The sequence below is a fragment of the Ranitomeya variabilis genome, chromosome 1 (genome assembly GCF_051348905.1).
Source record: "Ranitomeya variabilis isolate aRanVar5 chromosome 1, aRanVar5.hap1, whole genome shotgun sequence".
Taxonomy (NCBI): domain Eukaryota; kingdom Metazoa; phylum Chordata; class Amphibia; order Anura; family Dendrobatidae; genus Ranitomeya; species Ranitomeya variabilis.
The window spans coordinates 1,162,050,414-1,162,338,771 of record NC_135232.1 but is presented as its reverse complement, the minus strand read 5'-3'; the positions used below and the strand labels follow the sequence as shown (position 1 = coordinate 1,162,338,771).

At 47.9% G+C, this 288,358-nt stretch overlaps 1 protein-coding gene across 1 annotated transcript; it reads left to right on the top strand.

Annotated features, from left to right (window-relative positions):
- Positions 1-47,302: 47,302 nt before the first annotated feature.
- LOC143793453 (transcription factor COE3-like) lies at positions 47,303-271,760 on the top strand. The gene is made up of 16 exons (XM_077280435.1): positions 47,303-47,579; positions 82,300-82,456; positions 82,672-82,735; positions 83,285-83,340; positions 86,940-87,013; positions 120,098-120,166; positions 154,415-154,496; positions 174,485-174,602; positions 174,814-174,947; positions 175,760-175,886; positions 228,054-228,142; positions 255,854-255,919; positions 257,129-257,306; positions 269,142-269,327; positions 269,589-269,792; positions 269,977-271,760. The coding sequence occupies exons 1-16, from the start codon at positions 47,446-47,448 to the stop codon at positions 270,006-270,008; spliced, it is 1,770 nt and encodes a 589-aa protein (XP_077136550.1). The 5' UTR covers positions 47,303-47,445; the 3' UTR covers positions 270,009-271,760.
- The last annotated feature ends 16,598 nt before the right edge of the window (positions 271,761-288,358 follow it).

The window sequence follows — 288,358 nt, the reverse complement described above, 5'->3', positions numbered from 1 at the left end:
GACATCCACCCCACAAATATGAACCCCACTTGCCACCGCTACAGGGCAAGTGGGAAGAGTGAGGCTAAGAGCCAGATTTGCCGCATCTTATAGATGCGCCTTTTCTGGGGTGGCTGAGAGCTGATGTTTTTTAGCCTGGGAGGCCAGTATCCATGGTCCTTTCCTAGGCTATTAATATCAGCTGTCTGCCTAGCCTTTGCTGGTTAGATTTTATAGGGGGACCCTATGTCAATTTTTTTGGGGTCCCCCTGTAAACTAGCCAGTAATGGCTAGGCAGACAGCTGTGAACTGATATTAATAGCCTGGGAACCTTTATGCTATTGGCTTCTTTCCAGAATATTAACATCAGCCGTCGGCTTTCCCTCTGCTGGTTATGAAAATTATGCAGGAGCCCACGCAATTTTTTTCTTTAAATTAACAGTTGCTGTTTAGTTATAGCCTATGTAGGTTTATTCTGTTAACTCTCCTACATAGGCTGGTCACAATGTGTGTGTGTGTTTGTGTTTACTTACCAACCTAGTAATGAGGGCGTCGGGTTGACACCATTTCATTGCTAAGCCTAGGGCTTCTTGTCAATGACAACTGCTGACACCAAGCCCTAATCCCATTACCTTGATGCTAGTGCATCAGAATGAAAAAGGTGGTGTTGAACCAAAAAATTACATCACACATTTTTTTTTTTTAAAACATCTTTGTTTAGCTCAAAAAAGCCTTCATTACTGTAGAAACACACATGCAAAATCCCATGCAAAAAAAGGCATACAAAACCGCGGCAAAAACGCTCCAAAATAGTTTTTGCCGCAGTCTTTTTGCTGCCAAGAGATGCAAATACTCAACATGAGCACATAGCCTTAAGGAAGTGACTGGTCCATTAAAACAAAAAAAAAATTAACAAAAGATGTCAGAAAAGACGACCAAAAAGAAGCAAAAAAAAATTGCTTCAGGACAAAATGACAATATTGTGCCTTGAAGCGTCTTCAATCTGCAAAACTCCACGGACTCACAGAAGTCTATGTGCACAAACCATGACAGCGCCCATACCCTTTCATAGAGTAGTGAAGACCCCCATAAACATTAGGTTAAATTTGGCTAAACTTGCTCATATCAACAGGTGCTGCTGACAGTCCAATGTGTATGGGGTGCTCTGACTGATGATTGTCAGGTGAAATAAGACTTCAGCTTGCCCGATTCCAGACTGTAGATCCTTTTGTTCTCTAAGTGATAAGCTGTTGCCAGAGATGTCCAAGAGCGGCCCTCTTAGACCGCACAGGAACGCTTGGCAGAGAGAGAGCGATCCTGTATATGGGAGAGTCGGGAAGGATAGCTGCCGGCCGAATGATCAGACACCTGCCTATAGTGTATGGGTGTTTTAGTCAATTTGTTGTTCAGGTGACAGATATTCAGGCAGCTGTATTTTTAGTCCAGCCCACTGACATTATGTTTTTATAACAAGTCTGATAAATTAAAGACTACAGCATTTACATTACTACATCACCAGAACCACCATCAGTACAGTAAAACATCACCAGAACCATCATCAGTACAATAATACATAAACAGAACCATTGTCAGTACTGTAAATCACCAGAACCAACTTCAATACTGTAAAACATCACCAGACCGACTGTCAGCACAGTAATACATCACCAGAACCTCCGTTAATATAGTAGTACATCACCAGAACATCCCTCAGTACAGTGAAACATCCCCAGAACCACCATCAGTACATGGATAGATTGCCCAGCTTAGTACAGCAATCAATTGTATTTTCAGGTCATCTCCAAATACAATTGTATCGCATGAACCTACAATGCCCAGTATGTCCTTAACAATGGTAAGGACTCGGAGATGCTGGGAATTGTTGTTACCATCCATCGTGAGACTGCAGACCATACAGGAACCACAGTACTGATTGGTCCTAGGCAGGAGTTTTATTAAACATTTAAAGAGTAATCTAACTTTTGGAAGATATCATTTATGCGTAAGGTCCATTAATTCTCAGGACCTGAAACTCCCACCAATTGCTCAAAAGACCTCTTAGAAGTGCACAGCTCAGAAGACAACTCTGACTTTCTACTCCCTAGATCCCCTCTGCTGTGTTCATGCTCTCCTGTCTCCTGACCTGCGGTCTTCTGGCAGGTCTCTGTTTAGTGACTGGTGGGAGCCTCGGGACTGGGTGACACATCGATCTGTTCAGAATGGCCATAAAAAATATCCCAAAAGTGTAGATACCAATTAAAGCGGATATCTCAAGCTTGAAAGTTATTCCCTATCCATGAGTTGGAAATAACTTTCCGATCACTGGGTGTCCCCACTGATCCTGACGACCGGGGATCTGAAGAGCCCCAGAGGAATGGAGCAGAGGTCGATCGTCCATACTACTCCATTCATTCTTATGGGAACGCCAAAGATCAGCAGAGAGCGGTGCTTGGTAGTCTACGCACTCCCATTAAGAGTACAACCACCTGCGGAAAAGGGATAACTTTCCAACTTGAAACAACCCCTTTAAGGAGCATTAAAGCAGTCGTCGGTCTAAAACTACAAGACTGCAGAGTTGTGAATCCTCCCAGTGCACGCACTGCTTGCTGTGAGTTTTTTCCGGTGTCAGCGCCAGGATTGGTCGTCATGTGACCACAAGAATGCAAAATGCATACTCCCCGCAACAACCCGACTAGATGGGGGCAGCCTCGCTCAATATACTGTATAGTCGGATTGTGGCCGGGAGTATGCAAATCACTTACAGTCACATCCAGGGCCGGCTCCAGGTTGTAGTGGGCCCGGGTGAAAGAGTCTCATGATACACAGATACGGAAGAGAAATATAGGGATAGTACAAAGCAAAGAGTTCACTTCTTACATCACATGACTGATATCTATTGTAAATTCTACAATAACATAAGTCATAAATCAGGCAGTATAGTCCTCCATCTACTATATAATTGTCTAAGGGTCACTTCCATCTTTGTCTGTCCTTCTGTCTGTCACGGATATTCATTGGAATCATGGAATCCCACGTCGCTGATTGGTCTCGCCAGCTGCCTGTCATGGCTGCCGCGACCAATCAGCGATGGCCACAGTCTGATTAGTCGCTCCCTACTCCCCTGCAGTCGCTGCCCGGTGCCCGCTCCATACTCCCCGCAGTCACAGCTCACACAGGGTTAATGCCAGCGGTAACGGACCGCGTTATGCCGCGGGTAACTCACTCCGTTACTGACGCTATGAACCCTGTGTGACCAAGTTTTTACTATTGATGCTGCCTATGCAACGTCAATAGTAAAAACATCTAAGGTTAAAAATAATTTTAAAAATAAAAAATCATATACTCACCTTCCGCTGCCTTTCCCGCTCCTCGCGACGCTCCGGTGACCGGTCCATGCAAGCGGCAGGTTACGGTGCCAAGGATGGTATGCGAGAAGGACCTGCCATGACGTCACGGTCATGTGACTGCGACGTCATCACAGGTCCTGCGCTCATACCAACCCTGGGACCAGAAGCTGCCGCGTGCACCGCACACAGGGCCAATACTTCAAGGGGCCGTCGGAGGGTGAGTATATGTTTATGTTTTATTTTAAGTCTGTATACTACGTGGCTCTGTGCTGTATACTACGTCACTGTGCAATATACTACGTGGCTGGGCAATATACTACGTGACTGGGTAATCTACGTGGCTGGGCAATATTCTACGTGGCTGGGCAATATACTGCGTGGCTGGGCAATATACTGCGTGGCTGGGCAATATACTACGTGACTGGGCAATATACTACGTGACTGGGCAATCTACTACGTGGCTGGGCAATCTACTACGTGGCTGGGCAATATTCTACGTGGCTGGGCAATATACTACGTGGCTGGGCAATATACTACGTGGCTGGGCAATATACTACGTGGCTGGGCAATATACTACGTGGCTGGGCAATATACTACGTGACTGGGCAATATACTACGTGGCTGGGCAATATACTACGTGGCTGGGCCATATACTACGTGACTGGGCAATCTACTACGTGGCTGGGCAATCTACTACGTGGCTGGGCAATATTCTATGTGGCTGGGCAATATACTACGTGGCTGGGCAATATACTACGTGGCTGGGCAATATACTACGTGACTGGGCAATATACTACGTGGCTGGGCAATATACTACGTGGCTGGGCAATATACTACGTGGCTGGGCAATATACTACGTGGCTGGGCAATATACTACGTGGACATGCATATTCTAGAATACCCAATGCGTTAGAATCGGGCCACCATCTAGTACAGTATAAAGAGCCCCATATATTGCTCCATACAGAATAATAAGCCCCATATATTGTTCCATACAGAATAATAAACCCCATATATTGCTCCATACAGAATAATGAGACCCATATATTGCTCCATGCAGAATGAGCCCCATATATTGTTCCATACAGAATAATAGACTCCATATAATGCTCCATACAGTATAATGAGCCCCATACAGAATATTGAGTCCCATATATTGCTCCATACAGAATAATGAGCCCCATATATTGCTCCATACAGTATAATGAGCCCCATACATTGCTCCATACAGAATAATGAGCCCCATATAATGCTACATACAGTACAATGACCTCCATATAATGCTCCATGCAGAATAATGAGCCCCATATATTGCTCCATAGAGTATAATGAGCCCCATATAATACCCCATTCAATATAATGAGCCCCATATAATGCTCCATACAGAATAATGAGCCCCATATAATGCTCTATACAGCATAATGAGCCCCATATAATGCTCCATACACTATAATGAGCTCCATATACTGCTCCATACAGAATGAGCGCCATATATTACTCCATACAGAATAATGAGCCACATATATTGCTCCATGCAGAAGAATGAGCCCCATATATTGCTCCATACAGAATTATGAACCTCTTATATTGCTCCATACTTAATGTGTCCCATATATTGCTCCATACAGAATAATGAGCCGCATATATTGCTCCATGCAGAAGAATGAGCCCCATATGTTCATCCATACAGAATTATGAACTCAATATATTGCTCCATACAGTATAATACGCACCATTTATTGCTCCGTACAGTATAATGAGCCCCATGTATTGCTCCATACAGAATAATGAGTCATTTAATGCTCAAAACAGTATAATGAGCCCCATATATTGCTCCATACAGTATAATGAGCTCCATACAGAACAATGAGCTCCATATATAGCTCCATACAGAATAATGAGCCCCATATATTGCTCCATGCAGAATGAGCCCCATATATTGCTCCATGCAGAATAATGAGCCCCATATATTGCTCCATACAGTATAATGAGCTCCATATATTGCTCCATACAGAATAATGAGCCCCATATATTGCTCCATACAGAATAATGAGTCCCATATATTGCTCCATGCAGAATAATGAGCCCCATATATTGCTCCATACAGAATAATGAGTCCCATATATTGCTCCATACAGAATAATGAGCCCCATATATTGCTCCATACTGTATAATGAACCTCATATTGCTCCTTACAGTATAATGAGCTCCATATATTGCTCCATACAGAACAATGAGCTCCATATATTGCTCCATGCAAAATGAGTCTCATATTGCTCCATACAGTATGATCCCCATATATTGCTCCATCTATATATATAATTGCCTAAGGATGCAATTGTTACCATCCACCTCTCGTGTCTCCCCTTTTCCTCATAGGTTGTAAGCTTGCGAGCAGGGCCCTCATTCCTCCTGGTATCTGTTTTGAACTGTGATTTCTGTTATGCTGTAATGTCTATTGTCTGTACAAGTCCCCTCTATAAGTTGTAAAGCGCTGCGGAATATGTTGGCGCTATATAAATAAAAATTATTATTATTATTATTATAAGGGTTTTTCTGTCCTGGAAATCCCGCGTCTCTGATTGGTCGAGGCCACCAGGCCTCGACCAATCAGCGACGGGCACAGTATCGACGTAGATGTCATAATGGTTGCCATGGCAACAATGATGTCATAAAGGTTGCCTCGACCAATCAGCGACGGGCACAGTATTGACGTAGATGTCATAATGGTTGCCATGGCAACGATGATGTCATAAAGTTGCCTCGACCAATCAGCGACGGGCACAGTATGCTGCGAATTCTGGAATCATCATTGTCCATATACTACGGGGACATGAATATTCTAGAATACCCGATGCGTTAGAATCAGGCCACAATCTAGTACAGTATAATGAGCCCCATATATTACTCCATACTGAAAAATGAGCCCCATATAATGCTCCATACAGTATAATGAGCCCCATATATTGCTCCGTACGAGAATGAGCTCCATACATTGCTCCATGCAGAATAATGAGCCCCATATATTGCTCCATACAGTATAATGAGCCCCATATATTGCTCCATACAGAATAATGAGCCCCATTTAGTGCTCCATAAAGTATAATGAGCCCCATATATTGCTCCATTCAGTATAATGAGCCCCATATAATGCTCCATACAGAATAATGAGTCCCATATATTGCTCCATTCAGTATAATAAGCCCCATATATTGCTCCATACAGAATAATGAGCCCCATATATTGCTCCATACAGAATAATGGGTCATATATTGCTCCATGCAGAATAATGAGCCCCATATATTGCTCCATACAGTATAATGAGCCCCATATATTGCTCCATACAGAATAATGAGCCCCATATATTGCTCCATACAGAATAATGAGCCCCATATATTGCTCCATACAGAATAATGGGTCATATATTGCTCCATGCAGAATAATGAGCCCCATATATTGCTCCATACAGTATAATGAGCCTCATATATTGCTCTATACAGAATAATAAGCCCTATATAATGCTCCATACAAAATAATGAACCTCATATATTGCTCCACACAGTATAATGAGCCCCATATATTGTTCCATACAGAATAATCAGCCCCATATGTTGCTTCATGCAGAATAATGAGCCCCATATATTGCTCCATACAGTATAATGAGCCCGATATAATGCTCCATACAGTATAATAAGCCCCATGTAATGCTCCATACAGTATAATGAGCCCCATATAATGCTCCATGCTGAATAATGAGCCCCATATATTGCTCCATTCAGTATAATGAGCCCCATATAATGCTCCATACAGTATAATGAGCCCCATATAATGCTCCATACAGTATAATGAGCTCCATATACTGCTCCATACAGAATAATGAGCCCCATATATTATTCCATACAGAATAATGAGCCCCATATATTGCACCATGCAGAATAATGAGCCTCATGTATTGCTCCATACAGAATAATGAGTCCCATATAATGCTCAAAACAGTATAATGAGCCCCATATATTTCTCCATACAGTAAAATGAGCTCCATATATTGCTGCATACAGTAAAATGAGCTCCATATATTGCTCCATAGAGAACAATGAGCTCCATATATTGCTCCATACAGAATAATGAGTCCCATATTGCTCCATACAGTATAATGAGCCCCATATGTTGCTCCATACAGTATATTGAGCCCCATATATTACTCTATACAGAATTATGAGCCCCATATATTGCGCCTTACAGAATGAGTCCCATATATTGCTCCATACAGTATAATGAGTCCCATATATTGCTCCATACAGAATAAAGCGCCACATTTAATGCTCCATAAAGTATAGTGAGCCCCATATCATGCTCCATATAGAATAATGAACCCTATAAAATGTTCCATACAGAATATTGAACCTATCATGCTCCATACAGTATGAGCCCCATATAATGCTCCATATAGAATAATGAACCCTATAGAATGTTCCATACAGTATAATGAGCCCTGTTGTGAACTCTATTTTTGGGCTCCCTCTAGTGGTCACAAGCGGTACTGTGTAGTGTTGTCCTTCTGCAGGTTGGCTTCATCAGCTGGTTCGTTATCCTTGGTTGGTTTTCTATTTAGCCCACCTGGATACTCAGCTCCTTGCCTGCTATCAATGTATTCAGTGCTCTTCAGATTCCGTGTGTCTACCTTGCTCCCAGTCTCTCCAAGACAAGCTAAGTTTTTGTTTGATCATTTTTTGATTATCAGCTTTCATTATGTTTTTAGTCCAGCTCGCTAAAATGTGATTTCTTCGCTTGCTGGTTGCTCTAGGGGACTGAGTTTCTCCCCCCACACCGTTAGTTGGTGTGGGGGTTCTTGAAATCTCAGAGTGGATATTTTGTAAGGGTTTTTTACTGACCGCATAGATTCCCTTTTCTATTTTCTGCTATCTAGTATTAGTGGGCCTCATTTGCTGAATCTGCTTTCACCCCTGTGTATGTGCCTTCCTCTTACCTCACCGTTATTATTTGTTGGGGGCTTCTATATCTTTGGGGATTATTTCTCTGGAGGCAAGAGAGGTCTTTCTTTCTCTCTAGGGGTAGTTAGTTCCTTAGGCTGGCTCGAGACGTCTAGGAATTCAGGCACGTTCACCGGCTACTTCTAGTGTGTTTGGTTAGGTTCAGATTTGCGGTCAGTCCAGCTTGCCACCTCCCTAGAGCTTGTCCTATGTTTGTTACTTAGCTGGAGTAATTTGTGATCCTCAACCACTAAGGATCATAACAGTATAGCAGGCCAAAAAGTGTTTAATGCATCGCAGAAGTGGGATAAAAAAAAGATTTATTTTTTTTTTTTTTCCTCCTCCCGCTTTTCCTTTGCTGCAGTCTGTTTAGCTTCTTTCATCCCCTTGAACTCTGGGTGGTTTTGAGCTCAGCTGCAGACATGGATGTTCAGACTCTGACTTCTAGTGTGGATCATCTTGCTGCACGGGTGCAAAGTATTCAGGATTTTGTTATTCATAGCCCTATGTCAGAACCAAAGATACCCATTCCTGAGTTGTTTTCTGGAGATAGATCTAGGTTTCAGAATTTTAAGAATAATTGTAAGTTATTTCTATCTCTGAGACCTCGTTCCTCTGGTGATTCCGCTCAGCAAGTAAAGACTGTTATCTCCTTGTTACGTGGCGACCCTCAGGATTGGGCCTTCTCTCTGGCGCCAGGAGATCCTGCATTGCTTAATGTGGATGCGTTTTTTCTGGCTCTTGGACTGCTTTATGAGGAGCCTAATCTTGAGAATCAGGCAGAAAAAGCGTTGCTGGCCCTTTCTCAAGGGCAGGATGAAGCAGAGGTGTATTGTCAAAAATTTTGGAAATGGTCAGTGCTTACTCAATGGAATGAGTGTGCCCTGGCTGCAAATTTCAGAGAAGGTCTTTCTGAAGCCATTAAGGATGTTATGGTGGGGTTCCCCACCCCTACAAGTCTGAGTGATTCTATGGCTTTAGCCATTCAGGTTGATTGGCGTTTGTGGGAGCGCAGATCTGCTCATCCTTTGGCGGTATTTTCTGAACAGAGACCTGAGTCTATGCAATGTGATCGAACTCTGACCAGAATTGAGCGACAAGGTCATAGACGTCAAAATGGGTTGTGCTTTTACTGTGGTGATTCTGCTCATGTTATCTCAGCATGCTCTAAACGCTTAAAAAAGGTCGCTAAACCTGTCACCATTGGTACTATACAGCCTAAATTTATTTTGTCTGTTACTTTGATTTGTTCTTTGTCGTCCTACCCGGTTATGGCTTTTGTGGATTCGGGCGCTGCCCTGAATCTGATGGATTTGTCATTTGCCAGGCGCTGTGGTTTTGTCCTAGAGGCTTTGGAATTTCCTATTCCTCTGAGGGGAATTGATGCTACGCCATTGGCTGAGAATAAGCCTCAGTATTGGACGCAAATGACCATGTGCATGACTCCCGTTCATCAGGAGGTGATTCGCTTTCTTGTTCTGCATAATTTACATGATGTTGTCGTTTTGCGTCTGCCATGGCTGCAAGCTCATAATCCAGTTTTAGATTGGAAAGCTATGTCTGCGTCAAGTTGGGGTTGTCAGGGAATTAATGGCAATGCTCCGTTGGTGTCTATTGCTTCTTCCATTCCTTCTGAGGTCCCTGAGTTTTTGTCTAACTACCAGGATGTATTTGATGAGCCCAGGTCCAGTGCCCTGCCCCCTCATAGGGATTGTGACTGTGCTATAAATTTAATTCCTGGTAGTAAATTCCCTAAGGGACGACTTTTTAATTTGTCTATACCAGAGCATGTCGCGATGCGGAGTTATATAAAGGAGTCTTTGGAGAAGGGACATATTCGCCCATCCTCTTCCCCTCTTGGTGCAGGATTCTTTTTTGTGGCCAAGAAGGACGGTTCTTTGAGACCGTGTATAGATTATCGCCTTCTGAATAAAATTACAGTCAAATTTCAGTATCCTTTGCCACTATTATCTGATTTGTTTGCTCGGGTTAAGGGTGCCAGTTGGTTCACCAAGATAGATCTCCGTGGTGCGTATAATCTTGTGCGCATTAAGCAGGGAGATGAATGGAAAACAGCATTTAATACGCCCGAAGGCCATTTTGAGTACTTGGTGATGCCTTTTGGACTCTCTAATGCTCCTTCTGTGTTTCAGTCCTTCATGCATGACATTTTCTGTGAATATCTGGATAAATTTATGATTGTTTATCTGGATGACATTTTGGTATTTTCTGATGATTGGGAGTCCCATGTGAAGCAGGTCAGGATGGTGTTTCAGGTCCTGCGTGCCAATGCTTTATTTGTGAAGGGCTCAAAATGCCTCTTCGGAGTACAGAAGGTCTCCTTTTTGGGTTTTATATTTTTCTCCTTCTGCTGTGGAGATGGACCCAGTCAAGGTCCAGGCTATTCATGACTGGACTCAGCCCACATCTGTTAAGAGTCTTCAGAAGTTCTTGGGTTTTGCTAATTTTTACCGTCGTTTCATCGCTAATTTTTCTAGCGTGGTTAAACCTTTGACGGATTTGACCAGGAAGGGCTCTGATGTGACTAATTGGTCTCCTGCGGCCGTGGAGGCCTTTCGGGAGCTTAAGCACCGGTTTTCTTCAGCTCCAGTCTTATGTCAGCCAGATGTCTCTCTCCCCTTTCAGGTCGAGGTTGATGCTTCCGAGATTGGAGCAGGGGCTGTTTTGTCACAGAGAAGTTCTGATGGCTCTGTGATGAAGCCGTGTGCTTTCTTTTCAAGAAAGTTTTCGCCTGCCGAGCGAAATTATGATGTTGGTAATTGGGAGTTGTTGGCTATGAAGTGGGCATTTGAGGAGTGGCGTCATTGGCTCGAGGGAGCTAGACATCGTGTGGTGGTCCTGACTGATCACAAAAATCTGATTTACCTCGAGTCGGCCAAGCGCCTTAATCCTAGACAGGCTCGTTGGTCGTTGTTTTTCTCCCGTTTCAACTTCGTGGTCTCATACCTGCCTGGTTCGAAGAACGTGAAAGCTGATGCACTTTCTAGGAGCTTTGTGCCTGACTCTCCGGGAGTTTCTGAGCCGGCTGGTATTCTTAGAGAGGGAGTGATTTTGTCTGCCATTTCTCCAGATTTGCGATGAGTGCTGCAGAAATTTCAGGCGGATAGACCTGACCGTTGTCCACCAGAGAGACTGTTTGTCCCGGATAGATGGACCAGCAGAGTTATTTCCGAGGTTCATTCTTCGGTGTTGGCGGGTCATCCTGGGATTTTTGGTACCAGAGATTTGGTGGCTAGGTCCTTCTGGTGGCCTTCCTTGTCGCGGGATGTGCGTTCCTTTGTGCAGTCTTGTGGGATTTGTGCTCGGGCTAAGCCTTGCTGTTCTCGTGCCAGCGGGTTGCTTTTGCCTTTGCCTGTCCCGAAAAGGCCTTGGACGCACATCTCCATGGATTTTATTTTGGATCTGCCAGTATCTCAGAGAATGTCTGTCATCTGGGTGGTGTGTGATCGTTTTTCCAAGATGGTCCATTTGGTGCCCTTGCCTAAGCTGCCTTCCTCCTCCGATTTGGTTCCTCTATTTTTTCAGAATGTGGTTCGCTTGCACGGCATTCCTGAAAATATTGTGTCTGATAGAGGATCCCAGTTTGTGTCCAGGTTTTGGCAAACTTTTTGTGCTAAGATGGGCATTGATTTGTCTTTTTCGTCGGCCTTCCATCCTCAGACTAATGGCCAAACCGAGCGAACTAATCAGACGTTGGAGACTTATTTGAGATGTTTTGTTTCTGCTGATCAGGATGATTGGGTGACTTTTTTGCCATTGGCCGAGTTTGCCCTTAATAATCGGGCTAGTTCTGCTACCATGGTTTCGCCTTTTTTCTGCAATTCTGGTTTCCATCCTCGTTTTTCCTCGGGTCAGGTTGAGTCTTCTGACTGTCCTGGGGTGGATTCTGTGGTGGATAGGTTGCAGCAGATTTGGAGCCATGTGGTGGACAATCTGAAATTGTCACAGGAGAGGGCTCAGCGCTTTGCCAACCGCCGCCGCGGTGTGGGTCCCCGACTTTGTGTTGGGGATTTGGTGTGGCTGTCTTCTCGGTATGTTCCTATGAAGGTCTCGTCTCCTAAGTTTAAGCCTCGCTTCATCGGTCCTTATAAGATCTTGGAAATCCTTAACCCGGTGTCTTTTCGTTTGGATCTCCCGGCATCGTTTGCCATCCATAATGTGTTCCATAGGTCTTTGTTGCGGAGGTATGTGGTACCTGTGGTTCCTTCTGTTGAGCCTCCTGCTCCGGTGCTGGTTGAGGGCGAATTGGAGTACGTGGTGGAGAAGATTTTGGATTCTCGTATCTCTAGACGGAGACTTCAGTATCTGGTTAAGTGGGGGGCTATGGTCAGGAGGATAATTCCTGGGTTGTTGCCTCTGATGTTCATGCGGCCGATTTGGTTTGCGCCTTCCACGCAGCTCGTCCTGATCGCCCTGGGGGTCTTGATGAGGGTTCGGTGACCCCTCCTCAAGGGGGGGGTACTGTTGTGAACTCTATTTCTGGGCTCCCTCTAGTGGTCACAAGCGGTACTGTGTAGTGTTGTCCTTCTGCAGGTTGGCTTCATCAGCTGGTTCGTTATCCTTGGTTGGTTTTCTATTTAGCCCACCTGGATACTCAGCTCCTTGCCTGCTATCAATGTATTCAGTGCTCTTCAGATTCCGTGTGTCTACCTTGCTCCCTGTCTCTCCAAGACAAGCTAAGTTTTTGTTTGATCATTTTTTGATTATCAGTGTTCATTATGTTTTTAGTCCAGCTCGCTAAAATGTGATTTCTTCGCTTGCTGGTTGCTCTAGGGGACTGAGTTTCTCCCCCCACACCGTTAGTTGGTGTGGGGGTTCTTGAAATCTCAGAGTGGATATTTTGTAAGGGTTTTTTACTGACCGCATAGATTCCCTTTTCTATTTTCTGCTATCTAGTATTAGTGGGCCTCATTTGCTGAATCTGCTTTCACCCCTGTGTATGTGCCTTCCTCTTACCTCACTGTTATTATCTGTTGGGGGCTTCTATATCTTTGGGGATTATTTCTCTGGAGGCAAGAGAGGTCTTTCTTTCTCTCTAGGGGTAGTTAGTTCCTTAGGCTGGCTCGAGACGTCTAGGAATTCAGGCACGTTCACGGGCTACTTCTAGTGTGTTTGGTTAGGTTCAGATTTGTGGTCAGTCCAGCTTGCCACCTCCCTAGAGCTTGTCCTATGTTTGTTACTTAGCTGGAGTAATTTGTGATCCTCAACCACTAAGGATCATAACAGAGCCCCATATATTGCTCCACACAGTGTAATGAGCTCCATATATTGCTCCATACAGAACAATGAGCTCCATATATTGCTCCATACAGAATACTGAGTCCCATATATTGCTCCATACAGTATATTGAGCCCCATATATTGCTCCATACAGAACAATTAGCTCCATATATTGCTCCATTCAGTATAATGAGCCCGATATATTGTGCTATACAGTATAATGAGCCCCATATATTGCTCCATACAGAATAATGAGTCCCATATATTGCTCCATACAGAATGAGTCCCATATATTGCTCCATACAGTATAATGAGCCCATATATTGCTCCATGTAGTATAGTGAGTCTTATATTGCTCCATACAGAATGAGTCACATATACTGTATAGCACCATACAGTATGAGTCCATATATTGCTTCATACAGAGTAATGAGCCCCATATATTGCTCCATACAGAATGAGTCCCATATATTGCTCCATACAGAATAATGGGTCATATATATTGCTCCATACAGTATAATGAGTCCCATATATTGCTCCATACAGTATAATGAGCCCATATATTGCTCCATGTAGTATAGTGAGTCTTATATTGCTCCATAGAGAATGAGTCACATATACTGTATAGCACCATACAGTATGAGTCCATATATTGCTTCATACAGAGTAATGAGCCACATATATTGCTTTATTTATAATGGGCCACATATAATGCTCCATACAGTATAATGGGCCCCATATATGATGCTCCAGTGTATGATGGGCCCCATATATGATGCTCCAGTGTATAATGGGCACGAAAAATATAGGAAATCGTTTGTGCCAACTGCGATGGGAATGTACAACAATAACATGAGGGTTAAATCATCAAGGTGAATGTCTGCTTTATTCCTTCTACTTTTCAGTTTACCTGCGGTGTATGTCCTATTCTAATGTATAATGTCCTTCTGTCAACTACACTGTCATGTCAATTAAGTAATTCATTTTTATGATTCTTATGATGTAAGTTGTGCTGCTGTGATACCATAATTTCCCACAGGATCAATAAAGTGTATCGTATCGTATCGTATATATGATGCTCCAGTGTATGATGGGCCCCATATATGATGCTCCAAGCATCAAAAAGAAAACAAATGAAATACCCACCTCTCCTCGCAGGCTCTTCTCTGCTCTGCACTGTGTCTGCTTAGGCTGGGGGCGCCCTGTGACCTGAACATCACATTCGGTAGACGCGCCGGTGTCCCAGACAGCTAGTGGGCGCCCGCCTGCACAGGGCCCCGTCACTTGCCCAGGTGCTGACAACGGCCCTAGTCACATGACAGTTCCTAACATTAACACCGGAGAATCCTCACAGGAACCAGTGCGTGGTGTGAGGACCCACAAGTCTGCAGTCACAGAAAGTCACGGAGAGTCATATAGAGTCACAGAAAGTCATATACAGTCACATAGTCATAGAGAGTCACGGAGCATCACAGAGAGTGTCACAGACAGCCATATAGTGTCACAGATTGTCAAAAAGATAGTACACAAAGGAAGTAGCGGGCACCACAGCTATAAATAAATGAGGGATCAACCATATGCATATAGAACAGAACATTCAAAAAAACCAAGAAAAAAGGATATGCATAACACTGGGATCAACCATCAAAATAAACAACAACTTTATTAATACAAAGCATATCAAAACAAGACATACATTTAAAAACATTTAAAAACCCCAAAGAACAGCGTATGGCCAGTAAGCCACATGCTCCCCCCAGACAGATGGAAATAATGCCAACGAGCACCACACAAAGTCTAATATCAAATACAGAACAATGCACATATATACAATTACAGATATGTAAACCCATCCACTGCCAGCTATCCTCTATGGGCTTAAATTACAGCTTTTGTGCCGCCTTCTCAGTGCTTACAGGATGTGTATAGCACTGCCCAGGAGCCTGGCACTAGGATAACCCCATTCTAAATCAAGGAGGGCCACACAGAGGCGGCCGTACACTTACACAGAGGCGGCCGTACACTTACACAGAGGCATATAGCCCAGAACCCACAGATAAGGACAAGTCCGGGTAGGGATGAGAAAATGCAATATAAGGTGCTCGTGCTGGGAGGGACTGAAGCCCCACGCGTATCGACGCTGCAAGAGCGTCTTCCTCATGGGAAATGTCACCTGGACTTGTCCTTATCTGTGGGTTCTGGGCTATATGCCTCTGTGTAAGTGTACGGCCGCCTCTGTGTGGCCCTCCTTGATTTAGAATGGGGTTATCCTAGTGCCAGGCTCCTGGGCAGTGCTATACACATCCTGTAAGCACTGAGAAGGCTGCACAAAAGCTGTAATTTAAGCCCATAGAGGATAGCTGGCAGTGGATGGGTTTACATATCTGTAATTGTATATATGTGCATTGTTCTGTATTTGACATTAGACTTTGTGTGGTGCTCGTTGGCATTATTTCCATCTGTCTGGGGGGAGCATGTGGCTTACTGGCCATACGCTGTTCTTTGGGGTTTTTAAATGTTTTTAAATGTATGTCTTGTTTTGATATGCTTTGTATTAACAAAGTTGTTGTTTATTTTGATGCTTGATCCCAGTGTTATGCATATCCTTTTTTCTTGGTTTTTTTTTTAATAGATTGTCAAAAAGAGTCACAGAGAGTCATATAGAGTCACAGAGAGTCATATAGAGTAACAGAGTCACAGAGAGTCATATAGAGTCACAGAGTCATATAGAGTAACAGAGTCACAGAGAGTCATATAGAGTCACAGAGTCATATAGAGTAACAGAGTCACAGAGAGTCATATAGAGTCACAGAGTCATATAGAGTAACAGAGTCACAGAGAGTCATATAGAGTCACAGAGTCATATAGAGTAACAGAGTCACAGAGAGTCATATAGAGTCACAGAGTCATATAGAGTAACAGAGTCACAGAGAGTCATATAGAGTCACAGAGTCATATAGAGTAACAGAGTCACAGAGAGTCATACAAACACAGAGAGCCATATTGAGTAACAGAGTCACAGTGTGTCATACAGTCACAAGGAGTCAAAGAGTGTCATATAGAGTCACAGAGAGTCAGAGTCATAGAGAGTCATAGAGAGTCATATAGAGTCATTGAAAGTCATAGCGTCACGGAGTGTTCCAAAGAGTCACAGAGCATCACGGAGTGTCACAAGGCATCATACAGTTGTGGCCAAAAGTATTGACACCCCTGCAATTCTGTCAGATAATACTCAGTTTCTTCCTGAAAATGATTGCAAACACAAATTCTTTGTCATTATTATCTCCATTTAATTTGTCTTAAATGAAAAAACACAAAACGAATTGTCCTAAAGCCAAATTGGATATAATTCCACACCAAACATAAAAAAGGGGGTGGACAAAAGTATTGGCGCTGTTCGAAAAATCATGTGATGCTTCTCTAATTAGTGTAATTAACAGCCCCTGTAACTTACCTGTGGCACCTAACAGGTGCTGGCAATAACTAAATCACACTTGCAGCCAGCTGACATGGATTAAAGTTGACTCAACCTCTGTCCTGTGTCCTTGTGTGTACCACATTGAGCATGAAGAAAAGAAAGAAGACCAAAGAACTGTCTGAGGACTTGAGAAACCAAATTGTGAGGAAGCATGAACAATCTCAAGGCTACAAGTCCATCTCCAAAGACCTGAATGTTCCTGTGTCTACCGTGCGCAGTGTCATCAAGAAGTGTAAAGCCCATGGCACTGTGGCTAACCTCCCTAGATGTGGACGGAAAAGAAAAATTGACAAGAGATTTCAACGCAAGATTGTGCGGATGTTGGATAAAGAACCTCGACTAACATCCAAACAAGTTCAAGCTGCCCTGCAGTCTGAGGGTACAACAGTGTCAACCCGTACTATCTGTCTGAATGAAAAGGGACTGTATGGTAGGAGACCCAGGAAGACCCCACTTCTTACCCCGAGACATAAAAAAGCCAGGCTGGAGTTTGCCAAAACCTACCTGAAAAAGCCTCAAACGTTTTGGAAGAACGTTCTCTGGTCAGAAGAGACAAAAGTAGAGCTTTTTGGGCAAAGGCATCAACATGGAGTTTACAGGAGAAAAAAAGAGGCATTCAAAGAAAAGAACACGGTCCCTACAGTTAAACATGGCAGAGGTTCCCTGATGTTTTGGGGTGGCTTTTCTGCCTCTGGCACTGGACTGCTTGACCGTGTGCATGGCATTATGAAGTCTGAAGACTACCAACAAATTTTGCAGCATAATGTAGGGCCCAGTGTGAGAAAGCTGGGTCTCCCTCAGAGGTCATGGGTCTTCCAGCAGGACAATGGCCCAAAACACACTTCAAAAAGCACTAGAAAATGGTTTGAGAGAAAGCACTGGAGACTTCTAAGGTGGCCAGCAATGAGTCCAGACCTGAATCCCATAGAACACCTGTGGAGAGATCTAAAAATGGCAGTTTGGAGAAGGCACCCTTCAAATATCAGGGACCTGGAGCAGTTTGCCAAAGAAGAATGGTCTAAAATTCCAGCAGAGCATTGTAAGAAACTCATTGATGGTTACCGGAAGCGGTTGGTTGCAGTTATTTTGGCTAAAGGTTGTGCAACCAAGTATTAGGCTGAGGGTGCCAATACTTTTGTCTGGCACATTTTTGGAGTTTTGTGTGAAATGATCAATGTTTTGCTTTTTGCTTCATTCTCTTTTGTGTTTTTTAATTTAAGACAAATTAAATGGAGATAATAATAACAAAGAATGTGTGATTGCAATCATTTTCAGGAAGAAACTGAGTATTATCTGACAGAATTGCAGGGGTGTCAATACTTTGGGCCACAACTGTATAGAGTCAAAGAGACTCATACAGTTATAGAGAGTCACAGAGAGTTATATCGAGTCATATATAGAGTCACGGAGCATCACAGAGTGTCACAGACTGTCATATAGAGTCACAGAGAGTCATATAGAGTCAGAGTCACAGAAAGTCAGAGTCACAGAGAGTCATATAGAGTCAGAGTCACAGAAAGTCAGAGTCACAGAGAGTCATATAGAGTCAGAGTCACAGAAAGTCAGAATCACAGTCATATAGAGTCGTATAGAGTCACAGAGAGTCAAAAAGAGTCATTGAAAGTCACAGAGCGTCACAGTCATATAGAGTCACGGAGTGTCACAAAAAGTCAGAGCATCACAGAGCATCATATAGAGTCAAAGAGAGTCATACAGTTATAGAGAGTCATAGAGTCACAGAGAGTTATATCGAGTCATATATAGAGTCACGGAGCATCACAGAGTGTCACAGACTGTCATATAGAGTCACAGAGAGTCAAAAAGAGTAATTGAAAGTCACAGAGCGTCACAGTCATATAGAGTCACAGAGAGTCATATAGAGTAACAGTCACAGAGAGTCATACAGAGTCAGAGTCACAGAAAGTCAGTCACAGAGAGTCATACAGAGTCAGAGTCACAGAAAGTCAGAGTCACAGAGAGTCATATAGAGTCAGAGTCAGAGAAAGTCAGAATCACAGTCATATAGAGTCAGAGTCAGAGAAAGTCAGAATCACAGTCATATAGAGTCAGAGTCACAGAAAGTCAGTCACAGAGAGTCATACAGAGTCAGAGTCACAGAGAGTCATATAGAGTCAGAGTCAGAGAAAGTTAGAATCACAGTCATATAGAGTCGTATAGAGTCACAGAGGTCAAAAAGAGTCATTGAAAGTCACAGAGCGTCACAGTCATATAGAGTCACGGAGTGTCACAAAAAGTCAGAGCATCACAGAGCATCATATAGAGTCACAGAGAGTCATACAGTTATAGAGAGTCATAGAGAGTCACAGAGTCATATAGAGTAATAGAGAGTCACGGAGCATCACAGAGTGTCACAGACTGTCATATAGTGTCACAGAGAGACAAAAGAGTCATTGAAAGTCCAGAGAGTCATAGAGAGTCTCAGAGCATCACAGAGTGTCACATAGTCAAATAGAGTCACAGAGAGTCATAGAGTCACAAAGAGACGTAGAGAGTCACAGAGCGTCACAGAGAGTGTCACAAACAGTCATGTAGAGCCACAGAAAGTCAAAAAGAATCATTGAAAGTCACAGAGAGTCGTATAGAGTCACAGAGCATCATGGAGTGTCACAGACAGTCAGAGAAAGTTACAGAGAGTCAAAGACAGTCATATACAGTACAGACCAAAAGTTTGGACGCACCTTCTCATTTATAGATTTTTCTGTATTTTCATGACTATGAAAATTGTACATTTACACTGAAGGCATCAAAACTATGAATTATCACATGTGGAATTATATACTTAACAAAAAAGTGTGAAACAACTGAAATTATGTCTTATATTCTAGGTTCTTCAAAGTAGCCACCTTTTGCTTTGATGACTGCTTTGCACACTCTTGGCATTCTCTTGGTGAGCTTCAAGAGGTAGTCACCGGGAATGGTCTTCCAACAATCTTGAAGGAGTTCCCAGAGATGCTTAGCACTTGTTGGCCCTTTTGCCTTCACTCTGCGGTCCAGCTCGATTGGGTTCAGGTCTGGTGACTGTGGAGGCCAGGTCATCTGGCGTAGCACCCCATCACTCTCCTTCTTGGTCAAATAGCCCTTACACAGCCTGGAGTTGTGTTTGGGGTCATTGTCCTGTTGAAAAATAAATGATGGTCCAACTAAACGCAAACCAGATGGAATAGCATGCCGCTGCAAGATGCTGTGGTAGCCATGCTGGTTCAGTATGCCTTCAATTTTGAATAAATCCCCAACAGTGTCTCAAGCAAAGCCCCCCCACACCATCACACCTCCTCCTCCATGCTTCACGGTGGGAACCAGGCATGTAGAGTCCATCCGTTCACCTTTTCTGCGTCGCACAAAGACACGGTGGTTGGAACCAAAGATCTCAAATTTGGACTCATCAGACCAAAGCACAGATTTCCACTGGTCTAATGTGCATTCCTTGTGTTCTTTAGCCCAAACAAGTCTCTTCTGCTTGTTGCCTGTCCTTAGCAGTGGTTTCCTAGCAGCTATTTTACCATGAAGGCCTGCTGCACAAAGTCTCCTCTTCACAGTTGTTGTAGAGATGTGTCTGCTGCTAGAACGCTGTGTGGCATTGACCTGGTCTCTAATCTGAGCTGCTGGTAACCTGCGATTTCTGAGGCTGGTGACTCGGATAAACTTATCCTCAGAAGCAGAGGTGACTCTTGGTCTTCCTTTCCTGGGGCGGTCCTCATGTGAGCCAGTTTCTTTATAGTGCTTGATGGTTTTTGCAACTGCACTTGGGGACACTTTCAAAGTTTTCCCAATTTTTCGGACTGACTGACCTTCATTTCTTAAAGTAATGATGGCCACTCATTTTTCTTTACTTAGCTGCTTTTTTCTTGCCATAATACAAATTCTAACAGTCTATTCAGTAGGACTATCAGCTGTGTATCCACCAGACTTCTGGTCAACACAACTGATGGTCCCAACCCCATTTATAAGGCAAGAAATCCCACTTATTAAACCTGACAGGGCACACCTGTGAAGTGAAGACCATGCCCGGTGACTACCTCTTGAAGCTCATCAAGAGAATGCCAGGAGTGTGCAAAGCAGTCATCAAAGCAAAAGGTGGCTACTTTGAAGAACCTAGAATATAAGACAGAATTTCAGTTGTTTCACACTTTTTTGTTAAGTATATAATTCCACATGTGTTAATTCATAGTTTTGATGCCTTCAGTGTGAATGTACAATTTTCATGGTCACGAAAATACAGAAAAAGAGTCATATAGAGTCACAGAGCATCACGGAGTGTCACACAGTCATATACAGTTACGGAGTGTCACAGAGAGTCAGAGAGAGTTACTGAGAGTCAAAAAGAATCCTAGAGAGTCACAGAGTCATATAGTCACTGACAGGGCCGTATTTGCCACTAGGCACGTGAGGGCATGTGCCTAGGGTGGGGACAATACAGGGGGCAGCACCTGAGCAAGGTTCGTTTTTTTTTTTGTTTTTTTTTTATAAAAGCTGGGTCGCCTCCTGACCGACCCGGCCGAGGCCGCCCGCTCGCCTCCCACCCCACCCACCCTCCTTGAAGACGATACTCACCCTGCTCCAGCGATGCCTTTCTCGGCTTCTGCAGCGCTCCTGAATGAGCGGTCACGTGGTACCGCTCATTAAGGTAATGAATATGTGCATATTCATGACCTTAATGAGCGGTATCACGTGACCGCTCACGCAGGAAGAAGGTGCTGCGCCGGGAGTCGGGACAGAGCCGGGGGGATGTTGGCACTGCCTCGCAGTGAGGAATAGGCAAGTATGAGAGACGGGGGGGGGGGACAGGGGAGGGGGGATGAAGGAGGTCGGTAAGCCGCGCCATGCAAGATGGGAGCGGGGGGGTGGAGAGATGAGCCATGCATACAGGGGGGGGGGAATATGAGCCATGCATACAGGAGGGGGGGAAATATGAGCCATGCATACAGGAGGGGGAAATATGAGTCATGCATACAGGAGGGGGGATATGAGCCATGCATACAGGGGGGGGGAATATGAGCCATGCATACAGGGGGGGGAGAATATGAGCCATGCATACAGGAGGGGGGATATGAGCCATGCGTACAGGAGGAGGGAATATGAGCCATGCATACAGGGGGGGGGAGAATATGAGCCATGCATACAGGGGGGAATATGAGCCATGCATACAGGAGGGAATATGAGCCATGCATACAGGAGGGGGGAATATGAGCCATGCATACAGGGGGGGGGGAAATATGAGCCATGCATACAGGGGGGAGATGAGCCATGCATACAGGGGGGGAATATGAGCCATGCATAAAGGAGGAGGGGGAATATGAGCCATGCATACAGGGGGGGTGAAATATGAGCCATGCATACAGGAGGGGGAATATGAGCCATGCATACAGGAGGGGGGAATATGAGCCATGCATACGGGGGGGGGGGGGGGAATATGAGCCATGCATACAGGAGGGGGAATATGAGCCATGCATACAGGAGGGGGGAATATGAGCCATGCATACGGGGGGGGGGGGGGAATATGAGCCATGCATACAGGAGGGGGGAATATGAGCCATGCATACGGGGGAGGGGGATATGAGCCATGCATACAGGAGGGGGAATATGAGCCATGCATACAGGAGGGGGAATATGAGCCATGCATACAGGGGGGGGAATATGAGCCATGCATACAGGGGGGGAATATGAGCCATGCATACAGGAGGGGGGATATGAGCCATGCATACAGGAGGGGGGATATGAGCCATGCATACAGGAGGGGGAATATGAGCCATGCATACAGGGGGGGGAATATGAGCCATGCATACAGGGGGGGAATATGAGCCATGCATACAGGAGGGGGGAATATGAGCCATGCATACAGGAGGGGGGATATGAGCCATGCATACAGGAGGGGGAATATGAGCCATGCATACAGGGGGGGAATATGAGCCATGCATACAGGGGGGGAATATGAGCCATGCATACAGGAGGGGGGATATGAGCCATGCATACAGGGGGGGAATATGAGCCATGCATACAGGGGGGGGGGGTCATTATACAGTATTAAGCATCATGTGGGATCATTATACAGTATGGAGAACTGTGTGGCCATTATACAGCATTGAGCATCATGTGTGGCTGTTATACAGTAGGGAGCATCATGTGTGGCCATTATACAGTATTGAGCATCATGTGGGATCATTATGCAGTATGGAGCACTATGTGCGGCCATTATACACTATGTAGCACTGTGTGGCCATTATACAGTATGAAGCATCATGTGTGGCCATTATACAGTATGGAGCATCATCTGTGGCCATTATACAGTATGGAGCACTGTGGCCATATTTTTTGTTTATAATTATTGTATATGAAACAGTGTGATCAGCAGTGCTAAATGGGTGTGGTTGGGACGTGGATATGGGTGTGACTAGTTGTGAAATGGGTGTGGTCAGAGGCGTGGCCTAAAATTTGCCGCGGCGCACTACGCGCGCCGCAAACTTTATACCTCCTTCCCTTCTTCAAAAGTTGGGAGGTATGGTACCGCATTTGCCAGATCATGGCAAGTGCCGCAAATCCCATAGGGAATAATAATAATAAATAATAATAATCTTTATTTTTATATAGCGCTAACATATTACGCAGCGCATTACAGTTTATACACATTATCATTGCTGTCCCCAATGGGGCTCACAATCTAAATTCCCTATCAGTATGTCTTTGGAATGTGGGAGGAAACCGGAGTGCCCGGAGGAAACCCACGCAAACACGGAGAGAACATACAAACTCTTTGCAGATGTTGTCCAAGGTGGGATTAGTACCCAGGACTCCAGCGCTGCAAGGCTGCTGTGCTAACCACTGCGCCACCGTGCTGCCCATGCTGGGAATGAATGAGGCTGAACGCAGTGTTGCCATAAGTGATCCGTTACACGGCAGATGTAGAAAAACTGCCGGATCTGCTGCAAAAGGCGACTTTCACATCAGCGATTCTTGCCAAAGTCACTGCCGATAGTGTCATACTCACCAAAGGGGGAGGCAGCACTAAAAGTGCCTAGGGCAGCAGAAACCCTAAATACGGCCCTGGTCACGGAGAGTCAGAAAGAGTCACAGAGCATCACGGAGTGTCACTGAAAGTCACAGAGAGTTCGATTGTCACATAGAGTTCGCTTCTCAATTGGACCGTAGGCTCCGGACGCTCCAGGAGTTTATGGCTGATGTTCTCTTGCTACTGAACAGCCCGTGATCCTCAGACCTCCAACTTCTAATCTCTCCATATAATCTCTCAGACTGCACTAACCAGGACGTTCCTCTTGTAACCTGGCCCTACCACTCCCACGCTGGGCTGTTCCTGAACACATTAACTGTTTCTATCCTAAACCTGTTTATTTCCTGAACTAATTGAGCCCACCACTGCACTATACCCAATCCTATCTTACACCTAAATCGTAACCTATGTCCCATGTACTAATCTTATCCTTTCGCCATAGCTAATACATTTATCAGAACACACTGAGTCATCCACATATTACAGCAATACAGTAACCGTGCACCTTGGTGCCTATAAGTTCTATGCAATATAAAACACTTTTTCGTAAACACACGTTCTTCTAATCAAGGGAGAAGCACGACCGTCCCATCACCCTCTTATATACAACCCCTGGCAAAAATGATGGAATCACCGGCCTTGGAGGATGTTCATCCAGTTGTTTAATTTTGTAGAAAAAAGCAGATCGAGACATGGCACAAAACTAAAGTCATTTCAAATGGCAACTTTCTGGCTTTAAGAAACACTAAAAGAAATCAAGAACAAAAAATGTGGTAGTCTGTAATGGTTACTTTTTTAGAACAAGAGGGAAAAAATTATGGACTCACTCAATTCTGAGGAAAAAAAACTATGGAATCACCCTCTAAATTTTCATTCCCAAAACTAAAACCTCCATCAAATTAGATCTGCTTGTTAGTCTGCATCTAAAAAAGGAGTGATCGCACCTTGGAGAGCTGTTGGACCAAGTGGACTGACATGAATCATGGCTCCAACACGAGAGATGTCAATTGAAACAAAGGAGAGGATTATCAAACTCTTAAAAGAGGGTATGTTAGGGCATGTTAGGTTAGGCTATGGGTTGAACTAGATGAACTTAAAGTCTTCCTTCAACCTTAATAATAACTATGTAATAAGTAAATCACACAATGTTACAAAAGATGTTGGTTGTTCACAGTCAGCTGTGTCTAAAATCTGGACCAAATACAAACAACATGGGAATGTTGTTAAAGGCAAACATACTGGTAGACCAAGGAAGACATCAAAGCGTCAAGACCGGAAACTTCAAGCAATATGTCTCCAAAACAGGAAATGCACAACAAAACAAATGAGGAACGAATGGGAGGAAACTGGAGTCAACGTCTGTGACCGAACTGTAAGAAACCACCTAAAGGAAATGGGATTTACATACAGAAAAGCTAAACGAAAGCCATCATTAACACCTAAACAGAAAAAACAAGGTTACAATTGGCTAAGGAAAAGCAATCGTGGCCTGTGGATGACTGGATGAAAGTCATATTCAGTGATGAGTCGCGAATCTGCATTGGGCAAGGTGATGATGCTGCAACTTTTGTTTGGTGCCGTTCCCATGAGAGTTATAAAGATGACTGCCTGAAGAGAACATGCAAATTTCCCTAGTCATTGATGATATGGGGCTGCATGTCAGGTAAAGGCACTGGGGAGATGGCTGCCATTACATCTTCAATAAATGCACAAGTTTATGTTGATATTTTGGACACTTTTCTTATCCCATCAATTGAAAGGATGTTTGGGGATGATGAAATCATTTTTCAAGATGATAATGCATCCTGCCATAGAGCAAAAACTGTGCAAAGATTCCATGAAAAAAGACACAAGGTCAATGTCATGGCTGCAAATAGTCCGGATCTCAACCCAATTGAAAATCTTTGCTGGAGGTTGAAGAAAATGGTCCATGACATGGCTCCGACCTGCAAAGCTGATCTGGCAACAGCAACCAGAGAAAGTTGGAGCCGGATTGATGAAGAGTCCTGTGTGACCCTCATTAAGTCCAGGCCTCAGAGACTGCAAGCTGTTAGAAAAGCCAGAGGTGGTGCAACAAAATACATAGTAACATAGTAACATAGTTAGTAAGGCCGAAAAAAGACATTTGTCCATCCAGTTCAGCCTATATTCCATCATAATAAATCCCCAGATCTACGTCCTTCTACAGAACCTAATAATTGTATGATACAATATTGTTCTGCTCCAGGAAGACATCCAGGCCTCTCTTGAACCCCTCGACTGAGTTCGCCATCACCACCTCCTCAGGCAAGCAATTCCAGATTCTCACTACCCTAACAGTAAAGAATCCTGTTCTATGTTGGTGGAAAAACCTTCTCTCCTCCAGACGCAAAGAATGCCCCCTTGTGCCCGTCACCTTCCTTGGTATAAACAGATCCTCGGAGAGATATTTGTATTGTCCCCTTATATACTTATACATGGTTATTAGATCGCCCCTCAGTCGTCTTTTTTCTAGACTAAATAATCCTAATTTCGCTAATCTATCTGGGTATTGTAGTTCTCCCATCCCCTTTATTAACTTTGTTGCCCTCCTTTGTACTCTCTCTAGTTCCATTATATCCTTCCTGAGCACCGGTGCCCAAAACTGGACACAGTACTCCATGTGCGGTCTAACTAGGGATTTGTACAGAGGCAGTATAATGTTCTCATCATGTGTATCCAGGCCTCTTTTAATGCACCCCATGATCCTGTTTGCCTTGGCAGCTGCTGCCTGGCACTGGCTGCTCCAGGTAAGTTTATCATTAACTAGGATCCCCAAGTCCTTCTCCCTGTCAGATTTACCCAGTGGTTTCCCGTTCAGTGTGTAATGTTGATATTGATTCCTTCTTCCCATGTGTATAACCTTACATTTATCATTGTTAAACCTCATCTGCCACCTTTCAGCCCAAGTTTCCAACTTATCCAGATCCATCTGTAGCAGAATACTATCTTCTCTTCCATTAACTGCTTTACATAGTTTTGTATCATCTGCAAATATCAATATTTTACTGTGTAAACCTTCTACCAGATCATTAATGAATATGTTGAAGAGAACAGGTCCCAATACCGACCCCTGCGGTACCCCACTGGTCACAGCGACCCAGTTAGAGACTATACCATTTATAACCACCCTCTGCTTTCTATCACTAAGCCAGTTACTAACCCATTTACACACATTTTCCCCCAGACCAAGCATTCTCATTTTGTGTACCAACCTCTTGTGCGGCACGGTATCAAACGCTTTGGAAAAATCCAGATATACCACGTCCAATGACTCACCGTGGTCCAGCCTATAGCTTACCTCTTCATAAAAACTGATTAGATTGGTTTGACAGGAGCGATTCCTCATAAACCCATGCTGATATGGAGTTACACAGTTATTCTCATTGAGATAATCCAGAATAACATCCCTCAGAAACCCTTCTAATATTTTACCAACAGTAGAGGTTAGACTTACTGGCCTATAATTTCCAGGTTCACTTTTAGAGCCCTTTTTGAATATTGGCACCACATTTGCTATGCGCCAGTCCTGCGGAACAGACCCCGTCGCTATAGAGTCCCTAAAAATAAGAAATAACGGTTTATCTATTACATTACTTAGTTCTCTTAGTACTCGTGGGTGTATGCCATCCGGACCCGGAGATTTATCTATTTTAATCTTATTTAGCCGGTTTCGCACCTCTTCTTGGGTTAGATTGGTGACCCTTAATATCGGGTTTTCATTGTTTCTTGGGATTTCACCTAGCATTTCATTTTCCACCGTGAATACCGTGGAGAAGAAGGTGTTTAATATGTTAGCCTTTTCCTCGTCATCTACAACCATTCTTTCCTCACTATTTTTTAAGGGGCCTACATTTTCAGTTTTTATTCTTTTACTATTGATATAGTTGAAGAACAGTTTGGGATTAGTTTCACTCTCCTTAGCAATGTGCTTCTCTGTTTCCTTTTTGGCAGCTTTAATTAGTTTTTTAGATAAAGTATTTTTCTCCCTATAGTTTTTTAGAGCTTCAGTGGTGCCATCCTGCTTTAGTAGTGTAAATGCTTTCTTTTTACTGTTAATTGCCTGTCTTACTTCTTTCTTTAGCCACATTGGGTTTTTCCTATTTCTAGTCCTTTTATTCCCACAAGGTATAAACCGCTTACAGTGCCTATTTAGGATGTTCTTAAACATTTTCCATTTATTATCTGTATTCTTATTTCTGAGGACATTGTCCCAGTCTACCAGATTAAGGGCATCTCTAAGCTGGTCAAACTTTGCCTTCCTAAAGTTCAGTGTTTTTGTGACTCTCTGACAAGTCCCCCTAGTGAAAGACAGGTGAAACTGTACAATATTGTGGTCGCTATTTCCTAGATGCCCGACCACCTGCAGATTTGTTATTCTGTCAGGTCTATTAGATAGTATTAGGTCTAAAAGTGCTGCTCCTCTGGTTGGATTCTGCACCAATTGTGAAAGATAATTTTTCTTGGTTATTAGCAGAAACCTGTTGCCTTTATGGGTTTCACAGGTTTCTGTTTCCCAGTTAATATCCGGGTAGTTAAAGTCCCCCATAACCAGGACCTCATTATGGGTTGCAGCTTCATCTATCTGCTTTAGAAGTAGACTTTCCATGATTTCTGTTATATTTGGGGGTTTGTAACAGACCCCAATGAGAATTTTGTTACCATTTTTCCCTCCATGAATTTCGACCCATATGGACTCGACATCCTCATTCCCTTCGCTAATATCCTCCCTTAACCCCTTTCTGTCATTGGACGTACTATTCCGTCCATGTGGGGTGGGCCCTACTTCCCAAGGACGGAATAGTACGTCCAGAACGATCGGCCGCGCTCACGGGGGGAGCGCGGCCGATCGCGGCCGGGTGTCAGCTGACTATCGCAGCTGACATCCGGCACTATGTGCCAGGAGCGGTCACGGACCGCCCTCGGCACATTAACCCCCGGCACACTGCGATCAAACATGATCGCGGTGTACCGGCGGTATAGGGAAGCATCGCGCAGGGAGGGGGCTCCCTGCGTGCTTCCCTGAGACCCCCGGAGCAACGCGATGTGATCGCGTTGCTGCGAGGGCCTCCTACCTCCTTCCTGGCTGCAGGTCCCGGATCCAAGATGGCTGCGGCATCCGGGTCCTGCAGGGAAGGAGGTGGCTTACCGAGTGCCTGCTCAGTGCAGACGCTGGTAAGCCTGCAGCCCTGTCAGTGAGATCGGTGATATGACAGAGTGCTGTGCACACTGTCAGATCACCGATCTGTAATGTCCCCCCCTGGGACAAAGTAAAAAAGTAAAAAAAAAATGTCCACATGTGTAAAAAAAAAAATTCCTAAATAAATAAATTAAAAAAAAAATTATTCCCATAAATAAATTTCTTTATCTAAATAAAAAAAATCAAGCAATAAAAGTACACATATTTAGTGTCGCCGCGTCCGTAACGACCCCACCTATAAAACTACATAACTAGTTAACCCCTTCAGTAAACACCGTAAAAAAAAAAAAAAACGAGGCAAAAAACAACGCTTTATTCTCATACCGCCAATCAAAAAGTGGAATAACACGCGATCAAAAAGACGGATATAAATAACCATGGTACCGCTGAAAACGTCATCTTGTCCCGCAAAAAACGAGGCACCATACAGCATCATCAGCGAAAAAATAAAAAAGTTATAGTCCTCAGAATAAAGCGATGCCAAAATAATTATTTTTTCTATAAAATAGCTTTTATCGTATAAAAGCGCCAAAACATAAAAAAATGATGTAAATGAGATATCGCTGTAATCGTACTGACCCGAAGAATAAAACTGCTTTATCCATTTTACCAAACGCGGAACGGTATAAACGCCTCCCCCAAAAGAACTTCATGAATAGCTGGTTTTTGGTCATTCTGCCTCACAAAAATCGGAATAAAAAGCGATCAAAAAATCTCCCGTGCCCGAACATGTTACCAATAAAAACGTCAACTCGTCCCGCAAAAAACAAGACCTCACATGACTCTGTGGACTCAAATATGGAAAAATTATAGCTCTCAAAATGTGGTAACGCAAAAAATATTTTTTGCAATAAAAAGCGTCTTTCAGTGTGTGACGGCTGCCAATCATAAAAATCCGCTAAATAACCCGCTATAAAAGTAAATCAAACCCCCCTTCATCACCCTTAGGCTACGTTCACATTTGCATTGTGCGCCGCAGCGTCGGCGACGCAACGCACAACGCAGGAACACCGCATGCACAACGCATGCACAACGCTGCGTTTTGCGACGCATGCGTCCTTTTTTGCTTGATTTTGGATGCACAAAAAATGCAACTTGCTGCGTCCTCTGCGCCATGACGCGTGCGCCGCAGTGACGCATGCGTCGCAAAACGCAAGTGCAACACATGTCCATGCGCCCCCATGTTAAATATAGGGGCGCATGACGCATGCGGCGACGCTGCGGCGCCCGACGCTGCGGCGCAGAACGCTAATGTGAACGTAGCCTTAGTTAGGGAAAAAATAAAAAAAATTAAAAAATGTATTTATTTCCATTTTCCCATTAGGGTTAGGGCTAGGGTTAGGGCTAGGGTTAGGGCTACATTTAGGGTTGGGGCTAAAGTTAGGGTTAGGGTTGGGGCTAAAGTTAGGGTTAGGATTACATTTACGGTTGGGAATAGGGTTGGGATTAGGGTTAGGGGTGTGTCTGGGTTAGAGGTGTGGTTAGGGTTACCGTTGGGATTAGGGTTAGGGGTGTGTGTGGATTAGGGTTTCAGTTATAATTGGGGGTTTCCACTGTTTCGGCACATCAGGGGCTCTCCAAACGTGACATGGCGTCCCATTTCAATTCCAGCCAATTCTGCGTTGAAAAAGTAAAACAGTGCTCCTTCCCTTCCAAGCTCTCCCGTGCGCCCAAACAGGGGTTTACCCCAACATATGGGGTATCCGCGTACTCGGAACACATTGGAGAACAACTTTTGGGGTCCAATTTCTCCTGCTACCCTTGGGAAAATACAAAACTAGGGGCTAAAAAATAATTTTTGTGGAAAAAAAAAATATTTGTTATTTGCATGGCTCTGCGTTATAAACTGTAGTGAAACACTAGGGGGTTCAAAGCTCTCACAACACATCTAGATGAGTTCCTTAGGGGGTCTACTTTCCAAAATGGTGTCACTTGTGGGGGGTTTCTACTGTTTAGGTACATTAGGGGCTCTGCAAACGCAATGTGACGCCTGCAGACCATTCCATCTGTCTGCATTCCAAATGGCGCTCCTTCCCTTCCGAGCCCTCCCATGCGCCCAAACGGTGGTTCCCCCCCACATATGGGGTATCAGCGTACTCAGGACAAATTGGACAACAACTTTTGGGGTCCAATTTCTCCTGTTACCATTGGGAAAATACAAAATTGGGGGCTAAAAAATAATTTTTTGGGGAAATTTTTTATTTTTTTATTTTCACGGCTCTGGGTTATAAACTGTAGTGAAACACTTGGGGGTTCAAAGTTCTCACAAAACAACTAGATAAGTTCTTTGGGGGTCTAGTTTCCAATATTGGGTCACTTGTGGGGGGTTTCTACTGTTTAGGTACATTAGGGGCTCTGCAAACGCAATGTGACGCCTGCAGACCAATCCATCTAAGTCTGCATTGCAAATGATGCTCCTTCCCTTCCGAGCTCTGCCATGCGCTCAAACGGTGGTTCCCCCCCAGATATCAGGTATCAGCGTACTCAGGACAAATTGGACAACAATATATAGGGTCTAATTTCTCCTGTTACCCTTGGAAAAATACAAAACTGGGGGCTAAAAAATAATTTTTGTGGAAAAAAAAATATTTTTTATTTGCACGGCTCTGCGTTATAAACTGTAGTGAAACACTTAGGGGTGCAAATCTCTCACAACACATCTAGATGAGTTCCTTAGGGGGTCTACTTTCCAAAATGGTGTCACTTGTGGGTTTTTTTACTGTTTAGGTACATTAGGGGCTCTGCAAACGCAATGTGATGCCTGCAGACCATTCCATCTAAGTCTGCATTCCAAATGGCGCTCCATCCCTTCCGAGCCCTCCCATGCGCCCAAACGGTGGTTCCCCCCCACATATGGGGTATCAGCGTACTCAGGACAAATTGGACAACAACTTTTGGGGTCCAATTTCTCCTGTTACCCTCAGGAAAATACAAAACTGGGGGCTAAAATATAATTTTTGTGGGAAAAAATGTTTGTTTTATTTTTACGGCTCTGCATTATAAACTTCTGTGAAGCACTTGGTGGGTCAAAGTGCTCACCACACATCTAGATAAGTTCCTTAGGGGGTCTAGTTTCCAAAATGGTGTCACTTGTGGGGGGTTTCAATGTTTAGGCACATCAGTGGCTCTCCAAACGCAACATGGCGTCCCATCTCAATTCCTGTCAATTTTGCAGTGAAAAGTAAAACGGCGCTCCTTCCCTTCCGAGCTCTCCCATGCACCCAAACAGTGGTTTACCCCCACATATGGGGTATCAGCGTACTCAGGACAAATTGCACAACAACTTTTGTGGTCCAATTTCTTCTCTTACCCTTGGGAAAATAAAAAATTGGGGGCGAAAAGATCATTTTTGTGAAAAAATATGATTTTTTATTTTTACGGTCCTGCATTATAAACTTCTGTGAAGCACTTGGTGGGTCAAAGTGCTCACCACACATCTAGATAAGTTCCTTAGGGGGTCTACTTTCCAAAATGGTGTCACTTGTGGGGGGTTTCAATGTTTAGGCACATCAGGGGCTCTCCAAACGCAACATGGCGTCCCATCTCAATTCCAGTCAATTTTGCATTGAAAAGTCAAATGGCGCTCCTTTCCTTCCGAGCTCTGCCATGCACCCAAACAGTGGTTTACCCCCACATATGGGGTATCAGCGTACTCAGGACAAATTGTATAACATCTTTTGGGGTCCATTTTCTCCTGTTACCCTTGGTAAAATAAAACAAATTGGAGCTGAATTAAATTTTGTGTGAAAAAAAGTTAAATGTTCATTTTTATTTAAACATTCCAAAAATTCCTGTGAAACACCTGAAGGGTTAATAAACTTCTTGAATGTGGTTTTCAGCACCTTGAGGGGTGCAGTTTTTAGAATGGTGTCATACTTGGGTATTTTCTATCATATAGACCCCTCAAAATGACTTCAAATGAGATGTGGTCCCTAAAAAAAATGGTGTTGTAAAAATGAGAAATTGCTGGTCAACTTTTAACCCTTATAACTTCCTAACAAAAAAAAATTTTGTTTCCAAAATGATGCTGATGTAAAGTAGACATGTGGGAAATGTTACTTATTAAGTATTTTGTGTGACATATCACTGTGATTTAATTGCATAAAAATTCAAATTTGGAAGATAGCGAAATTTTCAAAATTTTCACCAAATTTCCATTTTTTTCACAAATAAACGCAGGTAATATCAAAGAAATTTTACCACTATCATGAAGTACAATATGTCACGAGAAAATAATGTCAGAATCACCAGGATCCGTTGAAGCGTTCCAGAGTTATAACCTCATAAAGGGACAGTGGTCAGAATTGTAAAAATTGGCCCGGTCCATAATGTGCAAACCACCCTTGGGGGTGAAGGGGTTAAAATGGACTTTAGACAAGACTTTACATAGAGACAAACCCCTCCTCCTCTCCGAATTTTACGATGGGTTGGAGGTTTTTTTTGTTTGCTTTTCATGATTCCATAATTTGTTCCTCAGAATTGAGTAATTCCATAATTTTTCACCTCTGCTTGGTTAAAAAAGTGACCATTACTAACTACCACATTTTTTGTTCTTGATTTCTTTTAGTGTTTCTTAAAGCCAGAAAGTTGCCATTTGAAATGACTGTAGTTTTGTGCCATGTCTGTGATCTGCTTTTTTTTCTAAAAAATTGAATGAACATCCTCCAGGGCCGGTGATTCCATAATTTTTGCCAGGGTTTGTATATGTCCTATTGTGTACACATGTGCTGCTGAGAACAATGCTTTTCTATGTGCAAAGACAATCAGGTTAGCTATCATAACATGAAAGTGAGATCGCATCCTGTGTAAACAGGTTATTAAGCGAATCTCTGTAGGCCTTCCGGAATTCTGCAGCACATCCCGACACGGTGCCCTATACACAGTGACACTAGTGTTCCAGAATAACCATCCATGCTGTGCCCTAAATAAGCTCTATACTGTGCCCAAAATAAATAACTTCCCCTCACTGTGCTACCGATGCAAAAAAATGACCCCACACTGTCTCACTTATGGTACAAGATCTCCACAGTATTCTCACAACACAGTCCTCTCCGTTCTCCATACCAAGCTCCCCCATGTTCTCCACACAGTTCCCCCCAGGTTCCCCACACAGAGCCCCCCATGTTCTCCACAATGAGTTCCCTCCCATGTTCTCCACATAGAGCCCCTCACTCATGTTCTCCATACAGAGCTCCCCTCATGTTCTACAGCCACCCGCCCATATTTTCCGCACAGAGCCCCTGCTCATGTCCTCCATAGAGCGCTCCCTGCCCATGTTCTCCACACAGAGCCCCCTGTCCATGTTCTCCACACAGAGCCCCCTGTCCATGTTCTCCTTCTCCACAGAGAGCCCCTGCCCATTTTCTCCAGTTTCCCCCCTCATGGTCTCCAGTTTCCTCCCCACCTCATGTTCTCCAGAGTTTCCACCCTTAAAGGGAACCTGTCACCACGTTTTTGGAAGATGGGATAAAAATAGCGTTAAATAGGGGCAGAGGTGGGCGTTACATTAGTGTGTTTGTTATGCGTTTATTACCCACCTAAGTTGCCGAAATACCTTTGCAAAGTCTCCGTTTTCGCCTGTCAATCAGGCTGGTCTGGTCAAAAGGGCGTTGTCTTCCCCCAGATTTTGCGTAGTTTTCCGTTGGTGGCGTAGTGGTGTGCGCATGCCCAAGGTCCCGAATCCTCTGCCAGGGGATTTAAAAGAGCGCGCTGTTCGTTTTCATTGGTGATCGGTGGGCACGGCCATCTTCCTTTGGCCGCGCGTGCGCAGAAGCGGCGCTCTGCTGGCCGCGGCTTCAGGAAAATGGCCGCCGCGATATCCATCTGCGCACGCGCGGCATCCCGCGGCCATTTTCCTGAAGCCGCGGCCAGCAGAGCGCCGCTTCTGCGCACGCGCGGCCAAAGGAAGATGGCCGCGCCCACCGATCACCAAGGAAATAACGAACAGCGCGCTCTTTTAAATCCCCTGGCAGAGGATTCAGGACTTTGGGCATGCGCACACCACTACGCCACCAACGGAAAACTATGCAAAATCTGGGGGAAGACAACACGCCCTTTTGACCAGACCAGCCTGATTGACAGGTGAAAACGGAGACTTTGCAAAGGTATTTCGGCAACTTAGGTGGGTAATAAACGCATAACAAACACACTAATGTAACGCCCACCTCTGCCCCTATTTAACGCTATTTTTATCCCATCTTCCAAAAACGTGGTGACAGGTTCCCTTTAAGTTCTTCAGTTTCCTATCCCCTCATGTTCTCCAGAGTTAGTTTCCTCCGCCATGTTCTCCAGAGTCCCCCCATGTTTACCAGTTTCCCCCCATGTTCTTCAGCGTTCTCTCCATGTTCTTCAGAGTCCCCCCCAAAGTTCTCCAGAGTTGTTTTCTTCATGTTCTCCACAGCTCTCCCCATGTTCTCCACAGTTTTTGCCTATGTTCTCCAGAGTTTTCACCTTATGTTCTGCAGAGGTTCCCCCCATGTTCTCCAGAGTTTCTCTTTCCATGTTATCCAGAATACCACCCCCCATGTACACCAGTTTTCCCCCATGTTCTACATAGAGCGTCCCACCCTGTCCCTGTATCTTCATCTCTGTGAGCGCTTACCTGCTACAGGCTCCAGCTTACCCTCCTCTGCAGCACTCTGTTGCCAGCGTGATGAGGTCCCCTCATCGTGCGGCCGTGACATCAGCACTGTATGTGGGGTGAAGAAAATGGTGCATACGGAGTTTCATTTGTATTGGTGTCTTAAAGACTCAAATATAAATGAATGTGCCACTCACCCTCAATCCTCCAGAAAGACGCCAGTTTGCTTAAACAGCCTGGAGGAGGTAGCGTGATTTAATTTTTTTTATATTTATTTTTACCCGGGCGACACCCTCTGCAACCTGCTGCCGTAAGGACTGGACCTCTGGTGCCTAGTGACAAATATGAGCCTGTCCCTAGTTGTGTATGCTTGACATGCTGTATGGCTCTTGGAGTGCTCATGGAAATGATGGTCACACCAATAATTGGCAGAGGCTCGGTGTGGATATTGGGATGCTCATGGTAAGGATGGTAGCATCAAAGATTGGCAGAGGCTCAGTGGGGATCTTGAGATGTTCTTAGTTAGGATGGAGTCTTGGGGTGATCATGGTAAGGACGGTCACATCGATGATTGGCAGAAGCTCGGTGGAGATTTTGAAGTGCTCTTGGTAAGACACTAATGATTGGCAGAGGCTTGGTGGGATCTTGGGGTGCTCATGGAAAGGATGACACATTAGTGATTGGCAGAGGCTTGGTATGATCTTGGGCTGCTCATGGTAAAGAAGGCAGATACTCGGTGTGGATCTTGGGGTGCTCATGATAAGGATGGTCACCGATGATTGGCAGAGGCTCGGTGTGGCTTTTGGGGTGCTTATGGAAATGGTATGGTTACACTTGTGATTTTCTGTCATGCACAGTGTAGGGCAGGCTAAGTGCAACACAAAGGGATTAGGGGAAGGGGGCCCAACACTAGGGAAGCGGGGAGTGGAGACCCTTAGGCAAAGATAACGTCAACCTGTATGCCCTAAGAGACCCTAAATAGGTTCCGCACCTATCGCCAAGCAGGATACCTAGTCCCTGCCATACCCTAGCTTTAAGCCCTGCTTAGGGAAGGAAGGGGTATTGCTGGTCGAACCCCACTAACACTAAAGACAGCTAGGATAAACGAAACAAGGGAGACGCTTAGCTTGAGTAGACTCAGGGAGAAACACCGTCGCCCTCCAAACTCCAAAGAGGAAGCTAGCCGACTGCTGCAGCTCCAAGCCTCAGAGAAGTGCAAATAGAAAATATCACCCGCAACTCCCAACAGCAAGGTGGGAGTTATAAACACCAAGATCCAGGTGTGACCATTAGAGCTGGGGGAGGTGGCCACTGGGTCCTAGCATCAGAAGGACCAGGCAGAAGTCTGCAACGCAAACTACTGAGACCTTCTGCAGACAGACGCAGTGCAACGGTCTGCAGCCTCTGACACATCCGAGACAGTATCCCCCTTTCTACGAGTGGCCTCTGGACACTCAAGACCAAGTTTCTCAGGATAAGAGGTGTGCAATGAACGAACCAGCCTGGGGGCATTCACCACTGATGCAGCAACCCACATCCTTTCCTCTGGACCATAGCCCCACCAATGCATCAAGTATTGTAAGGAACCACATCGGGGGTGAGAATCTACAATCCTTGAAATTTGAAACTTGAGGTTACCATCAACCTTTATTGGGCGCGGTGGTAGGGGTGAGGGCTCAAGGGGTTCCACATATCTCTTGAGCAAAGAGCTGTGAAAAAACGTTGTAGATCTTAAGAGTCTGAGGTAGCTCAATATGAAATGCTGCTGGACCAATGACAGCGGTTATCCTATAGGGACCAATAAATCTAGGTCCCAACTTCCAGGAAGGAACCCTCAACCTGAAATTCCTGGTAGACAACCACACAGAATCATTCACATTCAGGTCCAGACATGCGTTTACTGACCAGTCATACCTTTATACCTGTCTCCCCTGACCCTGTAAGGAACTGGTAGTGGCGAAACAGGACTAGCTGGACGGGTATGCCGTAAACTAGAACGTGCACAAAAACTGCAGGAAGCCATTTGTTCAACCACATCCCGATGCAACCCAGGCCACCAAAAACGACGAGAAAGGAGGTCTGAGTCATGAAATTCTCTAGTTACCTTGCGGCGCAATTTAGACAGCACAAACAAGCTCCCCAAAGTGCAAGAGGCAGTAGCGTCCCCCTGAGCTTCCAACACCTCACACTCCAGGTCAGTGTACAAGGCCGAGATGCCTACCACTTCTGCAAAATTGGGGCAGGGTCCTACAAAGTCAGACAAAATGCCAGTAAGGTCCCTGTAGATACAGCAGAAGGGGAAACGTTTAGGCAGTTACCATGAGAGTATTCTCCCCACTCCACAATCGGATTATGCTTCACCAACAAGGGCAAACCCAGAACCATTGGAGTGTGGAGACCCTCCAGGACATAACAAGGGATTACTTTATAATGCGAAGACCCCACCTTCAGTGTTATGAACAATTTGTGTCAGTGTTCTCTGTGCAAGTGGTGCTGAGTCGATGGCGCAAATAGGAATAGGTTCAGCCAAGGTAGAGCAGACAAAACAATGAGTTCTAGCAAAGTCCGCATCCACCATACTGACTCCAGCTCCACTGTCCACAAACACAGAAATGTTTCAGATCTGCTCTCTAGCACCACCTCTGCTGTCAGGACAAAACAAGAATTGCAGATTGAAGACAAATACAACCCTTGATTATCAAGCCCAAGGCTCCCAAGGGTTAATCAAGTCTCTTTTTGCTTTGGGATTGCAGGACATGCCCCAATAAAATGTCCCTTCCACAAAAAACATACACTCTTCTTCTTGCATATGTCGGGGGAAACATGTGACGTGAATGCACCTCCCAACTGCATGGGTTTCTCAAACTCTGCAAGTATAGGTTCACCACCGGACATTTCCTCGAACATCGGGATCTTGCTCCGGAAAGAGGGCTCAGAAGCAGGTGGTCTTACCCATCTATCCCGTAGGCATCTATCCACCTGAATAGTCAATGTAAGATAGCGATTACTGAGTGTTTTGGGGGACACTCACTTGGCCGTGATATTCAGGCACACAGGAACAGGTTTCTCACACAAGCAGTCCATGCGGTTTATTTTTATGCAGCATAAACCGGGTCATGCACAGTTCATTATATACATTTTAACTCTGATACTTCATATACGGCTTTAACTCACAGTTCAGACACTACACCTCCTCTGACTAGTTCCCGGGGGTGTCCGTGCACCGTATCATCGTCTACTCACATAGCATCACGACATGAGATTACAGGCTCTAAACACGCTGGTCCTCCTCTGACCAGTTACCGTGGGTGACCGCACAGTTCATAGAAACCCCTTTATCTGGAGTTACCTTTCTGGAGCTCCAGCTCCACACGCTGACTCCTTGTCAGTCCACACTCCTGGGAACAGGGCCGGCTCCAGGTTTTCATGGGCCCTGGGTGAAAGAGTCCCGGTGGGCCCCTTTAACACATACCACGATTCATAATGCACGGATACAGCAGAGAAATATAGGTATAGTACAATGCCAAAGATTTCACTTACTCCTTACATTACATGAGTGATATCTATTGTGCATTCTACACTAACTCAGAAACCGGACAGTATAGTCCTCTATACAGAATAATGAACCCCATATATTGCCCCATACAGTATAATGGCCCCATATAGTGCTCCATACAGTATAATTGACACCACAGTCATCTTTACAGAATAATGAGCCCCATATATTGCTCCAAACAGAATAATGAGCCCAAGATTATGCTCCATACAGAATAATGAGCCTCATATAATGCTCAATACAGTATAATGGGCACCACACAGTGCTCCATACAGAATGAGCCGCATATATTGCTCCATACGGAATTGACCCCATATAATGCTCCATACAGTATAGTGAGCCACATATAATTCTACACACAGTATATGATGGGCCCCATCTATTGCTCCAGAAATAATGAGCCTCATATAATGCTCCATACAGTATATGATTGGCCCCATTTAGTATTCCGAGTCCCATATATTGCTCCATACAGAATGGGCCCCATATGATGCTCCATACAGAATGGGCCCCATATAATGCTCCATACAGAATGGGCCCCATATAATACTCCTTACAGAATGGGTTCCATATAATGCTCTAAAAATAATTGGCCCCATATAATGCTCCATATATAATTGGCCATATAAAATGCTTCATATATAATTAGTCCCATAAGATGCTTCATATATATTATTGGCCCCATATACTGCTCCATATTTAATTGGCCCCATAAGATGCTCCATATTAAATTGGCCCCATATAATGCTCCCTTTAGAATTGGCTTCATAAGTTGCTCCCTATATTATTGGCCCCATAAGATACTCCATATAGAATTAGCCCCATATAATGCTCCATACATGGGCCCTTTCTGATGGTCCCCATATATTGCTCCAAATATTAAAAAAAAATAAAAAATGAAATACTCACCTCTCGTTGCTTGACGCTGCTCTGGACTTCTCACCGTCGGCGTCTGCAGTGCTGGAACCGGGAGAGGTAAGTATCGCAAGTGCCGGGGCCCGGAGCAGGCGGGGGTCCACTCGCGGGGGCCGGCACTATAGCACGACGGCAAGTGGGCCCCCTGCCTGCTCAGGGTCCCGGCACTTGCTCGGGTGCGCCGGCCCTGCCTTGGAAGCAGCCTAATGGGGATCACTGTCCTTGCGAACAGGGCACTCACGATAGTCCAGACCCTCCGAAGGTCGGTAGCTCCCCAACGCAGTGCTGTCACCGACTCTGCACATTTGGCCTTTCCAAGCACTTTTCAGGAAGTCCGTCCCCACCTGGGACCTTCCAACACACATGCATCTCTGTGTGCTATTCAGTATGTCCGTCCCCACTTGGGACTGTCCAACACACAGACCTCTCCGTGTGCTATTCAGGACGTCCCCACCTGAGACCGTCCACACAGGCCACCAGGTCCCAATGCCTCACCACGTGCTCTTCAGGGAGATAGCACTCCCAACACATAGGCGTTTCCAGGACCCTGCACATGGACCAAACAGATCCAAACACTATCCACCATGTGACCACACCATGGTCACATTATGTACCTGTAACCCCCCTGGGTGGGAGGTGTGTGTGTGATTAATTAGACCCGCCAGCTCTCCAACTAACCCTGTAAGCCTCCCTTTACAACTATACAAATGCTTGTGGGACTACAGGTCCCAGAACAACAACATTACTAGCTTACATCGCAGACTCCCTATGCGACACATACCAGCCATTTACAATAATGCCAGTCAACAGAGAAGTGCAAATTAAAAATATCACCAACAGCAAGGTGGAAGTTATAAACCCGCAGATCTGGGTCTGACCATTAGAGCTGGGGGAGGTGGCCCCTGGGTCCTAGTGTCAGAAGGACCAGGCAGAAGTCTGCAAAGCTAACTGCTGAGACCTTCTGCAGACAGACACAGTGCAATGGTCTGCAGCCTCTGACACATCTTTGACATTATCCATGGTTCGATGTGAATCTCGGACTGCTCAGTGTAAGGATGGTCACATCAATGAATGGCAGATGCTTGGTGTTGATCTTGAGTGCTCATGGTAAGGATGGTCATACTGTTGATTGGTGGAGGTTTGCAGTGGATCTTGGGATGCTTATGGTAGGGATGGTCACATTGAAGATTGGCAGATGCTCGGTGAGAATCTTGGCGTGGTCATGGTAACGATGGTCACATTGAAGATTGGCAGATGCTCGGTGAGAATCTTGGCGTGGTCATGGTAACGATGATCACATCGATAATTGGCAGATTATCGGTGTGGATCTTGGTGTGGTCATAGTAAGGATGGTCACATTGATGATTGGCAGATGCTCGGTGTTGATCTTGGGGTGCTCATGGTAAGGATGGTCACATTGATGATTGGCAGATGCTCGGTGTTGATCTTGGGGTGCTCATGGTAAGGATGGTCACACCGGTGATTGGCAGATGCTTGGTGTAGATCTTGAGTGCTCATGGTAAGGATGGTCATACTGTTGATTGGTGGAGGTTTGCAGTGGATCTTGGGATGCTTATGGTAAGGATAGGTACCTGAGCTGACTGCCTAGTGTGAACACTTACCTATGGCTAATAACATGGTAAAGCCTGCTTTTATAGGAAGCTCAGAACCAACTGTGTCTGGATGTAATTAAAATCACAGCATGGTGAAGGGCGGGGCGTTCAAGTCAGAAAAAAATAGTACATAGTAAATATACGAAAACTGACTGAACAGCAATATAGTCTGAACTGGTGCATAACCAAAAAAGTCATATAGCAAATAGATCAATGGCTGCACTCAAAATGTACTGTGCTAAGGCAAGGAAATGTGCAATACATGAAATGTAAAGCAGGCTTTACCATGTTATTAGCCATAGGTAAGTGTTCACACTAGGCAGTCAGCTCAGTTACCCATCCGATCTGAGATCACCTTGAGGTTTGGTGAATGGGCTCACAACTTTTGGCCAAATCTTGTGCTACGAATCTCATGTGTTTTTTTTATAAATTTCCCAAGCCATTATGCTATTCACATTTCATGTATTGCACATTTCCTTGCCTTAGCACAGTACATTTTGAGTGCAGCCATTGATCTATTTGCTATATGACTTTTTTGGTTATGCACCAGTTCAGACTATATTGCTGTTCAGTCAGTTTTCTTATATTTACTATGGTAAGGATAGTCACATTGATGATTGGCAGATGCTCGATGTGAATCTTGGGGTGCTCATGCCATGGTAAGGATAGACACATCGATGATTGGCAGATGCTCGGTGTGGATCTTGGTGTGCTCATGGTAAGGATGGTCACATCGATGATTGGCAGATGCTCGGTGTGGATCTTGGGATGCTCCTGGTAGGGATGGTCACATCGATGATTGGCAGATGCTCGGAGTGGATCTTGGGGTGCTCATGGTAAGGATGGTCACATCGATGATTGGCAGATGCTCGGTGTGGATCTTGGTGTGCTCATGGTAGGGATGGTCTCATCGATGATTGGCAGATGCTCGGTGTGGATCTTGGGGTGCTCATGGTAGGGATGGTCTCATCGATGATTGGCAGATGCTCGGAGTGGATCTTGGGGTGCTCATGGTAAGGATGGTCACATCGATGATTGGCAGATGCTCGGAGTGGATCTTGGGATGCTCCTGGTAAGGATGGTCACATCGATGATTGGCAGATGCTCGGTGTGGATCTTGGTGTGCTCATGGTAGGGATGGTCTCATCGATGATTGGCAGATGCTCGGTGTGGATCTTGGGGTGCTCATGGTAGGGATGGTCTCATCTATGATTGGCTTATGCTCGGAGTGGATCTTGGGGTGCTCATGGTAAGGATGGTCACATCGATGATTGGCAGATGCTCGGAGTGGATCTTGGGGTGCTCCTGGTAAGGATGGTCACATCGATGATTGGCAGATGCTCGGTGTGGATCTTGGTGTGCTCATGGTAGGGATGGTCTCATCGATGATTGGCAGATGCTCGGTGTGGATCTTGGGGTGCTCCTGGTAAGGATAGTCACATTGATGATTGGCAGATGCTCGATGTGAATCTTGGGGTGCTCATGCCATGGTAAGGATAGTCACATTGATGATTGGCAGATGCTCGATGTGAATCTTGGGGTGCTCATGCCATGGTAAGGATAGACACATCGATGATTGGCAGATGCTCGGTGTGGATCTTGGTGTGCTCATGGTAGGGATGGTCTCATCGATGATTGGCAGATGCTCGGAGTGGATCTTGGGGTGCTCATGGTAAGGATGGTCACATCGATGATTGGCAGATGCTCGGAGTGGATCTTGGGGTGCTCCTGGTAAGGATGGTCACATCGATGATTGGCAGATGCTCGGTGTGGATCTTGGTGTGCTCATGGTAGGGATGGTCACATCGATGATTGGCAGATGCTCGGTGTGGATCTTGGGGTGCTCATGGTAGGGATGGTCACATTGATGATTGGCAGATGCTCGGAGTGGATCTTGGGGTGCTCATGGTAGGGATGGTCACATCGATGATCGGCAGATGCTTGGTGTGGATCTTGGGGTGCTCATGGTAGGGATGGTCACACCGGTGATTGGCAGATGCTCGGAGTGGATCTTGGGGTGCTCCTGGTAGGGATGGTCACATCGATGATTGGCAGATGCTCGGAGTGGATCTTGGGGTGCTCCTGGTAGGGATGGTCACACCGGTGATTGGCAGATGCTCGGAGTGGATCTTGGGGTGCTCCTGGTAGGGATGGTCACACCAGTGATTGGCAGATGCTTGGAGTGGATCTTGGGGTGCTCCTGGTAGGGATGGTCACATCGATGATTGGCAGATGCTCGGAGTGGATCTTGGGGTGCTCATGGTAGGGATGGTCACACCGGTGATTGGCAGATGCTCGGAGTGGATCTTGGGGTGCTCCTGGTAGGGATGGTCACATCGATGATTGGCAGATGCTCGGAGTGGATCTTGGGATGCTCCTGGTAGGGATGGTCACACCGGTGATTGGCAGATGCTCGGAGTGGATCTTGGGGTGCTCCTGGTAGGGATGGTCACATCGATGATTGGCAGATGCTCGGAGTGGATCTTGGTGTGCTCATGGTAAGGATGGTCACATCGATGATTGGCAGATGCTCGGAGTGGATCTTGGTGTGCTCATGGTAAGGATGGTCACATCGATGATTGGCAGATGCTTGGTGTGGATCTTGGGGTGCTCATGGTAGGGATGGTCACACCGGTGATTGGCAGATGCTCGGAGTGGATCTTGGGGTGCTCCTGGTAGGGATGGTCACATCGATGATTGGCAGATGCTCGGAGTGGATCTTGGGGTGCTCCTGGTAGGGATGGTCACACCGGTGATTGGCAGATGCTCGGAGTGGATCTTGGGGTGCTCCTGGTAGGGATGGTCACACCAGTGATTGGCAGATGCTTGGAGTGGATCTTGGGGTGCTCCTGGTAGGGATGGTCACATCGATGATTGGCAGATGCTCGGAGTGGATCTTGGGGTGCTCCTGGTAGGGATGGTCACATCGATGATTGGCAGATGCTCGGAGTGGATCTTGGGGTGCTCCTGGTAGGGATGGTCACACCGGTGATTGGCAGATGCTCGGAGTGGATCTTGGGGTGCTCCTGGTAGGGATGGTCACACCAGTGATTGGCAGATGCTTGGAGTGGATCTTGGGGTGCTCATGGTAGGGATGGTCACACCGGTGATTGGCAGATGCTCGGAGTGGATCTTGGGGTGCTCCTGGTAGGGATGGTCACATCGATGATTGGCAGATGCTCGGAGTGGATCTTGGGGTGCTCCTGGTAGGGATGGTCACATCGATGATTGGCAGATGCTCGGAGTGGATCTTGGGGTGCTCCTGGTAGGGATGGTCACACCGGTGATTGGCAGATGCTCGGAGTGGATCTTGGGGTGCTCCTGGTAGGGATGGTCACACCGGTGATTGGCAGATGCTCAGTGTGGATCTTGGTGTGCTCATCGTAAGGATGGTCATACTGTTGATTGGTGGAGGTTTGCAGTGGATCTTGAGATCCTTATGGTAGAGATAGTCACATTGATGATTGGCAGATGTTCGGAGTGGATCTTGGGGTGCTCATGGTAAGGATGGTCACATCGATGATTGGCAGATGCTCGGAGTGGATCTTGGGATGCTCCTGGTAAGGATGGTCACATCGATGATTGGCAGATGCTCGGAGTGGATCTTGGGGTGCTCCTGGTAAGGATGGTCACATCGATGATTGGCAGATGCTCGGAGTGGATCTTGGGGTGCTCCTGGTAAGGATGGAGTTACTGTTGCTTGGTCGGAGTTTGGTGCCTATGATAGTGTATAGGGTGAGGAGGGTCTGACCGCTGATGTCAGACTCCTGGGGTGCACATAGGCAGGGCCGGCGTTAGGGGCAGGCAGACCAGGCAGCTGCCTGGGGCCCCCTCTCCCCCAGGGGCCCCCAGCTAGCGGCAAGTCACGCAGCCGCTATGGGGCCCCTGTGAGACAGGGGGGCCCGCCTGCCGCCAGCGGCAACTCCCCCGCCGCATTGAACTATACCGGCGTCTGTCGGTACAGTTCAATGCAATGATGGAGGAGAGAGCATCGCCTGACGCTCCCTCTCCCATCATTCCCCGCTCTGCCTCTGACACAGCGGGTGCGCGTGCACTCACTGTGTCCCAGGCAGAGCAGTGGCAGCCGCCGACACAGGAGCAGGGAGCAGCGCGGGCATGTGTGGAGAGGTGAGGAGCTTGTGTTTGTTTTTTTTATTTACTGGACTGTGGAGCCATTCTCGGAAGGGGGGATGTGGGCTGTTCCTGTGCTGTTTACTACTGTGTGGGCAGTGCTGTATACTACTGTGTAGGCAGTGCTGTATACTACTGTGTAGGCAGTGCTGTATGCTACTGTGTAGGCAGTGCTGTATACTACTGTGTAGGCAGTGCTGTATACTACTGTGTAGGCTGTGCTGTATACTACTGTGTAGGCTGTGCTGTATATTACTGTGTGGGCAGTGCTGTATACTATTGTGTGGGCAGTGCTGTATACTATTGTGTGGACAGTGCTGTATACTACTGTGTGGGCAGTGCTGTATACTACTGTGTGGGCAGTGCTGTATACTACTGGGTAGGCTGTGCTGTACACTACTGTGTGGGCAGTGCTGTATACTACTGTGTGGGCTGTTCTATATACTACTGTGTGGGCTGTTCTATATACTACTGTGTGGGCAGTGCTGTATACTACTATGTGGGCTGTTCTATATACTACTGTGTGGGCAGTGCTGTATAGGAGGAGAGAAGGTTGGAGGAGAGAAGGTTTTTCCACCAACATAGAAGAGGATTCTTTACTGTTAGGGCAGTGAGGATCTGGAATTGCTTGCCTGAGGAGGTGGTGATGGCGAACTCAGTCGAGGGGTTCAAGAGAGGCCTGGATGTCTTCCTGGAGCAGAACAATATTGTATCATACAATTATTAGGTTCTGTAGAAGGACGTAGATCTGGGGATTTATTATGATGGAATATAGGCTGAACTGGATGGACAAATGTCTTTTTTCGGCCTTACTAACTATGTTACTATGTATACTACTGTGTGGGCTGTTCTATATACTACTGTGTGGGCTGTGCTCTATACTACTGTGTGGGCTGTGCTCTATACTACGTGGCAGTGCTATATACTACTATGTGGGCTGGGCTATATACTATGCTTCTGTGTGATGTGCAGTATGTTAGCATTTGGGGCCCCATTTTAAACTTTGCCTAGGGCCCCACTTTGCCTAAAACCGGCCCTGCACATAGGAAGGAGGTGTCACCGGTGAGGGGCGGACTGTGGGATGATGAGGGCACCGGGCAGGGATGCGGGAGGAGGCAGTGCGGAGCAGGAGGAGGGAGGCTGCTCCTCTCCCCACTCCCAGGCAGCCTCCCCCGGGACATCCTCCGCCCGGCAGCCTCCAGCCGGGGAGCACGATGCAGCCTCAGTGTTGTGTGCGCCGCGCTGCTGAGCGGATGATCCCGGCCACCTGCGCCCGGCGGGGACTGCACAGCGCGGGGATCGGGCGGAGCGCAGAGCGCGGGGATCGGGCGGGGATTGCACAGCGCGGGGATCGGGCGGAGCGCAGCGCCTCATGTTCTCCCTCCAGGAGCCGCTGTCCCGGGCGGCGCTCAGCATGAAGGAGGAACCGCTGCCGGCAGCTCTGTCCACCGTGCGAGCCTGGATGCAGAGCCCGGGGATCCTGGACTCCGGCACCGCGGCGCAGAGGTAAGAGACCGGGGAGAGCGGGACCGGGGGAGAGCGGGACCGGGGGAGAGCGGGACCGGGGGAGTGCGGGACCGGGGGAGAGCGGGACGGGGCTGCACTCACCACCAAAGCTGTGCCCCGGGGACAGGGCTGCACTCACCGCCAAAGCTGTGCTCCAGGGACAGGGCTGCACTCACCAGCAAAGCTGCACACTGGCGTCAAAAACACTGACTGTACTGTGCACATAGGACTCTACTCACAGCCAAAGCTGCTTCTTAAACATCAAATTTACTGCATTGTGCTCCCCAAACATTCCAGACTGTATTCTACTCTACTCACCCCTAAACCTGTACTCTACAAAACCACACTGACTGCACTGTACCCCCGACTACTCAGCAGCACTGCGCGCACCGTGCCCCAAAACATGGGACCGTCCTCTACTGGCAGCCAACCATGCAGACTGCACTCCGCTCACACCTTATGCTGCGCTGACCTCCGCTCACACCTTACGCTGCGCTGACCTCCGCTCACACCTTATGCTGCGCTGACCTCCGCTCACACCTTACGCTGCGCTGACCTCCGCTCACACCTTATTCTGCGCTGACCTCCGCTCACACCTTATTCTGCGCTGACCTCCGCTCACACCTTACGCTGCGCTGACCTCCGCTCACACCTTATGCTGCGCTGACCTCCGCTCACACCTTACGCTGCGCTGACCTCCGCTCACACCTTACGCTGCGCTGACCTCCGCTCACACCTTACGCTGCGCTGACCTCCGCTCAGACCTTATGCTGCGCTGACCTCCGCTCACACCTTATGCTGCGCTGACCTCCGCTCACACCTTATGCTGCGCTGACCTCCGCTCACACCTTATGCTGCGCTGACCTCCGCTCACACCTTATGCTGCGCTGACCTCTGCTCACACCTTATGCTGCGCTGACCTCTGCTCACACCTTACGCTGCGCTGACCTCCGCTCACACCTTACGCTGCGCTGACCTCCGCTCACACCTTATGCTGCGCTGACCTCCGCTCACACCTTATGCTGCGCTGACCTCCGCTCACACCTTACGCTGCGCTGACCTCCGCTCACACCTTACGCTGCGCTGACCTCCGCTCACACCTTACGCTGCGCTGACCTCCGCTCACACCTTATGCTGCGCTGACCTCCGCTCACACCTTATGCTGCGCTGACCTCCGCTCACACCTTACGCTGCGCTGACCTCCGCTCACACCTTACGCTGCGCTGACCTCCGCTCACACCTTACGCTGCGCTGACCTCCGCTCACACCTTATGCTGCGCTGACCTCCGCTCACACCTTATGCTGCGCTGACCTCCGCTCACACCTTATGCTGCGCTGACCTCCGCTCACACCTTATGCTGCGCTGACCTCCGCTCACACCTTATGCTGCGCTGACCTCCGCTCACACCTTATGCTGCGCTGACGACCCTTCTCCCTGGATTGTTCTCTACTTCAACACCCAGGACTGAAACATACTCTGGTCACAGCCAAAGCTGTACCCTGCTACAGTTTCACTCATCGACACTGCAGCAATCCGCACCCGATGCTCTGCGCTCCTCTAGTCACACTCAGGCCAACCACAATGATTACTCTGGATCACAGGACACCAACCACAGACCCAAGACCATCTCACCTCAGTCATGGTCTCCTACAAATAATTGACTCTCAGGAAAACTCCTCACTGATCCTGATCTCCGGACATGAACCAGTGATCCTGACTGAACCAGTGATCCTGACTGAACCAGTGATCCTGACTGAACCAGTGATCCTGACTGAACCAGTGATCCTCCTGACTGAACCAGTGATCCTGACTGAACCAGTGATCCTGACTGAACCAGTGATCCTGACTGAACCAGTGATCCTGACTGAACCAGTGATCCTGACCGAGGACGATCTCCGGACATGAACCAGTGATCCTGACCGAGGACAATCTCCGGACATGAACCAGTGATCCTGACTGAGGACAATCTCCGGACATGAACCAGTGATCCTGACTGAGGACAATCTCCGGACATGAACCAGTGATCCTGACTGAGGACAATCTCCGGACATGAACCAGTGATCCTGACTGAGGACAATCTCCGGACATGAACCAGTGATCCTGACTGAGGACAATCTCCGGACATGAACCAGTGATCCTGACCGAGGACGATCTCCTGACTGAACCAGTGATCCTGACCGAGGACGATCTCCGGACATGAACTAGTGATCCTGACCGAGGACGATCTCCGGACATGAACCAGTGATCCAGACTGAGGACGATCTCTGGACATGAACTAGTGATCCTGACCGAGGACGATCTCCTGACTGAACCAGTGATCCTGACTGAGGACAATCTCCGGACATGAACTAGTGATCCTGACCGAGGACGATCTCCGGACATGAACTAGTGATCCTGACCGAGGACGATCTCCGGACATGAACCAGTGATCCAGACTGAGGACGATCTCTGGACATGAACTAGTGATCCTGACCGAGGACGATCTCTGGACATGAACTAGTGATCCTGACCGAGGACGATCTCCGGACATGAACTAGTGATCCTGACCGAGGACGATCTCCGGACATGAAATAGTGATCCTGACCGAGGACGATCTCCGGACATGAACCAGTGATCCAGACTGAGGACGATCTCTGGACATGAACCAGTGATCCTGACCGAGGACGATCTCTGGACATGAACTAGTGATCCTGACCGAGGACGATCTCCGGACATGAACCAGTGATCCAGACTGAGGACGATCTCTGGACATGAACTAGTGATCCTGACCGAGGACGATCTCCGGACATGAACTAGTGATCTTGATTGAGGATGTTCTCCGGACATGAACCAGTGATCCTGACCGAGGACGATCTCCGGACATGAACTAGTGATCCTGATTGAGGACGATCTCCGGACATGAACCAGTGATCCTGACCGAAGACGATCTCCGGACATGAACTAGTGATCTTGATTGAGGATGTTCTCCGGACATGAACTAGTGATCCTGACCGAAGACGATCTCTGGACATGAACTAGTGATCCTGACCGAGGACGATCTCCGGACATGAACCAGTGATCCTGACTGAGGACGATCTCCGGACATGAACTAGTGATCCTGACCGAGGACGATCTCTGGACATGAACTAGTGATCCTGACCGAGGACGATCTCCAGACATGAACTAGTGATCCTGACCGAGGACGATCTCTGGACATGAACTAGTGATCTTGATTGAGGATGTTCTCCGGACATGAACCAGTGATCCTGACCGAGGACGATCTCCGGACATGAACTAGTGATCTTGATTGAGGATGTTCTCCGGACATTTCCTACTGACTCGTCCAAAATGAACTCCACAAACTTCCTACTAACACGGATCCGAGACTTTTCAAGAAACTTCCTACATACAGAACTGATATTTTGTCATTACATGAATCTCTGACACTGAGGTTTTGTACTACGGCATTCTCCCAGGACAATTACAAGAAATTCCTATTAGTCCTCAGGACTTTCTCTGGATATAAATCACGTACTCTTATCCAGGCCCAGCACACTGCATGTCCTACTGATGCTGATTCAAAATAATTTCAGCAAATTTTCTATTGATCCAGGAATAGGATCTGTCCTATTGACCTGATTTAGGATTATCTCCGGAATCTTCCTACCTAAAGTGATCCAGGGCAACCTCAAAACATGAATCACTAACATTCAGGGCATATAGCTTAGTGACACCCACTCAACCATGATCTATAGACATTGACCAGGGCCAAAACAGTCCACTGAAACTGATTGAGGACCAACTGTGATCCATTGTTATTGACAGAGGACCAACCATGATCCACTGACCCAGGGCCAACTATGATCCACAGATACGGACTGAGGATCAACCATGCTCCACTGACCCAGGGACAACCATAATCCACAGACACTGACCAGGGCCAACATCCACTGACCAACTATGATGAACTGACCCAGGGCCAAGCATATTCCACAGACACTAAACAACGGTCCAGCTATGATCCACTGACGCAATGCAAACTAGGATCCACTGACTTGCCAGGGTCAACGATGACCCACAGACACTGATCCAAAGCCAACTAGGACTATTTGACAATGACCGATGACCAACCATAGTCCACTGACCTAGGGCCAACTATGACCCTGACCCAGGGCAAATCATGATCCACTGACCCAGGGCCAACTATGATCCACTGACATTGACCCAGGGCCATCCATGTTCAACTGACACTGACCGCAGACCAACCATGATCCACTGCTTTAGGGCCAAACATGATCCACTGACCGAGGTACAAACTTGATTCACTATCCCAAGTCCACAGACACTGACCCGGGCCTAACATGATCCACGGACACTGACCGGGGACCAAACATAATCCTCAGACACTGACCCGGGGCCAAACAATCCTCAGACACTGACCCGGGGCCAAACAATCCTCAGACACTGACCTGGGGCCAAACAATCCTCAGACACTGACCCGGGGCCAAACATGTTCCACAGACGCTGACCCGGGGCCAATCATGACCCACTGACCCTGACCCGGGGCCAATCATGACCCACTGACCCTGACCCTATCATGACCCACTGACCCTGGGCCAATAATGACTCACTTACCCTGACCCTATCATGACCCACTGACCTTGGGCCAACTATGATCCGCTGACATTGACCCAGGGCCAACCATGATCAATTAACAGTGACCACAGTTCAAGCATGATCCACTGACCAAGGTCCAAACTTGATTCACTGACCCAAGTTCACTGACCTGTGGCCAAACATGATCCACAAATACTGACCCGGAGCCAAACATGATCCACAGACACTGACCCGGGGCCAAACATGATCCACTGACCCTGACCCTGGGCCAATCATGACCCACTGACCCTGACCCCATCATGACCCACTGACCCTGACCCTATCATGACCCACTGACCCGGGGCCAAACATGATCCACTGACCCTGGGCCAATCATGACCCACTAACCCTGACCCAGGGCCAATCATGACCCACTGACCTTGGGCCAACTATGATCCACTGACATTGACCCAGGGCCAACCATGATCAATTGACAGTGACCACAGGTCAAGCATGATCCACTGACCAAGGTCCAAACTTTATTCACTGACCCAAGTTCACTAACCCGTGGCCAAACATGATCCACAAATACTGACCCGGGGCCAAACATGATCCAGAGACACTGACCCGGGGCCAACCATGATCCAGTGACCCAGAGCCAACCATTATCCACTGACATTGACCCCGAGGTCAACCATGATCCATAGATACTGACTGAAGACCAACCATGCTCCACTGACCCAGAGATAATCATGATCCACAGATGATGACCCCAGGCACAAACATGATCCACTTACACAAGGCTAAACATGATCCACTGACACTGACCAAGGAATATCACAGGACATGTTCTATTAACTTTCACTCAAGTCTGTAATATCAGTAGGTTTATGTTAATGACCCTGACCCAGTGCTGAGTCATGCGGGTTCATTATCTATATGACCTATTCAGAACCTTTCGTGCCATTATTAACATAATCTCAAACAGTCCCAATAACTCTGGGTTATTGCAGAAAATGGTTTCCTGACCCAGGACTATCACTTAATGTCCCAGTAATCAAGGGCTATCACAGGAAATGTCTTACTGGTGCTGGACAGTCCCGGACATAGTCTGCTGAATCAGGACTATCGGAGATCAGGTCCTTCTAATCCAGAATGTTACACTGATTGGGGACTACTCTAGGAAATGCCACAGTGTGTTTTTCTGCTACGGCTCACTCACCGTGGATCTATGGAGTATATCCTACTGATACTGATCCTCCACTGTCAGGCGTGATCTGCTAAAGTTGGAATCGCTAAGAATCACTGACACGATCCGGGACTTTCACAGGAGGCTTATTACGAACATATATTCCGGGATATCGCTGGTTTTGTCAAATTGTAACCAAAGACTGTAACAGAACCTGTCCTTCTGATACTATAACCCAGGACTATCGCAGAACCTGTTCTTCTGATATTATAACCAAGGTCTATCACAGAACCTGTCCTTCTGAAATTATAACCCAGGACTATCACAGAACCTGTCCTTCTCATGCTATAACCAAGGTCTATCACAGATCCTGTCCTTCTGATATTATAACCCAGGACTATCATGGAACCTGTCCTTCTCATATTATAACCCAGGAAAATCACAGATCCTGTCCTTCTGATATTATAACCCAGGACTATCACAGAACTTGTCCTTCTGATATTATAACCCAGGACTATCATGGAACCTGTCCTTCTGATACTATAACCCAGGACTATCGCAGAACCTGTTCTTCTGATATTATAACCAAGGTCTATCACAGAACCTGTCCTTCTGATATTATAACCCAGGACTATCACAGAACCTGTCCTTCTCATGCTATAACCAAGGTCTATCACAGATCCTGTCCTTCTGATATTATAACCCAGGACTATCATGGAACCTGTCCTTCTCATATTATAACCCAGGAAAATCACAGATCCTGTCCTTCTGATATTATAACCCAGGACTATCACAGAACCTGTCCTTCTGATATTATAACCCAGGACTATCATGGAACCTGTCCTTCTGATATTATAACCCAGGACTATCACAGAACTTGTCCTTCTCATATTATAACCCAGGACTATCACAGAACCTGTCCTTCTCATATTATAACCCAGGACTATCATGGAACTTGTCCTTCTGAAACTATAACACAGGACTATCGTAGAACCTGTTCTTCTGATATTATAACCGAGGACTATCACAGAACCTGTCCTTCTCATGCTATAACCAAGGTCTATCACAGAGCCTGTCCTTCTGATATTATAACCCAGGACTATCACAGAACCTGTTCTTCTGAAGCTATAACCCAGGACTATCACAGAACCTGTCCTTCTGAAATTATAACCCAGGACTATCGCAGAACCTGTTCTTCTGATATTATAACCCAGGACTATCACAGAACCTTTCCTTCTCATGCTATAACCAAGGTCTATCACAGAGCCTGTCCTTCTGATATTATAACCCAGGACAATCACGGAACCTGTCCTTCTGATATTATAACCCAGGACAATCACGGAACCTGTCCTTCTGAAATTATAACCCAGGACTATCATGGAACCTGTCCTTCTGATATTATAACCCAGGACTATCACAGAACTTGTCCTTCTGAAATTATAACCCAGGACTATCACAGAACCTGTCCTTCTGATATTATAACCCAGGACAATCACGGAACCTGTCCTTCTGATATTATAACCCAGGACAATCACGGAACCTGTCCTTCTGATATTATAACCCAGGACAATCACGGAACCTGTCCTTCTGAAATTATAACCCAGGACTATCACAGAACCTGTCCTTCTTATATTATAACCCAGGACTATCATGGAACTTGTCCTTCTGAAACTATAACCCGGGACTATCACAGAGCCTGTCCTTATCATATTATAACCCAGGACTATCATGGAACTTTTCCTTCTGAAACTATAACCCAGGACTATCATGGAACCTGTCCTTCTGATATTGTAACCCAGGACTATCATGGATCTGTTCTTCTGAAACTAACCCAGGACTATCACAGTAAATGATTCCCTGACAATGACCCAGGACTATTACAATACATCATCCTCTGACACTGACCCATGACAATCACTGTGCATGATCCTCTGACACTGACCTATGACTATTACAGTATATAGTCCACGGTCGATGTCAGAGGATCATGTCCTGGGATTGTCCTGGGTCAGTGTCAGAGGATCATGTACTGTGATTGTCCTGGGTCAGAGGATCATGTACTGTGATTGTCCTGGGTCAGAGGATCATGTACTGTGATTGTCCTGGGTCAGAGGATCATGTACTGTGATTGTCCTGGGTCAGAGGATCATGTACTGTGATTGTCCTGGGTCAGAGGATCATGTACTGTGATTGTCCTGGGTCAGAGGATCATGTACTGTGATTGTCCTGGGTCAGAGGATCATGTACTGTGATTGTCCTGGGTCAGAGGATCATGTACTGTGATTGTCCTGGGTCAGAGGATCATGTACTGTGATTGTCCTGGGTCAGAGGATCATGTACTGTGATTGTCCTGGGTCAGAGGATCATGTACTGTGATTGTCCTGGGTCAGAGGATCATGTACTGTGATTGTCCTGGGTCAGAGGATCATGTACTGTGATTGTCCTGGGTCAGAGGATCATGTACTGTGATTGTCCTGGGTCAGAGGATCATGTACTGTGATTGTCCTGGGTCAGAGGATCATGTACTGTGATTGTCCTGGGTCAGAGGATCATGTACTGTGATTGTCCTGGGTCAGAGGATCATGTACTGTGATTGTCCTGGGTCAGAGGATCATGTACTGTGATTGTCCTGGGTCAGAGGATCATGTACTGTGATTGTCCTGGGTCAGTGTCGGAGGATCATGTACTGTGATTGTCCTTGGTCAGTGTCGGAGGATCATGTACTGTGATTGTCCTTGGTCAGTGTCGGAAGATCATGTACTGTGATTGCCCTGGGTCAGAGGATCATGTACTGTGATTGTCCTGGGTCAGTGTCGGAGGATCATGTACTGTGATTGTCCTGGGTCAGAGGATCATGTACTGTGATTGTCCTGGGTCAGTGTCGGAGGATCATGTACTGTGATTGTCCTGGGTCAGTGTCGGAGGATCATGTACTGTGATTGTCCTGGGTCAGTGTCGGAGGATCATGTACTGTGATTGTCCTTGGTCAGTGTCGGAAGATCATGTACTGTGATTGCCCTGGGTCAGAGGATCATGTACTGTGATTGTCCTGGGTCAGTGTCGGAGGATCATGTACTGTGATTGTCCTGGGTCAGAGGATCATGTACTGTGATTGTCCTGGGTCAGAGGATCATGTACTGTGATTGTCCTGGGTCAGAGGATCATGTACTGTGATTGTCCTTGGTCAGTGTCAGAAGATCATGTACTGTGATTGCCCTGGGTCAGAGGATCATGTACTGTGATTGTCCTGGGTCAGTGTCGGAGGATCATGTACTGTGATTGTCCTTGGTCAGTGTCGGAGGATCATGTACTGTGATTGTCCTTGGTCAGTGTCGGAGGATCATGTACTGTGATTGTCCTGGGTCAGAGGATCATGTACTGTGATTGTCCTGGGTCAGAGGATCATGTACTGTGATTGTCCTGGGTCAGTGTCGGAGGATCATGTACTGTGATTGTCCTGGGTCAGAGGATCATGTACTGTGATTGTCCTGGGTCAGAGGATCATGTACTGTGATTGTCCTTGGTCAGTGTCGGAGGATCATGTACTGTGTTTGCCCTGGGTCTGAGGATCATGTACTGTGATTGTCCTGGGTCAGTGTCGGAGGATCATGTACTGTGATTGTCCTTGGTCAGTGTCGGAGGATCATGTACTGTGATTGTCCGGGGTCAGTGTCGGAAGATCATGTACTGTGATTGTCCTTGGTCAGTGTCAGAAGATCATGTACTGTGATTGCCCTGGGTCTGAGGATCATGTACTGTGATTGTCCTGGGTCAGTGTCGGAGGATCATGTACTGTGATTGTCCTTGGTCAGTGTCGGAGGATCATGTACTGTGATTGTCCGGGGTCAGTGTCGGAGGATCATGTACTGTGATTGTCCGGGGTCAGAGGATCATGTACTGTGATTGTCCTGGGTCAGAGGATCATGTACTGTGATTATCCTGGGTCAGTGTCGGAGGATCATGTACTGTGATTGTCCTGGGTCAGTGTCGGAGGATCATGTACTGTGATTGTCCTGGGTCAGTGTCGGAGGATCATGTACTGTGATTGTCCTGGGTCAGTGTCGGAGGATCATGTACTGTGATTGTCTTGGTTCTGAGGATCGTACTGTGATTGTCCTGGGTCAGTGTCGGAGGATCATGTACTGTGATTGTCCTGGGTCAGTGTCGGAGGATCATGTACTGTGATTGTCCTGGGTCAGTGTCGGAGGATCATGTACTGTGATTGTCCTGGGTCAGTGTCGGAGGATCATGTACTGTGATTGTCCTGGGTCAGTGTCGGAGGATCATGTACTGTGATTGTCCTGGGTCAGTGTCGGAGGATCATGTACTGTGATTGTCCTGGGTCAGTGTCGGAGGATCATGTACTGTGATTGTCCTGGGTCAGTGTCGGAGGATCATGTACTGTGATTGTCCTGGGTCAGTGTCGGAGGATCATGTACTGTGATTGTCCTGGGTCAGTGTCGGAGGATCATGTACTGTGATTGTCTTGGTTCTGAGGATCGTACTGTGATTGTCCTGGGTCAGTGTCGGAGGATCATGTACTGTGATTGTCCTGGGTCAGTGTCGGAGGATCATGTACTGTGATTGTCCTGGGTCAGTGTCGGAGGATCATGTACTGTGATTGTCCTGGGTCAGTGTCGGAGGATCATGTACTGTGATTGTCCTGGGTCAGTGTCGGAGGTTCATGTACTGTGATTGTCTTGGTTCTGAGGATCGTACTGTGATTGTCCTGGGTCAGTGTCGGAGGATCATGTACTGTGATTGTCCTGGGTCAGTGTCGGAGGATCATGTACTGTGATTGTCCTGGGTCAGTGTCGGAGGATCATGTACTGTGATTGTCTTGGTTCTGAGGATCGTACTGTGATTGTCCTGGGTCAGTGTCGGAGGATCATGTACTGTGATTGTCCTGGGTCAGTGTCGGAGGATCATGTACTGTGATTGTCTTGGTTCTGAGGATCATGTTATCACAGTACTTGTAGTTAACATTTAGTACATTACTTGTTATTGAAGTCACCCGTGATAAATGTCCGGATATGTGGGGAAATGTTTTGTGGGACTGGAGCAGTAGTCGCTGTGGGTACGTAGACGGCGTTCTGCCCGCGGTGTCTCTACAGTGTAGTAGATAGATGAATAGGAGCCGTCACTCACCGGAGGACACAATGCCACCAGGCGACTCTCCGGCTGCGCGGCTCCCTCGCCACATCTACAGGACTCGGTCCCATCGACTCCCCGACCAGATCCAATCCCGGAGTAGCGGTGTCCTCATTTTCCCGTGATCCGCCATCTGCCCCGGTTGTGAGTAGTGCGCTGGCTGCGTCTTCTCTTCAGAATTACAGATGTGTCTTTAGTAAGTTTTACCGATCGATCGTCTGGTTTCTGTTGCTGAATAGCGGCTCGTAGCTAAAGGGATAAAGTAGCCAAAGAAAGGAAATCCGAGCGATACAAAGTAATAACAATGGCAGCAAGTAATGAACCAGCGACAGCTAATACTTATAATAGTAATAATAATAATGTGTATTATTGCCATTCTGAGTAATTACATCTTTGCTCTTTCTTATTATTGTTGGTTTTTAATTACAGATATTTCCTATTCAGTGACTGATCTTTGTATTTATTCGCAGTAGAGAAGTTTCACCTTTTACTGTGAATCGTGTTTTAAGCCGATTATTACGTTCGTCCATTTTATTTTGTTGCTGTAGTTATAGGCGTTTTTTACCAGGTTTCTATATAGAATGTTTCCGTTAATTATTATTCATGTCGTTGGTTTTCTTCTTGTCGTCCGTCGTGGCTTCTTCCTCTGTGGATTCTCTGTTGGCATCTCGCGGACCTGTGTTTTCCGCCGGGTCCGATGACTTCTCCACCATCTGGCTTGTGTCATCTTCTCGGTAATTGTGGTGTAATTGTCTGGGCTCCGCACATCACATCCAGCAGCCGGCTCCGCTCTCTTTTCTGACACATTTTACAATAAACAGACTTTAATAATTAGCCCCAAATAAATAAACACAAGTTAACGAGGGCGGTAACGAGGGCGGTAACGAGGGAGGGTGTGCGTCCAGTTCTCGGATGTTGTGTGCACGGCGACTAATGGCCGCAGCATCTGCCCAAGCAGCGGCTCAGAACGGCGCATTCATCCGCCGCCCGCGGGAACTCGGCGCATCGCTTACTCTTCATTCTGACATTAACATTGTTATACGTCCGCCGTATTACGGTGTTAGAGAGCAGACGGCAAAATGGAGAAATGTCACCAAAACGAAGGAAGAAGCCTCCGAAGGAACAACAAAAAGTGCGAGGGAAAATACAGCGATAAAATAGACAAACTGTAACCATGGCTACCCCAAATACAGATCAATATGTTACTTATTCCTTTATTTTATACATATATTAGTGTATGTACAGTGTGTATATTAGTGTGTAGTGTGTGTGTATATATGTGTGTGTGTGTGTGTATGTATATATATATATATATATACCGTATAATAGTGTATGTACAGTGTGTATAGTGTGTGCATGTGAGTGTGTGTGTGTGTGTGTATATATATATATAACGTATATTAGTGTATGTACGGTGTGTATATTAGTGTGTAGTGTGTGTGTATATATATGTGTGTGTGTGTATATATATATATATATATATATATATATATATATATATATATATATATATATATATATATATATACCGTATAATAGTGTATGTATAGTGTGCATTAGTGTATAGTGTGTGTGTGTGTGTGTATATATATACCGTATATTAGTGTATGTACAGTGTGCATATTAGTGTATAGTGTGTGTGTATGTGTGTGTGTATATATATATATATATATATATATATATATATATATATATATATATATATATATATACACACCGTATATTATTGTGTGTGTATATAGTTATATATAATATAGCAGAAAAACTACTAATTGTATAAGTTGGATAAAATAATTCCTATTGGCCCCCGCCACCCCGTGTCCGTGGGGCCCCCTCTGCTCCATGTCCGTTGGCCCCCCACCGCCCCGTGTCCATGGGCCCACCACCACTGACCCGTGACCATGGGTCCACCACCACTGACCCGTGTCCGCGGGGCCCCCTCTGCTCCGTGTCCGCGGGGCCCCCTCTGCTCCGTGTCCGCGGGGCCCCCTCTGCTCCGTGTCCGCGGGGCCCCCTCTGCTCCGTGTCCGCGGGGCCCCCTCTGCTCCGTGTCCGCGGGCCCCCTCTGCTCCGTGTCCGCGGGGCCCCCTCTGCTCCGTGTCCGCGGGGCCCCCTCTGCTCCGTGTCCGCGGGGCCCCCTCTGCTCCGTGTCCGCGGGGCCCCCTCTGCTCCGTGTCCGCGGGGCCCCCTCTGCTCCGTGTCCGCGGGGCCCCCTCTGCTCCGTGTCCGCGGGGCCCCCTCTGCTCCGTGTCCGCGGGCCCCCTCTGCTCCGTGTCCGCGGGGCCCCCTCTGCTCCGTGTCCGCGGGGCCCCCTCTGCTCCGTGTCCGCGGGGCCCCCTCTGCTCCGTGTCCGCGGGGCCCCCTCTGCTCCGTGTCCGCGGGGCCCCCTCTGCTCCGTGTCCGCGGGGCCCCCTCTGCTCCGTGTCCGCGGGCCCCCTCTGCTCCGTGTCCGCGGGGCCCCCTCTGCTCCGTGTCCGCGGGGCCCCCTCTGCTCCGTGTCCGCGGGGCCCCGCCTTTGTCCGAGGCCATAATAACAGGAATATTTGGGGTTTTATTATTTATTGAATCTCTTATGATGAGAAAGTCGTTGTGTTCGGGGCGCCGGCGTTGATGATGGCGTCACAGGAGCGATCTGATGTTACCATGCTACAATGAGGTGACTGTGACTTTAAGGGTTTTCAAGCAATCTGATTGGCTCCTGCTGATTGTAAATCACAGTGATACATTGTTACTTTCCTCCCTGGATGGGCTGTAGGGGTCAGGAGTCCTGTGACGGCGCCCCCCGGTGGCCGCGCTCATGTCCTCACCCGCTGTCCTGATGGACGAGGCTCATTGGTTCAGTGACTTTTCTCTATAGGACTGAGACTGCGTTCCCGCTGATGTCCTGCAGGGGGAGCTCCAGACCCTGGGAATTCTGAGCTTTGTGGTACTGCCACCCACTAAATGCAGCAGAGCCGTGAGCGCCGGCCCCCAACTCTCACATTAGGGGGCTTCACCTTCTGCATTTCATCCGCTCCCTTTATTATTCTGTTTTCTCCGTTTTTGGCACAAACCAGAAAATTATGTAAAAAGTAAAAACTGAGCCGAGTCCAGAAGCGGAGCCGTGAAATTCAGCGCGACGCCTCTCCAGTGACCTGAGGGGCTACACAGACCGATATATACACGTGACGGGTGCATGGCATCATTAAAGGGGCTGTATCTTAAAGGCACAGTCACCAGATTTTACAGCACCAAACTGTATACAAGAATAAGTAGATCTTAGCCTGATGAGGCAGGTGTGCTCACTATAATATGAAATGCTTCTCTTAGTTATCAGCATTATTCTGCTATGCATTTTCCAAGTTAGTACACTGGCCTCATCAGCTCTAAGACCTGTATGTATTAATATATAAAGGTCTGCTGTCAGCTTCACGTTCCTGAATATTCCCGAGGTCACTAATACTGCACGCCATCAGCCATGATGGGGCCCTGAGCATGGCGGGGCCACAGCGATGGTGCCCGGCCGCTGTCCGGGGACTGAGGAGAAGAGTCCCAGCACTAACCCAATGCCTCTGATGATGCTGAGCTCTCGGGGGCTCCACAGGTAAGACCCCCAGCAGTGATAGATTGGGGACGCGCTGTCCTATCAGACCCCACATGTAACACACTCACTACGTAGAATACAAGTTCACCACAACATGCCCTTCTACTGACTGCCACCATCGCCGGAATGTCCCCCTCCGTAACCCGCCTCTCATGTACTCGGCAGATCCCATCTGGCTGTTATAACCTGCTGCGGACATGGCCAGACAGCAGCTCCGGGCAGCGCTTCTTTAGGAACCTTAGCCCAGCCCTCATGGGTGATGACGTCCAGGTCACGAATAACATTGGGTTTGGGTGCTGCAGCCCCTTCACATCCCACCAAAGACTGGCGGCTGCTCCATACTCTGCCTGGACTCCACCAGATACCAATCCCAGTTGGACATTGACGCTGGGATCATTGTCCTGATGCTTCTCACAGGAGGCAGGACGTTTTCTCCAAGGGCATCTGTTGTGGATTCTGTTTTTGGGCTCCATCTGGTGGTTACAACTGGTACTGGGTGACTTTGGTGGGTTGCGGTCTCTGGTTTCCACCTGTCCATCAGAGGCTGGGTGTTTCCTATTTAACCTGGCTTTCCTGTCATTCCCTTGCCAGCTATCAATGTATCAGTGTGTCTCTGTTACCTTTGTTACCTGCTCCTAGGCCTTCAAGACAAGCTAAGTCTGGATTTCCCTGTTTCATGATTGCTTTCATGTTTTTTAGTCCAGCTTGCAGATATGTAATTCTCTGCGGCTGGTTGCTCTAGTGGGCTGAAATTACCACTCATGTACCATGAGTTGGCACATGAGTTCAAGTAATTTCAGGATGGTATTTTGAAGGGTTTTAAGCTGACCGCGCAGTTCACCTTTTGTATCCTCTGCTATCTAGCTTAAGCGGGCCTCATTTTGCTGAATCTGTTTTCATAACTACGTTTGTGCCTTCCTCTCATTTCACCGTCATTATATGTGGGGGGCTGCTATTTTTGTGGGAATATTTCTCTGGAGGCAAGATAGGTCTGTGATTCTCCTGATAGGGGTAGCTAGATCTCCGGCTGGCGCGAGACGTCTAGGGTCCCCCCAGGAACGTTCCCCGGCTGCTGTTAGTTGAGTGTTGAGGTTCAGGGTCGCGGTCAGCTCAGGTTCCATCACCCTAGAGCTCGTCCTGTTTTTGCCCGTGTTATGTGTTTAATTCCCTGCTATTGGGATCATGACAGTATAGCCGGCCCACAAAGTGTTAATTGTTTGGGCTGAAGCAGGAGAAAAAGAAGTGTTGAAGGGAATTTTTTTTTTTTTTTTTTCCCCTCAGAGTTTTGCTGCCTAGCCCTTAATTGCTGTCTAGCTGCTTCTTACCTCCTCTTAACCCTTGAATGGCTCTGACCTTAGCTGTTTAACATGGATGTCCAGAGTTTGGCTTCCAGCCTGAATAATCTTGCTGCAAAAGTTCAAAACATACAGGATTTTGTTGTTCACACTCCTATGTCTGAACCTAGAATTCCTATTCCAGAGTTTTTTTCTGGAGATAGATCTACCTTTCTGAATTTCAGGAACAATTACAAATTGTTTCTTTCTTTGAAATCTCGCTCCTCTGGAGACCCTGCTCAGCAGGTCAAGATTGTAATATCTTTCCTGCGGGGCGACCCTCAGAATTGGGCATTTGCATTGGCACCAGGGGATCCTGCATTGCTCAGTGTGGATGCGTTTTTTCTGGCACTGGGATTGCTCTATGAGGAACCTAACCTGGAGATTCAGGCTGAAAAGGCTTTATTAGCCCTCTCTCAGGGGCAAGATGAAGCGGAAGTATATTGTCAAAAATTTCGGAAATGGTCGGTACTTACTCAGTGGAATGAGTGCGCCCTGGCTGCAAACTTCAGAGATGGTCTTTCTGAGGCCATTAAGGATATTATGGTGGGGTTCCCTGCGCCTACAGGTCTGAATGAGTCTATGACTATGGCCATTCAGATTGATCGGCGTTTGCGGGAGCGCAAACCTGTGCACCAGTTGGCGGTGTCTTCTGAACAGGCACCCGAGACTATGCAATGTGATAGAATTCAGTCCAGAAGTGAACGGCAAAATTATAGGCGGAAAAATGGATTGTGTTTTTATTGTGGTGATTCAGCTCATGTTATATCAGCATGCTCTAAACGTACAAAAAAGCTTGATAAATCTTTTGCCGTTAGTACTCTGCAGTCTAAGTTCATTTTGTCTGTAACTCTGATTTGTTCACTGTCATCCATTTCCGTCGATGCCTATGTGGATTCGGGCGCTGCCCTGAGTCTTATGGATTGGTCTTTTGCCAAACGCTGCCGTTTTAGTCTGGAGCCTCTGGAAGTTCCTATTCCTTTGAAGGGAATTGACTCTACTCCATTGGCTATGAATAAACCGCAGTACTGGACACAAGTGACCATGCGCATGACTCCCGTTCATCAGGAGGTGATTCGCTTCCTTGTACTGTATAATTTACATGATGTACTAGTGCTTGGTCTGCCATGGTTACAAACTCATAATCCAGTCCTGGATTGGAAAACAATGTCTGTGTTAAGCTGGGGATGTCAGGGGGTTCATGATGATGCACCTCTGATTTCAATCGCTTCATCTACTCCTTCTGAGGTCCCTGCGTTTTTGTCTATCGGGATGTTTTTGAGGAGCCTAAGCTCAATTCGCTCCCTCCTCATAGGGATTGTGACTGTGCTATAGAATTAATTCCTGGCAGTAAGTTCCCTAAGGGTCGTTTATTTAATCTGTCAGTGCCAGAGCATACTGCTATGCGGAATTATATTAAGGAGTCCTTGGAAAAGGGACATAGTCGTCCATCTTCGTCCCCTCTGGGAGCAGGTTTTTTTTTCGTGGCTAAAAAAGATGGTTCCCTGAGGCCTTGTATAGATTATCGCCTTCTGAATAAGATTACAGTCAAATACCAGTATCCATTGCCATTATTGACTGATTTGTTTGCTCGCATTAAGGGGGCTAGGTGGTTCACTAAGATAGATCTTCGCGGTGCGTATAATCTTGTGCGGATAAAGCAGGGTGATGAGTGGAAAACCGCATTTAATACGCCTGAGGGCCATTTTGAGTATTTGGTAATGCCTTTTGGACTTTCTAATGCTCCTTCAGTCTTTCAGTCCTTTATGCACAATATTTTCCGTAAATATCTGGATAAGTTTATGATTGTGTATTTGGATGATATTTTGGTGTTTTCTGATGACTGGGAGTCTCATGTTCTACAGGTCAGGAAGGTGTTTCAAGTCCTGCGGGCCAATTCTCTGTTTGTGAAGGGCTCAAAATGTCTCTTCGGAGTCCAGAAGATTTCTTTTTTGGGGTACATTTTTTCTCCTTCTACTATTGAGATGGATCCCGTCAAGGTTCAGGCGATTTGTGACTGGACACAACCTACATCTGTTAAGAGTCTTCAGAAGTTCTTGGGTTTTGCTAATTTTTATCGTCGGTTCATTACTAATTTTTCCAGTGTTGTTAAACCTTTGACTGATTTGACTAAAAAGGGCATTGATTTGTCTTTCTCGTCTGCATTCCATCCTCAGACGAATGGCCAGACGGAGCGAACTAATCAGACCTTGGAAACTTATTTAAGGTGTTTTGTTTCTGCTGATCAAGATGACTGGGTTGCCTTTTTGCCACTGGCCGAATTTGCCCTTAATAATCGGGCTAGTTCTGCTACTTTGGTTTCTCCTTTCTTTTGTAATTCGGGGTTTCATCCTCGTTTTTCCTCTGGTCAGGTGGAGCCTTCGGATTGTCCTGGAGTGGACGTGGTGGTGGACAGGCTACATCAGATTTGGAATCAGGTGGTGGACAATTTGAAGTTGTCTCAGGAGAAGACTCAGCAGTTTGCTAATCGCCGTCGCCGCGTGGGTCCCCGACTTCTTGTTGGGGACTTGGTGTGGTTGTCTTCTCGTTTTGTCCCTATGAAGGTCTCTTCTCCTAAGTTCAAGCCTCGGTTCATCGGTCCTTATAAGATCTTGGAGATTCTTAACCCTGTATCTTTTCGTTTGGATCTCCCAGCATCGTTTGCTATTCATAATGTGTTCCATCGGTCGTTATTGCGGAGGTATGAGGTGCCCGTTGTTCCTTCGGTTGAGCCTTCTGCTCCGGTGCTGGTGGAGGGAGAATTGGAGTATGTTGTTGAGAAGATCTTGGATTCTCGTGTTTCCAGACGTAAACTCCAGTATTTGGTTAAGTGGAAGGGTTATGGTCAGGAGGATAATTCCTGGGTGGTCGCCTCTGATGTTCATGCGACTGATTTGGTCCGCGCCTTCCATAGAGCTCATCCTGATCGTCCTGAGGGTTCGGTGACCCCTCCTCAAGGGGGGGGTACTGTTGTGGATTCTGTTTTTGGGCTCCCTCTGGTGGTTACAGCTGGTACTGGGTGACTTTGGTGGGTTGCGGTCTCTGGTTTCCACCTGTCCATCAGAGGCTGGGTGTTTCCTATTTAACCTGGCTTTCCTGTCATTCCCTTGCCGGCTATCAATGTATCAGTGTGTCTCTGTTACCTTTGCTACCTGCTCCTAGGCCTTCAAGACAAGCTAAGTCTGGATTTCCCTGTTTCATGTTTGCTTTCATGTTTTTAGTCCAGCTTGCAGATATGTAATTCTCTGCTGCTGGTTGCTCTAGTGGGCTGAAATTACCACTCATGTACCATGAGTTGGCACATGAGTTCAAGTAATTTCAGGATGGTATTTTGAAGGGTTTTAAGCTGACCGCGCAGTTCACCTTTTGTATCCTCTGCTATCTAGCTTAAGCGGGCCTCATTTTGCTGAATCTGTTTTCATAACTACGTTTGTGCCTTCCTCTCATTTCACCGTCATTATATGTGGGGGGCTGCTATTTCTGTGGGAATATTTCTCTGGAGGCAAGATAGGTCTGTGATTCTCCTGATAGGGGTAGCTAGATCTCCGGCTGGCGCGAGACGTCTAGAGTCCCCCCCAGGAACGTTCCCCGGCTGCTGTTAGTTGAGTGTTGAGGTTCAGGATCGCGGTCAGCTCAGGTTCCATCACCCTAGAGCTCGTCCTGTTTTTGTCCGTGTTATGTGTTTAATTCCCTGCCATTGGGAACATGACAGGCATCACCGAGCTCCGCCTTGTTTCACTGCAAGAATCACTGAGCCCCCGCTGTGCTGCACTGTAGATATCACCGAGCCTCTGCCATGCTTCACCGTAGACGTCACCGAGCCTCCACCATGCTCCACTGTAGACATCACCGATCCTCCACCATGCTTCACTGTAGACATTACCGATCCTCCACCGTGCTTCACTGTAGACATTACCAATCCTCCGCCATGCTTCACTGTATACATCACCAAGCCTCCACCGTGCTTCACTGTAGACATCACCGAGCCTCCACCATGCTTCACTGTAGACATCACCGATCTTCCACCATGCTCAACTGTAGACATCACTGAGCCTCCACGGTGCTTCACTGTATACATCACCGAGCCTCCACCATGCTCCACTCTAGACATCAACGATCCTCCACCGTGCGTCACTGTAGACATCACCAATCCTCCACCATGCTCCACTGTAGAATCACCGATCCTCCACCGTGCTTCACTGTAGACGTCACCGAGCCTCCACCATGCTCCATTGTAGACATCACCAAACCTCCCCCGTGCTCCACTGTAGAAATCACCGATGCTCCTCTGTAGAAATCACCGATCCTCCACTGTGCTTCACTGTAAGAATCACCGAGCCCCCGCTGTGCTGCACTGTAGACATCACCGAGCCTCTGCCATGCTTCACCGTAGATGTCACCGAGCCTCCACCGTGCTTCACTGTATACATCAGCACTCCTCCTGTATATATACACTGCACAGTACCACTCCTCCTATCCTGTATATATACACTGCACAGTACCACTCCTCCTATCCTGTATATATACACTGCACAGTACCACCACTCCTATCCTGTATATATACACTGCACAGTACCATCACTCCCCTGTAATATATACACTGCACAGTACCATCACTCCCCTGTAATATATACACTGCACAGTACCATCACTCCCCTGTAATATATACACTGCACAGTACCACTCCTCCTGCCCTGTGTATATATACACTGCACAGTACCACTCCTCCTGTCCTGTATATATACACTGCACAGTACCACTCCTCCTGTATATATACACTGCACAGCACCACTCCTCCTGTGTATATATACACTGCACAGTACCACTCCTCCTGTCCTGTATATATACACTGCACAGTACCGCTCCTCCTGTTATGTATATATACACTGCACAGTACCGCTCCTCCTGTTATGTATATATACACTGCACAGTACCACTCCTCCTGTCCTGTATATATACACTGCACAGTACCACTCCTCCTGTATATATACACTGCACAGTGCCGCTCCTCCTGTATATATATACACTGCACATTGTCACTTATAGTATGTGGACCTTGTACACCCTGGCACTTTTTGGTGCTTTTTTGGTGCCGCCGTTGATGATGTACCCGGCTGTTTTTCCTGATCAGATGGCGCCTGTTTTCGGCGGCGATGCCCTGGAGAGCGCTGGCATGGTTACATTAATTAGAGGGACATAGTCTTTGGGTTCCCAGCAGAGTTTTCCACCTGCAGTAATTGACATCTGAGCTCCTTTGTCACCATTGTCAGCAGTTGCTCCATTAAGCCCCGACGTCGCCTCTGCAGACTATATCACATAAAATCCTCTGTGCTGCTGTGGCTCCTGCTCTGTTTTCCCTCTGACCCGAGCCCCGGCCCTCGCTCTGACCCGAGCCCCGGCCCTCGCTCTGACCCGAGCCCCGGCCCTCGCTCTGACCCGAGCCCCGGCCCTCGCTCTGACCCGAGCCCCGGCCCTCGCTCTGACCCGAGCCCCGGCCCTCGCTCTGACCCGAGCCCCGGCCCTCGCTCTGACCCGAGCCCCGGCCCTCGCTCTGACCCGAGCCCCGGCCCTCGCTCTGACCCGAGCCCCGGCCCTCGCTCTGACCCGAGCCCCGGCCCTCGCTCTGACCCGAGCCCCGGCCCTCGCTCTGACCCGAGCCCCGGCCCTCGCTCTGACCCGAGCCCCGGCCCTCGCTCTGACCCGAGCCCCGGCCCTCGCTCTGACCCGAGCCCCGGCCCTCGCTCTGACCCGAGCCCCGGCCCTCGCTCTGACCCGAGCCCCGGCCCTCGCTCTGACCCGAGCCGAGCCCCGGCCCTCGCGCCGAGCCCCGGCCCTCGCGCCGAGCCGAGCCCCGGCCCGTTGTGCTGTGTATGTGTGTATATATATATATATATATATATATATTTTTTTTTTTTTTACAGTCAGGTGCGTTGCGTATGTGTTTATATGAGCAGGTCACGGGATACAGTGACAGGAGGCAGATGAAGGGTTAACAAGTTTTAATAAAACAGAGTTACTCCACGCAGGGAGATAGGTAAACGTGAGGTAAATAACAGACAGTACAGGGAATACAGGCCTTTGGTTGAGCGGAAATCAGTATAGAAGAGGTCCCGGAGCAGATGATGGCACTTACAGCCGTCGATGTAGATCCGGTGGGGTCCTGAAGAAGGTGATAATTGCCCGGCAGGGAACGTTGAGTCGTTGAAACGTCCTCAGTAAGGAGACTCCGGTGGCCAGCAAGGTATAGGCCTCAGTCTTGACAGAATTAGGCAAGGCTCGATGAATATGCATCGGAGATTCAGGAAGCAGCAGTACCCAGTCGCAGTCTGTCAGGTGGCACACACGCAACACTGACTGTTACAGAGTGATTGGCATCTTGATGTCCGGGTGCCGACCTGCACACGATGGGCTTCTCGTCTCTGCGGTCCATCTGTATAGGCCGGGCGCTCTCCTCTGCTGCTAACTGCCCTGAAGCAGGAGCTCTCACTCTCCTCAGCCGCGCACAGCACCTTCCCGCCCACTCTGTTCCCGCGCCCAGCGCTGCCCCTGGTAATGCTTAGCCACACCCCCTCAGACAGGATGACGGTCCTGCCGGCTAAAGCTTCGCTCCGGGAACAGCGGACGCAGCCTCATCAATTCCGGCTCCGGCATGCAGATACCCACGGTGCGGTTGTCCCCGTTACACTCCCCCTCTCCTTTAGCTCGCCATTCCACGGGCGATAACTCTTCGTGTTCTTCTATGTCCTCCGGTGCTGGGACAGATACCCACAGTTTTCGCATCAAGTTCTGCCTCCCTTGCACCACACTCTGCCAAAGGGAATTGTTCTGTGCATACCGCAGGGGCGAATCACCAGCATGGTCACACTGAATATTTTGAGGCTCCTCTTGGATTTGCTTGTTAGGGGTACTCAGAACTCCGATTGAGTGGTAGAGTCAGGTTGGGTCGTAGAGGGCAGGAGTATGTCCGTGTTCAATGAAGCAGCCATCCCTGGAGCCTATTCCGCTTCTGGGTCAACATCTGGCGACTCAAGAGATTCTTCCCCTTTATAATCAACAGCTGCAAGAGGAAATGTCTCAGGTACACTCTGCATCTTTCATTTGGTCAGGATCCCTTGGGCTGGTGGGCAGTAAACTATCCAGTCCAGGGAATGTTGTAAGTGGCTATTCCTCCTCACAATCGGGAACTGTGGGAGTGGGCGATTCAGGAACGCCTGGCACTTGTTTCCCACCTTCGGGATGTTGTAACAGGCAAGGACGCGACATACTTCGATGGTCTATTCGGTTAAACACCTCTTCTTCTCCTTCGGGTTAAATCTCACAGATGGGACCATTTGGGTCCAATTCGGCATTTCACCAGATTCACCTCTGCACACCTGAGTACCGCAGACATCTTACTGTAGGCAGACAACGCCTTCTCCCTCACTTCTCGGCGTCCAACGTCGTGTCTCTGTCTGGCTCTGGGTGCGGCTCCTCTTCTCGCCATACCATTTCTTCCAGGGCCGGCGTTCTCTTCAATTAGCAGGATCTTCACCGTCGGCTGTCTTGGGTAGGGCAACTTCTGGACAGGTGTCCTAGTCTTCCACACCCACTTCTGCACCTGTCTGGTGGGCGCTTTGGTCGGGATCGCTGTCCTCTATGGGAAGCTTACACCCTCTGCATTCGCTCTCCACCCCACATTATGAGGTTAAATTCTAGAGCTGCTGCTGAAGTTTTCTTCATGCTCTTCACGTCTCCTCTACCTTCTTTCATCTTTTGCCGTGAGTTACCTCGGGGTATTGCATTGGACTCCAATAATGTAGCAAGGACCTCCTTCAGGCTCCCGATTTCTGCCCATATTTTCAGCATTCCCTGCTGTAACTCGCGGGACCACTCCGGCTTTTCTTCATTCAGGATAGATACTTCGCAGTTCCGGTCCATCCCTGCCAAGGCTACGGTCCCCTGCTCCTGCTCCCTTTTGCGCGCTTCTTCCCCATCTCTAGAAAAGTCATGCGTGGATTAACTTGCAGGCACTCATGCAAGGCTCGCTTTAGCAGCGCATCTCTACAGCCTGTCACTAGCTGGTTACGCTGCACTATGTCAGGGTGTCCTACGCCTATGCCATCTCGCTTAGCAATCGCAGCGTGGATCTCCCGCAGCGCATCATGTAGTGAGTCAGTCTCCGCCTCTTTGGACACGCCTTAACAAGCGCATGCGCAACTCTCCAATGTCTGTGGCCTAATAGTACAAACCGCCTGCTGCAAAAGGGGGTAAATCAACAATCACCCCCAGTGCCCCTGCCAGCTGGCCCTCAGGGGGTTCAGCCCCATCTTCCAGCACTAGTGATGATCGAATATACTCGTTACTCGAGATTTCCCGAGCACGCTCGGGTGTCCTCCGAGTATTTTTTAGTGCTCGTAGATTTAGTTTTTCTTGCCGCAGCTGAATGATTTACATCTGTTAGCCAGCATAAGTACATGTGGGGGGTTGCCTGGTTGGTAGAGAATCATTCAGCTGCGGCAAGAAAAACTAAATCTCTGAGCACTAAATAATACTCGGAGAACCCCCGAGCGTACTCAAGAAATCTCGAGTAACGAGTATATTTGCTCATCACTATCCAGCGCCTTTCCTGCACATGACTCCCGACTCTGATATACCTGTGACTGGATCGGTCACATCAGCCTTGTTTGTTCAGAGAGGCAGAAGAGGAACCCCACTCCTGAGGCCCCAGGGCCATTCTTTCTGTGGGTGCGGCGGTTGGAAGAACCCGTGAGAATTTGCAACCAGATATTGCGGGCAACACCATTACTGTTGGGCTTAAGGACACTGGCGCAGAACGAACTCTCGTGCACCCTGCGTTTGTGTTACCGGAGGAACTAATTCCTGGGAAGACCCTGACTGTCACCGGGTTGGGGGCATTCGGCGTCCGTTACCGATAACCCGGGTTTTCCTGGTTTGGGGTGCGGGGAGGGGGATAAGGCAAGTGGTGTTGTCAGAGAATCTCCCCACAAATTTGCTATTGGGAATTGACCTGGGACGTTTGGTTTCCCAATTCATCCCTGACAACCTTCCCAGATCTGAGATGTCATGTGATTCCTAATGAAAATGTGTTCTGTGGTAAGGGAGAACTCTGCTATATCACACTGTGGGGTGACGTTGCTGAGGATCCCCTAAAAGGAGCCAGCATAAGTGCTAAGGGCGATGGGAGCAGGCCCGGAGATCATGAAGCAGGTGGTCCCGTGCAGCTGACCAGTGTCACGACGGACTGTGGCATGGCCGGTCGTAGCTGCTCCATGATTGGCACAGCTTCTGAGTTAATGGGAAAGGATGGGGAGAAGCACAGAGATCATAAGGACGGTGATCCCGTGCAGCTGACCATTGTCACAGCGTACTGTGACATGGCCAGTGGTAGCTGCCCCATGATTATCACAGCTCTGAGGTTAACATGAGAGGCAGGGGAAGGTCTTACCATCCCACCTCCTGGGCTAGCTGGGGATATCTCCCTCAATCAGGCGGGGCGAGGGGAATGTGTGTCCCACCGTCTGTCAGGATGATGGGAAAGTGGTACCTATAGCCAGTCAGAGGGGTGGCAAAATTGTACCCCAAGTCTGGCAGGATGGTGGGAAGTAGTGTCCCCCAACGGGTCAGAGTGATCAGAAGGCAGGATCCCCAGTCGGTCAGGGTGGGCAGGTGTGTCCCACAGCCTGTTAGACAAATAGGCAAATTTTGTTATCCCCCAGGAAGACAGCCTATCTAGCCGCTGCCACCCGAAAGCCCAGAACGCAAGCAGCACCCTGCCTTAAGGACCAGTGACTGAGCCAGAACAGGTCACAGAGGGTTCCTGTGAGGTTGGGGCCTCTGCGTCACTTATGGCTATCTCTAGCCAGGAGTCTGAGACCCGTGCGGTGGCACTGAGCAGTCCCCCTTGGAGAAGCCAATCTCCGAATCCCCGAAGGAGAGGGTACTGCGGATTCCAGGGGGGGAGGGGGCTGTAAGGTAGATCCTAAGGGTGATCTGTGAATCAGCCCTGACGCTACCTCAAAAGGGCGGGGTGTCATAAAAAATATTAAAATCTCTAAGCCACCCCCCCACTCCTCTTTTACACAGAATTGTGGCACGAGAAAGAGCTGGCTATCTAGATGACACTCTCAGAGATGGACATACAATGGACATAGAGAAGTAGGAAATTACATCTAGTTATGAAGTGAACCATCCTAATTAACATGCAGGCTTCCCGGGAACTGTGTGAAGTGAGAGACCCCCACAAGTCCCAGGTGACTGAACGAGGATGTCTATTGACAGAGTTACAGATTGGACAAATGAAGACCGGAAAAGTCTGAGAAGTGAATATCTCACACCCTTTATGGATGGCTATTGCTCTTCACAGGCGCACGTTGCTTCCAAGCAAACATCTTTGTTAGTCGCCTGGGCATCGGTAGGAAGTTATGAATATTGGTGCTTGTATAAATTCAGTGGTGACGAGACGTACATTTTCAGCTTCAGGGCTAATAGCTGAAGAATATGCATCTGTTTTCATAGCTGTAACCTCTGCCTGTAAGCCACAAATCAATAGTGGCCAGTCCGCTGACAACAGCCATGTCCTGTTTCGTGTCTGGGTAATGGTAAAATCCCGATTAAAAAAATATGTCGGCGATCTCAAATTTCTGTGATCATCTGGAGAGAAGTGATTTCATAAGTTGATAATTTCCTCAAATCTTTAGGGGCTTAGAACAACCCACAAATCGACCCATGTGAGGTAATGAAGGGTGTGTGTTTGTAGCTCAAGTACTGATCAAATGTCAAGACACATTATTATCTTGGTTCCTGTAGAGAGATACACATGGTGCATGCTTGAATCCAGTCCGCTGGTCACTTTTCAAATGAAGCGCTCCCTTCGCTATGCCGAATCATATCTGTGATCAGTGTAGTAAGTTTGTTTAGTTTTATCTGTTTTATTTTAAGTACCTTTTTATATGCTGTATTGTTTTGTCCCCTTTGTAAAATCTTTTGTATATTTTTATAAACACTGCCGAACGAATTTAATAGTTCTACTCCTTTTGTTCTGTAAACCGCGCCTCAAAGCCATACGTTACCAACAGGCATCCAGTCGGCCTGAATATAATATATATATATATATATATATATATATATATATATATATATATATATATATATATATATATATATATATATATATATATATATATATATATATATATATATATATATTACACACACACACACACACACACACACACACACACTTACACACACACACACACACACACTTACACACACACACACACACACTTACACACACACACACACACACACACACACTTACACACACACACACACACACACACACACACACACACACACACGCACACACATATAACTTGCAGCGGGTAGTCTGGCGTTATCGTGGAGTTTGCAGTGACTGTATCAGGGGTATATACACATTTCCATGCTTTGGAATCAGAAGCGTATATACCATACGCTCACTGTTAGCTTCCTGACAACCAGCCCAGTGGTGAGAACAGCCTGCGTCCTCCTCCGTTGATTTTCGGTCAATTATGTAATTGTCCAGACAATAGGGGGCAGCAGAGAGCGGTTCAACACAAAGATCACAGCGGGTGTTTCTCCATGACCTTTCCGGGCTCTGATCCTTGCCATACAGCATTTACACTACACGTGAACATGGCCTACATGTCCAAGCAAAAACTGGATGTGATTAAATGAAACTGCGCCCCCCGTGCATCTAAAGATGCTGCAGAACTCTGTGCTGTTTTGATGCATTTTTTCTCTGTAGGTTTCTCTTTGTGGAGCCTAACAAAAAACACAATTAAAAAAATGACATTGCATTTTTAAGAGCAGAACAGAAACTTTTTTGTACTAATAAAAAAGCATTAAAAATGCATCATTACATCTTCCCCAAAAGCACATCAAATATGGGGAAAAACAGAGCAAACATGCGATAATTAGAAGATTATTACATTGTGTGGTGCAGACACGTGAAGAAAAGCAGTAGAAAAAAACGCAGCATTTATGCTATGTGTGAACACGGCCTCAGCATTACTTTTTTTTATTTTTTGTGGGTTTAATGGAGAAAAAAAATCAATCACAACTTTTTTTTTTTATGCCATTTGCTGATAACCATAGATAATCTGATTTCTCTGTTGTGCGCGTCATTACGATTACAGGGATACAAATATGTCTGTTATTTGCGGATATGTGATGTTATTTTACTAAAAAAGTGCGTCACATTTGACATTAATGTAATTGTTTTAATTATTGTTTAGTAATTTTATAGGAAGAAAAGAATCTAGACTCCTGGGACATAGAAGTACATCTGTACGTAGCAGCGGTGTTCTATGTGTCGGTACAGTCTGCAGTGCAGCTTCAAAGGTTCAAAAGTCTATGATTCCTAAGTGTAGCCGCTGCCTGCAATGATGGAGGTTGTGGGTTCGAATCCTGGGGGTGAACAGATCTCAAGAAGAGAATGGTTTAATTAATGGAAGTGTGTGCAGAGCTGAGATGTCGGCTCCACTAGCACGGAGGAGCAGCTATGGAGCGATGAAGATGCTGGAAAGAATTAAGGTCTCGGCGCAGGCCTTCGAGTTCCCCAAATACCTATGAATTGCCTGGATTTGCATCAAAAAAGGGGAGAAGATGGCCTCCTACCTATCTGACCCATCTGCTAATTTAACAGCCCAGTGTGACGCATGCATGACCTTGCATCAGGGCCTACTAATCAGATGGCACATGGCCTACTGAGAGGTCCTCTAGTCCTGGTTCTGCTAATCAATTTATTAATTTCTACGACTTTCTCAAAGATGTCGTCTCATAAACGAAGTAAAGCAGAAGGGGCTTGTCTGCGGGACTCTGGCATGGACGCGGTGGGCTCAGATGCTGAACGTGGCACATTTCTGAACCCGGTGTTAAGTCTACAACATCTGCAGGCTTGTGCTAGGGGCTCTGATGATCAGACAGTAGATGGGCCTGTGCTAACTGGTACAGCGTAGCTCCCAACCATCCCAGGTCCAGCAGGACTGCCCCAAGTTGAAGGCCTTGTCCCTGGAGTTCAGGGTTGTATGCCGCCCTCCACTCACTTTGTGTCTTCTCTCTGCTGCCTTCATGGCTCGGTGGCAGTTCCAGTATCGGTCTACCCTGTTTATATCTACCTTCAATAACGCATTCTTCACTTTTCTTGGGATCTGGTCTCACTAGGATTCCATCCCACAACCTGCATCATTGTAGGCAGTAGCAAAAGGAATAAATTCCAGGTTGCACTAAAACACTAGAATGCGCACTGTAGACTCTGGCACCATAAGCAGAAGGTACAGGAACACAGAGATTCATCTGTACATAGCAGTGTATCTCTATGTCCTTGTATTCTAGAGGGAAAATAAGTCAGATTTTTTTTCTCTATAAAATTACTATAAAATAATGACAAATCCTACTGGTGCATTGATTTGGCAATGTATTGTTTGACACTGTCTTCTATAACAGAATGTAGATATTCATTTTATATGTTAATCACTTTGGAAATGTTTATTTTCAATAAAAATTGACAGTTATAAAAATAAATAAATAATGAAAAGAAATTACAAGAATGTCATTTTTACTGCAATTTTGTGCCAAAAAAAAAATAAACATCACAAAATCTGCTTTGTTTAATTATCCAAGTAAAGTGGCTTTGATTTCTTAAAAACTGCGCCCCTCGTAGTCTAAAGACGCTGCTGAACTGTGTGGTTTTGGTGTTTTTTTTTTTCAAATATAAGCTTTTACTTGGAGGCTAAAAAAATGATTATGCACTTAAAAAAGTTAACTGATTTTTTACAAAGATTTTCTGTATTATAAAAAGGGTTAATTACCCAGCTTCACTCCAAAAATGCATAAAAAAATGCAATAGCCAGAGGAAATTGTTATTGCGTAGTTTGGTCTGGTCACCTGTAGAAAACGAAAACGCAGTATTTATGCAATATGTGAACACGGCCTTACGGACACCAAAAAGTCAGATGTCATATAGTGAAGGTACATAAAGATGCATAGCTCCCAACCTTCCCCGAGTCAGCGGTACTGTCCCGGCACGTCAGAGCTTTGTCCCGGCTACGAAGCTCTCCCCTCTCCGACGTCTTCATTGTTCCATAGCTCCTCCTCAGGGTCTTGGACTTTAATAGTTCTACTCCAATTGTTCTGTAAACCGCGCCTGGGGTTATCGTGGAGTTTGCAGTGACTGTATCAGGGGTATATGCACGTTTCCATGCTTTCCACGGCTCTGCTCAGTTCATGCTTCCTCTCTGGTGATCGGGACCCCCCAGAACTCCAACTCTCATCTCAATGTTCATAGGCAGCAGCATTATCTGTTGTCTTCACCTGTATTTCAGGCAATAAACCCAGAAGCAGAGTATGTATGTATTGTACATAGTGATATTTTGTATATTTAAAAGTTTTTTTTTTATGCCCCCTGTATGCTGTTGTGAAGAAAGATATATTTTTTGTTGCTATAAAACTGGTAAAAAAAAACAAAAACTATTCCAAAAAAGGATATTTGTTTAGTCTCCCTTGTAATCAATCCCACAAGCCTCAACATCACAGGCAGGAGCTGAAGCAGTTGAGCCACAGGCTGCGGGGATGTAGTGTGCAGACCTCTGTGTACTCGATCTGTATTGCAGGCTCTGACTCCTCAGGCAGGAGCTGAAGCAGTTGAGTCACAGGCTGCGGGGATGTAGTGTGCAGAACTCTGTGCACTCGATCTGTATCGCAGGCTCTGACTCCACAGGCAGGAGCTGAAGCAGTTGAGCCACAGGCTGCGGGGATGTAGTGTGCAGAACTCTGTGTACTCGATCTGTATCGCAGGCTCTGACTCCACAGGCAGGAGCTGAAGCAGTTGAGCCACAGGCTGCGGGGATGTAGTGTGCAGAACTCTGTGCACTCGATCTGTATCGCAGGCTCTGACTCCACAGGCAGGAGCTGAAGCAGTTGGGCCACAGGCTGCGGGGATGTAGTGTGCAGAACTCTGTGCACTCGATCTGTATCGCAGGCTCTGACTCCACAGGCAGGAGCTGAAGCAGTTGAGCCACAGGCTGCGGGGAAGTAGTGTGCAGACTCTGTGTACTCGATCTGTATCGCAGGCTCTGACTCCACAGGCAGGAGCTGAAGCAGTTGAGCCACAGGCTGCGGGGATGTAGTGTGCAGAACTCTGTGTACTCGATCTGTATCGCAGGCTCTGACTCCACAGGCAGGAGCTGAAGCAGTTGAGCCACAGGCTGCGGGGATGTAGTGTGCAGAACTCTGTGTACTCGATCTGTATCGCAGGTTCTGACTCCACAGGCAGGAGCTGAAGCAGTTAAGCCACAGGCTGCGGGGATGTAGTGTGCAGAACTCTGTGCACTCGATCTGTATCGCAGGCTCTGACTCCACAGGCAGGAGCTGAAGCAGTTAAGCCACAGGCTGCGGGGATGTAGTGTGCAGAACTCTGTGCATTCGATCTGTATCGCAGGCTCTGACTCCACAGGCAGGAGCTGAAGCAGTTGGGCCACAGGCTGCGGGGATGTAGTGTGCAGACTTCTGTGTACTCGATCTGTATCGCAGGCTCTGACTCCACAGGCAGGAGCTGAAGCAGTTGAGCCACAGGCTGCGGGGAAGTAGTGTGCAGACTCTGTGTACTCGATCTGTATCGCAGGCTCTGACTCCACAGGCAGGAGCTGAAGCAGTTGAGCCACAGGCTGCGGGGATGTAGTGTGCAGAACTCTGTGCACTCGATCTGTATCGCAGGCTCTGACTCCACAGGCAGGAGCTGAAGCAGTTGGGCCACAGGCTGCGGGGATGTAGTGTGCAGAACTCTGTGCACTCGATCTGTATCGCAGGCTCTGACTCCACAGGCAGGAGCTGAAGCAGTTGAGCCACAGGCTGCGGGGAAGTAGTGTGCAGACTCTGTGTACTCGATCTGTATCGCAGGCTCTGACTCCACAGGCAGGAGCTGAAGCAGTTGAGCCACAGGCTGCGGGGATGTAGTGTGCAGAACTCTGTGTACTCGATCTGTATCGCAGGCTCTGACTCCACAGGCAGGAGCTGAAGCAGTTGAGCCACAGGCTGCGGGGAAGTAGTGTGCAGACTTCTGTGTACTCGATCTGTATCGCAGGCTCTGACTCCACAGGCAGGAGCTGAAGCAGTTGAGCCACAGGCTGCGGGGATGTAGCGTGCAGAACTCTGTGCACTCGATCTGTATCGCAGGCTCTGACTCCACAGGCAGGAGCTGAAGCAGTTGAGCCACAGGCTGCGGGGATGTAGTGTGCAGACTTCTGTGTACTCGATCTGTATCGCAGGCTCTGACTCCACAGGCAGGAGCTGAAGCAGTTGAGCCACAGGCTGCGGGGATGTAGCGTGCAGAACTCTGTGCACTCGATCTGTATCGCAGGCTCTGACTCCACAGGCAGGAGCTGAAGCAGTTGAGCCACAGGCTGCGGGGATGTAGTGTGCAGACTTCTGTGTACTCGATCTGTATCGCAGGCTCTGACTCCACAGGCAAATTGCGCTGATACATTGTACTCAGCAGAGAATTTCTATGTATGTGGATTCTAGAAGGAGAATAAGAGAATTGTTTTTTATCCTATAAAATTACTAGAAAATAATGGAAACCACTTAACATATTCTCATTATTAATGCTTTTTTAAAAAAATTAATGAACATCACAAGTCAGCAAATAACACGGATATATTCGCTGCCTGTGGAATCATAACGACCTGCACATCACAGCGGTCAAATTATTTGCAGGGATTGATAATTGGAGCAAAAAAAAAATGCCATGATTGATTTTTTTTTTCTCTATTAAACCCATAAAAATAAAATAAAACTGTACTGCTGAGGCCGTGTTCACACGTAGCCTTCTTTCTGCTGCTTTTTTCCTGCAGGATCTTGCACCAGGCGCAGTAACAGTCTCCTCTGATTATGGCGCGTTTGCTGCATTAATTTTATGCGTTTCCCTCCTTATTGGATGCATTTTGGGGGCAGATATGAAGCAGAGTTTTCAACCCCTTTTAATAGTACAGAAATGCTTTGATTCTGCGCTTAAAAATGCAACAGTTTTTTTTTTTTTTCTTCATACTTTTTTCAGAAGAAGCCAATAGAGAAAAAAATGACCAAAACCGCCGAGTTCAGACCACGGAGAGCGGAAAGCTTTTCTGTATATAGAAAGCGCATTAATACCGCGGCTTTACATCTGCACCAGAATCGCATCAAATATTGGGGAGAAGATTGTTACTGTGGAGTTTGGTGCACACGGCCGCACGGACGCCGGATGTCGCATAGTGACGCTACGTGAAGATGAGAGCTGCTGCTACAACTATCAGGGAGCAAAACATGAATCCGCTGATCACTACCATCCCAGTTACGGTGACTCAGTCCCGGATTTGGGTGTACGCCCTGCCGTCTCGGGTGTTTGCTGATTGTCCCTCACTGCCAGTGCCCCTCTGACAAACCCTCCTGTTGGTATATGGGTGTTTGGTGTGGCTAGGTCTGTGGCTAGGTGCTGCATAGTTTGTTCCTCTTTCTGATCTGTAAAAGTTGGGAGGAACAGTTACAGTTTGTTATTGCTGTACTGTGCGACCTCTCAGTTCTGTGTCAGTTCTGCATCAGCCTCTTCTGTGTCCTTCAGGTTGTGAAGATGCAGATAATGGTCGCTGTACGCCCCAATATACACGGTCTATTCTCCCACAATAACAGAGCGCTGAGGATTCTGCTGAAAGCCAAAATGTGCAACGGGTTATTGGCCCAAACACACAAAGCACAGCAGAGCATAGCACAACACATCAGAGCACAGTACAGCTGAGCATGGCACAACAGATCACAGCACAACACAGCAGAGCAGAGTACAGAACAACACAAAAGAGCATAGTACAACAGAGCACAGCACAACACAGCAGAGCAGAGTACAGTAGAGCACAGCACAACAGATCACAGCACAACACAGCAGAGCAGAGTACAGAACACAACAGAGCGCAGTACAACAGAGCACAACACAGCAGAGCAGAGTACAGTAGAGCACAGCAGAGCAGAGTACAGAATAACACAACAGAGCACAGTACAACAGAGCACAGCACAACACAAAAGCACAGTACAGCAGAGCATAGCACAACACAACAGAGCACAGAACAGCAGAGCACAGCACAACAGAGCAGAGCACAACACAACAGCACAGTACAGCAGAGCATAGCACAGCAGAGCAGAGTACAACACAACAGCACAGTACAGCAGAGCGTAGCACAACACAGCAGAGCACAGTTAGGCAGAGCGTAGCACTACACAGCAGAGCACAGTACAGCAAAGCGTAGCACAACACAAGAGCACAGCACAGTACAGCAGAGCACAACACAGAGCACCGCACTAATGGACGGCCTCTCCTCTAACTGCGGACCCCTCACCCAATATCTATACATCTATACATTCACTGTGAGGAAATAATTTTCTTGTGCTTAGAAGGAGCATCGTGGAGACGGAGGCATCGATCAGAGCGAGCAACAAACACCTAGATGGATACAGCTGCGAATTACAACATATCACATGCCATTCCTTACACTGATTTATTGTATTCATCGGGGTCTTAGAAGTGCAGGATGTCCAGGAAGACTTGTGATGGGCCTTTCCCCTTAGTAAAGTGTAGGGGGCACTTCTTCAGAATAGGGGCACTCGTCCAGTGTTGAGGACACTCCTCCTATATAGGGGAACCTCTCCAGTGTCTCCTCATTACCCCCTATAGTGTGGGGTGCACTCCTCCCATGTGGGTGACTCTCCTCCACTTCTAGAGGTGCCGGCTCCGATGTTGTTTAACATGTATGTGTTAGCCCATTCTGCTTGTATTTTTACACAATGACAGACCGGTCATGTGTCCCTCTTGTGTCTCCTCACAGTGGCATTGGTCTTGCCAGAGCTCACTTCGAGAAGCAACCACCCTCAAACCTAAGAAAATCCAACTTCTTCCATTTCGTCTTGGCACTTTATGACCGTCAGGGGCAGCCGGTGGAAATCGAGAGGACGTCGTTCATTGACTTTGTAGAAAAAGACAAAGTAAGATGTGTAGTATGACTGGGGTGGAATGCATGGGCTGGGGCTCAAACTAAAGACTGATGTGACTACCAACTGCTACACGTTCTCCAGTAATTGGGGATCTTGATCTGACAACCTCAGTACCTGCCACTAACTGTTGTCAAGATAGTAGCTACCGGAGCCTGAGGCATTATTATATAGAGCTGCACTATACTCACATCTTCTCTACTCCACAGGAACAAAGTGGCGAGAAAACCAACAATGGCATCCATTACCGACTGCAGCTCCTCTACAGTAACGGTAAGAAGCCGACTCCCTGCTCCCAGACATGTCCAGTCCATACTAGCCAACTCTGACTTGCCCAATCTCAGACATGTCCAGTCCATAGTGACCACCTCCGATTAGTTCAATCCAAGACATGTCCAGTCCATAGTGGCCAACTCCGATTTGCCTATTCGCAGGCATGTCCAGTCCATAGTGGCCACCTTTGATTTGCACACTGTCATGTCCAGTCCATAGTGGCCATAGCCGACTTGTCTGTTCCCAGACATGTTTAGTCCATAATGGTCACCTCTGATTTGTGCGCACTCGGGCACTTCCAGTGCATAGTGACCACTGCTGATTTTTCCAATCCCAGACATGTCCAGTCCATAGTGACCACCTCCGGTTTGTCCGATCTTGGGCGTTTAGTCAGTACTGGCCATGGTTTCCAGGCATTGGTAATTAGTACTTCCTGATGTGTAGGTAAAATAATACTGTTATACTGTGTCTCTGGCAGTTATGTAAGGTCTGTGTATTCGGCCCTGGTATAATGATATAACGAATGATGCAATGATTTATATCCCCCAGGTCTCAGGACAGAGCAGGATCTCTACGTACGACTCATCGACTCCATGTCCAAGCAGGTAGGTTGTCCATCTTCTGTCTAAGACTTTGGGAAGGTTTTGCCCCAGTAGTTCTCCAGATGTTATAGACTGTTCAATATATCATCTGTATCAAACTTTATATTCTGGCTCCCAGAAATGCAGTCATGGACTCGCCCCCTGTGTCATGGACTCGCCCCTGAGTGTTCCAACACTGGTTCCTTCTCTGTTCTAAAAAAATTGACCTCATTATGATGCATATTCTCGAATTTGGCTTTTCTTCCCTTGTTTTATCATTAAAGCGTCAGACGGAGGTAATCCAAGCATTAGATAAGGTCATCAGAGTGTCAGGTGGAGGTCATCAGAGGGTCAGGTGGAGGTCATCAGAGTGTCAGGTGGAGGTCATCAGAGTGTCAGGTGGAGGTCATCAGAGTGTCAGGTGGAGGTCATCAGAGTGTCAGGTGGAGGTCATCAGAGTGTCAGGTGGAGGTCATCAGAGTGTCAGGTGGAGGTCATCAGAGTGTCAGGTGGAGGTCATCAGAGGGTCAGGTGGAGGTCATCAGTAGGTCAGGTGGAGGTCATCAGTAGGTCAGGTGGAGGTCATCAGTAGGTCAGGTGGAGGTCATCAGTAGGTCAGGTGGAGGTCATCAGTAGGTCAGGCAGAGGTCATCAAGGTGTCAGGCGGAGGTCATCATAGGACCAGGTGGAGGTCATCAGAGTGTTAGGGGTCATTAGAGTCTTAGGCAGAGGTCATCAAGGAGTCAGGCGGAAGCCATCAGAGCCTTAGATGGAGGTCATCAGTGTCAGGAGGATGTAATCAGAGAGTTAAGCTGAGGTAATCAGTCAGGTGGTCATCATCATGGTGTCAGGGGAAGACCGTTAGAGTTTTAGGCAGAGGTCATCAGTGGGTCAGGCCGAAGCCATCAGAGCATCAGGAACTTGCACTTGCAGCTCGCTGGTGCCCCCTTAGCCTCAGGTCAGTCAGGAATCTGCACCTAGGATAAGTAGTCACCGGAGAGGCTGCCCTGTCACGTGCTGGTTATCGAGGCACTCTGCAGTGAGGGCGGTATATATATCCCGAGTCTCAGGCCGGGGATACATATATAAACCTCTGGTCCATCACTGCCAGGATCCCCCAATAACACCAGAACGCTATGCTGCCACCAGTTCCTCATTAGATATAAGCCCGGTCTATTACCAAGCCTATATTGGGTCAGAAACCAACTCCAGGAAGCGTGAATTTGCACTGAGTACATTTTAGTTTGATCGTAAAGCCAAAAGAATGAAGCTAGCACATTTATAAGTTTACTCCAGAAAAAATCGGCAGTGTTTACAAAAGATATAAATTATATTACAAAAGAGACAAAATACATTATGTACAAACAGTTAAAAAATAAAAAGGATAAAGGTACGAAACTTACTAAATCTCAGTCACAGGTATGACGTCTCAATAAAGGGGAGGAGAGATCCCAAAGGAATGATTCAGCACCCCAGCATGATGTTTAGCTGCTGTCTCTCCGTCTCTGAATGCCTCACAAAATGGACTTTCCTGTTTTATGGTTCGGCCATAAACTTATGGACTCCCACTTTGGCTGACCTTTTGAACTTTGAAAAGTTATCAAAAACTCCTTTTTTCATATCTTTGGCCAACGATATTGACATTATTTTTTTCCCCTGTGATTTTACCATTCTTTAGAGTCCAAACACGGTATGTCTGTGATTTACGGGTGGGCAGAATTTCATTTCCCAGGTTTCCGACGGCCCTAAATCCTAAAATGCTGCCATGCGTAGCCCTAATTGCCCAGATCCTGGAAATCTAATTTTCATGTTTCTAGGATTAATGTGTGTTATTAAACGTTGACTTTAAGTGTTATGCCTAGCAGACAAAGGCATTTTGGCTGAAAAACACATTCTGTTCTCTGCTATCTGGCAGAGCCATAAACTCACAGTCCAGAATGACCATTGGAAGGGGAGAGTGGAAATTCACACAGAGGATGAGCAAGGGGCTGCAAGAAGGATTTTGGCTTTACAGAAACCATTGGTGGGAGAAGTAGCAGGAAGCTCTGACTGTGTAACCCGAACAATTTAAAATAATTCTTATTTTCCTGACAGAAGTCATCAGACTGTCAGGCGGATGTTATCAGAGTGTTAAATGAGGTCATGATGGGGATATGATGGGGATATTAATGCAATATGGGGACTAGGATGGGGTTATTACTACAAGATGGGGGCCAAGATGGGGCCATTACTGTAAGAAAGGGATCAGGATGGGGACGTTACTGCAAGATGGGGACCAGGATGGGCGCATTACTGCAAGATGGGGTATAGGATGGGGACATAAATACAAGATGGGGACGCAGACATTACTACAAGACGAGAATCAAGATGAGGGCAGTACTAGTAGATGACGACCAAGATGGGGATATTAGTACAATATAGGGACCAAGATGGAGACATTACTATAGGATGTAGGTCAGAATTACTGTATGTTGCTAATTGTAGGGCAACTGGGGACAATTGGGTGACGAAAAGGAAACAAATGGTAAAAATGTAAAAAAATAAACAAATACAAAACAAAGTATGAAAAACTATTTTGGCACTAAAAATTCTGTCTTAAGTATAAAATAGGGTAAAGAAAAAAGTGGCTGTGTTATCCCCGCGCCCTTTGTGTTATCCCCGCGCCCTTTGTGTTATCCCCGCGCCCTTTGTGTTATCCCCGCGCCCTTTGTGTTATCCCCGCGCCCTTTGTGTTATCCCCGCGCCCTTTGTGTTATCCCCGCGCCCTTTGTGTTATCCCCGCGCCCTTTGTGTTATCCCCGCGCCCTTTGTGTTATCCCCGCGCCCTTTGTGTTATCCCCGCGCCCTTTGTGTTATCCCCGCGCCCTTTGTGTTATCCCCGCGCCCTTAGTGCTTTTCCCGCGCCCTTAGTGTTTTTCCCGCGCCCTTTGTGTTTTTCCCGCGCCCTTTGTGTTTTTCCCGCGCCCTTTGTGTTATCCCCGCGCCCTTTGTGTTATCCCCGCGCCCTTTGTGTTATCCCCGCGCCCTTTATGTTATCCCCGCGCCCTTTGTGTTATCCCCGCGCCCTTTGTGTTATCCCCGCGCCCTTTGTGTTATCCCCGCGCCCTTAGTGCTTTTCCCGCGCCCTTAGTGTTTTTCCCGCGCCCTTTGTGTTTTTCCCGCGCCCTTTGTGTTTTTCCCGCGCCCTTTGTGTTTTTCCCGCGCCCTTTGTGTTTTTCCCGCGCCCTTTGTGTTTTTTCCGCGCCCTTTGTGTTTTTTCCGCGCCCTTTGTGTTTTTTCCGCGCCCTTTGTGTTTTTTCCGCGCCCTTTGTGTTTTTTCCGCGCCCTTTGTGTTTTTTCCGCGCCCTTTGTGTTCTTCCCGTGCCCGTGTGTAGATGACATCATTCAGTGATCAGGTCCCCAGGTGGACATGGGCTTATTTCATCATTATATGAGGTCATGGTGGAGGTCTATGATGTCACTGGAGCAGTAGATGACATCATTGCAGTGATCAGGTCGCCCTTTTCCCTGTGATCTAGTTTTTCTGATTTGTAAAACTTTAATAACAATGAGGAGATCTGGGGATCTGGACGGATCCCGGAAGGTTCTGGCTGTTGTGTATCATTCGTATCTCTCGGTTTCAGGCGATCCTCTACGAGGGACAGGACAAGAACCCGGAGATGTGCCGCGTCCTCCTGACTCATGAGATTATGTGCAGGTGGGTGTCCTTCATGTCCTCAAAGTCCCAGATCAGGAGTGTCGATGAAACGGTGACGATAACAGGGCGTCTGGATGCAGCTTTAGCTGTGACTGGAGTAGAGGCTCTGTCATGTATCTGGTCACACGGTGTCTGGATGCAGCTTTAGCTGTGACTGGAGTAGAGGCTCTGACATGTATCTGGTCACATGGCGTCTAGATGCAGCATTAGCTGTGACTGGAGCAGAGGCTCTGACATGTATCTGGTCGCACGGCGTCTGGATGCAGCTTTAGCTGTGACTGGAGTAGAGGCTCTGACATGTATCTGGTCACACGGCGTCTGGATGCAGCTTTAGCTGTGACTGGAGTAGAGGCTCTGACATGTATCTGGTCACACGGCGTCTGGATGCAGCTTTAGCTGTGACTGGAGCAGAGGCTCTTACATGTATCTGGTCACACGGCGTCTGGATGCAGCTTTAGCTGTGACTGGAGCAGAGGCTCTGACATGTATCTGGTCACACGGCGTCTGGATGCAGCTTTAGCTGTGACTGGAGTAGAGGCTCTGACATGTATCTGGTCACACGGCGTCTGGATGCAGCTTTAGCTGTGACTGGAGTAGAGGCTCTGACATGTATCTGGTCACACGGCATCTGGATGCAGCTTTAGCTCTGACTGGAGTAGAGGCTCTGACATGTATCTGGTCACACGGCGTCTGGATGCAGCTTTAGCTGTGACTGGAGTAGAGGCTCTGACATGTATCTGGTCACACGGCGTCTGGATGCAGCTTTAGCTGTGACTGGAGCAGAGGCTCTGACATGTATCTGGTCACATGGCGTCTAGATGCAGCATTAGCTGTGACTGGAGCAGAGGCTCTGACATGTATCTGGTCACACGGCGTCTGGATGCAGCTTTAGCTGTGACTGGAGTAGAGGCTCTGACATGTATCTGATCACACTGCGTCTGGATGCAGCTTTAGCTGTGACTGGAGTAGAGGCTCTGACATGTATCTAGTCACACAGCGTCTGGATGCAGCTTTAGCTGTGACTGGAGCAGAGGCTCTGACATGTATCTGGTCACACAGCGTCTGGATGCAGCTTTAGCTGTGACTGGAGTAGAGGCTCTGACATGTATCTGGTCACATGGCGTCTAGATGCAGCATTAGCTGTGACTGGAGCAGAGGCTCTGACATGTATCTGGTCACATGGCGTCTGGATGCAGCTTTAGCTGTGACTGGAGCAGAGGCTCTGACATGTATCTGGTCACACAGCGTCTGGATGCAGCTTTAGCTGTGACTGGAGTAGAGGCTCTGACATGTATCTGGTCACACGGCGTCTGGATGCAGCTTTAGCTGTGACTGGAGTAGAGGCTCTGACATGTATCTGGTCACATGGCGTCTAGATGCAGCATTAGCTGTGACTGGAGCAGAGGCTCTGACATGTATCTGGTCACATGGCGTCTGGATGCAGCTTTAGCTGTGACTGGAGTAGAGGCTCTGACATGTATCTGATCACACTGCGTCTGGATGCAGCTTTAGCTGTGACTGGAGTAGAGGCTCTGACATGTATCTGATCACATGGCGTCTGGATGCAGCTTTAGCTGTGACTGGAGTAGAGGCTCTGTCATGTATTTGATCACATGGCGTCTGGATGCAGCTTTAGCTGTGACTGGAGTAGAGGCTCTGACATGTATCTGGTCACACAGCGTCTGGATGCAGCTTTAGCTGTGACTGGAGTAGAGGCTCTGACATGTATCTGGTCACACGGCGTCTGGATGCAGCTTTAGCTGTGACTGGAGTAGAGGCTCTGACATGTATCTGGTCACACGGCGTCTGGATGCAGCTTTAGCTGTGACTGGAGTAGAGGCTCTGACGTGTATCTGGTCACACGGTGTCTGGATGCAGCTTTAGCTGTGAGTGGAGTATAGGCTCTGACATGTATCTGGTCACACGGCGTCTGGATGCAGCTTTAGCTGTGACTGGAGCAGAGGCTCTTACATGTATCTGGTCACACGGCGTCTGGATGCAGCTTTAGCTGTGACTGGAGTAGAGGCTCTGACGTGTATCTGGTCACACGGTGTCTGGATGCAGCTTTAGCTGTGAGTGGAGTAGAGGCTCTGACATGTATCTGGTCACACGGCGTCTGGATGCAGCTTTAGCTGTGACTGGAGTAGAGGCTCTGACGTGTATCTGGTCACACGGTGTCTGGATGCAGCTTTAGCTGTGAGTGGAGTAGAGGCTCTGACATGTATCTGGTCACACGGCGTCTGGATGCAGCTTTAGCTGTGACTGGAGCAGAGGCTCTTACATGTATCTGGTCACACGGCGTCTGGATGCAGCTTTAGCTGTGACTGGAGTAGAGGCTCTGACGTGTATCTGGTCACACGGTGTCTGGATGCAGCTTTAGCTGTGAGTGGAGTAGAGGCTCTGACATGTATCTGGTCACACGGCGTCTGGATGCAGCTTTAGCTGTGACTGGAGCAGAGGCTCTTACATGTATCTGGTCACACGGCGTCTGGATGCAGCTTTAGCTGTGACTGGAGTAGAGGCTCTGACGTGTATCTGGTCACACGGTGTCTGGATGCAGCTTTAGCTGTGAGTGGAGTAGAGGCTCTGACATGTATCTGGTCACACGGCGTCTGGATGCAGCTTTAGCTGTGACTGGAGCAGAGGCTCTTACATGTATCTGGTCACACGGCGTCTGGATGCAGCTTTAGCTGTGACTGGAGTAGAGGCTCTGACGTGTATCTGGTCACACGGTGTCTGGATGCAGCTTTAGCTGTGAGTGGAGTAGAGGCTCTGACATGTATCTGGTCACACGGCGTCTGGATGCAGCTTTAGCTGTGACTGGAGCAGAGGCTCTTACATGTATCTGGTCACACGGCGTCTGGATGCAGCTTTAGCTGTGACTGGAGTAGAGGCTCTGACGTGTATCTGGTCACACGGTGTCTGGATGCAGCTTTAGCTGTGAGTGGAGTAGAGGCTCTGACATGTATCTGGTCACACGGCGTCTGGATGCAGCTTTAGCTGTGACTGGAGCAGAGGCTCTTACATGTATCTGGTCACACGGCGTCTGGATGCAGCTTTAGCTGTGACTGGAGTAGAGGCTCTGACGTGTATCTGGTCACACGGTGTCTGGATGCAGCTTTAGCTGTGAGTGGAGTAGAGGCTCTGACTTCTTGAGCTGTGTTGGACTTTCTGGGGTCGGGCTGTAGACCGGATTCCCGCACATGGGGGGTTAATAGATGCCGTCCGTTTTGTGGTCTTCTGTTGTGGAGCTCGTCTGTAATGTTGGGTGGGGTCTCCTCCAGCGCTGTGACCAATGCACCAGGAATTCATGGTCTCCGGGGTCCAGCATTCAGAGGACATTCCCCAGATATCGGGGGGCCGCGGTGTTCAGACACTGACATCTGACAGGGGAGATGAGCGCTAGGCTCCTCCTGACTAATCGTGGCCTAAATATGGCGGAACCTTCTCATGATGGTGGGGGCAAAAGTCACGGGATGCAGAGGGGCAGAATATAAAGAGTTAGAGAATGTGTGAACAAAGGGTGGGGACAATCCACGGTGAAAACAAGTCCTGGGTCCTCATCACCGAGGTCTGGTCCCAATGTCCCCAGCGTATAACCTCCTGCACCCTGGTGTATAACGACCCGCCCTCTGCCCCTGGCAAATAACCTCTGGCTTTCTGCTGCCCCGTCTTATAACCTCTGACCCTCTGCTCTCCGGTGTATAACCTCTGGCCCCCTAGTGTATAACCTCCGACCCTCTGCCCTCTTGCGTATAACCTCTGACCCTCTGCTCTCCGGTGTATAACCTCCTTCAATGTTTGCAAATCAACAAACTGGATGGCCTGGTATAATGTGTAATCAACATATCAACAAGTATCATTGTTCAGTGACCTTGCATCCCAGTTTTGCAGAGATGACCATACAATACAACCTACAACTATAGGAGCTGATATAAGAGGTAACTAACAACCATTCATCAATTTACAAATATCAATTCAACCTACAAGAAGAGTCAACATAAAGATAAGTCTATGCCTCCAGCATTCCTGGAAAAAGACACCTGGATAATTACCGTATATACTCGAGTATAAGCCGAGATTTTCAGCCCACTTTTTTAGGCTGAAATTGCCCCTCTCGGCTTATACTCGAGTCATTGTCCCAGGGGTCGGCAGGGGAGGGGGAGCGGCAGCTGTGTAATCATACTCACCTGTTCCTGGCGCGGTCCCTGCACATCTGTTCTCCGGCGCCGGCAGCTTCTTCCTGTAGAGAGCGGTCACATGGTACCGCTCGTTACAGTAATGAATATGGACCCGACTCCACTCCCATAGGGGTGGAGCTGCATATTCATTACTGTAATGAGGTACCATGTGACCGCTCTCTACAGGAAGAAGCTGCCGGCGCCGGAGAACAGATGTGCAGGGACCGCGCCAGGAGCAGGTGAGTATAATGAGGGCTGTGCGCGATATTCACCTGCTCCGCATTCCACCACTGGCCGCCGCTGCGTCTTCCGCGTCCTCTGCAGTGACTCTCAGGTCAGAGGGTGCGATAACACGATTAGTACGCACCGCCCTCAGCCTGAACGTCAGTGCAGAGGACGGGGAAGACACAGCGGCGGCCAGTGGTGGAATGCGGAGCAGGTGAATATAGCAAGTGCCGGGGACCTGAGAGGTGAGTGTATGTATGTGTGTGTGTATATATATATATATATATATTTTTTTTTTTTTTATTATTTTTGTAATCGCAGCAACAGCATATGGGGCAAATGTCTGTATGGAGCATCTTATGTGGCCATGTGCAGCATTATATGGGGCAAATATCTGTATGGAGCATCTTATGGGGCCATAATCATGTGCAGCACTATACGGGGCATATTTTAATATGGAGCATCTTATTGAGCCCATCATGAACAGTATGGAGCATTATCTGGGGCTCCTGATTCAATATGGATATTCAAAAACACTTCACCTACTGATGTCTCAATTAATTTTACTGTTATTGTATCTATTTTTATTTTTGACTTTTACCGGTAGCTGCTGCATGCGTCATTAAGTTTTCCCAGTTTTTTGTGGCATAATTAGGGGGGTCGGCTTATACTGGGGTCGGCTTATACTCGAGTATATAGGGTAAGATTACATGCTGCGTCATCACACTGTTCTGTATAGTACTGTCTGTTTCGGGGTTCAATAAAGTATTTTCTCACGGTTTCACCCTGTGTTGTCTGAGCAGTGTTCTGCCCCCAATAAAAGGAGAGCAGGTGTGCAGTGGATGAGCCCTGGTCCATGCGGTCTCAGGCCAGCGGACGAGACCACCCACTGACCCCCCATGTCTCCACACATGCGCCATTTCTCTGTGGGTGATATGGTATTGTTCGGGACTAGAGATGGTCGAACCTGAACAGTAAAGTTCGGCGTCCTTACCGAACACCTACTGTTCAGGCACAGACAATGAACACTGACTTCACCAGGAAGTCTGTGTTACTGTTCAGGTTCGGCTCCCTGAACACCGGGTGTTTGTCACTCTGTCATGTGCATGGTGATCAGCGGAAAAATCATCACAGCCAATCAGAGAACCGCAGTTCGCACGCTGTCAAATGACAGCGTGAGCGCGCAGCTGTGATTGGTGCTATAAAGATTAGCTACAGTCACTGGTGTTATCAAGAATAGAGGGGTCCCCATACTATTTTTTTTAATTATTTAAATAATTAAAAGAACAGCGTGGGGTTCCCCCCCCCCCTATTTTTTACAACCAGCTAACAGCTGGGGGCTGGTATTCTCAGGCTGGTAAGGGGCCATAGATATTGACACCCCCCAGCTTGAAAATAGCAGCTTGCAGCTGCCCCAGAAAAGGCGCATCTATTAGATGCACCAATCCTGGCACTTTGCCCGACTCTTGCCACTTGCCCTGTAGCGGTGGCAAGTGGGGTAATACTTGTGGGGTTCATATTTGTGGGGTTGATGTCACCTTTGTATTGTCCGGTGACATCAAGCCCTCGGCTTAGTAATGGAGAGACATCTATTAGACACCCATCTATTACTAGTCATATAGTTGTATGGTAAATAAAGACACAGCCAGAACAAAGTCCTTTATTAGAAATAAAGCAAAACACTTTTACTTTTATATTTAACCCCTTTCTGACATTTCTTGTAATAATCCGCCCCTGGGCCTATTTGACCAGGGACGTATTACCACTGCATGGTGATTGCCTGCGCACACAGGCTGTATGCGGGTGATCACCGCCGTTGATCAGCTGATTCTCATAGCTGACATCTGGCACTAAGTGTCTGGAGTGGTCACGCACCGCTCCCGTCACTTTAACCCCCCAAATGCCGCTATCGTAAGCAATCGTAGCATTCCAGAAGCCGGCAGACGGATGACAGCCCATCTGCCCCTGGATTGGAGAGTCTGCGGCGTGACGCGGGGTCCCGATAGTTGCCATGGTCACCTGAGCTAGGAAAGATGCTGATCATGCGCAGTGCATGATCATCAAGTCTATCTGTCTGTGCAGAGCTGACAGTTCCTACAGCATGGGGACGCTGCTGAATCCCCATACTATAGAGATCAGCCTGCAAAAAATGATAGTCACATAGTGGGACAAAGAAAAAAGTTTAAAAAAATGTTTTTAAATAATTAAAAAAAAATATTTTTACAATCTCTAAAATATAAAAAAAAATTCTTAAGATATTTTATCTATAACTAAATATTTTTATGAAAAGTATATGAACAATAAAAGTACATATTTGGTATCGCCGAGTCCGCAATGACGCGACCTATAAAACTGTCTAGTTATCCCCTTTAGTGAACATCATAAAAAAATATAAAAAGGCAAAGAGCAATGCTTTATCATCATACTGCCGAACAAAAGGTGGAATAATATGCTATCAAAAAGACAGATATAAATGCAAATGGTAGTACTGAAAACGTCATCTTGTCCGTCAAAAAACGAGCCGCCATATATCTCCATCAGCGAAAAAATAAAAGTTATAGTGCTAAGAATAAAGCGATGCAAAAATAATTTTCGATAAAATAGTTTTTATTGCGTAAAAGCGCAAAACCTAAATAAATATAATTGAGGTATCACTGTAATCGTACTGACCCGAAGAATAAAACTGCCTTATTAATTTTACCAAATGAGGAATGACATAAACCTCCCACTCCCCAAAAACAATTCCTAAATTGCTTTCTTTTGTTCATTCTGCCTCCCAAAAATCAGAATAAAAAGCGATCAAAAAATTTCATGTTCCCGAAAATGGTACCAAGAAAAACGTCAACTCGTCCCGCAAAAAACGAGATCTCACATGTGTCTGTGGACCAAAATCTGGAAAAATTATAGCTTTCAAAATGTGGTGACGCCAAAACTATTTTTCACAATAAAAAGCGTCTTTTAGTGTGTGACGGCTGCCAATCATAAAAACTTTATATAAATCTGGTATCGCTGTAATCGCACCAACCCAAAGAATAAAGTCGCCTAGTCACTTACACCGCGCAAGGAATAGCGTAAAAAAAATAAAACCAATTCTTCACCTGTTGTTGAATGGTTCATTTTGCCTCTCAAAGATCGCAGTAAGGCTAGGCGCACATTTATCCTGCACTCTGCGCTGAGCGCTTACACCAGGGTTTCCGTGTAAATCTCTGAAAATACGTGATTCAGACGTAATCTCTGGCGGAAGATTCCCTATAATGAGGCAGATAGACACACTGTGGACACCGTCCGACCTGTGATCCGGCGGTGTCTGTCTTTTTTTTAGAATTACATAAAAGTTTTGTGCACTTTTGAAAAGGACACCACTGAACAGAGGCCAGACGGAGTCCAGAGTAACTCTGCTGCCTCATTATAGTGAATGGGTCCCTCGGGGATTTCATCTGAATCACTCAGAGATTTAAAGGGAAACGACAAACTAAGTGCTCAGCGTAGAGCGCAGAACAAATGTGATCCAAACATTATGTAAAATGTTCCCAATAAAAGCTTCAACTCAATCCACAAAAAAAACTCGGGTCCATCACCTGTCAATGAAAATATAGAGCGCTTACATGTTACTGGTAACACAAAGGCTCTGGAAAAGTGAAATGGCTCCTCGACCCCCAAAAGAAATTCAGCAAATTCCGCGCTCCCAAATCCAAATGCCCCCCCACCCTTCTTAGCCCCAGTGTACCTAATCCACATATAGCGTCCATGGCATTTCTGTAGTGATGAGAGCCCTCCTAACTTATGGGTTCATGTCTTCAGAAGCATGAGCTAGGCACTACAACGTACCGGGGACTAGAACGTGCCGGGGACTAGAACGTGCCGGGGACTAGAACGTGCCGGGGACTAGAACGTGCCGGGGACTGCAGCATACTGGCAACTACAACGTACTGGCGGCTACAGCGGCCGTTTGCAATCTTCACTCGGCAACATCCATTGCTGCTTCTTTCTGGAAAACACCCATGAAGTCAAAATCATCATATGGTGCAATTTCTCCTATTATCCTTATAAAAATGGGGGTTCAAGGTGCTCACCACACACCTTAATGCATTCCTTGAAGGGTCTAGTTTCCAAAATGGGGTCACTTGTGTGGGATTTCCATTGTTTAGGCACATCAGGGGCTCTGCAAATGGGACATGACGTCCGCTAATGAATCCAGGAAATTTTACATTCAAAAAGTCAAACTGCGCTCCTTCCCTTCCGAGCCCTGCTGTGCGCCCAAACAGTAGTTTTCTCCCTCATATTGGGTATCGCCGTACTCGAGAAATTACACAACCAATTTTTTGTGGTCCATTTTTTCCTGTTACCCTTTTCTAAATAGAAAATAATTTGGATCTGAAGTTATTTTTTTTTGTGAAAAAAAGTTAAATGTTCATTTTTTTTCCACATTCCAAAAATTCCTGTGCTGGGTTAATAAGCTTGAATGTGATTTTGAGCACTTTGAGGGGTGCAGTTTTTAGAGTGGTGCTCCTTTTAGGTATTTTCTATCATATAGGCCCCTCATAGGTACTTCAAATGTGAGGTGGTCCCAAAAAAATGGTTTTGTAAATTCTGTTATTAAAATGTGAAATCGCTCGTTAAATTTAACCCGTAGAACGTCAAAACCAAAAAAAAAATTGCTCCAAAATTGTGCTGATGTAAAGTAGACATGTGAGAAATGTTAGTTAAGTATTTTCTGTGACATATCTCTGATTTAAGGGCATGAAAATTCAAAGTTGGAAAATTGCAAAATTTTCACCAAATTTTCAATTTTTTTCACAAATAGTCATATCAAATTTTACCACTGTCATGAAGTACAATATGTCGGGAAAAACATTCTCATAATCACCGGGATCCGTTGAAGCGTTCCAGAGTTATGACCTCATAAAGGGACAGTGGTCAGAATTGTAAAAATTGGCTCGGTCATTAACGTTCAAACCACCTTTGGGGGTAAAGGGGTTAAAAATGATAAACACCATTATATTCACCTAACGCCTAATTCCACTGAAGCCCTCATCTCCTGTAATTAAAAAAAAAAAAAAAAAAGCCACCATATACCTCACCTGTCCCATGTTCTGTCCCACGGCGTAATCCACGTCTGGGGACAAACAGTTTTCATCCTGGCCGGTGCCACGATGTGACCGTCCAGGCTGGGAACCACTGATGATTGAGCTGCTGCGAACGCATCAGTAGTGAGCAGCGGTGACATCATCGAGGTTACTGCCGGCCATTGATGCTGCGTTCCCAGCCAGGCAAATGAACATCGGTGACCTCAGTGAGATCCCCACTAGCACCGTGAGAAAAAGTCAAAGGCATATATCGAAAGAGGAAGTGGTGAAAGTCCTACCGGCTGATAAGGTTCTGTTTCACTGGGGTTCGTGAATGGGGCCTCTCAGCATGTCAGGCTTGTGGGTGAGTGTGGTGCCATGTCAGTGACTGCGTGGGCCACCTTCTCTCACTCCCCGTGCCTCCCTGGGCCCGTGAGGACAGGGGGGTGTCTCTGTAAAACTGTGCCAAGTTGACCTTACTTGTCCCTAGGGGTGCAGAACGTCATGTTGGTACAAGTGGGGAGACCTTATCACATGGTCCGGCTGACGTAATATTGACGTCAGACGGGGTGGCGAGTTGTGGCTCCTTCACGTTTCCTCCAGTTAGATAAAAAAGTAAAAGTGTGTTTTGTTTTATCTATCTATATAATAGTCTAAGGGGTACGTCCGTACGTCCGTCTGTCTGTCTGTAAAGGAAATCCCGCATCAGTGCCCCCTCCCTGCTACCCAGTCAGTGCCCCCATAGCGCTGTAGCAGTCCGTTAAACGGACTACGTTATACCACGGCTTAACCCTTTGTAACGCACTCCGTTAACGCTGCTATTAACCCTGCGTGACCAACTTTTTACTATTGATGCTGCCTATGCAGCATCAATAGTGAAAAGATCTAATGTTAAAAAAAATCGTTATATTCTCACCTTCCGGCGCCTTTCCCACTACTCTCAACACTCTGGTCCCAAGAATGCATTTCGGCAATGACTGGAGATGACACAGTGGTCTTGCGAGATGATGACGTAGCGGTCTCACGAGACCGCTACATCATCACGTGTTATTGCCGCAATGCATTCTTGGGACCGGAGCGTCGCGAGGAGCATCACGAAACGCCAGGGCTGGATCCGGAGGCCGACGGGAGGTGAGTATATAACTATTTTTTATTTTTTTAACAGGGATATGGTGCCCACATTGCTGTATACTGGGCTGTGTTAGATACTACGTGGGCTGTGTTATAAGCTGCGTGGCCTGTTATATACTACGTCTGTGCTATATACTACATGGCTGTTTTATATACTACGTGGGCTTTGCTATATGCTACGTGGCTGTGTTATATACTGCATGGGCTGTGTTACATACCGCGTGGCCTGTGTTATATACTACGTTGCTGTGCCATATACTACGTGGCCTATGCTATATACCACGTGGCTGTGTTATATACTATGTGGGCTGTGCTATATACTACGTGGTTGTGCAATATACTACATGGCTGTGTTATATACTGCATAGGCTGTGTTATATACTACGTGGCCTGTGTTATATACTATGTGGCCTGTGTTACATACTGCGTGGGCTGTGCTATATACTACTATACATATTCTAGAATACCCGATGCGTTCGAATCGGGCCACCATCTAGTTTCAAATAAAAGACTTTATTCTGGCTGTGTCTTTATTCACCATGTAACTATAGGATTAGTAATAGATAAATGTCTTATAGACAACTCTCCATTAATAAACTGTGGGCTTGATGTCACGTAACAATAGAAAGGTGACATCAACCGCACAAATATGAACCCCACTTGCCACCGCTATAGGGCAAGTGGGAAGAGCCGAGCAAGGCACCAGAAATGGCGCATTTAATAAATGTGCCTTTTCTGGATGGCTACAGGCTATTTTTAGGCTAGGGGAGCTGATATCAATGGCCCCTTACCAGCCTCAGACTACCAGCCCCCAGCTGTCTGCTTTAGCTTGGCTGATTGTCAAAAATGGTGAGGACACCACGCCATTTATTTTATTTATTTATGTAATTAAAAAATATAGCGTAGGGACACCTCTATTTTTGATAACCAGCTAAAGCTAAGTGTTGCAATCCTCAGCTGTGAGTTTTGCCTGGCTGGTTATGAAAAATACAGGGGAACCCATGCTGTTTTTATTTATTTATTTATTTATTTATTTACAGTGCAGAAACCAGCTAATGAAAACTCCCATCAGCCCCTTCTGCTCTCACTGTTAGTGGCAGCAGGCATCGGCTGATGGGAGCAGTAGTCCCATAAGCTGACACCAGTGACCGGAGGTAAACTTTATACCTCCGATCACAACGTGCGAACCGTGGCTCTCTGACCGGCTGTGATGATTTTACTGCTGATCAGAAGCGATGTTTGCCGCGTTCTCATTCACATGAAAGCATGACAAACTCTGGATGTTCAGGGCCCCCATTCAAGTGAATGGGTTCCGGGTTCGGGTTGGGTTACTGTTCTGCTACCCAAACATCCGGGTGTCTTCCCATCTCTAGTCAGCACCTGTCTTAGTCTTCGTAGGTGTTGCTTGAAGGTGGGTACATGAACGATGACGTAGTCCAGATATATCAAGATGGATTCAAAATTCAGCTCTCCCAAACAGTGCTCCATTAAACGCTGAAACGTCTCAGGTGCATTGGTGAGTGCAAAAGTCATTCTATTTAACTCATACAGGACCATTGGTAAAATGAAAGCTGTCCTGGGCTTGTCTCTTTCAGCCGCTGGAACCTGCCAGTAGCCACTTGCCAGATCTTAGGTGGAGAAATACTTGGCCTGTCGTAGTGCTGTCTGAGACTCTTCCACCCTAGGCATAGGGTATTTGTCTCGTGCTTTGACTCTATTCAACTTGCGATATTGGACACAGAATCTCAAGCTTCTGTCCTTTTTTCAGACGAGCACTATTGGTGCGTCCCATGGTCTCTGACTCTCCCGCACTACTCCACAACTCAGTATCTGTGATAGCATGGCTTTTACTTTTCGTTACAGGTTAGGGGGATTTTGCCGATATCCCTCACAGATAGGAGGTGTTTCTCCTGTCGGATTCTCGTGTTCAATGTGGCTTGTACATCCAAAATCATCCTCATTTCTGGAGAAAGCAGCTTGAAGCTCCCATAACATGTCTTCTATCAGCAGAATTTGTTCGGAACTCAAGGGTGTCCAGTTGTATTATTTCGAGAATCTTCCATCCATTTGACTCTGGAGTCTGCTCTGTCCTCAGATCTTCAAACACAGTCACAGTCCACGGTTCCTGTTCCTCAGCAATCAGGACCAGTTGAACTTTGGTGACTGTCTCTCCTCCACACACCTACAAATCGGCAACTTTTTCGCCTGCATAAAGCACGAAAGGAGAATCCTGTACATTGGCACACTGGACGGCAGCTTTTCCATCCACCTCTGTCGCCATAGTATTTGCGATCATCAAGCCTTGTCCTGTTGCTTCTGGCTTTGGGGCTAAATAATCACCTCCATTGAGTCTTTGGCAACTTTCCACATCAATCTGTATGAACTGCTCCTGACAAAGAGAGGTAATGTCTTGACGCCCTGGTGGGATGGTTTCAATCCCCTCCACTTCATCTTTGGGAACACTGTGGTGAATCCCATATACCTGGCTTAGTCTCTAAAATGCCTTCTGTGTAGGCCGATGTTTGGTGACTCTTCCCCTATCCAGCCATCTTTGTGGAGCATCAATCGGTCTAGATCACCCAGGAAATGAATTGGCAATATAGTTGAGGTTCCTCACCATGAATCCCCATCCACCAGCATGAACCCTTTTTAACCCACATCCAGGTTTCCAATCTTCAAGTTCACCCACTCTATCCCGTGGACTGGAATCTTCATTTGGTTAATGGCTGTCATCTTAATCAGTTTTCGTCTCCCAGCTTTGTTAAAGTGACCAAAATGGGTCTCAAAGTACTCCAGTGGCATTGTGGTCACTTCGGCTCCTGTATCCACTAGGCCACGCACGGTCTTGTCTTCAATCAGTACGTCCATCACTGGACTTCGGGGCACCAAATTCTTAGGGCATTTTAGGCCTTGACTACATGGGGCATTTCTTACAGTACGCCCTACCAATGGAAGTAATACTCGTTTAAATGTCCGGGCTCGCACTCTACCATCCTTTTGTCTGAGCTGGGGGCAGTTCCGCGAGACATACCCTCTATTTCGGTACCTCCAGCATAGTGTTCAGATGTTCTCTGGTTTGGTCCTGGTTTGGACTTTTTGTCCCTGGGGGTGGGTCAGGCTGTGCTGAGGCCATCCTGTCACGGGTCTCTTCTGGTGACCTATACGAAGGGACGTTTGTTGGATGTCTCAGTTCTTTCCACCCCATCAGACGAGGTAGCAGGACGTGAGACCTCCTTAGCTGATCTACTTGCTGGGTCAGTTCCTGGGTTGCGGCCCTCATCTCAGCCAAGTAGTCGGTCTGCTGATTTTCAGCCTGGACTCCCTGTCCTCCGGGGCCATACATCCGCACAGTGCTGCAGCCCATATCATCCTCACGTTCACGACCCAAAGCTTCTGCGGCAACCTGAAGTGTCTCATTCGCCAGTATCTGATCCCGCAATGTGCATCTCAGCAATGAATCCGTTCGTCCCAGAACAAACGGTTCTATCAGGATCGGTGAAAATAGAGACTCCAGCCTTGCATTTTTGGCAGGTCTGTAACATTCTCTGTAAAGCATTTATTCTGGGAGATGCTTTCGTCTTCTTGCGGACACCGATTAAAGAAGCGCGTCTGGAAACTAGTGGCCGAGCCTCTCTCTCCATAAGCCTCCTCTAACATGGCCACAATGTCTTCTATATTTTTTTGTGTTGACGTGGGAGACCACATCACCGTTTCCCGGGCTTCTCCCTCTAGTACGTGCATCATGACGTCAGAGAACAGCTCCTCCGCATTGGTTGTACACTTTGTATGTCCTTCGCATACGATCAGCCCATTCTTTGATTGGCATCTTATCATCAAATTAATCAAGTTGTTTCCGTATGAACCTTTCTGACAAGCTCAGACTCGGAGCGTTTAGTATCAGCAGGAGAGCGACTGGGACAGGTGCTTCATTGGACCCTGCGGATTGTACCGCACTACCATCCCCTGTTACAATATAATGGCAGGAGTTACTCTCAATAACACCGGCTATATACGCAGGTAGATTTCAACAGAATTAATGGTTATATGCAAGCAAAATACAGTGATTAACCCCTTCTATGCAAAAATCAATAATAAAAAAAGGTTGTGCTAACCGCCTACTCAGAGCAGTTTTCAAAGTGTCTCTTACAGAAGAGGCCTTATCTCCTAACTGGACTTCTATAAGGCTATTTATATATGCGCATATATATTCAGATGTAAAATGCTACCAATACGTGCTGAGACTGAAGTAGAAGGGTCCTTGCTGGGCTAAGTCCCGAATAATCAGAAACGCCATCTTGAAGCTCTTAGGGAATGCCGATCTCTCCAACATAGGGCTTCCGTAAGTCGTTAGAGATGAGCCCTCACGTGGCCAAACCCAAGATACTGTGTACTTAGTTATCCTCACCGAGTTGGCTCAAGTTAAGCCAAAAAAAGTGTCCCAGAGTCACCAATAACCGATCCAGAACCACACCGCCCTATGCAGACTTTCTCCAAGAATCCGCAGCTTCCATCCTGACTCTCCTTCTACTCCTCCCTGCTGCCAAAACCCCCACCCTCCACTGGCCAGATCATGTGCATGGTGCAAATATGAAGGGAGCATGTGCAGCGCTGTCCAACAGGCTTTGGCAGGTGTAGAAAATGTTGCAGAGACAGAAGCTTCATATAGACGGGTTCATAGTATCTGGTGACCACTCGTCACCTCCATCATCAGTATCTGGAGACCACCTGTCACCTCTATCATCAATATCTAGTGAATGCCCAGTCGCCTATATCCTCAGTATCTGGTGACCACCGTCGCCTCCATCCTCAGTATCTGTTGACTGTCCGTTGCCTCCATCCACAGTATTTGGTGACCGCCTGTCTCATCCATCATCTGTATCTGGTGATTTCCCATTTCTTACATCATCAGTATCTGGTGACTGTCTACTCCATCATCAGTATCTGGTGATTTCCCATTACTTACATCCTCAGTATCTGGTGACTGTCCGTTGCCTCCATGCACAGTATTTGGTCACCGCCCGTCTCCTCCATCATCTGTATCTGGTGACTGTCCGTTGCCTCCATGCACAGTATTTGGTGACCGCCCGTGTCCTCCATCATCAGTATCTGGTGATTTCCCGTTGCTTACATCATCAGTATCTGGTGCCTGTCCATCCACAGTATTTGATGACCGCCTGTCTCCTCCATCATCTGTACCTGGTGATTTCCCGTCTCCTCCATCACCTGTATCTGGTGACTGTCTCCTCCATCATCTGTACCTGGTGATTTCCCGTCTCCTCCATTCACAGTATTTGATGACCGCCTGTCTCCTCCATCATCTGTACCTGGTGATTTCCCGTCTCCTCCATCACCTGTATCTGGTGACTGTCTCCTCCATCATCTGTACCTGGTGATTTCCCGTCTCCTCCATCCACAGTATTTGATGACCGCCTGTCTCCTCCATCATCTGTACCTGGTGATTTCCCGTCTCCTCCATCACCTGTATCTGGTGACTGTCTCCTCCATCATCTGTACCTGGTGATTTCCCGTCTCCTCCATCCACAGTATTTGATGACCGCCTGTCTCCTCCATCATCTGTATCTGGTGACTGTCCGTTGCCTCCATGCACAGTATTTGGTGACCGCCCGTGTCCTCCATCATCAGTATCTGGTGATTTCCCGTTGCTTACATCATCAGTATCTGGTGCCTGTCCATCCACAGTATTTGATGACCGCCTGTCTCCTCCATCATCTGTACCTGGTGATTTCCCGTCTCCTCCATCACCTGTATCTGGTGACTGTCTCCTCCATCATCTGTACCTGGTGATTTCCCGTCTCCTCCATTCACAGTATTTGATGACCGCCTGTCTCCTCCATCATCTGTACCTGGTGATTTCCCGTCTCCTCCATCACCTGTATCTGGTGACTGTCTCCTCCATCATCTGTACCTGGTGATTTCCCGTCTCCTCCATCCACAGTATTTGATGACCGCCTGTCTCCTCCATCATCTGTACCTGGTGATTTCCCGTCTCCTCCATCACCTGTATCTGGTGACTGTCTCCTCCATCATCAGTATCTGGTGATTTCCCGTCTCCTCCATCATCAGTATCTGGTGACTGTCTCCTCCATCATCAGTATCTGGTGATTTCCCATTTCTCACATCATCAGTATCTGGTGACTGTCTCCTCCATCATCAGTATCTGAAGACTACTGTCCTGTACCTCCTTCTCAGCACGTGACTTGGGGTTGCGCCTGCAAGGGTTAATCTTTGTCCTCTCTCTCAGTCCAGCATTCAACCTCTGTCCTATGCTGTAATGGGAGCATAAGTCACACCCTGACACAGACATGCACCCACTCATACCCGCTGCCATCACTCACCGAACACACGGGCGATGAGTCCCGGAAATATTACTACTACTGTCTGCCAATTACCAGGGTCACACCCTCTAAGTCTATGGATTCTTTAGAGGATACATGGATCAAAGGTACAGTGCTTACAATAAAAGGTATAAAAATATAGAAATAAAAAGTGACATACAAATATGCAAAACCGTTATAAATATAAAGGGAGAAAACTTCCACGATTATCTAAACTTTGCAGTCCGGCATTCTGCTCCCTGAGGGGGATGAATATGGTCTGGCTCACAGCAGCCCCTCAATCAGTGAACAGCTTTCTATGTGTACAGGCCGAATTTATAGAGTTAACCTGGGGGTCAGATTTCTGGAGCAGCCTCTCAGGTTAATACTCTAATCCTTGGTTTGTGACTGGATCCTGGCTAATTACCAATGAATACATTATTTTTCTTTGAACCTATTTGTGTGACCGTTCTCATAGTAAATAGTGTCATGCTGTGATTGGTGTCTGTTCAAAAGAGTCAGAAGGTGTGAAATGTTTCCACTTGTGTGTGTTCAGGAGATTCCCCCCTGGGGTGAGACTAGGAAGACTGTCTTTTTCTCAGGATAACATAGGTCATGACCTTTGTGAAGAGCGGCAGCCTAGGACAGATGCTAAGTGACTGCTGGTCATACATCCATACATATACGTATTTCACCACAACTACCCATCTCCTCCATCATCCGTATCTGGTGACCGTCTGTTGCCTCCATCATCAGTATCCGGTAACTGCTCGTCACCTCCATCATCAGTATCTGGGGACCGTCCATAATCTCCATCATCAGAATCTGGTGATGACATGTCGCTTCTGTGGGGACAAGGAGAGTCAGGGAGTGCTCTAGTCCGCTTGCACGAGACCGCAGGGATCATCCCACTGAACGCCCGCTCTCCTTTTACTGTGGGCATGATACTACTCAGACAACACAGGGTGAGGGTAACACAGTGTGGCAATAATTTATTGAACCACAAAACAGGCAAATAACACATAGAACAGTCCCAGCAAAATACCAAAGATGGTGCAAATTAGAGTCTCACCCATCTGCTGACTCTCCAGGATTATAGCAGCTGCAACTCCTGGGCTTCCAGGGCCGACTACCCCACCTGTGACACCCACAGAGAGAAGGTAACAACAAGCTTAGGAAGCTGACGGTCACCTCCATCGCATGCTTAGGTGATCGGATGGTCACAACCTTGCTTCTCCAAACATCTCCATGGAGCCAGGTGACTTGAGTCCAAATCATGGCTTCCCCAATCTTAACCATGGTGCTCTGGTGACCGGTGGGTCCAAAACCTGGCTTCCCCAAAACAAATCCATGGTTCAGCAATGGTCAATGGAGCAGATCTGTATTCTTTCAACTGGGGTCGTGGTCCCCTAAGCTGTCATCCTGTAGAATGTCAAATCTGTGTCCTTCATGATGGAGCCATGATGTCGTGGCTGCTGTCCTGTAGAGTGTTCCAGGCTGTGGTTTTGTAAAGTCTCTGGTTCTTTCAGCCGGACAGAAAATCCCTTTTTATACCCACTTCTGTGGCTCAGGTCATCATCCACAGGTTAGGGAGGAGGTGGGATGAGTATAACTCTCTGTTCGTTTGAGTATTTAATCAATTTGCATAATTTTTCCTCCTCTGTTTTGCAATTCAACAAACCCATGGGGTCTCACACAATTGTCAATCAACATATTATTAATCATCGATTGTTCAGTGACCCTGCATCCCTGTTGTAAAAACTCTGCCGGCATCATGGCATGGCCTCTCATCTCACACTATCTTACCCACTGCTCCAGGCCATGATGTGGTTTCTGTTTCTTGCCAGCTCCATGTTCTGCTTTCTGCATGCTTCCTGGCTGTGTGCATAGGGGGGCGGCGCCTGAACTCTCTGGTTCTTATAGGAATCAGGTGCATCTGCCTAATCTGTTCCTGACCAATTGCCAGGAGGCCTCCAGTATTTAGTGCAGCTCCACCCAGTGGACTGGGCCTGTGCAATGTGCTTGCTCAGTTTGTATTTAGCTTCTGAGTTTGCCAGGCCTTGCTCTGTGTTACTCCCTCTCTGGAGGCTTTTCTCTGTCTTATTGCCTTGATCTTGTTTTCCGCCCTTCAGGAGGCAGAATATCCTGGTCCCTGTGTCTTTGTTCATGTTTCTTGTCTTGTTCCATTTCCTTGTCTGAACTTAGTCTTATCTTGGTCTCCTTGTCTGTGGCTTCCTTCCCTGCTGTGTCTTTCCTTGTCTTCTCAGTCTGCTTACAATCCTCACTCTTGCGGCTCTGCCTGCTCTGTACCTTTGTGGCTTTACCTCTGCTCCGCACTCCTGCGGTTCTGCTCCTTTCTACTCTGCTTAGCTTCTGCTGCTGCAGTAATCTCTTGCTGCAGCTCCTCTCCATATTCCTTGCGGTTCTGCTCTGCTTAGCTTTTATTGCTGCGCTATCTCTTGCTGCTCTACCGCTCCTAACCGCAGCCTTGCAGTTCTCTTCCTGTGTGAACAGGTCCCAACCTGTTCCTTCATTCTCCTTTCCTTCCGGCTTGTTTCCTTTCCTGCATCTCCAGTGTGAACAGGTCCCTACCTGTTCCTCCATACTTCTTATCCGTTCCTGCACCTCCTGTGTGAACAGGTCCCTACCTGTTCCTTCATACACCACATCAACCAGTCCTGTGTTCTCTGCCGTGTCTCTGCCAGCCCTGTCTCAGCCGTGCCAGCCTTCTCATCTGAGTTTCAGCCGTGCTCTTCTGCCAGTCCTGCCTGATGCCCGCACCTGTCCTAGCGTTCCTGTTCTCCAAGTGGGATCAGCAGCCACAGCCAGACACCACCCTGGAGTAGCACCTGGCAGCTGCCTGCCGCACAAGTCTGACCTCCCATCAGAGGCTCCAGTCAAAACCCAGGCAGCTGTCATAGTCACGCCCCTTCCAGGGTAGTCTGGATTGTGGCACAGTGGGGCCACAAACCCCCCGAGCTCACGCCCACCAGTCAGGGCGTGAGCGTGACACCTGTCTTGCAAAGATAGCAGATAATAAGCTGCAGGAGCTGATATTAGAGACAAACTGCAGCAATTCAGAAATATCAAGAATCAAAGTTAAAACTCATATAACAATCTATAGTTCTTGACTAACTGAAAATAGATGTGTGGATAATTAAGATTGAATGCTGTGTCGTCACAGCCTGCATTATCCTTATGAGTTTGACTGCCTTTCACCTCCATCATCAGCATCTGGCGACCTCTAGATCCTTCTCCTGGTCCTTGGCTTGACCTGGGTAACTCCTCACATAATTGACGAAAATCGATTATTTATTGCATCGCAACATGGCGTCATCTGCATCTCGTGGTTCCTGGATTAAATCTGATGGCGTGTCTGTGGCCTGGTATTCTATCCATCAACGTTGGCACAGCTCCTGTAGTTGCCATTTCTTGTTGCGGCTATACGTCCACTCTGGTCCTTTTCCCAAGGCAGAGCTGATGGGGTTGGACATAGTGGCATCCGAAACCTGCCGCACATGCTGCATCTATCGTTTACTGGGTCTGTCTATATGGCTTCCTGGTTGTGGAGCCCTTGGACAGAGTCTACGAACACCTGTTCCCTGCAGCTCCTGTGGATCGGCTGGGCTGAGTAGTATCACACCGCTGCCACCAATTGTGGATACTGCATGGACCAGGGCTTATCCAACCGAACGCCCGCTTTCCTTTTACCATGGGTGTAATACTACTCAGACAACACAGGATAAGGGTAACACAGTGTGGCAATATTTTATTAAACCACAAAACAAGCAAATAACACATTGAACAGTCCGAGCAAATGTCCAAGATGGTGCAGAATTTCAGGGTCTCACCCTTCCGCAGACTCACTAAGATTATAGCAGCTGCGACTCCGGGGCTTCCAGGGTTGACTATCCCCACCTGTGACACCCATAGAGAGTAGGTAATTGCAAGATTAGGAAGCTGATGTTCCTTTGATGTATATGACTAGGTAACCGGAGAGTCACAACCTGCCTTCTCTGAATGCTTCCGTGGAGCCAGGTGATCTGTTGGTCCCAATCTTGGCTTCCCCAAACATTTCCGTGGGCCTCAGGTGACTGGTGGGTCAAAATCCTGGCTTCCCTAAATGTAAATGTGCAGCAGATCTGTATTCTTTCAGCCGGGGCCGTGGTCCTCTAAGCTGGAATCTTGTAGAATGTCAAATCTGTGTCCCTCATGATGGAACCATGATGTCCTGTAGAGTGTTCCAGGCTGTGGTTTTGTAAAGAGTCTCTGGTTCTTTCAGGACATAAAATCCATTTTATACCCACTTCTGTGGCTCAGGTCATCATCCACAGGTCAGGGGGAGGTTTGATGAGTTTAACTCTAATTGTTTGAGAATTTAATCAATTTGCATAGTTTTTTCTCCCTTGTTTTGCAAGTCAACAAGCCACAGGGTCCCACAAAATGGGCAATCAACATATTATCAAACATCGATTGTTCAATGACCCTGCATCCCTGTCTTGCAAAGATAGCAGACAATAAGCTGAAGGATTTGATATAAGAGGCAAACAGCAGACATTCAAAAATATCAAGAATCAACGTTTGAGACTCATATATGACACCAGTGTACAGGTCTTGACCAACTGAAAATAGACGTTTGGATATTTAAGATTAAATGCTGTGTTGTCACAGCCTCGATCATGAGTATCTGGTGACCGCCTGTCGCCTCCCTCATCAGTATCTAGTGACCGCTCATCACCTCCATCATCTGTAACTGGTGACTTCGCGCCTCCATTATCATTATCTGGTGACCATCCGTTGCCTCCATCATTAGTATCTGGTGACCGTACGTTGCCTCCATCAGTATCTGGTGACCACACGTCGCCTCAATCATTAGTATCTAGTGACTGCCCGTCGCCTCCATCATCAGTATCTAGTGAGCTCTCATCGCCTCCATCGTCAATATCTGGTGACCACACATCACCTCCATCATCGGTATCTGGTGACCGCCCGTCACCTCCATCATCAGTATCTGGTGACCGCCTGTTTCCTCCATCATCAGTATCTGGTGACAGCCCGTCAGCTCCATCATCAGTATCTGGTGACTGCCTGTTTCCTCCATCATCAGTATCTGGTGACCGCCTGTTTCCTCCATCATCAGTATCTGGTGACCGCCTGTTTCCTCCATCATCAGTATCTGGTGACTGCCTGTTTCCTCCATCATCAGTATCTGGTGACCGCCTGTTTCCTCCATCATCAGTATCTGGTGACTGCCTGTTTCCTCCATCAGTATCTGGTGACCGCCTGTTTCCTCCATCATCAGTATCTGGTGACCGCCTGTTTCCTCCATCATCAGTATCTGGTGACCGCCTGTTTCCTCCATCATCAGTATCTGGTGACCTGTCATCGCCTCCATCATCAGTATCTAGTGATCTCTCATCGCCTCCATCATCAGTATCTGGTGACTGCCTGTTTCCTCCATCATCAGTATCTGGTGACTGCCTGTTTCCTCCATCATCAGTATCTGGTGACCGCCTGTCACCTCCATCATCAGTATCTGGTGACCGCCTGTTTCCTCCATCATCAGTATCTGGTGACCGCCTGTTTCCTCCATCATCAGTATCTGGTGACCGCCTGTTTCCTCCATCATCAGTATCTGGTGACAGCCCGTCAGCTCCATCATCAGTATCTGGTGACTGCCTGTTTCCTCCATCATCAGTATCTGGTGACTGCCTGTTTCCTCCATCATCAGTATCTGGTGACCGCCTGTCACCTCCATCATCAGTATCTGGTGACCGCCTGTTTCCTCCATCATCAGTATCTGGTGACCGCCTGTTTCCTCCATCATCAGTATCTGGTGACCGCCTGTTTCCTCCATCATCAGTATCTGGTGACAGCCCGTCAGCTCCATCATCAGTATCTGGTGACTGCCTGTTTCCTCCATCATCAGTATCTGGTGACCGCCTGTTTCCTCCATCATCAGTATCTGGTGACCGCCCGTCACCTCCATCATCAGTATCTGGTGACTGCCTGTTTCCTCCATCATCAGTATCTGGTGACCGCCTGTTTCCTCCATCATCAGTATCTGGTGACCGCCTGTTTCCTCCATCATCAGTATCTGGTGACCGCCTGTTTCCTCCATCATCAGTATCTGGTGACCGCCTGTTTCCTCCATCATCAGTATCTGGTGACCTGTCATCGCCTCCATCATCAGTATCTAGTGATCTCTCATCGCCTCCATCATCAGTATCTGGTGACTGCCTGTTTCCTCCATCATCAGTATCTGGTGACCGCCTGTCACCTCCATCATCAGTATCTGGTGACCGCCTGTTTCCTCCATCATCAGTATCTAGTGACCTGTCATCGCCTCCATCATCAGTATCTAGTGATCTCTCATCGCCTCCATCGTCAATATCTGGTGACCGCCCATTGCCTCCTCAACTCTTTGCGTCACTTGTACACAGGTTATGGAGGATCTCGGCAGTAGGTTGTGCCAAACATCTTGGAAGACTGAGCCCAGATCTCCTGTGTATGAAGCTTGTGCGGATCCTTCTGTCTCTTCCTGTGATCCCAGAAATCCTGGCAGAAACGTTCTCATCATGTAATACCATGAGGAGCTGTCTGATCGTCCCCAGTTATAATCTGCAGCCAGACAGCAAACCCCAACATCTAGCCAATGTCATTAAGAACGAGGATTCCTGGGGGTGATGATCCGACCCCACAGAGCCGTAATCTCATATCATCCTGTCTGTCTGGGATCACATGAAGAGACAGAAGGATCCGCACAAGCCTCATAAAAAGCAGGTCTGGGCTCAGGTCTCCAAGATGTTTGAAACAATCTCTTGCCGAGTTTCTTTGGCACCGACGGTATGTATGTGTGTAGGATACATGTACTGATGGTATGTATGGAGGGTGCATGTACTGATGGTTTGTTTGTATGAAGGATAAGGATGCATGTACTGGTGGTTTCTATGAAGGATGCATGTATTGTTGGTATGTATGTGTGTAGGAGGTATGTGCTGACAGTATGTATGGAGGGTGCATGCAGTTACTATTGGTATGTATGGGTGGTGCATGTACTGATGGTTTGTTTGTATGAAGGATACATGTATTTTCGGTATGTATGTGTGAAGGATGCATGTACTGATGGTATGTATGGAGGGTGCATGCAGTTACAGTCGGTATGTATGGGTGGTGCATGTACTGATGGTTTGTTTGTATGAAGGATACATGTACTGACGGTATGTATCTGTGAACGATGCATGCACTGACGGTATGCGTATGTGAAGGAGGTATGTGCTGACAGTATGTATGGAGGGTGCATGTACTGATGGTTTGTTTGTATGAAGGATACATGTATTGTTGGTATGTATGTGTGTAGGATACATGCACTGACCGTATGTATGTTTGAGGGGTCTGACGAGACAGCGGTACTCTGGCCTGGTGCACGTGTGAATCATTCTTAATTATGCCAGATTTATTGTTCCTATGTTCAGTAGATCATTACACATGAGCCATTGTTCATATGAGCCTTTATGTTGATTATTATTGTATGTTAATTTGTGTAATGCCTGCTTATTACCTACTGCATCAGCCCCTGCGGTGTGCTAGTCTGCACACTTTGAGACTCTAAAGGATCAGCCCAAGGAACCATTGCTCCAACTGGTGAAATACAGATCTGCTCCTCTGCTCATCACTGAACCCACAAAGACATTTGGAGGACCCAGGTTGGAACAATCGGGTCACCTGGCCACATACTGTACTGTACCTCAGTGTGCTTGGTCCGCCTCCTAAGCTTGCCACGATCTCCTCTGTGGGTGTCTGCAGGGTGCTACTGGTTGGGGTATTTGGCCTTGGATGCACTGGAGTGGCAGAAGTTCTAACGCCCATTGATCCAGCGTAATGGGGAGACCGACATATGCCCCATCTTGTGTACTAGATAGCACTGCACTATGTGTTGTTGCAGGCTGGAGCTGGATGCACGCGCTACGGTCGTCTATGCCCCATCTTGTGTACTAGTTAGCACTGCACTATGTGTTGTTGCAGGCTGGAGCTGGATGCACGCGCTACGGTCGTCTGGAGGAGCATGAACTGTGATTACAGACTGCACCAGCAGGAGATACAAAAGCTGTGGGTCAACCAAAAGTTGGGGGACAATGGGTATCGCCTGGTACGGGGCAGTGGAATTATCTGACCCAGGAGGGGATCTTGTGGACTGGGGGCAATAGATTTTGGCCATATGTTGTAAGACCATTGACATAAGGAAAAAAAACAGTTGCATCGTTAACCTGCCCAGGCGATTATTAACACCCACAGCCTCAGATCCTCACAGAGGGGGTGCGTGCACTGACGATATCTACAGCGGGGAAATAAGTATTTGATACTCTGCCGATTCTGCACGTTTTCCGCCTACACAGCATGGGGAGGTCTGTAATTGTTATAGTCGGTGCACTTCACCTGTGAGAGACGGAACGTAAAGATGAAATCCAGAAAATCACATTGGAGGATTGTTACATAATTAATTTACATTTTATTACATGAAATAAGTATTTGATACAATAGAAAAACAGAACTTAATATTGGTGCAAAAACCTTTGTGTGGAGGGTGCGTGTACTGACGGTGTGTGTGTGTGGAGGGTGCATGTCCTGACGGTGTGTGTGGAGGGTGCATGTCCTGACGGTGTGTGTGGAGGGTGTGTGTGTGTGTGTGTGTGTGTGTGTGTGGGGTGCGTGTCCTGACAGTGTGTGTGGAGGAGGGTGCATGTCCTGACGGTGTGTGTGGAGGGTGTGTGTGTGTGTGTGTGTGTGTGTGTGGAAGGTGCGTGTCCTGACAGTGTGTGTGTGGAGGGTGCATGTCCTGACGGTGTGTGTGGAGGGTGTGTGTGTGTGTGTGTGTGTGTGGTGCGTGTCCTGACGGTGTGTGTGGAGGGTGCATGTCCTGACGGTGTGTGTGGAGGGTGCGTGTACTGACGGTGTGTGTGGAGGGTGCGTGTACTGACTGTGCGTGTGTGGAGGGTGCGTGTCCTGATGGTGTGTGTGGAGGGTGTGTGTGTGTGTGTGTGTGTGTGTGTGTGGGGTGCGTGTCCTGACAGTGTGTGTGGAGGAGGGTGCGTGTCCTGATGGTGTGTGTGTGTGGAGGGTGCGTGTCCTGACAGTGTGTGTGTGTGTGTGTGTGTGTGGAGGGTGCGTGTTCTGACAGTGTGTGTGGAGGAGGGTGCATGTACTGACGGTGTGTGTGTGTGTGTGTGTGTGTGTGTGTGTGTGTGTGTGTGGAGGGTGCGTGTCCTGACGGGGTGTGTGTGTGTGTGTGGAGGGTGCGTGTCCTGATGGTGTGTGTGTGGAGGGTGCGTGTCCTGACAGTGTGTGTGTGTGTGTGTGTGGAGGGTGCATGTACTGACTATGTGTGTGGAGGGTGCGTGTACTGACTGTGTGTGGAGGGTGCGTGTACTGACTGTGTGTGGAGGGTGCGTGTACTGACTGTGTGTGTGGAGGGTGCGTGTACTGACTGTGTGTGTGGAGGGTGCGTGTACTGACTGTGTGTGTGGAGGGTGCGTGTACTGACGGGGTGTGTGTGGAGGGTGCGTGTCCTGACGGGGTGTGTGTGTACTGACAGGGTGTGTGGAGGGTGCGTGTACTGACAGTGTGTGGAGGGTGTGTGTACTGACAGTGTGTGTGTGTGGAGGGTGCGTGTTCTGACAGTGTGTGTGGAGGAGGGTGCATGTACTGACGGTGTGTGTGTGTGTGTGTGTGTGTGTGTGTGTGTGTGTGTGTGTGTGGAGGGTGCGTGTCCTGACGGGGTGTGTGTGTGTGTGTGTGTGGAGGGTGCGTGTCCTGATGGTGTGTGTGTGGAGGGTGCGTGTCCTGACAGTGTGTGTGTGTGTGTGTGTGTGTGTGTGTGTGTGTGTGGAGGGTGCATGTACTGACTGTGTGTGTGGAGGGTGCGTGTACTGACTGTGTGTGGAGGGTGCGTGTACTGACTGTGTGTGTGGAGGGTGCGTGTACTGACTGTGTGTGTGGAGGGTGCGTGTCCTGACGGGGTGTGCGTGGAGGGTGCGTGTCCTGACGGGGTGTGTGTGTACTGACAGGGTGTGTGGAGGGTGCGTGTACTGACAGTGTGTGGAGGGTGTGTGTACTGACAGTGTGTGGAGTGTGCGTGTACAGACTGTGTGTGAAGGGTGCGTGTACGGACTGTGTGTGTGAAGGGTGCGTGTACGGACTGTGTGTGTGGAGGGTGCGTGTACAGACTGTGTGTGGAGGGTGCGTGGACAGACGGTGTGTGTGTGTGTGGAGGGTGCGTGTACAGACTGTGTGTGTGGAGGGTGCGTGTATGATGAATATCTCATACCCCGATGACCCCCCACCAGGCTACTTTAATTATGGTTTTGCTCATCCCTTTAAGCAGGCATTCATTACTGGACCTGACCTTTACCCTGTAGCGCCCCCACCTCCACTGTGATTGGCTGCTGACTGAGCGCAGAGCCATGAGTGCGGTCCCTATGAGGACACAGAATGATCTGCTATTGATTGCCCCCGGTCCTGGGTGGCTGCCGGGACCTCCTGTCTGGTTACGGTCGTCACCATCTCCACTTGTTTATCCCAGAGGCAGAGTGTCAGGGGAGGCGCCGGCTGTCAGGTAATGAGACCTTGTAGAGCGGCTGCCCCCCCGCCCTGATGACAGCCGCTCCCCTGGGACCACCCATGTACAGAGCGTCTCCCGCAGAGGCCCGAGAGAAGTCATGCCGCGTAAAAGGCCTAATTGTGTCCTATTGTGTAACCGTGCGGAGACTCCACCATGGACCGCGCTAATATCAGGACTATTATCAGAACTAATATCAGGACCATTATCAGGACCATTATCAGGACTATTTTCAGGACTATTTTCAGGACTGATATCAGTACTATTATCGGGACTGTTATCGGGACTATTAGGGTATGTGTCCACGTTCAGGATTGCATCAGGATTTGGTCAGGATTTTTCATCAGTATTTGTAGCCAAAACCAGGAGTGGAACAATTAGAGGAAAAGTATAATAGAAACATCTGCACCACTTCTGCATTTATCACCCACTCCTGGTTTTGGCTTACAAATACTGAGGTAAAATCCTGACCAAATCCTGATGGAATCCTGAACGTGGACACATACCCTTATCGGGACTATTATCAGGACTGGTGTCAGGACTAATATCAGGACTAAGGTACTGTTGCCGGGACTGTTAGGACTATTATCAGGACTGTTAGGACTAATATCAGGACTAATATCAGTACTGTCAGGACTATTATCAGGACTATTATCAGTACTGTTATCAGGACTAATATCAGTACTGTTAAAACTAATATCAGGACTGTTAGGACTATTATCAGGACTATTATCAGTACTGTTAGGACTATTTTCAGGACTGTTATCGGGACTGTTATCAGGACTATTATCGGGACTGTTATTGGGACTATTATCAGGACTATTATCAGGACTATTATCAGTACTGTTATCAGGACTGTTATCAGTACTGTCAGGACTAATATCAGTACAAATATCAGGACTAAGGTTGTCGGGACTGTTATCAGGACTGTTACGGCTGTTATCAGGACTGTTATCAGGACTGTTATCAGGACTGTTATCAGGACTGTTATCAGGACTGCTAGGACTATTATCAGGACTAATATCAGGACAAAGGTACTGTTATCGGTACTGTTATCGGTACTGTTAGGGCTGTTATCAGTACTGTTATCGGGACTATTATCAGGACTATTATCAGGACTGTTATCAGGACTGTTATCGGGACTAATATCAGGACTAAGGTACTGTTATCGGTACTGTTATCAGGACTGTTAGGGCTGTTATCAGTACTGTTATCGGGACTATTATCAGGACTATTATGAGGACTAATAGGACTAATATCAGGACGAATATCAGGACTAATATCAGTACTGTCAGGACTGTTATCAGGACTGTTATCAGGACTGTTATCACTTATCAGGACGAATATCAGGACTAATATCAGAACTGTAACTGTTATCAGGACTGTTATCAGGACTTATCAGGACAAATATCAGGACTAATATCCGTACTGTTAGGTCTATTATCAGGACTAATATCAGTACTGTTAGTCCTGATATTAGTCCTGATAATAGTCCTAACAGTACTGATATTAGTCCTGATAAGTCATATTAGTCCTGATATTAGTCCTGATAATAGTCCTAATATGACTGTTATCAGGACTAATATCAGTACTGTTAGGACTATTTTCAGGACTGTTTTTGGGACTGTTAGGGCTGTTATCGGGACTGTTATCAACAGTCCTGATAACAGTCCCGATAACAGTACCTTAGTCCTGATATTAGTCCTGATAATAGTCCTGATAACAGTCCTATCAGGACTGATATCAGGACTAAGGGTACCGTCACACATTGAAATTTCCATCGCTACGACGTTACGATTCCTGACGTTCTAGCGATATCGTTACGATATCGCAGTGTCTGACACGCTACTGCGATCAGACACCCTGCTGAGAATCGTACGTCGTAGCAGATCGTTTGGAACTTTCTTTCGTCGCTTGATCACCCGCTGACATCGCTGGATCGTTGTGTGTGACAGCGATCCAGCGATGTCTTCGCTTGTAACCAAGGTAAACATTGGGTAACTAAGCACAGGGCCGCGCTTAGTAACCCGATGTTTACCCTGGTTACAAGCGTAAACATAAAAAAACAAACCGTACATGCTCACCCGTCGGTGTCCTTCAGGTCCCTTGCCGTCTGCTTCCTGCTCTGAGTGCCGGCCGGAAAGTGAGAGCAGAGCGCAGCACCGCTGTGATCTGCTCTCACTGTACGGCTGCACTCAGAGCAGGAAGCAGACAGCAAGGGACCTGAAGGACACCGACGGGTGAGCATGTACGGTTTGTTTTTTTATGTTTACGCTTGTAACCAGGGTAAACATTGGGTTACTAAGCGCGGCCCTGTGCTTAGTTACCCAATGTTTACCTTGGTTACAAGCGAAGACATCGCTGGATCGCTGTCACACACAACGATCCAGCGATGTCAGCGGGTGATCAAGCGACGAAAGAAAGTTCCAAACGATCTGCTACGACATACGATTCTCAGCAGGGTGTCTGATCGCAGTAGCGTGTCAGACACTGCGATATCGTAACGATATCGCTAGAACGTCAGGAATCGTAACGTCGTAGCGATGGAAATTTCAATGTGTGACGGTACCCTTAGTCCTGATATCAGTCCTGATAGGACTGTTATCAGGACTATTATCAGGACTAATATCAGGACTAAGGTACTGTTATCGGGACTGTTATCAGGACTGTTGATAACAGTCCCGATAACAGCCCTAACAGTCCCAAAAACAGTCCTGAAAATAGTCCTAACAGTACTGATATTAGTCCTGATAACAGTCATATTAGGACTATTATCAGGACTAATATCAGGACTAATATGACTTATCAGGACTAATATCAGTACTGTTAGGACTGTTATCGGGACTGTTATCAGGACTGTTATCAGGACTGTTATCAGGACTAATAATGTGAAGATCTGAAGTTGTTGGTTGCAATAATCACCTGGGAAGGTTAATGATGCAGCTCGCTTTATTCCTTAAATCCATGGTCATATAGCAACTCCAGGTAAAAATACATTGCCCCCAGGCCACAAGTTCCAAACCCAGGATCTATAGTCCCACTGACCGTCTTTTGGTATCTTCCACAGCTATAGTTTGTAGTCACCGCCTACGTATATCACGACCATAGCATGTGTATATCCCTACAGCAGCAACAACAGTCCTGAAGATGGTTCCTCACATCCAGATGATGCATATCGCAGCTGTGGCATCTCCAATATTGGCCATCCATACAGGGGCCCCAGGGTCTCACGGAAAGATCCTCGCCCCTCAGTGTCACTGCACCATCTCCCTCACTAAACGTGGCTTATTGATCTCCCTCCCTGGGATCAGCCCCCTGAATGTGCAGAAGTGTTCACACCCTCCCCCCAAAAGAAACTGTACGTTGGTGGAGGTATATTCTTCAGGCCGACCCATCACCTGGGACTGATGTGAGACCTCCTGTGGTGAGGGCTCTCCTGGGTCTACTATTCCCATCCACACACTGGGCCCAGGCTGGTAGAACAATGGAATGATGGAGTTCCTTGATTACTAATCTTGGGTCAGGCCCTGTGTATACATGAGATCTATCCTGCTCCTCTTCCTCTGATTACTGTCCCTGAATGTGACATTGATTCCTGAGGATGAACTGAGGAGCAAGAAGATAGAACACAACAATAAGATTGATGTAACCCGATCTCCGTTCTGGACAAAGTCTACCTCCCGTAGAGCCGTGGTCTCCGCTCTACCTCCATTCGTCCTATAGTCTTTAGTAAGCGGCCAGATCCTCACAGTCCTCCTCAGCACGGACACGAACGTAAGAAGTTTCACCTTCATGAGAACAAATCTTTGTATCATCCAGTGTCCGCATATTCCATGTCGTCCTTGTGAATAAACTCCACAGTCCCCATTCCACCCTGGTGTACATAGTAGACCTCCCCAGCTTGTCTCATATGATCTTTCAGATCCTGACAACTCCCCGATGGGGGGAAGCCCTGAGACAAGGACTCTATTCGGTTAGCTGGGACAGGGGTCTGTTTCTCCGCGGGGTCCTCCATATCCTCCCTGTGATCCACGGATGGACATGGGAAACTCCACACAGACCCTATGGGAACCCAACTTGTATCCATTGCGTCCAACCCCAGAGCGCTGACCCCCAGCTATGGAGATGGTCACTTGGTGGCCTGGTAAATAGTGTTCTGGGGGGACAGCATTTGGGCTGACCAGGGTGATGGTAGACCCAGTGTCCCGAAGTCCCTGGGCCTCCTCCCTAATGTCATTTACCTCCTACAGGTCATATTCCCTCATGGTAACAATCATTACATTTTGTGCATTACTCACCACTGGCCGGGGCTAGTCGGCATGTTGAGATTGCTACGTTCTCTCTTCGATCCTTGGCTTTGGGTTACGACATTGGCCCAGTGGCCACCAACCCTGCTCCTAGGTTGTTTCCCAGCAACACATCTACTGGTAGGTGCCGCACCACGCCTACATCCACCATTCCACCACTGTGACCCCAGTCTAAATGTAGTCGGGCCCTCCGAATGTTCAGAGATTCTCCTCCAGCTACGCTGATATCCGGCTGCCGGGAACAACACACTGGTCCGGTACTAGATGTTCTTCGATCAATGTAACAGAGGCCCCGGAGTCACGGAGTCCCGCAGCCTCCACACCCTGTACTCAGAGCGGCTGCAGATGCTGGTTCACGTCACTGAGGTGTCCCATCTAGTCCTCGTACCACATATGCCTCTTCCAGTCGGGGTAGTGGGATCCTCTCTCAGGACTGTTATCAGGACTTTCATTATTACTAGTATCAAGGCTATTTTCAAGACTGTTAGGACTACTATCAGGACTATTGTAAGGACCATTATTAGGACTACAATCAGGACTACTATCGGGACCATTGTAAGGACCATTATTAGGACTACAATCAGGACTACCATCAGGACTTCGTAAGGACCATCATTAGGACTACTATCAGGACTATTGTAAGGACCATTATTAGGACTACAATCAGGACTACTATCAGGACTTCGTAAGGACCATTATTAGGACTACTATCAGGACTATTGTACGGACCATTACTAGGACTACAATCAGGACTACGATCAGGACTTCGTAAGGACCATCATTAGGACTACTATCAGGACTATTGTAAGGACCATTATTAGGACTACAATCAGGACTACTATCAGGACTATTGTAAGGACCATTATTAGGACTACTATCAGGACTATTGTAAGGACCATTATTAGGACTACAATCAGGACTATTGTAAGGACCATTATTAGGACTACTATCAGGACTATTGTAAGGACCATTATTAGGACTACTATCAGGACTATTGTAGGGACCATCATTAGGACTACTATCAGGACTATTGTAAGGACCATTATTTCGACTACAATCAGGACTACTATCAGGACTTTTGTAAGGACCATCATTACGACTACAATCAGGACTATTATTACCCTTTGGATTACTACTAATGTATCGTTTCCATCATGTTTCATTCATACATTGCAAAAGTTCTAATTTTTACAATCCTGTTTTCCTTTATTTATTGATATATAGCCGATGCTGCGACAAGAAAAGCTGTGGAAATCGTAACGAGACGCCGTCCGATCCAGTTATCATAGACAGGTATGACACCGCTCCTAAAATGACAGATAAAATCCATGGAACAGGTGAGGACTGATGGAGCAGACTTTAGTGAGCACGTCACCATTAAGAAAGAAGCAAAGGAGATTCAGATTCAGTCTGAGATGTTCAAAAGAAAACCAATAATTAAAAAGTAGTGACATCACAGGGAGCCAGCCTATCAAATCCACAGAGAGCAGACATCACAGGAAGCCAGCCTATCAAATCCACAGAGAGCAGTGACATCACAGGGAGCCAGCCTATCAAATCCACAGAGAGCAGTGACATCACATGGAGCCGGCCTATCAAATCCACAGAGAGCAGTGACATCACAGGGATCCAGCCTATCAAATCCACAGAGAGCAGTGACATCACAGGGAGCCAGCCTATCAAATCCACAGAGAGCAGTGACATCACAGGGAGCCAGCCTATCAAATCCACAGAGAGCAGACATCACAGGGAGCCAGCCTATCAAATCCACAGAGAGCAGTGACATCACAGAGAGCCGGCCTATCAAATCCACAGAGAGCAGTGACATCACAGGGAGCCGGCCTATCAAATCCACAGAGAGCAGTGACATCACATGGAGCCGGCCTATCAAATCCACAGAGAGCAGTGACATCACATGGAGCCAGCCTATCAAATCCACAGAGAGCAGTGACATTCACATGGAGCCAGCCTATCAAATCCACAGAGAGCAGTGACATCACAGGGAGCCAGCCTATCAAATCCACAGAGAGCAGTGACATCACAGGGAGCCAGCCTATCAAATCCACAGAGAGCAGTGACATCACATGGAGCCAGCCTATCAAATCCACAGAGAGCAGTGACATCACATGGAGGCAGCCTATCAAATCCACAGAGAGCAGTGACATCACAGGGAGCCAGCCTATCAAATCCACAGAGAGCAGTGACATCACATGGAGCCAGCCTATCAAATCCACAGAGAGCAGTGACATCACATGGAGCCAGCCTATCAAATCCACAGAGAGCAGTGACATCACATGGAGGCAGCCTATCAAATCCACAGAGAGCAGTGACATCACAGGGAGCCAGCCTATCAAATCCACAGAGAGCAGTGACATCACAGGGAGCCAGCCTATCAAATCCACAGAGAGCAGTGACATCACATGGAGCCAGCCTATCAAATCCACAGAGAGCAGTGACATCACATGGAGCCAGCCTATCAAATCCACAGAGAGCAGTGACATCACAGGGAGCCAGCCTATCAAATCCACAGAGAGCAGTGACATCACAGGGAGCCAGCCTATCAAATCCACAGAGAGCAGATATCACAGGGAGCCAGCCTATCAAATCCACAGAGAGCAGTGACATCACAGGGAGCCGGCCTATCAAATCCACAGAGAGCAGTGACATCACAGGGAGCCGGCCTATCAAATCCACAGAGAGCAGTGACATCACATGGAGCCGGCCTATCAAATCCACAGAGAGCAGTGACATCACATGGAGCCAGCCTATCAAATCCACAGAGCAGTGACATTCACATGGAGCCAGCCTATCAAATCCACAGAGAGCAGACATCACAGGGAGCCAGCCTATCAAATCCACAGAGAGCAGTGACATCACAGGGAGCCAGCCTATCAAATCCACAGAGAGCAGTGACATCACAGGGAGCCAGCCTATCAAATCCACAGAGAGCAGTGACATCACAGGGAGCCAGCCTATCAAATCCACAGAGAGCAGTGACATCACATGGAGCCAGCCTATCAAATCCACAGAGAGCAGTGACATCACAGGGAGCCGGCCTATCAAATCCACAGAGAGCAGTGACATCACAGGGAGCCAGCCTATCAAATCCACAGAGAGCAGTGACATCACAGGGAGCCAGCCTATCAAATCCACAGAGAGCAGTGACATCACATGGAGCCAGCCTATCAAATCCACAGAGAGCAGTGACATCACATGGAGCCAGCCTATCAAATCCACAGAGAGCAGTGACATCACATGGAGGCAGCCTATCAAATCCACAGAGAGCAGTGACATCACATGGAGCCAGCCTATCAAATCCACAGAGAGCAGTGACATCACATGAAGCCAGCCTATCAAATCCACAGAGAGCAGTGACATCACATGGAGCCAGCCTATCAAATCCACAGAGAGCAGAGACATCACAGGGAGCCAGCCTATCAAATCCACAGAGAGCAGTGACATCACAGGGAGCCAGCCTATCAAATCCACAGAGAGCAGTGACATCACATGAAGCCAGCCTATCAAATCCACAGAGAGCAGTGACATCACAGGGAGCCGGCCTATCAAATCCACAGAGAGCAGTGACATCACAGGGAGCCGGCCTATCAAATCCACAGAGAGCAGTGACATCACAGGGATCCGGCCTATCAAATCCACAGAGAGCAGACATCACATGGAGCCGGCCTATCAAATCCACAGAGAGCAGTGACATCACAGGGAGCCGGCCTATCAAATCCACAGAGAGCAGTGACATCACAGGGAGCCGGCCTATCAAATCCACAGAGAGCAGTGACATCACATGGAGCCGGCCTATCAAATCCACAGAGAGCAGTGACATCACATGGAGCCGGCCAATCAAATCCACAGAGAGCAGTGACATCACATGGAGCCGGCCTATCAAATCCACAGAGAGCAGTGACATCACATGGAGCCAGCCTATCAAATCCACAGAGAGCAGTGACATCACAGGGAGCCAGCCTATCAAATCCACAGAGAGCAGTGACATCACAGGGAGCCAGCCTATCAAATCCACAGAGAGCAGTGACATCACAGGGAGCCAGCCTATCAAATCCACAGGGAGCAGTGACATCACAGGGAGCCAGCCTCTCAAATCCACAGGGAGCAGTGACATCACAGGGAGCCAGCCTCTCAAATCCACAGGTAGCAGTGACATCACATGGAGCCAGCCTATCAAATCCACAGAGAGCAGTGACATCACAGGGAGCCAGCCTATCAAATCCACAGAGAGCAGTGACATCACAGGGAGCCAGCCTATCAAATCCACAGAGAGCAGTGACATCACAGGGAGCCAGCCTATCACATCCACAGAGAGCAGTGACATCACATGGAGCCAGCCTATCAAATCCACAGAGAGCAGTGACATCACATGGAGCCAGCCTATCAAATCCACAGAGAGCAGTGACATCACATGAAGCCAGCCTATCAAATCCACAGAGAGCAGTGACATCACAGGGAGCCAGCCTATCCAATCCACAGAGAGCAGTGACATCACAGGGAGCCAGCCTATCAAATCCACAGAGAGCAGTGACATCACAGGGATCCAGCCTATCAAATCCACAGAGAGCAGTGACATCACATGGAGCCAGCCTATCAAATACACAGAGAGCAGTGACATCACAGGGAGCCAGCCTATCAAATCCACAGAGAGCAGTGACATCACAGGGAGCCAGCCTATCAAATCCACAGAGAGCAGTGACATCACAGGGAGCCAGCCTATCAAATCCACAGAGTGCAGTGACATCACATGGAGCCAGCCTCTCAAATGCACAGAGAGCAGTGACATCACAGGGAGCCAGCCTATCAAATCCACAGAGAGCAGTGACATCACAGGGAGCCAGCCTATCAAATCCACAGAGAGCAGTGACATCACAGGGAGCCGGCCTATCAAATCCACAGAGAGCAGTGACATCACATGGAGCCGGCCTATCAAATCCACAGAGAGCAGTGACATCACATGGAGCCGGCCAATCAAATCCACAGAGAGCAGTGACATCACATGGAGCCGGCCTATCAAATCCACAGAGAGCAGTGACATCACATGGAGCCAGCCTATCAAATCCACAGAGAGCAGTGACATCACAGGGAGCCAGCCTATCAAATCCACAGGGAGCAGTGACATCACAGGGAGCCAGCCTATCAAATCCACAGGGAGCAGTGACATCACAGGGAGCCAGCCTATCAAATCCACAGGGAGCAGTGACATCACAGGGAGCCAGCCTCTCAAATCCACAGGGAGCAGTGACATCACATGGAGCCAGCCTATCAAATCCACAGAGAGCAGTGACATCACAGGGAGCCAGCCTATCAAATCCACAGAGAGCAGTGACATCACAGGGAGCCAGCCTATCAAATCCACAGAGAGCAGTGACATCACAGGGAGCCAGCCTATCACATCCACAGAGAGCAGTGACATCACATGGAGCCAGCCTATCAAATCCACAGAGAGCAGTGACATCACATGGAGCCAGCCTATCAAATCCACAGAGAGCAGTGACATCACATGAAGCCAGCCTATCCAATCCACAGAGAGCAGTGACATCACAGGGAGCCAGCCTATCAAATCCACAGAGAGCAGTGACATCACAGGGATCCAGCCTATCAAATCCACAGAGAGCAGTGACATCACATGGAGCCAGCCTATCAAATCCACAGAGAGCAGTGACATCACAGGGAGCCAGCCTATCAAATCCACAGAGAGCAGTGACATCACAGGGAGCCAGCCTATCAAATCCACAGAGAGCAGTGACATCACAGGGAGCCAGCCTATCAAATCCACAGAGTGCAGTGACATCACATGGAGCCAGCCTCTCAAATGCACAGAGAGCAGTGACATCACAGGGAGCCAGCCTATCAAATCCACAGAGAGCAGTGACATCACAGGGAGCCAGCCTATCAAATCCACAGAGAGCAGTGACATCACAGGGAGCCAGCCTATCAAATCCACAGAGAGCAGTGACATCACAGGGAGCCAGCCTCTCAAATCCACAGGGAGCAGTGACATCACAGGGAGCCAGCCTATCAAATCCACAGAGAGCAGTGACATCACAGGGAGCCAGCCTATCAAATCCACAGAGAGCAGTGACATCACATGGAGCCAGCCTCTCAAATCCACAGAGAGCAGTGACATCACAGGGAGCCAGCCTCTCAAATCCACAGAGAGCAGTGACATCACAGGGAGCCAGCCTATCAAATCCACAGAGAGCAGTGACATCACAGGGAGCCAGCCTATCAAATCCACATAGAGCAGTGACATCACAGGGAGCCAGCCTATCAAATCCACAGAGAGTAGTGACATCACATGGATCCCACCCATCAAATCCACAGAGAGCAGTGACATCACAGGGATCCAGCCTATCACATCCACAGAGAACAGTGACATCAGATGGAGCCAGCCTATCAAATCCACAGAGAGCAGTGACATCACAGGGAGCCAGCCTATCAAATCCACAGAGAGCTGTGACATCACATGGAGGCAGCCTATCAAATCCACAGAGAGCAGTGACATCACATGGAGCCAGCCTATCAAATCCACAGAGAGCAGTGACATCACATGGAGCCAGCCTATCAAATCCACAGAGAGCAGTGACATCACATGGAGCCAGCCTATCAAATCCACAGAGAGCAGTGACATCACAGGGAGCCAGCCTATCAAATCCACAGAGAGCAGTGACATCACAGGGATCCAGCCTATCAAATCCACAGAGAGCAGTGACATCACATGGAGCCAGCCTATCAAATCCACAGAGAGCAGACATCACAGGGAGCCGGCCTATCAAATCCACAGAGAGCAGTGACATCACAGGGAGCCGGCCTATCAAATCCACAGAGAGCAGTGACATCACATGGAGCCGGCCTATCACATCCACAGAGAGAAGTGACATCACATGGAGCCAGCCTATCAAATCCACAGAGAGCAGTGACATCACATGGAGCCGGCCTATCAAATCCACAGAGAGCAGTGACATCACAGGGAGCCAGCCTATCAAATCCACAGGGAGCAGTGACATCACAGGGAGCCGGCCTCTCAAATCCACAGGGAGCAGTGACATCACATGGAGCCGGCCTATCAAATCTACAGAGAGCAGTGACATCACAGGGAGCCAGCCTATCAAATCCACAGAGAGCAGTGACATCACAGGGAGCCAGCCTATCAAATCCACAGAGAGCAGTGACATCACAGGGAGCCAGCCTATCAAATCCACAGAGAGCAGTGACATCACAGGGAGCCAGCCTATCAAATCCACAGAGAGCAGTGACATCACAGGGAGCCAGCCTATCAAATCCACATAGAGCAGTGACATCACAGGGAGCCAGCCTATCAAATCCACAGAGAGCAGTGACATCACAGGGAGCCAGCCTATCAAATCCACAGAGAGCAGTGACATCACATGGAGCCAGCCTATCAAATCCACAGAGAGCAGTGACATCACATGGAGCCAGCCTCTCAAATCCACAGAGAGCAGTGACATCACAGGGAGCCAGCCTCTCAAATCCACAGAGAGCAGTGACATCACAGGGAGCCAGCCTATCAAATCCACAGAGAGCAGTGACATCACATGGAGCCAGCCTATCAAATCCACAGAGAGCAGTGACATCACATGGAGCCAGCCTATCAAATCCACAGAGAGCAGTGACATCACATGGATCCCACCCATCAAATCCACAGAGAGCAGTGACATCACATGGAGCCAGCCTATCAAATCCACAGAGAGCAGTGACATCACAGGGATCCAGCCTATCAAATCCACAGAGAGCAGTGACATTACATGGAGCCAGCCTATCAAATCCACAGAGAGCAGTGACATCACATGGAGCCAGCCTATCAAATCCACAGAGAGCAGTGACATCACATGGAGCCAGCCTATCAAATCCACAGAGAGCAGTGACATCACATGGAGCCAGCCTATCAAATCCACAGAGAGCAGTGACATCACATGGAGCCAGCCTATCAAATCCACAGAGAGCAGTGACATCACATGGAGCCAGCCTATCAAATCCACAGAGAGCAGTGACATCACATGGAGCCAGCCTATCAAATCCACAGAGAGCAGACATCACAGGGAGCCAGCCTATCAAATCCACAGAGAGCAGTGACATCACAGGGAGCCGGCCTATCAAATCCACAGAGAGCAGTGACATCACATGGAGCCGGCCTATCACATCCACAGAGAGAAGTGACATCACATGGAGCCGGCCTATCAAATCCACAGAGAGCAGTGACATCACATGGAGCCGGCCTATCAAATCCACAGAGAGCAGTGACATCACATGGAGCCGGCCTATCAAATCCACAGAGAGCAGTGACATCACATGGAGCCAGCCTATCAAATCCACAGAGAGCAGTGACATCACATGGAGCCAGCCTATCAAATCCACAGAGAGCAGTGACATCACATGGAGCCAGCCTATCAAATCCACAGAGAGCAGTGACATCACAGGGAGCCAGCCTATCAAATCCACAGAGAGCAGTGACATCACATGGAGCCAGCCTATCAAATCCACAGAGAGCAGTGACATCACATGGAGCCAGCCTATCAAATCCACAGAGAGCAGTGACATCACATGGAGCCAGCCTATCAAATCCACAGAGAGCAGTGACATCACATGGAGCCAGCCTATCAAATCCACAGAGAGCAGTGACATCACATGGAGCCAGCCTATCAAATCCACAGAGAGCAGACATCACAGGGAGCCAGCCTATCAAATCCACAGAGAGCAGTGACATCACAGGGAGCCAGCCTATCAAATCCACAGAGAGCAGTGACATCACATGGAGCCGGCCTATCACATCCACAGAGAGAAGTGACATCACATGGAGCCGGCCTATCAAATCCACAGAGAGCAGTGACATCACATGGAGCCGGCCTATCAAATCCACAGAGAGCAGTGACATCACATGGAGCCGGCCTATCAAATCCACAGAGAGCAGTGACATCACATGGAGCCAGCCTATCAAATCCACAGAGAGCAGTGACATCACATGGAGCCAGCCTATCAAATCCACAGAGAGCAGTGACATCACATGGAGCCGGCCTATCAAATCCACAGAGAGCAGTGACATCACAGGGAGCCGGCCTATCAAATCCACAGAGAGCAGTGACATCACAGGGAGCCAGCCTATCAAATCCACAGAGAGCAGTGACATCACAGGGAGCCAGCCTATCAAATCCACAGAGAGCAGTGACATCACAGGGAGCCAGCCTATCAAATCCACAGAGAGCAGTGACATCACATGGAGCCAGCCTATCAAATCCACAGAGAGCAGTGACATCACATGGAGCCAGCCTATCAAATCCACAGAGAGCAGTGACATCACAGGGAGCCAGCCTATCAAATCCACAGAGAGCAGTGACATCACAGGGAGCCAGCCTATCAAATCCACAGAGAGCAGTGACATCACAGGGAGCCAGCCTATCAAATCCACAGAGAGCAGTGACATCACATGGAGCCAGCCTATCAAATCCACAGAGAGCAGTGACATCACATGGAGCCAGCCTATCAAATCCACAGAGAGCAGTGACATCACATGGAGCCAGCCTATCAAATCCACAGAGAGCAGTGACATCACATGGAGCCAGCCTATCAAATCTACAGAGAGCAGTGACATCACATGGAGCCAGCCTATCAAATCCACAGAGAGCAGTGACATCACATGGAGCCAGCCTATCAAATCCACAGAGAGCAGACATCACAGGGAGCCAGCCTATCAAATCCACAGAGAGCAGTGACATCACAGGGAGCCAGCCTATCAAATCCACAGAGAGCAGTGACATCACATGGAGCCGGCCTATCACATCCACAGAGAGAAGTGACATCACATGGAGCCGGCCTATCAAATCCACAGAGAGCAGTGACATCACATGGAGCCGGCCTATCAAATCCACAGAGAGCAGTGACATCACATGGAGCCGGCCTATCAAATCCACAGAGAGCAGTGACATCACATGGAGCCAGCCTATCAAATCCACAGAGAGCAGTGACATCACATGGAGCCAGCCTATCAAATCCACAGAGAGCAGTGACATCACATGGAGCCGGCCTATCAAATCCACAGAGAGCAGTGACATCACAGGGAGCCGGCCTATCAAATCCACAGAGAGCAGTGACATCACAGGGAGCCAGCCTATCAAATCCACAGAGAGCAGTGACATCACAGGGAGCCAGCCTATCAAATCCACAGAGAGCAGTGACATCACAGGGAGCCAGCCTATCAAATCCACAGAGAGCAGTGACATCACATGGAGCCAGCCTATCAAATCCACAGAGAGCAGTGACATCACATGGAGCCAGCCTATCAAATCCACAGAGAGCAGTGACATCACAGGGAGCCAGCCTATCAAATCCACAGAGAGCAGTGACATCACAGGGAGCCAGCCTATCAAATCCACAGAGAGCAGTGACATCACAGGGAGCCAGCCTATCAAATCCACAGAGAGCAGTGACATCACAGGGAGCCAGCCTATCAAATCCACAGAGAGCAGTGACATCACATGGAGCCAGCCTATCAAATCCACAGAGAGCAGTGACATCACATGGAGCCAGCCTATCAAATCCACAGAGAGCAGTGACATCACATGGAGCCAGCCTATCAAATCCACAGAGAGCAGTGACATCACAGGGAGCCAGCCTATCAAATCCACAGAGAGCAGTGACATCACAGGGAGCCAGCCTATCACATCCACAGAGAGCAGTGACATCACATGGAGCCAGCCTATCAAATCCACAGAGAGCAGTGACATCACAGGGAGCCAGCCTATCACATCCACAGAGAGCAGTGACATCACATGGAGCCAGCCTATCAAATCCACAGAGAGCAGTGACATCACAGGGAGCCAGCCTATCAAATCCACAGAGAGCAGTGACATCACAGGGAGCCAGCCTATCAAATCCACAGAGAGCAGTGACATCACAGGGAGCCAGCCTCTCAAATCCACAGGGAGCAGTGACATCACAGGGAGCCAGCCTATCAAATCCACATAGAGCAGTGACATCACAGGGAGCCAGCCTATCAAATCCACAGAGAGCAGTGACATCACAGGGAGCCAGCCTATCAAATCCACAGAGAGCAGTGACATCACAGGGAGCCAGCCTCTCAAATCCACAGGGAGCAGTGACATCACAGGGAGCCAGCCTATCAAATCCACATAGAGCAGTGACATCACAGGGAGCCAGCCTATCAAATCCACAGAGAGCAGTGACATCACAGGGAGCCAGCCTATCAAATCCACAGAGAGCAGTGACATCACATGGAGCCAGCCTATCAAATCCACAGAGAGCAGTGACATCACAGGGAGCCAGCCTCTCAAATCCACAGAGAGCAGTGACATCACAGGGAGCCAGCCTATCAAATCCACAGAGAGTAGTGACATCACATGGATCCCACCCATCAAATCCACAGAGAGCAGTGACATCACATGGATCCCACCCATCAAATCCACAGAGAGCAGTGACATCACAGGGATCCAGCCTATCACATGCACAGAGAACAGTGACATCAGATGGAGCCAGCGTATCAAATCCATAGAGAGCAGTGACATCACATGGAGCCAGCCTATCAAATCCACAGAGAGCAGTGACATCACATGGAGCCAGCCTATCAAATCCACAGAGAGCAGTGACATCACATGGAGCCAGCCTATCAAATCCACAGAGAGCAGTGACATCACATGGAGCCAGCCTATCAAATCCACAGAGAGCAGTGACATCACATGGAGCCAGCCTATCAAATCCACAGAGAGCAGTGACATCACAGGGATCCAGCCTATCAAATCCACAGAGAGCAGTGACATCACATGGAGCCAGCCTATCAAATCCACAGAGAGCAGTGACATCACAGGGAGCCAGCCTATCAAATCCACAGAGAGCAGTGACATCACAGGGAGCCAGCCTATCAAATCCACAGAGAGCAGTGACATCACATGGAGCCAGCCTATCACATCCACAGAGAGAAGTGACATCACATGGAGCCGGCCTATCAAATCCACAGAGAGCAGTGACATCACATGGAGCCGGCCTATCAAATCCACAGAGAGCAGTGACATCACATGGAGCCAGCCTATCAAATCCACAGAGAGCAGTGACATCACATGGAGCCAGCCTATCAAATCCACAGAGAGCAGTGACATCACATGGAGCCAGCCTATCAAATCCACAGAGAGCAGTGACATCACATGGAGCCAGCCTATCAAATCCACAGAGAGCAGTGACATCACATGGAGCCAGCCTATCAAATCCACAGAGAGCAGTGACATCACAGGGAGCCAGCCTATCAAATCCACAGAGAGCAGTGACATCACAGGGAGCCAGCCTATCAAATCCACAGAGAGCAGTGACATCACAGGGAGCCAGCTTATCAAATCCACAGAGAGCAGTGACATCACATGGAGCCAGCCTATCAAATCCACAGAGAGCAGTGACATCACATGGAGCCAGCCTATCAAATCCACAGAGAGCAGTGACATCACATGGAGCCAGCCTATCAAATCCACAGAGAGCAGTGTCATCACAGGGAGCCAGCCTATCAAATCTACAGAGAGCAGTGACATCACAGGGAGCCAGCCTATCACATCCACAGAGAGCAGTGACATCACATGGAGCCAGCCTATCAAATCCACAGAGAGCAGTGACATCACATGGAGCCAGCCTATCAAATCCACAGAGAGCAGTGACATCACAGGGAGCCAGCCTATCAAATCCACAGAGAGCAGTGACATCACAGGGAGCCAGCCTATCAAATCCACAGAGAGTAGTGACATCACATGGATCCCACCCATCAAATCCACAGAGAGCAGTGACATCACAGGGAGCCAGCCTATCAAATCCACAGAGAGCAGTGACATCACATGGAGGCAGCCTATCAAATCCACAGAGAGCAGTGACATCACATGGATCCCACCCATCAAATCCACAGAGAGCAGTGACATCACATGGAGGCAGCCTATCAAATCCATAGAGAGCAGTGACATCACATGGATCCCACCCATCAAATCCACAGAGAGCAGTGACATCACAGAGAGCCAGCCTATCAAATCCACAGAGAGCAGTGACATCACAGGGAGCCAGCCTATCAAATCCACAGAGAGCAGTGACATCACAGGGAGCCAGCCTATCAAATCCATAGAGAGCAGTGACATCACATGGATCCCACCCATCAAATCCACAGAGAGCAGTGACATCACATGGAGGCAGCCTATCAAATCCATAGAGAGCAGTGACATCACATGGATCCCACCCATCAAATCCACAGAGAGCAGTGACATCACAGAGAGCCAGCCTATCAAATCCACAGAGAGCAGTGACATCACATGGAGCCAGCCTATCAAATCCACAGAGAGCAGTGACATCACATGGAGCCAGCCTATCAAATCCACAGAGAGCAGTGACATCACAGGGAGCCAGCCTCTCAAATCCACATAGAGCAGTGACATCACAGGGAGCCAGCCTATCAAATCCACAGAGAGCAGTGACATCACAGGGAGCCAGCCTATCAAATCCACAGAGAGCAGTGACATCACAGGGAGCCAGCCTATCACATCCACAGAGAGCAGTGACATCACATGGAGCCAGCCTATCAAATCCACAGAGAGCAGTGACATCACAGGGAGCCAGCCTATCACATCCACAGAGAGCAGTGACATCACATGGAGCCAGCCTCTCAAATCCACATAGAGCAGTGACATCACAGGGAGCCAGCCTATCAAATCCACATAGAGCAGTGACATCACAGGGAGCCAGCCTATGTGGATTTGATAGGCTGGCTCCCTGTGATGTCACTGCTCTCTGTGGATTTGATAGGCTGGCTCCATGTGATGTCACTGCTCTATGTGGATTTGAGAGGCTGGCTCCCTGTGATGTCACTGCTCTCTGTGGATTTGATAGGCTGGCTCCATGTGATGTCACTGCTCTCTGTGGATTTGATAGGCTGGCTCCCTGTGATGTCACTGCTCTCTGTGGATTTGATAGGCTGGCTCCCTGTGATGTCACTGCTCTATCAAATCACATGGATCCCACCCATCAAATCCACAGAGAGTAGTGACATCACATGGATCCCACCCATCAAATCCACAGAGAGCAGTGACATCACATGGATCCCACCCATCAAATCCACAGAGAGCAGTGACATCACAGGGATCCAGCCTATCACATCCACAGAGAACAGTGACATCACAGAGAGCCAGCCTATCAAATCCACAGAGAGCAGTGACATCACAGGGAGCCAGCCTATCAAATCCACAGAGAGCAGTGACATCACATCGAGCCAGCCTATCAAATCCACAGAGAGTAGTGACATCACATGGAGCCAGCCTATCAAATCCACAGAGAGTAGTGACATCACATGGAGCCAGCCTATCAAATCCAAAGAGAGCAGTGACATCACAGGGATCCCACCCATCAAATCCACAGAGAGCAGTGACATCACAGGGAGCCAGCCTATCAAACCAACAGAAAGTATTGAGCTCTTGGCCAAAGTCCTTTGTTCCTGATGTGCTCATGCATAGACTTATGGTTTTGTGGGATTTTGGCCCAAGTGTTCTGATTCTGTGTGGGCTCTTAACAGAGTCTTTTCTTTGTGGTAAGCTCTTACCAGAGTCTCCTCATTCTGGTGGGCTCTTACCAGAGTGTCCTCATTCTGGTGGGCTCTTACCAGAGTCTCCTCATTCTGGTGGGCTCTTACCAGAGTCTCCTCATTCTGGTGGGCTCTTACCAGAGTCTCCTCATTCTGGTGGGCTCTTACCAGAGTCTCCTCATTCTGGTGGGCTCTTACCAGAGTCTCCTCATTCTGGTGGGCTCTTACCAGAGTCTCCTCATTCTGGTGGGCACTTACCAGAGTCTCCTCATTCTGGTGGGCACTTACCAGAGTCTCCTCATTCTGGTGGGCTCTTACCAGAGTCTCCTCATTCTGGTGGGCTCTTACCAGAGTTTCCGCAATCTGGTGGGCTCTTACCAGAGTCTTCTCGTTCTGGTGGGCTCTTACCAGAGTCTTCTCGTTCTGGTGGGCTCTTACCAGAGTTTCCGCAATATGGTGGGCTCTTACCAGAGTCTTCTCGTTCTGGTGGGCTCTTACCAGAGTCTTCTCATTCTGGTGGGCTCTTACCAGAGTTTCCGCAATCTGGTGGGCTCTTACCAGAGTCTTCTCGTTCTGGTGGGCTCTTACCAGAGTCTTCTCGTTCTGGTGGGCTCTTACCAGAGTCTTCTCGTTCTGGTGGGCTCTTACCAGAGTCTCCTCATTCTGGTGGGCTCTTACCAGAGTCTCCTCATTCTGGTGGGCTCTTACTAGAGTCTCCTCATTCTGGTGGGCTCTTACCAGAGTTTCCGCATTCTGGTGGGCTCTTACCAGAGTCTTCTCGTTCTGGTGGGCTCTTACCAGAGTTTCCGCAATCTGGTGGGCTCTTACCAGAGTCTTCTCGTTCTGGTGGGCTCTTACCAGAGTCTTCTCGTTCTGGTGGGCTCTTACCAGAGTTTCCGCAATATGGTTGGCTCTTACCAGAGTCTTCTCGTTCTGGTGGGCTCTTACCAGAGTCTTCTCATTCTGGTGGGCTCTTACCAGAGTTTCCGCAATCTGGTGGGCTCTTACCAGAGTCTTCTCGTTCTGGTGGGCTCTTACCAGAGTCTTCTCGTTCTGGTGGGCTCTTACCAGAGTTTCCACAATCTGGTGGGCTCTTACCAGAGTCTCCTCATTCTGGTGGGCTCTTACCAGAGTCTCCTCATTCTGGTGGGCTCTTACCAGAGTCTCCTCATTCTGGTGGGCTCTTACCAGAGTCTCCTCATTCTGGTGGGCACTTACCAGAGTCTCCTCATTCTGGTGGGCACTTACCAGAGTCTCCTCATTCTGGTGGGCTCTTACCAGAGTCTCCTCATTCTGGTGGGCTCTTACCAGAGTTTCCGCAATCTGGTGGGCTCTTACCAGAGTCTTCTCGTTCTGGTGGGCTCTTACCAGAGTCTTCTCGTTCTGGTGGGCTCTTACCAGAGTTTCCGCAATATGGTGGGCTCTTACCAGAGTCTTCTCGTTCTGGTGGGCTCTTACCAGAGTCTTCTCATTCTGGTGGGCTCTTACCAGAGTTTCCGCAATCTGGTGGGCTCTTACCAGAGTCTTCTCGTTCTGGTGGGCTCTTACCAGAGTCTTCTCGTTCTGGTGGGCTCTTACCAGAGTCTTCTCGTTCTGGTGGGCTCTTACCAGAGTCTCCTCATTCTGGTGGGCTCTTACCAGAGTCTCCTCATTCTGGTGGGCTCTTACTAGAGTCTCCTCATTCTGGTGGGCTCTTACCAGAGTTTCCGCATTCTGGTGGGCTCTTACCAGAGTCTTCTCGTTCTGGTGGGCTCTTACCAGAGTTTCCGCAATCTGGTGGGCTCTTACCAGAGTCTTCTCGTTCTGGTGGGCTCTTACCAGAGTCTTCTCGTTCTGGTGGGCTCTTACCAGAGTTTCCGCAATATGGTGGGCTCTTACCAGAGTCTTCTCGTTCTGGTGGGCTCTTACCAGAGTCTTCTCATTCTGGTGGGCTCTTACCAGAGTTTCCGCAATCTGGTGGGCTCTTACCAGAGTCTTCTCGTTCTGGTGGGCTCTTACCAGAGTCTTCTCGTTCTGGTGGGCTCTTACCAGAGTTTCCACAATCTGGTGGGCTCTTACCAGAGTCTCCTCATTCTGGTGGGCTCTTACCAGAGTTTCCGCATTCTGGTGGGCTCTTACCAGAGTCTCATCGTTCTTGTGCATTTTTCGTGCATTTGGCCAGCGTCCTGTAATCCTCGGTTGTCTGGTTCTACTTTGATGTTTTGGTTCTCGTGGCCTGTTGACCATAGTCAGATAATGGGGAGCACTTGAACGTAGTAGATGGGGATCAATTTGAGGCTGTGGATGGACACATGAAGGCAGATACTTGGAGGTAGATACTGTGGGTCACATGGAGGCAGATACTGGGAGACAGTCGGAGACAGATATAGGGTGGTAGCCTCACGCCGTTAGAGATCTTCTAAGCACAAGTTTTTCACAACTACACCTTTCTATTGCTACTACTTCTGAGTCCACCATAAACAATCTAATGTCATGTTACAATGTATCAGTGCTGGGAAATGTACATCTTTGAACCAGCGATGGACACCGACTTCTTAGCTGAGCCAGGGGGTTAAATGCAATCTGATATGTTTTTCAAATAGCTCACTGAGGAAGGTCTAATGGTGACCAAAATGTTTGTGAACCTTATTGCTGGAATTCTTATTAAATCATTTATTTCATTTCATCTACTTTGAGTGCCAAGTTTTCATACATATCTTAGGCTAAAGACCAGGCTGAGTATCTCACAAAGGATTGTTCTCAGCTGCCGAAATCTACAGTTAGAATGTTTCTATTCACTGATCGCAAGCAGAGCAATGATACACAATGATCAGTGATACTAAGATGGTCCGAGCGCTACTAGAACATGGCAGGTAGTCATGTCATAGACGTGCTGACCATCGTATGGTCTATGATGGCGCACTAGCATAGCCAGATGTTACTCTTTATCCCGGTTTCCAGCCTTCTCAAGATCAGTCTTCAGATGTTACTAAGATTTGCCCCATTCCACAGCAGCATATGGAAAGCTTTCTTGTATCCCGAATGTGTAGACACTCACATGCATGTAGGGTGGTTGCTCATTCTGGGTATGTTGAGTGGTTGATCATTTTGGGGATGCAGGGTGGTTGATCATTCCTGGGATCTAGAGTGGTTGATCATTTCAGGGATGTAGGGTGGTTGATCATTCCTGGGATGTAGGGTTGTTGATCATTCCTGGGATGTAGGGTAGTTGATCATTCCTGGGATGTAGGGTGGTTGATCATTTCAGGGAGGTAGGGTGGTTGATCCTTCCGGGGAGGTAGGTTGGTTGATCCTTCCGGGGAGGTAGGGTGGTTGATCATTCCGGGGAGGTAGGATGGTTGATCATTCTGGGGAGCTCGGGTGGTTGATGATTCCAGGGAGGTAGGGTGGTTGATGATTCCTGGTAGGTAGGGTGGTTGATGATTCCAGGGAGGTAGGGTGGTTGATCATTCCTGGGAGGTAGGGTGGTTGATGATTCCTGGAACGTAGGGTGGTTGATCATTCCTGGGATGTAGGGTGGTTGATCATTCCTGGGATGTTGGGTGGTTGATCTTTCCTGTGATGTAGGATTGTTGATCATTCCTGGGATCTAGAGTGGTTGATCATTTCGGGGATGTAGGGTGGTTGATCATTCCAGGGAAGTAGGATGGTTCATCATTATGTGGATGTAGGGTGGTTCATCTTTCTGTGGATGTAGGGTGGCTCATCATTCCAGGGATTTAAGGTGGTTCATCATTCTGGGGATGTAGGGTGATTCATCTTTCTGTGGATGTAGGGTGGCTCATCATTCCGGGGATTTAAGGTGGTTCATCATTCTGGGGATGTAGGGTGGTTGATCATTCCTGGGATGTAGGGTGGTTGATCATTCCTGGGAGGTAGGGTGGTTGATGATTCCAGGGAGGTAGGGTGGTTGATCATTCCTGGGAGGTAGGGTGGTTGATGATTCCAGGGAGGTAGGGTGGTTGATCATTCCTGGGAGGTAGGGTGGTTGATCATTCCTGGGATGTTGGGTGGTTGATCTTTCCTGGGATGTAGGATTGTTGATCATTCGTGGGATCTAGAGTGGTTGATCATTTCGGGGATGTAGGGTGGTTGATCATTCCAGGGAAGTAGGATGGTTCATCATTATGTGGATGTAGGGTGGCTCATCATTCCGGGGATTTAAGGTGGTTCATCATTATGTGGATGTAGGGTGGTTCATCTTTCCGTGGATGTAGGGTGGCTCATCATTCCGGGGATTTAAGGTGGTTCATTATTCTGGGGATGTAGGGTGGTTGATCATTCCTGGGATGTAGGGTGATTGATCATTCCGGGGAGGTAGGGTGGTTGATCATTATAGGGATGTAGGATGGTTCATCATTACGGGGATGTAGGGTGGTTCATCATTACGGGGATGTAGGGAGGTTGATCATTCCTGGGATGTAGGGTGGTTGATCATTCCGGGGATGTAGGGTGGTTGATCATTCCAGGGATGTAGGGTGGTTTATCGTTATAGGGATGTAGGATGGTTCATCATTATGGGGATGTAGGGTGGTTCATCATTACAGGGATGTAGGGTGGCTCATCATTTCGAGGTTGTAGGGTGGTGGATCATTCCTGGGATGTAGGATGGTTCATCAGTCTGGGGATGTAGGGTGATTAATGGGTGATGCCTGTGGCCCGGTTTGCTGCTATGTCCCGTTAGACTTGGGTGGTCTTTAGGCCTGCTCTGTCTGTCTCCTCTGAGCCCCTCTTGTCACAGCCCAGCCCCAGTGGTTTAGAAAGCGTGATAAGTGCCCTATCAACATGTTAATCAAATTACTTATGAGCCAAAATTGAGGCTTTTCATTAATTATACAAGATTATTCTAATTGGAAATTCAAATTTATTCGCTCTGAACAGAAGGTGTTCTGCAATGTTTCAGGGAATTTGCATATTAAATGGGGAGAGTGGCACATTATGTATGCTAATTTATGCGTATTGTCTTTATTTTTAACTGGCAGACCATATGCATGGCTGCTGCTTAAGTAGGTGAAAAGTGTCAGGGAGTTTCATCCCCGCTCGCTGGAGTCTTGGCTCTGGCAGCAGCAGGGGGAACGGCATCACCTGGTGCCAGGAGCGCAGGGTTCATTACAGTCTCCACGGTACATTACTATGGAAATGATGAGGAGACGTCTAATAATGGAACCGCGTATAAATATATTCCTCATTGCGGCTTTCACCCATTCCGTGTTTGTGAAGGGTGTGGATGAAGACGCCATGAGTTCTGCTAGGGTTGTGTCTGTGGAAGCCACCAATGACCCAGAACCATTGAGGACGAGGCTTATGGTGACCTCAGATGAGTAGAAACACCTGTCACTGGATCCGCTGACTATGACCTCCCACCTATAGTCTTCGGCCAAAGGGGTCTGTGTGCTCCTTCAGTATGCAGAGGCCACCCCCACCTCTCCACCGTCATCCACCACTACCTCTCCACCGTCATCCACCACCACCTCTCCACCGTCATCCACCACTACCTCTCCACTGTCACCCACCTCCACCTCTCCACCGTCACCCACCTCTGTCACCCGCCTCCACTGTCACCCACCTCCACCTCTCCACTGTCACCCGCCTCCACCTCTCCACCGTCACCCACCACCACCTCTCCAACGCTACCCCCACCTCTCCACTGTCACCCACCTCCACCTCTCTACCGTCACCTGCCTCCACCTCTCCACTGTCACCCGCCTCCACCTCTCCACCGTCACCCACCACCACCTCTCCAACGCTACCCCCACCTCCCCACCGTCACCCACCTCTCCACCGTCACCCACTTCCACATCTCCACCATCACCAACCACTACCTCTTCATCGTTCTCACTTTTCCACTGTAACCCACCACTACCTCTACATCATCAGCCACCACTACTTCTCCACGTCACCACTTCTCCACGGTCACCCTCCACTACTTCCTCTGTCATCCATCACCACCTCGCCACCGTTTCCCACCACCACCTTTCAACAGTCATTCACAACCACCTCTCTACCGTCACTCGCCACTACTTGTCACCCACCACCACTTCTCTATCATCACCAACCAATACAAGGCTGTGCAGCCGCATAGGCAGTGTGCTGTACAGCAAATAACAAGGCTGTGCAGCTGGAGAGGCAGTTTACTGTACATCAGATAAAATAAGGCTGTGCAGCTGGAGAGGCAGTGTGCTCTACAGCAGACTATACAAGGCTGTGCAGCTGGAGAGGCAGTGTCCTGTATAGCAGATAATACAAGGCTGTCAAGCCAGATAGGCAATGTGCTCTACAGCAGACTATACAAGGCTGTGCAGCTGGGGAGGCAGTTTACTGTACAGCAGATAATACAATGTTGTGCAGCTGGAGAGGCAGTGTCCTGTATACGTACTGATACTTGGTGACAAACCCTCCGCTGTGACGTGCGCTGGCTCTGTCTAGATTCTCAGCCTCATAAATGGAAACATGAACATTTCCACTAACTGACAGCAAGCAGAGATCTTGAGAGTAATGAGGCTGCCGCCGGCATCATGTGGGTGATGTGCTCCCAGCCGGTGATGCTCCATGATGGCGGCGCCTCCAGCTGGCCGGCGGGGTGCGGGACATATGGTGCCAGGTGGGAATATAGGTTGTATTGTTTATCAACATTGGCTATAAACGTGTGCAGCCATATGCCGGTGTGCAGCCATATGCCGGTGTGCCCGCGCCGCCGCTCCCCGGTGCACAGCAGCCCATGTATAATTCACCGCGCCCGGCGGCTGCGTCCCCCACACATCAATATTTCATGACTCCTGGAAGCCGCCGTGTCTCGTCTGGCTGCTGCTCACCGAGTCTCTCCCCGTCTTCCTACATCTGCACCATCCTGTGATCCTCCGAGCACCGCACCAATGTTCTTCTCATCCCGGCACACCGCCTTTATTTCTACAGACCCCTCCATTGATTGGAAATGGGCAGAAGGTCACCGGCCCCAAGGGGCCCCAAACACAAGAAATGCAGCCTGAGCTTCCCGGAGAGCGAGGAGGCAATGACCAGTACAGAAACGGCGCTGCAATCCCCACGGCAGTGGTGTACCGAACGTTACTATATTACTACAGTCCTCGCACCCCGATGTCCCAGGAGCCGCCCCCGAGGAGCTGCACCCCCAAATAATGTTACCAAGCGCAGGCCCCACTGACAGTGCAACTCCCGCCGAAGTCCAGGTAGATGTTCCTCCTAGCTCAAGCCCTATTCTCCAAAACCCGACCCCACCATCCGGGCTCTGAGGATCTGAAGTTGTGGGTGGTGATAATCACCTGGGCACCCAGACCACAAGATCCCCTCGCCGGGGCCAGTAGTCCCAGGCAGTAGTCACGGTCTCCCAACTTTTGGTTGGTCGACATCTTTTGTAGCTCCCCCCTGGTATAGTCTATAGTCACAGTCCACGCTCCTTCAGATGACACGACCGCAGCACATGTATCCAGCTCCAGCCGGCCACTGATCTCCAATCTCCATAGGCCATCCATACAGGGGGTCCAGGAGACCCTCGCCCCTTGTTGTCACTGCACCAGTCACTCACTAAACAGGTCTTATTGTGCCCCCTCTCCTGGGATCAGCCCCTTGCATGGGCAGAAGTGCGCACAAACTCCCCCAAAGCGAACTGTGCATTGGTGGAGGTATCTTCCTCAGGCCAAACCCATCACCTGAGACTGCATGTGAGACCTCCTGTGATGAGACCTCCTGTGGTGAGACCTCCTGTGGTGAGACCCCCTGTGGCGAGACCTCCTGTGGTGAGACCCCCTGTGGCGAGACCTCCTGTGGCGAGACCTCCTGTGGTGAGACCCCCTGTGGTGAGACCCCCTGTGGTGAGACCCCCTGTGGTGAGACCCCCTGTGGTGAGACCTCCTGTGGCGAGACCTCCTGTGGTGAGACCTCCTGTGGTGAGACCCCCTGTGGTGAGACCCCCTGTGGTGAGACCCCCTGTGGTGAGACCTCCTGTGGTGAGACCTCCTGTGGTGAGACCTCCTGTGGTGACCGCTCCGCTCGGTCTACAATCCACATCCACACAATGTCTGGAGAACAATGGCTGGAGGCCTCTGAGACAGGAACGAGGGTTGTGGAATGACTGCTTTACCTGATCACCAATCTCCTGTCTGGCCTTATGTGTACATGAGATCTATTCTGCTCACCTTCCTCTGCTTACTGTCACTGAATGGAAACATCGATTCCTGAGGATGAACGGAGGAGCAAGAAGATCTCTAATAGAACACGACAATAATATCAATGTAACCGGTGCTCCGTGCTGGAAAAGTCTGCATCCCGTAGAGCCGTGGACTCCGCTCTACATACATTGGTACAATAGTCTTTAGAACAAGGCCAGCTCCTCACACGGGCCCTATTCTGCAGAACCGTGACCCTCACATCCGGGCCTCAATCTTCAGAGCCCTACCCCTCACATCCGGGCCCTATTGTTCACAACCCTACCCTTCACATCCGGGCCCTATTGTCCAGAATCCTACCCTTCACATCCGGGCCCTATTGTCCAGAATCCTACCCTTCACATCCGGGCCCTATTGTCCAGAATCCTACCCCTCACATCCGGGCCCTATTGTCCAGAATCCTACCCCTCACATCCGGGCCCTATTGTCCACAACCCTACCCCTCACATCCGGGCCCTATTGTCCACAACCCTACCCTTCACATCCGGGCCCTATTGTCCAGAACCCTACCACTCACATCCGGGCCCTATTGTCCAGAATCCTACTCCTCACATCTGGGCCCTATTGTCCAGAATCCTACCCCACACATCCGGGCCCTATTGTCCAGAATCCTACCCCTCACATCTGGGCCCTATTGTCCACAACCCTACCCCTCACATCCGGGCCCTATTGTCCACAACCCTACCCTTCACATCCGGGCCCTATTGTACACAACCCTACCCCTCATATCCGGGCCCTATTGTCCAGAATCCTACCCCTCACATCCGGGCCCTATTGTCCAGAACGCTACCCCTCACATCCGGGTCCTATTGTCCACAACCCTACCCCTCACATCCGGGCCCTATTGTCCAGAATCCTACCCCTCACATCCGGGCCCTATTCTGCAGGGCTCTGCCCCTCACATCCGGATCCTATTGTCCATAACCCTACCCCTCACATCCGGGCCCTATTGTCCACAACCCTACCATTCACATCCGGGCCCTATTGTCCAGAATCCTACCCCTCACATCCGGGCCCTATTGTCCAGAATCCTACCCCTCACATCCGGGCCCTATTCTGCAGGGGTCTGCCCCTCACATCCGGGCCCTATTGTCCAGAACCCTACCCCTCACATCCGGGCCCTATTGTCCAGAATCCTACCCCTCACATCCGGGCCCTATTGTCCAGAACCCTACCCCTCACATCTGGGCCCTATTGTCCACAACCCTACCCCTCACATCCGGGCTCTGTTGTCCAGAATCCTAACCCTCACATCCGGGCCCTATTGTCCAGAACCCTACCCCTAACATCCGGGCCCTATTGTCCACAACCCTACCCTTCACATCCGGGCCCTATTGTCCAGAATCCTACCCCTTCCATCCGGGTCCTATTGTCCAGAATCCTACCCCTTCCATCCAGGTCCTATTGTCCAAAACCCTACCCCTCACATCCGGGCCCTATTGTCCAGAATCCTACCCCTCACATCTGGGCCCTATTGTCCAGAACCCTACCCCTCACATCTGGGCCCTATTGTCCAGAATCCTACCCCTCACATCCGGGCCCTATTGTCCAGAATCCTACCCGTCACATCCGGGCCCTATTGTCCAGAATCCTACCCCTCACATCCGGGCCCTATTGTCCAGAATCCTACCCCTCACATCCGGGCCCTATTGTCCACAACCCTACCCTTCACATCCGGGCCCTATTGTCCAGAATCCTACCCCTTCCATCCGGGTCCTATTGTCCAGAATCCTACCCCTTCCATCCGGGTCCTATTGTCCAAAACCCTACCCCTCACATCCGGGCCCTATTGTCCAGAATCCTACCCCTCACATCTGGGCCCTATTGTCCAGAACCCTACCCCTCACATCCGGGCCCTATTGTCCACAACCCTACCCCTCACATCCGGGCCCTATTCTGCAGAGTCCTCTGCCGTTTTCTATACATCCCACTGCACACTCTGTACCTCACCTGATAACCTCTCTACCTCCCACTGCTGCCTGTACATCCACTGCACATCTCAATCTACCCCTCTGTTGTCTGTGCCTCCCCCGCACTGTCTGTGCCTCCCCCGCTGTTGTCTGTGCCTCCCCCGCAGCTGTTTCTTCCTCCCCCGCCCTGTATCTACCTCCCCGCTGCTGTCTGTGCCTCCCCCGCTGCTGTCTGTGCCTCCCCCGCACTGTCTGTGCCTCCCCCGCACTGTCTGTGCCTCCCCCGCACTGTCTGTGCCTCCCCCGCACTGTCTGTGCCTCCCTCGCACTGTCTGTGCCTCCCCTGCTGCTGTTTCTTCCTCCCCCGCCCTGTCTGTACCTCCCCCGCCCTGTCTGTACCTCCCCCGCACTGTCTGTACCTCCCCCGCTGCTGCCTGTACCTCCCCCGCTGCTGCCTGTACCTCCCCCGCTGCTGCCTGTACCTCCCCCTCACTGCCTGTACCTCCCCCGCACTGTCTGTACCTACCCCGCTGCTGACTGTACCTCCCCCGCTGCTGCCTGTACCTCCCCCGCACTGTCTGTACCTCCCCCGCTGCTGCCTGTACCTCCCCCGCTGCTGCCTGTACCTCCCCCGCTGCTGCCTGTACCTCCCCCGCACTGTCTGCACCTTCCCCCGCACTGTCTGCACCTTCCCCCGCACTGTCTGCACCTTCCCCCGCACTGTCTGCACCTTCCCCCGCACTGTCTGCACCTTCCCCCGCACTGTCTGTACCTTCCCCCGCACTGTCTGTACCTTCCCCCGCACTGTCTGTACCTTCCCCCGCACTGTCTGTACCTTCCCCCGCACTGTCTGTACCTTCCCCCGCACTGTCTGTACCTTCCCCCGCACTGTCTGTACCTTCCCCCGCACTGTCTGTACCTTCCCCCGCACTGTCTGTACCTTCCCCCGCACTGTCTGTACCTTCCCCCGCACTGTCTGTACCTTCCCCCGCACTGTCTGTACCTTCCCCCGCACTGTCTGTACCTTCCCCCGCACTGCCTGTACCTTCCCCCGCACTGCCTGTACCTCCTGCGCACTGTCTATCTCCCCATGGCCAGCTCCTACATCATTACCTGGCACTGATGGGCAGGATCACCACAGTATACAGTATATACAGGCAGGAAGGGACAGGATGCATGGAGTACACAGTCCCGGCCTCTGTACAGCGTGCAATAAAGCGACAGACACAGGTCATCTGTAGACCATAAAATAATGTGCAGATTGTGGTGTGAGTGGAGCGAGTGAGGCCATGTCTTGGCAGCGTTCATTGCAGATTGCAGTGTGAGCGGAGATTGTGGTGTGAGGGGAGGCTCCTAATAATGATGGGGGAGGGAGGCTCCTAATAATGATGGGGGAGGGAGGCTCCTAATAATGATGGGGAGGGGAGGCTCCTAATAATGGTGGGGGAGGGAGGCTCCTAATAATGATGGGGGAGGGAGGCTCCTAATAATGATGGGGGATGGGAGGCTCCTAATAATGATGGGGGAGGGAGGCTCCTAATAATGATGGGGGAGGGAGGCTCCTAATAATGATGGGGAGGGGAGGCTCCTAATAATGGTGGGGGAGGGAGGCTCCTAATAATGGTGGGGGAGGGAGGCTCCTAATAATGATGGGGGAGGGGAGGCTCCTAATAATGATGGGGGAGGGAGGCTCCTAATAATGATGGGGGAGGGAGGCTCCTAATAATGGGGAGGGAGGCTCCTAATAATGGTGGGGGAGGGAGGCTCCTAATAATGATGGGGGAGGGGAGGCTCCTAATAATGATGGGGGATGGGAGGCTCCTAATAATGGTGGGGGAGGGAGGCTCCTAATAATGATGGGGGAGGGAGGCTCCTAATAATGATGGGGAGGGAGGCTCCTAATAATGATGGGGGAGGGAGGCTCCTAATAATGATGGGGGAGGGAGGCTCCTAATAATGGTGGGGGAGGGAGGCTCCTAATAATGGTGGGGGAGGGAGGCTCCTAATAATGGTGGGGGAGGGAGGCTCCTAATAATGATGGGGGAGGGGAGGCTCCTAATAATGATGGGGGAGGGAGGCTCCTAATAATGATGGGGGAGAGAGGCTCCTAATAATGATGGGGGAGGGGAGGCTCCTAATAATGATGGGGGAGGGAGGCTCCTAATAATGATGGGGGAGGGAGGCTCCTAATAATGATGGGGAGGGAGGCTCCTAATAATGATGGGGGAGGGGAGGCTCCTAATAATGATGGGGGAGGGAGGCTCCTAATAATGATGGGGGAGGGGAGGCTCCTAATAATGATGGGGGAGGGAGGCTCCTAATAATGATGGGGAAGGGGAGGCTCCTAATAATGATGGGGGAGGGAGGCTCCTAATAATGGTGGGGGAGGGGAGGCTTCTAATAATGATGGGGGATGGGAGGCTCCTAATAATGATGGGGGAGGGGAGGCTCCTAATAATGATGGGGGAGGGAGGCTCCTAATAATGATGGGGGATGGGAGGCTCCTAATAATGATGGGGGAGGGAGGCTCCTAATAATGATGGGGGAGGGAGGCTCCTAATAATGATGGGGGATGGGAGGCTCCTAATAATGATGGGGGAGGGGAGGCTCCTAATAATGATGGGGAGGGGAGGCTCCTAATAATGATGGGGGAGGGGAGGCTCCTAATAATGGTGGGGGAGGGAGGCTCCTAATAATGATGGGGAGGGGAGGCTCCTAATAATGATGGGGGAGGGAGGCTCCTAATAATGATGGGGGAGGGAGGCTCCTAATAATGATGGGGGAGGGGAGGCTCCTAATAATGGTGGGGGAGGGAGGCTCCTAATAATGGTGGGGGAGGGAGGCTCCTAATAATGATGGGGGAGGGGAGGCTCCTAATAATGATGGGGGAGGGAGGCTCCTAATAATGATGGGGGAGGGAGGCTCCTAATAATGGTGGGGGAGGGAGGCTCCTAATAATGGTGGGGGAGGGAGGCTCCTAATAATGATGGGGGAGGGGAGGATCCTAATAATGATGGGGGAGGGAGGCTCCTAATAATGATGGGGGAGGGAGGCTCCTAATAATGATGGGGGAGGGAGGCTCCTAATAATGATGGGGGAGGGAGGCTCCTAATAATGATGGGGAAGGGGAGGCTCCTAATAATGATGGGGGAGGGAGGCTCCTAATAATGGTGGGGGAGGGAGGCTCCTAATAATGATGGGGGAGGGGAGGCTCCTAATAATGATGGGGGAGGGAGGCTCCTAATAATGATGGGGGAGGGGAGGCTTCTAATAATGATGGGGGATGGGAGGCTCCTAATAATGATGGGGGAGGGGAGGCTCCTAATAATGATGGGGGAGGGAGGCTCCTAATAATGATGGGGGATGGGAGGCTCCTAATAATGATGGGGGATGGGAGGCTCCTAATAATGATGGGGGAGGGGAGGCTCCTAATAATGATGGGGAAGGGGAGGCTCCTAATAATGGGGGAGGGAGGCTCCTAATAATGGTGGGGGAGGGGAGGCTTCTAATAATGATGGGGGATGGGAGGCTCCTAATAATGATGGGGGAGGGGAGGCTCCTAATAATGATGGGGGAGGGAGGCTCCTAATAATGATGGGGGATGGGAGGCTCCTAATAATGATGGGGGATGGGAGGCTCCTAATAATGATGGGGGAGGGAGGCTCCTAATAATGATGGGGGAGAGAGGCTCCTAATAATGATGGGGGATGGGAGGCTCCTAATAATGATGGGGGAGGGGAGGCTCCTAATAATGATGGGGAGGGGAGGCTCCTAATAATGATGGGGGAGGGGAGGCTCCTAATAATGGTGGGGGAGGGAGGCTCCTAATAATGATGGGGAGGGGAGGCTCCTAATAATGATGGGGGAGGGGAGGCTCCTAATAATGGTGGGGGAGGGAGGCTCCTAATAATGATGGGGGAGGGAGGCTCCTAATAATGATGGGGGAGGGAGGCTCCTAATAATGGTGGGGGAGGGGAGGCTCCTAATAATGATGGGGGAGGGGAGGCTCCTAATAATGATAGGGGAGGCTCTTAATGATGGGAGGGGAGGTTCCTAATGATGGAGGAGGGGAGGCACATAATAATGTTGGGGGAGGCTCCTAATAATGATGGGGGAGGGGAGGCTCCTAATAATGATGGGGAAGGGGAGGATCCTAATGATGGGGGAGGGAGGCTTCCAATAACGATGGGGAGGGAGGCTCCTAATGATGGGGGAGGGGAGGCTCCTAATGATGGGGAGGGAGGCTCCCAATAATGATGGGGGAGGAAGGGGGGCTCCTAATAATGATGAGGGAGGCTCCTAATAATGGTGGGGAGGGTCCTAATAATGATGGGGGAGGGTCCAAATAATGATGGGGGAGGGTCCAAATAATGATGGGGGAGGGGAGGCTCCTAATAATGATGGGGGATGGGAGGCTCCTAATAATTTGGGGGGATGGGATGCTCCTAATGGTGGGGAAGGGGAGGCTCCTACTAATGATGGGGAATGGGAGGCTCCTAATAGTGATGGGGAAAAGGAGGCTCTTAATAGTGAGGGAAGGGGAGGCTCCTAATAATGATGATGGGGAAGGGGAGGCTACTAATAATGGATCTTTGCGTCCGCTTCCTATACAGAAGGGCTCCTCTTTAAAGGGATTGGGGTTGTCAGGTATATTCTGTTTATACATTGATTCATACCCAGCATGGAGGGAGGTCTGAGAGCCGACTGTACCTAGGGACCCTGTGGGCCACCAGTGGACCCTTCACCCTGCCCGGCTCATATTGCCTCCCTTATATGAAGGCATACAACAAGTATCTGATAGATGAGCCTCGGTATAACTGATGGTCACGATTGTAGATCACTGGTGCATATGGACTAGTACCAGTAAATATATCTGGTGAGATGTAAAGCTGCACAACAGAGCCACAGCCCTCATGTGATCCTCCGCTCGTCGCTCTCATGTGATCCCCTCTCATCGCGCTTACATGATCCCCCCTCATCGCTCTCACGTGATCCCCCCTCATCGCTCTCACGTGATCCCCCCTCATCGCTCTCACGTGATCCCCCCTCATCGCTCTCACATGATCCCCCTCTCATTGCTCTCACATGATCCCCGCTCCTCTCATGTGATCCCCGTTCATCACTCACGTGATCCCCCCTCATCGTGCTCACATGATCCCCCCTCATTGCTCTCATGTGATCCTGTAATAATTATAGGGGATAACTCAGGAGACTCTTTGCGTGGAACAAGACAACTACAGGACACAGTTTTATAAGTGGTAAAGTCTATATTATCACATGGTGATTCAAACAGGTGCAGAGAGAAACTCAAGTCCACAACACTTGGTGCAAATATCAAATGCAGCTTAGCAGTCTATAGGAAACTTCAGAGCAAAATGCAATAAAGCAGAAAGTCTACGAAGCACAATCATTCTTGAGGATACTTGACACGAATAAATCCTTGACTTAGTCCAGACACAGATAGATATGCTTATTAGGCAGTTCAAATAATATCTTAGCTCAACCAGGGAGGCCTGGGTAATAGTCTCAGGTTATGGCAAAGCAACAGCTTACATGTCCAGCAAATGCAGATGAAGTAAACACGAGCAGCAGATGAAGGAGGATTACTGGAACTGGTGTATGCAGCAGGAACTCAGAGCAGAGTAGCAGGATAACCCCACAGGTTCACAGGAGCAGGTATATAGCCAGGGAGTCACCAGAGGTCAGGAGCTGGATGCAAGGCAGAATACTCTAGCACAGACTGAAGTCTGGGGTGGAGTTTTATAGCAGGAAGACACAGTGCACATGAGACCAAAGACGCCATCTTTGAAAAGGGCAGTAATGCACAAAAGGTAATAAAAAATGTTCAGAGTCCTGACAGATCCCACCATCATCGCTCTCATGTGATTCCCCCCTATCGCCCTCATGTGATTCTCCCCCCATCGCCCTCATGTGATTCTCCCCCCATCGCCCTCATGTGATTCCCCCCCATCGCCCTCATGTGATTGCCCCCATCGCCCTCATGTGATTGCCCCCATCGCCCTCATGTGATTGCCCCCATCGCCCTCATGTGATTGCCCCCATCGCCCTCATGTGATTGCCCCCATCGCCCTCATGTGATTGCCCCCATCGCCCTCATGTGATTGCCCCATCGCCCTCATGTGATTGCCCCCATCGCCCTCATGTGATTGCCCCTCATCGCTTTCACCTTATCCCGCCTCTTCACTCTCACATTAGTCTTCGCTCTCATATGTTCCCCCTCTTCGCTATCATGTGATCCCTCCATTCACTCTCGTGATCCCCTTCTTTGCTCTAATGTGATCTCCCTCATCACTCTCATATGATCCCCCTCTTCGCTCTCACATGATCCCCCCTCATCACTCTCACAAGATGCCATTTCATCGCTCTCACGTGATAACCACTCTTTGCCCTCACATGATCCCCCCTCATCGCTCTCATGTGATCCCCCTCATCACTCTCATGTGATCTCCCCTCTTAGCACTCGTGATCCCCCTCATCGCTCTCATGTGATCTCCCCTCATCGCTCTCATGTGATCCCCCCTCATCACTCTCATGTGATCTCCCCTCTTAGCACTCGTGATCCCCCTCATCGCTCTCATGTGATCCCCCCTCATCTCTCTCGTGTGATCCCGCCTCATCACTCTCATGATCCCCCCTCATCGCTCTCATGATCCCCCCTCATCGCTCTCATGATCCCCCCTCATCGCTCTCATGTGATCCCCCTCATCGCTCTCATGTGATCCCCCCTCATCGCTCTCATGTGATCCCCCCTCATCGCTCTCGTGATCCCCCCTCATCACTCTCATGTGATCCCCCTCATCGCTCTCACATGATCCCCCTCATCACTCTCACGTGATCCCCCCTCTTAGCACTCGTGATCCCCCTCATCGCTCTCATGTGATCTCCCCTCATCGCTCTCATGTGATCCCCCTCATCGCTCTCGTGTGATCCCCCCTCATCACTCTCGTGTGATTCCGCCTCATCGCTCTCATGATCCCCCTCATCGCTCTCATGTGATCCCCCCTCATCGCTCTCACGTGATCCCCCCTCATCGCTCTCACGTGATCCCCCCTCATCGCTCTCACGTGATCTCCCCTCATCGCTCTCACGTGATCTCCCCTCATCGCTCTCACGTGATCTCCCCTCATCGCTCTCACGTGATCTTCTCTCATCGCTCTCACGTGATCTCCCCTCATCGCTCTCACGTGATCTCCCCTCATCGCTCTCACGTGATCTCCCCTCATCGCTCTCACGTGATCTCCCCTCATCGCTCTCACGTGATCTCCCCTCATCGCTCTCACGTGATCTCCCCTCATCGCTCCCAAGTGATCCCCCTCATCGCTCTCATGTGATCTCCCCTCATCGCTCTCACGTGATCTCCCCTCATCGCTCTCACGTGATCTCCCCTCATCGCTCTCACGTGATCTCCCCTCATCGCTCTCACGTGATCTCCCCTCATCGCTCTCACGTGATCTCCCCTCATCGCTCTCACGTGATCTCCCCTCATCGCTCTCACGTGATCTCCCCTCATCGCTCTCACGTGATCTCCCCTCATCGCTCTCACGTGATCTCCCCTCATCGCTCTCACGTGATCTCCCCTCATCGCTCTCTCGTGATCTCCCCTCATCGCTCTCACGTGATCTCCCCTCATCGCTCTCACGTGATCTCCCCTCATCGCTCTCACGTGATCTCCCCTCATCGCTCTCACGTGATCTCCCCTCATCGCTCTCACGTGATCTCCCCTCATCGCTCTCACGTGATCTCCCCTCATCGCTCTCACGTGATCTCCCCTCATCGCTCTCACGTGATCTCCCCTCATCGCTCTCACGTGATCTCCCCTCATCGCTCTCACGTGATCTCCCCTCATCGCTCTCACGTGATCTCCCCTCATCGCTCTCACGTGATCTCCCCTCATCGCTCTCACGTGATCTCCCCTCATCGCTCTCACGTGATCTCCCCTCATCGCTCTCACGTGATCTCCCCTCATCGCTCTCACGTGATCTCCCCTCATCGCTCTCACGTGATCTCCCCTCATCGCTCTCACGTGATCTCCCCTCATCGCTCTCACGTGATCCCCCCTCATCGCTCTCACGTGATCTCCCCTCATCGCTCTCACGTGATCCCCCCTCATCGCTCTCACGTGATCTCCCCTCATCGCTCTCACGTGATCTCCCCTCATCGCTCTCACGTGATCTCCCCTCATCGCTCTCACGTGATCTCCCCTCATCGCTCCCAAGTGATCCCCCTCATCGCTCTCATGTGATCTCCCCTCATCGCTCTCACGTGATCTCCCCTCATCGCTCTCACGTGATCTCCCCTCATCGCTCTCACGTGATCCCCCCTCATCGCTCTCACGTGATCTCCCCTCATCGCTCTCACGTGATCTCCCCTCATCGCTCTCACGTGATCTCCCCTCATCGCTCTCACGTGATCTCCCCTCATCGCTCCCAAGTGATCCCCCTCATCGCTCTCATGTGATCTCCCCTCATCGCTCTCATGTGATCTCCCCTCATCGCTCTCACGTGATCTCCCCTCATCGCTCTCACGTGATCTCCCCTCATCGCTCTCACGTGATCTCCCCTCATCGCTCTCACGTGATCTCCCCTCATCGCTCTCACGTGATCTCCCCTCATCGCTCTCACGTGATCTCCCCTCATCGCTCTCACGTGATCTCCCCTCATCGCTCTCACGTGATCTCCCCTCATCGCTCTCACGTGATCTCCCCTCATCGCTCTCACGTGATCTCCCCTCATCGCTCTCACGTGATCTCCCCTCATCGCTCTCACGTGATCTCCCCTCATCGCTCTCACGTGATCTCCCCTCATCGCTCTCACGTGATCTCCCCTCATCGCTCTCACGTGATCTCCCCTCATCGCTCTCACGTGATCTCCCCTCATCGCTCTCACGTGATCTCCCCTCATCGCTCTCACGTGATCTCCCCTCATCGCTCTCACGTGATCTCCCCTCATCGCTCTCACGTGATCTCCCCTCATCGCTCTCACGTGATCTCCCCTCATCGCTCTCACGTGATCTCCCCTCATCGCTCTCACGTGATCTCCCCTCATCTCTCTCACGTGATCCCCCCTCATCGCTCTCACGTGATCTCCCCTCATCGCTCTCACGTGATCTCCCCTCATCGCTCTCACGTGATCTCCCCTCATCGCTCTCACGTGATCTCCCCTCATCGCTCTCACGTGATCTCCCCTCATCGCTCTCACGTGATCTCCCCTCATCGCTCTCACGTGATCTCCCCTCATCGCTCTCACGTGATCTCCCCTCATCGCTCTCACGTGATCTCCCCTCATCGCTCTCACGTGATCTCCCCCCATCTCTCTCTCACGTGATCTCCCCTCATCGTTCTCACGTGATCTCCCCTCATCGCTCTCACGTGATCTCCCCTCATCGCTCTCACGTGATCTCCCCTCATCGCTCTCACGTGATCTCCCCTCATCGCTCTCACGTGATCTCCCCTCATCGCTCTCATGTGATCCCCCCTCATCGCTCCCACGTGATCCCCCTCATCGCTCTCATGTGATCTCCCCTCATCGCTCTCACGTGATCTCCCCTCATCGCTCTCACGTGATCTCCCCTCATCGCTCTCACGTGATCTCCCCTCATCGCTCTCACGTGATCTCCCCTCATCGCTCTCATGTGATCCCCCCTCATCGCTCCCACGTGATCCCCCTCATCGCTCTCATGTGATCTCCCCTCATCGCTCTCATGTGATCCCCCCTCATCGCTCTCACGTGATCTCCCCTCATCGCTCTCACGTGATCTCCCCTCATCGCTCTCACGTGATCTCCCCTCATCGCTCTCACGTTATCTCCCCTCATCGCTCTCACGTGATCTCCCCTCATCGCTCTCACGTGATCTCCCCTCATCGCTCTCACGTGATCTCCCCCCTCATCGCTCTCACGTGATCTCCCCTCATCGCTCTCACGTGATCTCCCCCCTCATCGCTCTCATGTGATCTCCCCTCATCGCTCTCATGTGATCCCCCCTCATCGCTCTCACGTGATCTCCCCTCATCGCTCTCACGTGATCTCCCCTCATCGCTCTCACGTGATGTCCCCTCATCGCTCCCACGTGATCTCCCCTCATCGCTCTCACGTGATCTCCCCTCATCGCTCTCACGTGATCTCCCCTCATCGCTCTCACGTGATCTCCCCTCATCGCTCTCACGTGATCTCCCCTCATCGCTCTCACGTGATCTCCCCTCATCGCTCTCACGTGATCTCCCCTCATCGCTCTCACGTGATCTCCCCTCATCGCTCTCACGTGATCTCCCCTCATCGCTCTCACGTGATCTCCCCTCATCGCTCTCACGTGATCTCCCCTCATCGCTCTCACGTGATCTCCCCTCATCGCTCTCACGTGATCTCCCCTCATCGCTACCACGTGATCCCCCTCATCGCTCCCACGTGATCTCCCCTCATCGCTCCCACGTGATCTCCCCTCATCGCTCCCACGTGATCTCCCCTCATCGCTCCCACGTGATCTCCCCTCATCGCTCTCATGTGATCTCCCCTCATCGCTCTCATGTGATCTCCCCTCATCGCTCTCATGTGATCTCCCCTCATCGCTCTCATGTGATCTCCCCTCATCGCTCTCATGTGATCCCCCCTCATCGCTCTCATGTGATCCCCCCTCATCGCTCTCATGTGATCCCCCCTCATCGCTCCCACGTGATCCCCCTCATCGCTCCCACGTGATCTCCCCTCATCGCTCCCACGTGATCCCCCTCATCGCTCCCACGTGATCCCCCTCATCGCTCTCATGTGATCCCCCCTCATCGCTCTCATGTGATCCCCCCTCATCGCTCTCATGTGATCCCCCCTCATCGCTCCTTTTTTTTCTGTCTTAGGTTTTTCTTGAAGTTTTTCCTAAAATGCAACCAGAACTGTCTGAAGAATGCCGGGAACCCGCGGGACATGAGGAGATTTCAGGTGAGACCCCGCGATACTCAAGTTTTCATGTTATCGTAAACCTTTGCCAGCGCTGATGACTACAACTCCCATCATCCCTACGTGTCCTCGTGTCGTCTCCTCTCTCCACGCGTCAATGGTTCATCACTGTAACTAAAATAGGAGAATACATTATTGGGGGCTCGTCCGGGAGGGGTCTGTGCAGATACCAGGAAGGGGATGTACTGCGACACCACACTGCAGTACCAGATGTGGCCATTAGGGTGTCATCCACCATTATTTACACTGCAGGCTGCACTTAGAGATGAGGGTGTATTACAGATCACTTTGTATTTACACTGCCAGCACCGTATTACTACTGTCTGATTCGCCACTCTTCCTGTGCGGTGCTGGAAGGGTTAAGGTGCTAGATGTGAGCAGAAACTTCAGCTATTTTCTCACAGCGGGGGGCTCGTCTGCTCATTAGGGGGCTTCTGAAAGATCTGATAATTATCACATCCGAACCTGATTAGCTGCCACTTCATTTACATTCCTGCGTGGAGGAGAAGCTGCATTTCTGCTCCTGCCAGGCCTGGTACCGGGGTCACCTGTGTGTGTGAGGACCCTCCACTGTGCCCCTGCCAGGCCTGGTATCGGGGTCACTTGTGTGTGTGAGGAGGACCCTCCACGGTGCCCCTGCCAGGCCTGGTACCGGGGTCACCTGTGTGTGTGATGAGGACCCTCCACTGTGCCCCTGCCAGGCCTGGTACCGGGGTCACCTGTGTGTGTGAGGAGGACCCTCCACTGTGCCCCTGCCAGGCCTGGTACCGGGGTCACCTGTGTGTGTGATGAGGACCCTCCACTGTGCCCCTGCCAGGCCTGATACCGGGGTCACCTGTGTGTGATGAGGACCCTCCACTGTGCCCCTGCCAGGCCTGGTACCGGGGTCACCTGTGTGTGTGATGAGGACCTGCCACTGTGCCCCTGCCAGGCCGGGTACCGGGGTCACCTGTGTATGTGAGGAGGACCCTCCACTGTGCCCCTGCCAGGCCTGGTACCGGGGTCACCTGTGTGTGATGAGGACCCTCCACTGTGCCCCTGCCAGGCCTGGTACCGGGGTCACCTGTGTGTGATGAGGACCCTCCACTGTGCCCCTGCCAGGCCTGGTACCGGGGTCACCTGTGTGTGTGATGAGGACCCTCCACTGTGCCCCTGCCAGGCCTGGTACCGGGGTCACCTGTGTGTGTGAGGAGGACCCTCCACTGTGCCCCTGCCAGGCCTGGTACCGGGGTCACCTGTGTGTGTGATGAGGACCCTCCACTGTGCCCCTGCCAGGCCTGGTACCGGGGTCACCTGTGTGTGTGAGGAGGACCCTCCACTGTGCCCCTGCCAGGCCTGGTACCGGGGTCACCTGTGTGTGTGAGGAGGACCCTCCACTGTGCCCCTGCCAGGCCGGGTACCGGGGTCACCTGTGTGTGATGAGGACCCTCCACTGTGCCCCTGCCAGGCCTGGTACCGGGGTCACCTGTGTGTGTGAGGAGGACCCTCCACTGTGCCCCTGCCAGGCCTGGTACCGGGGTCACCTGTGTGTGTGATGAGGACCCTCCACTGTGCCCCTGCCAGGCCTGGTACCGGGGTCACCTGTGTGTGTGAGGACCCTCCACTGTGCCCCTGCCAGGCCTGGTACCGGGGTCACCTGTGTGTGTGATGAGGACCCTCCACTGTGCCCCTGCCAGGCCGGGTACCGGGGTCACCTGTGTGTGTGATGAGGACCCTCCACTGTGCCCCTGCCAGGCCTGGTACCGGGGTCACCTGTGTGTGAGGAGGACCCTCCACTGTGCCCCTGCCAGGCCTGGTACCGGGGTCACCTGTGTGTGTGATGAGGACCCTCCACTGTGCCCCTGCCAGGCCTGGTACCGGGGTCACCTGTGTGTGTGAGGACCCTCCACTGTGCCCCTGCCAGGCCTGGTACCGGGGTCACCTGTGTGTGTGATGAGGACCCTCCACTGTGCCCCTGCCAGGCCGGGTACCGGGGTCACCTGTGTGTGTGATGAGGACCCTCCACTGTGCCCCTGCCAGGCCTGGTATCGGGGTCACTTGTGTGTGTGAGGAGGACCCTCCACTGTGCCCCTGCCAGGCCTGGTACCGGGGTCACCTGTGTGTGTGAGGAGGACCCTCCACTGTGCCCCTGCCAGGCCTGGTACCGGGGTCACCTGTGTGTGTGATGAGGACCCTCCACTGTGCCCCTGCCAGGCCTGGTACCGGGGTCACCTGTGTGTGAGGAGGACCCTCCACTGTGCCCCTGCCAGGCCTGGTACCGGGGTCACCTGTGTGTGAGGAGGACCCTCCACTGTGCCCCTGCCAGGCCTGGTACCGGGGTCACCTGTGTGTGTGAGGAGGACCCTCCACTGTGCCCCTGCCAGGCCTGGTACCGGGGTCACCTGTGTGTGTGATGAGGACCCTCCACTGTGCCCCTGCCAGGCCTGGTACCGGGGTCACCTGTGTGTGAGGAGGACCCTCCACTGTGCCCCTGCCAGGCCTGGTACCGGGGTCACCTGTGTGTGTGAGGAGGACCCTCCACTGTGCCCCTGCCAGGCCTGGTACCGGGGTCACCTGTGTGTGTGAGGAGGACCCTCCACTGTGCCCCTGCCAGGCCTGGTACCGGGGTCACCTGTGTGTGATGAGGACCCTCCACTGTGCCCCTGCCAGGCAGGCCGGGTACCGGGGTCACCTGTGTGTGATGAGGACCCTCCACTGTGCCCCTGCCAGGCCTGGTACCGGGGGTCACCTGTGTGTGATGAGGACCCTCCACTGTGCCCCTGCCAGGCCTGGTACCGGGGTCACCTGTGTGTGAGGAGGACCCTCCACTGTGCCCCTGCCAGGCCTGGTCCCGGGGTCACCTGTGTGTGTGAGGAGGACCCTCCACTGTGCCCCTGCCAGACCTGATACCGGGGTCACCTGTGTGTGATGAGGACCCTCCACTGTGCCCCTGCCAGGCCTGGTACCGGGGTCACCTGTGTGTGTGATGAGGACCTGCCACTGTGCCCCTGCCAGGCCGGGTACCGGGGTCACCTGTGTATGTGAGGAGGACCCTCCACTGTGCCCCTGCCAGGCCTGGTACTGGGGTCACCTGTGTGTGTGAGGAGGACCCTCCACTGTGCCCCTGCCAGGCCTGGTACCGGGGGTCACCTTTGTGTGATGAGGACCCTCCACTGTGCCCCTGCCAGGCCTGGTACCAGGGTCACCTGTGTGTGTGAGGAGGACCTGCTGCTGTGCCCCTGCCAGGCCTGGTACCGGGGTCACCTGTGTGTGTGAGGAGGACCCTCCACTGTGCCCCTGCCAGGCCTGGTACCGGGGTCACCTGTGTGTGATGAGGACCGTCCACTGTGCCCCTGCCAAGCCTGGTACCGGGGTCACCTGTGTGTGTGAGGAGGACCCTCCACTGTGCCCCTGCCAGGCCGGGTACCGGGGTCACCTGTGTGTGTGAGGAGGACCCTCCACTGTGCCCCTGCCAGGCCGGGAACCGGGGTCACCTGTGTGTGTGAGGAGGACCCTCCACTGTGCCCCTGCCAGGCCGGGAACCGGGGTCACCTGTGTGTGTGAGGAGGACCCTCCACTGTGCCCCTGCCAGGCCTGGTACCGGGGTCACCTGTGTGTGTGAGGACCCTCCACTGTGCCCCTGCCAGGCCTGGTACCGGGGTCACCTGTGTGTGATGAGGACCCTCCACTGTGCCCCTGCCAGGCCTGGTACCGGGTTTACCTGTGTGTGTGATGAGGACCCTCCACTGTGCCCCTGCCAGGCCTGGTACCGGGGTCACCTGTGTGTGTGATGAGGACCCTCCACTGTGCCCCTGCCAGGCCTGGTACCGGGTTTACCTGTGTGTGTGATGAGGACCCTCCACTGTGCCCCTGCCAGGCCTGGTACCGGGGTCACCTCTGTGTGTGATGAGGACCCTTCACTGTGCCCCTGCCAGGCCGGGTACCGGGGTCACCTGTGTGTGTGAGGAGGACCCTCCACTGTGCCCCGGCCAGGCCTGGAACCGGGGTCACCTGTGTGTGTGAGGACCCTCCACTGTGCCCCTGCCAGGCCTGGTACCGGGGGTCACCTGTGTGTGTGATGAGGACCCTCCACTGTGCCCCTGCCAGGCCTGGTACCGGGTTTACCTGTGTGTGTGATGAGGACCCTCCACTGTGCCCCTGCCAGGCCTGGTACCGGGGTCACCTGTGTGTGAGGAGGACCCTCCACTGTGCCCCTGTCAGGCCTGGTCCCGGGGTCACCTGTGTGTGTGAGGAGGACCCTCCACTGTGCCCCTGCCGGGCCGGGTACTGGGGTCACCTGTGTGTGTGATGAGGACCCTCCACTGTGCCCCGGCCAGGCCTGGTACCGGGGGTCACCTGTGTGTGTGAGGAGGACCCTCCACTGTGCCCCTGCCAGGCCGGGAACCGGGGTCACCTGTGTGTGTGAGGAGGACCCTCCACTGTGCCCCTGCCAGGCCGGGAACCGGGGTCACCTGTGTGTGTGAGGAGGACCCTCCACTGTGCCCCTGCCAGGCCTGGTACCGGGGTCACCTGTGTGTGTGAGGACCCTCCACTGTGCCCCTGCCAGGCCTGGTACCGGGGTCACCTGTGTGTGATGAGGACCCTCCACTGTGCCCCTGCCAGGCCTGGTACCGGGTTTACCTGTGTGTGTGATGAGGACCCTCCACTGTGCCCCTGCCAGGCCTGGTACCGGGGTCACCTGTGTGTGTGATGAGGACCCTCCACTGTGCCCCTGCCAGGCCTGGTACCGGGTTTACCTGTGTGTGTGATGAGGACCCTCCACTGTGCCCCTGCCAGGCCTGGTACCGGGGTCACCTGTGTGTGTGATGAGGACCCTCCACTGTGCCCCTGCCAGGCCTGGTACCGGGGTCACCTGTGTGTGTGATGAGGACCCTCCACTGTGCCCCTGCCAGGCCTGGTACCGGGGTCACCTGTGTGTGATGAGGACCCTCCACTGTGCCCCTGCCAGGCCTGGTACCGGGTTTACCTGTGTGTGTGATGAGGACCCTCCACTGTGCCCCTGCCAGGCCTGGTACCGGGGTCACCTGTGTGTGTGATGAGGACCCTCCACTGTGCCCCGGCCAGGCCTGGTACCGGGTTTACCTGTGTGTGTGATGAGGACCCTCCACTGTGCCCCTGCCAGGCCTGGTACCGGGGTCACCTCTGTGTGTGATGAGGACCCTTCACTGTGCCCCTGCCAGGCCGGGTACCGGGGTCACCTGTGTGTGTGAGGAGGACCCTCCACTGTGCCCCGGCCAGGCCTGGAACCGGGGTCACCTGTGTGTGTGAGGACCCTCCACTGTGCCCCTGCCAGGCCTGGTACCGGGGGTCACCTGTGTGTGTGATGAGGACCCTCCACTGTGCCCCTGCCAGGCCTGGTACCGGGTTTACCTGTGTGTGTGATGAGGACCCTCCACTGTGCCCCTGCCAGGCCTGGTACCGGGGTCACCTGTGTGTGTGATGAGGACCCTCCACTGTGCCCCTGCCAGGCCTGGTACCGGGGTCACCTGTGTGTGAGGAGGACCCTCCACTGTGCCCCTGCCAGGCCTGGTACCGGGGTCACCTGTGTGTGAGGAGGACCCTCCACTGTGCCCCTGTCAGGCCTGGTCCCGGGGTCACCTGTGTGTGTGAGGAGGACCCGCCGCTGTGCCCCTGCCAGGCCGGGTACCGGGGTCACCTGTGTGTGTGAGGAGGACCCTCCACTGTGCCCCTGCCAGGCCGGGTACCGGGGTCACTTGTGTGTGTGATGTGGACCCTCCACTGTGCCCCTGCCAGGCCTGGTACTGGGGTCACTTGTGTGTGTGAGGAGGACCCTCCACTGTGCCCCTGCCAGGCCTGGTACCAGGGTCACCTGTGTGTGTGATGAGGACCCTCCACTGTGCCCCTGCCAGGCCTGGTACCGAGGTCACCTGTGTGTGTGAGGAGGACCCTCCACTGTGCCCCTGCCAAGCCTGATACCGGGGTCACCTGTGTGTGTGAGGACCCTCCACTGTGCCCCGGCCAGGCCTGGTACCGAGGTCACCTGTGTGTGTGAGGAGGACCCTCCACTGTGCCCCTGCCAAGCCTGATACCGGGGTCACCTGTGTGTGATGAGGACCCTCCACTGTGCCCCTGCCAGGCCTGGTACCGGGGTCACCTGTGTGTGTGAGGAGGACCCGCCACTGTGCCCCGGCCAGGCCTGGTACCGGGGTCACCTGTGTGTGAGATGAGGACCCTCCACTGTTCCCCTGCCAGGCCTGGTACCGGGGTCACCTGTGTGTGAGATGAGGACCCTCCACTGTGCCCCTGCCAGGCCTGGTACTGGGGTCACCTGTGTGTGTGAGGAGGACCCTCCACTGTGCCCCTGCCGGGCCGGGTACTGGGGTCACCTGTGTGTGTGATGAGGACCCTCCACTGTGCTCCTGCCAGGCCTGGTACTGGGGGTCACTTGTGTGTGTGAGGAGGACCCTCCACTGTGCCCCTGCCAGGCCTGGTACCGGGGTCACCTGTGTGTGTGATGTGGACCCTCCACGGTGCCCCTGCCAGGCCTGGTACCGGGGTCACCTGTGTGTGTGATGTGGACCCTCCACGGTGCCCCTGCCAGGCCTGGTACTGGGGTCACTTGTGTGTGTGATGAGGACCCTCCACTGTGCCCCTGCCAGGCCTGGTACCGGTGTCACCTGTGTGTGTGATGAGGACCTGCCACTGTGCCCCTGCCAGGCCTGGTACCGGGGTCACCTCTGTGTGATGAGGACCCTCCACTGTGCCCCTGCCAAGCCTGATACCGGGGTCACCTGTGTGTGATGAGGACCCTCCACTGTGCCCCTGCCAAGCCGGATACCGGGGTCACCTGTGTGTGTGAGGAGGACCTTCCACTGTGCCCCGGCCAGGCCTGGTACCTGGGGTCACCTGTGTGTGTGATGAGGACCCTCCACTGTGCCCCTGCCAGGCCTGGTACCGGGGTCACCTGTGTGTGATGAGGACCCTCCACTGTGCCCCTGCCAAGCCTGATACCGGGGTCACCTGTGTGTGATGATGAGGACCCTCCACTGTGCCCCAGCCAGGCCTGGTACCGGGGTCACCGGTGTGTGTGAGGAGGACCCTCCACTGTGCCCCTGCCAGGCCTGGTACCGGGGTCACCTGTGTGTGATGATGAGGACCTGCCACTGTGCCCCTGCCAAGCCTGGTACCGGGGTCACCTGTGTGTGTGAGGACCCTCCACTGTGCCTCGGCCAGACCTGATACCGGGGTCACCGGTGTGTGTGATGAGGACCCTCCACTGTGCCCCTGCCAGACCTGATACCGGGGTCACCGGTGTGTGTGATGAGGACCCTCCACTGTTCCCCTGCCAGGCCTGGTACCGGGGTCACCTGTGTGTGATGAGGACCCTCCACTGTGCCCCTGCCAGGCCTGATACCGGGGTCACCTGTGTGTGTGAGGAGGACCCTCCACTGTTCCCCTGCCAGGCCTGGTACCGGGGTCACCTGTATGTGTGAGGAGGACCCTCCACTGTTCCCCTGCCAGGCCTGGTACCGGGGTCACCTGTGTGTGTGAGGAGGACCCTCCACTGTGCCCCTGCCAGGCCTGGTACCGGGGTCACCTGTGTGTGTGATGAGGACCCTCCACTATGCCCCTGCCAAGCCTGGTACCGGGGTCACCTGTGTGTGTGAGGAGGACCCTCCACTGTGCCCCGGCCAGGCCTGGTACCGGGGTCACCTGTGTGTGTGAGGAGGACCCGCCACTGTGCCCCGGCCAGGCCTGGTACCGGGGGGCACCTGTGTGTGTGATGAGGACCCTCCACTGTGCCCCTGCCAGGCCTGGTACCGGGGTCACCTGTGTGTGTGAGGAGGACCCTCCACTGTGCCCCGGCCAGGCCTGGTACCGGGGTCACCTGTGTGTGTGAGGAGGACCCTCCACTGTGCCCCGGCCAGGCCTGGTACCGGGGGTCACCTGTATGTATGAGGAGGACCCGCCACTGTGCCCCGGCCAGGCCTGGTACCGGGGTTACCTGTGTGTGTGAGGAGGACCCGCCACTGTGCCCCGGCCAGGCCTGGTACCGGGGTTACCTGTGTGTGTGAGGAGGACCCTCCACTGTGCCCCGGCCAGGCCTGGTACCGGGGTCACTTGTTTGTGTGTGATGAGGACCCTCCACTGTGCCCCTGCCAAGCCTGGTACCGGAGTCACCTGTGTGTGTGATGAGGACCTGCTGCTTTGCCCCTGCCAGACCTGATACCGGGGTCACCTGTGTGTGATGAGGTCCCTCCACTGTGCCCCTGCCAGGCCTGGTACCGGGGTCACCTGTATGTGTGAGGAGGACCCTCCACTGTGCCCCTGCCAGGCCGGGTACCGGGGTCACCTGTGTGTGATGAGGACCCTCCACTGTGCCCCTGCCAGGCCTGGTACCGGGGTCACCTGTGTGTGATGAGGACCCGCCACTGTGCCCCGGCCAGGCCTGGTACCACGGTCACTCTAGGCCATCCATACATGGGAACCAGGATCCAAATAGATCCTCGCCCCTCGATGTCACTCCACCAACTCCCCCTAAGCACGTGGCTTATTGTCTTCCCTCACTGGGATCAGCTCCCTGAATAAGCCGAAGTGTTCACGTCCTCCCCCAAAGCTAACTGTGCATTAGTGGAGGTATTTTCCTCAGGCCAAACCCGTCACCTGGGACTGCCCCCTGTGGTGACGGTTCCGCTGCATCTACTGTCCCCATCCACACAATAATGACTGGGAGAACAATGGTTTGAGGCGCCTGAGTGTCACGGGTGTGTCAGATGCTACAGACAGTCGTTCTGCATTTGGCTGCAGAAGGTCTCGGTGTTTGGCATTACACGCCACCTTAATCCTTCTTACTGTTGGACCTAGTAGCAACATCCCTCCAGCTTTAATTGACACACCTGGACCTGGGTGTTTATAGACTCCCAGTCTGCTTCAGGAAGTTGCCGGTGATATTCACATTTTCCCCTTGTGAAGGCTTGGAGCTATAGCAGTTGGCTAACTTCCTCTCTGGTGCTGTTGGAGGACGTTTGGTGTTAACTCTCTGAGTCTGCTGAAGCGAAGTTGCTTCCCCCTTGTTTGCCTCCCTTTTTGTCTTTGGTGTAGAATGGGGACTGACCAGAGCTCACCCTCCCCCTTGCCTAATCAGGGCCTGGCTCTAGGGATACACAGGGCTTACGTTCCTGCTTGGCGATTGGTGTGGAACCTATATAGGGTCATTTAGGGCAGATAGGGTGCTATTAGATCTGCCTAGGGTCTCCACTCCCCCTTTCCCTAGCGTTTGGGCTTCCTTCACCTCGTCATCTTGTGTTGCACTTAGTCTTCCCACATTGTGCATGACATTATCAGAGGCCGTGCATATTTTAAAATTAACAAAATTAAACAAAAAGAAACAGACACATGTTTTTTTTGGTGTGTTTTGTCGGGTGTGTTTTTTTTCCTTTTCTCCCTTGGTTATGGATCCGGTTGCAGGACTAGCAGAGCTTCTGCGCTGTCTGTCTCTGGAGGTGAATGACCTCACCTATGAGGTTCAGCTGCAGCCACAGCTGATGTTGGGGTCTCTGCAGGTAGGCCGGTGCAGCCTGAACCCAGACTTGCCCTCCCAGACAGGTTTTCCAGAGGAAGAGATAAGTTTTTTGTGTTTAAAGAAGCTTGCAAACTTTATTCTCACTCCTCCGGAAATAAGGATCAACGAGTCGGTACTGTGATCTCTCTACTACAGGGAGATCCTGGGCCGTGGGATTCTCTTTGCCGCAGGATTCGGTTTGTCTCCACTCTGTGGAGGGATTTTTGGGGGGCTCTAGCCCTTATCTATGATGACCTTGACCGAGTCTCCTTGGTTTGAGTCCAGACTGCGTCGCCTTCAGCAGGTGAATCGGTCAGAGGAGACTAATTCCGCAGATGGGCACCTGATACTAAGTGGGATGACCCGGCTCTCAGAAGACAATTCCTTCAGGGCCTCACTGAACGGTTGAAGGATGCTTTGTTAGTGTATGCAACCTTGGAGGCCGCTATGTCATTGGCTATACGTGTTGATAGACACCTTTGGGATAGGTGGGTAAGACCACCCTCTCCGCAGCCTCTTTTTTGGGGTATTGCTCATTTGCCAGGAGAGTGGTCTAGCGGTGAAGCAGTCCTGGGGGAGGTGGAGGAACCCTTTTAGAGACTATTGAAGCATGCCAAAAGTAAAAAAAAAAATGTTTGAACTTTTATTTTTTTTTTTTATATTTAATCTCCCCCTTTCACCTCATTCAAAATAAAAAAATAATTAAAAAAATCAAACTTACACATATTTGGTATCGCCGCGTTCAGAATCACCCAATCTATCAATAAAAGGAAAGGATTAACCTGATTGCTAAACGGCGTAGCGAGAAAAATAGTCAAAATGCCAGAATTACGTTTTTTTTGGTCGCTGCAACACTGCATTAAAATGTTTTAGCAGTCGATCAAAAGAACGTATCTGCACCAAAATTGTATCATTAAAAATGTCAGCTCGGCACACAAAAAATAAGCCCTCACCCGACCCCAGATCACAAAAAATGGAGACACTACGGGTAACGGAAAATAGCACAATTTTTTTTTTTTTTTTAACATAGTTTGGATTTTCTTTTTCACCACTTAGATAAAAAAGAACCTAGCCATGTTAGGCGTCTATGAACTCGTAATGACCTGGACAATCATAATGGCAGGTCAGTTTTAGCATTTAGTGAACCTAGCAAAAAGCCAAACAACAAACAAGTGTGGGACTGCACTTTTTTTGCAATTTCACCGGACTTAGAATATTTTTCCCGTTTTCTAGTACACGACATGGCAAAACCAATTGAGTCGTTCAAGAGCACAACTCGTCCCACAAAAAATCAGCCCTCACATGGCCATATTGACGGAAAAATAAAAAAAAGTTACGGCTCTGGGAAGAAGGGGAGAAAAAATGAAAACCTAAAACCAAAAATACCTCTGGTCATAAGGGTTTAAGGGATAACAAACTTTATGCCAAACTAGAAAAATGTGTTTTCGCCATCCAGGAGGTGCAGTTTTTGGGGTACCTGTTGTCATCTTCAGGTTTGTGGATGGATCCAGATGAGGTCCTTGCTGTCCTTGGTTGCGACGTCCTGAGAACCTGAAGTCTCTACAACAGTTTCTGGGCTTTACTCATTTTTACCGGAAATTCATCCGGAATTCATCAGTAATTGTGAATTGTGAAACCCCTTACTGACCTGACAAGGAAGGGGTCTGATTTTTCGACATGGTCGGATGCTGCCCTGCAGGCTTTTTCCTCCCTAAAGAGCTGTTTTGCCACGGCCCCAATACTCAGTCAACCCAACGGATGGACGGGATGGACGCCCCCGGGTAAATGGCGTCCATGCGCTTTCTTTTCTAAGAAATTGTCTTCGGCTTAGAGAAATTATGACGTGGGTAATGGGGAACTTTTGGCTATTAAATTGGCATTTGAAGAATGGCGACATTGGTTTGAGGGGGCTGTCTTCCCATTACTGTTACTACTGACCATAAGAGCCTCTCATATCTTCTGTCGGCTAAACGTCTCAGCCCTAGGCAAGCTAGATGGTCCCTATTTTTTACTAGGTTCAATTTTGTGGTCACTTTCTATCCAGGGGTCTAAAATGTCAAGGCCGATGCTTTGTCCCGGAGCTTCCCTGGTGGTGGTGACCATGAGTACCCTGCCCCGATTTTGCAGAAGGTTGTAGTCATTTCGGTATTGTACCCTGAGCTGGAGGATGAGGTGTTGGAGGCCCATGGGGATGCCCCAGCCTCCTGCCCTTCAGGAAGGTTATTTGTACCATCTAATCTAATTAGGGAACATCACAACTCTGTGCTTGCTGGCCATCCAGGTGGTAAGGCAACTGTGGACCTCATTTCTCGATGGTTTTAGCAACCGGGGTTGCATTGGGATGTGGTTGAACAGGTATATGCTTGCAGTGTTTGTGCGCGTTCTAAAGTATCACATACCCGTGCATCTGGTCCTCTTCTTCCACTGCCCATTGCTAGTAGGTCCATGGATTTTATTACTGAGTCACTGACCTACCAGTATTGGCAGGCAAGACTGTGATTTTGGTGGTTGTAGATAGCTTCAGTAAGATGGCTCATTTAGTCGCTTTACTGACACTTCCGAATGCAAAATTCTTGCTCCCGTGTTTATAAATGAGATTGTGAAGCTTCACGGAGCTCCCACCGATGTGATGTCAGATGGGGGGGCCCAGTTTGTTTCCAAGTTCTGGAGGGCGTTCTGTTCTTGACTGGGGGTGCAGCTGTCCTTTCCCTCTGCCTCCCATCCCATGTCGAATGGACAGACCGAGCGCATTGATCAAAATTTGAAGACTTACATCAGGTATTTTGTCTCCGAGAATCAGGGGGATTGAGCATCCTACTTACCGCTGGCAGAATTTGCTATTAATAATCAGGAGCTACCGGCAGGTCACCGTTCTTTGATGCATTCGGTTACCATCCATAATTTAGTACTTTTAGCGAGGGAGGGGCTTTGGGAGTTCCCCTCGTGTTGCACTTAGTCGTCCCATACTGTGTGTGACACTGAGACACTAATAATGGGGGGATCACTTGAGGGTGCTGAAGGTGGGGATCACGTGAGGGCAAAGAGGGAGAAATCACGTGATGTCGATGAGGGAGGGATCACGTGATGTCGATGAGGAGGGGATCACAGGAGGGCGATGATGGGAGGTCATGTGAGGGATCACATGATATCAATGGGGGGGATTACGTGAGGGTGATGACCGGGATCACGTGATGGCAATGAGGGGAGATCAGGTGAAGGTGATGAGAGGGATATCATCTGAGGGGGGATCATGTAACGGTGATGATGAAAGGTCACGTGAGGACGATGAAGAGGGTTTTCACGTGAGGGTAATGGGGGGGTCACATGATAGCGATATCACGTGAGAAGGTTATGACGTGAAGGCAATATTTTGTTAAAGCGATGGATCATGTGATGTCAATGAGGGGGGATCACGTGAGGGCGATTTCACATAAGGGCGATGAGTGGGATCATATGAGGGTGATGGGGTGATCATTTGAAGGCGATGGGGGAACACTTTAGGGTGATATCATGTGAGGGCGATGAGGGGAGATCACTTGAGGGCGATGAAGGGGGAACACGTGAGGGCGATGAGGGGAGATCGATCCCATGAGGGCGATGAGAGGGGACAATTAAGTGGGCATTCAGTGGGATGAACACTTGTCCATGCGGTTTTTCTGAAGATAACTGGGCCAGCGGACAAGAGCACCCAATGACCCTGTTGTGTCCACATGGCCACGCTCAAACCCAAATCTCCTTGCCTCCACTCTCCTTACTATGGCTGGGTTACCTGCTGCCTCCGACAGTCCTGTGATTTTGCATTCTGTCGAGGTTCCACAGTAGCTTGGAGCAGTTTCTCCATTGGGATTTCCGATTCTGACCCTTCTGGGCTGTAACTCTCGTGGAGGCTTCTTCCTGAGAGTGTGACTCAATAATCACAGGTGCTTCTTCAGCCCTCACCGGATCCTGGAGCCCGTGACCACGAACCAGCCCCTTAGTCCATCCTCTTTCAGGAACTGAACATGCAAAATAGACCCCTGCCGGAGGGAGCCGGCATTGATGTAGACCTCATGCCTGGTTTGTTTCTCTATGACGAAACTAAATCCTCTTCCACGGTTGTAATACATCACCGTCTCCTGGGTCATTCGTTGAGCTAATTTCTCCCCACTCGGACTGTCCAGTGGGAGTTGGAGTAGGAGTCAGTATAAAATTGACCGATTCAGACTCCTAAAATGTATAATAAATTTGGAAAAGTTCTAAAATGTCCTATATATGTCTGTACTGTCCCTGACACGAATTTGTGCTGCACTTTATGTACAGTAGTGACCAGTGCTGTGGACTCTGAGTCGAAGTTGGGAGTAAGGGAAATTGAGGAGTCGGATATTTGGCTTACCGACTCCACAGCCCTGCCAGTGGGGCCCGGATCCACTGCTTTTTTTCTTTTTAAGCCTTGACCACTCCTCATTCCACCTGGTTTGAGGGATAAGGGGTGTAGAGCCTGGGTTGGAATTTACCTCTGAGCAAAATGGGGTGGCCTTCAGGATGGGACCCTTCAACATGTGTGGGGAACCCACCGAACACTGGGCCAATAAGGCTTTAAGGCGTTCGGGTCATCTGCAGGCCAGAGACTGAGCCGGGGTGTCGGCCTCAGCCTCCGATTGTGAGACGAAGGATCTGGTGACCTTCTCCACCAAGCTGCCGAGCTTCACCTCTCCCTCCATTAAGGGTTAAGCCTCTGCCATTCACTGCGCCCCGGTCTTCCTCGATTGGGTACACCGTATCAGAGCCTGGTGTGCTCCATCCATGTTCTTCAGTTCGCCATGTCTTCTAGCTCTTGCTTCTTCCACCTACAACCCACAAATGGTGCTTTTTCTTCCATTTCCTGAGGCCAATTATGGCCCCAACTTTTTCTGGGTGATGTCATTTCTGACTCTTGATTCTCTTTGCTCATTTCTTTGAGCCACACCTTACAGGGTGGATTTTCATATTTATCTCACTCTACAGCTCTGACACTGCCCTCTGTAGGCGTACCTCTTGAAGGGCTGGACACCGCTTTGCGCTCTTTTTCTCCTTTTACGCTCACGGTGGGAGGGTAAAATCTTGCCATTTCGCTCCATTCCCTACCCTCTCCATCTTTCCTGTAACTCGAGTCTTCCCTGCACTGCATTGTTCCTTCAAGGGAACCTGTCACCCCCCCAGGCGTTTGTAACTAAAAGAGCCACCTTCTGCAGCACTAATGCTGCATTCTGACAAGGTGGCTCTTTTAGTTCGGGTCCCTGGCACTGCTGAAATAATAGGTTTTGAAATTTGTCCCTCATACCGTGAAATCTCCTGGGGGCAGGCCTTTTCCCCCGAATCCAGACGCCTCCCAGCCGTCAATCATGGCCTCGTGTGCTGGGCACCGCCTCCTCTTTCTTCATCAGCGTCCCTGGCGCCTGCAATGTAAGGTCAAAGGGCAGCGCAACTGCGCATGCCCGAAAAAAAAAATAACAGCTCCGGGGACGCTGATGAAGAAAGAGGAGGCGGCGCCTGGCGCGCAGAGGCCATGATTGATGGCTGGGAGGCGTCTGTATTCAGGGGGAAAGACCTGCCCTCTGGACGATTTCACGGTATGAGGGACAAATTTCAAAACCTATTAATTTCAGCAGTGCCAGGGACCCGAACTAAAAGAGCCACCTTGTTAGAATGCAGCATTAGTGCTGCACAAGGTGGCTCTTCTAGTTACAAATGCCTGGGGGGGTGACAGGTTCCCTTTCAGCTGCAAGACTCTTTCCTGATGACTACGCCAAGTGTAGTGAATGTGTGGGTCCTGGCAGGGTGTGTGGACTTGTGCTGTGAGGTCCTTACTCCCATTTAGGCCGCATGTAACTGATAGTGTAGGTTTGCCAGGACTAGATGTTCTACAGTTCAATGAAGATACATGCAATGCCGGCACTATATCCGGACACATGAGATACTGGCACCACACACATGAGATACCGACCCTGTACCTGGACTCATGAGTTGCCGACCCTATACCTGGATACATGCGATACCAACACTGTGCCCACATATACCCCCAGCTCTTTACCTGGATACATGTGACACCAGCACTGTACCCTGTGGAGACACAAGGGGTCGGTGGGTGCCCCGGTTCATTAGCTGAAACCGCATGGACCTGGAGTCATCCCACCACTTGCCCCTCTCCTTTTAACATGGGCATTATGCTACTCGGACAACACAGGGTGAGGGTAACAGTGTGACAATACTTTATTGAACCTCAAAACAGGCAGATAACACATAGAACGGTCCCAGCAAAATACCCAAGACGGTGTAAAATTACAAAGTCTCACCCTTCCGCTGACTCGCCGCGATTAGAGCAGCTGTTACTTCAGAACTTCCAGGGCCAACTACCTCACCTGTGGCACGCACAGAGAGAGAGGAGGTAACGACAAGTGTAGGAAGATGACAGTCCATTGTGGTACAAGGTCAGTTGACCGGAGGGTCACAAACTGGCTTCTCCAAGTAACTCCATGGAGCCAAGCGACCGGTGGGTCTCAATCCTGGCTTTCTCCAAATGTATCCATAGGTTCCAGGTGACCGGCAGGTCCCAACCTGGTTTTCACAATCCTATCCATGGGTCATCAATGGTCAATGGAGCAGATCTGTATTCTTCCAGCTGGGGCCGAGGTCCCCTAAACTGGCATCTTGTAGAATGTCAAATCTGTATCCCTCGTGATGGAGCCATGATGTCTTGGCTGCAGTCCTGTAGAGTCTTTGGATGGTTTGAATGTTTGGATGTCTTGGCTGAATCTCTAGCTTTATCTTTCTCTGGTCCTTTGGATGTCTGGATGTCTTGGTTGAATCTCTTCCTCTCTATACTGAGGCATATAACCTCTTTTTTCATTAACAAGTGTCCTTCATTCAGTATTTACAGGTAATGCTGATAAGATCAACTCGCATTGTTTATGTTATCTATTTCCATAGATGTTGCTCCTCTGTTTTGAATGCCAACAAACTGCCTGGCATGGACAATGTATAATTAGCTCATCAGCAAACATCACTAGTCATCAAGGATAAGAGCACAATATGTTATATCAAATGTCAACTTACAAGTCAATATTCCAGGCTTACACAAGCAAAAGTCTGTTTTCTTGAGCAACCAGGAACACGCAAATTCAAAAGCCAACATAACTCGTATAGACAACAGTCTATTCTTCCTGGCTTGCTAAAAATAGATGTCTGGTTAATTAAGATACAATTCTGTGTCTTCACATACCTGGATACATGCGATACCTGCACTGTGCCCGGATATACACCTATCTCTTTACCCGGATACATGCGATACCGGCACTGTGCCCGGATATACACCCACCTCTGTACCTGAATCCGCCATATACAGAAAAGTATGTGCCCCTAATAGACATTAATATGGAGTCGCACCTTTGCAGATGTAACTGTAAGGTCCGCGGCCGCCCCCCAATAGCAGCACATAGCATTATCCTCCTCCACCATCTGTACAGGGGGCACAATGCAGTCAGAGGGTAAAGTCCTCCTGGAATCACCAAACCCAGACTCCTCCATCAGATGCAGATAGAGAAGTGCGATCCGTCACTGCACAGAACACGTCTCCTCCAGAGTCCATTGGTGGCGCATTAACACCACTCCCTCCGACGCTCAGCATTGTGCTTGGTGATGTCGCCTTCATGGCTGAGTCATTGCTGTTCCTTTCACTTCTCCATAATATCACTCACAAGTGATGGGGGAAGATCCATGAGGGAGGAATCTCATGGACTGACTTGTTACTCCGATGGTCCTATTAGAGGACCGCACTGATATCAGGGAGCTCTGCACCACCGGCCGATCTGTCTGGTAGTGATGGCAGACAGGATGGCTGGGACCCCTGGGGTTATACACCGAGGGGCAGTGAGCCGGAGATCATACATCGGGGCAGAAGGGCTCGTTATACACTAGAGGGCTCTGGGACCAGACGTTATACACTGGGGGGCTCTGGGACCAGATGTTATACATTGGGGGGCTCTAGGACCAGATGTTATACATTGGGGGGCTCTAGGACCAGATGTTATTCATTGGGGGCTCTAGGACCAGATGCTAACTGGGACTAGATGTTATACACTGGGGGGCTCTGGGACCAGATGTTTTACACTGGGGGCTCTGGGACCAGATGTTTTACACTGGGGGGCTCTGGGACCAGATGTTTTACACTGGGGGCTCTGGGACCAGATGTTTTACACTGAGGGGGAACTGGGACCAGATGTTTTACACTGGGGGCTCTGGGACCAGACAATCACTGGGGGGCTCTGGGACTAGATGTTATACACTGGTTGGTTCTGGGACCAGATGTTTTACACTGAGGGGCTCTGGGACCAGACAATCACTGGGGGGCTCTGGGACTAGATGTTATACACTGGTTGGTTCTGGGACCAGATGTTATACACTGGGGGGCTCTGGGACCAGATGTTATACATTGGGGGGCTCTAGGACCAGACATACACTGGTTGGTTCTGGGACCAGATGTTATACACTGGGGGGCTCTGGGACCAGATGTTATACATTGGGGGGCTCTGGGACCAGATGTTTTACACTGGGGGGCTCTGGGACCAGATGTTATACATTGGGGGGCTCTGGGACCAGATGTTATACATTGGGGGGCTCTGGGACCAGATGTTTTACCCTGGGGGGGGGGGCGCTCTGGGACCAGATGTTATACACTGGGGGGCTCTGGGACCAGATGTTATACGTTGGGGGGCTCTAGGACCAGATGCTAACTGGGACTAGATGTTATACACTGAGGGCTCTGGGACCAGATGTTTTACACTGGGGGCTCTGGGACCAGATGTTTTACACTGGGGGGCTCTGGGACCAGATCTTACGCGTTGCGGGAGTCTCTGGGACCAGATGTTATACACTGGGGGCTCTGGGACCAGATGTTATATTATGTGGGGGGCTCTGGGGCAAGATGTTATACACTGGGGGGGGCTTTGGGACCAGAAAGTATGCACTGGGGGGCTCTAGAACCAGACCTTACACACTAGGGGGTCTGGGACCAGATGTTTTACACTCGGGGTGTAGTGCAGCATTGTCCATACCGTGCAGTAATAAGGCAGTGACCCAGGAAAGTTCAAAGCACACATGTTTTATGTCCAAAACCTGACACAAAACTAAAAGCACATGGTGTCTTCTGGATCACAGCTGGGGCGTCAAAACAGTCCATATCTGAGACCGGTTGCCGTGGGTGACTGCACCACTGTATCATGCTGAGGGGTGCCAGGTGCTCGCTTCTCTTGGCTGTGTTGACTGCACACATAAGCCGGATGTTGCAGAGCCACCTGCTCTGCCGCTTGCAAACGAACACTGACACACCCAACCCTTTACTGCAGGGTTTTTAAATGGAATCTGTGGCCATGGGCCACTTCTAAGACCTGGCTGGAGGGAGTGAACTGCCCCAATACCATCCTGTAGTTCGCTCCAAAAATAAAAGCCCATGCCGGTTTTTCTTAAATCTGCCTTGGGCAAACAGCTTGTCCAAGACCACACTCTTTTATTCTGCATTGCAACCACAGCTATACCTGTGACTGCAATGCACTCCCGCAGCCACAATACGCTTCTGTGCAGATCCTGGGGGGACACATAGCGACCCTCACATGTAACACCTGTCACTGCCTCACAGGGGGCTTTGGGACCAGATGCTTTACACTGGGGGGGCTTTGGGACCAGATGCTTTACACTGGGGGGGCTTTGGGTTCAGATGTTTTACACTGGGGAGGCTTTTTTTGACCAGATGTTTTATGCTGGGGGCCTTTGGGTCCAGATGTTATACATGGGGGGCTTTGGGACCAGATGTCTTACACTGGGGGCCTTTGGGTCCAGATGTTTTACGCTGGGGGCCTTTGGGACCAGATGTTTTACTTGGTGGGGGCCTTTAGGACCAGATGTTTTGCACTTGGGGGCTTTGGGACCAGATGTTTTGCACTTGGGGGCTTTGGGACCAGATGTTATACACAGGGAGAGGGGGGCTTTGGGACCAGATGTATTACACTGGGGGGCTTTGGGACCAGATGTTATACATGGGGGGCTTTGGGACCAGATGTTTTACACTGGGGCCTTTGGGTCCAGATGTTTTGCACTTGGGGGCTTTGGGACCAGATGTTTTACGCTGGGGGCCTTTGGGACGAGATGTTATACATGGGGGGCTTTGGGACCAGATGTTTTGCACTTGGGGGCTTTGGAACCAGATGTTATACACAGGGAGAGGGGGGCTTTGGGACCGGATGTTTTACGCTGGGGGCCTTTGGGACGAGATGCTATACATGGGGGGCTTTGGGACCAGATGTTTTACACTGGGGGCCTTTGGGTCCAGATTTTATACACTGGGGGGAAGGGGGGGGGCTTTGAGTATATAGCAGTATACAGTACATATTTCTTTCCTTGTGACGACCCTGTACGCTTCCCTTGCTTTGTATCGCAGGTCGTGGTCTCCACTACGGTGAATGTGGACGGACATGTCCTCGCTGTGTCAGACAACATGTTTGTACATAATAACTCAAAGCATGGACGCCGCGCCAGGAGACTTGACCCATCAGAAGGTGCGTCCGTGTATTCTGTGTATCATTACTGGGGTCGTAATTAAAGGGGTGGCCTCCTGGAAGCCCTCTGTCTGACCAGCTGGCTGTTATCCCAGGTTATACCGGCACACTGCACGTTCTTGGGTTGTCTCATAATCAAGATCACAATGGTGGGAATTACTGGACGATGATTATAGCCTCTTACGTCTCATATTTCCACATCTGTCTGCAGCAGCCACTCCCTGCATCAAGGCCGTCAGTCCTAGCGAGGGCTGGACCACCGGCGGGGCCACCGTCATCCTCATCGGAGATCACTTCTTTGATGGTCTGCAGGTGGTGTTTGGTACCATGCTGGTGTGGAGTGAGGTAAGAGATGACGCCAGTGTGTGACAGAGGTCTCTCATCACACATACTCTGGGGCAAGGGTGGGGGTCTCTCATCACACATACTCTGGGGCAAGGGTGGGGGTCTCACCACACATACTCCTGGGTCAGGATGGGGGTCTTTCATCACACATACTGGGGGAAAGGGTGGGGGTCTCTCATTACACGTACTCGGGGGGGGGGGGCAGGGCGGGGGTCTCTCATCACACATACTCGGGGTCAGTGTGGGGATCTTATCACACATATTGGGGTCACAGCGGGGGTCTCTCATCACACATACCCAAGAGTCAGGGCAGGGGTCTCTCATCACACATACTCTCTGGGGCCAGGGTGGGCGTCCTCATCGCACATACTCCTGGGTCAGGATGGGGGTCTCTCATCACATGTACTCGGGGGCAAGGGTGCGGGTCTCATCACACATAGCCGGGGGTCAGGGTGGGGGTCTCTCATTACACATACTCGGGGTCAGTGAGGGGATCTTATCACACATATTGGGGTCACAGCGGGGGTCTCTCATCACACATACTCGGGTCAGGGTGGGGGTCTTTCATCACACACACTCGGGAGTCAGGGTGGGGGTCCTCATCACACATACTCGGGGGTCTCATCACACATACTCGGGGGGTCAGGGCATGGGTCTTTGCTTGTAGCCCATCTACCAACTCGGCTTAGGGATATTTCCTTATGAATGGCTCCTCATGTATTCTTCCACATCATATAATGTCACATTAATAACTCAATAATTTGGGGGTCTCGGCTCTCCTCCTACTAAATGTTCTTCCGTCCTCTCCACAGCTGATCACCCCGCATGCTATCAGAGTACAGACGCCCCCCAGACACATTCCCGGGGTGGTGGAGGTCACCCTGTCCTACAAATCCAAGCACTTCTGTAAAGGCGCCCCAGGGCGATTTGTCTACACAGGTGAGAAATGGTTAATATTCTATATATCCGATATATAGAGCTGTCAGAAGTCTGAAGATGGCCACAAGGTTAGGTTCTCACACTTTGTGGCTTCAGTATTTTCGCTCTTTTACGGCCCAAAACTCCCAGATCTCATCCCAGTGATGACCTGCGGTCAATCCCCAAAAAGCACAAAAACGAAAAATAGTCATAACTCTGAGCTCTGGTGAGACAAGAACAGGCGGCCATAAGTCAGAATCTGCCCAGGAGCCGATATCCAGCTGCCGGGGGAAGGGCAGAAGATTGGAGAATAAGGGTCAGGAGTGCGGAGAATAAGGGGCCGGAGTGTGGAGAATAAGGGTCAGGAGTGTGGAGAATAAGGGTCAGGAGTGTGGAGAATAAGGGTCAGGAGTGTGGAGGTTAAGGGGCAGGAGTGTGGAGGATAAGGGTCGGGAGTGTGGGGGATAAGGGTCGGGAGTGTGGGGGATAAGGGTCGGGAGTGTGGGGGATAAGGGTCAGGAGTGTGGAGAATAAGGGGCGGGAGTGTGGAGAATAAGGGGCGGGAGTGTGGAGAATAAGGGTCGGGAGTGTGGAGAATAAGGGGCCGGAGTGCGGAGAATAAGGGGCCGGAGTGCGGAGAATAAGGGGCCGGAGTGCGGAGAATAAGGGTCAGGAGTGCGGAGAATAAGGGTCAGGAGTGTGGAGGTTAAGGGGCAGGAGTGTGGAGGATAAGGGTCAGGAGTGTGGAGGATAAGGGTCGGGAGTGTGGAGGATAAGGGTCGGGAGTGTGGGGGATAAGGGTCGGGAGTGTGGGGGATAAGGGTCGGGAGTGTGGGGGATAAGGGTCGGGAGTGTGGGGGATAAGGGTCGGGAGTGTGGGGGATAAGGGTCGGGAGTGTGGGGGATAAGGGTCGGGAGTGTGGGGGATAAGGGTCGGGAGTGTGGGGGATAAGGGTCGGGAGTGTGGGGGATAAGGGTCGGGAGTGTGGGGGATAAGGGTCGGGAGTGTGGGGGATAAGGGTCGGGAGTGTGGGGGATAAGGGTCGGGAGTGTGGGGGATAAGGGTCGGGAGTGTGGGGGATAAGGGTCGGGAGTGTGGGGGATAAGGGTCAGGAGTGTGGGGGATAAGTGTCAGGAGTGTGGAGGATAAGGGTGTACTTCCTCCTATGTACAAGAATATAGCTCCTATTATACTGCTCCCTATGTACAAGAATATAACTACTATAATACTGCCCCTATGTACAAGAATATAACTACTATAATACTGCTCCTATGTACAAGAATATAACTACTATAATACTGCCCCTATGTACAAGAATATAACTACTATAATACTGCCCCTATGTACAAGAATATAACTACTATAATACTGCTCCCTATGTACAAGAATATAACTAATATAATACTGCTCCTATGTACAAGAATATAACTACTATAATACTGCTCCTATGTACAAGAATATAACTATTATAATACTGCTCCTATGTACAAGAATATAACTACTATAATACTGCTCCTATGTACAAGAATATAACTACTATAATACTGCCCCTATGTACAAGAATATAACTACTATAATACTGCTCCTATGTACAAGAATATAACTACTATAATACTGCCCCTGTGTACAAGAATATAACTACTATAATACTGCCCATATGTACAAGAATATAACTACTATAATACTGCTCCTATGTACAAGAATATAACTACTATAATACTGCCCCTATGTACAAGAATATAACTACTATAATACTGCCCATATGTACAAGAATATAACTACTATAATACTGCCTCTATGTACAAGAATATAACTACTATAATACTGCTCCTATTTACAAGAATATAACTACTATAATACTGCCCCTATGTACAAGAATATAACTACTATAATACTGCTCCTATGTACAATAATATAACTACTATAATACTGCTCCTGTGTTCAAGAATATAACTACTATAATACTGCCCATATGTACAAGAATATAACTACTATAATACTGCTCCTATGTACAAGAATATAACTACTATAATACTGCCCCTATGTACAAGAATATAACTACTATAATACTGCTCCTATGTACAAGAATATAACTACTATAATACTGCCCCTATGTACAAGAATATAACTACTATAATACTGCTCCTATGTACAAGAATATAACTACTATAATACTGCTCCTATGTACAAGAATATAACTACTATAATACTGCCCCTGTGTTCAACAATATAACTACTATAATACTGCCCCTATGTACAAGAATATAACTACTATAATACTGCCCCTATGTACAAGAATATAACTACTATAATACTGCTCCTATGTACAATAATATAACTACTATAATACTGCTCCCTATGTACAAGAATATAACTACTATAATACTGCTCCTATATACAAGAATATAACTACTATAATACTGCTCCCTATGTACAAGAATATAACTACTATAATACTGCTCCTATATACAAGAATATAACTACTATAATACTGCCCCTATGTACAAGAATATAACTACTATAATACTGCTCCTATGTACAAGAATATAACTACTGTAATACTGCCCCCTATGTACAAGAATATAACTACTATAATACTGCCCCTATATACAAGAATATAACTACTATAATACTGCCCCTATGTACAAGAATATAACTACTATAATACTGCCCCTATGTGCAAGAATATAACTACTATAATACTGCCCCCTATGTACAAGAATATAACTACTACAATACTGCCCCTATGTACAAGAATATAACTACTATAATACTGCCCCTATGTACAAGAATATAACTACTATAATACTGCCCCCTATGTACAAGAATATAACTACTACAATACTGCCCCTATGTACAAGAATATAACTACTATAATACTGCCCCCTATGTACAAGAATATAACTACTACAATACTGCCTCTATGTACAAGAATATAACTACTATAATACTGCTCCTATGTACAAGAATATAACTACTATAATACTGCCCCCTATGTACAAGAATATAACTACTATAATACCGCCCCTATGTACAAGAATATAACTACTATAATACTGCCCCTATGTACAAGAATATAACTACTATAATACTGCTTCTATGTACAAGAATATAACTACTATAATACTGACCCCTATGTACAGGAATATAACTATTATAATACTGCTCCTATGTATAAGAATATAACTACTATAATACTGCTCCTATGTACAAGAATATAACTACTATAATACTGCCCCTATGTACAAGAATATAACTACTATAATACTGCTCCTATGTACAAGAATATAACTACTATAATACTTCTATGTACAAGAATATAACTACTATAATACTGCCCCCTATGTACAAGAATATAACTACTACAATACTGCCCCTATGTACAAGAATATAACTACTATAATACTGCCCCCTATGTACAAGAATATAACTACTACAATACTGCCTCTATGTACAAGAATATAACTACTATAATACTGCTCCTATGTACAAGAATATAACTACTATAATACTGCCCCCTATGTACAAGAATATAACTACTATAATACCGCCCCTATGTACAAGAATATAACTACTATAATACTGCCCCTATGTACAAGAATATAACTACTATAATACTGCTTCTATGTACAAGAATATAACTACTATAATACTGACCCCTATGTACAGGAATATAACTATTATAATACTGCTCCTATGTATAAGAATATAACTACTATAATACTGCTCCTATGTACAAGAATATAACTACTATAATACTGCTCCTATGTACAAGAATATAACTACTATAATACTTCTATGTACAAGAATATAACTACTATAATACTGACCCCTATGTACAGGAATATAACTACTATAATACTGCCCCTATGGATAAGAATATAACTACTATAATACTGCTCCTATGTACAAGAATATAACTACTATAATACTGCCCCTATGTACTAGAATATAACTACTGTAATACTGCCCCTATATACAAGAATATAACTACTATAATACTGCTCCTATGTACAATAATATAACTACTATACTACTGCCCCTATGTATAAGAATATAACTACTTTAATACTGCCCCCTATGTACAAGAATATAACTACTATAATACTGCCCTATGTACAAGGATATAACTACTATAATACTGCTCCTATGTACAAGAATATAACTACTATAATACTGCCCCCTATGTACAAGAATATAACTACTATAATACTGCCCCTATGTACAAGAATATAACTACTATTATACTGCTCCTATGTACAAGAATATAACTACTATAATACTGCCCCTATATTCAGGAATATAACTACTATAATACTGCCCCTATTTACAAGAATATAACTACTATAATACTGCCCCTATGTACAAGACTATAACTACTGTAATACTGCCCCTATATACAAGAATATAACTACTATACTACTGCCCCTATGTATAAGAATATAACTACTATAATACTGCCTCCAATATACAAGAATATAACCACTATAATACTGCTCCTATGTTCAAGAATATAACTACTATACTACTACCCCTATGTATAAGAATATAACTACTATAATACTGCCCCCTATGTACAAGAATATAACTACTATAATACTGCTCCTATGTACAAGAATATAACTACTATAATACTGCCCCCTATGTACAAGAATATAACTACTATAATACTGCCCCTATGTACAAGAATATAACTACTATAATACTGCCCCTATGTACAAGAATATAACTACTATACTACTGCCCCTATGTATAAGAATATAACTACTATAATACTGCCCCCTATGTACAAGAATATAACTACTATAATACTGCTCCTATGTACAAGAATATAACTACTGTAATACTGCCCCTATATACAAGAATATAACTACTATAATACTGCCCCTATGTACAAGAATATAACTACTATACTACTGCCCCTATGTATAAGAATATAACTACTATAATGCTGCCTCCTATATACAAGAATATAACCACTATAATACTGCTCCTATGTACAAGAATATAACTACTATACTACTGCCCCTATGTACAAGAATATAACTACTATAATACTGCCCCCTATGTACAAGAATATAACTACTATAATACTGCTCCTATGTACAAGAATATAACTACTATAATACTGCCCCCTATGTACAAGAATATAACTACTATAATACTGCCCCTATGTACAAGAATATAACTACTATAATACTGCTCCTATGTACAAGAATATAACTACTATAATACTGCCCCCTATGTACAAGAATATAACTACTATAATACTGCCCCTATGTACAAAAATATAACTACTATAATACTGCTCCTATGTACAAGAATATAACTACTATAATACTGCCCCTATGTACAAGAATATAACTACTATAATACTGCCCCTATGTACAAGAATATAACTACTATACTACTGCCCCTATGTATAAGAATATAACTACTATAATACTGCCCCCTATGTACAAGAATATAACTACTATAATACTGCTCCTATGTACAAGAATATAACTACTATACTACTGCCCCTATGTATAAGAATATAACTACTATAATGCTGCCTCCTATATACAAGAATATAACCACTATAATACTGCTCCTATGTACAAGAGTATAACTACTATACTACTGCCCCCTATGTACAAGAATATAACTACTATAATACTGCTCCTATGTACAAGAATATAACTACTATAATACTGCCCCCTATGTACAAGAATATAACTACTATAATACTGCCCCTATGTACAAGAATATAACTACTATAATACTGCTCCTATGTACAAGAATATAACTACTATAATACTGCCCCTATGTACAAGAATATAACTACTATAATACTGCCCCTATGTACAAGAATATAACTGCTATAATACTGCTCCCTATGTACAAGAATATAACTACTATAATACTGCCCCTATGTACAAGAATATAACTACTATAATACTGCCCCTATGTACAAGAATATAACTACTATAATACTGCTCCTATGTACAAGAATATAACTACAATAATACTGCCCCTATGTACAAGAATATAACTACTATAATACTGCCCCCTATGTACAAGAATATAACTACTATAATACTGCCCCTATGTACAAGAATATAACTACTATAATACTGCTCCTATGTACAGGAATATAACTACTATAATACTGCCTCTATATACAAGAATATAACTACTTTAATACTGCTCCTATGTACAAGAATATAACTACTATAATACTGCCCCTATGTACAAGAATATAACTACTATACTACTGCTCCTATATACAAGAATATAACTACTATAATAATGCTCCTGTGTACAAGAATATAACTACTATAATACTGTCCCCTATGTACAAGAATATAACTACTATAATACTGCCTCTATGTACAAGAATATAACTACTATAATACTGCCCCTATATACAAGAATATAACTACTATAATACTGCCCTTATGTACAAGAATATAACTACTATAATACTGCCCCCTATATACAAGAATATAACTACTATAATACTGCCCCCTATGTACAAGAATATAACTACTATAATACTGCTCCTATGTACAAGATTATAACTACTATAATACTGCCCCCTATGTACAAGAATATAACTACTATAATACTGCTCCTATGTACAAGAATATAACTACTATAATACTGCTCCTATGTACAAGAATATAACTACTATAATACTGCTCCTATGTACAAGAATATAACTACTATAATACTGCTTCTATGTACAAGAATATAACTACTATAATACTGACCCCTATGTACAGGAATATAACTACTATAATACTGCCCCTATGGATAAGAATATAACTACTATAATACTGCTCCTATGTACAAGAATATAATTACTATAATACTGCCCCTATGTACTAGAATATAACTACTGTAATACTGCCCCTATATACAAGAATATAACTACTATAATACTGCCTCCTATATACAAGAATATAACTACTATAATACTGCTCCTATGTACAAGAATATAACTACTATAATACTGCTTCTATGTACAAGAATATAACTACTATAATACTGACCCCTATGTACAGGAATATAACTACTATAATACTGCCCCTATGGATAAGAATATAACTACTATAATACTGCTCCTATGTACAAGAATATAACTACTATAATACTGCCCCTATGTACTAGAATATAACTACTGTAATACTGCCCCTATATACAAGAATATAACTACTATAATACTGCCTCCTATATACAAGAATATAACCACTATAATACTGCCCCCTATGTACAAGAATATAACTACTATAATACTGCTGCTATGTACAAGAATATAACTACTATAATACTGCCCCTATGTACAAGAATATAACTACTATAATACTGCCCCCTATGTACAAGAATATAACTACTATAATACTGCCCCTATGTACAAGAATATAACTACTATAATACTGCCCCTATGTACAAGAATATAACTACTATAATACTGCCCCCTATGTACAAGAATATAACTACTATAATACTGCCCCTATGTACAAGAATATAACTTGTTGTGAAATTGGATTCTGGGCTCCCCCGGTGGCCACTTGTGGAATTGAACTTGTGTGCATCATCCCCTCTGTTCACCTGCTCCTATCAGGATGTGGGAGTCGCTATATAACCTTGCTCCTCTGTCAGTTTCTTGCCGGTCATCAATGTAATCAGAAGCCTTCTGTGCTTGTTCCTGCTACTAGACAACTCCCAGCTAAGTTGGACTTTTGTCCTTGTGTGTTTTTGCATTTTGTTCCTGTTCACAGCTGCTGTTTCGTTACTGTGTCTGGAAAGCTCTTGTGATCGGAAATTGCCACTCTGGTGTTATGAGTTAATGCTAGAGTCTTAAAGGAATTTCTGGATGGTGTTTTGATAGGGTTTTCTGCTGACCATGAAAGTGTCCTTTCTGTCTTCCTGCTATCTAGAAAGCGGACCTCGATTTTGCTAAACCTATTTTCATACTACGTTTGTCATTTCATCTAAAATCACCGCCAATATATGTGGGGGCCTCTGTCTGCCTTTTGGGAAAATTTCTCTAGAGGTGAGCCAGGACTGTCTTTTCCTCTGCTAGGATTAGGTAGTTCTCCGGCTGGCGCTGGGCATCTAGGGATAAAAAACGTAGGCATGCTACCCGGCCACTTCTAGTTGTGCGGCAGGTTTAGTTCATGGTCAGTATAGTTTCCATCTTCCAAGAGCTAGTTCTCATATATGCTGGGCTATGTTCTCTCGCCATTGAGAATCATGACAGTTTGACCGGCCCAAAAAAGGGTTAAATTACTGGCTGAGAAAGGAGAGAAAAAAGAAGTCTGCTGAAATTTTTTTTTTTTTTTTTTTTTTTCCCTCTAGTTCTGAGTGTGCTCTTAATTGAATCACTTGCTAGTCTGCCTATACTGCAGCCTTCCTCTCTTTCTCTCCTTCTAATCCTTGAATGGCTCTGTGTTCACCTGTTTCTAATGGATCTTCAGAGTGTAGCTACAGGTTTGAATAATCTCGCCACAAAGGTACAAAATTTGCAAGATTTTGTTGTTCATGCACCTATGTCTGAGCCTAGAATTCCTTTGCCTGAATTCTTCTCGGGGAATAGATCTCACTTTCAAAATTTTAAAAATAATTGCAAATTGTTTTTGTCCCTGAAGTCTCGCTCTGCCGGAGACCCTGCACAGCAGGTCAGGATTGTAATTTCCTTGCTCCGGGGCGACCCTCAAGACTGGGCTTTTGCATTGGCACCAGGGGATCCTGCGTTGCTCAATGTGGATGCGTTTTTTCTGGCCTTGGGGTTGCTTTATGAGGAACCTCATTTAGAGCTTCAGGCGGAAAAGGCCTTGATGTCCTTGTCTCAGGGGCAAGATGAAGCTGAAATATACTGCCAAAAATTCCGCAAATGGTCTGTGCTTACTCAGTGGAATGAGTGCGCCCTGGCGGCGATTTTCAGAGAAGGTCTCTCTGATGCCATTAAGGATGTTATGGTGGGGTTCCCTGTTCCTGCGAGTCTGAATGAGTCCATGACGATGGCTATTCAGATCGATAGGCGTCTGCGGGAGCGCAAACCTGTGCACCATTTGGCGGTGTCTACTGAGAAGACGCCAGAGAATATGCAATGTGATAGAATTCTGTCCAGAAGCGAGCGGCAGAATTTTAGACGAAAAAATGGGTTGTGCTTCTATTGTGGTGATTCAACTCATGTTATATCAGCATGCTTTAAGCGTACTAAGAAGCCTGACAAGTCTGTTTCAATTAGCACTTTACAGTCTAAGTTTATTCTATCTGTGACCCTGATTTGTTCTTTGTCATCTATTACCGCGGACGCCTATGTCGACTCTGGCGCTGCTTTGAGTCTTATGGATTGGTCCTTTGCCAAACGCTGTGGGTATGATTTGGAGCCATTGGAGGCTCCGATACCTCTGAAAGGGATTGACTCCACCCCATTGGCTAGTAATAAACCACAATACTGGACACAAGTGACTATGCGTGTTAATCCGGATCACCAGGAGGTTATTCGCTTTCTGGTGCTGTATAATCTACATGATGTTTTGGTGCTGGGATTGCCATGGCTGCAATCTCATAACCCAGTCCTTGACTGGAAAGCTATGTCTGTGTTAAGCTGGGGATGTAAAGGGACTCATGGGGACGTACCTGTGGTTTCCATTTCATCATCTATTCCCTCTGAGATTCCTGAATTCTTGTCTGACTTTCGTGACGTTTTTGAAGAACCCAAGGTTGGTTCACTACCTCCGCACCGGGAGTGCGATTGTGCCATAGACTTGATTCCGGGTAGTAAATACCCTAAGGGTCGTTTATTTAATCTGTCTGTGCCTGAACACGCTGCTATGCGAGAATATATAAAGGAGTCCTTGGAAAAGGGACATATTCGTCCTTCGTCATCTCCCTTAGGAGCCGGTTTTTTCTTTGTGTCTAAGAAAGACGGCTCTTTGAGGCCGTGTATTGATTATCGACTTTTGAATAAAATCACGGTTAAATATCAATATCCGTTACCACTGCTTACTGATTTGTTTGCTCGTATAAAGGGGGCCAAGTGGTTCTCTAAGATTGATCTCCGTGGGGCGTATAATTTGGTGCGAATCAAGCAGGGGGATGAGTGGAAAACCGCATTTAATACGCCCGAGGGCCATTTTGAGTATTTGGTGATGCCTTTTGGTCTTTCAAATGCCCCTTCAGTCTTTCAGTCCTTTATGCATGACATTTTCCGCGATTATTTGGATAAATTTATGATTGTGTATCTGGATGATATTCTGATTTTTTCGGATGACTGGGACTCTCATGTCCAGCAGGTCAGGAGGGTTTTTCAGGTTTTGCGGTCTAATTCCTTGTGTGTGAAGGGTTCTAAGTGTGTTTTTGGGGTTCAAAAGATTTCTTTCTTGGGATACATTTTTTCCCCCTCTTCCATCGAGATGGATCCTGTCAAGGTTCAGGCTATTTGTGATTGGACGCAGCCCTCTTCTCTTAAGAGTCTTCAGAAATTTTTGGGCTTTGCTAACTTTTATCGTCGATTTATTGCTGGTTTTTCTGATGTTGTAAAACCATTGACTGATTTGACTAAGAAGGGTGCTGATGTTGCTGATTGGTCCCCTGATGCTGTGGAGGCCTTTCGGGAGCTCAAGCGCCGCTTTTCTTCCGCCCCAGTGTTGCGTCAGCCTGATGTTGCTCTTCCTTTTCAGGTTGAGGTCGACGCTTCTGAAATCGGAGCTGGGGCGGTGTTGTCGCAGAGAAGTTCCGACTGCTCCGTGATGAGACCTTGTGCTTTTTTTTCCCGTAAATTTTCGCCCGCCGAGCGGAATTATGATATTGGGAATCGGGAGCTTTTGGCCATGAAGTGGGCTTTTGAGGAGTGGCGTCACTGGCTTGAGGGGGCCAGACATCAGGTGGTGGTATTGACTGACCACAAAAATTTAATTTACCTTGAGTCTGCCAGGCGCCTGAATCCTAGACAGGCGCGCTGGTCGTTGTTTTTCTCTCGGTTTAATTTTGTGGTGTCGTACCTACCGGGTTCTAAGAATGTTAAGGCGGATGCCCTTTCTAGGAGTTTTGAGCCTGACTCCCCTGGTAATTCTGAGCCCACAGGTATCCTTAAAGATGGAGTGATATTGTCTGCCGTTTCTCCAGACCTGCGGCGGGCCTTGCAGGAGTTTCAGGCGGATAGACCTGATCGTTGCCCACCTGGTAGACTGTTTGTTCCTGATGATTGGACCAGTAGAGTCATCTCTGAGGTTCATTCTTCTACGTTGGCAGGTCATCCTGGAATCTTTGGTACCAGGGATTTGGTGGCAAGGTCCTTCTGGTGGCCTTCCCTGTCACGAGATGTGCGAGGCTTTGTGCAGTCTTGTGACGTTTGTGCTCGGGCCAAGCCTTGTTGTTCTCGGGCTAGTGGATTGTTGTTGCCCTTGCCTATCCCGAAGAGGCCTTGGACGCACATCTCGATGGATTTTATTTCGGATCTGCCTGTTTCTCAGAAGATGTCTGTCATCTGGGTGGTGTGTGACCGTTTCTCTAAGATGGTCCATCTGGTTCCCTTGCCTAAGTTGCCTTCTTCTTCCGAGTTGGTTCCTCTGTTTTTTCAAAATGTTGTTCGTTTGCATGGTATTCCTGAGAATATCGTTTCTGACAGAGGGACCCAATTCGTGTCTAGATTTTGGCGGGCATTCTGTGCTAGGATGGGCATAGATTTGTCTTTTTCGTCTGCTTTCCATCCTCAGACTAATGGCCAGACCGAGCGGACTAATCAGACCTTGGAGACATATTTGAGGTGTTTTGTGTCTGCGGATCTGGATGATTGGGTTGCTTTTTTGCCTTTGGCGGAGTTCGCCCTCAATAATCGGGCCAGCTCTGCCACCTTGGTGTCCCCGTTTTTCTGTAATTTGGGGTTTCATCCTCAATTTTCCTCCGGTCAAGTGGAATCTTCGGATTGTCCTGGAGTGGATGCTGTGGTGGAGAGGTTGCATCAGATTTGGGGGCAGGTGGTGGACAATTTGAAGTTGTCCCAGGAGAAGACTCAGCTTTTTGCCAACCGCCGTCGTCGTGTTGGTCCTCGGCTTTGTGTTGGGGACTTGGTGTGGTTGTCTTCTCGTTTTGTCCCTATGAGGGTTTCTTCTCCTAAGTTTAAGCCTCGGTTCATCGGCCCGTACAAGATATTGGAGATTCTTAACCCTGTGTCCTTCCGTTTGGACCTCCCTGCATCCTTTTCGATTCATAATGTTTTTCATCGGTCATTGTTGCGCAGGTATGAGGTACCGGTTGTGCCTTCCGTTGAGCCTCCTGCTCCGGTGTTGGTTGAGGGTGAGTTGGAGTACGTTGTGGAAAAGATCTTAGACTCTCGTGTTTCCAGACGGAGACTCCAGTATCTGGTCAAATGGAAGGGATACGGTCAGGAGGATAATTCTTGGGTCACTGCCTCTGATGTTCATGCCTCCGATCTTGTCCGTGCCTTTCATAGGGCTCATCCTGATCGCCCTGGTGGTTCTGGTGAGGGTTCGGTGCCCCCTCCTTGAGGGGGGGGTACTGTTGTGAAATTGGATTCTGGGCTCCCCCGGTGGCCACTTGTGGAATTGAACTTGTGTGCATCATCCCCTCTGTTCACCTGCTCCTATCAGGATGTGGGAGTCGCTATATAACCTTGCTCCTCTGTCAGTTTCTTGCCGGTCAACAATGTAATCAGAAGCCTTCTGTGCTTGTTCCTGCTACTAGACAACTCCCAGCTAAGTTGGACTTTTGTCCTTGTGTGTTTTTGCATTTTGTTCCTGTTCACAGCTGCTGTTTCGTTACTGTGTCTGGAAAGCTCTTGTGATCGGAAATTGCCACTCTGGTGTTATGAGTTAATGCTAGAGTCTTAAAGGAATTTCTGGATGGTGTTTTGATAGGGTTTTCTGCTGACCATGAAAGTGTCCTTTCTGTCTTCCTGCTATCTAGAAAGCGGACCTCGATTTTGCTAAACCTATTTTCATACTACGTTTGTCATTTCATCTAAAATCACCGCCAATATATGTGGGGGCCTCTGTCTGCCTTTTGGGAAAATTTCTCTAGAGGTGAGCCAGGACTGTCTTTTCCTCTGCTAGGATTAGGTAGTTCTCCGGCTGGCGCTGGGCATCTAGGGATAAAAAACGTAGGCATGCTACCCGGCCACTTCTAGTTGTGCGGCAGGTTTAGTTCATGGTCAGTATAGTTTCCATCTTCCAAGAGCTAGTTCTCATATATGCTGGGCTATGTTCTCTCGCCATTGAGAATCATGACAATAACTACTATAATACTGCCCCCTATGTACAAGAATATAACTACTATAATACTGCCCCTATGGATAAGAATATAACTACTATAATACTGCCCCCTATATACAAGAATATAACTACTATATTCCTGCTCCTATGTACAAGAATATTACTACTATAATACTGCTCCTATGTACAAGAATATAACTACTATAATACTGTCCTCTATATACAAGAATATAACTACCATAATACTGCTCCTATGTACAAGAATATAACTACTATAATACTGCTCCTATGTACAAGAATATAACTACTATAATACTGCTCCTATGTACAAGAATATAACTACTATAATACTGCTGCTATGTACAAGAATATAACTACAATAATACTGCCCCTATGTACAAGAATATAACTACTATAATACTGCTCCTATGTACAAGAATATAACTACTATAATACTGCCCCCCCCCTACGTACAAGAATATAACTACTATACTACTGCCCCTATGGATAAGAATATAACTACTATACTACTGCCCCTACGTACAAGAATATAACTACTATAATACTGCCCCTATGTACAAGAATATAACTACTATAATACTGCTCCTATGTACAAGAATATAACTACTATAATACTGCTCCTATGTACAAGAATATAACTACTATAATACTGCCCCCTATATACAAGAATATAACTACTATAATACTGCCCCCTATGTACAAGAATATAACTACTATAATACTGCCCCCTATGGATAAGAATATAGCTACTATACTACTGCCCCTATGGATAAGAATATAACTACTATACTACTGCCCCTATGGATAAGAATATAACTACTATAATACTGCTCCCTATGTACAAGAATATAACTACTATAATACTGCTCCCTATGTACAAGAATATAACTACTATAATACTGCTCCTATGTACAAGAATATAACTGCTATAATAATGCCCCTATGTACAAGAATATAACTACTATAATACTGCCCCTATGTACAAGAATATAACTACTGTAATACTGCCCCCTATGTACAAGAATATAACTACTATAATACTGCCCCTATGTACAAGAATATAACTACTATACTACTGCTCCTATGTACAAGAATATAACTACTATAATACTGTCCCTATGTACAAGAATATAACTACTATAATACTGCCCCTATGTACAAGAATATAGCTACTATAACACTGCTCCTATGTACAAGAATATAGCTACTATAACACTGCTCCTATGTACAAGAATATAACTACTATAACACTGCCCCTATGTACAAGAATATAACTACTATAATACTGCCCCCTATGTACAAGAATATAACTACTATAATACTGCCCCTATGTACAAGAATATAACTACTATAATACTGCCCCTATGTACAAGAATATAACTACTATAATACTGCTCCTATGTACAAGAATATAACTACTATAATACTGCCCCTATGTACAAGAATATAACTACTATAATACTGCTCCTATGTACAAGAATATAACTACTATAATACTGCTCCTATGTACAAGAATATAACTACTATACTACTGCCCCTATGTATAAGAATATAACTACTATAATACTGCCCCCTATGTACAAGAATATAACTACTATAATACTGCTCCTATGTAAAAGAATATAACTACTGTAATACTGCCCCTATATACAAGAATATAACTACTATAATACTGCCCCTATGTACAAGAATATAACTACTATACTACTGCCCCTATGTATAAGAATATAACTACTATAATGCTGCCTCCTATATACAAGAATATAACCACTATAATACTGCTCCTATGTACAAGAATATAACTACTATACTACTGCCCCTATGTACAAGAATATAACTACTATAATACTGCCCCCTATGTACAAGAATATAACTACTATAATACTGCTCCTATGTACAAGAATATAACTACTATAATACTGCCCCCTATGTACAAGAATATAACTACTATAATACTGCCCCTATGTACAAGAATATAACTACTATAATACTGCTCCTATGTACAAGAATATAACTACTATAATACTGCCCCCTATGTACAAGAATATAACTACTATAATACTGCCCCTATGTACAAGAATATAACTACTATAATACTGCTCCTATGTACAAGAATATAACTACTATAATACTGCCCCTATGTACAAGAATATAACTACTATAATACTGCCCCTATGTACAAGAATATAACTACTATACTACTGCCCCTATGTATAAGAATATAACTACTATAATACTGCCCCCTATGTACAAGAATATAACTACTATATTACTGCTCCTATGTACAAGAATATAACTACTATACTACTGCCCCTATGTATAAGAATATAACTACTATAATGCTGCCTCCTATATACAAGAATATAACCACTATAATACTGCTCCTATGTACAAGAATATAACTACTATACTACTGCCCCCTATGTACAAGAATATAACTACTATAATACTGCTCCTATGTACAAGAATATAACTACTATAATACTGCCCCCTATGTACAAGAATATAACTACTATAATACTGCCCCTATGTACAAGAATATAACTACTATAATACTGCTCCTATGTACAAGAATATAACTACTATAATACTGCCCCTATGTACAAGAATATAACTACTATAATACTGCCCCTATGTACAAGAATATAACTGCTATAATACTGCTCCCTATGTACAAGAATATAACTACTATAATACTGCCCCTATGTACAAGAATATAACTACTATAATACTGCCCCTATGTACAAGAATATAACTACTATAATACTGCTCCTATGTACAAGAATATAACTACTATAATACTGCCCCTATGTACAAGAATATAACTACTATAATACTGCCCCCTATGTACAAGAATATAACTACTATAATACTGCCCCTATGTACAAGAATATAACTACTATAATACTGCTCCTATGTACAGGAATATAACTACTATAATACTGCCTCTATATACAAGAATATAACTACTTTAATACTGCTCCTATGTACAAGAATATAACTACTATAATACTGCCCCTATGTACAAGAATATAACTACTATACTACTGCTCCTATATACAAGAATATAACTACTATAATACTGCCTCCCCCTATGTACAAGAATATAACTACTATAATACTGCCCCCTATATACAAGAATATAACTACTATAATACTGCCCCCTATGGATAAGAATATAACTACTATACTACTGCCCCTATGGATAAGAATATAACTACTATACTACTGCCCCTATGGATAAGAATATAACTACTATAATACTGCTCCCTATGTACAAGAATATAACTACTATAACACTGCCCCTATGTACAAGAATATAACTACTATAATACTGCCCCCTATGTACAAGAATATAACTACTATAATACTGCCCCTATGTACAAGAATATAACTACTATAATACTGCCCCTATGTACAAGAATATAACTACTATAATACTGCTCCTATGTACAAGAATATAACTACTATAATACTGCCCCTATGTACAAGAATATAACTACTATAATACTGCTCCTATGTACAAGAATATAACTACTATAATACTGCTCCTATGTACAAGAATATAACTACTATACTACTGCCCCTATGTATAAGAATATAACTACTATAATACTGCCCCCTATGTACAAGAATATAACTACTATAATACTGCTCCTATGTAAAAGAATATAACTACTGTAATACTGCCCCTATATACAAGAATATAACTACTATAATACTGCCCCTATGTACAAGAATATAACTACTATACTACTGCCCCTATGTATAAGAATATAACTACTATAATGCTGCCTCCTATATACAAGAATATAACCACTATAATACTGCTCCTATGTACAAGAATATAACTACTATACTACTGCCCCTATGTACAAGAATATAACTACTATAATACTGCCCCCTATGTACAAGAATATAACTACTATAATACTGCTCCTATGTACAAGAATATAACTACTATAATACTGCCCCCTATGTACAAGAATATAACTACTATAATACTGCCCCTATGTACAAGAATATAACTACTATAATACTGCTCCTATGTACAAGAATATAACTACTATAATACTGCCCCCTATGTACAAGAATATAACTACTATAATACTGCCCCTATGTACAAGAATATAACTACTATAATACTGCTCCTATGTACAAGAATATAACTACTATAATACTGCCCCTATGTACAAGAATATAACTACTATAATACTGCCCCTATGTACAAGAATATAACTACTATACTACTGCCCCTATGTATAAGAATATAACTACTATAATACTGCCCCCTATGTGCAAGAATATAACTACTATAATACTGCTCCTATGTACAAGAATATAACTACTATACTACTGCCCCTATGTATAAGAATATAACTACTATAATGCTGCCTCCTATATACAAGAATATAACCACTATAATACTGCTCCTATGTACAAGAATATAACTACTATACTACTGCCCCCTATGTACAAGAATATAACTACTATAATACTGCTCCTATGTACAAGAATATAACTACTATAATACTGCCCCCTATGTACAAGAATATAACTACTATAATACTGCCCCTATGTACAAGAATATAACTACTATAATACTGCTCCTATGTACAAGAATATAACTACTATAATACTGCCCCTATGTACAAGAATATAACTACTATAATACTGCCCCTATGTACAAGAATATAACTGCTATAATACTGCTCCCTATGTACAAGAATATAACTACTATAATACTGCCCCTATGTACAAGAATATAACTACTATAATACTGCCCCTATGTACAAGAATATAACTACTATAATACTGCTCCTATGTACAAGAATATAACTACTATAATACTGCCCCTATGTACAAGAATATAACTACTATAATACTGCCCCCTATGTACAAGAATATAACTACTATAATACTGCCCCTATGTACAAGAATATAACTACTATAATACTGCTCCTATGTACAGGAATATAACTACTATAATACTGCCTCTATATACAAGAATATAACTACTTTAATACTGCTCCTATGTACAAGAATATAACTACTATAATACTGCCCCTATGTACAAGAATATAACTACTATACTACTGCTCCTATATACAAGAATATAACTACTATAATACTGCTCCTGTGTACAAGAATATAACTACTATAATACTGTCCCCTATGTACAAGAATATAACTACTATAATACTGCCTCTATATACAAGAATATAACTACTTTAATACTGCCCCTATGTACAAGAATATAACTACTATAATACTGCCCCCTATGTACAAGAATATAACTACTATAATACTGCCCCTATGTACAAGAATATAACTACTATAATACTGCTCCTATGTACAGGAATATAACTACTATAATACTGCCTCTATATACAAGAATATAACTACTTTAATACTGCTCCTATGTACAAGAATATAACTACTATAATACTGCCCCTATGTACAAGAATATAACTACTATACTACTGCTCCTATATACAAGAATATAACTACTATAATACTGCTCCTATGTACAAGAATATAACTACTATAATACTGCCTCTATGTACAAGAATATAACTACTATAATACTGCCCCTATATACAAGAATATAACTACTATAATACTGCCCTTATGTACAAGAATATAACTACTATAATACTGCCCCCTATATACAAGAATATAACTACTATAATACTGCCCCCTATGTACAAGAATATAACTACTATAATACTGCTCCTATGTACAAGATTATAACTACTATAATACTGCCCCCTATGTACAAGAATATAACTACTATAATACTGCTCCTATGTACAAGAATATAACTACTATAATACTGCTCCTATGTACAAGAATATAACTACTATAATACTGCTCCTATGTACAAGAATATAACTACTATAATACTGCTTCTATGTACAAGAATATAACTACTATAATTCTGACCCCTATGTACAGGAATATAACTACTATAATACTGCCCCTATGGATAAGAATATAACTACTATAATACTGCTCCTATGTACAAGAATATAATTACTATAATACTGCCCCTATGTACTAGAATATAACTACTGTAATACTGCCCCTATATACAAGAATATAACTACTATAATACTGCCTCCTATATACAAGAATATAACTACTATAATACTGCTCCTATGTACAAGAATATAACTACTATAATACTGCTTCTATGTACAAGAATATAACTACTATAATACTGACCCCTATGTACAGGAATATAACTACTATAATACTGCCCCTATGGATAAGAATATAACTACTATAATACTGCTCCTATGTACAAGAATATAACTACTATAATACTGCCCCTATGTACTAGAATATAACTACTGTAATACTGCCCCTATATACAAGAATATAACTACTATAATACTGCCTCCTATATACAAGAATATAACCACTATAATACTGCCCCCTATGTACAAGAATATAACTACTATAATACTGCCCCTATGTACAAGAATATAACTACTATAATACTGCCCCTATGTACAAGAATATAACTACTATAATACTGCCCCTATGTACAAGAATATAACTACTATAATACTGCCCCCTATGTACAAGAATATAACTACTATAATACTGCCCCTATGTACAAGAATATAACTACTATAATACTGCCCCCTATGTACAAGAATATAACTACTATAATACTGCCCCTATGGATAAGAATATAACTACTATAATACTGCCCCCTATATACAAGAATATAACTACTATATTCCTGCTCCTATGTACAAGAATATTACTACTATAATACTGCTCCTATGTACAAGAATATAACTACTATAATACTGCTCCTATGTACAAGAATATTACTATTATAATACTGCTCCTATGTACAAGAATATAACTACTATAATACTGCTCCTATGTACAAGAATATAACTACTATAATACTGCTGCTATGTACAAGAATATAACTACAATAATACTGCCCCTATGTACAAGAATATAACTACTATAATACTGCTCCTATGTACAAGAATATAACTACTATAATACTGCCCCCCCCATGTACAAGAATATAACTACTATAATACTGCCCCCTATGTACAAGAATATAACTACTATACTACTGCCCCTACGTACATGAATATAACTACTATACTACTGCCCCTATGGATAAGAATATAACTACTATACTACTGCCCCTACGTACAAGAATATAACTACTATAATACTGCTCCTATGTACAAGAATATAACTACTATAATACTGCCCCTATGTACAAGAATATAACTACTATAATACTGCTCCTATGTACAAGAATATAACTACTATAATACTGCCTCCCCCTATGTACAAGAATATAACTACTATAATACTGCCCCCTATATACAAGAATATAACTACTATAATACTGCCCCCTATGGATAAGAATATAACTACTATACTACTGCCCCTATGGATAAGAATATAACTACTATACTACTGCCCCTATGGATAAGAATATAACTACTATAATACTGCTCCCTATGTACAAGAATATAACTACTATAATACTGCTCCTATGTACAGGAATATAACTACTATAATACTGCCTCTATATACAAGAATATAACTACTTTAATACTGCTCCTATGTACAGGAATATAACTACTATAACACTGCTCCTATGTACAAGAATATAGCTACTATAACACTGCTCCTATGTACAAGAATATAGCTACTATAACACTGCTCCTATGTACAAGAATATAACTACTATAACACTGCCCCTATGTACAAGAATATAACTACTATAATACTGCCCCCTATGTACAAGAATATAACTACTATAATACTGTCCCTATGTACAAGAATATAACCGCTATAATACTGCCCCTATGTACAAGAATATAACTACTATAATACTGCCCCTATGTACAAGAATATATCTACTATAATACTGCTCCTATGTACAAGAATATAACTACTATAATACTGCCCCTATGTACAAGAATATAACTACTATAATACTGCCCCTATGTACAAGAATATAACTACTATAATACTGCCCCTATGTACAAGAATATAACTACTATAATACTGCTCCTATGTACAAGAATATAACTACTATAATACTGCTCCTATGTACAAGAATATATCTACTATAATACTGCTCCTATGTACAAGAATATAACTACTATAATACTGCCCCTATGTACAAGAATATAACTACTATAATACTGCCCCTATGTACAAGAATATAACTACTATAATACTGCCCCTATGTACAAGAATATAACTACTATAATACTGCCCCTATGTACAAGAATATATCTACTATAATACTGCTCCTATGTACAAGAATATAACTACTATAATACTGCCCCTATGTACAAGAATATAACTACTATAATACTGCCCCTATGTACAAGAATATAACTACTATAATACTGCCCCTATGTACAAGAATATAACTACTATAATACTGCCCCTATGTACAAGAATATAACTACTATAATACTGCCCCTATGTACAAGAATATATCTACTATAATACTGCTCCTATGTACAAGAATATAACTACTATAATACTGCCCCTATGTACAAGAATATAACTACTATAATACTGCCCCTATGTACAAGAATATAACTACTATAATACTGCCCCTATGTACAAGAATATAACTACTATAATACTGCTCCTATGTACAAGAGTAGAACTACTATAATACTGCCCCTATGTACAAGAATATAACTACTATAATACTGCCCCTATGTACAAGAATATAACTACTATAATACTGCCCCTATGTACAAGAATATAACTACTATAATACTGCCCCTATGTACAAGATTATAACTACTATAATACTGCCCCCTATGTACAAGAATATAACTACTATAATACTGCTCCTATGTACAAGAATATAACTACTATAATACTGCTCCTATGTACAAGAATATAACTACTATAATACTGCTCCTATGTACAAGAATATAACTACTATAATACTGCTTCTATGTACAAGAATATAACTACTATAATTCTGACCCCTATGTACAGGAATATAACTACTATAATACTGCCCCTATGGATAAGAATATAACTACTATAATACTGCTCCTATGTACAAGAATATAATTACTATAATACTGCCCCTATGTACTAGAATATAACTACTGTAATACTGCCCCTATATACAAGAATATAACTACTATAATACTGCCTCCTATATACAAGAATATAACTACTATAATACTGCTCCTATGTACAAGAATATAACTACTATAATACTGCTTCTATGTACAAGAATATAACTACTATAATACTGACCCCTATGTACAGGAATATAACTACTATAATACTGCCCCTATGGATAAGAATATAACTACTATAATACTGCTCCTATGTACAAGAATATAACTACTATAATACTGCCCCTATGTACTAGAATATAACTACTGTAATACTGCCCCTATATACAAGAATATAACTACTAAATTACTGCCTCCTATATACAAGAATATAACCACTATAATACTGCCCCCTATGTACAAGAATATAACTACTATAATACTGCCCCTATGTACAAGAATATAACTACTATAATACTGCCCCTATGTACAAGAATATAACTACTATAATACTGCCCCTATGTACAAGAATATAACTACTATAATACTGCCCCCTATGTACAAGAATATAACTACTATAATACTGCCCCTATGTACAAGAATATAACTACTATAATACTGCCCCCTATGTACAAGAATATAACTACTATAATACTGCCCCTATGGATAAGAATATAACTACTATAATACTGCCCCCTATATACAAGAATATAACTACTATATTCCTGCTCCTATGTACAAGAATATTACTACTATAATACTGCTCCTATGTACAAGAATATAACTACTATAATACTGCTCCTATGTACAAGAATATTACTATTATAATACTGCTCCTATGTACAAGAATATAACTACTATAATACTGCTCCTATGTACAAGAATATAACTACTATAATACTGCTGCTATGTACAAGAATATAACTACAATAATACTGCCCCTATGTACAAGAATATAACTACTATAATACTGCTCCTATGTACAAGAATATAACTACTATAATACTGCCCCCCCCTATGTACAAGAATATAACTACTATAATACTGCCCCCTATGTACAAGAATATAACTACTATACTACTGCCCCTACGTACAAGAATATAACTACTATACTACTGCCCCTATGGATAAGAATATAACTACTATACTACTGCCCCTACGTACAAGAATATAACTACTATAATACTGCTCCTATGTACAAGAATATAACTACTATAATACTGCCCCTATGTACAAGAATATAACTACTATAATACTGCTCCTATGTACAAGAATATAACTACTATAATACTGCCTCCCCCTATGTACAAGAATATAACTACTATAATACTGCCCCCTATATACAAGAATATAACTACTATAATACTGCCCCCTATGGATAAGAATATAACTACTATACTACTGCCCCTATGGATAAGAGTATATCTACTATACTACTGCCCCTATGGATAAGAATATAACTACTATAATACTGCTCCCTATGTACAAGAATATAACTACTATAATACTGCTCCTATGTACAGGAATATAACTACTATAATACTGCCTCTATATACAAGAATATAACTACTTTAATACTGCTCCTATGTACAGGAATATAACTACTATAACACTGCTCCTATGTACAAGAATATAGCTACTATAACACTGCTCCTATGTACAAGAATATAGCTACTATAACACTGCTCCTATGTACAAGAATATAACTACTATAACACTGCCCCTATGTACAAGAATATAACTACTATAATACTGCCCCCTATGTACAAGAATATAACTACTATAATACTGTCCCTATGTACAAGAATATAACCGCTATAATACTGCCCCTATGTACAAGAATATAACTACTATAATACTGCCCCTATGTACAAGAATATATCTACTATAATACTGCTCCTATGTACAAGAATATAACTACTATAATACTGCCCCTATGTACAAGAATATAACTACTATAATACTGCCCCTATGTACAAGAATATAACTACTATAATACTGCCCCTATGTACAAGAATATAACTACTATAATACTGCTCCTATGTACAAGAATATAACTACTATAATACTGCTCCTATGTACAAGAATATATCTACTGTAATACTGCTCCTATGTACAAGAATATAACTACTATAATACTGCCCCTATGTACAAGAATATAACTACTATAATACTGCCCCTATGTACAAGAATATAACTACTATAATACTGCCCCTATGTACAAGAATATAACTACTATAATACTGCCCCTATGTACAAGAATATATCTACTATAATACTGCTCCTATGTACAAGAATATAACTACTATAATACTGCCCCTATGTACAAGAATATAACTACTATAATACTGCCCCCTATGTACAAGAATATAACTACTATAATACTGTCCCTATGTACAAGAATATAACCGCTATAATACTGCCCCTATGTACAAGAATATAACTACTATAATACTGCCCCTATGTACAAGAATATATCTACTATAATACTGCTCCTATGTACAAGAATATAACTACTATAATACTGCCCCTATGTACAAGAATATAACTACTATAATACTGCCCCTATGTACAAGAATATAACTACTATAATACTGCCCCTATGTACAAGAATATAACTACTATAATACTGCTCCTATGTACAAGAATATAACTACTATAATACTGCCCCTATGTACAAGAATATAACTACTATAATACTGCCCCTATGTACAAGAATATAACTACTATAATACTGCCCCTATGTACAAGAATATAACTACTATAATACTGCCCCTATGTGCAAGAATATAACTACTATAATACTGCTCCTATGTACAAGAATATAACTACTATAATACTGCCCCTATGTACAAGAATATAACTACTATAATACTGCTCCTATGTACAAGAGTAGAACTACTATAATACTGCCCCTATGTACAAGAATATAACTACTATAATACTGCCCCTATGTACAAGAATATAACTACTATAATACTGCCCCTATGTACAAGAATATAACTACTATAATACTGCCCCTATGTACAAGAATATAACTACTATAATACTGCTCCTATGTACAAGAGTATAACTACTATAATACTGCCCCCTATGTACAAGAATATAACTACTATAATACTGCCCCTATGTACAAGAATATAATTACTATAATACTGCCCCTATGTACAAGAATATAACTACTATAATACTGCTCCTATGTACAAGAGTATAACTACTATAATACTGCCCCCTATGTACAAGAATATAACTACTATAATACTGCTCCTATGTACAAGAATATAATTACTATAATACTGCCCCTATGTACAAGAATATAACTACTATAATACTGCCCCTATGTACAAGAATATAACTACTATAATACTGCCCCTATATACAAGAATATAACTACTATAATACTGCTCCTATGTACAAGAATATAACTACTACAATACTTCTCCTATGTACAAGAATATAATTACTATAATACTGCCCCTATGTACAAGAATATAACTACTATAATACTGCCCCTATATACAAGAATATAACTACTATAATACTGCCCTTATGTACAAGAATATAACTACTATAATACTGCTCCTATGTACAAGAATATAACTACTATAATACTGCCCCTATATACAAGAATATAACTACTATAATACTGCTCCTATGTACAAGAATATAACTACTATAATACTGCTCCTATGTACAAGAATATAATTACTATAATACTGCCCCTATGTACAAGAATATAACTACTATAATACTGCCCCTATGTACAAGAATATAACTACTATAATACTGCCCCTATATACAAGAATATAACTACTATAATACTGCTCCTATGTACAAGAATATAACTACTATAATACTGCTCCTATGTACAAGAATATAACTACTATAATACTGCCCCTATATACAAGAATATAACTACTATAATACTGCTCCTATGTACAAGAATATAACTACTATAATACTGCTCCTATGTACAAGAATATAACTACTATAATACTGCCCCTATGTACAAGAATATAACTACTATAATACTGCTCCTATGTACAAGAATATAACTACTATAATACTGCTCCTATGTACAAGAATATAACTACTATAATACTGCCCCTATATACAAGAATATAACTACTATAATACTGCTCCTATGTACAAGAATATAACTACTATAATACTGCTCCTATGTACAAGAATATAACTACTATAATACTGCTCCTATGTACAAGAGTATAACTACTATAATACTGCCCCTATGTAGAGGAATATAACTACTATAATACTGCTCCTATGTACAAGAATATAACTACTATAATACTGCTCCTACGTACAAGAATATAACTACTATAATACTGCTCCTATGTACAAGAATATAACTACTATAATACTGCCCCTATGTACAAGAATATAACTACTATAATACTGCTCCTATGTACAGGAATATAACTACTATAATACTGCCCCTATGTACAAGAATATAACTACTATAATACTGCTCCTATGTACAAGAATATAACTACTATAATACTGCCCCTATGGATAAGAATATAACTACTATAATACTGCTCCAATGTACAAGAATATAACTGCTATAATACTGCTCCTATGTGCAAGAATATAACTACTATAATACTGCTCCTATGTACAAGAATATAACTACTATAATACTGCTCCTATGTACAAGAATATAACTACTATAATACTGCCCCTATATACAAGAATATAACTACTATAATACTGCTCCTATGTACAAGAATATAACTACTATAATACTGCTCCTATGTACAAGAATATAACTACTATAATACTGCTCCTATGTACAAGAGTATAACTACTATAATACTGCCCCTATGTACAAGAATATAACTACTATAATACTGCTCCTATGTACAAGAATATAACTACTATAATACTGCTCCTATGTACAAGAATATAACTACTATAATACTGCTCCTATGTACAAGAATATAACTACTATAATACTGCTCCTATGTACAAGAATATAACTACTATAATACTGCTCCTATGTACAAGAATATAACTACTATAATTCTGCCCCTATGTACAAGAATATAACTACTATAATACTGCCCCTATGTACAAGAATATAACTACTATAATACTGCTCCTATGTACAAGAATATAACTACTATACTACTGCCCCTATGGATAAGAATATAACTACTATAATACTGCTCCTATGTACAAGAATATAACTACTATACTACTGCCCCTATGGATAAGAATATAACTACTATAATACTGCCCCTATGAACAAGAATATAACTACTATAATACTGCTCCTATGGATATGAAGTGCTGTAATGTTTCTGTCCTCCATGTTTGCTGCTTGTGTGGATCTCCTGAGAGCCTTGTTGGATAATGATGGATCTGAGACTTATGGCCAAACCCCAGGAACGTGAAATATCCAGAAATGTCTTGTAGGAGTGTGATGAAATGTGTGAAAAGCAGCTGCTAGCAGGAAATTAATTGTCCTGCCTGGAGAACTTCCGACATGGCCTCTTCTCCCAGTAATGCTTGGTTATTGGATACCACCCAGTGCCGCCCCGCAGCAGATGCTTACATGAAGTCAATCTTTTCTGGCCGGTATCATTTTTTCTTTCCGGGCGGATTGGTCTGCAAGTCCTGAGTTTCTCCATTTCTTGTTGAGACCTTGTTTCTATTACAACATGTGGCTCCAATTATTGGGAGATATTTTTCTTGCTGCAGAATGTTTTACAGAACGGTCGATAGAACATGAAGAATGAACAAGATCATTAATTCCTGACACGAGAGGAAGAGCGTAATCCGGGGAGAATTTCCACAATGGTGGCTCCCTCCATCTGTGTAGTCACACCATAGATCCAAGGGTTCAAGAAAAAGTGCTCAAACCAAACAGATGTCGTAAAAATTGATGGCACCTGTATGCGGTGTTGGACCCATCCGGAAGGTTTTGGAATCCGTGCAGTCGTGTCCTGTGATGTGACTGTTAGGACCGTGATGCCACCAACCTCCTGACGTTCTCCGTCTAATATGTCGACCCACAAAACTTAGAAGCCCAACACAAGTCTGGACCACTCCTTGGGCTGCCATCTTACTTTGTGGGACAATATCTATTTCAGGATAGGGACGTTCTCGTTATCTCAGTACCTGGGTATCATGTTGGTTCCTGGCGTGGTGCAACTGGATCCTCTGGATTGTGGGTTCTTGTTACCATCACAAATGCCCAAGTTTTTATTACAGTTTTGGAGGGTGAAGATTATGGTTTTGGGGCCAGGGAAGAGCAGAGTGTAGGGACAGGAGGCTACCATTGTGTATGGAGGTTCTCAGCAGAGGCCCATTGAAGTCCATCCAGGAGAAAACACGTAACTCGTACAGTGTGTACAACTTCCTGTCTCAGTGGGGCAGTAATCTAACTCCCACTTTCCACCCAGATTGCAAATTGGGAACACATCACACCCTGATGTGGGCAACATGGCCCAGACACAACTCACTGCCACCACCCACAAAGTCATAGTCCAACAGTCACCCTGCACACAACAGTGCTCTCCAGCAGGCAAAGGGTTAAAGGGATTCTGTAGGCCGGGTCGTGCAGATCACCTGTCATCAGGGTCGTGCAGGGCTTCCCTGGGCAAGGTCGTGCAGAGTACCTGTAGGCAGAGTCATGCCGGGCACCTGTGGGCATGGTCGTGCACAGTACCTGTAGGCAGAGTCATGCAGGGCACCTGTGTGCATGGTCGTGCAGGGCACCTGTGTGCATGGTCGTGCAGGGCACCTGTGTGCATGGTCGTGCAGGGCACCTGTGTGCATGGTCGTGCAGGGCACCTGTGTGCATGGTCGTGCAGGGCACCTGTGTGCATGGTCGTGCAGGGCACCTGTGTGCATGGTCGTGCAGGGCACCTGTGTGCATGGTCGTGCAGGGCACCTGTGGCATGGTCGTGCACGTCACCTTTAGGCAGGATCATGCAGGGCACCTGTAGGCAGTCATGCAGGGCACCTGTGTGCATGGTCGTGCAGGGTACCTATGTGCATGGTCGTGCAGGGCACCTGTGTGCATGGTCGTGCAGGGCACCTGTGTGCATGGTCGTGCAGGGCACCTGTGTGCATGGTCGTGCAGGGCACCTGTGTGCATGGTCGTGCAGGGCACCTGTGTGCATGGTCGTGCAGGGCACCTGTGGCATGGTCGTGCACGTCACCTTTAGGCAGGATCATGCAGGGCACCTGTAGGCAGTCATGCAGGGCACCTGTGTGCATGGTCGTGCAGGGTACCTATGTGCATGGTCGTGCAGGGCACCTGTGTGCATGGTCGTGCAGGGCACCTGTGTGCATGGTCGTGCAGGGCACCTGTGGCATGGTCGTGCACGTCACCTTTAGGCAGGATCATGCAGGGCACCTGTGTGCATGGTCGTGCAGGGCACCTGTGTGCATGGTCGTGCAGGGCACCTGTGGGCATGGTCGTGCAGGTCACCTGTGGGCATGGTCGTGCAGGGCACCTGTGGGCATGGTCGTGCAGGGCACCTGTGGGCATGGTCGTGCAGGGCACCTGTGGGCATGGTAATGCAGGGCACCTGTGGCATGGTCGTGCAGGGCACCTGTAGGCAGTCATGCAGGGCACCTGTGTGCATGGTCGTGCAGGGCACCTGTGGCGTGGTCATGCAGGTCACCTGTGGGCATGGTCGTGCAGGGCACCTGTGGGCATGGTCGTGCAGGGCACCTGTGGGCATGGTCGTGCAGGGCACCTGTGGGCATGGTCGTGCAGGGCACCTGTGTGCATGGTCGTGCAGGGCACCTGTGTGCATGGTCGTGCAGGGCACCTGTAGGCAGGGTCATGCAGGGCACCTGTGGACATGGTTGTGCAGGGCACCTGTGGACATTGTCGTGCAGGGCACCTGTAGGCAGGGTCATGCAGGGCACCTGTGGCATGGTCATGCTGGGCACCTTTGCCATGGTCATGCAGGGCACCTGTGGCATGGTAATGCTGGGCACCTTTGGCATGGTTATGCTTCAGCAGCCTTTTCAGAGAGCACAGAGTTTTAAATTCTGAACCAGAGAGACCTGTCAGTCATAAGGAGCGGGGCGGAGAGAAGCCGTCCGGGGACCAGATGACTAGGATCAGTCATCCAGACACATGGTGGCCTGTGGCTTCTAACAGTATCAACATCCTCATCCTACAGGAGCTGGTCTGTGGTCCCAGCTGCCATCCTACAGGGGCTGGTCTGTGGTCCCAGCTGCCATCCTACAGGGGCCGGTCTATGGTCCAGGCTGCCATCCTACAGGGGCGGTCTATGGTCCAGGCTGCCATCCTACAGGGGCCGTTCTATGGTTCAGGCTGCCATCCTACAGGAGCTGGTCTGTGGTTCGGGCTGCCATCCTACAGGAGCTGGTCTGTGGTCCAGGCTGCCATCCTACAGGAGCTGGTCTGTGGTCCAGGCTGCCATCCTATAAGGACCAGCCTGTGGTCCAGGCTGCCATCCTACAGGAGCTGGTCTGTGGTCCCGGCTGCCATCCTACAGGAGCCGGTCTGTGGTCCAGGCTGCCATCCTACAGGGGCCGTTCTATGGTTCAGGCTGCCATCCTACAGGGGCTGGTGTGTAGTCCAGGCTCCCATCCTACAGGGGCCTGTGTGTAGTCCAGGCTGCCATCCTACAGGGGCCTGTGTGTAGTCCAGGCTCCCATCCTACAGGGGCCTGTGTGTAGTCCAGGCTGCCATCCTACAGGGGCCTGTGTGTAGTCCAGGCTGCCATCCTACAGGGGCTGGTCTGTGGTCCAGGCTGCCATCCTACGGGGGCCGGTCTGTGGTCCAGGCTGCCCCAGATCTGGCACCATGATTCCTGCAGGTTACCTATGACGCTCTTTATTCATTATTATTATTATTTATTTATATAGCACCATTGATTCCATGGTGCTGTACATGAGAAGGGGTTACATATAAATTACAGATATCACTTACAGTAAACAAACAATGACGGACTGATACAGAGGGGCGAGGACCCTGCCCTTGTGGGCTTACATTCTACAGGATTATGGGGAAGGAGACAGTAGGTTGGGGGTTGCAGGAGCTCCGCTGTTGGCGAGGCGGTATCTCCAGTAGTGGTGAGGAGGCGGCAGGGTCAGTGCAGGCTGTAGGCTTTCCTGAAGAAGTGGGTTTTCAGGTTCCGTCTGAAGGATCTGAATGTGGTTGATAGTCAGACGTGTTGGGGCAGAGAGTTCCAGAGGATGGGGGATATTCGGGAGACATCTTGGAGGCGATTGGATGAGGAGCGAATAAGTGTGGAGGAGAGAAGGAGATCTTGGGAGGACCGGAGATCACGTGAGGGAAGATATTGGGAGATTAGTTCAGAGATATAGGGAGGAGACAGGTTATGGATGGCTTTGTAGATCAGTATTAGTAATTTGAACTGGATACGCTGAGGGAATGGGAGCCAGTGAAGAGATTTACAGAGGGGGGAAGCGGAGGAGTAGCGAGGAGAGAGATGGATTAGTCGGGCAGCAGAGTTAAGGATGGACTGGAGAGGTGCAAGGGTGTTAGCAGGGAGGCCGCAGAAAAGGATGTTGCAGTAGTCAAGGCGGGAGATGATGAGGGCATGCACAAGCATGCTCTACAGATTGTTCTCAGCTATGACTACAATAATGTTTCTATACAAGCAGAGAAACAACTCAAGGGAGAGGGTCAGGCGGGAGGTGGTGGAGTAAGGTCCTGATCTGAGTGGGCACCCCCCTGTCCTCAAGGAGCAGGACACCCCATAGCTTTATTTGGGTCAGACCGGGTACTGCACCTAGGACAATTATTCGCCAGAAAGGCTTCCCCACTTTGTACTGGCTAAGAGGCACACTGCAGCGAAGGTGATATAACTACTCCCATTCAGGTGGGAACAATAATTATCAACGCCGCTGGTAGCTACAAAGCCTCCCAATTGCACAGGACAAATCCCGCTGCCACCAGCTCCAATTTCTTGATTATTAATGGGTCTGGAGCCAACCCAGATTAGTAGCGTAATTCACTTCAGAGGACGTGACCGTACGTTATAGAGCAAGGAGAGACAAAGCTAGTAATTTTATATTTTACTCCTAAAACGGTAGGCAGTGTTTACAGAGGTATAAAAAGATATTATAAAGAAGACAAGTCTCGCATGTACAGTACAATTACAAATAAAAAAGGATTAAAGTTGAAAAAAACACTTGCATTTCGTTATGTCATCTCATGGCTGACCGTGTGCTATGGGGAAATGACACATCAAGATGCATCACACATCTGTATAGCAGCTAGACCCCAGACAAAGACACGTGAAGACTGCGGCTTCACTCACTTATTTCGTAGCCTAAAACCAAGGCACTCCCCCTGTGATGACCTTACTTAGAGACTGAATCCTCCCCTTTTCTTAGAGTTATGGCAACCATTTTTATACATAGCTGGGTGTATGAACCTCGTATATGAAAGACACAATGATCAGGAGGTGCACCACGTCAGGCGCGATTCTTTTGTGTAAACACGGCGTAGTTGCACGACCCGCTTACGGAGAAACGCGCTCCTTGCACTCGTTGGGTTTAGCTTCTAGCGATTTCATGGGGTTATAGATCTCTCAATGGACTTCTGGAATATATAATCCTTATATCTCTAACCCTGATTAGTGCCAATATATATAACCTTGAAAGAATAATAGAATCCCATTTGTTCTATACCAGTTTTAGCCAGTGTCAGATGGGAGGGGGGAATGAGGGATTTTCCCAGAGTCTGGCTTGCGCAGTGTAAAGCCATATAAATTCTTGAGGTAGGGGGGAAGAAGTATAGGATTACACAAACAGGCTGAGGGAGAAAGAGTGGATCAGAATTCCAACCTTGTGTTGGCAGGCAGAGGAAACTGCAGCTGTGAGCTCTGTATGTGTAAGTGAAGTAATCAGAACTTTCCTATTTCCTGTCAATAGCTCTAAAAACTCCATAGCCTGATGTAGGGTGTGGGGCCCGCGGTGTGGTGCAGGAGAGCGGGACGCAGGGCACAATGCGGGAGAGCGGGACGCAGAGCACGATGTGAGAGAGCGGGGAAGGGGGGAAGGAGAGCGGGACGCAGGGCACGATGCGGGAGAGCGGGATGCAGAGCACGATGTGAGAGAGCGGGGAAGGAGAGCGGGGCGCAGGGCACGGTGCGGGAGAGCCGGAAGCGATGCTGAAGAGTGGGGTGGGACGCGGAGAGTGATGAGGGATAGCGGGGCACCGTGCTGGAGAGTGGGACGCGATGCGGGAGAGCAGGACGCGATGCAGGAGAGCAGACCACGGTGTGGTGGCTTTGAACTATTGGGCCATGATTTATTCTCCCTGTGCCACGTGTCTATGTGAGAGGAAATAGATTAACCCCTCCCTGTTGCACCCACGTCGGGGGAGGCAGCTTGTGTGTGATGTCACCAAATTCGCAAAACTGATAGTCACCAGCACCCCGATGCCCCCACACTCCGATCCCCCACTCTCCGATCCCCCACTCTCCGATCCCCCACACTCCGATCCCCCACACCCCGCTGCCACACTCCGATCCTCCATACACCGGGCCCCCACACTCCGAGCCCCCATACACCAAGCCCCCCACACCACGATCCCCCACACTCCGAGCCCCCATACTTCGATCCCCCATAAACCAAGCCCCCACACTCCGAGCCCCACACCCCGATCCCCCACACCCCGAGTCGCCACACTCCGGTCCCTTATACACCGAGCCCCCACACTCCGATTCCTCATACATCGAGCCCCCACACCCCTATCCCCACAACCCAAGCCACCACACCCCGAGCCCCCAGACTTCGATCCTCCACACCGGGAGACTCCACACTTCGATCCCCCACACCGGGAGACTCCACACTTCGATCCCCCACACTTCGATCCCCCACACTTCGATCCCCCACACTTCGATCCCCCACACTTCGATCCCCCACACTCTGAGCCCCCACACTCTGAGCCCCCACACTCTGAGCCCCCACACTCTGAGCCCCCACACTCTGAGCCCCCACACTCTGAGCCCCCACACTCTGAGCCCCCACACTCTGAGCCCCCACACTCTGAGCCCCCACACTCTGAGCCCCCACACTCTGAGCCCCCACACTCTGAGCCCCCACACTCCGATTCCCCATACCCTAAGCCGCAACTACCCGAGCCCCAAACCCTGTAGACGTCTGAGGAATGAAGGGCAGATTATAATATACTAGATGTCAGCCCGATTCTAAAGAATCGGGAGTCTAGAATCCATATATACTTTATTTATTCAAATGTAAGAATAATACAATTAATAAATAATAGTAAGAAAGAACAAACAATGGCTGCACTCACCAGCTCTTGACAATTCTTGACAGTACGGCACATTTCTGATTGGTCGCTCGCGGCAGGCGGCAACCAATCAGAAAAGTGCCGCGCACCACGAAGGCATATATCTTTGTCCACCCTGAGCGGGTGTAGGACGCTGGTGACGTCACTTATCTCCAGACATTATCTCCGGACAAAGCCACGGAAGTTGGCACAAATTGCCGGAAGTAGTATTCTAGGCAATTATATATTAGATTTTAATGTTATCAGTGTTTACCTTTGAACGTTTATATTGTATTGTCCTGTCACCAGCCATGTGTACGATTATCGGCCGAAAGCCTCTCTGGAACCAATAATCACCCCATGTAAAGGTATCTTTATAAGTTAAAGATTCAGAATACTATGACTTTTATCATATCCTGAACAGTCAAGTTTTTTATGAACCGTTAAGGTTTTCTGGTTGAAGTAAAAAAAACTCTGAGTGTTTACAGTTTGAAACCATAAAATGTTGAAAAATTATGTCATTCTTGAGTATATCACTCAATGGTGCTCATAAACGTGTCAAATTTGATCTATAATATACTTTAATATACGTTACTTTAATCTGTAATATACTTAAGAACAGGGCCCCAGACATCACACAGGGGGTCTGAAACACCGCACAGTGGTCCAAAATATCGCTGTGCTCTGCCTGGGGCCCCATATGCTGCCTGGGGCCCCTGTGCTCTGCCTGGGGCCCCTGTGCTCTGCCTGGGGCCCCATATGCTTCCTGGGGCCCCTGTGCTCTGCCTGGGGCCCCTGTGCTCTGCCTGGGGCCCCTGTGCTCTGCCTGGGGCCCCTGTGCTCTGCCTGGGGCCACTGTGCTCTGCCTGGGACCACTGTGCTCTGTCTGGGGCCCCATATGCTGCCTGGGGTCACTGTGCTCTGCCTGGGGCCCCATAGGCTGCCTGGGGCCCCTGTGCTCTGCCTGGGACCACTGTGCTCTGCCTCGGGCCCCATGTTCTGCCTGGGGCCCCTGTGCTCTGCCTGGGGCCCCATATGCTGCCTGGGGCCCCTATTCTCTGCCTGGGGCCCCATATGCTGCCTGGGGCCCCTGTGCTCTGCCTGGGGCCCCTGTGCTCTGCCTGGGGCCCCTGTGCTCTGCCTGGGGCCCCATATGCTGCCTGGGGCCCCTGTGCTCTTCCTGGGGCCCCTGTGCTCTGCCTGGGGCCCCATATGCTGCCTGGGGCCCCTGTGCTCTGCCTGGGGCCCCATATGCTGCCTGGGGCCCCTGTGCTCTGCCTGGGGCCCCTGTGCTCTGCCTGGGGCCCCATATGCTTCCTGGGGCCCCTGTGCTCTGCCTGGGGCCCCTGTGCTCTGCCTGGGGCCCCTGTGCTCTGCCTGGGACCACTGTGCTCTGCCTGGGGCCCCATATGCTGCCTGGGGCCACTGTGCTCTGCCTGGGGCCCCATAGGCTGCCTGGGGCCCCTGTGCTCTGCCTGGGACCACTGTGCTCTGCCTGGGGCCCCATGTTCTGCCTGGGGCCCCTGTGCTCTGCCTGGGGCCCCATATGCTGCCTGGGGCCCCTGTGCTCTGCCTGGGGCCCCATATGCTGCCTGGGGCCCCTGTGCTCTGCCTGGGGCCCCTGTGCTCTGCCTGGGGCCCCTGTGCTCTGCCTGGGGCCCCTGTGCTCTGCCTGGGGCCACTGTGCTCTGCCTGGGGCCCCTGTGCTCTGCCTGGGGCCCCTGTGCTCTGCCTGGGGCCCCATATGCTGCCTGGGGCCCCTGTGCTCTGCCTGGGGCCACTGTGCTCTGCCTGGGGCCCCATATGCTGCCTGGGGCCCCTGTGCTCTGCCTGGGGCCCCATATGCTGCCTGGGGCCCCTGTGCTCTGCCTGGGGCCCCTGTGCTCTGCCTGGGGCCCCATATGCTGCCTGGGGCCCCTGTGCTCTGCCTGGGGCCCTTGTGCTCTGCCTGGGGCCCCATGTTCTGCCTGGGGCCCCATGTTCTGCCTGGGGCCCCTGTGCTCTGCCTGGGGCCCCTGTGCTCTGCCTGGGGCCACTGTGCTCTGCCTGGGGTCCCATATGCTGCCTGGGGCCCCTGTGCTCTGCCTGGGGCCCCATATGCTGCCTGGGGCCCCTGTGCTCTGCCTGGGGCCCCATATGCTGCCTGGGGCCCCTGTGCTCTGCCTGGGGCCCCTGTGCTCTGCCTGGGGCCCCATATGCTGCCTGGGGCCCCTGTGCTCTGCCTGGGGCCCCATATGCTGCCTGGGGCCCCTGTGCTCTGCCTGGGGCCCCATATGCTGCCTGGGGCCCCTGTGCTCTGCCTGGGGCCACTGTGCTCTGCCTGGGGCCCCATATGCTGCCTGGGGCCTCTGTGCTCTGCCTGGGGCCCCATATGCTGCCTGGGGCCCCTGTGCTCTGCCTGGGGCCCCATATGCTGCCTGGGGCCCCTGTGCTCTGCCTGGGGCCCCTGTGCTCTGCCTGGGGCCCCATATGCTGCCTGGGGCCACTGTGCTCTGCCTGGGGCCACTGTGCTCTGCCTGGGGCCCCATAGGCTGCCTGGGGCCCCTGTGCTCTGCCTGGGACCACTGTGCTCTGCCTGGGGCCCCATATGCTGCCTGGGGCCCCTGTGCTCTGCCTGGGGCCACTGTGCTCTGCCTGGGGCCCCATATGCTGCCTGGGGCCCCTGTGCTCTGCCTGGGTGTAGGACACTGGTGACGTCACTTATCTCCGGACATTAGCTCCGGACATTAGCTCCGGACATTAGCTCCGGACAAAGCCACGGAAGTTGGCACAAATTGCAGGAAGTTGTATTCTAGGCAATTATATATTAGATGGGCATTTCCTGAAGGAAATACATGGTGCTTGAACAGCGCTACCAGCTTTACAGCAGCACTTTTCACACACGGGACTGGGGGGCGCGCTTACTTTTGCACCCGGGGCCGGGGGCGCGCTTACTTTTGCACCCGGGGGCGCACTTACTTTTGCACCCGGAGGCGCACTTACTTTTGCACCCGGGGGCGCACTTACTTTTGCACCCGGGGGCGCACTTACTTTTGCACCCGGGGGCGCACTTACTTTTGCACCCGGGGGCGCACTTACTTTTGCACCCGGGGGCGCACTTACTTTTGCACCCGGGGGCGCACTTTTGCACCCGGGGGCGCACGCACTTTTGCACCCGGGGGCGCACGCACTTTTGCACCCGGGGGCGCGCTTACTTTTGGGGCCGCACTTACTTTTGGTGGGCGGGGCTCCTCGGCCTCCGATTTGGTTGGTGGGGCCCCTCGTCCTCCGATTTGGTGGGTGGGGACCCTCGGCCTCCGATTTGGTGGGCGGGGACCGGCCTCCGCTTTGGTGGGTGGGGCCCGTCGGCCTCCGATTTGGTGGGTGTGGACCCTCGGCCTCCGATTTGGTGGGCGGGGACCCTCGGCCTCCGATTTGGTGGGCGGGGACCCTCGGCCTCCGATTTGGTGGGCGGGGCCCCTCGGCCTCCGATTTGTGGGCGGGGCCCCTCGGCCTCCGATTTGGTGGGCGGGGACCCCCGGCCTCCGATTTGGTGGGCGGGGACCCTCGGCCTCCGGTTTGGTGGGCGGGGACCCTCGGCCTCCGATTTGGTGGGCGGGGACCCTCGGCCTCCGATTTGGTGGGCGGGGACCCTCGGCCTCCGATTTGGTGGGCGGGGACCCTCGGCCTCCGCTTTGGTGGGTGGGGCCCCTCGGCCTCCGATTTGGTGGGCGGGGCCCCTCGGCCTCCGATTTGGTGGGCGGGGACCCTCGGCCTCCGATTTGGTGGGCGGGGACCCTCGGCCTCCGATTTGGTGGGCGGGGCCCCTCGGCCTCCGATGTGGTGGTCGGGGCCCCTCGGCCTCCGCTTTGGTGGGCGGGGCCGGGCCCCTCGGCCTCCGCTTTGGTGGGCGGGGCCGCTCGGCCTTCGATTTGGTGGGCGGGGCTCCTCGGCCTCCGATTTGGTTGGCGGGGCCCCTCGGCCTCCGATTTGGTTGGCGGGGCCCCTCGGCCTCCGATTTGGTTGGCGGGGCCCCTCGGCCTCCGATTTGGTGTGTGCTCTGCCTGGGGCCACTGTGCTCTGCCTGGGGCCCCATATGCTGCCTGGGGCCCCTGTGCTCTGCCTGGGGCCCCATATGCTGCCTGGGGCCTCTGTGCTCTGCCTGGGGCCCCTGTGCTCTGCCTGGGGCCCCATGTTCTGCCTGGGGCCCCTGTGCTCTGCCTGGGGCCACTGTGCTCTGCCTGGGTGTAGGACACTGGTGACGTCACTTATCTCCGGACATTAGCTCCGGACATTAGCTCCGGACAAAGCCACGGAAGTTGGCACAAATTGCAGGAAGTAGTATTCTAGGCAATTATATATTAGATGGAAAATCATCACATTTTGTAAACCTTGATTTGGAGTTCTCTGGACAGCTGATCTGGGGGTCCTCTGTGCGAGGTTATTGGTGGTCTCCGTGGCTCTGCACAGGGTCCTACTTACACTCTCGCCCCCTCCCCCAGGGTAGATGTGAAGAGTTAATACTGGGAGATGAGGCCATCATCTCTCCTGACAAGTCCCAATCAATTCCCATTAGTGTGGAAAGCAGGGGACTCGGGGTCTGCACTACATATGTGTAGTGTAAAGCAGGTGATCCATCATCGAGCTGGGGGTCAGCGATCAGGTGACATGGTGAGGAGGAGGTGCAGGTCAGAGGTCGTGTAGCCCCAAGGGTCCGTGGTGACATTACTCTGGGATTACTGAGGAGCAAAAGGGTCATCGATAATATTCTGGGAAAAATACCGCAGACATGAGCGAAGGAGGCCAGAGATAACCAGGAACCATGACTACAGCGTGCCGGGGGTCAGAGCCCACCATCAGTGCACCATCACGAGTAATGGTAGAGCCCCGCCATCAGTGCAACATCAGGGGTAATAGTAGAGCCCCGCCATCAGTGCAACATCAGGGGTAATAGTAGAGCCCCGCCAACAGTACAACATCAGGGGTAATGGTAGAGCCCCGCCATCAGTGCAACATCAGGGGTAATAGTAGAGCCCCGCCATCAGTACAACATCAGGGGTAATAGTAGAGCCCCGCCATCAGTACAACATCAGGGGTAATAGTAGAGTCCCGCCATCAGTGCAACATCAGGGGTAATAGTAGAGCCCCGCCATCAGTGCAACATCAGGGGTAATAGTAGAGCCCCGCCAACAGTACAACATCAGGGGTAATAGTAGAGCCCCGCCATCAGGGTAACATCAGGGGTAATAGTAGAGCCCCGCCATCAGTGTAACATCAGGGGTAATGGTAGAGCCCCGCCATCAGTGTAACATCAGGGGTAATAGTAGAGCCCCGCCATCAGTGTAACATCAGGGGTAATAGTAGAGTCCCGCCATCAGTGCAACATCAGGGGTAATAGTAGAGCCCCGCCATCAGTGCAACATCAGGGGTAATAGTAGAGCCCCGCCAACAGTACAACATCAGGGGTAATAGTAGAGCCCCGCCATCAGGGTAACATCAGGGGTAATAGTAGAGCCCCGCCATCAGGGTAACATCAGGGGTAATAGTAGAGCCCCGCCATCAGTGCAACATCAGGGGTAATGGTAGAGCCCCGCCATCAGTGTAACATCAGGAGTAATAGTAGAGCCCCGCCATCAGTGTAACATCAGGGGTAATGGTAGAGCCCCGCCATCAGTGCAACCTCAGGGGTAATAGTAGAACCCCGCCATCAGTGTAATATCAGGGGTAATAGTAGAGCCCCGCCATCAGTGCAGCATCAGGGGTAATAGTAGAGCCCCCCCATCAGTGTAACATCAGGGGTAATGGTAGAGCCCCGCCATCAGTGTAACATCAGGGGTAATAGTAGAGGCCCGCCATCAGTGTAACATCAGGGGTAATAGTAGAGCCCCGCCATCAGTGCAACATCAGGGGTAATAGTAGAGCCCCGCCATCAGTGCAGCATCAGGGGTAATAGTAGAGCCCCGCCATCAGTGCAACATCAGGGGTAATAGTAGAGCCCCGCCATCAGTGTAATATCAGGGGTAATGGTAGAGCCCCGCCATCAGTGTAACATCAGGGGTAATGGTAGAGCCCCGCCATCAGTGTAACATCAGGGGTAATGGTAGAGCCCCGCCATCAGTGTAACATCAGGGGTAATAGTAGAGCCCCGCCATCAGTGTAACATCAGGGGTAATGGTAGAGCCGCGCCATCAGTGCAACATCAGGGGTAATAGTAGAGCCCCGCCATCAGTGCAACATCAGGGGTAATAGTAGAGCCCCGCCAACAATACAACATCAGGGGTAATGGTAGAGCCCCGCCATCAGTGTAACATCAGGGGTAATAGTAGAGTCCCGCCATCAGTGCAACATCAGGGGTAATGGTAGAGCCCCGCCATCAGTGTAACATCAGGGGTAATAGTAGAGTCCCGCCATCAGTGCAACATCAGGGGTAATAGTAGAGCCCCGCCATCAGTGTAACATCAGGGGTAATAGTAGAGCCCCGCCAACAGTACAACATCAGGGGTAATGGTAGAGCCCCGCCATCAGTGTAACATCAGGGGTAATAGTAGAGTCCCGCCATCAGTGCAACATCAGGGGTAATAGTAGAGCCCCGCCATCAGTGTAACATCAGGGGTAATAGTAGAGCCCCGCCAACAGTACAACATCAGGGGTAATAGTAGAGCCCCGCCATCAGGGTAACATCAGGGGTAATAGTAGAGCCCCGCCATCAGGGTAACATCAGGGGTAATAGTAGAGCCCCGCCATCAGTGCAACATCAGGGGTAATGGTAGAGCCCCGCCATCAGTGTAACATCAGGAGTAATAGTAGAGCCCCACCATCAGTACAACATCAGGGGTAATAGTAGAGCCCCGCCATCAGTGTAACATCAGGGGTAATGGTAGAGCCCCGCCATCAGTGCAACATCAGGGGTAATAGTAGAGCCCCGCCATCAGTGCAGCATCAGGGGTAATAGTAGAGCCCCGCCATCAGTGCAACATCAGGGGTAATAGTAGAGCCCCGCCATCAGTGCAACCTCAGGGGTAATAGTAGAGCCCCCCCATCAGTGTAACATCAGGGGTAATGGTAGAGCCCCGCCATCAGTGCAACATCAGGGGTAATAGTAGAGCCCCGCCATCAGTGCAGCATCAGGGGTAATAGTAGAGCCCCGCCATCAGTGCAACATCAGGGGTAATGGTAGAGCCCCGCCATCAGTGCAACATCAGGGGTAATAGTAGAGCCCCGCCATCAGTGCAACATCAGGGGTAATAGTAGAGCCCCGCCATCAGTGCAGCATCAGGGGTAATAGTAGAGCCCCGCCATCAGTGCAGCATCAGGGGTAATAGTAGAGCCCCGCCATCAGTGCAACCTCAGGGGTAATAGTAGAGCCCCGCCATCAGTGCAACATCAGGGGTAATAGTAGAGCCCCGCCATCAGTGTAATATCAGGGGTAATAGTAGAGCCCCGCCATCAGTGCAACATCAAGGGTAATAGTAGAGCCCCGCCATCAGTGTAACATCAGGGGTAATAGTAGAGCCCCGCCATCAGTGTAACATCAGGGGTAATAGTAGATCCCCGCCATCAGTGTAACATCAGGGGTAATAGTAGAGCCCCGCCATCAGTGCAACATCAAGGGTAATAGTAGAGCCCCGCCATCAGTGCAACATCAGGGGTAATAGTAGAGCCCCGCCATCAGTGCAACATCAGGGGTAATGGTAGAGCCCCGCCATCAGGGTAACATCAGGGGTAGTAGTAGAGCCCCGCCATCAGGGTAACATCAGGGGTAATGGTAGAGCCCCGCCATCAGTGTAACATCAGGGGTAATGGTAGAGCCCCGCCATCAGTGTAACATCAGGGGTAATGGTAGAGCCCCGCCATCAGTGTAACATCAGGGGTAATAGTAGAGCCCCGCCATCAGTGCAACATCAGGGGTAATGGTAGAGCCCCGCCATCAGTACAACATCAGGGGTAATAGTAGAGCCCCGCCATCAGTACAACATCAGGGGTAATAGTAGAGCCCCGCCATCAGGGTAACATCAGGGGTAATGGTAGAGCCCCGCCATCAGTGCAACCTCAGGGGTAATAGTAGAGCCCCGCCATCAGGGTAACATCAGGGGTAATGGTAGAGCCCCGCCAACAGTACAACATCAGGGGTAATAGTAGAGCCCCGCCATCAGTGCAACATCAGGGGTAATGGTAGAGCCCCGCCATCAGTGCAACCTCAGGGGTAATAGTAGAGCCCCGCCATCAGGGTAACATCAGGGGTAATGGTAGAGCCCCGCCAACAGTACAACATCAGGGGTAATAGTAGAGCCCCGCCATCAGGGTAACATCAGGGGTAATGGTAGAGCCCCGCCATCAGTGCAACCTCAGGGGTAATAGTAGAGCCCCGCCATCAGTGTAACATCAGGGGTAATAGTAGAGCCCCGCCATCAGTGTAACATCAGGGGTAATAGTAGAGCCCCGCCATCAGTGCAACATCGGGTAATAGTAGAGCCCCGCCATCAGGGTAACATCAGGGGTAATGGTAGAGCCCCGCCATCAGTACAACATCAGGGGTAATAGTAGAGCCCCGCCATCAGTACAACATCAGGGGTAATAGTAGAGCCCCGCCATCAGTACAACATCAGGGGTAATGGTAGAGCCCCGCCATCAGGGTAACATCAGGGGTAATGGTAGAGCCCCGCCATCAGTGCAACCTCAGGGGTAATAGTAGAGCCCCGCCATCAGGGTAACATCAGGGGTAATAGTAGAGCCCCGCCATCAGTGTAACATCAGGGGTAATGGTAGAGCCCCGCCATCAGTGTAACATCAGGGGTAATGGTAGAGCCCCGCCATCAGTGTAACATCAGGGGTAATGGTAGAGCCCCGCCATCAGTGTAATATCAGGGGTAATAGTAGAGCCCCGCCATCAGTGCAACATCAGGGGTAATAGTAGAGCCCCGCCATCAGTGCAGCATCAGGAGTAATAGTAGAGCCCCGCCATCAGTGTAATATCAGGGGTAATAGTAGAGCCCCGCCATCAGTGTAACATCAGGGGTAATGGTAGAGCCCCTCCATCAGTGTAACATCAGGGGTAATGGTAGAGCCCCGCCATCAGGGTAACATCAGGGGTAATAGTAGAGCCCCGCCATCAGTGTAACATCAGGGGTAATAGTAGAGCCCCGCCATCAGGGTAACATCAGGGGTAGTAGTAGAGCCCCGCCATCAGTGTAACATCAGGGGTAATGGTAGAGCCCCGCCATCAGGGTAACATCAGGGGTAATGGTAGAGCCCCGCCATCAGTGTAACATCAGGGGTAATGGTAGAGCCCCGCCATCAGTGTAACATCAGGGGTAATAGTAGAGCCCCGCCATCAGTGTAACATCAGGGGTAATAGTAGAGTCCCGCCATCAGTGTAACATCAGGGGTAATAGAGCCCCGCCATCAGTGTAACATCAGGGGTAATAGTAGAGCCCCGCCATCAGTGTAACCTCAGGGGTAATAGTAGAGCCCCGCCATCAGGGTAACATCAGGAGTAATAGTAGAGCCCCGCCATCAGGGTAACATCAGGGGTAATAGTAGAGCCCTGCCATCAGTGTAACATCAGGGGTAATAGTAGAGCCCCGCCATCAGTGCAGCATCAGGGGTAATAGTAGAGCCCCGCCTTCAGTGTAACATCAGGAGTAATAGTAGAGCCCCGCCAACAGTGTAACATCAGGGGTAATAGTAGAGCCCCGCCATCAGTGCAACCTCAGGGGTAATAGTAGAGCCCCGCCATCAGTGTAACATCAGGGGTAATGGTAGAGCCCCGCCATCAGTGCAGCATCAGGGGTAATAGTAGAGCCCCGCCATCAGTGCAGCATCAGGGGTAATAGTAGAGCCCCGCCATCAGTGTAACATCAGGGGTAATAGTAGAGCCCCGCCATCAGTGTAACATCAGGGGTAATGGTAGAGCCCCGCCATCAGTACAACCTCAGGGGTAATAGTAGAGCCCCGCCATCAGTGTAACATCAGGGGTAATAGTAGAGCCCCGCCATCAGTGTAACATCAGGGGTAATGGTAGAGCCCCGCCATCAGTGCAGCATCAGGGGTAATAGTAGAGCCCCGCCATCAGTGCAGCATCAGGGGTAATAGTAGAGCCCCGCCATCAGTGCAACGTCAGGGGTAATGGTAGAGCCCCGCCATCAGTGTAACATCAGGGGTAATAGTAGAGCCCCGCCATCAGTGCAGCATCAGGGGTAATAGTAGAGCCCCGCCATCAGTGCAACATCAGGGGTAATAGTAGAGCCCCGCCATCAGTGTAACATCAGGGGTAATGGTAGAGCCCCGCCATCAGGGTAACATCAGGGGTAATGGTAGAGCCCCGCCATTAGTGTAACACCAGGGGTAATAGTAGAGCCCCGCCATCAGGGTAACATCAGGGGTAATGGTAGAGCCCCGCCATCTTTGTAACATCAGGGGTAATGGTAGAGCCCCGCCATCAGTGTAACATCAGGGGTAATGGTAGAGCCCCGCCATCAGTACAACATCAGGGGTAATAGTAGAGCCCCGCCATCAGGGTAACATCAGGGGTAATAGTAGAGCCCCGCCATCAGGGTAACATCAGGGGTAATGGTAGAGCCCCGCCATCAGTGTAACACCAGGGGTAATAGTAGAGCCCCGCCATCAGTGTAACATCAGGGGTAATAGTAGATCCCCGCCATCAGTGTAACATCAGGGGTAATAGTAGATCCCCGCCATCATTGTAACATCAGGGGTAATAGTAGAGTCCCGCCATCAGTACAACATCAGGGGTAATGGTAGAGCCCCGCCATCAGTGTAACATCAGGGGTAATAGTAGAGCCCCGCCATCAGTGCAACCTCAGGGGTAATAGTAGAGCCCCGCCATCAGTGTAACATCAGGGGTAATGGTAGAGCCCCGCCATCAGTGTAACATCAGGGGTAATAGTAGAGCCCCGCCATCAGTGTAACATCAGGGGTAATGGTAGAGCCCCGCCATCAGTGTAACCTCAGGGGTAATAGTAGAGCCCCGCCATCAGTGTAACATCAGGGGTAATAGTAGAGCCCCGCCATCAGGGTAACATCAGGGGTAATAGTAGAGCCCCGCCATCAGTGTAACATCAGGGGTAATGGTAGAGCCCCGCCATCAGTACAACATCAGGGGTAATAGTAGAGCTCCGCCATCAGTACAACATCAGGGGTAATAGTAGAGCCCCGCCATCAGGGTAACATCAGGGGTAGTAGTAGAGCCCCGCCATCAGTGTAACATCAGGGGTAATGGTAGAGCCCCGCCATCAGGGTAACATCAGGGGTAATGGTAGAGCCCCGCCATCAGTGTAACATCAGGGGTAATGGTAGAGCCCCGCCATCAGTGTAACATCAGGGGTAATAGTAGAGCCCCGCCATCAGTGTAACATCAGGGGTAATAGTAGAGTCCCGCCATCAGTGTAACATCAGGGGTAATAGAGCCCCGCCATCAGTGTAACATCAGGGGTAATAGTAGAGCCCCGCCATCAGTGTAACCTCAGGGGTAATAGTAGAGCCCCGCCATCAGGGTAACATCAGGAGTAATAGTAGAGCCCCGCCATCAGGGTAACATCAGGGGTAATAGTAGAGCCCTGCCATCAGTGTAACATCAGGGGTAATAGTAGAGCCCCGCCATCAGTGCAGCATCAGGGGTAATAGTAGAGCCCCGCCTTCAGTGTAACATCAGGAGTAATAGTAGAGCCCCGCCAACAGTGTAACATCAGGGGTAATAGTAGAGCCCCGCCATCAGTGCAACCTCAGGGGTAATAGTAGAGCCCCGCCATCAGTGTAACATCAGGGGTAATGGTAGAGCCCCGCCATCAGTGCAGCATCAGGGGTAATAGTAGAGCCCCGCCATCAGTGCAGCATCAGGGGTAATAGTAGAGCCCCGCCATCAGTGTAACATCAGGGGTAATAGTAGAGCCCCGCCATCAGTGTAACATCAGGGGTAATAGTAGAGCCCCGCCATCAGTGTAACATCAGGGGTAATGGTAGAGCCCCGCCATCAGTACAACCTCAGGGGTAATAGTAGAGCCCCGCCATCAGTGTAACATCAGGGGTAATAGTAGAGCCCCGCCATCAGTGTAACATCAGGGGTAATGGTAGAGCCCCGCCATCAGTGCAGCATCAGGGGTAATAGTAGAGCCCCGCCATCAGTGCAGCATCAGGGGTAATAGTAGAGCCCCGCCATCAGTGCAACGTCAGGGGTAATGGTAGAGCCCCGCCATCAGTGTAACATCAGGGGTAATAGTAGAGCCCCGCCATCAGTGCAGCATCAGGGGTAATAGTAGAGCCCCGCCATCAGTGCAACATCAGGGGTAATAGTAGAGCCCCGCCATCAGTGTAACATCAGGGGTAATGGTAGAGCCCCGCCATCAGGGTAACATCAGGGGTAATGGTAGAGCCCCGCCATTAGTGTAACACCAGGGGTAATAGTAGAGCCCCGCCATCAGGGTAACATCAGGGGTAATGGTAGAGCCCCGCCATCTTTGTAACATCAGGGGTAATGGTAGAGCCCCGCCATCAGTGTAACATCAGGGGTAATGGTAGAGCCCCGCCATCAGGGTAACATCAGGGGTAATAGTAGAGCCCCGCCATCAGGGTAACATCAGGGGTAATGGTAGAGCCCCGCCATCAGTGTAACACCAGGGGTAATAGTAGAGCCCCGCCATCAGTGTAACATCAGGGGTAATAGTAGATCCCCGCCATCAGTGTAACATCAGGGGTAATAGTAGATCCCCGCCATCATTGTAACATCAGGGGTAATAGTAGAGTCCCGCCATCAGTACAACATCAGGGGTAATGGTAGAGCCCCGCCATCAGTGTAACATCAGGGGTAATAGTAGAGCCCCGCCATCAGTGCAACCTCAGGGGTAATAGTAGAGCCCCGCCATCAGTGTAACATCAGGGGTAATGGTAGAGCCCCGCCATCAGTGTAACATCAGGGGTAATAGTAGAGCCCCGCCATCAGTGTAACATCAGGGGTAATGGTAGAGCCCCGCCATCAGTGTAACCTCAGGGGTAATAGTAGAGCCCCGCCATCAGTGTAACATCAGGGGTAATAGTAGAGCCCCGCCATCAGGGTAACATCAGGGGTAATAGTAGAGCCCCGCCATCAGTGTAACATCAGGGGTAATGGTAGAGCCCCGCCATCAGTACAACATCAGGGGTAATAGTAGAGCTCCGCCATCAGTACAACATCAGGGGTAATAGTAGAGCCCCGCCATCAGTGCAACATCAGGAGTAATAGTAGAGCCCCGCCATCAGTGTAACATCAGGGGTAATAGTAGAGGCCCGCCATCAGTGTAACATCAGGGGTAATAGTAGAGCCCCGCCATCAGTGTAACATCAGGGGTAATAGTAGAGCCCCGCCATCAGTGTAACACCAGGGGTAATAGTAGAGCCCCGCCATCAGTACAACATCAGGGGTAATAGTAGAGCTCCGCCATCAGTGTAACATCAGGGGTAATAGTAGAGCCCCGCCATCAGTGCAACATCAGGAGTAATAGTAGAGCCCCGCCATCAGTGTAACATCAGGGGTAATAGTAGAGGCCCGCCATCAGTGTAACATCAGGGGTAATAGTAGAGCCCCGCCATCAGTGTAACATCAGGGGTAATAGTAGAGCCCCGCCATCAGTGTAACATCAGGGGTAATAGTAGAGCCCCGCCATCAGTGTAACATCAAGGGTAATAGTAGAGCCCCGCCATCAGTGTAACACCAGGGGTAATAGTAGAGCCCCGCCATCAGTGTAACATCAGGGGTAATAGTAGATCCCCGCCATCAGTGTAACATCAGGGGTAATAGTAGATCCCCGCCATCAGTGTAACATCAGGGGTAATAGTAGAGCCCCGCCATCAGTGTAACATCAGGGGTAATAGTAGAGCCCCGCCATCAGTGCAACATCAGGAGTAATAGTAGAGCCCCGCCATCAGTGTAACATCAGGGGTAATAGTAGAGGCCCGCCATCAGTGTAACATCAGGGGTAATGGTAGAGCTCCGCCATCAGTGTAACATCAGGGGTAATAGTAGATCCCCGCCATCAGTGTAACATCAGGGGTAATAGTAGATCCCCGCCATCAGTGTAACATCAGGGGTAATAGTAGAGCCCCGCCATCAGTGTAACATCAGGGGTAATAGTAGAGCCCCGCCATCAGTGCAACATCAGGAGTAATAGTAGAGCCCCGCCATCAGTGTAACATCAGGGGTAATAGTAGAGCCCCGCCATCAGTGTAACATCAGGGGTAATAGTAGAGCCCCGCCAACAGTACAACATCAGGGGTAATAGTAGAGCCCCGCCATCAGTGTAACATCAGGGGTAATAGTAGAGCCCCGCCAACAGTACAACATCAGGGGTAATAGTAGAGCCCCGCCATCAGGGTAACATCAGGGGTAATAGTAGAGCCCCGCCATCAGTGCAACATCAGGGGTAATAGTAGAGCCCCGCCATCAGGGTAACATCAGGGGTAATAGTAGAGCCCCGCCATCAGTGTAACATCAGGGGTAATAGTAGAGCCCCGCCATCAGTACATCAGGTGTAATAGTAGAGCCCCGCCATCAGTGTAACATCAGGGGTAATGGTAGAGCCCTGCCATCAGTGTAACATCAGGGGTAATAGTAGAGCCCCGCCATCAGTGTAACATCAGGGGTAATGGTAGAGCCACGCCATCAGTACAACATCAGGGGTAATGGTAGAGCCCCACCATCAGTGTAACATCAGGGGTAATGGTAGAGCCCCGCCATCAGTGTAACATCAGGGGTAATGGTAGAGCCCCGCCATCAGTGTAACATCAGGGGTAATGGTAGAGCCCCGCCATCAGTGTAACATCAGGGGTAATAGTAGAGCCCCGCCATCAGTGTAACATCAGGAGTAATAGTAGAGCCCCGCCATCAGTGTAACATCAGGGGTAATAGTAGAGCCCCGCCATCAGTGTAACATCAGGAGTAATAGTAGAGCCCCGCCATCAGTGTAACATCAGGGGTAATAGTAGAGCCCCGCCATCAGTGTAACATCAGGGGTAATAGTAGAGCCCCGCCATCAGTGTAACATCAGGGGTAATAGTAGAGCCCCGCCATCAGTGCAACCTCAGGGGTAATAGTAGAGCCCCGCCATTAGTGTAACATCAGGGGTAATAGTAGAGCCCCGCCATCAGTACAACATCAGGGGTAATAGTAGAGCCCCGCCATCAGTGTAACATCAGGGGTAATAGTAGAGCCCCGCCATCAGTGCAACCTCAGGGGTAATGGTAGAGCCCCGCCATCAGGGTAACATCAGGGGTAATAGTAGAGCCCCGCCATCAGGGTAACATCAGGGGTAATAGTAGAGCCCCGCCATCAGTGTAACATCAGGGGTAATAGTAGAGCCCCGCCATCAGTGTAACATCAGGGGTAATAGTAGAGCCCCGCCATCAGTGTAACATCAGGGGTAATGGTAGAGCCCCGCCATCAGTGTAACATCAGGGGTAATGGTAGAGCCCCGCCATCAGTGTAACATCAGGGGTAATGGTAGAGCCCCGCCATCAGTGTAACCTCAGGGGTAATAGTAGAGCCCCGCCATCAGGGTAACATCAGGGGTAATAGTAGAGCCCCGCCATCAGGGTAACATCAGGGGTAATAGTAGAGCCCCGCCATCAGTGTAACATCAGGGGTAATAGTAGAGCCCCGCCATCAGTGCAGTCCTGATGATGACTCTCCTCAGCCCGATGGGAGTGATTTCAGTCTGAAACGTAAAGATAATACCTGCGTCTGTTGAGATCCGACAGCTACTGGGACTATTGAGGATGGAAAACCCAGGAGTAGTCAGAGAATGGAGCAGAAAATAATATTTCAGTGGAACGTGGCAGCATAAGTTCTGCACTATATCATGCGGGCTGCACGTGGCGGTATTATGACGGCTGTATGTGGCAGTGGTATTATGGCAGTGTATGGCGGTATTATGTGTGTAGTATGGTGGTATTTATGTTATATTGTATAAATAGCGGGGTGGGCTCATCTTGTAAGATGTTCATTAGTAGGGGAGATGATCTTGCGAGTGACGATGTACCATTCTGTAGGCCCATCGGACCCCCATGTGTGACTCATCGAACTCCATGTGTGACTCATCGGACCCCATGTGACTCATCGGACCCCCATGTGTGACTCTTTGGACCCCCATGTGTGACTCTTTGGACCCCCATGTGTGACTCTTTGGACCCCCATGTGTGACTCTTTGGACCCCCATGTGTGACTCTTTGTACCCCCATGTGTGACTCTTTGGACCCCCATGTGTGACTCTTTGGACCCCCATGTGTGACTCTTTGGACCCCCATGTGTGACTCTTTGGACCCCCATGTGTGACTCTTTGGACCCCCATGTGTGACTCTTTGGACCCCCATGTGTGACTCTTTGGACCCCCATGTGTGACTCTTTGGACCCCCATGTGTGACTCTTTGGACCCCCATGTGTGACTCTTTGGACCCCCATGTGTGACTCTTTGGACCCCCATGTGTGACTCTTTGGACCCCCATGTGTGACTCTTTGGACCCCCATGTGTGACTCTTTGGACCCCCATGTGTGACTCTTTGGACCCCCATGTGTGACTCTTTGGACCCCCATGTGTGACTCTTTGGACCCCCATGTGTGACTCTTTGGACCCCCATGTGTGACTCATCTGACCCCCATGTGTGACTCATCGGACTCCATGTGTGACTCATCGGACATGTGTGACTCATCAGACAACATGTGTGACTCATCAGACAACATGTGTGACTCATCGGACCCCCATGTGAGACTCATCGGACCCCCATGTGTGACTCTTTGGACCCCCATGTGTGACTCTTTGGACCCCCATGTGTGACTCTTTGGACCCCCATGTGTGACTCTTTGGACCCCCATGTGTGACTCTTTGGACCCCCATGTGTGACTCTTTGGACCCCCATGTGTGACTCTTTGGACCCCCATGTGTGACTCATCTGACCCCCATGTGTGACTCATCGGACTCCAAGTGTGACTCATCGGACTCCATGTGTGACTCATCAGACAACATGTGTGACTCATCAGACAACATGTGTGACTCATCGGACCCCCATGTGAGACTCATCGGACCCCCATGTGTGACTCATCGGACCCCCATGTGTGACTCATCGGACCCCCATGTGTGACTCATCGGACCCCCATGTGTGACTCATCGGACCCCCATGTGTGACTCATCGGACCCCCATGTGTGACTCATCGGACCCCCATGTCTGACTCATCGGACCCCCATGTGTGACTCATCGGACCCCCATGTGTGACTCATCAGACCCCCATGTGTGACTCATCGGACCCCCATGTGTGACTCATCAGACCCCCATGTGTGACTCATCAGACAACATGTGTGACTCATTGGACCCCCATGTGTGACTCATCGGACCCCCATGTGTGACTCATCAGACAACATGTGTGACTCATCAGACAACATGTGTGACTCATTAGACCCCCATGTGTGACTCATCAGACAACATGTGTGACTCATTGGACCCCCATGTGTGACTCATCAGACCCCCATGTGTGACTCATCAGACAACATGTGTGACTCATTGGACCCCCATGTGTGACCTCTCTTGACCGATCTCCTTTCTTTCCAGCTCTGAATGAACCCACGATAGACTACGGCTTCCAGAGATTACAGAAGGTGGTGCCCCGGCATCCAGGAGACCCCGAGAGATTACCCAAGGTACAGACCCCCGCCTCCTCGGTAAGATCAGATCCAGCACCGAGGCTATGGAGAACACTGCGACGTGACCCAATATGGAGCCACAGAAGGGTCTGCTGGCTGTAGAAGCCTCTCATTACCAGGACAGGCCTGGTGTTAGGGGGCGACACGTGCGATCATAAGTCATGGCCTCCTGCTAGCTGGCCGCTGCCGGCACCGATATTTGGGCACCGTGAGGCTATTAGTTGGGCACAACATGGGGCACTATATAGGGAGAAGCTATAGTGGGGCGCACCGCACTGGACACAAATGTGGCCCAACAAGCGCTCGTGTCCATGGACCCGTCCTCACCTCACTGGTCTCATCCATCTGTTCGTCTGGACAAGATTATGTAGTGGCTCCAACTTCCTGCATTGTAGTATATATGTCGATCACTTGCTCCAGCTCTGATCATATGCCGTCCTGCTCCCGATCACTTGCTCCAGCTCTGATCATATGCCGTCCTGCTCCCGATCACTTGTTCCAGCTCTGATCATATTCCGTCCCTGCTCCCGATCACTTGTTCCAGCTCTGATCATATTCCGTCCCTGCTCCCGATCACTTGCTCCAGCTCTGATCATATGTCGTCCCTGCAGCCAATCACTTGCTCCAGCTCTAATCGTATGCCGTCCCTGCTCCCGATCACTTGCTCCAGCTCTGATCATATGCCGTCCCTGCTCCCGATCACTTGCTCCAGCTCTAATCATATGCCGTCCCTGCTCCCGATCACTTGCTCCAGCTCTAATCATATGCCGTCCCTGCTCCCGATCACTTGCTCTTGCTCTAATCATATGCCGTCCCTGCTCCCGATCACTTGCTCCAGCTCTAATCATATGCCGTCCCTGCTCCCGATCACTTGCTCTTGCTCTGATCATATGCCGTCACTGCTCCCGATCACTTGCTCCAGCTCTGATCATATTCCATCCCTGCTCCCGATCACTTGCTCCAGCTCTGATCATATGCCGTCCCTGCTCCCGATCACTTGCTCCAGCTCTGATCATATTCCATCCCTGCTCCCGATCACTTGCTCCAGCTCTGATCATATTCCATCCCTGCTCCCGATCACTTACTCTGGCTCTAATCATATGCCGTCCCTGCTCCCGATCACTTGCTCCAGCTCTGATCATATTCCATCCCTGCTCCCGATCACTTGCTCCAGCTCTGATCATATTCCATCCCTGCTCCCGATCACTTGCTCCAGCTCTGATCATATGCCGTCCCTGCTCCCGATCACTTGCTCCAGCTCTGATCATATTCCATCCCTGCTCCCGATCACTTGCTCCAGCTCTGATCATATTCCATCCCTGCTCCCGATCACTTACTCTGGCTCTAATCATATGCCGTCCCTGCTCCCGATCACTTGCTCCAGCTCTGATCATATTCCATCCCTGCTCCCGATCACTTGCTCCAGCTCTGATCATATTCCATCCCTGCTCCCGATCACTTGCTCCAGCTCTCATCATATGCTGTCCCTGCTCCCGATCACTTGCTCTGGCTCTAATCATATGCCGTCCCTGCTCCCGATCCCTTTTATATGCCGTCCCTGCTCCCGATCACTTGCTCTGGCTCTGATCATATGCCGTCCCTGCTCCCGATCACTTGCTCCAGCTCTCATCATATGCCGTCCCTGCTCCCGATCCCTTTCTCCAGCTCTCATCATATGCCGTCCCTGCTCCCGATCACTTGCTCCAGCTCTGATCATATACCGTCCCTGCTCCCGATCACTTGCTCCAGCTCTCATCATATGCCGTCCCTGCTCCCGATCACTTGCTCCGGCCCTGATCATATTCCATCCCTGCTCCTGATCGCTTGCTCCAGCTCTGATCATATGCCGTCCCTGCTCAGGATCCCTTGCTCCAGCTCTGATCATATGCCGTCCCTGCTCAGGATCCCTTGCTCCAGCTCTCATCATATGCCGTCCCTGCTCCCGATACCTTTCTCCAGCTCTCATCATATGCCGTCCCTGCTCCCGATCACTTGCTCTGGCTCTAATCATATGCCGTCCCTGCTCCCGATCCCTTCCTCCAGCTCTCATCATATGCCGTCCCTGCTCCCGATCACTTGCTCCAGCTCTCATCATATGCCGTCCCTGCTCCCGATCCCTTTCTCCAGCTCTGATCATATGCCGTCCCTGCTCCCGATCACTTGCTCTGGCTCTAATCATATGCCGTCCCTGCTCCCGATCCCTTCCTCCAGCTCTCATCATATGCCGTCCCTGCTCCCGATCCCGTGCTTCGGCTCTGATCATATTCCATCCCTGCTCCTGATCACTTGCTCTGGCTCTGATCATATGCCGTCCCTGCTCCCGATCCCTTTCTCCAGCTCTCATCATATGCCGTCCCTGCTCCCGATCCCGTGCTTCGGCTCTGATTATATTCCATCCCTGCTCCTGATCACTTGCTCCGGCCCTGATCATATTCCATCCCTGCTCCTGATCGCTTGCTCCAGCTCTGATCATATGCCGTCCCTGCTCAGGATCCCTTGCTCCAGCTCTGATCATATGCCGTCCCTGCTCAGGATCCCTTGCTCCAGCTCTCATCATATGCCGTCCCTGCTCCCGATACCTTTCTCCAGCTCTCATCATATGACGTCCCTGCTCCCGATCACTTGCTCTGGCTCTAATCATATGCCGTCCCTGCTCAGGATCCCTTGCTCCAGCTCTCATCATATGCCGTCCCTGCTCCCGATACCTTTCTCCAGCTCTCATCATATGACGTCCCTGCTCCCGATCACTTGCTCTGGCTCTAATCATATGCCGTCCCTGCTCCCGATCCCTTCCTCCAGCTCTCATCATATGCCGTCCCTGCTCCCGATCCCGTGCTTCGGCTCTGATCATATTCCATCCCTGCTCCTGATCACTTGCTCTGGCTCTGATCATATGCCGTCCCTGCTCCTGATCACTTGCTCCAGCTCTGATCATATGCCGTCCCTGCTCCTGATCACTTGCTCCAGCTCTGATCATATGCCGTCCCTGCTCCCGATCACTTGCTCCAGCTCTCATCATATGCCGTCCCTGCTCCCGATCCCTTTCTCCAGCTCTCATCATATGCCGTCCCTGCTCCCGATCCCTTTCTCCAGCTCTCATCATATGCCGTCCCTGCTCCCGATCCCGTGCTTCGGCTCTGATCATATTCCATCCCTGCTCCTGATCACTTGCTCCAGCTCTGATCATATGCCGTCCCTGCTCCCGATCCCGTGCTTCGGCTCTGATCATATGCCGTCCCTGCTCCCGATCACTTGCTCCAGCTCTCATCATATGCCGTCCCTGCTCCCGATCACTTGCTCCAGCTCTCATCATATGCCGTCCCTGCTCCCGATCCCGTGCTTCGGCTCTGATCATATTCCATCCCTGCTCCTGATCACTTGCTCCAGCTCTGATCATATGCCGTCCCTGCTCCCGATCCCGTGCTTCGGCTCTGATCATATTCCATCCCTGCTCCTGATCACTTGCTCCAGCTCTGATCATATGCCGTCCCTGCTCCTGATCACTTGCTCTGGCTCTGATCATATGCCGTCCCTGCTCCCGATCCCGTGCTTCGGCTCTGATCATATTCCATCCCTGCTCCTGATCACTTGCTCCAGCTCTGATCATATGCCGTCCCTGCTCCCGATCACTTGCTCCAGCTCTCATCATATGCCGTCCCTGCTCCCGATCCCTTTCTCCAGCTCTCATCATATGCCGTCCCTGCTCCCGATCCCGTGCTTCGGCTCTGATCATATTCCATCCCTGCTCCTGATCACTTGCTCCAGCTCTGATCATATGCCGTCCCTGCTCCTGATCACTTGCTCTGGCTCTGATCATATGCCGTCCCTGCTCCCGATCACTTGCTCCAGCTCTGATCATATGCCGTCCCTGCTCCTGATCACTTGCTCCAGCTCTGATCATATGCCGTCCCTGCTCCCGATCCCGTGCTTCGGCTCTGATCATCAGCTGTTCCAACTTCTGCCGTTGATCTCTCACTCTGTTTCTGATTATCAGCCGTTCCTGCTCGCGCTGTTGACCTCTCACTCCAGATGTGATCATTGGTTATTCCCGCTCTCGTTGTTGATCTCTCCCTCCAATTTTGATCATTGGCAGTTCCAAGTTTTGCTGTTGATCTCTCGCTCTGGCTTTGATTAGTGGCCGATCCCGCTCACACTGTTGGTCTCTCGCTCTGGTTCTGATCATGAGCCGGTCCTGCTCTCATTATTGATGTTGATTTCTTGCTTCGGTTCTGATCATCGGCCGTTTCTGCTCTCGCTTTTGGTGCTGATCTTGAGGCTCTGGTTCTGATCATCGGCCGTTCCTGCTCTCGCTGTTGGTGTAGATTTGCTGCTCCGGTTCTGATCATCGGCTGTTCTCGTCATCACTGTTGATGTTGATTTGCTGCTCCGGTTCTGATCATCGGCTGTTCTCGTCATCACTGTTGATGTTGATTTGCTGCTCCGGTTCTGATCATTGGCCGTTCTTCCTCTGGCTGTTGATGTTAATTGCTGGTCTGGTTCTGATCATCGGCTGTTCTCGCTCTTGCTGTTGGTGTTGATTTGCTGTGCCGATTCTTATCATTGGAAGTTATCGTTCTCGCTGTTGGTGTTTGTGAAGAAACCAGAGTATATCTTAATTACCCAGACAACTATGTTTTTGGAAACCAAGAAGAACTTATCTGTATAATGGCTTGTGGATTTAAATGCTTATGTCTGGTGGGTCAAGAAGACAGACTGGAAAACTGATATACTATAATATACTGTGTAAAGGCCCCGTCACACTTAGCGACGCTAAAGCGATCCCGACAACGATACGACCTGTCAGGGATCGTTGCTGCGTCGCTATGTGGTCGCTGGTGAGATGTCAAACAGTGAGATCTTCCCAACGACGTTGTGTCGTGTCGTTGGTCATTGTGACCCTGTCACATGGCAGCTATTATGACGATTCAGACCTCGATGAGGGACGTCCTGTGTGAACGAGGTCGTTGGTAAGGTGTCAAACACAGCGATGTGTGCTACCCAGCGGGACCTCAACGATCAAAAAAAGGTCCAGGCCATTCCGACACGACCAGCGATCTCACAGCAGGGGCCTGGTCGCTGCTATGTGTCAAACATAGCGAGATCGCTACTGAGGTCGCTGTTGCGTCACAAAACTTGTGACTCAGCAGTGATCTCGCTAGCGATCTCGCTATGTGAGACGGGGGCTTAAGTCTGTAAGGCCATGTGCACACGTTCAGAGTTTTTCGCGTTTTTTTCCCGTTTTTTCTCTATAAAAACGTGATAAAAACGCGAGAAAAACGCTTACATATGCCTCCTATTATTTACAGTGTATTCCGCATTTCTTGTGCAAATGTTGCATTTTTTTCCGCGAAAAAATCGCATCGCGGAAAAAAAAGCAACATGTTCATTAAAAATGCGGAATTGCGGGGATTCCGCACACCTAGGAGTCCATTGATCTGCTTACTTCCCGCACGGGGCTGTGCACACCATGCGGGAAGTAAGCAGATTATGTGCGGTTGGTACCCAGGGTGGAGGAGAGGAGACTCTCCTCCACGGACTGGGCACCATATAATTGGTCAAAAAAAAAGAATTAAAATAAAAAATAGTGATATACTCACCTTCGATGTCTTCCCGCCTCTCAGGTGCATGCTGCCGCTTCGGTTCCTGTAGCTGGTGTGCGGTGAAGGACCTGCGATGACGTCACGGTCTTGTGATTGGTCGTGAGCAGTTATTTGGCCGCTCACGTGACCGCGACGTCATGGAAGGTCCTGCGCGCACACACCATCTATACGGAACGGACGCCGCTGAGGTCTGCAGGTGAGTATAAGCATTTTTTTTATTTTTTTTATTATTTTTAAACATTCTATCTTTTACTATAGATGCTGCATAAGCAGCATCTATAGTAAAAAGTTGGTCACACTTGTCAAACACTATGTTTGACAAGTGTGACCAACCTGTCAGTCAGTTTTCCAAGCGATGCTACAGATCGCTTGGAAAACTTTAGCATTCTGCAAGCTAATTACGCTTGCAGAATGCTAAAAAAAACGCGGAAAAAAAATGCAAAAAAAAAATATGCGGATTTCTTGCAGAAAATTTCCGGTTTTCTTCAGGAAATTTCTGCAAGAAATCCGGACGTGTGCACATACCCTAAAGGCCCCGTCACACTAAGCGACGCTGCAGCGATACAGACAACGATGCCGATCGCTGCAACGTCGCTGTTTGGTCGCTGGGGAGCTGTCACACAGACCGCTCTCCAGCGACCAACGATGCCGAGGTCCCTGGGTAACCAGGGTAAACATCGGGTTGCTAAGCGCAGGGCCGCGCTTAGTAACCCGATGTTTACCCTGGTTACCAGTGTAAAATGTAAAAAAACAAACACTACATACTCACCTTCGCGTTCCCCGGCATCCGCTTCCTGCACTGACTGAGTGCCGGCCCTAACAGCAGAGCGGTGACGTCACCGCTGTGCTGTACTTTCACTTTACGGCCGGCAGTCAGTCAGTGCGGGAAGCAGACGGCAAGGGACCTGACGGACACCGGAATGTGAGTATGTACTGTTTTTTTTTTTTTTACTTTTACGATGGTAACCAGGGTAAACATCGGGTTACTAAGCGCGGCCCTGCGCTTAGTAACCTGATGTTTACCCTGGTTACCAGTGAAGACATCGCTGGATCGGTGTCACACACACCGATTCAGCGATGTCAGCGGGGCCTCAACGACCAAAAAAAGGTCCAGGCCATTCCGACACGACCAGCGATCTCACAGCAGGGGTCGGGTCGCTGGTACGTGTCAAACATAGCGAGATCGCTACTGAGGTCGCTGTTGCGTCACAAAACTTGTGACTCAGCAGCGATCTCGCTAGCGATCTCGCTAAGTGTGACGGGGCCTTAATAGTGACTTGTACATAGTGTGTTTATCTTTGTTTACTGTGTGCTGATATGCTAATTGTGTATTGTATTCTATAACCAGTTTGTTGACTTCAAAGGTAGATAGGGAAAGGCTGTGAGGGGGACTGAAGGACACTGGATAATTCTAAAAAAAAAAAATAATAAAATAAATCCTATATAGAAAAGAAATACCAAATAATATTTGATGAATGACCAATAGTAAATATTACCAATAAATATATACCCCAAAAAAATAAATGAATCAATCAATTAAATCATATTATTTTATTAATATAAAAGGTGATATGACACAATACTTAAATTAAAAAGCAATATTTTATTAAAAATAATAAAATTAATAACAATTAAATAAATTCTGTATGTGGGGGGCGGGGCATGTCAGATTAATTGGTAAAAAATATTAAAAATATATAAAGAATTTTTTTTTTTAAATATATAGAATAATATATGTAATATAATAAAGAATATAATAATTGTAAAAATTAATAATAAAATATAATGAATCTCACATGACTGGAATGAAAAAATAATAAGGATTAGAAAAAACAGTTAGCAGCAAAATCCTGTTAATATTTCATATTAAGATAAAGTGCAAATGACAATAGTGCAATAAAGGTATATATTGGTAGCCAAATACATTCAGTATTCCATATAAAAACAAAATACAATCTTTAAAGTGCAATGATATATATAACCAAAGAAAAAAGGCAAATAATACTGTGCAAAAAATAATACTGTGCAAAAAAATAATAATAAAGTGCAATGGCAATAGTGCAATAAAGGTATATATTGGTAGCCAAATACATTCAGTATTCCATATAAAAACAAAATCCAATCTCAAAAGTGCAATTGAAAAACCAAAATAAAAATGCGAATAGTACTGTGCAGAAAGTAATACTGAGCAAAAAAAAAAATATATGATACTGTGAAATTTATATATTAATATTAGAGAGGTGAAAGTGATAGATTGTTAATATATACAAATAAGAAATATATATGAAATATATATGGTGGCCACTGAATATATTCTATGAAATATAAAGAATAATAAATGGATATACATTAATTTAAAAGTGCATAGTGCTGAAAAAATCAATAATGAAAATATGGTTAGAAGGCGAATCTATTAAAGCATTAATCAGTGCATGTAATTCATAGGTATAATAGTGGATAATATATATATATATATATATATATATATATATATATATATATATATACACACATATATCCTGAAAAAATATATCCAGAAAAGAATATAAGGGCCAGAGGAAGAAATTAAATCAGTTAGAGATAAAAAAAAAAGCCAGTCATGTGTACCAACCAAAATGATGTGCCGCACACACCACTCCAACGCAACGTTTTGCAACCGCTGACGAAATACTCAAAGAGCAGATCACATTAAGACAGAGCTTCCAGCTGGATATTCTGCAAAACACCCAACGGACGAGAAACAGGACAGCAGCCAATTCATCATGGCCCCATCACGAGGGACACTGATCTAGGATTCTATAGGAAACAACCTAGGGGTTTTGGGCTCCGGTTGGAAGGACACAGATCTGATCCAGTCACCATCTCTGAACCATGGATATGTTTGGAGAAAGCCAGGTTTTGGGACCCGCTTGTCGCCTGGTTCCATGGAGATGGTTGGATAAGCCAAGTGCTGACTTTCCGTGTCAACTGGCTTTGGACCTTGTACGGACTCTATGGACTGATATGTCATCTCCCTATGCTTATCGTTACCTCTTCTCTGTGTGTTTATCACCGGTGGAATAGCGACCCTGGGAGCTCTGATGTTGTGTCAACTGGCTTTTGACCTTGTACGGACTCTATGGACTGTTCTCGGTCATCTCCCGATGCTTGTCGATATCTCTTCTCTGTGTGTGTGTATCACAGGTGGGGAGCTCTGGCGTAACCTCTATCATCCCGGCGAGTCAGCGGAAGGGTGAGACCTTGTAATGTGTACCATCTTGGGGGTACTTTCTGGGATTGTTCTGTTTTATATTGGATGTCGTGGTTCAATAAAGTATTGCCACACTTTTACCCTAACCCTGTGTTTTCTGAGTAGCGTTATGCCCATGTTTAACAGGAGAGTGGGGGTTACGCGGGACAATCCCTGATCCATGCGAGTTCGGCTAGCAGACTTGGGCACCTGTCAACACCCCGTTTCCCCACAGTGTTGTGGCTCTGGTTCTGATCATCGTCCGTTCTTGCTCTCGCTGTTGGTGTTGATCTTGTGCTCTGGTTCTGATCATCGACCGTTCTTGCTCTAGCTGTTGATGTTGATATTGTGCTCTGGTTCTGATCATCGACCGTTCTTGCTCTAGCTGTTGATGTTGATTTGCTGCTCCAGTTCTGATCATCAGCCGTTCTTGCTCTCGCTGTTGGTGTTGATCTTGTGCTCTGGTTCTGATCATCGGCTGTTTTGCTCTCTCTGTAGATGTTGATTTGCTGCTTCGGTTCTGATCATCGACTGTTCCTGCTCTCGTTGTTGGTGTTGATTTGCTGCTTCGGTTCTGATCATCGACTGTTCCTGCTCTCGTTGTTGGTGTTGATTTGCTGCTTCGGTTCTGATCATCGCTGTTCTCGCTCCAGCTGTAGATGTTGATTTACTGCTCCAGTTCTGATCATCGACTGCTCTTGCTCTCGCTGTTGGTGTTGATCTTGTGCTCCAGTTCTGATCATCGGCTGTTCTCGCAGTTGATGTTGGTGTTGATTTCTTGCTCCTGTTCTGATCATCGACCATTCCTGTTCTCACTGTTGGTGTTGATTTCTTGCTCCGGCTTTGATCATTGACCACTTCTGCTCTCGCTGTTGATGTCTCGCTCCTGCTCTGATAATTGACTGATCCCAAATTCACTGTTGATCCTCTTCAGCTCTATCAATGTTTCTGCCCTTGCCGGTAATGTCTTGTTCTTCTCCAGTGTGGTCTTCTGTTCTTCGCACACATCACAGTGTCATGTCTTGTCACCCTCCTGTGTCGTGTCGTCTGTGCTCACCATGATCAGTGATGTCTCCAGCCTGGTGCTGCTTCCTGTGGGATATGAGGTCCTCTGATCAGGAATGACAGCTTAAAGCAGCTTCCTAATTGGAGCTATTTATCAAACTGACAAGACCAAGCCAGAAAAATATTTATTTGTGTCTCTCCACTGGTCACAGCAGAATGGTCTGGGGCTCTGGTGATACCTCGGACCGACCCTAGTGCACCCCATACAGCCAGCCTCCACACCATGTGCATCAGGACCATGTGCAAGTGTCACAATAGGGTTATACTACTATATACTCTGCACGCTTCATTGGGCCTACAAACTTCTAAAAGGGAAGTCAAATAGAACATTCTAGAAGTATCCTGCCTGAATCTCCATGTCTGATCCCATGGTGCCATTGAAGTAGAGATTTCCTTTTAAGAGTTATAGTGGGGGAAATAAGTATTTGATCCCCTACCAACCATTAAGAGTTCTGGCTCCTACAGACCAGTTAGACGTTCCTAATCAACTCGTTACCTGCATTAAAGACAGCTGTCTTACATAGTCACCCTTATGAAAGACTCCTGTCCACAGAATCAATTAATCAGTCACACTAATCTCTACAACATGGGCAAGACCAAAGAGTTTTATAAGGATGTCAGGGATAAGATCATAGACCTGCACAAAGCTGGAATGGGCTACAAGACCATAAGACTCTGGGTGAGAAGGAGACAAGTGTTGGTGCAATAGTAAGAAAATGGAAGAAATACAAAATGACTGTCGACATCGATCTGGGCACCATGCAAAATCTCACCTCATGCGGTATCATTGATCATGAGGAAGGTGAGAGATCAGCCTAAAACTACACCAGTGGGAACTTGTTAATGATCTCAAGGCAGCTGGAACCACAGTCACCAAGAAAACCATTGGTAACACATTACGTCGTAAAGGTTTAAAGTCCTGCAGTGCCAGCAAGGTCCCCCTGCTCAAGAAGGCACATGTGCAGGCCCATCTGAAGTTTGCCAATAAACACCTGGATGATTCTGTGAGTGATTGGGAGAAGGTGCTGTGGTCAGAGGAGACAAAAATTTAGGTCTTTGGTATTAACTCAACTCAGCGTGTTTGGAGGAAGAGAAATACTGCCTGTGACCAAAAGAACACCATCCCCACTGTCAAGCATGGAGGTGGAAACATTATGTTTTGGGGGTGTTTCTCTGCTAAGGGCACAGCACTACTTCACCCCATCAATGGGAGAATGGATGGAGCCATGTACCGTAAAATCCTGAGTGACAACCTCCTTCCCTCTGCCAGGGAGGTCAGAGTGGCCTAGCCTGAATCCCATAGAAAACTTATGGAGGGAGTTGAAGCTCTGAATTGCCGAGTAAAAACCTCAAAATCTTAATGATTTAGAGATGATCTGCAAAGAGGAGTGGACCAAAAAACATTTGACTGTTGTGCTTGCCAACAAGCGTTTTGCCACCAAGTATTAGTTCTTGTTTGCCAGAGGGATCAAATATTTATTTCTCACTGCAAAATGCAAATACATGTATATAATTTATACAATGTGATTCTCTGGATTTTATTTTTGACATTCTATCTCTGTGTTAAAATTAACCTACGCTTAAAATTATAGACTGTTCATGTCTTTGTCAGAGGGCAACTTACAAAATCAGCACGAGATCAAATACTTATGTCGCCCCACTGTATATATCCTATCTAAAGTTAGAGAGCATCAGCCCCTATGGTCATACACCGGCGCCTGGGCTCTGTGGTCATAGGCCGATGCCTGGGCTCTGTGGTCATAGGCCAATGCCTGGGCTCTGTGGTCATACACCGGTGCCTGGGCTCTGTGGTTATACATCGGCGCCTGGGCTCTGTGGTTATACACCGGTGCCTGGGCTCTGTGGTCATACATCGGCGCCTGGGCTCTGTGGTTATACACCGACACTTGGCTCTGTGGTCATACACCGGTACCTGGGCTCTGTGGTCATACACCGATGCCTGGGCTCTGTGGTCATACACCGATGCCTGGGCTCTTTGGTCATACACCGATGCTTGGGCTCTGTGGTTATACACCAACACTTGGGTCTGTGGTCATACACTGATGCCAGGGTCTGTGGTCATACACTGATGCCTGGGTCTGTGGTCATACACCGATGCCTGGGCTCTGTGGTCATACACCAACACTTGGCTCTGTGGTCATACACCGATGCCTGGGTCTGTGGTCATACACTGATGCCTGGGCTCTGTGGTCATACACCAACACTTGGGTCTGTGGTCATACACTGATGCCTGGGCTCTGTGGTTATACACTGATGCCTGGGCTCTGTGGTTATACACCGATGCCTGGGTCTGTGGTCATACACCGATGCCTGGGCTCTGTGGTCATACACCAACACTTGGCTCTGTGGTCATACACCGATGCCTGGGTCTGTGGTCATACACCGATGCCTGGGCTCTGTGGTCATACACCGATGCCTGGGCTCTGTGGTCATACACCAACACTTGGGTCTGTGGTCATACACCGATGCCTGGGCTCTGTGGTCATACACCAACACTTGGCTCTGTGGTCATACACCGACGCTTGGGTCTGTGGTCATACACTGATGCCTGGGTCTGTGGTCATACACTGATGCCTGGGTCTGTGGTTATACACCAACACTGGGCTCTGTGGTCATACACCAACACTTGGCTCTGTGGTCATACACCGACGCTTGGGTCTGTGGTCATACACCGATGCCTGGGCTCTGTGGTCATACACCAACACTTGGGTCAGTGGTCATACACCGATGCCTGGGCTCTGTGGTTATAGACCGACAATTGGCTCTGTGGTCATACACTGATGCCTGGGCTCTGTGGTTATACACCGGTGCCTGGGCTCTGTGGTCATATTCTGGCGCCACTGCCTGGACCTGCGGCCATGTCTTTCTCTGCAGCACAGCAGGGGTTAAAGCTGTGAGATTTCTGCTTTGTGATGAGAAGTGACTGGAGAGAGGAGTCCCAGGGAATGAAGTGGAGACAGGTCCCTAACAATGATAAATGCTGCGAGCACGATGATGGCGACAAAACCCCCCTCGTCCTCCAGCATTTAACACCGGGTGTGCTGGACAAGACCATTACATTGTGCTATTTACTAAGGATACCGAGAGCCTGAAGCAAGAAGCCATAAGGGGCCCCAGTGTTTTCTCCAGAGCAGCAGCACTATATACCATTTGTGACGATTGTCGGGCCCCGAGGCTGCGTCTGAGACCCCCTAACCTCCGTGTACGCTCCATGTGTTGCATTCTGAATAACATCCATGTATCGTCCTCGGTGGAGTCATTATTGGTCGTCGCTATAATGAGTGATTCCTGGGCCGTGGATATTACCTGTAAGGTTGTCAGAGCCGTGCCATGTCCCAGAGGGCCTGATACTGAAGTATCTCTGCCATCCAACATCCATCATCCCTCTGCTGATCCAACAAGTATACAATCATTGCTATCATGTTACAACTCCTGCCCCGGACATCAGTATTCTGTCACTACACTGACCGTACAGGATCCACCATTCACAATAGGTGATGTCACAGCTCACCTCCTCCTCCTGTACAATGACTGATGACACCTCTATATACAGTAGATAACACAGGATCCACCATTCACAATAGGTGATGTCACAGCTCACCTCCTCCTCCTGTACAATGTCTGATAACACCTCTATATACAGCTGATAACACAGGATCCACCATTCATAATAGATGATGTCACAGCTCACCTCCTTCTGTACAATGACTGATGACACCTCTATATACAGTAGATAACACAGGATCCACCATTCACAATAGATGATGTCACAGCTCACCTCCTCCTCCTGTACAATGACTGATAACACCTCTATATACAGCTGATAACACAGGATCCACCATTCATAATAGGTGATGTCACAGCTCACCTCCTCCTGTACAATGACTGATGACACCTCTATATACAGTAGATAACACAGGATCCACCATTCATAATAGATTATGTCACAGCTCACCTCCTCCTGTACAATGACTGATGACACCTCTATATACAGTAGATAACACAGGATCCACCATTCACAATAGATGATGTCACAGCTCACCTCCTCCTCCTGTACAATGACTGATAACACCTCTATATACAGCTGATAACACAGGATCCACCATTCATAATAGGTGATGTCACAGCTCACCTCCTCCTGTACAATGACTGATGACACCTCTATATACAGTAGATAACACAGGATCCACCATTCATAATAGATTATGTCACAGCTCACCTCCTCCTGTACAATGACTGATGACACCTCTATATACAGTAGATAACACAGGATCCACCATTCATAATAGGTGATGTCACAGCTCACCTCCTCCTCCTGTACAATGACTGATAACACCTCTATATACAGTAGATAACACAGGATCCACCATTCACAATAGATGATGTCACAGCTCACCTCCTCCTTCTGTACAATGACTGATGACACCTCTATATACAGTAGATAACACAGGATCCACCATTCACAATAGGTGATATCACAGCTCACCTCCTCCTGTACAATGACTGATGACACCTCTATATACAGTAGATAACACAGGATCCACCATTCATAATAGATGATGTCACAGCTCACCTCCTCCTGTACAATGACTGATGACACCTCTATATACAGTAGATAACACAGGATCCACCATTCATAATAGATGATGTCACAGCTCACCTCCTTCTGTACAATGACTGATGACACCTCTATATACAGTAGATAACACAGGATCCACCATTCACAATAGATGATGTCACAGCTCACCTCCTCCTCCTGTACAATGACTGATAACACCTCTATATACAGCTGATAACACAGGATCCACCATTCATAATAGGTGATGTCACAGCTCACCTCCTCCTGTACAATGACTGATGACACCTCTATATACAGTAGATAACACAGGATCCACCATTCATAATAGATGATGTCACAGCTCACCTCCTCCTGTACAATGACTGATGACACCTCTATATACAGTAGATAACACAGGATCCACCATTCATAATAGATGATGTCACAGCTCACCTCCTCCTGTACAATGACTGATGACACCTCTATATACAGTAGATAACACAGGATCCACCATTCATAATAGATGATGTCACAGCTCACCTCCTTCTGTACAATGACTGATGACACCTCTATATACAGTAGATAACACAGGATCCACCATTCACAATAGATGATGTCACAGCTCACCTCCTCCTCCTGTACAATGACTGATAACACCTCTATATACAGCTGATAACACAGGATCCACCATTCATAATAGGTGATGTCACAGCTCACCTCCTCCTGTACAATGACTGATGACACCTCTATATACAGTAGATAACACAGGATCCACCATTCATAATAGATTATGTCACAGCTCACCTCCTCCTGTACAATGACTGATGACACCTCTATATACAGTAGATAACACAGGATCCACCATTCATAATAGATGATGTCACAGCTCACCTCCTTCTGTACAATGACTGATGACACCTCTATATACAGTAGATAACACAGGATCCACCATTCACAATAGATGATGTCACAGCTCACCTCCTCCTCCTGTACAATGACTGATAACACCTCTATATACAGCTGATAACACAGGATCCACCATTCATAATAGGTGATGTCACAGCTCACCTCCTCCTGTACAATGACTGATGACACCTCTATATACAGTAGATAACACAGGATCCACCATTCATAATAGATTATGTCACAGCTCACCTCCTCCTGTACAATGACTGATGGCACCTCTATATACAGTAGATAACACAGGATCCACCATTCACAATAGATGATGTCACAGCTCACCTCCTCCTCCTGTACAATGACTGATGACACCTCTATATACAGTAGATAACACAGGATCCACCATTCACAATAGATGATGTCACAGCTCACCTCCTCCTCCTGTACAATGACTGATAACACCTCTATATACAGCTGATAACACAGGATCCACCATTCATAATAGGTGATGTCACAGCTCACCTCCTCCTGTACAATGACTGATGACACCTCTATATACAGTAGATAACACAGGATCCACCATTCATAATAGATGATGTCACAGCTCACCTCCTCCTGTACAATGACTGATGACACCTCTATATACAGTAGATAACACAGGATCCACCATTCATAATAGATGATGTCACAGCTCACCTCCTCCTGTACAATGACTGATGACACCTCTATATACAGTAGATAACACAGGATCCACCATTCATAATAGATGATGTCACAGCTCACCTCCTTCTGTACAATGACTGATGACACCTCTATATACAGTAGATAACACAGGATCCACCATTCACAATAGATGATGTCACAGCTCACCTCCTCCTCCTGTACAATGACTGATAACACCTCTATATACAGCTGATAACACAGGATCCACCATTCATAATAGGTGATGTCACAGCTCACCTCCTCCTGTACAATGACTGATGACACCTCTATATACAGTAGATAACACAGGATCCACCATTCATAATAGATTATGTCACAGCTCACCTCCTCCTGTACAATGACTGATGGCACCTCTATATACAGTAGATAACACAGGATCCACCATTCATAATAGATGATGTCACAGCTCACCTCCTTCTGTACAATGACTGATGACACCTCTATATACAGTAGATAACACAGGATCCACCATTCACAATAGATGATGTCACAGCTCACCTCCTCCTCCTGTACAATGACTGATAACACCTCTATATACAGCTGATAACACAGGATCCACCATTCATAATAGGTGATGTCACAGCTCACCTCCTCCTGTACAATGACTGATGACACCTCTATATACAGTAGATAACACAGGATCCACCATTCATAATAGATTATGTCACAGCTCACCTCCTCCTGTACAATGACTGATGACACCTCTATATACAGTAGATAACACAGGATCCACCATTCATAATAGGTGATGTCACAGCTCACCTCCTCCTCCTGTACAATGACTGATAACACCTCTATATACAGTAGATAACACAGGATCCACCATTCACAATAGATGATGTCACAGCTCACCTCCTCCTTCTGTACAATGACTGATGACACCTCTATATACAGTAGATAACACAGGATCCACCATTCATAATAGGTGATATCACAGCTCACCTCCTCCTGTACAATGACTGATGACACCTCTATATACAGTAGATAACACAGGATCCACCATTCATAATAGATGATGTCACAGCTCACCTCCTCCTGTACAATGACTGATGACACCTCTATATACAGTAGATAACACAGGATCCACCATTCATAATAGATGATGTCACAGCTCACCTCCTCCTGTACAATGACTGATGACACCTCTATATACAGTAGATAACACAGGATCCACCATTCATAATAGATGATGTCACAGCTCACCTCCTTCTGTACAATGACTGATGACACCTCTATATACAGTAGATAACACAGGATCCACCATTCACAATAGATGATGTCACAGCTCACCTCCTCCTCCTGTACAATGACTGATAACACCTCTATATACAGCTGATAACACAGGATCCACCATTCATAATAGGTGATGTCACAGCTCACCTCCTCCTGTACAATGACTGATGACACCTCTATATACAGTAGATAACACAGGATCCACCATTCATAATAGATTATGTCACAGCTCACCTCCTCCTGTACAATGACTGATGACACCTCTATATACAGTAGATAACACAGGATCCACCATTCATAATAGGTGATGTCACAGCTCACCTCCTCCTCCTGTACAATGACTGATAACACCTCTATATACAGTAGATAACACAGGATCCACCATTCACAATAGATGATGTCACAGCTCACCTCCTCCTCCTGTACAATGACTGATAACACCTCTATATACAGCTGATAACACAGGATCCACCATTCATAATAGGTGATGTCACAGCTCACCTCCTCCTGTACAATGACTGATGACACCTCTATATACAGTAGATAACACAGGATCCACCATTCATAATAGATTATGTCACAGCTCACCTCCTCCTGTACAATGACTGATGACACCTCTATATACAGTAGATAACACAGGATCCACCATTCATAATAGGTGATGTCACAGCTCACCTCCTCCTCCTGTACAATGACTGATAACACCTCTATATCCAGTAGATAACACAGGATCCACCATTCACAATAGGTGATGTCACAGCTCACCTCCTCCTCCTGTACAATGACTGATGACACCTCTATATACAGTAGATAACACAGGATCCACCATTCATAATAGATGATGTCACAGCTCACCTCCTTCTGTACAATGACTGATAACACCTCTATATACAGTAGATAACACAGGATCCACCATTCATAATAGATAATGTCACAGCTCACCTCCTTCTGTACAATGACTGATGACACCTCTATATACAGTAGATAACACAGGATCCACCATTCATAATAGATGATGTCACAGCTCACCTCACCTCCTCCTCCTGTACAATGACTGATGACACCTCTATATACAGTAGATAACACAGGATGCACCATTCACAATAGGTGATGTCACAGCTCACCTCCTCCTCCTGTACAATGACTGATAACACCTCTATATACAGTAGATAACACAGGATCCATCATTCACAATAGGTTATGTCACAGCTCACCTCCTCCTCCTGTACAATGACTGATAACACCTCTATGTACAGTAGATAACACAGGATCCGCCATTCACAATAGGTGATGTCACAGCTCACCTCCTCCTCCTGTACAATAACTGATAACACCTCTATATATAGTTACATAGTTACATAGCTATTAAGGTTGAAGGAAGACTTTAAGTCCATCTAGTTCAACCCATAGCCTAACATGCCCTAACATGTTGATCCAGGGGAAGGCAAAAAAAACCCATGTGGTAAGAGTAAGCTCCACCAGGGGGAAAAAAATTCCTTCCCGACTCAAAGTGAATCCACCATTCACAATAGGTGATGTCACAGCTCACCTCCTCCTCCTGTACAATGACTGATAACGCCTCTATATACAGTAGATAACACAGGATCCACCATTCACAATAGGTGATGTCACAGCTCACCTCCTCCTCCTGTACAATGACTGATAACACCTCTATATACAGTAGATAACACAGGATCCACCGTTCATAATAAGTTATGTCACATGTCAGGAAATAGGAAGTTCTGATTACTGCAGTTACACATACAGAGCTCTCAGCTGCATTTTCCTGTGCCTGCCCACAGAAGGCTGGAATCCTAACCCCTCATTTCCCCCTCAGTAATTTTTTTGGCCTTGAGCTGCGAAAGCAGGTCTCCCTACACTCCTCATTCCCCCCTCCCACCTGATACTGGCTAAAACTGGTACAGAAAGTATGGGATTCTTTTGTTCTTGTAAAACTACGCATAATGGCACCAATCAGGGCTAGAGATATATGGATTACATATTCCGGATGTCCATCGAGAGATCTATAACCCTCTGAAATCGCTAGAAGCTAAACCCATCGAGTGCAAGAAGCGGGTTTCTCCGTAAGCGGGTAGTGTAACTACGCCGTGTTTCCACTTAAAAGAATCCCCCCAATGTGGTGCACCTCCTGATCATTGTGTTGTCCGTATATGAGGTTCATACAGCGAGCTATGTCAAAAAATGGTTTGTCATAACTATGAGAAACGAGGAGTGCATTTCATAACTCAGCCCATTCAGTGATGTCACGACGAGAGGGCATATCTTAACCCTGCTGAGTTGTGAGTGTGTCTTTTGTCTGAGGTCTAGCTGCTATAGATGTGTGATATGCATTTAGATGTGTCGCCCATCCCCTACAGCACACGGTCAGCCATGAGATGATATGACATAACGAAATGCAAATGTTCTTTTCAACGTTAATCCCATTTTATTTGTAATTGTACTGTACATTCGACTTGTCTACTTTCATAATACCTTTTTATACTTCTGTAAATACTGCCTACCTTTTTTTGGAGTAAAATATAAAATTACTAGCTTGTCTCCTTGCTCTATAACGAACTGTCACGTCCTCTGAAGTGAATTACGCTACTAATCTGGGTTGGCGCATGACCCTTTAATAATTAAGAAATCGGAGCTGGTGGCAGCGGAATTTGTCCTGTGAGTTTGGGAGGCTTTGTAGCGACCGGCGGCGTAGATAATTATTGTTCCCGCCTGAGTGGGAGTAGTTATAGCACCCTCACTGCAGTGTGCCCATTAGCCAGTACAAGGTAAGGCAGCCTTTCTGACAACGAATTATCCTAGGTGCAGTACCCGGTCTGACCTGAGGGTAAGGGGGCACCAGAGAGCTGCAAGTTCCAAACCGGAATTGGGAAGTGGAATATAGATAAATCCCATTCAAAAAGAACCAGAGTCAACCAAACACTCCCGGTTCATGACAAACTGGTGTGAGTGGTGGGGATGATAAAGGTATCCTCCCCGTGAACCGTGACATAAAGAGGTGATGTCACAGCTCACCTCCTCCACCTGTACAATGACTGATATCACCTCTATATACAGTAGATAACACAGGATCCACCATTCATGATAGGTGATGTCCCAGCTCACCTCCTCCTCCTGTACAATGACTGATACCACCTTTATACACAGTAGATAACACAGTATCCACCATTCACAATAGGTGATGTTACAGCTCACCTCTTCCTGGACTGTGACTACAGACTACCCTGGTGGGAGATGCAAAATCTGTGGGGCAACCAAAAGTTGGGAGACAGTGAGTCTGGTTCGGGGGGCAGTGGGACTATCAGCCCCGGGAAGGGATCTTGTGGACTCGTGGCAATGTATTTTGGCCATCTACCTGGATTTGTTGTGAAACTATGGACTTAAGGAATAAAAAAGAGTTGCATCGTTAACCTGCCTAGGTGATTTTTAAAACCCACAACCTTACATCCTCTCAATGGTGGGATCACCTATCTCTGGACAGCATACCAGGGAAAATTACTGAGCAGTGACTTGGCAGAAGAGATGGCAGACTCCATCTACAAGAGGCTCAAGAAGGAGGAGCTGAGAGCCCAATTCTCTGAATGATAGAGTGGTTCCCGGAGGACAAACGGGCAACCCTAATACAATGACTGGGACCATGAACACCCACAGGAGGAGGTCAGTTCAGAAATGGAGGTCAGTTCTGACATGGAGTAACCACAGCCCAGGGTTGTCATCCAGATGGCGGACGATCGACCGACTCAGTTGAGACCGATGCTCGACGCGTTAAGAGAGCAGGCCACGGAGATAGAGCGGGCAGTAGTGGTTAGAAAATATTTGGGTGTGCATGTAACAGTACCCCCACCAGCCCCATACCGAGGACTGTGGATAACAGGAGAGATGATCCCCCATCTTTAAGGTACCAGGATATACCACAGTTCAATGAGGACACCTTGGATATTGAGGAACAGCACTGGTTATTTGAGAACCTCTGCGTGCTGCATGAGGTGTCAGTCAGTGAATGGCCCAGATATTTTAGCGTTGGCCTGACCGGAAAAGCAAGAGAAGCTTTTAATAACTTTTCTGGGGATCAGAGATGTTGCTCTACCGTTCGCAACGCATTACTACAGAGGTATGCCATCACGCCTGAAACCTACCTCAGGAGGTTTCGGGAGACTGACAAGCCCGGGACACATCTGGAGTTTTCCAACCCAACATACGGCATGCACTCGGTGGATAAAAGGACTGGGGGCTCAGGAACAATTTATATCCACGCTCCCAGGTGACATAAAAGAATGGGTGGCGGATAGAAAACAACTCATCCTGGATGAGGCTGCAAGATTGGCTGATGATTGGTTTGCTAATCGACTAAGGCTATGGGAAAGGACATCCCCAGCGAGTCAGGAACAGGTGCTTACATGGAGGCCAGCAAAACCCATGGACTGGCGAGAGGAGAATCGGCAGGGATTTTGAACGGCACAAAAAGGTGGATGTTTCCCATGCCCCTAGTACAGCCCACATCAGGACGAGGGGGGTTTAAGCTGCCATAACTGTGGACACATGGGACACTTTGCCAGGGAATGCCAGGAATGTTCTAGCCCACATCATGCACGTCCCCTACCGGATCGGAAGAGGAATATTTGGTATAAGGACAAGAGTCCCGGACTAGATGGGACACCTCAGCGGCCATAAACCAGCATCTGCAGCCGGTCTGAGTACAGGAAGTGGAGGCTACGAGGCTCCATGACTCCGGGGCCTCTGTTACATTGATCAAAGAACATCTAGTACCGGACCAGTGTATTGTTCCCAGCTGCCAGAAGTTAGTCAGGGTAGCCGGAGGAGCATCTCTGAACATTCGGAGGGCCTGACTACTTTTATACTGGGGTGACAATCATGGAATCGTGGATGTAGGAGTTGTGCAGCACCTAGCAGTAGATGTGTTGCTGGGAAACAGCCTAGGAGGGTTGATGTGCCACTGGGCCAATGTCCTTACTTGAAGCCAAGGATAGGTTCACACTGCGTCAGCCGAGAGGGAACAGAGCAATCTCAACATGCTGACTACTCCCCCGCCAGTGGTGAGTATTACACAAAATGTAATGTTACCATGAAGGAATGTGACCTGGGGGAAGTAAATTACATCAGTGAGGAGGCCAAGAGACTTCAGGACACTGAATCTACCATCATCCTAGTCATCCCACATACTGTCCCCTCAGAACATTATTTACTAGGCCACCAAGTAATTATTCCCCTAGCTGTGGGGCACAATGGATACAAGTTCAGTTTTCATCGGGTGTGTGTGGAGTTTCCCAGGTCCAACTGCGGATCAGGGGAGGATATGGAGGAAACAGACCCCTGTTCCAGCTAACTAAATACAGAGTCCTTGTCTCCGTGCTTCCCCCATCAGGCAGTTTGCAGAATCTGAAAGATCATATGAGACAATCTGGAGATGTCTACTATGCCGATGTACACCAGGGTGGAATGGGTACTGTGGAGTTTATTCGCAAGGACAACTTGGAATAGACATTACAGCTGTGCTTTACATCTCCTGTTCCAGGATAATCACTCTGGGGTCAATAATTTCACATTACACATAATCCACTTTTTACATTATGATCATCAAAGAAGTGGTTACTAAGTAGATTGGGCCCTAAGTGAAGGCGCCGCACCCCGGTCCCTGCGGACATTGATGAATACAATTAGCGGCTGATTGAGGCTTCAAGCTCATCCATGGTGTGATCTTCGATTGATAGGACTGAGACGGAAGAAGTAATGGAAGACTAATGTATCGTCTTATGCACAAGTGGAGAAGACAATGAGTGAGGGCCGGGGGGTGGGAAGGAAAACTGAAGTACTTAAAGAAGGGTAATGAAATAAACACGGCAAGATATAGATGGATCTGAGGAGGCAGCAGTTGGCTTCAAACTTGTGATCAGAGATCGAAAGTACAAATGAAGACACCCAGGAAAGTAGAAGTTTTGGGGCCACAGCCAATGGGTGGAATACAGGGGGCACGGTGGCTCAGTGGTTAGCACAGCAGCCTTGCAGCGCTGGAGTCCTGGGTTCTAATCCCACCTTGGACACCATCTTCAAGGAGTTTGTATGTTCTCCCCGTGTTTGCGTGGGTTTCCTCCCACATTCCAAAGACATACTGATAGGGAATTTAGATTGTGAGCCCCATCGGGGACAGTGATGATAATGTGTGCAAAACTGTAAAGCGCTGCGGAATATGTTAGCGCTATATAAAAAAATAAAGATTATTATTATTATTCACCTGAACAGAATCACAACTTCCAACATGTGGATTTTTTTGATTAAATGACTCATTAATGGAAAACTCTGCCTTATTGTATCTTCGGAGTTGGACATGAAGGACAAATGGTCTTTATGACTTGTCAAGTAGAGGATGAATTTCCCTTTAGAACAGTACATGAAATCCGAGTCATTGCCATTCTCATGATTGTAGATCTTTGAAGGGTCCTTCCAGGGCTCATGATTAATTTAGGAACCAACAAACATTGGTGAACCTAGAAATGTGACGTGATTATGGGGAGGGTGAGAGATCCAACACAACTTTCCTTATGGCCTTTGTTGAGGTCACATCACACACATGCTCATCGCCTCCTGGTATCGGCACACTCAACCACAAACCGGTGATTAGATGGTTCCCCCCATTCCTGTGAATAAGCCAGGAGAATATCCTGGTGACGCAACCAGGTAAGTTTGAGATTCACAAGTCCCAACTCTGTGGTCAGTCTATATATCAAACATTAAAGCTCACCTGTCGTTCCAGGTGACAGTTCAGAATAAACTGCCATAGTCTTGTAGATGAGGAATACCATTGTTCCTGCTATCATATAGCATTCAAACAGTTTTCACCTCTGCAAGCGCTCTCTTTTTCACTTGTTTGTGAGCTAGTGGGTGGAAGCTACCTTCTATGATGTCCAATATACATTACCCCTTGACATGAGGGATTCCTGCTCTCCTGTCTTTATGCAGCACATGTTCAGAAGCAGCAGCAGAGGACATTCTAAAGCAGTACTGGGCAGTGTAGCTGAGGATTCAGCACTAGAGTGAGAGAAACATTTACCAGGTACAGCAACTTGGAAGACATTATACAGCAATACTAAGCAGTGTAGCGGAGAATTGAGTACTAGAGTGAGATAAACTTCAGGTGCATCAGCATGGAGAACATTTTACAGCAGTACTGAGCAGTATAGCTGAGAATTCAGCACTAGAGTGAGATAAACACTTACCAGGTGCAGCAGTATGGCAGAACATTCTACAGCAGTACTGAGCAGTGTAGCTGAGAAATCAGCACTAGAGTGAGATAAACACTTACAAGGCTCAGCACCATGCAGGACATTATGCAGCAGTACGGAGCAGTGGAAGTGTGAATCCAGCATTGGGTTAAAATAAAACTCTTAATAGAAAGTCAGTTCTAATCTGATACCTCAGTAAGCTGTCAGTCCATGTTGTCTTAAGAAGGGCAGATTTTAGCATTTTGTTTTTAGAATAGATGACAAGTCTGAGGGAAAGAAGAGGTGTGTAAGGGGAGAAAGCAGCATATTTCTCTTTTAAAATATATTACGAAGACTGAATTATTGATTTATTCAAGGTTTTTTGAAACAGTGACCATTTAATCTGTAGATGAAGTTCTACTGGTCTTCACCGTGAGGTCTATAAGTGGGTTGAGATAAACTGGGTCCCCACTCTGCGGTCGCACCGGAAGATTAAGATCTGCTGGTCCCTCAGTCTGAGGTCTACAAGCAGGTTGAGATAATAATAATAATAATCTTTATTTATATAGCGCCAACATATTCCGCAGCGCTTTACAGTTTAACAGTTTCAAACAACAGTCATAGGTAACAATGTTAACAATACAGCAATAAAGCAAAATAAGACGACCCTGCTCATGAGAGCTTACAATCTACAATGAGGTGGGGGAGATACAATTGGTCCACACTCTGAGGTCACTGTGTAGATCATGGGCTGTGGGTGCCCATGTGAGGTCACCATACTAAGATCTGCTGGTCCCACTGTGAGGTCTAAAAGCAGCTTGAGATACAATGGGTCCCACTCTCAGGTCACTCTGTAGATCAAGGTCTATTGGTGCCCACGTGAGGTTTGGTCACCATACAGATTAAGATCTGCTGGTCCCACTTTGAGGTCTACAAGCAGGTTGAGATACAGTGGGTCCCCACTCTGAGGTCACTCTGTAGATCAAGGTCTATTAGTGCCCACATGAGGTCACCATTCTAAGACCTGCTGGTCCCACTCTGAGGTCTACAAGGAGGTTGAGATACAGTGGGTCCCCACTCTGAGGTCACTCTGTAGATCAAGGTCTATTAGTGCCACATGAGGTCACCATTCTAAGATCTGCTGGTCCCACTTTGAGGTCTACAAGCAGGTTGAGATACAGTGGGTCCCCACTCTGAGGTCACTCTGTAGATCAAGGTCTATTTGTCCCCACATGAGATCAACATACTAAGATCTGCCTGTCCCACTCTGAGGTCTACAAGCAGGTTGAGATACAGTGGGTCCCCACTCTGAGGTCACTCTGTAGATCAAGGTCTATTAGTGCTCACATGAGGTCACCATTCTAAGATCTGCTGGTCCCACTTTGAGGTCTACAAGCAGGTTGAGATACAGTGGGTCCCCACTCTGAGGGCACTCTGTAGCTCAAGGTCTATTAGTGCTCACATGAGGTCACCATTCTAAGATCTGCTGGTCCCACTTTGAGGTCTACAAGCAGGTTGAGATACAGTGGGTCCCCACTCTGAGGTCACTCTGTAGATCAAGGTCTATTTGTCCCCACATGAGATCAACATACTAAGATCTGCCTGTCCCACTCTGAGGTCTACAAGCAGGTTGAGATACAGTGGGTCCCCACTCTGAGGTCACTCTGTAGATCAAGGTCTATTAGTGCTCACATGAGGTCACCATTCTAAGATCTGCTGGTCCCACTTTGAGGTCTACAAGCAGGTTGAGATACAGTGGGTCCCCACTCTGAGGTCACTCTGTAGATCAAGGTCTATTAGTGCCCACATGAGGTCACCATTCTAAGACCTGCTGGTCCCACTCTGAGGTCTACAAGGAGGTTGAGATACAGTGGGTCCCCACTCTGAGGTCACTCTGTAGATCAAGGTCTATTAGTGCCACATGAGGTCACCATTCTAAGATCTGCTGGTCCCACTTTGAGGTCTACAAGCAGGTTGAGATACAGTGGGTCCCCACTCTGAGGTCACTCTGTAGATCAAGGTCTATTTGTCCCCACATGAGATCAACATACTAAGATCTGCCTGTCCCACTCTGAGGTCTACAAGCAGGTTGAGATACAGTGGGTCCCCACTCTGAGGTCACTCTGTAGATCAAGGTCTATTAGTGCTCACATGAGGTCACCATTCTAAGATCTGCTGGTCCCACTTTGAGGTCTACAAGCAGGTTGAGATACAGTGGGTCCCCACTCTGAGGGCACTCTGTAGCTCAAGGTCTATTAGTGCTCACATGAGGTCACCATTCTAAGATCTGCTGGTCCCACTTTGAGGTCTACAAGCAGGTTGAGATACAGTGGGTCCCCACTCTGAGGTCACTCTGTAGATCAAGGTCTATTTGTCCCCACATGAGATCAACATACTAAGATCTGCCTGTCCCACTCTGAGGTCTACAAGCAGGTTGAGATACAGTGGGTCCCCACTCTGAGGTCACTCTGTAGATCAAGGTCTATTAGTGCTCACATGAGGTCACCATTCTAAGATCTGCTGGTCCCACTTTGAGGTCTACAAGCAGGTTGAGATACAGTGGGTCCCCACTCTGAGGGCACTCTGTAGATCAAGGTCTATTAGTGCTCACATGAGGTCACCATTCTAAGATCTGCTGGTCCCACTTTGAGGTCTACAAGCAGGTTGAGATACAGTGGGTCCCCACTCTGAGGGCACTCTGTAGATCAAGGTCTATTAGTGCTCACATGAGGTCACCATTCTAAGATCTGCTGGTCCCACTTTGAGGTCTACAAGCAGGTTGAGATACAGTGGGTCCCCACTCTGAGGTCACTCTGTAGATCAAGGTCTATTTGTCCCCACATGAGATCAACATACTAAGATCTGCCTGTCCCACTCTGAGGTCTACAAGCAGGTTGAGATACAATGGGTCCCCACTCTGAGGTCACTCTGTAGATCGAGGTCTATTGGTGCCCACCTGAGGTGAGGTCACCATACAGATCTTAAGATCTGCTGGTCCCACTTTGAGGTCTACAAGCAGGTTGAGATACAGTGGGCCCCACTCTGAGGTCACTCTGTAGATCAAGGTCTATTGCTTTTTAACTTTCTATTTGTTTTTTTTAACTAAAGCCATGTTAATCACCATCACTTTGCTCTTGTCTTCAGGAGGTCTTGTTGAAGAGAGCAGCCGACCTGGTGGAAGCATTATACGGCATGCCGCACAATAACCAGGTAAATCTGTGTATCTGTGATTGAGGTAAAGCATTATGGCTGTTTCTTACTCAAGGTCAGAGTTTGTTCCCCGTCAGTGGTCACAATCATCTGGTTCAAGCTAAGAAGAAATTAAATTGCTGCCAATTATCACTTGTCCAGAAACAAAAAAAATTGGAGTTCATGCACAATTTATAAAAAACACCAAATACCAATATTTGAAAAAAAGAACATATGACCCTAGTTGTAGCACTTAGGATCCAAGGCATATAAAAAGTGAATAACTACCACCATGGCAATGTAAAGAGGCATTATACAGAAAAATATAATCACATAAAAACCCATTAGAGCTTAATATAGTGTGATGATCATGCTTGTATATTAGTGCATAATCAAATAAACCAATTTAAAAGGTATTCCTTTTGTGACAAAGCAAACGCGAAACGCGCGTCAAAGGGGTGCGCGGCTCCAGGGCATTCTTTTCTCGCACCATGGGTGCCACTATGGCACGTTAGGGAGATTTTCTCCCAGATAAATTGGTTTATTTCATTATATATACAAGCATGATCATTACACTATAGTAAGTTCTAATGGTTTTTTTATGTGATTATATTTTGCTGTATAATGCCTCTTTACATTACCATGGTCGCAATTGTTTACTTTTTATATGCCTTGGATCCTAAGTGCTACAACTAGGGTCATATGTTCTTTTTTCAAATATTGGTATTTTACTGTAAATGTTATGTCATTCAATAAAACATTTTATATTTTTTATAAATTGTGTATGAACTCCAATTTGTTTTGCTTCTGCATAGTATTCAGGAGTACACATTTACTATATAGAATTACATTTTTTTTCATGGGGGAATATAAGGACTTATTTAAATTTTTAGGTTTTGTTCCACATGATACCCATGTTTCTTCTATGAGTTTAATTGTATTTCCAATTATCACTTGTGCAACTTACTCCTTGGGGAAGACTTTAGATGTTGATTGACAGTCAGTTGGACCTATAGACATTATTTATCAGTCGGTTCCATCCAGATTTTTAGGATCTATGCACATACACCTAATAGGTATGGCCAGATGTATCCTGAAGTCCATTGAGTACCCTGATTTTCTTCTTTAGACGTCCATTTTTGACCATCATTGAGCAGTTGTAATCTATCTAGATGTAAACCTCTGACCTAATGATACACAATTAACATCAGACCTTTTTTATTCCCCTAGGATATTATTCTAAAAAGAGCAGCAGACCTTGCTGAAGCCCTGTATAGCGTACCCCGAAACTCCAACCAGCTCTCCTCACTAACAACCAACCACCCCCATACTGGCATGATGGGCATCAACTCGTTTGGAAGTCAACTGGCCATCAATATTACCGAATCTTCCCAGACTTCTGATCAAGGTAAAGAAAACAGTGGAGCTAAATCCCATATCACCACATTGATTATGATATTCATTCCTCAACATTGAAATTGCAGTATGTGACGACACCTCATTTAATCTTACTTATACCAGACATATACCGTATTTTTCTGACCATAAGACGCACTTTTTTTCCTCCAAATTTGGGAGGAAAGTGTGGGGGCGTCTTATGGTAGGGATGTAGCATGTGGGGAGGGGGGCAGCAGCGAGTGGGATCGCAATGATATCCCACTTCAGGAGGCAGAAAAATGTCCCCACTGCCGGGAATCAGCTGTTGGGGAAACCATGTGGTCCCGATGATTAAGTGCAGTGAATATTCATTAGCTACTCCCCGCCCACCTATCAGCTGAGTGGTGAGCCGGGAGCAACAAATGAATACTGCACTTAAGCAGCGACACACATGGTTTCCTCAGCGCTGATTCCTGCAGCAGCTGGGGAGATCTGTGTGTCCGGGGGAGGAGGAGGCAGCAGCAGCAGGGTCCGGGGGAGAGGAGATCGCTGCGTACCTGCCTGGGCTGGAGCTGAGTGCTGTGCAGTGTGCACAAGGAGGACCTGTGATGATGTCAGAAGTTCGCAGGCTGGAGCATCACATGGCAGCACAGAGCCCTCCCTCTTCTTGACATCATCACAGGTCCTTCAGACTCCCCACTAGAATCTGCAGCTTCCTCTTATAACCTGCGCTGTGGAAAGGCAGGGAGAGCTCTGTGTGTGCAGTAATGGGATGCTTTTACCTCACCACAGGCTGGCTGCCACAATTAAGAGGTTAGTCTTTACAATACACAATAAAGCACTCTGCCACTCCTTTAGTGAACTATAACCCCCAGCATGTCATAGGATCTGCAGGATATGCTGGGAGTTATAGTTCTCCCATGGGATTTTTAAAGCAGCACTCCAGTGTTATTTTGCAGTGCTGGAGTGGTGCTTTCAATATAAGCCCTGTGCCCCCATTCTTATACTCACCCTCCAGCGTCTTCATATAGTACTTCACAGACACCACACTGGTCCCGCAGCTTCCAACATAATAACTTACTATTATATATAATAACACCACATATAATAGTATGTTATTAAATATTTGACCACATTTTTTTGCTTCAAATATTTTTTTCCCTATTTTCCACCTCTAAAACCTGGGTAGTCCGGTGCGTCTTATAGTCCGAAAAATACGGTAATTTCAGTAGACCAGGAGACATAAACCATTGTCTGAAGGTTGACTATAGAATTTATGTGTTTTTCTTTAGTGGGTCAAGAAACCATAGACTGTTGTCATATGAATCTGAATGTTGACCCAGGATATTGACTGATGTTTGTAAATTTTTGAATGGCTGTTTGAATACCTCTTATATCAGCATTTACAGTTATTGTGTTACTGTCTTTGGAGGACAGGGACGCAGGATCATTGAACAATCGATATTTGCTAATATGTTTAACCATTGTATAAGTCCATGTAGCTTGTTGACCTGCAAAACAGTGGAGGACAGACTATGTAGATTTATATACTTAAATAATGAGAGTTAATCTCATCCCACCTCCCCCCCTGACCTGTGGATAATTGTTGTGAATTCTGCTCTTGGGCTCCCTCCGGTGGTTGTTAATGGTAGTGCAGTTGTCTTGGGGTTGTAATCCAGGGCAGGTGTTTCTGCTGATTGCAGCTCTACTAGGTATTTAGGTTTGCAGGATCCATTACTCCTGGCCAGTTGTCCATTGTTCTTGGAGGGATTGCATCTCTCTCTGGTTCCTCATGCTCTGCTGCCAATTCAGCTAAGATAAGTGTCTGTTTTTTTGTCTCTGTGCACACATGCAGTGTGCTTTGCAATTCAGTGCAATTCATTGTGTTTTTGTCCAGCTTAGACTTTGTTTGGATTTCTCAGTCATGCTGGATTCTCAGGAGATGCAGATATACTTTCTATGTCTTTAGTTAGATGTAGAATATTTGTATTTTCTGCTGTGGATATTTTTAGGATTTTAATACTGACGGCTTAGAATTCTGTCCTATCCTTTTCTATTTAGCTAGAAGTGCCTCTTTTGCTAAATTCTGTTTTTCTGACTGCGTGTGTCTTTCCTCTTATACTCACAGTCAATATTTGTGGGGGGCTGCCTATCCTTTGGGGTTGTGCTCTGAGGCAAGATAGAATTCCCATTTCCATCTATAGGGGTATTTAGTCCTCTGGCTGTGTCGAGGTGTCTAGGATGTGTTAGGCACACCCCACGGCTACTTCTAGTTGCGGTGTCAGTTTAGGGTTGCGGTCAGTACAGATACCACTTACTCCTGAGAAAGTCTCTCATGCGGCTCCAAGGTCACCGGATCATAACAGTACAACTGGCCAACAATGAGTTAAATGCATCTCAGAAGAAGGGAAGAAAGGTGTTGAGCCATTTTTTTTTTCTGTAGCCTGTTTTTTCTTTCCTTCCCTCTTTTCCTCTGGGTGACTGAGGAGACTTGTGCTAGCATGGATGTTCAGGGATTAGTTTCTCGTGTAGACCAGCTTGCTGCTAGGGTACAGGGTATTTCTGATTATCTTGTTCAGACTCCGCTTTTAGAGCCTAGGATTCCTACACCTGATTTGTTTTTTGGGGACAGGTCCAAATTTTTGAGTTTTAAAAACAACTGTAAACTGTTTTTTGCTCTGAAACCTTGTTCCTCTGGTGATCCCATTCAGCAGATTAAAATTGTCATCTCCCTGTTGCATGGCGACCCTCAGGATTGGGCATTTTCACTGGAATCTGGGAATCCGGCCTTGCTTAATGTAGACACCTTTTTTCAGGCTCTAGGATTATTATATGATGAACCAAATTCTGTGGATCAAGCGGAGAAGACCTTGTTGGCCCTGTCTCAGGGTCAAGAAGTGGCAGAATTGTATTGTCAGAAATTTAGAAAATGGTCTGTGCTGACTAAATGGAATGATGATGCTTTGGCTGCAATTTTCAGAAAGGGTCTTTCTGAAGCCCTTAAAGATGTTATGGTGGGGTTTCCCACGCCTTCCGGTCTGAGTGATTCTATGTCTCTGGCCATTCAGATTGATCGGCGCTTGCGGGAGCGCAGAACTGTGCGCGCTTTGGCGTTGGCGTTTGACCACTGGATTGGTCCATGAACACTTGATAACAATTAGCGCGAACTTTTGGAAAACTATGCATTGACTAAGATGACGTACGATCGAAACGCGTCGCATGCACTTTGTACTGGCACATTTGCACCAAGGCAAGGACCTATTATGCTGTATCAACTTTTAATGAAGAAATAAAGTATCAGTATTTTATGGAGCTGGAACGCTTTCCTTGTATTGATAGGATTCTGTCTAGAACGGAACAACAAGGATTCAGACATCAGAATAGGTTGTGTTTTTATTGTGGCGATGCTTCTCATGTCATTTCAGTCTGCCCTAGGCGTACAAAGAGAATCGCTAGTTCTGTTACCATCGGAACTGTACAACCTAAATTTCTGTTATCCGTGACCTTGATCTGCTCATTGTCGTCATTTTCTGTCATGGCGTTTGTGGATTCAGGCGCCGCTTTGAACTTAATGGACTTTGAGTTTGCCAGGCATTGTGGTTTCCCCTTGCAGTCTTTGCAGAACCCTATTCCTTTAAGGGGCATTGATGCTACACATTTGGCTAAAAATAAACCCCAGTTTTGGACACAGGTGACCATGTGCATGGCGCCAGCCCATCAGGAAGATTGTCGTTTTCTGGTGTTGCATAATTTGCATGATGCTATTGTGCTGGGTTTTCCATGTTTGCAGATACATAATCCTGTGTTGGATTGGAAGTCTATGTCTGTGACTAGTTGGGGTTGTCAGGGGGTTCATAATGACGTTCCTTTGATGTCAATCTCCTCTTCCACCTCTTCTGAGGTTCCAAAGTTTTTGTCTGATTTTTAGGATGTCGGTTATCTGGGTGGTTTGTGACCGGTTCTCTAAGATGGTTCATTTGGTGCCTTTGCCTTAATTGCCTTCCTCTTCTGATTTGGTTCCGTTGTTTTTTCAGCATGTGGTTCGTTTGCATGGTATTCCGGAGAATATTGTGTCTGACAGAGGTTCCCAGTTTGTTTCTAGGTTTTGGCGGGCCTTTTGTGCTAGGCTGGGCATTGATTTGTCTTTTTCTTCCGCATTTCATCCTCAGACAAATGGCCAGACCGAGCGAACTAATCAGACTTTGGAAACTTATTTGAGATGCTTTGTGTCTGCTGATCAGGATGATTGGGTGGCTTTCTTGCCATTGGCCGAGTTTGCCCTTAATAATCGGGCTAGTTCTGCTACCTTGGTTTTGCCCTTCTTTTGTAACTCTGGTTTTCATCCTCGTTTTTCTTCGGGGCAGGTTGAGCCTTCTGATTGTCCTGGTGTGGATTCTGTGGTTGACAGGTTGCACCAGATTTTGGCTCATGTGGTGGACAATTTGGTGTTGTCTCAGGAGGAGGCTCAGCGTTTTGCTAACCGTCGTCGGTGTGTTGGTCCCCGGCTTCGGGTTGGGGATTTGGTCTGGTTGTCTTCCCGTCATGTTCCTATGAAGGTTTCTTCCCCTAAGTTTAAGCCTCGGTTTATTGGTCCTTATAGGATTTCTGAGATTATCAATCCGGTGTCTTTTCGTTTGGCCCTTCCGGCCTCTTTTGCCATCCATAATGTTTTCCATAGATCTTTATTGCGGAAATATGTGGTGCCCGTTGTTCCCTCTGTTGATCCTCCTGCTCCTGTGTTGGTTGATGGGGAGTTGGAGTATGTGGTTGAGAATATTTTGGATTCTCGCCTTTCGAGGCGGAGGCTTCAGTACCTTGTCAAATGGAAGGGTTATGGCCAGGAGGATAATTCTTGGGTTTTTGCCTCTGATGTCCATGCTGCTGATTTGGTCCGTGCCTTTCATCTGGCTCATCCTGATCGGCCTGGGGGCTCTGGTGAGGGTTCGGTGACCCCTCTTCAAGGGGGGGTACTGTTGTGAATTCTGCTCTTGGGCTCCCACCGGTGGTTGTTAATGGTAGTGCAGTTGTCTTGGGGTTGTAATCCAGGGCAGGTGTTTCTGCTGGTTGCAGCTCTACTAGGTATTTAGGTTTGCAGGATCCATTACTCCTGGCCAGTTGTCCATTGTTCTTGGAGGGATTGCATCTCTCTCTGGTTCCTCATGCTCTGCTGCCAATTCAGCTAAGATAAGTGTCTGGTTTTTTGTCTCTTTGCACACATGCAGTGTGCTTTGCAATTCAGTGCAATTCATTGTGTTTTTGTCTAGCTTAGACTTTGTTTGGATTTTTCAGTCATGCTGGATTCTCAGGAGTTGCAGATATACTTGCTATGTCTTTAGTTAGATGTAGAATATTTGTATTTTCTGCTGTGGATATTTTTCAGGATTTTAATACTGACGGCTTAGAATTCTGTCCTATCCTTTTCTATTTAGCTAGAAGTGCCTCTTTTGCTAAATTCTGTTTTTCTGCCTGCGTGTGTCTTTCCTCTTATACTCACAGTCAATATTTATGGGGGGCTGCCTATCCTTTGGGGTTCTGCTCTGAGGCAAGATAGAATTCCCATTTCCACCTATAGGGGTATTTAGTCCTCCGGCTGTGTCGAGGTGTCTAGGACGTGTTAGGCACACCCCACGGCTACTTCTAGTTGTGGTGTCAGTTTAGGGTTGCGGTCAGTACAGATACCACTTACTCCTGAGAAAGTCTCTCATGCGGCTCCAAGGTCACCGGATCATAACAGATAATGACCTGAACCACAGATGTGGGTGTTAAAAAGGATTGCAATCGTTATGCAAAAACAAAAGGAAAAGACTCTACAAAATTATAGCCGGGACACCATGGCTCCATACAGAGAGACTCTACAGAACTACAGCCAAGGCACCATCAACGGGAATATAGATTTGACATTCTATAAGATGTCCGCTTAAGGGACATTGGAGGAACCCATGGATACTGAACCCATGGATACATTTGGGGAATCCAGGATTGGGACCCTCCGGACACCTGACCCCCATGGAGACGTTCGGAGAAGCCAGGTTGTACCCTCCGGTCATCTGGCCACAGGCCTCAATGGTCTGTCAGCCCAGCTTCCTAAGCTTGTCATTACCTCCTCTCTGTGGTTGCCTGCCAAAGCGGGGTGCCACTGGTTTGGATAGTTGGCCCATGAAGTCGCAGCTGCTCTACTACCGGCGACTCAGTGGAATGATTTGACTCTGTACCATATTAGGTAGTTGCTGGGACTGTTCTATGTTATTGTCTATTGGTTCAATAAAATATTGCCACACTGTTTTACCCTCACCCTGTGTTTTCGGAGTAGTATTCTGCCCACTGGAAGGGTGTGCTGGCATTCCAGTGGGATGAGCTATGGTCCATGCGGTTTCAGACCAGTCGACAAGAGCAGCCAATGACCCTCTTGTCTCCACACTTAATGGCAGTGGTGGGATACTACTTAGTCCAGCAGATCTGAGAGAGCTGCAGGTGACTGTGTTCGTAGACACTTTCCAAGGGCTCCACAACTAGGGAAACATATAGACAGACCCAGAAGACCAAAGGTGAGGCATACACAGCAGGTTTCAGACACCACCATGTCCAACACTATCAGCTCAGCCTTGTGAACAAGACCAGAGTGGATGTGTACCCGCAACAAAAAATGGCAACTGTAGGAGCTGTGCCAGCTTCTATGGATTGAATACTGGGTCACCGACACTCAGTCAGATTTGATCCAGAAACCATGGAATGTGGAGGACGCCATGTGTAGTCGCAATGGATGCGAGTCTGTTCTCGTCGATTACATGAGGAGTTACCCAGGAGAGACCAAGCACTAGGAGAAGGATGATTGGAATTCTATCATGTCTGGCTAATTAAGATGCGGGAGCAATGTGATGACACAGCATTCAATCTTAATTATCTATCCTACAACAAACACTGGAGTAAATAGTCCCATACAAAAAGTGTAAGAAAAAAATAACAATTTTTATTAACAATCATGGGGTATAATACAGACTGACACAACAAAATCCAGAAGTGATGCATATACAGAAAGACACAAAATACTGAAATCGCAATGTGGGAAAGACAGGCGGGTCACTCAAACCTACTACAAAGTGCTTAGTGCAAGATATCATGCCAAAGTATGTATACCTAAATCCCTATGTATACTGAAGATTGTGCATAGTCAAGCCTTACTGCTAATCCAAAAGGGAAATAGAAAGGAGAGGTGTGCCGCTCATCTTACCCATCAGTATATGCCAGTAGTGTGTCTCCAGCAGCCCCAAGGGGGCATATACTGATGGGTAAGATGAGCGGCACACCTCTCCTTTCTATTTCCCTTTTGGATTAGCAGTAAGGCTTGACTATGCACAATCTTCAGTATATTAATACAAAATTCCCCATATAGAAGTAAATAGGGAATAAAGAGGCATAAGCAGAGAAATCACATAGTTAAAATCATTTATTTAATGCCAAAAATAAATAAAATACAATAATGTCAAACAGGAAAATGTGAAGTAAAAACAAAACCGCTGGGGACTATATAATAGATAATCTAATGCAATAACAGCAACCATGCATAATGTATAAAATACACAAGTAGCAAAGAGAAAATGCGGCTCTATGCAAATCTATCAAACACCCCTAGCCAAAGAATAGCCTTACAATAAGACCGTGTATATACAGGTAATAGGATAAGAGGCAAGCCTAAATATCCAGAAACAAATGTTCCGATAAACCTATACACAGCCCTCAATATGTGGAAAGATCCCTTAATGACGCATAGGCATATGGCATAGGGCTATATAGCAGGAGAAAAATCCTATTAGTGAAGGGCCACAAATGCATGAAGATTGCTATAACCAGGTATACTGAACAAGCATGTGAATGGTTGCTGAAAAAAGGTGAACTTACATAGATGTAAATGGCAATGTCCCACCGCGACCCCGACAGCGCCGTTTCGCCAACTGGCTTCCTCATTTATGCCCCTTATTTGAGGAAGCCAGTTGGCGAAACGGCGCTGTCGGGGTCGCGGTGGGACATTGCCATTTACATCTATGTAAGTTCACCTTTTTTCAGCAACCATTCACATGCTTGTTCAGTATACCTGGTTATAGCAATCTTCATGCATTTGTGGCCCTTCACTAATAGGATTTTTCTCCTGCTATATAGCCCTATGCCATATGCCTATGCGTCATTAAGGGATCTTTCCACATATTGAGGGCTGTGTATAGGTTTATCGGAACATTTGTTTCTGGATATTTAGGCTTGCCTCTTATCCTATTACCTGTATATACACGGTCTTATTGTAAGGCTATTCTTTGGCTAGGGGTGTTTGATAGATTTGCATAGAGCCGCATTTTCTCTTTGCTACTTGTGTATTTTATACATTATGCATGGTTGCTGTTATTGCATTAGATTATCTATTATATAGTCCCCAGCGGTTTTGTTTTTACTTCACATTTTCCTGTTTGACATTATTGTATTTTATTTATTTTTGGCATTAAATAAATGATTTTAACTATGTGATTTCTCTGCTTATGCCTCTTTATTCCCTATTTACTTCTATATGGGGAATTTTGTATTAATATGTATGCGTTGAGGTATGCACTACTATTTTCTCGGACTTATGATAAAAACAATCTTCAGTATACATAGGGATTTAGGTATACATACTTTGGCATGATATCTTGCACTAAGCACTTTGTAGTAGGTTTGAGTGACCCGCCTGTCTTTCCCACATTGCGATTTCAGTATTTTGTGTCTTTCTGTATATGCATCACTTCTGGATTTTGTTGTGTCAGTCTGTATTATACCCCATGATTGTTAATAAAAATTGTTATTTTTTTCTTACACTTTTTGTATGGGACTATTTACTCCAGTGTTTGTTGTAGGATAGGTAGTTTCGGAGTGTCCTTGTGATAGCGATATTGTCCAATGTACAGGGTACATGTTCCTGGTATTAGGTTCTGAGATATGCATCAGTGGTATCTGATTGTCTTAATTATGCCCAGCATATAATTTCAATAGGCCAGGAGATTTAGGCTATTGTCTGAACGTTCACTGATGAATTTATGTATTTTTCTTCTGTGGGTCAAGAGCCATAGACTGCTGTCATATGAGTCTCAATGTTGTCTCTGGAAATTGATGCTTGTGTATTGTTGAATGACTGCTGTTTACTTCTTATATCAGCTCCTACAGTTAAGGTACCGTCACACTAGGCGATATCGCCAGCAATCCGTGACGTTGCAGCGACCTGGATGGCGATATCGCTGTATTTGACACGCAGCAGCGATCTGGATCCCGCTGTGAAATTGCTGGTCGCTGCTAGAAGGTCTGCACATTATTTGGTCGCTAGGTCGCCGTGTATCGCCGTGTTTGACAGCAAAAGCGACGATACCAGCGATATTTTACACTGGTAACCAGGGTAAACATCGGGTTACTAAGCGCAGGGCCGCGCTTAGTAACCCGATGTTTACCCTGGTTACCAGCGTAAAAGTTAAAAAAACAAACAGTACATACTCACCTGCGCGTCCCCCAGCCTCTGCTTCCTGACACTGACTGAGCGCCGGCCCTAAACTGAAAGTGAAAGCAACAGCGGTGACGTCACCGCTCTGCTGTTAGGGCCGGAGCTCAGTCAGCGTCAGGATGCAGAGGCTGGGGGACGCGCAGGTGAGCATGTACTGTTTGTTTTTTTAACTTTTACGCTGGTAACCAGGGTAAACATCGGGTTACTAAGCGCGGCCCTGCGCTTAGCAACCCGATGTTTACCCTGGTTACCCGGGGACCTCGGCATCGCTGGTCGCTGGAGAGCGGCCTGTGTGACAGCTCTCCAGCGACCACACAGCGACGCTGCAGCGATCAGCATTGCTGTCGCTATCGCTGCAGCGTCGCTTAATGTGACGGTACCCTTATAGTTTTACTATCTTTGGAGGACTGGAAGCAGGGTCATTAAACAATCGATGTTTGATAATATGTATAATATGTTGATTGACCATTGTATGGGACCCTGTAGTTTGTTGACTTGAAAAACAGAGGAGTAAAATCTATGCAAATTGATTATGTTCAAATATTAAGAATTAATCTGATCCCACCTCCCCCCTGACTGGTGAATGATGACCTGAACCACAGATGTGGGTGTAAAAGAGGATTGCGATCCTTCTTCAAGAACAAAAGGAAAAACTCTACAAAATTAAAGCCAGGACACCATGGCTCCATAAAGAGAGACTCTATGGAACTACAGGCAAGGCACCATGGAACCATCAAGGGGAACACAGATTTTACATTCTACAGAATACCAGCTTAAGAGACCTTGGCACTAGCTGGAGGAATACAAGTTTGCCCCATTGGCCATTACTAAACCTATGGATGCATTCTGGAAAGCCAGGATTTGGACCCACCGGCCACCTGGCCCCATGGAGATGTTTGGAAAAGATAGGTTGGTCACGTGCCAGCTTTCTAAGCTTGTCGCTACATCCTCTCTGCGGGTGCCTGCCAAAAACTGACTACCCTCACCAGGGTCACCCTGTCCTGGAAGCCCCGAAGCCTCAGCTGCTCTACTCCCGGCGACTCAGCTGCAGGGTGAGACTCTGTAATGTGCACCATCTTGGGTATTTGCTAGAGATAAAAAACCTGAGGGCACTACTATGGTTAATATTAGGGATCACCAACCGCACACTAAAAAAATATGTGAGACCAAAGAGACTCTCTGAGAAATAAACAGAGGGTTAAAGGAGGGAAACTTGTTTGTGGCTTGCCTAACTTTAATTGTCTTATAAAATTAATATTGTTATTTGTTATATTGTTTGTGGTGATCCTTACCTTTACACGCTACTTTCTTCTCTTTGGTCTCACATCTTGGGTATTTGCTGGGACTGTTCAATATGTTATTGTCTGTTGGTCGTTCAGGAAAGTATTGCCACACTGTTTTACCCTCACGCTGTGTTGTCTGAGTAGTATTCTGCCCTGGTCCATGCGGTCTCACATCAACAGACGAGAGCACCCACTGACCCTTGTGTCTCCACACAGTACCAAGAAGGAAAAGTGGTGGAATTGCAGAACTAACAGAATGGAGATGTTACTGATCAGAAAATGATGAAAAAATTGAAACATTTTCAAAATATCTTGAAATTTTGAGTATGGCGTATGAGCCACACACAGAAATCTCGGCACTTCCCACCTCGGCTGCTATCACTGAGGCTATGAATGGTTATCTGAGGATGGTTCTGCCACAGAATGTACAGATCATCAGGATCGACTGTTGGCAACTCATGTGTAGTCACCGAGCAATAACGTTCTTGACGTGCTCGATGGGAGACAAATCCAGAGACGCTACCAGCAGCTTCTGTGGGATCACCTACCAATGACGTCCCTGATGTGCTCAGTGGAGACAAGTCTGGAGATGCTGCAGCCACAGGTGCAGGTTTAAGCCACACAGACGGCTCACAGTAGTGCGAGGAACATGCAGGCTGGGGGTGTCGTGTAGAAAAATGTCACCTGGGACTATGGATAAATGGTCACAATCAGCGGCCTAACCTTCCTCAGACAACCATTAATAACTTCAGTGATAACAGCTGCGGTCGGAGGTGTTGGGATTTCTGCATGAGGCTCTGGAGGGCAATGCTGGATGGGCTGTAATTTCTGCACAAGGGTCAAGCTCCGGACTGAAGAAATCCAGAGTTTCTGAACATGTTGTTTCCATTTTTTCATCATTCGAGTATCCGTAGCCCCTCTATTCTGTGATTTTCAGAATTCTACAAGTTTTCCTCCTTGGTGATGCAATTTCATTTCTGCAGAATGTCTACGTGGAGCTTTGGGTCTTAGCTAGCTCTGTCCGGTTTTGATTTTTCTTCCCCTAGGTTAATTTATATTCCTTTTCTTTCAGGTTACGCTAGGAGCACAAGTAGTGTCTCTCCACGAGGCTACGTACCCAGCTCAACCCCTCAGCAGTCCAATTATAACACCATCACGTCAACCATGAACGGCTATGCAGGAAGTGGGATGACCAGTCTGGGAGTACCGGCCTCTCCAAACTTTCTTAATGGCTCCACTGCCAATTCTCCATATGCAAGTGAGTGCAGACTCCTTTCAAGAGCTATCTGTTTATCACGGGATTGGGCCCAAAAGACTAAATGCCATCAAAATATCAAGTCTAGAATTAATGGCTGATATTAAGGATGGTGAGCAACCACTTTGCCATTTATGTACGTTTATATAACCTAATTTTTCATGTTGGTAGACCCAAATGTAGACCACTGGGCAAGGATTCCACAAGAACATGAAACATATTATGCTGCCCTTTTCTCACTACGTTTTCCCTGTTTTCCCTCAGTTATGCCTGCAAGTCCCCCTTTGGGAGCCTCATCCATAACACTTCCATCCAGTGCAAACTCAGCCACTTCTGCCGGAGTCTTCTCTTTCTCTCCCGTCAATATGATTTCTGCTGTCAAGCAGAAGAGCGCTTTTGCACCCGTGGTGAGACCTCAGAACTCCCCTCCACCTACCTGTACCAGCTCCAGTGCAAACAGTCTTCAAGGTAAGTGGCATCAACTGCTGGGTTTCGTTACTGGAGCCACGTATTGGAGAGTGGGACAGTGATTGTGGCATTATGCTGGGGACATGATATTTCTTCTGGAACTTTGACTTGCTGATGTGACATGTAGGAGTTATGAGATCCCATTACTGTAAATATCAATTCCCTTGTCTTTGTTTCCTTCCAGCCATGACCGGCCTCATTGTGCAACCAATGTAGAATGCTTCTCTTGTGATCATTGACTCATTATATCCAGGATTCTTCGTAAATTCAGGAGACCATGGACGTGTGGACGTGTATCTTTGGATTTGGTTATTGGATTTACAGTGAAACCTTGATGGTGATCCAAGAAGTTTTCTATGTTACCATGAAGAATCCAAGAGAGAATTACGTTCCTCCATCAACCCCTTTTTCATGTGAAGGGTGAACATTACACGGAAGAAGACATGAGGTGCCTTCCCAGCTCTTCTTTTGATACAGGACTATTCTACATATTGGACCAAACAATTTCTTCCTACGTAGCTGGTGATGGACCATTTGCTACTAAAGTTAGCCTGAACTCATCTCTTCAGGACTACTTTTCCCAAATGCACTGCCAAGTTTACTCTTCGAAATGTGGTGACATTGAGTTCAGCTGGAGATCCTGATTAAATGTGCGGAATATCAAGATGGTGTTGATTGTTGGATGACACATCTCCTCTTCAAAACCTCTTAACATAGGAATGATCTTTTCACCTCCTCGTCCTGTCTAACAAGCCTTTTTAATGTGCGATTGATATGGTGTTGACCTCCATGGTGAAGGGTGGAGGAGCAAAGTTTTATACTGCACTTTCTATACATTGTGGACATGACAGACATTCTCCAAGTTAGTTTTTTAAATTATGTGAATACTTTTCCCATCTCTTATGTAATCCTGTCTGATAGACCGATGTCCACCATGTCCTAGTGGAAGTACAGAGAAGACTGACTGATACTTGGACCGTTCATCATATGTTGTGTCCTTCACCCGATGGCATTGAGGCACAATGTCCAGAACATGAGTTATGATGATTCTGACTCAGTGGCCTTAGGTACAAGATTTAGGTTAGAGCCATAAAGTGGTGATCTTAGAACCAGAGGAAGGTGATAGACTCTACATTATTTATACCCCACTATTTATTCAAGAGCCCGAGATAGACCATGAAGTCCTATGAACCCCTGTATGTTCTAGATAGCCCATAAGGTGTTTTAGATAACTCCTTGCCACCTGGCCGATGTTATGCACTTTTCTTTCTCCGCTTTCCTTGTAACCTGAGGAGCGGACTCTCATGTACTGGAAACAATGCACAAATGTTATATAATTTTTTTTTCTTTGGCCGCTGTTAATAACCCTGTTGGACAAATATGGGCCCAGCTGTGACGGGTAGAACACGTTCCATTATTTCATCTTTTCTATTTTATTAATTTATTTTATTTTCAGTAGAATTCAGATTTCATTTCCCTTCTCCGATTGAATCCCAAACAATCAGATGATTCCCATGGGTCCGGCTTCTCTGGATCTCAATGATGAGCAGATATTACGGCCTGTGACCAAAGATCTGCTCTTGTCAAGTCCCTTTGAGATCTCTGTGCCACAATAGCACTTTTGGACAGAGTTTGGATCCATTGGTTTCCATCGTCCATAACTTTGTGAGAAGTTACGACTTCACGGGCGGGAGCCATCAGGAGGTGGTCACATGATGGAAGCTGGCAAAATATTTGCCCGAAGTCAATGTCTCCCAGTTTGCCCAGGAATCTGGACAGTAAACTTGCTAATTTCTACCCAATGTTACAGTAAAATGTTTCATATTTTCAAAACTTTCTGGGGAAGATTTGCTGTTTTTCCTCAGTTACTGTTTTAACACAACAAATGAGATCCAGACGTGGAATGTGGACTGTAAAATGGAACAATATTGGTAACGTAATAAACCCATTCATCATAGTCTTATTACAAATTGGTCTAATGATGTTTAATGGCGTCTCTATTATTTGTAATATATGTTTGATGGAGGAGCAGAGGCGCAAGATCCCATAGCGCAGAGCGAGAGGGAAAACTCTCCGGGTGATACTTCTGATGACACCATCAGGTAGAAAGGTCCACCATGAGGTCAATGATGAAGTATTGATGTAGGGTGGAAGGAGTGTGCGGATACAGCATAGTAAGTATACACATAGGATACGGGGAGTGTACGGATACAGCACAGGGAGTATACACGTAGGATACGGGGAGTGTACGGATACAGCACAGGGAGTATACAAGTAGGATACGGGGAGTGTACGGATACAGCACAGGGAGTATACACGTAGGATACAGGGAGTATACACGTAGGATACGGGGAGTGTGCGGATACAGCACAGGGAGAATACACGTAGGATACGGCGAGTGTGCGGATACTGCATAGTAAGTATACACGGAGGATACGGGGAGTGTACGGATACAGCACAGGGAGTATACACGTAGGATACAGGGAGTGTGCGGATACAGCACAGGGAGTATACACGTAGGATACGGGGAGTGTACGCATACAGCACAGGGAGTATACACGTAGGATACGGGGAGTGTACGGATACAGCACAGGGAGTATACACGTAGGATACGGGGAGTGTACGGATACAGCACGGAGTATACACGTAGGATACGGGGAGTGTACGGATACAGCACAGGGAGTATACACGTAGGATACGGGGAGTGTACGGATACAGCACAGGGAGTATACACGTAGGATACGGGGAGTGTACGGATACAGCACGGGGAGTATACACGTAGGATACGGGGAGTGTACGGATACAGCACGGGGAGTATACACGTAGGATACGGGGAGTGTACGGATACAGCACAGGGAGTATACACGTAGGATACGAGTGTATGGATACAGCACAGGGAGTATACACGTAGGATACGGGGAGTGTACGGATACAGCACAGGGAGTATACACGTAGGATACGGAGAGTGTACGGATACAGCACAGGGAGTATACACGTAGGATACAGGGAGTGTACGGATACAGCACAGGGAGTATACACGTAGGATACGGGGAGTGTACGGATACAGCACAGGGAGTATACACGTAGGATACGGGGAGTGTGCGGATACAGCACAGGGAGTATACACGTAGGATACGGGGAGTGTACGGATACAGCACAGGGAGTATACACGTAGGATACGGGGAGTGTACGGATACAGCACAGGGAGTATACACGTAGGATACGGGGAGTGTACGGATACAGCACGGGGAGTATACACGTAGGATACGGGGAGTGTATGGATTCAGCACGGGGAGTATACACGTAGGATACGGGGAGTGTACGGATACAGCACAGGGAGTATACACGTAGGATACGAGTGTATGGATACAGCACAGGGAGTATACACGTAGGATACGGGGAGTGTACGGATACAGCACAGGGAGTATACACGTAGGATACGAGTGTATGGATACAGCACAGGGAGTATACACGTAGGATACGGGGAGTGTACAGATACAGCACAGGGAGTATACACGTAGGATACGGGGAGTGTACGGATACAGCACGGGGAGTATACACGTAGGATACGGGGAGTGTACGGATACAGCACAGGGAGTATACACGTAGGATACGGGGAGTGTACGGATACAGCACAGGGAGTATACACGTAGGATACAGGGAGTGTACGGATACAGCACAGGGAGTATACACGTAGGATACGGGGAGTGTGCGGATACAGCACAGGGAGTATACACGTAGGATACGGGGAGTGTACGGATACAGCACAGGGAGTATACACGTAGGATACGGGGAGTGTACGGATACAGCATATGGAGTATACACGTAGGATACGGGGAGTGTACGGATACAGCACAGGGAGTATACACGTAGGATACGGGGAGTGTACGGATACAGCACAGGGAGTATACACGTAGGATACGGGGAGTGTACGGATACAGCACAGTGAGTATACACGTAGGATACGGGGAGTGTACGGATACAGCATAGTAAGTATAGACATAGGATACGGGGAGTGTACGGATACAGCACAGGGAGTATACACGTAGGATATGGGGAGTGTACGGATACAGCACAGGGAGTATACACGTAGGATACGGGGAGTGTGCGGATACAGCATAGTAAGTATACACGTAGGATACGGGGAGTGTACGGATACAGCACAGGGAGTATACACGTAGGATATGGGGAGTGTGCGGATACAGCATAGTAAGTATAGACATAGGATACGGGGAGTGTACGGATACAGCACAGGGAGTATACACGTAGGATACAGGGAGTGTACGGATACAGCACAGGGAGTATACACGTAGGATACGGGGAGTGTGCGGATACAGCACAGGGAGTATACACGTAGGATACGGGGAGTGTACGGATACAGCACAGGGAGTATACACGTAGGATACGGGGAGTGTGCGGATACAGCATAGTAAGTATACACGTAGGATACGGGGAGTGTGCGGATACAGCACAGGGAGTATACACGTAGGATACGGGGAGTGTACGGATACAGCACAGGGAGTATACACGTAGGATACGGGGAGTGTGCGGATACAGCATAGTAAGTATACACGTAGGATACGGGGAGTGTCCGGATACAGCACAGGGAGTATACACGTAGGATACGGGGAGTGTGCGGATACAGCACAGGGAGTATACACGTAGGATACGGGGAGTGTACGGATACAGCACAGGGAGTATACACGTAGGATACGGGGAGTGTACGGATACAGCATATGGAGTATACACGTAGGATACGGAGAGTGTACGGATACAGCACAGGGAGTATACACGTAGGATATGGGGAGTGTACGGATACAGCACAGGGAGTATACACGTAGGATATGGGGAGTGTACGGATACAGCACAGGGAGTATACACGTAGGATACGGGGAGTGTACGGATACAGCACAGGGAGTATACACGTAGGATACGGGGAGTGTACGGATACAGCATAGTAAGTATAGACATAGGATACGGGGAGTGTACGGATACAGCACAGGGAGTATACACATAGGATACGGGGAGTGTACGGATACAGCACAGGGAGTATACACGTAGGATACGGGGAGTGTGCGGATACAGCATAGTAAGTATACACGTAGGATACGGGGAGTGTACGGATACAGCACAGGGAGTATACACGTAGGATATGGGGAGTGTGCGGATACAGCATAGTAAGTATAGACATAGGATACGGGGAGTGTACGGATACAGCACAGGGAGTATACACGTAGGATACAGGGAGTGTACGGATACAGCATATGGAGTATACCCGTAGGATACGGGTAGTGTGCGGATACAGCACAGGGAGTATACACGTAGGATACGGGTAGTGTGCGGATACAGCACAGCGAGTATACACGTAGGATACGGGTAGTGTGCGGATACAGCACAGGGAGTATACACGTAGGATACGGAGAGTGTACGGATACAGCACAGGGAGTATACACGTAGGATATGGGGAGTGTACGGATACAGCACAGGGAGTATACACGTAGGATATGGGGAGTGTACGGATACAGCACAGGGAGTATACACGTAGGATATGGGGAGTGTACGGATACAGCACAGGGAGTATACACGTAGGATATGGGGAGTGTACGGATACAGCACAGGGAGTATACACGTAGGATACGGGGAGTGTACGGATACAGCACAGGGAGTATACACGTAGGATACGGGGAGTGTACGGATACAGCATATGGAGTATACACGTAGGATACGGGGAGTGTACGGATACAGCACAGGGAGTATACACGTAGGATACGGGGAGTGTACGGATACAGCACAGGGAGTATACACGTAGGATACAGGGAGTGTACGGATACAGCACAGGGAGTATACACGTAGGATACGGGGAGTGTACGGATACAGCACAGGGAGTATACACGTAGGATACGGGGAGTGTACGGATACAGCATATGGAGTATACACGTAGGATACGGGGAGTGTACGGATACAGCATAGTAAGTATACACGTAGGATACGGGGAGTGTACGGATACAGCACAGGGAGTATACACGTAGGATACGGGGAGTGTACGGATACAGCACAGGGAGTATACACGTAGGATACGGGGAGTGTACGGATACAGCACAGGGAGTATACACGTAGGATACGGGGAGTGTACGGATACAGCACAGGGAGTATACACGTAGGATACAGGGAGTGTACGGATACAGCACAGGGAGTATACACGTAGGATACGGGGAGTGTACGGATACAGCACAGGGAGTATACACGTAGGATACGGGGAGTGTGCGGATACAGCATAGTAAGTATACACGTAGGATACGGGGAGTGTACAGATACAGCACAGGGAGTATACACGTAGGATACGGGGAGTGTACGGATACAGCATAGTAAGTATAGACATAGGATACGGGGAGTGTACGGATACAGCACAGGGAGTATACACGTAGGATACAGGGAGTGTACGGATACAGCATATGGAGTATACACGTAGGATACGGGTAGTGTGCGGATACAGCACAGGGAGTATACACGTAGGATACGGAGAGTGTACGAATACAGCACAGGGAGTATACACGTAGGATATGGGGAGTGTACGGATACAGCACAGGGAGTATACACGTAGGATACGAGGAGTGTACGGATACAGCACAGGGAGTATACACGTAGGATACGGAGAGTGTACGAATACAGCACAGGGAGTATACACGTAGGATATGGGTAGTGTACGGATACAGCACAGGGAGTATACACGTAGGATACGGGGAGTGTACGGATACAGCACAGGGAGTACACACGTAGGATACGGGGAGTGTACGGATACAGCACAGGGAGTATACACGTAGGATATGGGGAGTGTACGGATATAGCACAGGGAGTATACACGTAGGATACGGGGAGTGTACGGATACAGCACAGGGAGTATACACCCAGGATACGGGGAGTGTACGGATACAGCACAGGGAGTATACACGTAGGATACGGGGAGTGTACGGATACAGCACAGGGAGTATACACGTAGGATACAGGGAGTGTACGGATACAGCACAGGGAGTTTACACGTAGGATACGGGGAGTGTACGGATACAGCGCGGGGAGTATACACGTAGGATATGGGGAGTGTACGGATACAGCACAGGGAGTATACACGTAGGATACGGGGAGTGTGCGGATACAGCATAGTAAGTATACACATAGGATACGGGGAGTGTACGGATAGAGCATAGTAAGTATAGACATAGGATACGGGGAGTGTACGGATACAGCACAGGGAGTATACACATAGGATACGGGGAGTGTACGGATACAGCAAAGGGAGTACACACGTAGGATACGGGGAGTGTGCGGATACAGCACAGTGAGTATACACATAGGATACGGGGAGTGTACGGATACAGCACAGGGAGTACACACGTAGGATACGGGGAGTGTACGGATACAGCACAGGGAGTATACACGTAGGATATGGGGAGTGTACGGATATAGCACAGGGAGTATACACGTAGGATACGGGGAGTGTACGGATACAGCACAGGGAGTATACACCCAGGATACGGGGAGTGTACGGATACAGCACAGGGAGTATACACGTAGGATACGGGGAGTGTACGGATACAGCACAGGGAGTATACACGTAGGATACAGGGAGTGTACGGATACAGCACAGGGAGTTTACACGTAGGATACGGGGAGTGTACGGATACAGCGCGGGGAGTATACACGTAGGATATGGGGAGTGTACGGATACAGCACAGGGAGTATACACGTAGGATACGGGGAGTGTGCGGATACAGCATAGTAAGTATACACATAGGATACGGGGAGTGTACGGATAGAGCATAGTAAGTATAGACATAGGATACGGGGAGTGTACGGATACAGCACAGGGAGTATACACATAGGATACGGGGAGTGTACGGATACAGCAAAGGGAGTACACACGTAGGATACGGGGAGTGTGCGGATACAGCACAGTGAGTATACACATAGGATACGGGGAGTGTGCGGATACAGCACAGTGAGTATACACGTAGGATACGGGGAGTGTACGGATACAGCATAGTAAGTATAGACAGGATACGGGGAGTGTACGGATACAGCATAGTAAGTATAGACAGGATACGGGGAGTGTGCGGATACAGCACAGTGAGTATACACGTAGGATACGGGGAGTGTACGGATAGAGCATAGTAAGTATAGACATAGGTTACGGGGAGTGTACGGATACAGCACAGGGAGTATACACGTAGGATACGGGGAGTGTACGGATACAGAACAGGGAGTATACACGTAGGATACGGGGAGTGTGCGGATACAGCATAGTAAGTATACACGTAGGATACGGGGAGTGTCCGGATACAGCACAGGGAGTATACACGTAGGATACGGGGAGTGTACGGATACAGCATAGTAAGTATAGACATAGGATACGGGGAGTGTACGGATACAGCACAGGGAGTATACACGTAGGATACAGGGAGTGTACGGATACAGCATAGTAAGTATAGACATAGGATACGGGGAGTGTACGGATACAGCACAGGGAGTATAATACACGTAGGATACGGGGAGTGTACAGATACAGCACAGGGAGTATACACGTAGGATACGGGGAGTGTGCGGATACAGCACAGGGAGTATACACGTAGGATACAGAGAGTGTACGGATACAGCACAGGAAGTATACACGTAGGATACGGGGAGTGTGCGGATACAGCACAGTGAGTATACACGTAGGATACGGGGAGTGTACGGATACAGCATAGTAAGTATAGACAGGATACGGGGAGTGTGCGGATACAGCACAGTGAGTATACACGTAGGATACGGGGAGTGTACGGATAGAGCATAGTAAGTATAGACATAGGATACGGGGAGTGTACGGATACAGCACAGGGAGTATACACGTAGGATACGGGGAGTGTACGGATACAGCACAGGGAGTATACACGTAGGATATGGGGAGTGTTCGGATACAGCATAGTAAGTATACACGTAGGATACGGGGAGTGTACGGATACAGCACAGGGAGTATACACGTAGGATACGGGGAGTGTATGGATACAGCACAGGGAGTATACACGTAGGATACGGGGAGTGTACGGATACAGCATAGTAAGTATAGACATAGGATACGGGGAGTGTACGGATACAGCACAGGGAGTATACACGTAGGATACAGGGAGTGTACGGATACAGCATATGGAGTATACACGTAGGATACGGGGAGTGTGCGGATACAGCACAGGGAGTATACACGTAGGATATGGGGAGTGTACGGATACAGCACAGGGAGTATACACGTAGGATACGAGGAGTGTACGGATACAGCACAGGGAGTATACACCTAGGATGCGGGGAGTGTACGGATACAGCACAGGGAGTATACACCTAGGATGCGGGGAGTGTGCGGATACAGCACAGGGAGTATACACGTAGGATGCGGGGAGTGTGCGGATACAGCATAGTAAGTATACACGTTGGATACGGGGAGTGTACGGATACAGCACAGGGAGTATACACGTAGGATACGAGGAGTGTACGGATACAGCACAGGGAGTATACACCTAGGATGCGGGGAGTGTACGGATACAGCACAGGGAGTATACACGTAGGATACGGGAAGTGTTCGGATACAGCACAGGGAGTACACACGTAGGATACGAGGAGTGTACGGATACAGCACAGGGAGTATACACCTAGGATGCGGGGAGTGTACGGATACAGCACAGGGAGTATACACGTAGGATACGGGAAGTGTTCGGATACAGCACAGGGAGTACACACGTAGGATACGAGGAGTGTACGGATACAGCACAGGGAGTATACACCTAGGATGCGGGGAGTGTACGGATACAGCACAGGGAGTATACACGTAGGATACGGGGAGTGTACAGATACAGCATAGTAAGTATACACGTTGGATACGGGGAGTGTACAGATACAGCATAGTAAGTATACACGTAGGATATGGGGAGTGTACGGATACAGCAAATTTTTGGAATGTGGAAGGAAAAAATTAGCATTCAAGGCTTTTTTCACAGAAATTTTACCTTTTAGACCCAAATTTATTGTTATTTTGGCAAGGGTAACAAGAAAAAATGGACCACAAAATTTGCAGTTTCTCCTGAGCATGCCAATACCCTATATGTGGGGAAAACCACTGTTTGGGTGCACTGCAAGACTCGGAACAGAAGGAGCGTCATTTGACTGTTTGAATATAAAATTTGCTGGAATAATTAGTGGATTAGAAATAAGCAAAGTCCAGCTCACCATACTGACATTCCCAAGGACTCGGAGCACGGAACCGCTGTGTCAAGGCGTGGACGAACAGGAGAAGAAAGGAGATCCAGCTCAACGATGCAGTGAAAAATCCATAACTTTATTCACTTCCAATAGTATAGTGTAAGGATAAAACATCAGCGTGCAATAGAATAAAATCCAAGATCAACGCGTTTCCGGTGGCACAGCACCCTTAGTCATGAACACGTAGGATACGGGGAGTGTACGGATACAGCATAGTAAGTATACACGTAGGATACGGGGAGTGTACGGATACAGCACAGGGAGTATACACGTAGGATACGGGGAGTGTACGGATACAGCACAGGGAGTATACACGTAGGATACGGGGAGTGTACGGATACAGCACAGGGAGTATACACGTAGGATACAGGGAGTGTACGGATACAGCACAGGGAGTATACACGTAGGATACGGGGAGTGTACGGATACAGCACAGGGAGTATACACGTAGGATATGGGGAGTGTACGCATACAGCACGGGGAGTATACACGTAGGATACGGGGAGTGTACGGATACAGCACAGGGAGTATACACGTAGGATACTGTTGTGATTCGGTTCGTGGGCTCCCCCGGTGGTCTCTTGTGGTACTGGTGTCCTGCAAGCTTTGCCTTCTCAGTTCACCTGTTCCTATCAGGATGTGGGAGTATCCTATTTAACCTTGCTCCTCAGTCATTCTAATGCTGGCCATCAATGTATCCAGAGTGATTCTGTTGCATGTTCCTGCTCCCAGTTTTCTGCTCAGCTAAGTTGGACACTTTGGTCCTTAAGTCTATTTTTGTATGTTTTGTCCAGTTTGCACTTATGTGAATCTCTGCAGCTGGAAGCTCTTGTTGGGCTGAAATTACCACTCCAGTGGCATGAGTTGTCACATGAGTTAAGGTAATTTCAGGATGGTGTTTTGAAGGGTTTTGCAGCTGACCGCGAAGTCCTCTGTTGTATCTTTCTGCTATTTAGTTAGCGGGCCTCTCTGTGCTAAATCTGCTTTCATACTACGTGTGTCTTTTCATCTGCTCTCACCGTTATTATATGTGGGGGGCTGCTATCTCCTGTGGGGACATTCTCTGGAGGCAAGCCAGGACTGTGTTTTCTTCTACCAGGGGTAGTTAGTTCTCCGGCTGGCGCGCGGCATCTAGAGACAACGCAGGAATGCCCCCTGGCTACTTCTAGTGTGGTGTGTAGGTTTAGCATCGCGGTCAGCTCTAGTTTCCATCACCCGAGAGCTTGTCCGTTTATTCTATGCTTCTGATGTTTCCTTGCCATTGGAAACCGTAACAGTATGGCCAGCCCAAATGTTTAATCTATAGGCTGAAGCAGGAGAGAAAAGGAACTGTGTGAAACCTTTTTTTTTTTTTTTTCCTTCCTCTGAAGTTGCACTCCAGCTCTAATTGCAGTCTCCTGTTTTCCTCTCCTCTTAACCCCTGAATGGCTCAGACTTTATCTGTTGAAATATGGATCCCCAGAGTCTGGCTACCAATTTGAATAATCTTGCCTCTAAAGTTCAGAATATACAAGATTTTTTGTTACATGCTCCTCGGTCTGAACCTAAAATTCCTATACCGGAGTTTTTTTCTGGAGATCGATCTTGTTTTCTAAATTTTAAATACAATTGTAAATTGTTTCTTTCGCTGAGATCTCATTCTGCTGGAGATCCTGCCCAGCAGGTAAAAATTGTTATTTCTTTACTGCGGGGTGACCCCCAAAATTGGGCATTTTCATTGGCACCAGGGGATCCTGCGTTGCTCAATGTGGATGCGTTTTTTCTGGCTTTGGGGTTGCTTTATGAGGAACCAAATTTGGAGATTCAGGCTGAGAAAGCCCTAATAGCCCTCTCTCAGGGGCAAGATGAAGCCGAAATATATTGCCAAAAATTTTGAAAATGGTCTGTGCTTACTCAGTGGAATGAGTGCGCTCTGGCGGCAATTTTCAGAGAAGGTCTCTCTGATGCTGTAAAAGACGTCATGGTGGGGTTTCCTGCGCCTACTGGTCTGAATGAGTCCATGACAATGGCAATTCAGATTGATCGGCGTTTACGGGAACGCAAACCTGTGCACCAGTTGGCGGTGTCTTCTGAAGAGGCACCACAGAGTATGCAATGTGATAGCTTTCTGTCCAGAAGCGAACGACAGATTTATAGGCGCAAAAATCATTTGTGCTTCTATTGTGGAAATTCTACTCATGTTATATCAGCATGCTCTAAACGAACAAAGAAAGTTGATAAATCCTCTGCTATTGGCACTTTGCAGTCCAAGTTTATTTTGTCTGTAACTCTAATTTGTTCGTTATCTTCTATTGTTGCGGATGCGTATGTGGATTCTGGCGCCGCTTTGAGTCTGATGGATTGGTCCTTTGCCAGGCGCTGTGGGTTTGATCTAGAGCCTCTGGAAGTTCCTATACCTTTAAAGGGTATTGATTCTACACCATTGGCTAGTAATAAACCACAATACTGGACACAAGTGACTATGCGTATGACTCCAGACCATCAAGAGGTGATTCGCTTCCTTGTACTGTATAATCTACATGATGTGTTGGTGCTGGGATTGCCATGGTTGCAAACTCATAACCCAGTCCTTGACTGGAAAACAATGTCTGTACTAAGCTGGGGATGTCAGGGAAATCATGGGGACACATCTTTGGTCTCCATTGCTTCATCTATTCCCTCTGAAATTCCTGAGTTTTTGTCTGATTATCGTGAGGTTTTTGAGGAATCTACTCTTAATTCTCTTCCTCCTCACAGAGATTGCGATTGCGCCATAGATTTGATCCCTGGCAGTAAATTTCCTAAGGGTCGTCTATTCAATCTGTCTGTACCTGAACATGCTGCCATGCGAGAGTATATTAGGGAGTCCTTGGAAAAGGGACATATTCGTCCTTCTTCGTCTCCTCTTGGAGCGGGGTTCTTTTTCGTAGCTAAAAGTGATGGTTCTTTGAGACCTTGTATTGATTATAGACTCTTGAATAAGATCACAGTCAAGTATCAGTATCCTTTGCCATTGCTGACAGATTTATTTGCTCGCATTGAGGGGGCGAAGTGGTTCTCTAAGATTGATCTTCGCGGTGCGTATAATTTGGTGCGAATTAAGCAGGGGGATGAGTGGAAAACCGCATTTAATACGCCCGAGGGCCATTTTGAGTATTTGGTGATGCCTTTTGGTCTGTCAAATGCCCCTTCGGTCTTTCAGTCTTTTATGCACAATATTTTCCGTGAATATCTGGATAAATTTATGATTGTGTATTTGGACGATATCTTGATTTTTTCGGATGACTGGGAATCTCATGTTCAACAAGTTAGGAGGGTTTTTCAGGTTTTGCGGACCAATTCTCTGTTTGTTAAAGGTTCCAAGTGTGTTTTTGGGGTTCAGAAGATTTCTTTTTTGGGGTACATTTTTTCCCCCTCTTCTATTGAGATGGATCCTGTGAAGGTTCGGGCTATTTGTGACTGGACGCAACCGACTTCTCTTAAGGGCCTTCAGAAATTTTTGGGCTTTGCTAACTTTTATCGTCGATTCATAACTGGTTTTTCTAGCGTTGTCAGGCCTTTGACTGATTTGACTAAAAAGGGTGCTGATGTTGCAGATTGGTCTCCTGCTGCTGTGGAGGCCTTTCGGGAGCTTAAGCGCCGTTTTTCTTCTGCTCCGGTGTTGTGCCAGCCTGATGTTTCTCTTCCTTTTCAGGTGGAAGTTGATGCTTCCGAGATCGGAGCGGGGGCGGTTTTGTCGCAGAAAAGTTCAGATTGTTCAGTGATGAGACCTTGTGCGTTCTTTTCTCGAAAATTTTCGCCCGCCGAGCGAAATTATGACGTCGGTAATCGGGAGCTTTTGGCGATGAAGTGGGCATTCGAGGAGTGGCGTCATTGGCTTGAGGGTGCTAAACATCAGGTGGTGGTCTTGACTGATCACAAAAATTTGATTTATCTTGAGTCGGCCAGACGTCTGAATCCTAGACAGGCGCGCTGGTCGTTGTTTTTCTCCCGGTTTAATTTTGTGGTTTCGTATCTGCCAGGTACTAAGAATGTGAAGGCGGATGCCCTTTCTAGGAGTTTTGAACCTGATTCCCCTGGTGATTCTAAACCTACGGGTATACTTAAGGATGGGGTGATATTGTCGGCTGTCTTCCCAGACCTGCGACGTGCTTTACAAGAGTTTCAGGCGGATCGGCCTGATCTTTGTCCGCCTGGTAGATTGTTTGTGCCGGATGAGTGGACCAATAGAGTCATCTCGGAGGTTCATTCTTCTGCGTTGGCAGGTCATCCGGGAATTTTTGGTACCAGAGATTTGGTGGCTAGGTCCTTCTGGTGGCCTTCCCTGTCTCGGGACGTGCGTACTTTTGTGCAGTCTTGCGATGTTTGTGCTCGGGCCAAGCCTTGTTGTTCTCGGGCTAGTGGGTTGTTGTTGCCCTTGCCTGTTCCTAAGAGGCCTTGGACACACATCTCTATGGATTTTATTTCTGATCTCCCTGTTTCTCAGAAGATGTCCGTCATTTGGGTGGTGTGTGACCGCTTTTCTAAGATGGTTCATTTGGTGCCCTTGCCCAAGCTGCCTTCCTCATCTGAGTTGGTGCCCCTGTTTTTTCAGAATGTGGTTCGGCTGCATGGTATTCCGGAGAATATCGTTTCCGACAGGGGATCCCAGTTTGTGTCCAGATTTTGGCGGGCGTTTTGTGCCAGGATGGGCATCGATTTGTCTTTTTCGTCTGCATTTCATCCCCAGACAAATGGCCAGACGGAACGTACTAATCAGACCTTGGAGACTTATTTGAGGTGTTTCGTGTCTGCTGATCAGGATGACTGGGTCTCCTTTTTGCCGTTGGCTGAGTTTGCCCTTAATAATCGGGCCAGTTCTGCCACTTTGGTCTCCCCTTTCTTTTGCAATTCAGGGTTCCATCCTCGTTTTTCATCTGGTCAGGTGGAGTCTTCGGATTGTCCTGGAGTGGATACCATGGTGGATAGGTTGCATCGTATTTGGGGGCAGGTGGTGGACAATTTGGAGTTGTCCCAGGAGAAGACTCAACGTTTTGCTAATCGCCATCGTCGTGTTGGTCCTCGTCTTCGTGTTGGGGACTTGGTGTGGTTGTCCTCCCGTTTTGTCCCTATGAGGGTCTCTTCTCCTAAGTTTAAACCTCGGTTCATCGGTCCTTATAAGATTTTGGAAATTCTTAACCCTGTGTCTTTTCGTTTGGACCTCCCAGCATCCTTTGCTATCCATAATGTCTTCCATCGGTCATTATTGCGGAGGTATGAGGTACCACTTGTGCCTTCTGTTGAGCCTCCTGCTCCTGTGCTGGTTGAGGGTGAATTGGAGTACGTGGTGGAGAAAATCTTGGACTCCCGTGTTTCCAGACGGAGACTTCAATATCTGGTGAAATGGAAGGGCTACGGTCAAGAGGATAATTCTTGGGTTACAGCTTCTGATGTTCATGCTTCTGATTTGGTCCGTGCCTTTCATAGGGCTCATCCAGATCGCCCTGGTGGTTCTTGTGAGGGTTCGGTGCCCCCTCCTTAAGGGGGGGGGGTACTGTTGTGATTCGGTTCGTGGGCTCCCCCGGTGGTCTCTTGTGGTACTGGTGCCCTGCAAGCTTTGCCTTCTCAGTTCACCTGTTCCTATCAGGATATGGGAGTATCCTATTTAACCTTGCTCCTCAGTCATTCTAATGCTGGCCATCAATGTATCCAGAGTGATTCTGTTGCATGTTCCTGCTCCCAGTTTTCTGCTCAGCTAAGTTGGACACTTTAGTCCTTAAGTCTATTTTTGTATGTTTTGTCCAGTTTGCACTTATGTGAATCTCTGCAGCTGGAAGCTCTTGTTGGGCTGAAATTACCACTCCAGTGGCATGAGTTGTCACATGAGTTAAGGTAATTTCAGGATGGTGTTTTGAAGGGTTTTGCAGCTGACCGCGAAGTCCTCTGTTGTATCTTTCTGCTATTTAGTTAGCGGGCCTCTCTGTGCTAAATCTGCTTTCATACTACGTGTGTCTTTTCATCTGCTCTCACCGTTATTATATGTGGGGGGCTGCTATCTCCTGTGGGGACATTCTCTGGAGGCAAGCCAGGACTGTGTTTTCTTCTACCAGGGGTAGTTAGTTCTCCGGCTGGCGCGCGGCATCTAGAGACAACGCAGGAATGCCCCCTGGCTACTTCTAGTGTGGTGTGTAGGTTTAGCATCGCGGTCAGCTCTAGTTTCCATCACCCGAGAGCTTGTCCGTTTATTCTATGCTTCTGATGTTTCCTTGCCATTGGAAACCATAACAGGATACGGGGAGTGTACGGATACAGCACAGGGAGTATACACGTAGGATACGGGGAGTGTGCGGATACAGCACAGTGAGTATACACGTAGGATACGGGGAGTGTACGGATACAGCACGGGGAGTATACACGTAGGATACAGGGAGTGTACGGATACAGCACGGGGAGTATACACGTAGGATACGGGGAGTGTACGGATACAGCACAGGGAGTATACACGTAGGATACGGGGAGTGTACGGATACAGCACAGGGAGTATACACGTAGGATACGGGGAGTGTATGGATACAGCACAGGGAGTATACACGTAGGATACGGGGAGTGTGTGGATACAGCACAGTGAGTATACACGTAGGATACGGGGAGTGTACGGATACAGCATAGTAAGTATAGACATAGGATACGGGGAGTGTACGGATACAGCACAGGGAGTATACACATAGGATACGGGGAGTGTACGGATACAGCACAAGGAGTATACACGTAGGATACGGGGAGTGTGCGGATACAGCATAGTAAGTATACACGTGGGATACGGGGAGTGTACGGATACAGCACAGGGAGTATACACGTAGGATACGGGGAGTGTACGGATACAGCATAGTAAGTATAGACATAGGATACGGGGAGTGTATGGATACAGCACAGGGAGTATACACGTAGGATACAGGGAGTGTACGGATACAGCATATGGAGTATACACGTAGGATACGGGTAGTGTGCGGATACAGCACAGGGAGTATACACGTAGGATACGGAGAGTGTACGAATACAGCACAGGGAGTATACACGTAGGATATGGGGAGTGTACGGATACAGCACAGGGAGTATACACGTAGGATACGGAGAGTGTACGGATACAGCACAGGGAGTATACACCTAGGATACGGGGAGTGTACGGATACAGCACAGGGAGTACACACGTAGGATACGGGGAGTGTACGGATACAGCACAGGGAGTATACACGTAGGATATGGGGAGTGTACGGATATAGCACAGGGAGTATACACGTAGGATACGGGGAGTGTACGGATACAGCACAGGGAGTATACACCTAGGATACGGGGAGTGTACGGATACAGCACAGGGAGTATACACGTAGGATACGGGGAGTGTACGGATACAGCACAGGGAGTATACACGTAGGATACAGGGAGTGTACGGATACAGCACAGGGAGTTTACACGTAGGATACGGGGAGTGTACGGATACAGCACGGGGAGTATACACGTAGGATACGGGGAGTGTACGGATACAGCACGGGGAGTATACACGTAGGATACGGGGAGTGTACGGATACAGCACAGGGAGTATACACGTAGGATATGGGGAGTGTACACGTAGGATACGGGGAGTGTGCGGATACAGCATAGTAAGTATACACGTAGGATACGGGGAGTGTACGGATAGAGCATAGTAAGTATAGACATAGGATACGGGGAGTGTACGGATACAGCACAGGGAGTATACACATAGGATACGGGGAGTGTACGGATACAGCACAGGGAGTACACGTAGGATACGGGGAGTGTGCGGATACAGCACAGTGAGTATACACGTAGGATACGGGGAGTGTACGGATAGAGCACGGGGAGTATACACGTAGGATACGGGGAGTGTGCGGATACAGCACAGTGAGTATACACGTAGGATACGGGGAGTGTACGGATACAGCATAGTAAGTATAGACAGGATACGGGGAGTGTACGGATACAGCATAGTAAGTATAGACAGGATACGGGGAGTGTGCGGATACAGCACAGTGAGTATACACGTAGGATACGGGGAGTGTACGGATAGAGCATAGTAAGTATAGACATAGGTTACGGGGAGTGTACGGATACAGCACAGGGAGTATACACGTAGGATACGGGGAGTGTACGGATACAGCACAGGGAGTATACACGTAGGATACGTGGAGTGTGCGGATACAGCATAGTAAGTATACACGTAGGATACGGGGAGTGTCCGGATACAGCACAGGGAGTATACACGTAGGATACGGGGAGTGTACAGATACAGCACAGGGAGTATACACGTA

Coding starts and splice junctions, on each gene's coding strand:
- LOC143793453 (XM_077280435.1), top strand. CDS start 47,446: ATGTTCTCCCTCCAGGAGCCGCTGTCCCGGGCGGCGCTCAGCATGAAG. Junction 82,457..82,671: donor ACTTTGTAGAAAAAGACAAA/GTAAGATGTGTA, acceptor TCTACTCCACAG/GAACAAAGTGGCGAGAAAAC. Junction 257,307..269,141: donor TTCCCAGACTTCTGATCAAG/GTAAAGAAAACA, acceptor CTTTTCTTTCAG/GTTACGCTAGGAGCACAAGT.